The sequence below is a fragment of the Pan troglodytes genome, chromosome 1 (genome assembly GCF_028858775.2).
Source record: "Pan troglodytes isolate AG18354 chromosome 1, NHGRI_mPanTro3-v2.0_pri, whole genome shotgun sequence".
In the NCBI taxonomy this organism is placed as follows: Eukaryota; Metazoa; Chordata; class Mammalia; order Primates; family Hominidae; genus Pan; species Pan troglodytes.
Window position 1 is genome coordinate 48395528 of NC_072398.2, and position 218214 is coordinate 48613741.

At 41.1% G+C, this 218214-nt stretch overlaps 2 protein-coding genes and 1 long non-coding RNA gene across 23 annotated transcripts; 2 read left to right on the top strand and 1 right to left on the bottom strand.

The window, feature by feature from the left end:
• Positions 1–3853: 3853 nt before the first annotated feature.
• LOC134808431 (uncharacterized) lies at positions 3854–28204 on the bottom strand. Of its 3 annotated transcripts, none has more exons than XR_010151306.1 (3): positions 28088–28204; positions 7663–7784; positions 3854–4332 (listed from the first exon to the last, which is right to left on the bottom strand). It is a non-coding gene; the product is annotated as an uncharacterized LOC134808431 (long non-coding RNA). The 3 variants fall into 3 exon arrangements; XR_010151307.1 differs by having other exon boundaries at positions 3854–4389; XR_010151308.1 differs by lacking the exon at positions 28088–28204 and adding an exon at positions 27381–27944 and having other exon boundaries at positions 3854–4389.
• On the top strand, positions 28063–57058 carry DDX59 (DEAD-box helicase 59). 9 transcript variants are annotated; one of them, XM_063793957.1, is made up of 10 exons: positions 28250–28401; positions 29246–29352; positions 30560–30691; positions 31219–32033; positions 33911–34078; positions 38842–38931; positions 47286–47537; positions 48713–48865; positions 49366–49494; positions 56671–57058. In XM_063793957.1, exons 4-10 carry the CDS (start codon positions 31230–31232, stop codon positions 56776–56778), a joined length of 1704 nt encoding a protein of 567 aa, XP_063650027.1. In that variant the 5' UTR covers positions 28250–28401; positions 29246–29352; positions 30560–30691; positions 31219–31229; the 3' UTR covers positions 56779–57058. The 9 variants fall into 9 exon arrangements, with proteins under 9 accessions (XP_016790767.2, XP_016790749.2, XP_054513229.1 ...); XM_054657254.2 differs by lacking the exons at positions 29246–29352; positions 56671–57058 and adding an exon at positions 53400–53886 and having other exon boundaries at positions 28247–28401; XM_054657288.2 differs by lacking the exon at positions 29246–29352 and having other exon boundaries at positions 28254–28401.
• An 18109-nt stretch (positions 57059–75167) lies between these two features.
• On the top strand, positions 75168–143086 carry KIF14 (kinesin family member 14). Of its 11 annotated transcripts, none has more exons than XM_063793963.1 (32): positions 75241–75304; positions 75467–75605; positions 77174–77460; positions 80401–80425; positions 80545–80655; positions 81590–81677; positions 86184–86282; positions 88311–88363; positions 89219–89249; positions 89719–89826; positions 91155–91271; positions 91769–91884; positions 93039–93211; positions 94606–94753; positions 94996–95059; positions 96683–96867; positions 101314–101416; positions 102846–103006; positions 104807–104954; positions 105726–105878; positions 108887–109013; positions 113819–113912; positions 114732–114861; positions 119122–119222; positions 124624–124718; positions 128993–129217; positions 129409–129593; positions 133763–133921; positions 135190–135312; positions 139186–139260; positions 140023–140161; positions 140862–143086. In XM_063793963.1, the coding sequence occupies exons 3-32, from the start codon at positions 77289–77291 to the stop codon at positions 141239–141241; spliced, it is 3888 nt and encodes a 1295-aa protein (XP_063650033.1). In that variant the 5' UTR covers positions 75241–75304; positions 75467–75605; positions 77174–77288; the 3' UTR covers positions 141242–143086. The 11 variants fall into 11 exon arrangements, with proteins under 11 accessions (XP_054513196.1, XP_063650032.1, XP_063650033.1 ...); XM_016935230.4 differs by adding an exon at positions 77549–77777 and having other exon boundaries at positions 77355–77460; positions 80401–80655; XM_054657240.1 differs by adding an exon at positions 77549–78400 and having other exon boundaries at positions 75249–75304; positions 80401–80655.
• Positions 143087–218214: the final 75128 nt, after the last annotated feature.

The following is a 218214-nucleotide window of genomic DNA, read 5'->3' on the forward strand; positions in this document are numbered from 1 at the left end:
GAAATCAACCTCTTGGCAGGCCAGCTATCATGGCACCACAAGAGGGTCCAGCTGCCAGCAACCACCATTTTTAGATTTTCATGTCAGGACTATCCAGCTTTAATCCCCAGCTCCTGTCCCTCCTGCTCTGAAGAAACCATTACATCAGGTTTATGATTCTCCCCTTCCAGGTCACTCCTGCCTACTGATTGGCCCCAGCAGATGGAGTCAAGATGGAGTTGGAAGGAGAGAGAATGTGAGAGACACTAAGCTGCCATCTTTTCTTTACTTAAATTTGAAATTAATTGTTTTTCATATTCATCCAGATCATCTTTCATGCTAAATGGATAGTGTGCAAATAAAGTCTTTGTGAGTGTATTAGTCTGTTTTCATACTGCTATATACAACTGCCTGAGACTGGATAATTTATAAAGGGAAGAGGTTTAATTGACTCACAGTTCAGCGTGGCTGGGGAGGCCTCAGGAAACTTGCAATCATGGCGGAAGGTGAATGGGAAGCAAGGTACCGTCTTCACACGGCAGCAGGAAGGAGAAGTGCCGAGTGAAGGGGAAAGAGCCTCTTATAAAACCATCAGATCTTGTGAGAACTCACTCATTATCATGAGAACAGCATGGGGGAAACTGCCCCCATGCTTCAATTACCTCCTGGTCTCTCCCTTGACATGTGAGGATTATAATTCAAAGATGAGATTTGGGTGGGGACACAGAGCCTAACCATATCAATGAGTCATCTAAATATAAAAGCAAACTTGGAACTATAATTTCAAGGAACATTTTATATATTCCTTACAATGCTCAAACCAACCAAGTGATTTTTGTTCAGACTCTCCAATGTGAATGTTTGTATGTAGACATCAAGCGTAAGAAATGTCAAACCTGGCATGAAAACCCAACAAATGGCAGAATCCATGGTTTTAGAGTGGAATGGTCATTTGATCTCTATGCAGACCTCAGCATATTTCTTCATCTTTTTTTTTATCCTCTGGAAAGCTATAATTTGAATTTAAGAACAGTATTTAGAAGCAAAATGCTAATCAAAATCAGAAAAACATGTATTAAATCCTCTCATGAGGTGCTATGTAAAGCAGAACTCAGCATCCATATTTGAAGACGTAAAGCACTTTTTCCAACCCCAGCATTAGCCCTGCATGGATCCCAGATTTCTTCTTGCACATTTCAGGGACTCTCCCAGATTGATTCTCTTCCTAGCTAGTCCAGTTTTTCTCCCGGAAATCCATTTTTCCACAGTTTGCCTTAAAGGGGGTTGTTGCTGCTATTTTGAAGCAGGCTCACAAATCTGTGCACTTAAAGGGTTTTTACTGGTCTATATTACTGAGAAATAGAAGATTTAAAATTAACATTAGAAAAGTTACAGAAGTTAGGCCGGGTGCGGTGGCTCACGCCTGTAATCCCAGCACTTTGGGAGACTAAGATGGGCGGATGATGGGGTCAGGAGATGCAGACCATCCTGGCCAGCATGGTGAAACCCCATTTCTACTAAAAATACAAAAATTAACTGGGCATGGTGGTGCGCACCTGCAGTCCCAGCTACTCGGGAGGCTGAGGCAGGAGAATCGCTTGAACCCAAGAGGCAGAGGTTGCAGTGAGCTGAGATCATGCCACTGCACTCCAGCCTGGTGATAGAGTGAGACTCCATCTCAAAAAATAAAATAAAATAAAATAAAAAGTTACAGAAGTTTATAAAATCACCAAAAGTTAACTTAAATACATGTCCTTAGGCCACAATGAAACACTTGAAGCTAGGAAGCCTCACTCAGTCCCTTTCTTTGGTCACCTCCATTTCGAGTTGTAAGAGTGAGCTTTGGGAGACCTCCCTTTTCCATCACTCTTATTCTCTGGCTGTAGCTCAAGAAGATCAAATGGAGGTTTCCCCTCCCACCACACTCAGCCCGTCTCCTTTTCTGTCAGTCTCAGATATTGTGGTAATCTTATTTGGATAGTACTTTGGGTATGCACTTATAATTCATCAAAATACTTATGTTCATCACATACATATTACTTGTATTTGAGGATTTCAGTGAAACTCTTAGGTTAGAACATTTGATGTGGGTCATTTATATCCCCAGAGAGTTCTGTGTCTATAACCTTCATGCAGGACATAGTCACTTTCAATTATCGCTTAACAAGTATCACAGACTGAAGGAATTATGAAGTAATTTGTCCTTAATGTTCACTAATAGTCAGGCCCATTTGTAATTCATAGCTTCAAATCTAATTTAAGTCTGAGAGGAGGCTCAAAGAAAATTCAAATTTGCCAGGCATGGTGGCTCATGCCGGTAATCTCAGCACTTTGGGAGGCCAAGAGGCAGGCAGACCACTTGAGCCCAGGAGTTCGAGCCCAGCCCAGGCAACATGGCGAAACTCCTTCTCTACAAAAAAATACAAAAATTGGCCAGGTGTGGTGGCACGTGCCTGTGGTCCCAGCTACTCGGGAGGCTGAGGTGGAAGGATTGCTTGAGCCGGAGAGGTCATGGCTGTAGTGAGTTGAAATTGTGCTACTGCATTCCAGTGTGGGCGGTGGGCGACAGAGCAAGACTCTATCTCAAAAAAAAAAAAAAAAAGAAAAGAGAATTATTATTAAGGGTCTAGAAAATAAGACTATATGAGGAAAGGTAGCAGAGTTTGTTAACCCTGGTACTTTTAACATTTGGGGATTATTCTTTGTTGTGTGTGTGTGTGATACACTGTCTTGTGTATCGTAGAGTGGTTAGCACCATGTTTGGCCTCTGCCCATTACATGCCAGTAGCATTCCCCCTCCATCTGTGACAACTAAAAAATGTCTACAGAAGTTGTCAACTGTCCCTTGGAGGTAAAATTGCCCCCAGTTGAGAACTACTAAGTTAAAGGGGTTAAGATATTCATCATAAATAAGAACTCTTTTTTCCAGTGTCCAAACATATGAAGGGCTCTCACACTGATGACAGTCACTAGCAGCTTTCTATTTTCACTGATAACAGAAAAATTTCAGCTCAAAGGATTTGTATAAAATATAGTTGATCAATTTCTTGTGAGGCTTGTTATGCGCTGAAATGGATTACTAAGAAAAGAATGGAATTCCTTTCTCTGCCGGTCTTTAAAGTGAGATAAATCTCTCATTTCTAGCATAATTCTGCTGCAATCATTCCCTAGAGAAGATGTGCTGGAAGACCTCTCAGCTCCTTTTAGCTTATATTCTATTATCTGGCAAACTGCAAGAGCTGTCTGGGCTTCTTGTGCATTAGAACACCAGAGCTACCCTGTTGATCAAATGGGACTTTTCCAAAAAGACAACATGAAATATGAATGTTTCTTATTGTGTTGACATTATTGGAAAAAATACAGGAATCCATAAAATTGTCCCTCGGTATTTTCTTTTGAAGATACTTCTCAAGGGGCTTGTAAGATGTTTGACTAATTCTGTGTTACATTTGATATTATCTTACTGTGAATTATTTATTCACTCTAAGTGGTAAGAAGTATTGTTGTGCTTTTAAAGTACCACAGGATGAGAATATGGGGTTTGTGTGAAAACAGAGATTGACTTCTTAGAAAAGAAGCCGTCCAAAGGAGAAAAAAATTGCTTGATGACTTTTTAAACTTATCTATAGTCCTACTTCACTCCAGAAAGAACTTAAGGCTGAATTCTTGATAATGACCAAATTTTAAGCTCTCGAATCTACAGTAATGTTGGTTGGCAATGTGTGAGACAGAATTCTTGAACTAGATTTTGAAGCCTATAATCAGACCAGTGCTTCAAATTTTGGAAATGCAGAGTAGAACAATGATGCTTTGTATTTCTTTTCTATATGATAATAATTTATTCATTTAAATATATGAACCAGTCAGATATCACTTGGTTTTTAAAAATTATTTTAATTCTTAATTGTATAATTTTACATTTTGGAGATTTAGAAATGGTCACAAATATATCAGTTAGGACTCTTTCTGTTGCAGGATTACGGAAAACACTAGTGTAAAGAAAAAAGGGGTGGGGAGGAGGAGGGAGGGCTTACTGGATCTTGTGCCTAAGAAGCCCAAGTGTAGGCTGGGCATGGTGGCTCACGCCTGTAATCCCAGCACTTTGGGAGGCCGAGGTGGGTGGATCACCTGAGGTCAGGAATTCGAGACCAGACTGACCAACCTGGTGAAACCCCATCTCTACTAAAAATACAAAAATTAGCCAGGCGTGGTGGCAGGCGCCTGTAATCCCAGCTACTCAGGTGGTTGAGGCAGGAGAACTGCTTGAACCCAAGAGGCAGAGGTTGTAGTGAGCTGAGATCGCTGAGATCGCACCACTGCACTCCAGCTGGGGCGACAAGAGCAAAACTCCATCTAAAAAAGAAAAAAAAGATGTTCCAGTGTAGAGCAGACTCCAAATATGGCTGGATCCTAGGATAAAAATAAAATAACATAAAATTGGTCTTATTGCCAGGGTCCGTGCAGCAAGATGGCTATAAACTTAAAGTAAGTCAGCTTTCCTAGTAGCTGTAATGAAGTCATGTGCCCATTCTTGAAACAACCGTTGTTGTCTAGGGAATGTGAAGTTCTGGTTGGCTAGGCTAGGTCACAAGTCACCCCTAGAGTTGGTCACAAGTCACTGCTAGAGCTAAGAATGGAGTCATACCTGCAGAGCCCCATGGACTAAGAGTGAGGGAGAATGGATTCTCAAATAAAAATGAGTATATTACTGAAAGTAGAGTGAATGGATGTTAGGTAGTCAAGGACAAATGTCCATCACATACATATTACTTGTATTTGGGTATTTCAGTGAAACTCTTAGTTTAGAACACATTATCATTATGATATCTGGTCACATAGCTTCTTTTTAGAGTTATCATCGCAAAGAATGCCAATAGTCCACTACTATGCATTATCTCCTTATTCTGAAGTCAGAGAATTAGTATCCAGGAACATGGCTAGTCAGAATAATCCTTATGTTTCCCACTTCCCCTACTGATAGGTGTGGCCATGTGGCAAAGTTATAACCAATGAGACATGAGTAGAAGTGACTCATGTAACTTTCAGCTTGTATCCTTAATAGGAAAGTGGGTTGGGCCACTCCTTCATATACAGTAGTGCCCCTTATCCAAGAGAAATAGGTTCCAAGACCCCAGTGGATTCCTGGAACCGCAGGTAGCACTATATACTATGTTTTTTTCCTATATGTACATATCTATGATAAAGTTTAGTTTATAAATTAGGCATAGTAAGAGATGAACAACAATAACATAATAAAATAGAATAATTATAGATAAGTTTCTGAGTAAATTTAAATAGAGCAATTTAAAACTTATGTATTATTTCCGGAATTTAATATTTTCATTTAGTATTTTCAGACTGTGGTTAATGATGGGTAACTGATATCACTGGAAACAAAACTGTGAATGAAGAGAGACTGCTTTGATTCCTGAGTTTTCTCTGTCTTCATCTTATCTTCCCTTTTCTAGGGACTTTTTTTTTTTTTAATCATCATCTTCATGCTTCAGGTCCTTCACTAACATCTGCCCTTGGAAAATGGGCTCATAAACTCAGTAAAGTTTGTGATTGACAGATTTAATGTGCTGACTCCTAGGAGTGTTCATTTCAGGACGAAAAGGTTTAACTAAAAGGTACACTTCTATTATTGTAGGATTTACACCAACAAAAGTCAGTAAGAGAGGAGTTTTTGATATTGTTTTTGTCTTTAGTAGGGAAGAGCTTCTTGTTAGCTCTTGAATTTTTTTTTTTTTTTTTTTTTTTTTTTTTACCATCAGTTCCTTTAAATGAGGGAGCAAATAAGGATCACATACTACATTTAGTTAGTATGTTTCTTTTAAACTATGGGTTCCTCCCCTGTTTCTGTCACTCTCACTTTTCTTTCCTTGAAATGTATTTGTTGTTTTTCCCGTAAAGTTTCCCACAGTCTGAATTTTGCTAATTGCATCCCACTGATGTCGTTTAAAAGATTCCTCTATCTGTTATATTTTCTGTAAATGAATACATCTAGAGGCTCAATTCAATTGAGGTTCAATTTTTTGGTGAGATACTTTGTAAGTGGTTTGTGTACTTTCATTAGAGACACACAATACATGGTTGTCTCTTTGTGTGAGGCTGATTGATCAGTGGATTCAGGCTTTGCCAGGCTGAATCATATGCTATAAAGTTCTCCGTCAGCTTTTCCCCTAATGCTTTTAGCAATCATTGGTGATCTTTGCTTGCATCCATTATTTCATTAGAGATTGCAGCACTGTGATATTCTAATTCTATTATGCCTGCTCTACTCATTAGCTAGAATATCCCCATAAAGGAAAACTTTCTTTCATCCACTAATGGTTACCCTGAGGTACAGTTTATACAGAAAGGTCAGACAATCGTTTGATTCTTTCTTTTTACTTACACATTTTAAAATTGTAAGTTGATTCCCTAGCATCCTCCAAAAGTAACCCATGAAAATTTTAGGTTTTTTTCTTTTTTTTGGTCATTATGAAATCTATCTACATGTAAGATGAACATAAGTAAGGCTAGGTAAAATTATTATTTATTATTTTTCAATTTCTACATATGAAAGGAAATCAATTCCACAGCCTACTATATGACACATTTATGCTACTATGATTATTTTAAAAAGCAATTAAACAGTAAACTAAATACTGTTTTTTTTTTAGTGACAAGGTGAAAAATCAAAATTAAGAAAATATACAAATTGATACTTGCCTATTTATAGAAAGCAAATTAGGTTAAGATGTATCAGCCATATTCATAGCAAAATTTTAATTGACTCCAAAAATGTAACATCTTCACATTTCTCAAAATCTAATTCAAATCAGAAAATATTTGCAATGCTTTTTTGAAATGTTGTTTTGGGAATAATTAAAATGGCACAGTTATTTAAAACTGTGACCTTCCAGAAAAACAGGCTATCCAGGTTTACAGTGCAATCTTTTGCATGACTTAACCTTATAAAAAGTATGGAAACTCTAAGTGTAGGGATAAGAATGTTTAAGAGGGAGAATACTGGGGCCAGGAGCTCCCTTTGGTTCTATTCTTTTCCAAAAAAATCCGCAAATGGCACCTGCTAATGCTTTCTCTAGTGTGAGGGCCATCAATTACCCTAAGCTGGAAAATAAATTTCTATCATTTTGTTGGTAGCTTGCTAGATTATTAAATCTTGTAAGTAATTCAAATATTTTTGTATCAGGTACTGCCAAGGTGCTGGTGACACAAAGGTAAAAAAGTCAGATTGTTTACCTTCAGGGATTTTACAGTAGAGTGAGTAAGGCGGCCCAGGAAACAGGCAGGAAATCCTAGTGAAAAGCTCTGATATAGCCCCAGTGTGAAATTTTTCTTCCAAAATAATTATTACATTATAACACTGAGTGAAAGCCTCATCTTGCATTTGCTTATAAGGACAAACACACACCCCCAGTGCACTCTCCTCCCACCCCCATCACTGTCCTTTTGCTTAAATATAATCTCCAAGGGATGCAAGCACAACTACATCCTTGGCTCTTATAAACTTGGGACATTGCTGGGCGCGGTGGCTCACGCCTGTAATCCCAGCACCTTGGGAGGCCGAGGCGGGTGGATCACCTGAGGTCAGATGTTCAAGACCAGCCTGGTCAACGTGGTGAAACCCTGTCTCTAATAAAAACACAAAAATTAGCTGGGCGTGGTGGTGCATACCTGTAATCCTAGCTACTTGGGAGGCTGAGGCAGGAGAATTGCTTGTACCTGGGAGGTCGAGGTTGCAGTGAGCTGAGATTGTGCCACTGCACTCCAGCCTGGGTGACAGAGTGAGATTCCGTCTAAAAAAAAAAAGTAAATAAAAAAAATAATAATAAACTTGGGCCATTACCGTACATACCTAACACTTCTGACAGTAGGTTTCAGCCCAGCTATGGGTCTGCCTGCCTCACCAAAGAAAGAAGAGCCTTCAGTTCTCCACCTTATTATTCAGGGGTAGGTCATAATCCATCAATTGATACTGAAAGGATTTAAACATATACATCTGCGGTCATGTTTTTTTGTTTGTTTGTTTGTTTGTTTTGAGACAGAGTCTCGCTCTGTTGCCCAGGCTGGAGTGCAGTGGCGCGATCTCGGGTCACCGCAAGCTCCACCTCCCAGGTTCACACCATTCTCCTGCCTCAGCCTCCCGAGTAGCTGGGACTACAGGCGCCCGCCGCCGCGCCTGGCTAATTTTTTAAAATTTTAGTAGAGACGGGGTTTCACCATGTTAGCCAGGATGGTCTCAATCTCCTGACCTTGTGATCCTCCCGCCTCGGCCTCCCAAAGTGCTGGGATTACAGGCGTGAGCCACCACGCCAGGCCTCGGTCATGGTTTTCAAACATTTTTTCCCTTCTTTTAGACTCCAGATTCTGTGTTTAAATGAAATCACCCCTCGGTATAAAACTGAAAGCTGCTATCCTCATTCCTGATTTCCGAGCATCTCTGCAGAATTCCTGCTGTTTTTCAGAAAGCTGACTTCAAGAATAAACATTAAAACAAAACGAAAAACCTTTAACTTGAATATTTCTTGCAAATGCGTATGTTCATCGTTTCTTTTTTTTTTTTTTTTTTTTTTTTGAGACGAAGTCTCACTCAGCTTCCCAGGCTAGAGTATGCAGTGATGCGATCTTGGCTCACTGCAACCTCCGCCTCCCAGGTTCAAGCGATTCTCCTGCCTCAGCCTCCTGAGTAGCTGGGATTACAGGTGCACACCACCACACCCAGCTAATTTTTGTATTTTTAGTAGAGATGGGGCTTCACCACGTTGGCCAGGATGGTCTCGATTTCTTGACCTTGTGATCTGCCCGCCTCAGCCTCCCAAAGTGCTGGGATTACAGGTGTGCGCCACTGTGCCTGGCCTATGTTCATCCTTTCTAAGGACACATAGTCTTCTTACTTCATGTGATAATAATGATAATATTTTATATTTTATAAAGCTCTTAACTTTTGGCTGGGCTCAGTGGCTCATGCCTGTAATCCCAGCACTTTGGGAGGCCGAGGTGGGTAGATCACTTGAGGTCAGGAGTTCGAGACCAGCCTGACCAACATGGTGAAATCCTGTCTCTACAAAAAAAAAAAAAAAAAAAAAAAAAAACACCAGAAAAATTAGCCAAGTGTGGTGGCATGCACCTATAGTCCCAGCAACTTGGGAGGCTGAGATAGAGAATCGCTTGAACATGGGAGGTGGAGGTTGCGGTGAGCTGAGATTATGCCACTACACTCCAGCCTGGGCAACCGAGCGAGACTCTATCTCACACACACAAAAAAAACTCTTAACTTTTTCAAGTACTTTTCCATCAGTTATTTCAGATTTTGTGGGCTATGTCTCCCACAATTTAATGTAGCCATTTTAAATTTCATGGTGTATATCTAAGAGGAAAATTTGATATTATAACATGTTTATGGATTTTTCCCACTGTTTGAGTAGTATTGCCTTTCAACTAAGTAGACCTCTTTTAAGCAACCATGATCGCTCATACTTAAGTCCAGTTATCATCTGACACTGAATAATCCACCTACCTGCAATAATCGATTAATCAACACATCAAAATATGCTATAATAAACAGAAAATCCCTAATTTTGACAATGCTTTCATATAATTTGTAGGCTATATTTTAACAAGTCATTTTAATTCTCACAGCATATTATTACACTGTTAAATTGAAATTTAATTTTTTTGCAAGCTGCATTCATTGTTGTTAATATTTATAACTGTTAAGGGATTATAACCAAATGATATCTGGTCCTGGGATAAGGAAAGAGCAATAATGCAATCTGTTAAATTGGATTAAAGTATTAAGCTCAATTTCTGAAAGCACACTGAATGTATTCCCATAAAAATTAAGATTTTGAAGTGCAGAAGTTTCTTATGATGCAGCAAACAATGAGAAGTCAAAGATGAAAAGGCATTCAGCCTGAAATGAATCCTGCATAAAATGAAGAAAATAGAAACACTCACAGGTTTCATTATTTTAAGGGAAAAAAAACCTTCTATTTTACAGTAGAGAACAATAAGATGTGGGAAATGGAATGGGAGAATAGAGCAGTTTTCTTCTAGGGACATGTATTTAAGAATGGGTTTGGCCGGGCATGGTGGCTCAAACCTGTAATCCCAACACTTTGGGAGGCCAAGGCAGGCGGATCACCTGAGCTCAGGAGTTTGAGACAAGCCCGGGCAAATGGCAGAAATTAGCCGGGCGTGATGGCGGGTGCCTGCTGTCCCAGCTACTCAGCAGGCTGAGACAGAATTGCTGGAGCCTGGCAGGTGGAGGTTGCAGTGAGCCAAAATCACGCCACTGCACTCCAGCCTGGGTGACAGAGAGAGACCTTGTCTCAAAAAAAAAAAAAATGCTCTCAAACCCCTGAAATGCTCTACTAAATTCTGTTGCCTTGTTGAGATAATCCACTAAAACCAATAACTGTTCCTTTTTTCTTACAAGTAAAAACACTTTCTTATTATTTATTTATTTATTTATTTATTTATTTATTTATTTATTTTGAGACAGAGTCTCACTCTGTCACCCAGGCTGGAGTGCAATGGCGCAATCTAAGCTCACTGCAACCTACGCCTCCCAGGTTCAAGTGATTCTCCCACCTCAACCTCCCAAGTAGCTGGGACTACAGGCATGCACCACCACACCTGGTTAATTTTTGTATTTTTAGTAGAGACAGGGTTTCACTATGTTGACCAGGCTAGTCTCAAACTCCTGACCTTGTGATCTGCCTGCTTCGGCTTCCCAAAGTGCTGGGATTACAGGTATGAGCCACTGCGCCCAGCGATACTTTTTTATTGTAGGAGATATTTATGAAGAAGAAGAAAAAAAAATTACCATAAGCCCACCATCAGAGATAACTACTATTAACACTTTTAACAGCTTTATTGAGATTCACATCCCATAAAATTCACCCATTAAAAGTGCACAACTCAATTTTTTAAGTGTATTTAGAGTTGTACCATCATCAGCACCTAGTTTTAGAATAATTCATCACCCCAAAAAGAAACCTATTAGCATCACTCCCCATTTCCCTAACACACATTTCCCCCTACTCAGTCCTAAGCAACTACTAATCTATTTTTTGTCTCTAGAGATTTGTCTATTCCGGATATTTCATATAAATAGGATCACAGTATGTGGTCTTTTGCAACTGATTTATTTCACTTGGCATAATGTTTTCAAGATTCCTCCATGTTGTAGCAGGTATCAGTACTTAATTTTTTTAAATTGCTGAAAAGCATTCCATTGTATGTACATAACATAATTTGTTTATCCATTTATTATGGATATTGGGTTGTTTCCACTTTCTGACTGTCATGAATAATGCTGCTATAAATATTCATGTACAAGTTTTTGTTTGAATACTTGTGTTTAATTCTCTTAGAATCTAGGAGACTGAAATTTCTGGGTCATATGGTATCCCTACGTTTAATATTTTGAGGAACTGCTAAATTATTCTCCAAAATGGCTGTACCACTTTACAGCCCCATCATCAATGTATAAAGGTTCCAATTTCTCCACATCCTGACAACCCTTTATATTGTCTGCCAACTATATATATATTGCTATCCTAGTGAGTGTGAAGTGCTATCTCATTGTGGTTTTGATTTGCATTTCTCTAATTACCAATGATGTTAAGCATCTTTTCATGTATTGGTTATCTGCATATTTTCTATGGAAAAGGGTCTATTCAGATCCTCTGTCCTTTTAAAAATTTGTTGTTTTTAAAAGTATTAAGACCTCATTATAAATTCTGGTTACAAGTCTCTTATCAGATGTATATTAATTACAAATCATTTATTCCATTCTATGAATTGTCTTTTATTTTCATGATAGTATCACTTGCAGCACGAAAGTTTTTAACTTGATGAAGTCTACTTTATCTATTTTTTTCTTTTGTCTCTTACACTTTTGGTGTTGTATCTTAGAAGGTTTTGTCTGACTCAAGGTCATGAAAATTGTGCCTATATTTTCTTCTACAAATTTTCTAACTTTAGCTTTGACATTAGAGATTAGAGTCTGATCCATTTGATTTAATTTTTGATAAGTGTGAGGCTGGGGTTAAACTTTTTTTTTTTTTTTTTTTTTTGAGATGGAGTTTTGCTCTTGTTGCCCAGGCTGGAGTGCAATGGCGTGATCTGGGCTCACCGCAACCTCCGCCTGCTGGGTTCAAGCGATTCTCCTGCCTCAGCCTCCTGAGTAGCTGGGATTACAGGCATGCGCCCCCATGCCTGGCTAATTTTGTACTTTTAGTAGAGATGGGGTTTCTCCATGTTGGTCAGGCTGGTCTCAAACTCCCGACCTCAGGTGATGTGCCCACCTCAGCCTCCTAAAGTGCTGGGATTACAGGCGTGAGCCACCATGCCCAGCAAACTTAATTCTTTTATACATGGATATCCAGTCATCCCAGCAACATTTATTGAAAAGATTATTCTTTACCCTCATTGAATTGGCTAGACACCCTTGTTAAAAATCAATTGACCATAAGTGAAAGGGTTTACTTCTGGACTTTCAATTCTATTTTTCTGACCTATATGTCTATGCTTGTGCAACTATTAATATTTGCTATGAATTCATCTTTTTCATATAAATTTTTTCACATTTATTTTTTCAAAACCATTGAGTCATACCAAGCATGCAGTTTTTAACTTTTTTTCTCTTAATAGACCATTAATACCCTCTGTCATTAAATATTCAACCTAATTTTTTTTTTGTTGAGACAGAGCCTTGCTCTATTGCCCAGGCTGGAGTGCAGTGGCGCGATCTCAGCTCACTGCAAGCTCTGCCTCCTGGGTTCACACCATTCTCCTGCCTTAGCCTCCTGAGTAGCTGGGATTACAGACACCAGCCACCATGCCTGGCTAACTTCTTGTAGTTTTAGTAGAGACGGGGTTTCACCATGTTAGCCAGGATGGTCTCAATCTCCTGACCTCATGATCCGCTTGCTTTGGCCTCCCAAAGTGCTGGGATTACAGGCGTGAGCCACCGCGCCCGGCCTATTCAACCTAATTTTTAACGGTTGCATTATATTCCATTGTACAGATGTATGAAAATTAGTTAAACTAATCTCTTACTCAATACTTAAGAGATTGTTTTCAGAATAACATTATCTTTAACATAATAAACATCCCCAAAATATAGCTCTATTTGTATCAGTAATTACAACATAAGAAAAAAACCTAGAAAGAAAAATTGCTAAGTACAAATATTTTTAAGCACTTGATTAAAAAATACTGCTATTGTATTAATTGACTAGCAATGTACAGGAGTGTGAGTTTCTTTATATGCTTACTAAAGCTGGATATTATCATTTAAAAATCTTGACAAATTTTGAATTCACATTTTATCAATGATTTATAAGAAGGATATCTCAAACTTAGAAGTTTTTGATAGATTAAGTCAAATACCCAACTTTCCCCATATCTTAAAGATCTCAAATTATGTATATACATGTATACATACATGTGTGTACACACACACACACACACACATTTTAGTTTCTTGTAGAGATGAGGTGTCACTATGTTGCCCAGGCTGATCTTGAACTCCTAGGCTTAAGGGATCCTCCTGCATCAGCCTCCCAAAATGCTGGGATTATAGGCATGAGCCACGACACTCAAACAAAAATCTCAAATTTTAATGTTATTTTTATTTTCTATATGTAGTACTGCCTTATTTTGCCTCACAGAGTAAATTGCCATTGAAAGAAAACACTTTGAAGAAAGTGACCTAATGAAGCAATCAATAAGATATAGATTTACAGAGACAGGGTGACTACTCCAGCAAGGCCTCACATGGTTACTTTACATCGATGTGGTCACCAAAGTGAAGTTAGCTATGTAAGTTCTGAAAGTAAATTTGATCAGTGATTCAGAGAGTTGATTGGTCTCTGATGAAAGGACTCACGGTAACCAACTCACCGAAGACTGATATTTAAAGTGGAATGCCTTCTTACTCATTTCTTGTGAGGCACCTCACTGACACAGACCAGATTGCTCAAAATGTTTGCTCAGGGCATGTTTTCTCTTGCATGAGACCTGGCACATAGAAAATACTCAATAAAAGCCAGGCACAGTGGCTCAGGCTTATAATGCCAACACTTTGGGAGGCTAAGGCAGGAGGACTGCTTGAAGCCAGAAGTTCGAGACCAGCCTGGGCAGCAAAGTGAGACCTCTGTCTCTACAAAATTAAAAATTAAAAAAAAAAATTAGCCAGCCATGATGGCTTGTGCCTGTAGTCCCTGTAGTCTCAGCTACCTGGGAGGCTGAGGCAAGAGGACTGCTTGAGCCCAGGAGTTCAAGGCTACAGCGAGCTATGATTGTGCCACTGCACTACAGACTAGGCAACAGAGTGAGACCTCGTCTCATAAAAAAAAAAATAGGAAGAAAGTACTCAATAAATATCAGCCATTATCATTATTATTATCATTAATATTATAGTGCAATTGACTGAGATTTTGCTCATCTCCCCTTTATAGGGAACCCACTCTGATCTTTGAGGTAGCTCTTGACCTTTTGGAGTCATGCTCACTTTGAGAGTCTAATGAAATCTGTGGATACTTCCAGCAGATAAAAAAGCCCATATGTACATATGGAGAATGGGCTAAGAACTGTGCTCTTATGTCCACTATGGCCCTACTCGAATGCTCAGACTTGAGCAGTCCTGAGTTAAGAGTAAAATGCATTTGCAGTTCACAATCAGGCAACCACACTAGAACACTGGGCTGGGACAAACTCTCTTGGCTTTTTTCTTTCATTTTGCTTTGTGCCTTTCTTCTTTTTTTTCTTGGAAATATCCTCCCCTCAGAAAGCCAAAAAATGTGAAGCCCAGGCCTGCCTTGATTGAAGACATAAATAGTCCTCACCCCACCTGACTCATTGCTCTCCTTTTCATTTTTCTCTCTCTCTCTTTTTAAAGTGATTTTTTAAATTTTAAAGTGATTTCACTATTCATGTGGATATTCCATCTGACATCTTGGCCTCTCAGTTCCTCAGCCTTTTTGGCATCTGATAATCTAATCCTCCATGCCCCCTCAGATGACCAAGGCATTCTTTTTGTCATGACAATCACTGCACACTTCTGACACTGTAACTTTCAGAGTCCCATTCTCTGACCAGCATCCCCCATCCTTCTGGATTCTCAAGAACTCCTGCTTCAGCAATTCTTCAACTTCATGAAGAACTCTCATTCTTAGACTCTATCATTTTCTCAACTATAATCAGCTATCCATGTCCTCACGTCTTTTTCTTTAGCTAGCCTAAAAGCCACAGCTCATGTTTATAATGACTCCCTTGCAAACACCCTTAAAACCTTTGCCCTTCTCTCCCTGAGCTTACCCTGTTGTATTCAATCAGGAAAGCCTGCAACTCTGCTTATACCCAACAATCTGCTCACTCTGGGCCTGCATGAGAGCAGCCAAATAGTGCTCAGCTGATCTTATTCACCATCTCCATTAGTTTTCTTTAAATTCATGGCCCAAAATCGCAGTTGGGTGCTTAGCATACTTGACAATCCTACTATATTTCTTGAATGTTCTCTTTCCCACTCTTCAAAAAGACTAGTTCACGTCTTCCGTCTTTTCAAAGCTTCTAAATGATACCACCTCCCCACAACCCCAGCTGTAGCCCCACTCTTACCCACAGCTTTAACAAAAAATGAATAAATCAAAGCAGACAGCCAGGCGCGGTGGCTCACACCAATAATCCCAACACTTCGGGAGGCTGAGGTGGTTGAATCACTTGAGGTCAGGAGTTTGAGTCCAGCCTGGCCAACATGGTGAAACCCCCTCTTTACAAAAATATAAAAAATTAGCCAGATGTGGTGGCACGTGCCTGTAATTCCAGCTACTCAGGAGGCTGAGGCAGGAGAATCGCTTGAGTCTGGGAGGCGGAGGTTGCAGTGAGCTGAGATCGCACCACTGCACTTCAGTCTGGGCAACAGAGCGAGACTCCATCTCAAAAAAAAAAAAAAAATCAAAGCAGAAAAGGACCACTCAAACTACAGCGTGCTTTTGTATGTACCCATTTTGAGTTACCTTCTAGTTCCATGGATCAAGTGTCCTTGCATTTCAAAGGCCAGCCCTTCTGTTTGTGTTCTGCAGCCCATGCAAATCTTGCATCTTCAAGGACTTTGCTCTGGAAATTATTCCCTCTCTCACCTGTATAATCAATTTCTCCCTTTCCCATGGTTTATTTCCACCAGCAAACAATACGCCATAATAGCTCCTATCTTAAGAGAGAAAAAACATATCTTGACCACATATCTCTCTCCAGCCCCAGGCAAGTTTCTCTGCTCCCCTTCATAACAAAACTTCTTGAGTTGGCCATAATCGCTGATTAGCTTTTTACCCCCCATTTTCTCCTCAGTCCATTTCCCCTGAGATTCCTCTTGTCCAAGTCACTAATGGCTTCCATTCTGCCAGATATAACAGTCACTTCTCTGTTTTTATTTTACTTGAATCTCTGATAGGTATTAGAAACACTTCTCCTTGAAATACTTTCTTCTTTTGCTTCTAGGGCAAAACAATCTCTGGGTTTCCCTCCTTCTTCAATGACATTTATTCTTAGATCACTTGCCAGTTCTTCTTCGACTCCGTCTTTAAAAGCAAGAGTGCCAAAGGCTCTGTCCCTGCGTCCCTTCTCTCCGTTTATGCATACTCTCAAGTCAAGTGACCATTTCCACTCCTGTCGCTTTACACGCTATTTTTAAACTTAAAAGTGGTTGAGGAGCTAGGTGACTGCAATAAGGGTAGCAGTACAGTTCGTACCTTTTACTTTTTATACAATGTATAAGCATCACATACTCAGACCAATTAAAATATAAATAAATACGTGAGAGCGAAAAACATCTCTCTCATTTAGGCCACAATTAATTTGATTTTTTTCTTATATGCAGCCAAGCTGAATCCTAACTCATATAGAGGGACAGGTTGAATTTACAGGGCAAAAAGGGGTAACTACTAGTGTTAAGGAAGGCAGGAGGGACAGAATCCCCAGCCCCAGTGGAGGAATCAGCCTTTGATAGGACAAAGGGCACATCCTATGTAGCACAGAGGAAAGGAAGCACAGAGAATTACTGATAATGCAGGAAGATTTGCATGTTTGGTGAGAAGCTGAGAGGGTTCTTATGTCATGGCTTTGTGTTGTCTATGAAATAGGAGGCAAGGTTCGCTCATCAGTCAGGGAGTGGGTTCAGGGGAGCTGGGAGAGGGGATTTTTGAGGCTTGGAGGGAGTGATGGTTTACAATAATTGTTGCTGCAATGGAAGAGCAAGTTGACCAGAGAAAAGGAATAGGATTATTGAGGGCCCCTTTGTGACTGGTAATCATGAATTTTTCTCCTTCTTATTATTATTATTACTTGAGACGGGGTCTCACTGTGTCACCCAGGTTGGAGTGCAGTGGCGAGATTGGATCTTGGTTCACTGCAACCTCCACCTCCTAGGCTCAAGGAATTCTCCTCCCACCTCAGCCCCACGTAGCTGGGACCACAGGAGCACGACACTATGCCCAGCTGATTTTTTTTTTTTTTTTTTGGTATTTTTGATAGTGATGGGGTTTCACAATGTTACCCAAGCTGATCCCCTGAGCTCAGGTGATCCGCCTGCCTCCCAAAGTGCTGGCTGGGATTACAGGTGTGAGCCACCATGCCCAGCCGGGTACCCATGAATTTATAGGCGGGAGTGCAGCAGATATGAGTTGTAACTTTCTTGGTTCAAATCCAGGCTCTGCCAGTAAATGACTGCTCTCAGGCAGGTTTCTTAAAGTTTGTACCTCAGAGTTTCCTCATTTGTAAAATGGGGGCTCATTCATTTATTCAACAAATATTTAAGTGTCTACTGTGCACTATTAGACACACTTCTCCTTGAAAGCATAGTTCTTGGGGCTGAGATTAGAGCCAAATGGCCAGATATGATGGCTCATGCCTGTAATCCCAGCATTTTGGGAGGCCGAGGCAGGAGAATTGCTTGAGGCCAGGAGTTCGAAACCAGCCTTGCCGACATAGTGAGAACCTCCCATCTCTATTTTTAAAATGTTAAAAAGTATTTTTTAAAAAACATATTAGAGCCAAAAACAAGAAAAACTTTGTTCCTTCATGGAGCTCACAATAGTTATATGTACCTTCCTTTTAGGTTGTTATGAGGATTACACGAGATTTTAATTTCCTAAATGTTAAGATGTACACTTTTTTACATTTTACAGCTCTGAAATTGAGATTCATTTTACAATCAATGGCATTTTACAGTTAATTGGCAGGGTGTTTTTCTTTTTTAGTGTTATATAGAGTAATGGTGTCACTTATAATCAATGGGGTTTCAGATTCCATAAAATATGATCATACTTATAAAATCTTAATTAAGTATCTGGAAGGCTATACACTGCAGCACTTGTAATAGCAAATAACTGGAAACAGCTCAAATGGTTATCTGCGAGAGACTGGAGCTATAGTGCACCCAGTGGAGAAGTGGAAAGGAATGAAGAATATTTTTATACACTGCCATGAAGCAATCAATCTCCAGGATATGTTGTCAGCTGAAGAGAAGGTGGAAAAAGTGTCTGCAGCATGCTTCTGTTTATCTAAAAGGTGTATATATATATGCACAGATATAAAATACTTGCTTATATTTTCAAAACTGGAAGGATAGACAAAACAATTTTTGAATTAAAAAAATTAAGTAACCTATGGGAGAGGGAAGGAATAGGGTGGAAGGAATAAAAGCTAAAGTTTTCGGAATATACATAGTTTTGCAGATTTGATTTCAAACCCTGTAAATGTATTGTGTTTTTGTTTTTGTTTTTTTAGAGATAGGACTAGGTATGTTGCCCAAACAGGAGTGCAGATCATTCACAGGTATGATCATAGCACCCTGTAGCGTCACACTCCGGGGCTTCAGTGATTCTCCCGACTCAGCCTCCCAAGTATCTGAGACAGGTTTATAAAATTATAAAACAATGTTAAATCAAAATGGAAAAGAAAATCAATTCATGAAAATCAAAAGCAAAAGGAAACAAATAAATCCACCCTTTGAATTGACTTAGTGGCTTAACCATACAGAAAGGATTATTTCACATGGTTTTAAAACATAATAATTTGACTATGTATCCTTACTAGAATATATCTGGAATTTTTAAAAAGTCAAAGACATTTTAAACTATTTTCAGTAATTATATGGTTAGTAATAATTTTGGTATTATTATTCTGAAGCCATTTTATATGTAACAAATAAAATTATATTAAAATTTTAAATGTATTTATTTATTTATTTTGAGATGGAGTCTTGCTCTGTTGCCCAGGCTAGAGTGCACTGGTGTGATCTCAGATCACTGCAACCTCCACCTCCTGGGTTCAAGTGATTCTCCTGCCTCAGCCTCCTGAGTAGCTGGGACTATAGGCATGCACCACCACGCCTGGCTAATTTTTGTATTTTTAGTAGAGATGGGGTTTCGACATGTTGGCCAGGCTGGTCTCGAACTTCTGATCTCAGGTGATCCATCCACCTCCGCCTCCCAAAGTACTGGGATTACAGGTGTGAGCCACCACTCCTGGCCATTAATATACTTAGAAACTAAAATTTGCAGTGTAAAAGTGATATCAAAATAAAATTTAAAACTTTTTAATTAAAAACCTTGTAACTTTTTAAAGTTAAATAAAAACCTTGTAATCCTAAATTTGAATAAAATGAACTTATGATTTTTTTCTCCTAAAAAAAAGAAAAAAAGAATGTCTGAGCTCTGTCCACTAAAAAGGCTTAGAAACCATAACCAATTTAGTAGCAATTAGCATCTCTCATGCCTAGGCTGTGGCCTATAAATACTATTTTCTGTCAAAGGGAATCAGAAACCCAGGCTCCTGATAGAAATGGCTGATTCTCAGTCTGGGACAAAAATATGTAAGATGGGCCAGGCGTGGTGGCTCACGCCTGTAATCCCAGCACTTTGGGAAGCCGAGGTGGGTGGATTATGTGAGGTCAGGAGTTCGAGACCAGCCTGGCCAACACGTCGAAATCCCGTCTCTACTAAAAATACAAAAATTAGCCGGGCGTGGTGGCATGTGCCTGTAGTCCCAGCTACTCAGGAGGCTGAGGCAGGAGAATCGCTTCAACCTGGGAAGTGGAGGTTGCAACGAGCCAAGATCCCACCACTGCACTCCAGCCTGGGCGACAGAGCGAGACTCCAACTCAAAAATAAAAAAAAAAAGTAAGATGAGCTGGGAACAAGCTCCATCACACCAGAAAGCAAGGAAACTTTCAAAGACTACTGGGTTTTATGTGTCAAAAAGACCCTAAAGCCACCTTGAAGAGGTTCCCACTGTCAAAGATGGGACAATTTAAGCTTCACAAAGAGTAGTAAGTGCAATGAACTGAAATGCATCAAATATGTTAAACATTCTTGAGTCTGGCCTCACACAGTTACTCACACCTGTAATCTCAGCACTTCGGGAGGCATAGGCAGGAAGATCACTTGAGTCTAGGAGATGGAGACCAGCCTGGGCAACATAGTGAGAAACACATCTCCATAAAAAATTTTTTAAAAAATTAGCTGGGCATGGTACTGTGCCTATAGTCCCAGCTACTCAGGAGGATCGCTTGAGTCAGGGAGGTCAAGGCTGCAGTGACCCTAAGTCATGCCACGGCACTCCAGCTGGACAACGGAGCCAGATCCTGTCTCAAAAAATAAATACAATAAAATAAATCCTTGAGTCTGCCAGGCGCGGTGGCTCACGTCTGTAATTCCAGCAATTTGGGAGGCTGAGACGGGCGAATCACCTGAGGTCAGGAGTTCAAGACCAGCCTGGCCAACATGCTGAAACTCCATCTCTATAAAAATACAAAAATTAGCTGGGCATGATGGCAGATGCCTGTAATCCCAGCTACTCAGGAGGCTGAGGGGGGAGAACCGCTTGAACCCGGGAGGCAGAGGCTGCAGTGGGCCGAGATCGTGCCATTGCACTCCAGCCTGGGTGACAGAGTGAGACTCTGTCTCAAAAAAAGAAAAAAAAAAAAAAAATCCTTGAGTCCATAGTGATTAAGGAAAAAAAAAAAACACGCACACTCATAGGTCACCTTTGGAAGATGCCAGAGGATCAACTCCTTAGCCCATGGTTACAAAACAACACTCTTAATCAGTACAGTCATCTGCGCAGTGCTGGAACATTTCTGATTTCAGTAAAATATCTAAGGCTCATTGCAGTGCTGAAATAAATCCTGAAAGTACACAATATAAGTGGGATAAGATGCAAAAGGAAGACAGAAGATGACAGACATGTTGGGAGAGAAATTAATAGACTAATGGTCCCAGTGTGGTTGAAAATGATCATGACGGGAGAAGTTGAACAAAGTAAAGCTGGAAGAAAAGGAGGTTGTTACCAGATAAAAGAATATCCAAATTGGTGCTCTTGATTTGTCCCCTGCTGAGAAATTTAGAGTTGCCTTGGGAAAACCTAAGATGCTCTTCTCTTCATTTTTTGAAAGTTTAATGTCCCATGAACATGCCTAATCTTGAAAGGGAGAATCCAGCACAATACTTTTTCCTCTGGAAAATTAACGCATATTGGCAGCAGGTTTCTTTTTTTTTTTTTGAGAGAAGTCTCGCTCTTGTCCCCCATGTTTGAGTGCAATGGCTTTATCTTGGCTCACTGCAACTTCCGCCTCCTGGGTTCAAACGATTCTCCTGCCTCTGCCTCCCAAGTAGCTGGGATTAAGGTGCCTGCCACCACGACCAGCTAATTTTTGTATTTTTTAGTAGAGATGGGGTTTCACCATGTTGGCCAGGCTGGTCTCGAACTCCTGACCTCAGATGATCCACCCGCCTCGGCCTCCCAAAGTGCTGGCATTACAGGCATAAGCCACCACGCCTGGTCATATTGGCAGCAGGTTTATAAGTATGCTAATGGTCATAGCTCATATATGATGTCCTCAGAGTATGACAGCCTTGCAATATTGAATCTAGTGAAACCTGCCTGAGCCTTCCTTTGCTAAAGTTTACAAAGGTAGATTTTATAGCTCAGCAGCAGTCTATTTTTCTAAACATTCAATGACATCTTTCTAAGTTCAAGTTTTAGGATGAATGTAGAGTGGTAAAATAGACCTCATTTTAATTCGGCATCTCCTAAGTTGTCATCCCAGAAGCTTTGCTGACAAGAATTACGTACTTCTGTGAATGTATCTGTACCAGGAGTTTGAGCAGAAAAAATAATATTGATCACTGAGATCACAAACTCTATGATGTATATGAGATTAGTAGGATGACATTTCTAAAATTATTACATTAAAATGTTTATCATGTTATCATAAGTATTAAATTCCTCTCTAGAAAAGTTTTCATCATCATGTTTTGTGGTTACTATAAAGCTATGTAGTGCTTATTGAACTTGTCAACCATGACTCTATCTCCTTCACCCTCCACGTCCTATCTATCAAGAACTATTGACCTAACTTTCTCTTTATCTCTTGATTCTGTCTACTTCTCTTTTTCTCCACTGCCACTAATTCAGGCTATCCTAAAGTTCAGGCCACCCTCCTCTTCAGGCTGAACTATTGCCTCAGGTTCCTACCTCGGTTTTACCCTCTACAATCTTCTCTCCATATTTTAGCATCCCCCACTATCATTTCTCCATATTGCAGCATAAAGAAATAAATCTTCGCTGTTAAATGCTACTGACATTTTGGGGTCATTTGTTGCTGCAGTATAACTTGATCTAAGAAGACTAATATCTAACTTATTTCAGTTCCTTGGATGTGCTATATCTCACTTTGGGCCTTTCCTTCCTCTTCTTTTTCCTATTTTAATTGTCCCAATTCCTCTTCAGCTTTTAGATCTCAGTTTAGATGCCATTTCCTCTGGGAAGCTTTCCCTGATTCAGCAGGTCTGGCTTATGTACCCATCCTTACATTCCTATGAAACCCTGTAATTCCCTTATCCGCACTTACTGTGGAATTGTCTGTCTCCCTCCTCCACCTGCCTGCTGGAAGCTTGGTGAGGGCAGAGACTGTGACTTCCTATTTCATCATTTTATTCCCAGTTCTAGGCACATGGCAAATGTCATAAATCTGTTGAATGAGTAAATAGTTCAATTCTTAGAATTTGAATACTTGGTCATACTACTTATCAGGAAAAGATGCCAAAGGCAGAAAAAGTACTGAGGTCCAAGTTCTGATCTGATTCATTGTGATGATACAAGTGGAAAAAAAAAATCAATGGCAGTTAAATACTATTAAACTGTGCTTTCCTGTCTCCACCTTGATCAAAATTTATACGGGCTTTCCAAGCCTCACATATTAAAGAGTAAGGAGTAGCTATAAACTAATACGTGTGAGACTGAAGTTTCCCGAGATGAAAGAATGCTAGGCATTATTATTTCTATACATGTTTCAACAGCACATGAGAATAACATACAGGTCAGCTCACATTATTGCAGCATTTCCTGTTCTAAGACACAGCTTAAGGCAAACTCTTAGAATGGTTATGTAGGATGTATGCATTCCACAACTCTTGTCTAATTGAGTCACCTTTGTATACTTTCCCATCCCTCCCTGCCATAAAGCATATTAAAATTGAATTAGTAACGCCATCTGTGATTTCCATGTGACCTACTATAAATAATGTTTTCTGTGGCCCACAATTAAAAGACCATCATAAAACCATCTCCGTGAAGATCTTTTGTAAAGAAAACAGAAATGGGAGTTTAGATTAATTATACTGTGCTCTGGTGAGACCTAAGAGGAAACCTGATTCTGAGCTTTTTGATTAAAGAACACAGAGTGGGAAAGAGCCACAAGTGAGACCTGAGTGGCTCTGAGGTTTGACTTATTAACCTTGAAAGGTGAAGAACTTGATGTTAAAAATTAGGTTTCATCCAGCATCCTAACTCATATGTAGAAATGAGTTGCAACTCACTAGGCTTCATTCATTCATTCATTCAGAATGAATCATCCTGCTCATCAAGATTGGCTACTTTTCCAAAAGTAACAACAAGAATACAAACATATAGCAAAGGTCTAAAGCTTCCATAAGAAAACCAAGGAAAGTTGGGCACAGTAATGGAACACCTGAGTGTGAGTTATGTCTGAGGTTTCCGACAGATTGGGAAGTTTAGGAACCTAAAAATGGTTTTGGAACCAGGTTTCCTGATTGAAAGTTAAAGGGATATGGTTTTATACTTACATAAAGAAAAGCTTGAAGGCAGTGTAGTCTAGTGGATTTAGGAGACAGACCTGGGCTTCAATTCCTGCTGTGCCACTACCTAGCTGTGTGACCTTGGGCAAGATGCTTAATTACCTAAACCTGTTTCTTCATTAGTACGATGGGGATAAAATGCCTACTTTATAAGATTACAGTGACAATTAAATATGACAATGTTTCTAAAATGCTTTGCACAATGCCTAGCCATAGAGAGTCTAATTAAATAGTAAGTATAATCATGGAGCTCTCCAGTGAAGAACTGGACTGCCCTGTAAGGTGGGAAGCGCCCTGTCTCTAAAAGCATTCAACAAGCCGGTTGGTCCTGTAGCAGGGTGCTATAAAATAATTCCTCCTACAAGGGAATGGAGAGTAGCAAGGGGTGGTGATTGGACTCTGATGAATGCATTCAAACCTAAGATTCCATGACACATTAATGCTTAAATTGCTTTACAAATATTGATTCTAAAATAAAATGGCCCCCAAAATACACAAAACTAAAATTGCTGGACTACAGGGAAAAATGAACACATCTACCTTTATAATGGGAGACTGATTGCTTGATCTATTTTATCTACCAACGGGTAAGAGAAATACTGACGGGGAAATACTGATGGGGAAATCTGAACATGAACATTAGTAAAGATATAGAATATCTGAAATACCAAGCTTGATTTATTTGCAAGTATCATGTATCTATCCAATGGTGAATAAACATTCTTCTCTGGTTTTAAAAATATATGAAAATTGACCATAGACTAGCCATAGAGCATTATCGGGCTACTGCACTCCAGCCTGAGTGACAGAGGGAAGACCCTGTCTCTTCAAAAAAAAAAAAAAGGCCGGGCGCGGTGGCGTGGGAGTCCGAGGCGGGCGGATCACGAGGTCAGGAGATCGAGACCATCCTGGCTAACACAGTGAAACCCCTTCTCTACTAAAAAATATTAAAAAATTAGCTGGGCGTGGTGGCGGGCGCCTGTACTCCCAGCTACGCAGGAGGCTGAGGCAGGAGAATGGCGTGAACCCGGGAGGTGGAGCTTGCAGTGAGCCCAGATCGCCCCACTGCACTCCAGCCTGGGCGACAGAGCGAGACTCCGTCTCAAAAAAAAAAAAAAAACAAAACAAAAAAACCAGAGGAAAAAAACACTTTATAAAGAAAATGAAAAGATCTTGGACTGAATCCTGGATTAGGGGGAAAAAATAGCTCTAAAACACCTTAATGGAACAACTAGTAAATTTTCAATAAGGACTGCATGTTAGCTACTCGTACTTCCTCAATGTTAAACTACCTAAATTTGAGCCAGGCCCAGTGGCTCATACCTGTAATCCCAGCACTTTCGGAGGCCAAGTCAGGTGGATAGCTTGAGCCTAGCAGTTGGAGACCACCGTGGGCAACATGGCAAAACCCCATCTCTAACAACAAAAAAATTCCAGGCATGGTGGGGTGTGCCTGTAGTCCTAGCTACTCTTACTTCATCAATGTTAAACTACCTAAATTTGAGCCAGGCCTAGTGGCTCATACCTGTAATCCCAGCACTTTCGGAGGCCAAGGCAGGTGGATAGCTTGAGCCTAGCAGTTGGAGACCACCGTGGGCAACATGGCAAAACCCCATCTCTAACAACAAAAAAGTTCCAGGCATGGTGGTGTGTGCCTGTAGTCCTAGCTACTCGGGATGCTGAGGTGGGAGCCTCACTTGAGCCCGGGAGGTGGTTGCAACGAGCCGAGATCGCACCACTGCACTCCAGCCTGGGTAACAGAGTGGGACCTTGTCTCAAAAAACAAACAACCTCAACTGGAACATTTTTCTGTGAGTATAAAAGAGAATATCATTGTCTTTGGAGACACATGCTACAACTTACTCCTAAATGGTTCAGAAAAAAATATATATCTATAGTATACATATTTTATATATATAATCTCTCCTACACACTAATATAGCAAATATAGCAAACTGTGAACTTCTGTGAAGGGTATACAGGAGTTCATTAATTCTGAAACTTTTTGATAAGGTTGATTTTTTCAAAATAAGTCAAAAAAATTTTTTATTTGAAAACACTATAAACAGGGAGAAGATATCTGCAACACATACAATTAACAAAAGAATGTTTCATTATATATACATATATACATTATATATACATTTATATATGTACACACACACACATCCTTAGAAGGGGAAGAGAAAACATGAATGAATAACATATTTCAAAGTGCTCAACCTTATCAGTAATTACGGAATGCAAATTAAGACAAAAACATGGTATTTATTCTGGGTAGACTAGCAAAAAGTAAGAAGTGTGAAAATAACGAGGATTTAGAGAGAATTGTGGTCGGTACTGGTGGCAGTATAGATTGGTACAACCACTTTGAAAACATTTCTGCTTTATCTTTGAAAGCTGAACAGCCCCCATAGCCTCTGCTGCCGCAGTGCTAATCCTAGGTTCAAATTAGAGTCCAGCGCATGCACAGAAGGTGAACAAGAATGCTCCTACTAGCCTTATTAGTAATTACTAGGGGCAGATTCAGGTTTTATGGGGTATGAGCTTATATAATTGGAAAAGAGGAGGCTTTTAAAGAAAAAGATTCAGAATGATGAATACAAATTAGGTTCAAAAGTGACTAATTTTTATAATGGCAAAAGAAATTACAACAATTAGAAATGTCACAAAACCCAGGAAAAGAGTTCTGTTATAGGTATGTGACCTACGAACTTGGGAAGTCTGATACATTTAGTCTGTGTGGTTCCCATCAATAAAGAAAACACTTAAAGTGCATTTATAATCCTATCCGCTACAGTATTGAATACATTCCTGACAGGAGAAAACTTGCTTTTGACTAGGCAGTAAGAAATAAATGTTCTGTTACTACACGTAACAACTTGGATGAACCAAAAAAACAAATGTTGAGTGATAAAAAGCGAATTCCAGGCTATATGTATTTTTATAAAGCTCAAAAAGAAGAAAAATACACCAATACACAGGAATGCATCCAAATATGATAAAACCACTAAAAATGGCAAAGAGGGACAAAACTGAAGATAGTGGTGGTGAGCTAAGAGGCCAGGAGTAGAATCCTGGAGATGCATGGATACATGCTAAATACTGATAACGTGGTGGAGTGATAGTTTCATTAGCATACTTTAAATTTTACATATTTGGTAAATATGCTCTTTTGAATGCATCGAATATTACACTGAAAATATTTTTAAATACTTAAGGCACCTGAATATAAGCTGGCTTCCCTCCTTTCTCTCCCGTGCTGTCTCCTCTCCCCCATCACTTCTCAACTACAAGCTGCTTCGGACACGTGGCTCCAGAGGTAGGGAAATGTCAGCCCACAAGGAACAAGAACCGTGACTTGTGTTATTTTCTTGTTGGTGTTGGGGTGGGGGGAGGGGTGCGGTGGTGCAGGAAATATTATCCAGCTTATCAAATATGCCACATCAAGCTGACTCCGTTTAAATTTTGAGTGGTTCTACTAGCTAAAGCCAGAAAAGGGTTTTTGGGCCCAACGGGCAGAAGTGCCCCTCCCTTTTACACTCACACTTCCCACTTTCTAAGGGTGCCAGGCCCCCGCGCCGCCCTCCTGCTTCTTTCCGGACGGTCCAACTCTTTTCCACCAGTCCCAGCCCATTCGATTACGTAAATTCTTCCAAGAGGATTCCCAAACATGCCCCTCCGTCCAGAACTCGCCCAGTCCGGACCAGTTCCGAGATTTACCACCAGCCCAGAGCTGGGCGGGGGCGTGGAAAACGCGAGGAGCCTTCCCGCCCCTCTCCTTCTCCCTCCCTCCCTCCCAAGCCACTGCCGGCTCCCAGCCGAGCTCCGCCCCCGCGGTGGCCCCGCCTCCCCGCCGCCCGGAAAGCGGGCTGCGAACCCCTCCCAAAACCCGGAGAAGTGGATTCTACGCTCCGCTCCGCACCACCAACCCCGGGCCGCAGTCCTGACGAGCGGGTCAGGGCTTGTCGGGCGGAAGCCTGGCCTGGAGCCTGGAAGGGGGAGACAGCCCGAGCGGGAGCGGACGCGGCCTCAGTCCTGCGCGGGTAAGCGTGCCCCGGAAGCTCGGGCCCCTGGCCGCCCTGGTGCCCCTCCTCCGGGACCTGGGGCGCTAGGCCGCGGCGGCAGAACTGGTGTCCCTGCGCGGCCTTCCTCCCATCCTTACAGTTCCCCGTGTCCCAGGCCTCTACCCGGAACCGGAGCCCCGCCCGTCTCCTAGCAGCTCCGTGACGTGAAGCGCCTCGGGGTGCGGTGCCGCCGGGCGTGGGTGGGAGGCAACGCCCGAGGGGAGGGCCCGCCAGTGCACGGGGGTGCGGGGCGCGTTGGCGAGAATTGGAGGCCGCGCCGCCGCCAGCCGTCCGCCGTCCCGCCCAGCAGGAGCACGTTCCCTTTCGCCATTGGAAGACTTTGAGTTCCAAGCTTTTTCCTGCTCACATAGAGCCATCCCTGCCCCGCCCGCCACCCCCTGTACATTTTCGGAGATTTAGGATAGTAATTCTAGACCCTCGGTTGCATTTCTGTTGGAATTTTTCTGGAAGTTGGAATCTGGCAGTTTAAACAAAGAATTTTTTTAAGAAAAATATTAGTATATTTGATAGTCCCCAGATTAGGTTAAAAGCCTTATTCCCAATAACTGTAATTTTGCAAAGACATGTTTTTGGTGTAAAAAGGTATAGATATGGGTTGATGAAAAGAATCAAACTCTGAAAAATATTTGAAGAGATTTATTTTGAGCCAGATTCAAGTGACCATGGCCAGTGACAGTCCTCAGGAGGTCCTGAGAACATGTGCCCAAGGAAATTGGGGTACAGCTTGGTTTTATCTATTTTAGGAAGGCGTGAGACATCAAATACATTTAAGAAATACATTGGTTTAGTTTAGAAAGGCGGGACAACTCAATCGGTAAATGTAAACGTTATCTGGTTGAGGTTATCTAAAGACCTGGGATCCATAAAAAGGAATGTTCAGGCTAGAGATAAAGGATTGTGGAGACCAAGTTTTATTGTGCAGAGGAAGCTCTTAGATAGACTTTAGAGAGAGCAGGTTGTAAATTGTTTTATATTGGACTTAAAAGGGTGCTTGGCTCTTAGTTGATTGTCTCCTGGATCTGGGAAGGAAGGAAGGAAAACAAAGGGAGATGGGAATTCTCACCAAATGCAGATTTTTCCTGCAAGAGACTTTGCAGTGGGGTTTTAAGGTACGACAAGGAAATATATTTTGGGGTAAAACATTTTTATTTTCTTCCTTGTTAGGCCAGAGTCAGATTGGAAAGTAAGTCACGATATACAGGGTTAAATAAAACCCATCTGATGAGAATTTATGGTTTGTAGGGCATGACTCTCCAGACCCCTTAGAAAGGAATTTGGGTAAGATAAAAAATTAGAGCTTAGTCCTCATATGGTTGAGAGCTTGTGCTCTGGATCCACAGTGCCAGGGTTGTAACACTTAAGAATTGTGTAAGCTTGGACAGACCACTTAATTTCTTTTTTTTTTTTTTTTTTTTTGAGACGGAGTCTTGCTCTGTTGCCCAGGCTGGAGTGCAGTGGCGCGATCTCGGCTCACTGCAAGCTCCGCTTCCCGGGTTCACGCCATTCTTCTGCCTCAGCCTCCCGAGTAGCTGGGACTACAGGCGCCTGCCGCCAACGCCCGACTAATTTTTTTTGTTTTGTTTTGTTTTAATAGAGACGGGGTTTCACTGTGTTAGCCAGGATGGTCTCGATCTCCTGACCTCGTGATCCGCCCACCTCAGCCTCCCAAAGTGCTAGGATTACAGGCATGAGCCACCGCACCCAGCCCAAACCACTTAATTTCTAAGTGGCTCAGTTTCTTCTGAGTGTATATAATGTGTTTTATACACACACACATGTTTTTCATTATGGTATGTTATGTATATTACTAGATTATTTTTTCATTATGCTATACTATGTATATTAGTCTTGTGTATATTACTCTGTGTAATATACATAGTGTAGCATAATGAAAAAATATCTGTATATATACATTAGGCAATGCTAACTGCTTTACATGGTTGTTGTGAAGATTAGGTGAAGCACTGTGCTTGGCATATAATAAACACTAAGTGTTACTTATGAAAATAGCATTTTCTCTATGATTTGTGGCTTTGATTTTAAAGATTCTAATTGTGAAGTATTTCTCCTGTTTTCTTTTTTGATGCTATAATAGAAGGATTTACCCCAGAATTTCTGTAATATCTGATACTTCAAAGTGCAAATAATCAGTAAACGGAAATAGACCATGTGTACAAGGCTATGTTGAGCAGTGTGCAGTGTTACAACACTGCTATGTGTGAGGAGGAGGACTCCATCTCTTCATCAGTGGAAGCTGGCAAATGGAAGAAAAGCTTGGTATAAAGAGTGTCATGATGTCCTCACTTTTCCTTTCAGGCATAACCCCAGGACACTCACTGTGTTGCCCAGGTTGGAGTGCAATGGTGAGGTCTTAGGCTCACTGCAACCTCCGCCTCCTGGGTTCAAGAGATTCTTCTCCCTCAGCCTCTCGAGTAGCTGGGAATACAGGTGTGCGCCACCATGCCCAGCTAATTTTTGTATTATTAGTAGAGACAGGGGTTTCACCATATTGGCCAGGCTGGTCTCAAACTCCTGACCTCGTGATCTGCCCGCCTCGGCCTCCCAAAGTGCTGGGATTACAGGCGTGAGCCACCATGCCTGGCCTTTTTAAAAATTTTTTTGAGACAGAATCTCACTGTCACCCAGGCTGGAGGGCAGTGGCACGATCTCGGCTCACTGCAATCTCTGCCTCCTGGGTTCAAGTGATTCTCCTGCCTCAGCCTCCCGAATAGGTGGGATTATAGGCACATGCCACCATGCCTAGTTAATTTTTGTATTTTTTAGAGAGATGGGGTTTCAGCATGTTGGCCAGGCTGGTCTCAAACTCCTGACCTCAAGTGATCTGCCTGCCTCGGCCTCCCAAAGTACTGGGATTACAGGGGTGAGCCACCACACCTAGTCCTTAATCATATGGTACTTTATATGTGAACTTTATTAATGGTACAATAAATCTCATTATATAATTTCCTTAACAGAATATTGAAGGATGTTTGTTCCAAGATCTCTAAAAATCAAGAGGAATGCTAATGATGATGGCAGAAGTTGTGTGGCTAAGATAATTAAACCAGACCCAGAAGACCTTCAGTTGGACAAAAGCAGAGATGTTCCCGTTGATGCTGTAGCTACAGAAGCAGCCACAACAGACAGGCACATCAGCAAATCATGCCCTTTCCCCAGCCCAGGTGGCAAGTTGGCAGAGGTTCATTCAGTAAGTCCCGAGCAGGGTGCGAAGGACAGCCATCCTTCTGAAGAGCCCGTTAAGTCATTTTCCAAAACACAGCGCTGGGCAGAACCGGGGGAACCCGTCTGTGTTGTCTGTGGTCGTTATGGAGAGTATATCTGTGATAAGACAGATGAAGATGTGTGTAGTTTGGAGTGTAAAGCGAAACATCTTCTACAAGTTAAGGAAAAGGAAGAGAAATCAAAACTCAGCAATCCACAGAAGGCTGATTCTGAGCCAGAGTCTCCACTGAATGCTTCCTATGTCTACAAAGAGCACCCCTTTATTTTGAACCTTCAGGAAGACCAGATTGAAAATCTTAAACAGCAGCTGGGAATTTTAGTTCAAGGGCAAGAAGTCACTAGGCCCATTATTGACTTTGAACATTGTAGTCTCCCTGAGGTCTTAAATCACAACTTGAAGAAATCAGGCTATGAGGTGCCAACCCCCATTCAAATGCAGATGATTCCTGTGGGACTTCTGGGAAGAGACATTCTGGCCAGTGCAGATACTGGTTCAGGAAAAACAGCTGCTTTTCTTCTTCCTGTTATCATGCGAGCTTTATTCGAGGTAAGTGTTTTAATAATAGAGTTCACATGTATTATTCTTGGAAACAAGTGAGGTATTTACCAAGTTTCATTTTTAACTATATTAAAATTGCAGACTAAAACTAAATATTTGGAATTTTAGTCACTAGTGCCTGTAGTGATTTTGCTTCTGATAGTAGTTTGTATGAAAACATAATTTCAGGGAATTTTTCTTGTATTATATTAAACCAGAGATCTCTTTATTGAGGATCTAAAAACTTGCTTCCTTACAAAACATTTTCTTTTTAACAGTTTTTCTATTAACAGAATGAGCTTTGGATTTGAGGGGGAAAAGATCCAGCTGACCAGACGAGCTACAGTTTGTGTGTCAGTTTTGTCTCCTTGGATTTTGTGTTTTGAAGAAACTGATTTATACTGAAGTTGGAACACATAGAGTTTCAAAATATACTTTTTTTTCTTTTTTTTTTTTTTTTGAGACCGAGTTTCGCTCTTGTTGCCCAGGCTGGAGTGCAATGGCACAATCTCGGCTCACTGCGACGGCACAATCTCGGCTCACTGCAACGTCTGCCTCCCAGGTTCAAGTGATCCGTCTCCCAGGTTCACGTTCAAGTGATTCTCCTGCCTCAGCCTCCTGAGTAGCTGGGATTATAGGCATACGCCACCATGCCCGGCTAATTTTGTATTTTTAGTAGAGACAGTGTTTCTCCTTATTGGTCAGGCTGGTCTCGAACTCCTGACCGTAGGTGATCCAACCGCCTCAGCTTCACACAGTGCTGGGATTGCAGGCATGAGCCACCGCACCTAGCCTCAAAATATACTCTTAAATGTGATCTATGGTTCATCTTAAAATAATCACTACCGTACCTTAGTTGTTAGTTTATAGTGTATAGAACACTTTCACAAATAGTTTAACAAACATTTTGAGTAATTACTATTTCCCAAGTACTGATGAACTTGTGAAGTATGAAGTATGGCAGGAAGGGAAGTGAGTAAAAAATGTGGGCAAGGTGGGGCACAGTGGCTCACGCCCGTAATCCCAGCACTTTGGGAGGGCGAGGTGGGCAGATCACCTGAGATTTAGAGTTCAAGACCGGCTTGGTCAACATGGAGAAACCCCATCTCTACTAAAAATACAAAATTAGCTGGGCATGATGGCGCATGCCTGTAATCCCAGCTACTCGGGAGGCTGAGGCAGGAGAATTGATTGAACTGGGAGGCAGAGATTGCAGTGAGCCGAGATTGTGCCATTGCACTCCAGCCTGGGCAATAAGAGTGAAATTCCGTTTCAAAAAAAAAAAAAAAAAAAGTGGGCAAAGAGAGGAAAGATAAAGGAGAAAAAATTGGAAAACTAAAGAGTAGTAGAAGATAGTGTGAGAAAAAAAAAGTGCTAGATTGTTTAAAATATAGGTCACACATGCTGGAAGACCAAAATAGAGCCATAAAGCCCGAAATAGGATATGGGTATATATGTAAGTTATATGGACAAAGAAAGAAGTGAATCCACAAGAGAGCTAAGAGGGAAAGACCAAGGGTAGCATGCCAGCTTTGACCAGATCTGCATGGTGACTATTGGGTTCTCTCTTCAGGGGAGGATGACTGTAGATTACAGGGTCCAATAAACTAGGAGCAAACCTTCAGTTTTCTCACCTTGGTTACTGTGGACACCTCTCCCCAGCCCCATTTTGATCTTTCATTGTATTCTGTGTTATGTAAGAAATGGGTTTAATTTATGATGGTTTTGGAGGAAAAAAGTCTGCAGTAAGCAGAAGGCAGGAAGACTCATACCCAGTTGGGAACACTTTAAAGGGGCCATGTTCCTGGAATCCTTGTGAAGATTTAGTTCATATCAGCAGGAATTAATTGCTGGTGTTTTTAAACTTGTTTTTCACATCTTTGCAGAGCAAAACTCCATCTGCGCTCATTCTTACACCAACCAGAGAGTTAGCCATTCAGATAGAGAGACAAGCTAAAGAATTGATGAGTGGCCTGCCACGCATGAAAACTGTGCTTCTTGTAGGGGGCTTACCCTTACCCCCACAGCTTTATCGTCTGCAACAACATGTTAAGGTGAGCACTGATTTGATACAATGTCTTTGAAAAGTTTTGTAAGCAATACAGGAACTAGTGTTTTTTTTCCCCTTGAAGAACTTTTAAAAGTATGATTTTAGAGAGCCTTTAAATTCTTACCAAGTAAGCCTTAGGTTTTTTTTTTTTAGTTTGTTTTATATAGGAAGGGAAAGAAGCACAATTTATTGAGAGCCCGTTATATGCCAAAGGCTGTTGAATGTTCTGACATGCATTATCTCATTTAAGCATCACATTTACTTCTGAAGGTGGGTTGGCATAATCCTTAGTCCATCTTTTATAGTTGAGAAGTTGAATCTCAGAAAGATGGGGTTTATCTAAGGATCTATAGCTAATAAATAATAGTTGCCAAAATTGATCCTTAATTTACCTGTGTTTCCTCCTTCCTTAGCCATGCTGTTATGCGTAGTCTGTATTTTCTGGTATGTAAAAGTATGTAAAAGCAATGTGGTCTGATTCTAGCTTTGAAACTTGGTAGCTGTATGGCCATAGATAAGTTACTTCACTTCTGTGGGCTTCAGTTTTCTTGAGTTTGAATGGGTGGCTGAAGATACCTGCCTTTAAAATAAAAATATTTAATGGAAGGTTTGGCACAGATGCTGACCAATCAAAATAGACTGCAGCTTTGGTGCAGGAGCTGGGTCCTCGGGGCCCCTTGGTGTTCTGGGCATTAACTGTTTAGTTAACTGGGGTGGTAGGGCGGCCCTGGCGACCCAGGGGACGAGCTGGGTTGGCAGGGAGTTGGGGAACGGCACTCAGGGGGCTGGGGCAGCAGTACCAGCTGGGATGAAGCTCCTGCAGTATTCGACAGCTTCTATGGGTGAATATCAGCCTTTCATGTTGGAATCTTTTGAAGGTCAAATCAGATTTATCTGACAGATTTAAAGCCTGTAAAATGTTGTTTTAAGAAATTACAGGTTGATAATTAATGGGATATTGGATCAGTGATTTTTTAAGGTGGACCTCCAGTATATAAAACAGACAAAGGTGATATTAATGCCAAATTATAAGTTCAGCAGTATATATTTATAAAGTAAACAATACAAGTACTTTTGATGGGCATCAAATTTGAAGTTGGGTTAATGGAGTTTAACTGCAGTCTCATATCAACCTCTGCCTTAAATTTATTTTCATTGCAAAGAATGGATAACATTATAATTCAAACGCATAAGTAGCTGCAAACTTCTAACAGCTTTTAAACTAAGCTTGCATTCCAATTCTTAAAAAAATATATGTTAATGTATTGGTGTTAGTCTCTAGTTGCCCAGGCTGGAGTGCAGTGGTGCAACCTCTGCTCACTGCAACCTCCATCTCCCAGGTTCAAGCGATTCTTCTGCCTCAGCCTCCAGAGTAGCTGGGACTACAGGCGCCCACCACCATGCCCAGCTAAGTTTTTGTATTTTTAGTAGAGATGGGGTTTCACCATGTTGGCCAGGCTGGTCTCGAACTCCTGAGCTCAGGTGATCCACCTGCCTCGGCCTCCCAAAGCACACATTTTTTAAAAAAACAATCTCAAACTTAAAGAAAGGTGGTAAGTACAGTAAATGGAACTTTTTTTTCCTCCCAAACCTTTTGGAAGTAACTTGCTGACTTGATGCCCTATCACCCCCATATACTTTACAGTACAAACAAGGACATTATCTTACAAAACCGTAATACAATTACGGAATCAGGAAATTAACATTGTGTATTAGTCCATGCTTGCACTGCTATAAAGAAATACCTGAGACTAATTTATAAAGAAAAGAACTTTAACTGGCTCATGGTTCTGCAGGCTGTACAGGAAGCATAGTGGCTTCTTCCTCTAAGGAGGCCTCAGGAAGCTTCCAATCATGGCAGAAGGCAGAGGGGGTGCGAGGAGCTTCACGTGGCCAGAGCAGGAGGAAGAAAGAGAGTGGGGAGGTGCTACACACTTTTAAACAACTAGATCTCACAAGAACTATCATGATGACAGCACCAAGGGGAAGGGTTAAACCATGAGAAATAGCCCCCATGATCCAATCACCTCCCTCCAGATCCCACCTCCAACGTTGGGGATTACAGTTCGACATGCAATTTGGGTGGGGACACAGATCCAAACAGTATCACGCTGATACAGTAGATTACATCAGGAATTAATATTGGTATCATCTACTCCTCAGTCCCCATTCACATTTTTATAATTGTTCCATCACTTTTTATAGCACAAGAATCCAGTTCAGAATCACATGTTGCATTTAGTTGTCATGTCTTTGTCATCTCCTTCAATTTGAAACAGCTCTTCCATCTTTCCTTTTTTCCTCATAATCTTGGCCCTTTGAAGGTTTACAAGCCACTTACTTTGAAGAACATCCCTCAATTGATTAGATTCAAGTTACATGTCTTTGACAGGAATATCACAGAAGAGATGCTTTGTTTTTTTCATTGCATCCTTTTAGGTTGCACACAGTATCAGTATGTCCTTTTCCTAGTGTTAGGATCTGTAAAGTAATTGTCAAGTTTATTTTTTTCCCCTTTGAGTTTAGTAAGTATTTTGGGGAGAGTACTTTGAGGTGTACTTTGAAATGTAAATTTCTCATTCTTCACCACACTTTGAATTTATTTATATATTTATTTATATCTGTATGGACTCATAGCTTCCTGTTATTCAAAGGTTTACAATCTATTATCATTATTTGTTTTGATACTCCAGTTGATCTCTATCTGGCCGGTGGAAGCACCTTCAAGTTGGTTCCTATGTCCTTTGTTCAGATCTCCATCATTCTTTGAGTCTTCCTTACTTTCTATCTAAAGAAGATGTTCCATACTTACATTTTTCTTTCCCTGCCCCAGCCCTGGAATCATGCCTTCTCCAAGGAGCCCTGGTTTCTTTTACTAGAGGATAGTATTTAAAAAGAAAGATCTGGGCTATGTGCGTTGATGGCTGTTGGACTATCACTGCTTCTAGGACCTCCCGGTGGATAGAGCTAGGGAATACAGTCATCCCTGGGCGTCTGCCAGGGATTGGTTCCAGGATCCTCTGCGTATGTACCAAAATCTTTGCAGACTTGAATCTTGCAGTTGGCCCTGCTGAACTCGAGTATTGGTGGTCCGTGTTTGGTTGAAATTGATATGTTTTAGTGGACTCACACAGTTGAAATCCATGTTGTTCAAGGGTCAGCTGTGTATCTAAGTGTGTGTTTTTCTGTATCTATATTTATTAGAAACCATGAGACTATGAATTCATGTTGATACTTCCAATTCCAATTCCATGCAACAGGATTCATTCATGTTTGTAACTGACAGAAACCTGCCACTCATTTTCATTTATGTATTTGTTTATTTATTTGACCAATCCTCCTCTATGTAGCCTACCTCCCACCATCAGCACCACCCTGCCCACAGTGATGTCTTCCTCACCAGACTCCACCCTGCACTCTCCTCAGCCCCTCAGGCTGCAGCACCCCATGCAGGGCCACCTTTCTGTGGAGGCTCCTGCTTGCCCACCTGTCACCCCCACCCCTCTCACCAGCCTGAGCTCTCTCCCAGGTGCCCTCTGAGAAAAAATAACCAAAACCTCTGTTCAGCAAAGTTGCCCTCCAAGAGCAAGGACAACATAAAAAGCTTTTCAGATGAACAAAACTGAGAAAGTTAATACCAGTACACCACGTAAGAGAACTTTAAAACTAAGGTAGTCTACAGATAAAGAAGATTGTGCCAGAAAGGAGGGTGTGGGATGGAAGAAATAATGGTGGTCAAGGAAAATAGTAAGCATGTGGGTAAATCTCAGGAAACATTGAATGAAACAGTAATCATAATGAACAACCTGTAGGTTTCAAAATACAATAGAAGTTAAATACTGGCCAACAGTAGCTTAGAAGCACAGGGGAGATGTGATTGGTATTAAAGCATTTTTCCTTATTGTTTAAAAAAAGGTAAAAATAAGCTGAATGCAGCAGCTTACACTTGGGAGGCCAAGGCAGGAGGATTACTTGAGCCCAGGAGTTTGAGACCAGCCTGGGTAGCACAGAGACCTTGTCTCTGCAAAAAAACAAAAAATTAGCCAGGTGTGGTGGCACGCCTGTAATCCTAGTTACTTGGGAGGCTGAGGCAGGAAGACCCCTGGAGCTGGGGAAGTTGAGGCTACAGTAAGCCACGCACTCACTGCTGGGTGACAGAGCGAGATTATATTAACAACAACAACAAAAAGCCCCCATTGTTAGCCACTAACATGTTATAAAATTATTAAGAGCCTTAAGCAACCTTAGAAATCACTTTGCCCAACCTCTTAATTTAAAAATGAAATAAAAAGCCCAAAGATGTTACGGAATTTTCACTTGTTTACAGAACCATAGCAATCAAACTGCCTACAAGGTCCTTCCTGGTGCCTGCCTCAGCCTGCCCCATTCTCCCCATCCCTTACCATTTAGAAACTTCACTGGCCTCCCAGCCTCAGGAATGTCACAGATACTTTTCTCCTTAATCACTCCTCACCTTGCTCACGCCCACTAATACTTTAGGTTTGACCTGTGTGTTGGGTAGGACTGGATAGGTCCCTCCAGTTATGGCTTAGTATATTTATCTCATGAGTACTTTCTGGTTTTATCTGTTTCTTCCTTTGTATTACAAGTTTCATGAGAGCAGAGACTATGTCTGGCTTATTCATCACTGAATTCTGGGTGCTTAACACAGTGTCTGGTACATATTAGTTGCTCAATCAATATGGAATGAATGAATGAAAATGGCTATTACTGATTTTTTTAATTTGCTTTTTCTCTTTTATTCAGGTTATCATAGCAACCCCTGGGCGACTTCTGGATATAATAAAGCAGAGCTCTGTAGAACTCTGTGGTGTAAAGATTGTGGTAGTAGATGAAGTAAGTAGTGGTATTTAAAAAACAGTTACATGATTTTACACAATTTATGGAAAGTATAGTTATATAATTTCATTGTATGTTCAGTACATTTTCCCTCTCTCAAAAAAAACCTCAGGGACTTTTAAAGCATTGCAGCAGGTTCCTGTGTAGCACTGAAGCTAACATAATGTGTACTACACTAAAATTAAACCAGAGCTGTCTTTTCCTAATTGACAGAAAACACAAATTCAATATGTACTCTATTCTCAATGGTAAGTTTTTTTTTTAAGCATTTGATGCTTACTATTATTTGTTTACAAAAATAGTCAGTGTCAAGTAATGAGACAGGGTCTGGCTCTGTTGCTTAGGTCACCCAGGCTGGAGTGCAGTGACGGAAACACAGCTCACTGCAGCCTCAACCTCCCACACTCAAGTGATCCACCCACCTCAGCCTCCTGAGTAGCTGGGACTACAGGCACACACATCACCATGCCTGACTAATTTGGTTTTTGTAGAGATAGGTCTCACTATATTGCCCAGGCTGATTAGTCTTGAACTCCTGGGCTCAAAGGATCCTCCTGCCTTGGCCTCCCAAAGTACTGGGATTATAGGCATGAGCCACCATGCCCAGCGGATGGCCTTTAAATTTTTTTTTTTTTCTATGTGGACATAGGCATCTGTGATCCTGATTTTCTATGTTACATATACTATAGAGGCATTTTTATACTTTTGGCCTGCTTAATAAGATGAAGTAAAAGTGTTGTTTCTCGGTGATATTCTGCCATGGGAACATAGGACCATGTGCCAGCCCACCCTGGGCATGTGCCATTTCTGCCTGCGGGGCACATGCATCTTCCCACATGTCTCACCAGCAGTGACAGAGCAGAGGCCTGGCGTTACCCAGCAGTGATCACAAATGCGTGGTGCTGGGTGCTGACCAGGATAGTGTCTTAGCCTGCCTTCCATGGGCCCCAGTAAGTAGCAGTAGGATAGAACACATAGCCAGTACCCGCAAGACCAAGATTTGAACATTTACTCCACCTCCCATGAGAGCTTAGGCAAGCTGGTTAATCTTCTAGAGCTATGGCAAGGATGAAGAATGATGGTGAAAATGGCTTTTTTTTTTTTTTTGAGACAGTGTTTAGCTCCTGTTGCCTAGGCTGGAGTGCAATGGTGTGATCTCGGCTCACTGCAACCTCCACCTCCTGCGTTCAAGTGATTCTCCTGCCTCAGCCTCCTGAGTAGCTGGGATTACAGGCACCTGCCACCATGCCCAGCTAATTTTTTTTTGAGACAGAGTCTCGCTCTGTTGTCCAGGCTGGAGTGCAGTGGCGTGATCTCGGCTCACTGCAAGCTCCACCTCCCAGGTTTGCGCCATTCTCCTGCCTCAGCCTCCCGAGTAGCTGGGACTACAGGCGCCGGCCTCCATGCCCAGCTAATTTTTTGTATTTTTAGTAGAGACAGGGTTTCACTGTGTTAGCCAGGATGGTCTCAATCTCCTGGCCTTGTGATCAGCCCATCTTGGCCTCCCAAGGTGCTGGGATTACAGGTGTGAGCCACTGCACCCGCCCAAAAATGTCTTATAGACTGAAGAGTCCTGCTACTGCTAAGTCAGCATTTTTCTGGCGTGGCCATTTGGTAGAACTGACATTGCTAAATCTGATTATCATTAGACAATACTGTCACCCTGAACATGACTGGGCTTCCCTTTGTTGATAAGCCCCATGTTCTTAAATTCTCCCCATCTTATGAGCTAGAGAAGTAATTTTTTTTTTTTTTTTTTTTTTTTTTTTTTAGACAGTTTCCCTCTGTCACCCAGGCTGGAGTACAATGGCACGATCTTGGCTCACTGCCACCTCCACCATCTGGGCTCAAAGTGATTCTTGTGCCTCAGCCTCCCAAGTAGCTGGGATTACAGGCGTGTGCCACCAAGCCTGGCTAATTTTTGTATTTTTAGTTGAGACAGAGTTTCACCATGTTGGCCAGGCTGGTCTCAAACTCCTGGCCTCAAGTGATCTGCTCACCTTAGCCTCCCAAAGTGGTAGGATTACAGGTATGAGCCACCGCACCCGGCCTGAGAAGTAATTCTTATATGGATTTTAAGGTTAGTTTCCATTCATCCTCATTTCTCTCTTTGTTTTTTAAATTTGTTTAGAGACGGGGTCTTGCTATGTTGCCCAGGCTGGTCTTGAATTCCTGGGCTCAAGTGATCCTCCTGCCTTGGCCTCCCAAAGTGTTGGGATTACAGGCGTGAGTCACTGCACTTGGCCTCATCCTCACTTCTCTTTACAGCATTTTCATTTTCTTCCACTAACAAGGCTTCTTGAGACACTTTCGTGCTGTGCTCACCATTATGGTACAAGGGAAGTATTCATTCAGCAAACATTTATCAAGTGCCTGTATGTGCAGCCTGTGTCCCAGCTCCTTGGCATTTAAGGAATATGGTTTCTGGGTGATCTAGAGGGGAAATGAGCTGGTAAACATAATCAGTTATATACTGAAACTGCAGTCAGTACAGAAGTATTATTTAGGTACAAATTGACCAATTCTCGATAAGTTTGGATGGCATCACAGAGAAGTTCTGAATAGCATTCAAGCCTACAAGGTGCTGAAATCTTGTTAGAGAGAAAAGATACATATACTGAAGTAAAGGCAAGAACGTTATCATGTGTACGGAGATACAAAAGTACTAACATGATGTAGGCCAGGGGTTGGCAAACACTTTCTGTAAAGGACCAGGTGGCAAATATCTTAGGCTTTGGGGGCCAATGTAGATGGTATGAAAATGAATGGGTGTGACGGGGTTCCCATAAAACATTATTTACAAAAACAGGTAAAGGTCTAAATTTGTCCCCAGAGCTGTAGTTTGCCAATGGCTGATAGAAGATACTAGTGAAAAAATTGAACTGTATGGCCAGGCACGTTGGCTCACGCCTGTAATCCCAGTACTTTGGGAGGCCGAGGCGGGCGGATCACCTGAGGTCAGGAGTGCAAGACCAGCCTGACCAACATGGAGAAACCCCATCTTTACTAAAAATACAAAATTAGCTGGGCGTGGTGGCACGTGCCTGTAATCCCAGCTACTCAGGAGGCTGAGGCAAGAGAATCGCTTGAACCCGGGAGGTGGAGGTTGCGGTGAGCCAAGATTGTGCCATTGCACTCCAGCCTGGGCAACAAGAGTGAAACCCCATCTCAAAAAAAAAAAAAAAAAAATTGGACTGTATATGATGCCAATTTTTCAGAAGAAATAAGGTCAGAAGGAGAAATGAGAGAGTAAATGTATTAGCACTGCAAAAAATGGCTTCTCAGAGGTAATGGGATTTGACCTGGGCTTCAAAAGATGGAAAAAGATTTAGAAAACTAGAGGATGTGTATCAACTCTTCAAAGTGAAGGGACCAACATAAGCAGAGTCAGAAAGTCCAAGTGCATGTGTGCAGGGGGCAGAGAAGAGACCACCAGCTTGAAGAATTCTTCCTGAGAAATAATAGGAGGTAAAATTGGGTTGTTAGGGTGGGGCCAAATTATAGAGGGCCTGCACAGGAAGGCAGAGGAATTTGGATTTGATGTGGGAGTCAGTGAGGCTTTCTAAATTATTGAGTAGTGGTTTAAGAGGTTACCCTGCTGCGTGGTACAGGAGAAATGAAAGAATCTAAGAGCAGCCAGCAATCCAGAGAGGGGTAAGGGGTCACAGGGTGGAGGCAGTAGGAGTCACAGGCCAAATCTGAGAGTTGCAGCGGAGGAGTCACTTGTGAGTCTTCTGATGCCTGAGGATGAGAGAGGAAGAAGAAGGCAATAGAGGTGACTCCATCAATTATAGTTGTGCCTTTAATTTTAAAAAGGACAAATGAGCAAATCTGGGTCTTGGTAGTAATATTTGAGTTTGGCTTTAGACATGGTGAATTACCTGCAAATGATGAACTAAGGGGTAGTATTCTGAAGATCTAAAATAGGCATTGGGGAGTCCCTCTGAGCCTTTTCTGGCTCAGGAGGTTGCCGATAAAATTTAAAAAAATAAAATAGGCATCGGAATCCATGAAACGTATGGTTTCTCTAAGGGAGGCAAGTTAGAAATGAGCAGAAACAGAGGCAGGGGCTGGGGCTAAGGGCCTGGCTTGTGGAGTCTGAAGATGAGTCAGTAAAAAAGCTGCTGGAGACACCAGAGAGGAACTGAGAATGAATAATATCCTTGAAGAAGAGAGAACCATTGTTTCAAGAGGAGGATGAAGATGCAAATAGTCAGAGGTGAAAACTCAGATAATTCCTTTGAAATGATCTGCTTTGCGACCCTCCGTGTCTTCTGTCATACCTGCCCTTTGGCCTGGAATTCTCTCCCATCCTTTCTACCTGCTCTTCCTTCTTTATCTGTTAGTAACTCTGAAATCCCTCACTCCCCCTGTCAGATTTTAGGCCTTTGTTTCTCTCTGCTCTGTTGAACTGTGCATACATTTTTAAAATTTTTTCTTAGCACAGTGTTTGCCCAAGTTTCCTTAATAATAGGAGTCACCTGGCTTGCTCAGTGACCATCAGACAAGACCAGACCTCTCACTTGGATATTCTGATTCAGTAGGTGTGAGTTGGAGCCAGGAATCTCTACAAACTCATTCCAGGTGATCCTTTTGTTTTTTTTCCCCTCAGGCGATTCTTTCTTTTTCCCCCCAGGCTGGAGTGCAGTGGCGCAATCTCTGCTTACTGCAAGCTCCGCCTCCTGGGTTCATGCCATTCTCCTGCCTCAGCCTCCTGAGTAGCTGGGACTACAGGCGCCCACCACCATGCCCAGCTAATTTTTTGTATTTTTAGTAGAGATGGGATTTCACCGTGTTAGCCAGGATAGTCTCGAGCTCCTGACCTCGTGATCCGCCCGCCTCGGCCTCCCAAAGTGCTGGGATTACAGGCTTGAGCCACCACGTCCGGCCCTTCAGGTGATTCTTATCTTCAGAGAGGTTTGGGCCACACTGACTAGTAAGTTGCCTGACATAGGAAGGTGCTTATTCAGTGCTTAGAATTAGTGTTCATTTATTTACAAAATATATCATTAGGGCTTTTCATGTGCTCACACTTGTTGGTTTTGAGAATACAGTGGAAGATGAGACACACGAACTGTCTCGTGTAGCTGTGATAAATGTACACAAGGCGATATGGCAGTGGCAACGCGGGGAGGGGGGTTACTTTGGATTGGTAGTCAGGGAGAGCTCTCTGAGAAGATGACATTTATGCTAAGATATGAATGAGAAGGAGCCGGTCATGCAGAGATCCATCTGGAGGGAAGACTTTCAGCCAGGTGCTGACAGGGGAGCAAGCATGAGGTATTTGGGAACAGAAGGAAGGCTGGTGTGGCAGAGTCACGAGCAGTGAGGGGAGAGTGCTTGGAGATGAAGTCAGAGAAGTGGACAAAGATGAGAACTTGTAAGACTTTTTGGTCATGGTTAGAAGTTGGATTTTATTCTAAGTGTGATGGGAAACCATTGGAGGGTTTAAGCAGAGGAGGATGAAGATCTGATTTATATTTTAGAAGAATCTATCTGGTTGCTTGAGAATTGGTTATGGGATGGGGGTGACGGGATTGCGAGCAGTCTTGCAAGTATGAGTTGGGAGAAGCGACCAGCTCTGAGGTGTGCTAGTGGGTTGACAGGATGATTAATGGAGTCAGTGTCAAGTGGTAAAGAGAACAGATGAAATAAAAGTTTCTGATGGCGCTGTTTCCTGGGATGTGTTCTGGGATAGGAGTGGATTTGGCAGAAAGGAAATAGAAACTTCTGTTTTGAATGTGTTGAATTTGAGGGGCCTGTTGGAACCAAGTGGAGATGTTAAGTCGGCAGATAGTTTCTACCACTTGAGTTCGGGGAAGCAGTTGTGGCCTGAGATATGATTTTGAGAGTCTTTGATGCAAGCATGGTATTCAGAGCCATGGAATTTGTTGATCTTATCTGAGGAGAGAGCACAGATGAGGAAAGAAGCCTGTGACCCAGCCCATGGGGCTCCCCAATGTATAGCGATTGAGAGAAGAGAAAGGAGGCTCAGAGTAGCTAGTGAGGGAGGAGAAAAATCAGGAGAGGAGATGTCTGGGTGTAGGGGCCCACGCCTGTATTCCCAGCACTTTGGGAGGTCAAGGCAAGAGGATTGCTTGAGGCCAGTAGTTCAAGACCAGCCTGGGCAACATGGGGAAACCCAGTCTCTGCAAAAAAAATACCAAAAATTAGCCGGGCACGGTGGCACGTGCCTGTGGTCACACCTGTGGTCCCAGCTACTCAGGAGGCTGAGGCAGGAGGGATCACTTGAGCCCAGGAGGCAGAAGTTGCAGTGAGCCATGATTGCACCCCTGCACTCCAGCCTGGCGACAGAGCAAGACCCTGTCTCAAAAAAAAAAAAAAAAAATGCTTTTTATGGCCCACTCTGCATTTTGAATAACATCTGTTGAATAATTTGTGCACATTAAAGACATGTTAGAAAGTGGAGGTGGAGCCTGGGCAACATAGCAAAACCCCATCTCTACTAAAAATACAAAATCAGATGGGTGTGGTGGCATGTGCCTGTAGTCCCAGCTATTTGGAAAACTGAGGTGGGAGGTTGGCTTGAGCCCAGGAGTTTGCACAGTAAGCCAAGATGGCACCACTGCACTCCAACCTGGGTGACAATTCTTTTTTCCACTGAATAATATTAAAATGAATATTCAAATTTTAATATGTATGACAGCACATTAGTGGGCCCTTAAAAATACAGTGCTGAGCTGGGTGCCCTGGCTTGTACCTATAGTCCCAGCTGCTTAGAAGGCTGAAGCTGGAGGATCTCTTGAGCCCAGGAGTTTAAGGTTCCAGCAAGCTAGAATCATGCCACTGCACTACAGCCTGTGTGACAGCAAGACCCTGTCTCAAAACAAACACCCACAATGCCGTAATAGTTTAAAAGAATTATCCTGAATCAGGGCCCAGAAGGGGGAAAAAAAAGAATTAAATACCTCATTGTTCCCAAATTATAGACACCTGGATTGTATTTACAACTGAAGATAGCCTTAATCTTTTTTTTTTTTTTTTGAGACAGAGGCTCACTCTATAGCCCAGGCTGGAGTGCACTGGCACGATCTCAGCTCACTGCAAGCTCCGCCTCCCGGGTTCATGCCATCCTCCTGCCTCAGCCTCCCGAGTAGCTGGGACTATAGGCACCCGCCACCATGCCCGGCTAATTTTTTGTATTTTTAGTAGAGACAGGGTTTCACCGTGTTAGCCAGGATGGTCTCGATCTCCTGACCTCGTGATCCGCCCACTTCGGCCTCCCAAAGTGCTGGGATTACAGGTGTGAGCCACCGTGCCCGGCTGGCAGCACTAACTTTAAAAAAATGTTTTTGTTTGCTTGGTAATTCATGGTTGTAACAAACCAACAGTATAGAAAAATAGAAGTGAAAGCCGCTGTCTTAGTCCACTCCTGGTGCTATAACAAAATACCTTAGACTGGGTAATTTATAAACAGCAGAAACTTTTTCCCACAGTTCTTGAAGCTGGGAAGTCGGGGATCAAAGCTCTAGCCTTGATTCAGTGTCTGGCGAGGGCCTGCTCTCTACTTCAAAGATGGCACCAGCAAAGATGGCACCAGCACCCTCTTGCTGCATCCTCACACAGAGCTCCATCCAGCCTCTTTTAGAAGGGCACTAATTCCATTCATAAGGGTGGAGCCTTCATAACTTAATCACCCCCTAAAGGCTTCCCCTCTTATTACCAGTACATTGTGGGTTAGATTTCAACATACGAATTTAGGGGGGATCACCACAGTTCAGACCATAGCAGCCCCTAACATTAATTTTTATTTAAAATAATATTTTATTATAAATGTAATCTGTGTTCATGGTTTTAAAAAAAAACAAACTTTGCAAAAAACTAAAAGTAGAATTGCCTCCCTTAAAGCCCTCCAGGCTTCTCCCTGGTATTAGCAATTTAGCAGTTTCTTGAGTGTATATACATATAATATTTTTGTAGCATAAATAGGTATCTTGTTACACATAATATTCTGTAATTTGCTTTTTTTTAACCTAGCGATCATTCATTATTTAATAAAGGGCTTTCTGATCATTTTTCTTGACAGCATAGTGTCATATGGATCTACCATAATTTAGCAAATCCCGTACTGATGAATATTTAGAATGTATATAGCTTTTTGCTACTATTAATAATGCCAATAATAACAATCTTTGTATATCATTGTAAACATTTAGTTGCACAGTTTATAATTTAGTATAAACATATTTTTCCAGTTCTCTTGACATTGTGGTATAGTTTTCTATTTAAGAATTTTTAATTTTTATATTGTTAATTATATCAGTCTTTTTTGGGGGTGGTTCTGGGTTTTAATGTCAAACAAGACTAACTTTAATACAATTTTATTTTAGGCTGATACCATGTTAAAGATGGGCTTTCAACAACAAGTGCTTGACATTTTGGAAAACGTTCCTAATGATTGTCAGACCATTTTGGTTTCAGCCACAATTCCAACTAGCATAGAACAACTAGCAAGCCAGCTTCTGCATAATCCTGTGAGAATTATCACTGGAGAAAAGAACCTACCTTGTGCCAATGTACGTCAGATTATTTTGTGGGTAGAAGACCCAGCCAAAAAGAAAAAATTATTTGAAATTTTAAATGTGAGTAGTAAAGCAGTTAACCATGTTTTATGGATTGTGTTTGCATTTTTCACAGCTCTTAAGAGAATGATTTTGAGATTGAACTTTCGGGGAATTTGATATAGGTATTTACTAATAAATTGCTTTACCTACCTTAGAATTCTATGAGAATCAAAACATGTTGGATAGATACAGGATTGGGTTTTCTTTTCCTTATAGAAATATATTTAAATATCAAGATTATTCCTAAGGAATATGTTCTCCTTTGAAAATATTTTAGAAGGGCCGGGCGCGGTGGCTCAAGCCTGTAATCCCAGCACTTTGGGAGGCCGAGGCGGGCAGATCACGAGGTCAGGAGATTGAGACCATCCTGGCTAACATGGTGAAACCCCGTCTCTACTAAAAATACAAAAAAAATTAGCCAGGCGTGGTGGCACAGGCCTGTAGTCCCAGCCACTCGGGAGGCTGAGGCAGGAGAATGGTGTGAACCTGGGAGGCAGGGCTTGCAGTGAGCTGAGATTGCGCCACTGCACTCCAGCCTGGGTGACAGAGCGAGACTCTGTCTCAAAAAAAAAAAAAAAAGTATTAAGTTAAATATGGTTGGTATTGACTTGGTAGCAGCATGTAGAGCTACATTAATCGCGCTTAAAATGTTTGAATTACTCTTGGAGTATTAAGTGATGGAAAATTAAGAGGGGGAATAGACTGGCTTCTGTTTGTGCATATTTTAAATAAAACACTTATTTTAACAATATGCCTTTTTTTTCCTTTTGTGTTTTGGTTTTTTTTTTTTTTGAGACGGAGTCTCACTCTGTTGCCCAGGCTGGAGTGCTATGGCATGGTCTCAGCTCACTGCAACCTCTACCTCTCAGGTTCAAGCGATTCTCCTGCCTCAGCCTCCCGAGTAGCTGGGGTTACAGGCGCCTGCCACTGTGCGTGGCTAATTTTTTGTATTTTTAGTAGAGACGGGGTTTCACTGTGTTGGCCAGGCTGGTCTTGAACTCCTAACCTTGTGATTTGCCCACCTCGGCCTCCCAAAGTGCTGAGATTACAGGTGTGAGCCACTACGCCCAGCCTCCTTCTTAACAATATTTATAAACCTATTGATAACTAGCTTGTGATAATCTTTCAGAAAAACTTCCCATTGTAAATTATTTTATATGAATAATTTTTGACGTATGTTTTTAATTTTTCAGGATAAGAAACTCTTTAAGCCTCCAGTGTTAGTATTTGTGGACTGCAAACTAGGAGCAGATCTTTTGAGTGAAGCCATTCAGAAAATCACAGGGCTGAAAAGCATATCTATACATTCGGAGAAGTCGCAAATAGAAAGGAAAAACATATTGAAGGTTTGACACCCAACATTCTATATTCTGTTTTCTATAAATCTGTTCTGCCTCATTTTCAAGAGATACCATATTACAGCTGGTTTTTATAACAGATCCTCTTTTAATGACTACAAGACCATCAAACGAGTGGTTACCATGAAGTTAATGTTCTCTTGCTCGGGCTTTTTGTTTGGGGAGCAATAGCCTGTTCTCTAGGGAATATATACTAAATAGATTACTAATTCAGAACTTACCATTTCTGAAATCAGGTCAGTTTGGACTAGAGCAGGGCAGTAATTCACCTTTGGAAAAGGTTTGCCTGAATAAATTAATAAAATCCATGGGGATTGGGGAGAATTTTAGCTGCATACATTTTTCAGGTATACTATGACCTTTACTTATTGAAAAGATATTGCAATAAAAATATTGAAGTAAGCATTATAAAAAGAAAAGCTATCAGAATTACACAAAACCACACAAAATAAATTCTGAATAATAAATTTTGTTGCTTTTTTGGAAAGGGATTACTTGAAGGAGACTATGAAGTTGTAGTGAGCACAGGAGTCTTGGGACGAGGCCTAGACTTGATCAGTGTCAGGCTGGTTGTCAATTTTGATATGCCTTCAAGTATGGATGAGTATGTCCATCAGGTAAGGAGCTTTATATGTTACCACTATTTTGTTCACGAGTTTTATTGGGAAAGGCATTGTCAATGTGATACCAAGTTTAAGAAAGCAGTATCGGCCAGGACAGTGGCTCACACCTGTAATCCCAGCACTTTGGAAGGCCATCGCGGGCGGATCACTCGAAATGGATGGATCACATGAAGTCGGGTTCACAGACCAACCTGGCCAACATGGCAAAAACCCATCTCTACTAAAAATACAAAAAAAATTTAGCCTGGTATGGTGGCAGGCGCTTGTAATCCCAACTACTCAGGAGGCTGAGGCAGGAAAATCGCTTGAACTCGGCAGGAGGAGGTTGCAGTGAGCCGAGATCATGCCACTGCACTCTAGCCTGGGTGACAGAGACTTCATTCCCCCCTCCCCCCCCCAAAAAAAAGCAGTGTATAAAACTGTATGTATTTTTGCTTTTAAGATTTTTTTTTTGAGACAGTCTCACTCTGTTACCCAAGCTGGAGTGCAGTGGCATGATCTCGGCTCACTGCAACCTGCGCCTCCCAGGTTCAAGGGATCCTTGTGCCTCAGCCTCCCAAGTAACTTGGATTACAGGTGCCCACCACCACACCTGGCTAATTTTTTTGTATTTTTAGTAGAGACGGGGTTTCGCCATGTTGGCTAGGCTGGTCTCAAACTCCTGACCTCAAGTGATCCTCCCGCCTTGGCCTCCCAAAGTGCTGGAATTACAGGCATGAGCCACCATGCCTGGCCTGCTTTTAAGATATATATGTATATAAACTAAATTTTGTTTTTGAAAGGTAAGTATGTATAAAAACTAAATTTTGTTTTTAAAAGTATGCCTAAAGTGCCTTAAAAAAAAAAAAAACTAGAAGTATCCAAAAATGTTAATTAAAAAATTTTTAAGTAGTAAATTTTTGGTTTATTTTTGTTTCTCTTATTTTCTTCAGTGAACATATAATCAGTGAGATTTTATAATCAAAAAGTTTTGTTTAAAAAGATCGTTTTAAGTTGATATGTCTGGCCAAAATAAAATTGATCCTTTAAAGTATTTTTTTAAGGAATCTTGTCTTCATCTCCTCTTCATATCCTTATTTGTTCTAGTCTTTCACTTTTGAAAGTTTTCTTTCTTTTCTTTGCTGCCAAAGGTAACAATAGCTTCTCTCTCTAGCAGAAATAGAGCCTTCTCTTAGCGCTGCATTATCTCACTGACTGCTACCTGTCTTCCCTCTCCGGCTTCCCTTACAAACTCTTCAAGTAAAGCCTGTCTGTAGTGTTCTTAACATCACCTCTGAATGCCACGTTTACTAGAATCACCCACTGAAACGCTGTTAGTGCCTTCAGTGCAGTCGCTTTTATTTTTACTTAATACAGTACTACTTCTCTTTTTATTTATTTTGGTACCACCACATTTACCTGCACATCAGGGAATTAAGTATTCCACGGGGGTTGATTGTTTCACTTAGCATAATGTTTTTAAGGTTCATCCGTATCACAGAATGTATCGGTACTTCATTTTTTTAAATTGCCAAAAAAATTTATCGTGTAGATATACCACCTTTGTTTGTTCATTAGTTGCTAGACATTTAGGTTGTTTCTACATTTTGGCTCCTATGAATCAGGCTGCTGTGAACATTCATGTACAAGTTTTTGTGTGGACATGTTTTCATTTCTATTGGACATATGCCTATGAATAGAATTACTGAGTCATATAGTAACTCTGTGTTTAGCATTTTGAGGAACTGCCAGATTGTTTTCCAACATGGCTTCACCATTTTACATTCTCACCTGCAGCTTATTAAGGTTCCAGTTTCCCCACATCCTCATCAACACTTATCTTTTTTATTATAGCTATGCTAGTGGGTATGAAGTTAAACCTCCTTATATTTTGACTTGCATTTCTTTAATGACTAATGATGTTGAACATATGTCATGTACTTATTGATCATTTTTGTAACTTCTTCGGAGAAATGTCTATTCAAATTTGTTGTCCATTTTTAAATTGGGTTTTTATTTTTGAGTTGTGAAAGTTCTTTGTATACTCTAGAAGACTTGCCAAAAACATGATTTGCAAGTTTTTGTTTGTTTGTTTGTTTTTTTAAGAGACGGGGTCTCCTTCTGTTGCCCAGGCTGGAGTACAGTGGCACAGTCATAGCTCACTGTAACCTTGAATGCGTGGACTCAGGCGATTCTTCCATCTCAGCCTCCTGAGTAGCTGGGACTATAAGTACATGCCACCACACCTGGCTAATTTTTCTATTTTTCATAGAGATGAGGTATTGCTATGTTGCCCTGGCTGGTCTTGAACCCTGGCCTCAAGTGATCCTCCTGCCTCAGCCTCTCAAAATGCTGAGATTATAGGCATGAGCCACCATGTCCAGCCTGAAGCTACTTTGTATAATCTTTTCTTTGTCTTTTTGAATTTTTTTATTTCTACTTGTTTTTCTGTGGACTTTTATAGAGAAATAACTACTTTTTTAATTTTTATTTTTATTGGAACAATTCAGTAATTTAATTAAGTCAGGTATAAGTAAAAGCTGTTACTGAAAAACAATATTTGCTTGCCTCTCTTCTCCTCTGTCTCATTCCCTAGAGGCTTCCCCTCTTAACTTTTTTAGAAGTTTCTTTTACAGTGTTAAAAATGCCGTCTGTATTAGCAGAAACTGTCTACTCATTTAAATATTTCTGAATATAGACTTTAAGTTTTACATTTCAGTTAAGGAGCAGAAATTGACCATGATTGTGTATTTTCCCCCTCTTTTGAAGAGTTTCTTAGTATATTTTCATTATCTATTTGGAGACAAGTAGGTTTTGTGCCTTATTGATACTCCATAAATTTGTGTCCATTTAATTCTCTCAAAATGAGAAATAACTAGCCGGGCCTGTAATCCCAGCACTCTGGGAGGCTGAGGCAGGTAGATCACAAGGTCAGGAGTTTAAGACCAGCCTGGTCAAGATGGTGAAACCCCATCTCTACTAAAAATACAAAAAATTAGCCAGATATGGTGGCGGGTGCCTGTAATCCCAGCTACTCGGGAGGCTGAGGCAGAGAATTGCTTGAACCCAGGAGGCGGAGGTTGCAGTGAGCCGACATTGCACCATTGCACTCCAGCCTGGGCAACAGAGTGAGACTCCGCCTCAAAAAAAAAAAGACAAATAACTTTATGCAAAGATGATTTAGTATAAATCTCACATTTCAAGGCCTCTTAAGTAGCCTTGGAAGTAAATAGTCCTCTTGCTCTTAATGCAGGGGCTTTCAGAATTTTTTGACCTTGACCCACCCACAATAAGAAACATCTTTATGTCATTACCCCCAACACCACCCATACAGGTATAACTAAAACACAAGTTTCACAAATGATACTTACTTTTATTTTATGTGATCACTCTCTTATTTTCTGTTTGGTCTGTTCCATTAAAAATATGCTGGTGGAGGCCTACTAAATTGATTTCACAGATATATTGAGATGCATAATTCAAAAAATGCTGTCTGGATGAAGGTTAATCTTAGTAAAGCTACTTTTTTTTTTTTTTTTTTTGAGATGGAGTCTTGTTCTGCCACCCAGGCTGGAGTGCAGTGGCACGATCTCGGCTCATTGCAAGCTCCGCCTCCTGGGTTCAAGCGATTCTTTTGCCTCAGCCTCCCAAGTAGCTAGGATTTACAGGTGTGTGCCACCATGCCTGGCTAATTTTTGTGTTTTTAGTAGAGACAGGATTTTGCCACGTTGGCCAGGCTGGTCTCAAACTCCTGACCTCAGGTGATCCACCTGCCTCAGCTCCCAAAGTGCTGGGGTTACAGGCGTGAGCCACTGCACCCAGCCAGTAATGCTACTTTAAGTAATATTATTCATTTTCTTTCAAAAGACACTAAGATTTTACATGGACATCTTGAAAATGTTCTTTGCATTTTATTTCAGATTGGAAGAGTAGGAAGATTAGGTCAAAATGGAACAGCGATTACTTTCATCAATAATAATTCAAAAAGACTCTTCTGGGATATTGCAAAACGAGTAAAGCCCACAGGATCCATTCTTCCCCCTCAGTTATTAAATTCCCCATACCTTCATGACCAGAAGAGAAAGGAACAACAGAAAGATAAACAGACACAGAACGATCTGGTTACAGGAGCTAATCTTATGGATATTATCAGAAAACATGATAAAAGTAATTCTCAGAAATGATTTTCTCTGCCACTTGAATATTTTTTTTATTGTATATAGTCAGCAAAAAATTGTTACTTTATGGTTTGCATAAATGGAAATGTACATGAATTTTAAAAAATTTAAGATATTTTTAATTTAAAAAATTTATATAACTATATTGTATTTATTTCCCTTAATTCTTATAAATTAAAAACATCAGAAAATGAATTATTAAATAAAAGACAGTGTTTTCTTTTCTGGATGAAGTTTCTTTTTTCTTTTTAAAATAAATAGTCCTCAGAGCTGCTGTCAGAACCAGAAACCTCCACAAAGACTCTGACTCGGATCAGTGATTGTTTTCCTTGGTTCCCCCACAGTTCCACAAGCACATTGGCACTTAAATTACTGTTGAATAAATGAGAATTAGGAAAAATGTAAATGATAGAAACTGGAAGAAATTTTCAGAACCACTTTTGAAAGATAAATATGAAATGTCTACTTTCATTCTCAGTTGTTTTACCTTCTGCTTGGTTAATGCTGTTTTAAAAATAAGATAGGCTACTTATCAAAATAATGTCATTGTGTTATTGAATGAATGTTGCCCTGCTAATTCAATTAATAGGTTTTTTGTTTGTTTTTGTTTTTGTTTTGAGACGGAGTCTCACTCTGTCGCCCAGGCTGGAGTGCAGTGGCACGATCTCAGCTCACTGCAAGCTCTGCCTCCTGGGTTCATGCCATTCCCTTGCCTCAGCCTCCCGAGTACCTGGAACTACAGGCGCCTGCCACCACGCCCGGCTAATTTTTTGTATTTTTAGTAGAGACGGGGTTTCACTGTGTTAGCCAGGATGGTCTCAATCTCCTGACTTTGTGATCTGCCCGCCTCGGCCTCCTAAAGTGCTGGGATTACAGGCATGAGCCACCACGCCTGGCCTACTTGTTTATAAATAAAAGTGGCATGGCCAGAAAAACAGCATTTACAGGATATGTAGTTTTGTTTTGTTTTTTTGAGATAGCATCTCACCCTGTCACCCCATACTGGAGTGCAGTGGCATGATCATGGCTCACTACAGCCTTAACCTCCCAGGCTCCAGCAATCCTCCCACCTCAGCCTCCCAAGTAGCTGGGACCACAGGCGTTGTCTCACTATGTTGCTCAGGCTGGTCTCAAACTCCTGGCCTCAAATGATCCTCCTGCCTCTGCCTGCCAAAGTTCTGGAAAGGAAACTATTATTTTAACAAAAATAATATTATTTGAGAGACTGTAGTAATGCAAAAAAAATTAGCTATAATATAACCCCACTGGTTTACTTAATTTGCTGGCAGTCTGGCTTCTGTTCCCACCACTGTACATACATGATCTTCCCGTGGTCTCTGTTGACCTTCTTAAACCACATGTTCTGCCAGCTCTCACTTTAAACTTTTTTATTGCGTCGGTCATTGTGGGCCACCCTTCTTGAAACCCGCACTTTCTTAAGGCCAGGTGATGAGTTAGAGGTGGAGGAAAGAGCCCCTAACTCACAGGCTTATTATGAGAGTTAAGCGCAGTTGCATATGTCAAATACCCAATAGGGGAGAAGCCGGCTATCAGCGCCCTTCTCTTTACTTCCCTCTCGCCACACAATTTTCAAACTCCTGTTACTGGTTCTTCCTGCCTCTCTGAATCTTGACTTCTGCTTCTCATTCCTTAAGATCTTTCCTTTGGCAACTTCCTTGTCTCACATGTCTGCTCTTCTGTTGTCTGGGGTGCAGCAATGCAGTGGTTTCCTCAATTATGTATTTTACAGACCAGAACATTAGACTTTTAAAAAAATTTGGTCCCAGTGTTGCCAGTATTTTTTTCCCAATTAAAGATCTTCTTTTTAAAAAGCTACCACCTATCATTAGTTCATGAAAGAAAAAACATGTAGTACTAAACAAGAGAGAAGGACTTACTCTCTGAATAAGAGACCATCCTTTCCAAGAAAGGACACTAATGTACTATATGATAAAATTTTAAATAATAGATTTTTGTGAGAATTACCATACAGTTTAAATTTTTAATTAGCTAAAAAAACTAATCACATACACTCTCAGACATTTGTTTTACAGTAACTATATTATATGATAAAAATACTGAATTGGTTGCTTTATTGCCAGATTGAAGCAAACATCTTTTATATATCAAACACCTTAAGGAGTGGCTTTTAGATTCTGGAATATTCAGTGCCACTTTATAAGATACTTTTAATGCCATTCTATTAGTATTTCTAATACCAAGCACATTTTTATTTTATTTATTTTTATTTTATTATTTTGAGATGGAGTCTCACTCTGCTGTCCAGGCTGGAGTGCAGCAGCGTTATCTTGGCTCACTGCAACCTCCACCTCCCAGGTTCAAGTGATTCTCCTGCCTCAGCCTCCTGAGTAGCTGGGACTACAGCTGCACACCACCACGCCCAGCTAATTTTTGTATTTTTAGTAGAGACCAGGTTTCACCATGTTGGCCAGGATGGTCTCCATCTCTTGACCTATTGATCCACCCACCTCGACCTCCCAAAGTGCTGGGATTACAGGCCTGAGCCACCACACACAGCCTAATTTTTGTATTTTTAGTAGAAATGAGGTTTCACCATGTTGGCCAAGCTGGTCTTGAACTCTGGACCTCAGGTGATCCGCCCACCTTGGCCTCCCACGGTGCTGGGATTACAGGCGTGAGCCACCACACCCAGCCTAATTTTTGTATTTTTAGTAGAGACAAGGTTTCACCACGTTGGTCAGGCTAGTCTCAAACTCCAGGCCTCAGGTGATCTGCCCATCTTGGCCTCCCAAAGTGCTGGGATTACAGGCGTGAGCCACCACGCCCAGGCCCAAGCACATTTCTTAAATCACCTTTTTTTCAACAAGTCAAAGTGGGTTCTTTTTTTTTTTCTTTTTTCGGTTTCATAACATCTTTACAAAGAACATTGCCACATATTTAAACTGTGACTCACTGATTAATTTAATAAATCTAAGCTGGATCCACGACCTGTCATATTTTCCAGTAAAACTACACTATTTTCTTCTGGCAGCTGAATATTATTTGGGTTGTGCCCTTCTCTGGAATTAATATCAACGCATCTCTTATTGCCTTGTTATACATTCTACTCACCACAATCAATATGAAGTTTACTCCATAAACAGAGGTATGGTACAAGAGGTAACGTGTCATCCAAGGTGACTTTCCTGGCAGCCACCAGTAAACTGACTCCGGACAGATAGGACTCTTTTGTTGTCGCCAAGGCATACTTACAATGACCTCAGAGGCTCTAGGGCCACAGTGTGAAAACCAACCAATGGATAATTAAGTAAACACAGTTCTCTTGTTCTACTGTTTAGTGTGAGAACCTATTTTATATTTTATAATGTGTTGCACATGTGATGATATAGGACAAAATTACAAATAAAGCATAAGACAAGTATTTATTTTCGTAATGTTTACAAATAGTAACTTACAAATAAACTTTAGCTTTGAAAAATTTGCACATCAGCTTTACTTTCCTCATTTCATCGCAGAAAGAAGACCACTTGGCAAAGCTGTTTGCAAATAACTGGATTCCGTTTACAGCTCTACCAGTTTTGTTTTTTTAATAGGGTAAATTAATTACTTCTCTAATCTTTAGCTTTGCTCAACTGTAAAATGAGAAAGTTTGCTTTAAGGTTCTCTGAGGTTTTCCCCAAATCTATATTTTCTGTGCTTCATACTTTTAAATCCCTATCTCCATGTCTAGAATTTGCTTCAGAATAATACAGGGTGAGGACTGTGGATGAAAAAAGTTTGGCCAAGAGTTTATCATTATTAAAGTCAGGTGATAGGCCATGGAAGTTCATTACTATTTGATTTACATTTGATGTATTTGAAATATTACATGATAAAAACATATATACACATACAATCTCCAGTCCCATCCTTTTTGCTTGTGCCCTGGCTCCTTTCTATCTAGCTAGCTAGCTAGCTAGCTATAGTTGAAGATATGTATCTTCAACTTTTCACTGAACTTTTTGCCTCAAAATCGGCATTTCCAAAGCCAAATTTATCATCTTCCCTACAGAAAGCCTAGTTCCTCCTTTCTGACTTCCCTATTGCCTATGGTGCTACCACGCCCCCAGTCCTGCTCAGTCAAAGCCCTGTTGTCATCACTGACTCATTTCTCTTCCTAATCTCCATATCTGCTTAGTCACGAAGTCCTATCTGTATTTTTTCAAAATGTCCACATTTTCATGCTGGTACTGAAGCCCAAGACTTCATCACTTCAAAATATTAGCCCTTTCCCCTCAATATTCCTCTAATCCACAGGAGGAGAATATTTTCCAAGTAAAATATCACTACAGTAAGTCCTCACTTCATGTCGTTGATAAATTCTTGGAAACTATGACTTTAAGTGAAACGACATATAGCAAAACCAATTCTACCACAGGTTAATTGATATAAACAAGAGTGAAGTTCCTATGGCATATTCTTGGTCACAAAAATATCACCGAACTTCTAAATAAAGACCAAAGCATTTCTGATAGTGAACATCGAAAGCTCAATGGCCGGGCGCGGTGGCTCACGCCTGTAATCACAGCACTTTGGGAGGCTGAGGTGGGCAGATCACAAGGTCAGGAGATCGAGACCACACTGGCTAACACAGTGAAACCCCGTCTCTACTAAAAATACAAAAACAAAATTAACCGGGCGTGGTGGTGGGCGCCTGTAGTCCCAGCTACTCGGGAGGCTGAGGCAGGAGAATGGCGTGAACCCGGGAGGCAGAGGTTGCAGTGAGCCGAGATCACGCCACTGCACTCCAGCCTGGGCGACAGAGCAAGACTACAAGAAAACACACAAACAAACAAAACATTGAAAGTTCTGGCCGGGCGTGGTGGCTCATGCCTGTAATCCCAGCACTTTGGGAGGCCAAGGCGGGCGGATCACCTGAGGTCGAGAGTTTGAGACCAGCCTGACCAACATGGAGAAACCCCATCTGTACTAAAAAATACAAAAATTAGCCAGGCGTGGTGGCACAGGCCTGTAATCCCAGCTACTCAGAGGCTGAGGCGGGAGAATCGCTTGAACCTGGGAAGTGCAGGATGCCGTGAGCCGAAATCGTGCCATTGCACTCCAGCCTGAGCAACGAGAACGAAACTCTGTCTCAAAAAACAAAACAAAACAAAACAAACATTGAAAGCTCATCCCAGCAGCCCAGGGGGCCAGGTGGGAACCCACCCTGGACAGGCTACCATCCCTTTGCAGGGAGCACTCACACCCACAGTCCACTCCCACGCAGGGAACACTCACCCACACTCCACTCGCATGCAGGGAGCATTCACTCACCCACACTCCACTCCTATGCAGGGAGCACCCACTCACCCACACTCCACTCCCAGGCAGGGAGCACCCACTCACCCACACTCCACTCCCAGGCAGGGAGCACCCACTCACCCACACTCCACTCCCATGCTGGGAGCACTCACTCACCCACACTCACATTGGGACCATGTAGACATGCCAATGACCTTACGTGCACACCTTTGGGATATGGGAGGAAACCACAGCACCCGGAGACAACCCATGCCGACATAGGGAGAACATACGAACTCCGCACAGACAGTGGCCCCAGCCGGGAATCCATGTTTTTCTCATCAACGTTATAACGCGGCCAGGCATGGTGGCACAAGCCTATAATCCCAGCACTTTGGGAGGCCGAGGTGGACAGATCGCTTGAGCCCAGGAGTTTGAGAACAGCCTGGGCAACATAGTGAGACCCTCTTCTCTACAAAAAAAAAATGCAAAAATTAGCCAGCCCTGGTGGCATGTGCCTATGGTCCTAGCTACTCGCCTGAGCCTGGGGAGGCCGAGGTTTCAGTGAGCTGTGATCATGCTGCTTCTCTCCAGCCTGGGCGACAGTGAGAATCTGTTTAAAAGACAAAACATAACGAAATGGCATTGAGCAAAATGATGTTATTCGAGGACCTGCTGTCCTTCTCTGATGTTTCCTTACTCAGAAACCTTCAACTGCTCCCGGCTAACAGCCTCATCAAATCTGAGTTCTTCTGGCTGGTGTTCGAATCCCTCCTTCTCAGTGCATTTTACAACTCTTCCCACTGCTCCCCAGGTAGCAGCATCTGCCATGGCTTTCTCTGCCCAATACCATCACTGAAGGATTGGATAGTTCACCAGAACTTCCGTGAACACATTCACAGTACAGATAATTAACTACTGGCGATCAGGGACTGATATGTCTCCGACAAGTTCTCAAACATCCAACATATCTAAGGGAAAGCAAAGAGTCTGCTAAGAGAAGGGTGATTTTAACTAGGGAGGGACTGTTTTTAACTTTTTTTTTTTTCTATTTGGAATCCTGTGATATTTGCATTGGAATTACAGAGAATTTTAAGGGCTGGGAGTCAGGAGATAATAGTAAAATGAATCCTGAAGCCAGGGCAGCATTTTAGAACTGACAAAGCTGCTATGGCATATGAGTTAGGCAACCCAGTGCATTCAATTAAATGTAGTGCTTCACAGAAAGGACATTAGGGCATTTATAAACAAGTGTCATGATTTTTGTTTTTGTTTTTGTTTTTTTTTGAGACTGAGTCTCTCTCTGTCTCCCAGGTTGGAGTGCAATGGCATGATCTTTGCTCACTGCAACCTCTGCCTCCTGGGTTGAAGCGATTCTCCTGCCTCAGCCTACCAAGTAGCTGGAATTACAGGTGGGTGCCACCACACTCGGCTAATTTTTGTATTTTTAGTAGAGATGGGGTTTCACCATGTTGGCCAGGCTGGTCTCGGACTCTTGACCTTAAGTGAGCCACCAGCCTCGGCCTCCCAAAGTGCTGGGATTATAGGCGTAAGCCACCACTCCCAGCCAAAGTGTCATAATTTTTATGACAGTTTACACAATTAAGTAGTTTATGACTTTCATGAATGCAAAAATATAAATACAGAAAATTCCTAATTGAAATAGCATTTTATATAAATGTGTGTGTGTGCGTCTACATACACACTAACACAGAGAAATTATCTTTGGAAGGATAGTAAAAAGGCAAATGTGGTAGCCTATGGAGAGGAGACAGCTGGGAGATGTTCACTATATGTCCTTTTAAAATAATGAGCAGATTTCATATTCATTTACTTATGGATAAATAAATATTCAATTTCCTTTAAATTCTTTTGGATTTGAGGGTGAAGAAAAAGTGTGGAAGTTTGTGTGTGTGTTTTAGTATAAGTAGTTATACTTTAATTTTATTTATGGAGAAAGATAGCATTGTGTCAAGAAATTAGTTTGTAGCCTGAGCAACATAGCGAGACCCTGTCTTTACAAAAAATTAAAAAATTAGCTGGGTGTGGTGGAATGTACCTATAGTCCTAGCCACTCAGCAGGTTGAGGTTGGGAGGATCGCTTGAGCCCAGGAGGTCAAGGCTGCAGTGAGCTGTTTGAACAATTGCACCCCAGCCTGGGTGATAGAGCAGGACCCTATCACAAAAAAAGGAAAAAGAGAGAGAAAGAGAGAAAGGAAGGAAGGAAGAAAGGAAGGAAGGGAGGAAGGGAGGGAAGGAAGGAAAGAAAGAAAGGGAGAGACAGAGGGAGAGAGAGAGAAAAGAAAGAAAGAGAAAGAAAGAAAAGAAAAATTAGTTTGTATACTTGAACTCTCATTAATAGATATTAAATAGTACATGTAAAATTATAAATCATTCAAACCTCTAGAAAATTAAATAATTGGCTGGGCACGGTGGATCATGCCTGTAATCCCAGCACTTTGGGAGGCTGAGGCAGGTGGATCACCTGATGTCAGGAGTTCGAGACCAGCCTGGCCAACATGGTGAAACCCTGTCTCTACTAAAAATACAAAAATCAGCTGGGCCTGGTGGCGCCTGCCTGTAATCCCAGCTACTCAGGAGGCTGTGGCAGGAGAATTGCTTGAACTCAGGAGGCAGAGCCAAGATCTCACCACTGCACTCCAGCCTGGGCAACCGAGCAAGACTCTGGCTCAAAAAAAAAAAAAAAAAGAAAAGAAAATTAAAATGATTGACCTTAATGTTGTTGGAGAGGTATTGGGTGATGATGCATTTTTGACTTTTTTTTAAAAATGAGAGATCATTGTAAATGATTCAAGGATTCATATGAGGTTTAAAGAAAGACCCAGACTAAAGGTGTCCTGGGCACATCAATCCAGGAACTGAGGAATCAGTAGTGGCTCCAAGGTGAAGAAGGTCTGATAGCTCAGATTTCTCCTGCCATCTTCTCCTAGCATTCAGTGTGTACTGAAGATAATAGGTTCTGACTGAGCTGTATGCTTCCTTTTAAGAAAATCTGTAAAGTAGGATTATCTGGATTTCAATTTCCTGTATGTGTAATTGAAGCTTCCATAGCTTTTCTTGATTAATCTTTGAGTATGGTTTTAATCTTGGATACATAGTACTTTCAAATAACTAATTAAGTTGTTGATCTCCATTTTGTTTTGCAAAAACATTGGTTTTTCCTGTTTAATTTAGTAACCAAAAGCCTACATAGCCTTTGTGAGACCAATGAACTCAATAGATTTGTTTAAAAAAAAAAAAAAATACAGATGGCTGGGTGCAGTGGCTCATGCCTGTAATCCTAGCACTTTGGGAGGCCAAGGCAGGTGGATCACGAGGTCACATTTGGAGACCAGCCTGGCCAACATGGTGAAACCGCGTCTCTACTAAAAATACAAAAATTAGCTGGGCATGGTGGCGGGCGCCTGTAATCCCAGCTACTCGGGAGGCTGAGGCAGGAGAATCATTTGAACCCGGGAGGTGGAGGTTGCAGTGAGCTGAGATCGAGCCACCGCACTCCAGCCTGGGTGACAGGGCGAGACTCCACCTCAAAAAAAAACAAAAAAAATACAGACATCAGCCGGGCATGGTGGCTCACACCTGTAATCCCAGCATTTTGGAAGGCCAAAGCAGTGGGCAGATTGCTTGAGCTCAGGAGTTCAAGACCAGCCTGAGCAACATGGTGAAACCCCATCTCTACAAAAAATACAAAAATTAGCCAGGCATGGTGGCACACACCTGTAGTCCCAGCTACTCAGGAAGCTGAGGTGAGAGGATCACCTGAGCCTGGGAAGTTGAGGCTGCAGTGAGCCAAGATCATGCCACTGCACTCCAGCCTGGGTGACAGAGTGAGACTTGGTCTTAAATAAATAAATAAATAAATAAATAAATAAATAAAGGAGATACCTGCATCAGTTAGATGTATACCTATAATGACCACTTATTCTAATACCAAAATATGGACATAATCTTACAGAAGATTTGTTTTTCCTGATAGATAAGTGCATTTATATGATTAGTCTTTCACAGGTTTAAAATCAATCATATCAGTTATGTATGTAGTAGATTGCCAAAAATCCAGGCCATATTATTGCTGCATAGGACTTGTGTAGATAGGCTATGATGGTGACATCTTGTGATATTCAGACCTTATGATCCTTAGTGACCATGATTAACATATGCAAAGGTCTTATACATTCCTTCCTCTGTATTTTGGGTATTCCCATTTCTTCTGAAAGCAGGCACTGTATCCTCTGTCCAAAAACAAAACATCTGGGGCCAGACAGATCACCTGGCCACTTTTCCCTAGAGAGGGAAAGTATGAATGTGCATGAGCCATTGGCGGCCCACAGACCCATTGGCAGGCTAGGACCAGAGCCCAAGCCTTTGGACTTCTTCCATGACATTATTCTGCCTACTTTGTTAGTCCTCAGAATCCCTAGAACATATCTGTGCTAGGCTCTCAGTAACTGCTTAGAGAACTATTTATATAGCATATAACACAATAAAAATAAAACCTATTTAGAACATTTATATATTATTAAAATTTATATAAAGTAACATAATAAAACACTATAAATAACATAGTGTTTCATTTTTAAATTTTTAGATTTATAGTCATTAAAAGGAAAGCGAAATTCTGTAATACTTGGCAATATATAAAAAGCATCCTTAAAACTGAATTCAAAATTTTTTTTTTTTAGACGGAGTTTTCACTCTTATTGCCCAGGCTGGAGTGCAGTGGCATGATCTCGGCTCACTGCAACCTCTGCCTGCCAGGTTCAAGCGATTCTCCTGCCTCAGCCTCCCGAGTAGCTGGGATTACAGGCACGCGCCACACCACCATACCTGGCTAATTTTTTGTTTTTAGTAGAGACAGAGTTTTGCCATGTTGGCCAGTCTGGTCTCGAACTCCTCACCTCAAGTGATCCACCTGCCTAGGCCTCCTAAAGTCCTGGGATTACAGGCGTGAGCCACTGCGCCTGGCCAAAAATTGAATACTGGATTGATTGATTTTTTTCCCCTAAAATATTAGGAAGAGAATAGTTATGGACACTTGATCAAGGTTTTCTCATTCTCTTTGTTGATATATAATTCAGAAATTTATAAATATTAAACTCTCGGTTGTGACAAATTAGATTACTACTCAGCAAATAGCCATTTCCTTTTTCCTGCACCTTCTTGCTCCACTGACTTTGGGCTTGGCCAATGGAATGAAAGCAAATATGTTAAGAGCAGAGGTTTTAAATGATCTTGCTCCATGTAGCCACTGCCCCTTCAACCTGATCCCAGAAAGACACATGAAGTCGACCTGAACCTCACCAGCAGCCTGAAATAGAACCACCCCAGCCAACTATCGGACCTATGACCAAGGAAGTGAATGCTTATTGGAAGCCATTGAAATTTTGGAGGTGTTTGTTATGCAGCATTATTGCAGCAGAAACTGGACTACCATGGAAATCTTTATAGTGGTAGAAAAAGGAAGTCACATTTACTAACAACTTACATGTGCCAACTGGTTTATATTCATTAACCCATATAATCCTTACAACAACATCATGTGGTAGGAACTATTACTATCCCATTTTACAGATGAGAAGACTGAGGCACAGAGGGGTTAAGTAACTTGCCCAAGATTGCATTCCAGGCATAGTAAAACATGGATTTAAATCCAAGTCTATATAATTATAAAACTTGTGCCTTTTTCCCACTACTACCTCATATAAGTTTGCATGATTCTTTGTTTTATTATATTATTATTTTTTTTTGAGACAGAGTTTCACTCTGTTGCCCAGGCTGGAGTGCAGTAGTCTGATTATGGCTCACTGCAGCCTCGACCTCCCAGGCTCAAGTGATCCTCCCACCTCAGCCACCTGAGTAGCTTGAACTACAGATGCATAGTACCACACCTGGCTAAGTTTTTTATTTTTATTTTTTGTAAAAACAGGGTCTGACTATGTTGCCCAGGCTGGTCTCAAACTCCTTGCCTCAGGCAATCCCCCCCTTTTAGCTTTAGTGCTGGGATTACAGGCATGAGCCACCATGCCTGGCCCTACATGATTCTTTGAATCCCAGGTATAAAACAAGAATTTTTGAAATAAAAATTATGGCCGGGAGCCGTGGCTCATGCCTGTAATCCCAGCACTTTGGGAGGCCGAAGCGGGCAGATCACGAGGTCGGGAGTTCGAGACCAGCCTGGCCAACACAGTGAAACCCTGTCTATACTGAAAATACAAAAAATTAGCCTGGTATGGTGGTGTGCATCCGTAATCGCAGCTACTCAGTCAGGAGGCTGAGGCAGGAGAATCTCTTGAACCCGGGAGGCGGAGGTTGCAGTGAGCTGAGATTGCGCCACTGCACTCCAGCCTGGCGATAAAGCAAGATTCCATCTCAAAAAATAAATAAATAAATAAATAAAAATAAAATAAAATAAAATAAAACTTATTTAAAATAATACACAAATCAGTATTATTATTCCAACAATAATAAAATATTTAAAAGGAAAATAACACCAAAGAGAAGATGAAACATTTGATTCTACATGTTCAATGTTAAACATTATAAGAATAGAGACTCGTGGCAATTGGAACAAGCTATTAGAATTCAGACACCAGTAGCTATATCTGAGGAGTTAAAATGTTTCTTCGTGGGCATTATTAAAAACCAAATAAACCTGGAAGGGCTGTTTTCAAGTTTTTAGCAACAAGAAACAGAGGGTTTATTCTATTCTGTAATTCTTGTGACAAACTGTACCTACTTGTCTTGAGAGTTATTCATGCTTTTTGTTCATCCAGACAGGCCTCGGGTCAGAACTGGCTCAGCAAATGACCCAGATGCTGTGGTAGACAAAGTCTGTGACATATGGTTTCTGCCCTCAAAAGACTTAAAATTTCACTGGGAAGCCCAGAAGTAGGTTGAAGCATATTGGGTTGCTCTTCAAGCTGCTCCCGTTTATTTTTGGTGGAGGGCGATAGTGGAAGGCAAAGTGCGCAAGCTATGGGAGATGCTGACCCCAAGGGGCCCTTTCTTCAGTTTTCCCTCAGCTGCCACTGCAGATCTTTTTCACTCTTTTCAGAGGCAGTGAGAGAACAGGTCTGTTTGCATTCCTTGCTGTCCAGTCCTACGGGGAGGGTAAAAGAAAGAGAAAGATGGGGCAGCAGGGACCCTGGCTTTCCAAGGACTGTGACCATTTTGCCTCATAGCTCTTCACACCTTGGCAGTAGATGGAGAGCCAAAGTAACCTTGGCACCTTCCCCTCCTTGTTCCGTGCCCATCTCCCTTCATGCAGTGCCATCCTCTCCTCCCCCTGGAGGCTGGCTCTCTCCTGCTGTGGTCTGACTGCCCAAACCCAGGCCCCTCCTCCAGGCCTGCTTTCCTCATCAGCCCCAGTGCCCCATACCATGTCCTCCGATTCCTCATGACTAAAGTTTGCTCTCACTCCCATCAGAATGTCTCTGATGAGTTCATTCATACTGCGACTTTGGCAAAATGGCTTCCTTTATTTTTTTTCTTGTTTTTGTTTTTTTCTTGAAGGAACAATTAAATGTCCTATTTGGATAAATCATAAATGGTGGGATTTCAGGAACCAAGAAATATGAAATGATAATAGCTAAATGTATAATACTATGTGTCAGGCAAATGTACTATCTCATTGAATCCTCATAACAACGCAGTGAGATAGGCACTATTATTATGTCAATTTTACAGATGAGGAAACTGAGGCACAGAGAAGTTAATTCAGTTGCCAAAAGCCATGCAGCTAATAAGCGGTGGAGCTGGAATTCAAGCCCAGGCAATGTGCCCTGGAGCCTCACCCTTAACATCTACGTGAAAGAGGCGAGAGATATTTCTGGTGTGAGTGTTTTCATGGCAGCCCACAGACCATATCTCTTGGGTGACACTATGCCATCCAAAGCCTGACCAAAGTCCTGAGATCAAATCCTAAGTGATGAACATTGCCTAATGCTGTCTACTTGAGGAGAATGAGTACAGACAATGATGAAAGCCAAGGAACCCTGGTTCTAGAATGTACCTGACATTATTTTGTTCAACCCCATCAGTTCCCACATGAAGAAATAGAATCAAAGAAGTTTAACTGATTTGACTGGGCCTCCTGACACTTGTTCTGTGACCTGAAAGTGCCAGCCAGTCACCTCCCTCTTCCCCACCCCACCATAAAATCACTATGCCAAATTATATTGATCCTCAACCTCAAAATGTCTGTCACAGCAATTGCCTTGTTTCTGCCCTGATGCCAGTCAGGTTGCTCATTACCTCACACTTGTCCCAGTACCTTCTCTGACCTCCCTGCCTGCGTCTCTTTCCCCACCCCTCTCTATTTCTCATAACCATGCACAACTGTCTGCTGATGTTCCTCAAAGCCTAGCTTTTACCTTGAATGCAAACCTAGGGTACAAAGGCCTGGATTCAAATCCTGATTTACCATTCTGTCACTGAAGAGACTCAGCCATTGTGGTTAAACACAAAAACAGGTGAGGTGAGACCACAGAGGTTTAAAAGCTCAGCTCGCGTCACTGAACGGGACAGAGGCATCAACCTACAGCATTGGGCAAAAGTAGCAACCTCGATAAGTCAAAATCAGTACTGAGAGACATGTGAGTTATGAGACCCAGCAGTCTTTGTTGTGAGCACAGTCGGGGGTGGGGGAGAAAGACGGCCACATGGAGGGGGTGGGCGGGATGGTGGGGAGAAAGGGAATCCCCACATCCGCTGCCTATTGCACTTCTCAATGAAAACGTCACCCCTCCCTAGAAGTAGAAGCAGAAATGAAACTTTAGCCAGAGCCAAGGATTATAGCACGGCAGGAAGACCAGAATTAGGAGAAAACTCTGTCTATGAATATGACATAGACAGAATACGAAAGAGTCCCCTCTTTACAACTCCAAGGCACTGAGTAGAGACAGCGAGGGAGCTTAGCTCAGAGGAGCCAGGATCAGGCAGCCTGCGTTCAGGTGCACACCTACCACCCCAGAAAAGCAGGACCTCTGTCCTCAGTGTGCCATTCTAATTACTCCACACTATGTACCTTTAAAACAAAGGGAGCATGGAGTTTACTGTGTCCTGAGGTAGGAAGCTAAGTTTACAGATGAATCTGTGATGAAGGAGTATCGGTTGCTACATTCTAGGAATGGACCAGATTACTAAAGATTTAAACAGTTTAGGGAAATGGGCAGAAATGAGGCTAATGAAATTCACTCTCACAAAGCTGGAAGGTCATGCATCAAAGTAGTATCCATGAGACATTTAAATGGAGCCCTAATAGGTAGAATTGCAGAAAATAATGAGGAAAGAGCCCTAGGGCTAGATAATAATATCATCAACAGTCTAGTTGCAAACAGGGGATTTCCTTGTAGAGCAAAGTAATAGTTCCTCTCTGTAAATGGTTTCTCACATCTCATTTAGAATCCTGGGTGCAATCCTGGGCTTGTAGCTACCCAGAAACTGAGAACTGTGTTAAAAAGGGAACAAAAGAGAAAAAAGGAAAGGTTGGTCTGGGACTCAGGAACATGCTATAATATTTTTTAAAGGCATTTTTTTCAACCTCTTCTCTAGCTGAGTACAGAAAAAAAAATCATTCCTTAAACTGTGGTTCAGGGGTCATGAGTATCAAATAAGGGTCCCCGCAATTATTTTATTTATCTATTTATTAATTTATTTACAGACGGGATCATGCTCTTTTGCCCAGGCTAGAGTGCAGTGGTGTGATCATATGTCACTGCAGCTTCCACTTCCTGGCCTCAAGCGATCCTTCTGCCTCAGCCTCCCAAAGTCTTGGGGATTACAGGCTTGAGCTACTGTGCCTGGCCCACACAATTCTTTTTATGTCTTTGGCCTCACCCTTTTGCTGACTTGGCACTTTTCACTGGCATATACTCTTGAGATAAGACTTCAAATTATAGGGAGAGAGTGGGGGGTTTTAAGCTGAGAGAAAGGAAGTGGAATAATTTTGAAGTTAGCATTAATTTCAGTACAGTCAGGTACATATAAAATCAGGTTATTGTAGAACCATCAGTTCAGGATAAGCTCCAACTTCATGAAATCAGAAACGCTTCAAACCACAGCCCTTTGCCAGCAGAGATCAACAAAAGACCAGATCAAAGAACAGAAAGGCCATGGAGTTTGTGGCCAGAGAGACATCAGGAGATGTGGGGATTCCAGCCCTTTTCATCCAGTTAGAATGCAATTCTCTTATGATATTTAATACATTTTGAATCCACATCCTAAGACCCTGCTATCTCTTTCCTGTATGCAATGAGAGAAAGGGAGAGAGAGAGACCCCTTAGACCTGTGCCATCCAATATTGCGGCTATCAGGCACTTAAAATGTGGCTGGTCTTGTAAATGCTGTTAAGTGTAAAAATTTAACTGAATGCCTGAAAGAATGTAAAATATCTGAATTTTTTTTTTTCCCGAGACAGTCTTGCTCTGTTGCCCAGGCTGGAGTGCAATGGTGCTATCTCGGCTCACTGCAACCTCCGCCTCCTGGGTTCAAGCAATCTCGTGCCTCAGCCTCCTGAGTAGCTGGGATTACAGATGCACACCATCACCCCCGGCTAATTTTTGTATTTTTAGTAGAGACAGGTTTCACCATGTTGACCAGGCTGGTCTCGAACTCCTGACCTCGTGATCCACCCGCCTCGGCCTCCCAAAGTGCTAGGATTACATGCATGAGCCACCGTGCCTGGCCATGAACATTTTTTTAATGTTGATTATGTATTGAAATGATAATATTTCTGATGTAATGGGTTAAATAAATTATTACAATCAGCCAGATGCAGTGTCACACTCCTGTAACCCCAGCACTTTAGGAGGCCAAGTCAGGAGGATTGCTTAAGCCCAGGAGTTCGAGACCAGCCTGGACAACATAGGGAGATCCACATCTCTATATATAAAAAAAAAGATTAATTAAATAAAATAAATTGTCCCTTCTCTTTCTACTTTTCTTAAAGTGGGTACTAGAAGGTTTAAAATTCACATGTAGCTCACACTATCTTGCACAGTCCTGCTTTAGACTTTCAAACAGTGGAATAAATTCTAGGATAGCAGTTTGCATTGCCCTTGTTAAATTTCTGGGATAAGGGAGAAAACTGATAAAATGAGAGTTTGTTTTCATTTTCTTTTTTCAGGAATATAATATCAAATTGCTCAGGCCCAATTGCTGTCAGTTGGAGTGGATGTTTGGGGTTAATGAGTGCTTGTAGTACAGAAACTTATTAATAATATTTAAAGAAATACAGCTGGGAGAAATACAGGACACAGTGAATGGGCTCATTCTTTGGCATAATTTCATGTGAATTAAATGAAACCCATAAAGTCCACATAAACCTACACCATGGCTTGCAAAAACACTGTTTATCACAGAAGACAGAAAAATGCCATCATTTATTCATCTTTGTATGCTAGAGGAAACTGAGAAAATGTTAGTCCAAATAGAACACTCAACTCTCTGTTGTACCCCAGACTGTTGTATCTGAAAAAGAAAAAAAAAAAAAAAAAGAGCAGAACTCTTTCTGATGGTAGATGTTTTTTTCCCCTGAGTGAATCAGAGAACAGCCTGTGGTCTAAACCAAAAAAAAAAAAAAAAAAAAAAAGCCTTATGTAAACGGGTAAAGACATGTGGATGGGTGTGGAATTATTCATGAAGCTACAACACTGAAGAAAAACTCCCCTCTCTCCCCTCTAGAAAGACTGAGATGATGTATAATTCTTGCAATCCAGGTGGCTTCTTACTTGACAGTTGCCCTTTTATATCCACGAACATGAGAAGCAATTACTTGACACAATCTTTTTTATGCTGTTTTTTAAATTAGAGAATTGATTTATGTGAATACACAAACTAAAAATTGATTATAAAAACAACTAAACATGTGTCATTCTAGGCAATTCTAGGCAGCCTAGACACTGCTAGTATTGACATGTACCACCGAAAAGAAATGAGATTATGAACTATTTTGGGGTTAGTACAGACAGCTGAGTGATTTGTACATACTCAACATTCTTACTGAGATCATCTAATACCTCTCTGTAAATTTGTTGAAAAGTAAGTGACTTGAAGCTTTTCATTATCCATTTTAGGAAAATACCTACAAGTCTACTTGGAGGAATCCCCAGCATTTTCAACAGGATGTCAGAATGACCTTGGGCTATGTTGGCAAAGCACAATGGGAAGAAGACAACCGATTGAAGGTCAAACTAGGCCTTAAAAAAAATTGTTCTTCCTAAATGAAACTTTATGTAGACCCAAGCTTCCTTTATGTAAAAATAGGATACTCACTAGGCTTTGGGGCTGACAATGGTTTTTAAATCTTGCTAATCTTCCCTGGAATGAAACCAGCATGACTCAAAGAGAAAAAGAGAGTCTATAATATTTTCTAATCCCTGAGTTCTTTTCTTTATATATTAAAAAGGATTACTAGGCTGGGTGTGGTGGCTCACGCCTGTAATCCCAGCACTTTGGGAGGCCGAGGGGAGTGCATCACCTGAGTTCGAGACCAGCCTGACCAACATGGAGAAACCCTGTCTCTACTAAAAATACAAAATTAGCCAGGCGTGGTGGTGCATGCCTGTAATCCCAGCTACTCAGGAGGCTGCGGCAGGAGAATTGCTTGAACTCGGGAGGCAGAGCCAAGATCGCACCACTGCACTCCAGCCTGGGCAACAAGAGTGAAACTCTGTCTCAAAATAATAATAATAATAATAATAATAATAAAAGGGATTACTTGCATAATTGTTCTTTTAAAATTATTGGCAGTATTGCTGAATGTATTTAGATTGTTTCACCAAGTGACAACAACTGAATTCATAAAGATTCATCAACAAGACCTGATAAAAAAAAATGTAAGCATATTATAGTGGATACTTCCAAGACTCTTAGTCTAACATGTATTAGAAAGCAGAAGGAGCCCAGGCACAGGGGCTCCCGCCGGTAATCCCAAAGCTTTGGGAAGCCAAGGCAGGTGGATCGCTTGAGCTCAGGAGTTAGAGACCAGCCTGGGCAACATGGTGAAATCCCGTCACCACAAAAAAATGCAAAAATTAACTGGGCGTGGTGGCGTGCACCTGTAGTCCCAGCTACTGGGGAGGCTGAGGTGGGGGGATCACCTGAGCCCAGGGAAGTTGAGGCTGCTGTGAGCCATGGTCATGACACTGCCCTCCAGCCTGGACAACAGATTGAGACCCTGTCTCAAAAAAAAAAAAAAGGAAAGAAAAAGAAAATTAGGGCCGGGCGCGGTGGCTCACGCCTGTAATCCCAACACTTTGGGATGCCGAGGCGGGTGGATCACAAGGTCAGGAGATCGAGATCATCCTGGCTAACATGGTGAAACCCTGTCTCTACTAAAAATACAAAAAATTAGCCGGGCGTGGTGGCGCATGCCTATAGTCCCAGCTGCTCAGGAGGCTGAGGCAGGAGAATGGCGTGAACCCGGAAGGCAGAGCTTGCCGTGAGCCAAGATGGCGCCACTGCACTCTAGCCTGGGCGACAGAGCGAGACTCCGTCTCAAAAAAAAAAATAAAATAAAAATAAAAATAAAAAAAGAAAATTAGAAGGAAAATACAAAATACGACACATTTTAAAATACCTTTAGGTTCATGCAGTTTGTTTAACTCTTGTCCTTACTATAAAGCCATAGACATTTGAGATCCAGAAAGAATCTGTAAAAACAGTTGTACAGGGTAGTGGTACAGAGCACAGGAAATGGTGTTTAATTTCCTGAGTTCTGAACCTAACTCTGTGACCCAATAGTTGTATAATGTCAGGCAAGCTATTTAACTCCTTGGAAACCCACTTTCCCTCATGTGTAAAACAGCGATAATCATAATACCTATCTTATAAGGTTATGGAGTTAGGTTATTTATCTTGCACAAAGAAAGGACTCAATCCTTGCTGGTTATGATGATTTAATCCAGCACTTTCGTTTCACAAGCGAGGGATCTGCAGTAAGGAGACTTATCTCTGGTCTCACCATTAGGTTGAGACAGATCCTCAGCTAGAATCCAAAGTGCTCTTACCACTTTTCCACAACTTTTGCTTTGTCCTTTGCATTTTAAAATTATTAATTTCCTATTGCACCTTTTCGTTATAGACCCCAAGTGCAACTAGATACAAACACCAGGAAAATACATAACACATTTTAATAATTTAAAAATTGTGAAATTTGCTAAATTGTAATAGATTTAATCTTAGGCCGGGCGCGGTGGCTCACGCCTGTAATCCCAGCACTTTGGGAGGCTGAGGCAGGTGGATCACCTAAGGTCGAGAGTTCGAGACCAGCATGACCAACATGGAGAAACCCCGTCTCTACTAAAAATACAAAATTAGCTGGGGTTGTGGTGCACGCCTGTAATCCCATCTACTCGGGAGGCTGAGGCAGGAGAATCGCTTGAACCTGGGAGACGGACGTTGCGGTGAGCCAAGATCAAGCCATTGCACTCCAGCCTGGGCAACTAGAGCGAAACTCCGTCTCAAAAAAAAAAAAATATTTAATCTTAAGAGATCATTAATTAGCATGAGTTAATCATTTTTCTTTAAATCTTACATAATCTAGAAAGCTTCAAACGTGCCAGTTTTACTTCGACTCTTTCCACGTTTTCTTTCTGTTTGTCTCCCTCTGGTGGATTTAAAAAAATACTTGCTTTATTCTATTTATGAGCTTATTTTCCTTTTAAAATTGAAAAAGGTCTTTATGTCTTCTGTCATGTTTAATATATATTTCCAGTTACCTTACATTTTATTTTTATTATTTTGAATTATACATATGTTTAAAATTTTTATGTATTTGAGTTTGTCTGTCTTTTCTTTGACATATCTTGCTTTGTTTCCAAATTGAATGATCATTTTCCCATAGATGTCATAACTTTTTTTTTTTTTTTTTTTCTTGAGACGGAGTTTCTCTCTTGTCCCCCAGGCTGGAGTGCAATGGCGCGATCTCGGCTCACTGCAACCTCCACCTACCCGGTTCACGTGATTCTCCTGCCTCAGCCTCCTGAGTAACGTGGATTACAGGGGCCCGCCACCACGGCTGGCTAATTTTTGTATTTTTAGGAGAGACGGGGTTTCACCATGTTAGCCAGGCTGGTTTTAAACTCCTGACTGCAAGTGATCCGCCTGCCTTGGTCTCCCAAAGTGCTAAGATTACAGGCGTGAGCCACCGCACCTGGCCCTGATAAATATTATATTCTATTTTCTGATAGTTTCTTTATACCTTAATTTTAATTGAGTTTTAGAATGATTTTTAGAGTAAGATTTAGAATGAGTACTTTATCATCTGTTTGGTTGGTCTATATAATTGGAGCTACTTATGGTCTCTATCTCAGTGAATACTTCTTCAATATCTCTGCACTTTTTGCCTGTTTAAAAACATTGTTGCTTTACAATATCTATTTATCTAGTCTTTCTCATTTATCTGGTTATTTTTCAGAATGTATTTGTAATATTTTTTCAGATTTCAAAATCTTATGGGGGCTGGGTGGCGCAATGGCTCACGCCTGGCAGCTTACAAGGTCAGGAATTCGAGACCAGCCTGGCCAATATGGTGAAACCCCGTTTCTACTAAAAATACAAAAATTAGCTGGGCGTGGTGGTGCGCGCCTGTAATCCCAGCTACTCGGGAGGCTGAGGTAGGAGAATCGCTTGAACCAGGGAGGCGGAGGTTGCAGGGGCCACTGCACTCCAGCCTGGGCGGCAGAGCGAGACTCCGTCTCAAAAAAGAAAAAAAAAAATTAAAAAAAGGGAACTTTTACTGAAACGGAGTTACACTGTACGGCGGCAAGAACCTTCAAGTTCTAGTTATGCCACTGCTAATTGTCTGATCTTTCACAAGTTTAACTCTAAACCTCAGTTCCTCATCTGTAAACGAGGGATAACATTAATATTTATCTCACAAGATTTTCAGGACTGTTTAAAAATTCATATAAGACATTTAGCATATTTCCTACGTAAACGCCTTGCGTAGGAAACACTAGAAAATTTAATTATTATGATTAATTTGGGGGCAAATATCCATTTACAATGTGAAGTCTTCGATGTAATGGCTTCTTTTAGATTAAAGATCGACAAGAGTGTCACTGTCATGCTTTTCGTTTGACACCCACTTCAACGAGGGGCCCGCTGTGCCCGCGACCGCCGCCCCTTCCTCTGGTCGGATTTAAAGGGGGCCAAGCTCCACGCGTTAGCAGAACCCGAGGAGGGGCGGGAGCGTCGCCTGGGAGATGAGGGTGGGGCGAGTCTAGCCGGAGCCCAACCACCGGCACTTCCGGGGGGCGGGTGGAAGCGAAGGCGCGGCACCCGACGCGCGCCCAGCAGCCAATCAGAAGGCGGGGCGCCCATTCAAATTGCGGCCTTCTGGGGAGCCGGCGCTGGAGGTGGTGAGTGGCGTGGGGACTGTCTCGAGGGGGTCCCCAAGGTGCCGGACCCTGCGGAGGGGCGAAGTTTCGGCACTGGGGAGGGCGTGCGGACGCTTTCCCTACAGGCGACCACTGCTCTGCGGGCGGGTGGTCTTAGCTCCGGTCCCCCATTCAATTCCTCAGCATTCCAGGTCGGCGGCGAAGGGGTCCCCGAACGAAGGGCGCAAGGCAGCGTCTCTGCTGGCACCGGGAAGCCGGACTTCAGGGCCTCTCGGCCCGTGGGCTTCTCCCCGAGTCTCCCCGAGTCGGTTGGCATTAAGAGGTAATTCTTAGTCATAGCCCCTGGTAATGACTAGCAGAGAAAGAACAGAATCACCGGATGTTTTGGTTTGGATTGTGCTTATTTTCCTTGTATTCCTTCCAGTCCTCTTTAAAATCTGATGGCGAAACTCCTCAAACAGAAACCGTATTGATTTGTGCAAATCGCAAATGGTTTTTAGTTGCAAGAGAATTTCCAGAATCTTCTTTTTGCCTTTAAATTCATTTCATAACAGGAAAATTCTGTATTTTGAGTTGAAACGTTGATGGGAGATGCTTATAACCTGACGAATTTTTTTTTGTAATGACTGTTATGTAAAAATTTAAAAGCCTCATTTAAAAATTACCTTCCATTAATTTGTTCCTCGATAGCAATAATCTTTGCAATAGTTTGAACCAGTGTCATTTTACAGGTTAGAACCCGGCATGCAAATTTAAAGTCTTGTTTACATCCTTGTAAGGAGTTGGATACAAAGTTGACTAAAAGCCAGGTCTCTTAGCTGTCACTGCTGTTCCCTTTCTTTAAAACGTTAATACCTGATAGATATTGTTGCTGTATATTTACATACATCTCTGTCTAATTTGTTGTCTTACTGCTAAAGGGCAGGTTGTCTGTTTATCTAATCTTGCATGGTTTTTCTCAACACAATTAATTTACAGTACTTATCGTACTTACTGCCTGTGGTACTTGGGAATAATCTGCCTCGTGACACCAATCAATTCAATCTTCTCTATAGGCATTCCTGTATTCAGCATACATGGGCCGGACGCGGTGGCTCACGCCTGTAATCCCAGCACTTTGGGAGGCCGAGGCAGGCGGATCACAAGGTCAAGATATCGAGACCATCCTGGCCAACGTAGTGAAACCCCGTCTCTACTAAAAATACAAAAATTAGCTGGGCATGGTGGTGGGCACCTGTAGTCCCAGCTACTTGGGAGGCTAAGGCAGGAGATTTGGCTGAATACAGGAGATGGAGGTTGCAACAAGCCAAGGTCGTGCCACTGCACTCCAGCCTGGTGACAGAGCAAGACTCCGTCTCAAAAAAAATATTTTTATAAAAATAAAATAAAATAAACCTTCTTATGGAACATTGGCAAAAAAAAATACGTGTAGCAGGTATTTATAAAAATACTTTGCTCCACACTCTGATTTAGGTGCTAGGGTTTCCTTTAGTCCTTCCCATTCCCCACACTGGAAGTACTTGAAAATCTATGTTGGCATGCACTTTTTACATCTTCTAAGTCACTTGACACATTTGGCCTGATATATGGCTTATCAGTATATTTCTTCTAGACTAAAGAAATGGGAATTGTATTCTTGTCTTTGAAGTCTACAGTATCTATCAGAGGGCCTGGCACTAATGGAAACTTAGTCAATATTTGTTGAATAATGATGGTAAGTTCTCTGAGAGACTTGCCTGAAGTTGCTTGGAAGCAGTATCTGAGCTGCAGATTGTGATCTATTGTAATGTATGCCTCTGGGAATTTACTTACACAATGGGATGTTCTCTCTATATTTTTAAAGCTTGTTTGTAGTCTATGTGATCTAAATCTTTTTTTTTTTTCTTTCAGTTTAGCAGATATTTTCAGAAATGGATACATAAGAAATGGCTGGAAATCAAATGAATGTCCAAAGAAGAGCTTAGGGTCTTAGTAACATTCTTTTTTAAAATAACTGTCTGCCAAAATGTCATTACACAGTACTCATAATAGAAATAACAGCGGTGATATTCTTGATATTCCTTCTTCCCAGAATAGTTCATCACTGAATGCCCTCACCCACAGTAGCCGACTTAAGCTGCATTTGAAGTCGGATATGTCAGAATGTGAAAATGATGATCCATTATTGAGATCTGCAGGTAAAGTCAGAGACATAAATAGAACTTATGTTATTTCTGCCAGTAAAAAAACAGCAGACATGCCCCTTACCCCTAATCCTGTCGGTAGATTGGCACTTCAGAGGAGAACTACAAGGAACAAAGAATCATCTTTGCTTGTTAGTGAGTTGGAAGACACAACTGAAAAAACAGCAGAAACACGTCTTACATTACAACGTCGTGCTAAAACAGATTCTGCAGAAAAGTGGAAAACAGCTGAAATAGATTCTGTCAAAATGACACTGAATGTGGGAGGTGAAACAGAAAATAATGGTGTTTCTAAGGAAAGTAGAACAAATGTAAGGATTGTAAATAATGCTAAAAACTCTTTTGTTGCCTCTTCTGTACCTTTAGATGAAGATCCACAGGTCATTGAAATGATGGCTGATAAGAAATACAAAGAAACATTTTCTGCCCCCAATAGAGCAAATCAAAATGTTGCACTTAAGTACTCAAGTAATAGACCACCCATTGCTTCCCTGAGTCAGACTGAAGTTGTTAGATCAGGACACTTGACAACGAAACCTACTCAGAGCAAGTTGGATATCAAAGTGTTGGGAACAGGAAACTTGTATCATAGAAGTATTGGGAAGGAAATTGCAAAAACTTCAAATAAATTTGGGAGCTTAGAAAAAAGAACACCTACAAAATGTACAACAGAACACAAATTGACACCAAAGTGCAGCCTGCCTCAGCTTAAGAGCCCAGCTCCATCAATACTGAAGAATAGAATGTCTAACCTTCAAGTTAAACAAAGACCAAAAAGTTCCCTTCTTGCAAATAAACAGGAAAGGTCCGCAGAAAATACAATTCTTCCCGAAGAACAAACTGTAGTTCAGAACACCTCTGCAGGAAAAGACCCCTTAAAAGTAGAGAATAGTCAAGTGACAGTGGCAGTACGCGTAAGACCTTTCACCAAGAGGTATGTGATGCCTTTTAAAATCTAAAGCCAAGCAGTTACATGTAATGTACCTTTAATTCCTCTCTGCCTTTGGAAGGTCAGTGTATTCATGCATCTTCAAACTTGTTGGCAATACTTTTATATAGAAAGAACTTTTAGGTCTAGTTGTAGTGTGTTGATAATTTTTGATCACTGACTATAAAATTAAAAAATTGAATCACCATATTTTGTATATTGAAGTTTCTCTAGATATATTGCTTTTAAAAAGTCTGAATAAGTCACTTAGGTCTCTAATGAAATCTGCTTTCAGATCTGCAATATATGCTGGAATGTTATACCTATCCCTTAAAAAGAGCCATAACAGGCTAGGTGTGGTGGGTCACGCCTGTAATCCCATTGCTTTGGGAGGTCAAGGCAGGCGGATCACTTGAGGCCAGGGGTTTGAGACCAGCCTGGCCAATATGGTGATACCCCGTCTCTACTAAAAATACAAAAATTAGCTGGGCATGGTGTTGCACACCTGTAATCCCAGCTACTCGGGAGGCTGAGGCAGGAGAATCACTTGAACCCGGGAGCCAGAGGCTGCATTGAGCTGACATCAGGCCACTGCACTCCAGCCTGGGCGACAGAACGAGACTGTCTCAAAAAAAAGAAGAGCCATAACAAATTACTGGTTCCCTAAAGAGGTCCTTTCAAAACCCTTTCCAGAGTGGTGATTATCATCATCATTGTCTCCGATTACTATATAGTAGTTATAAATGCAGTGATACATTAGATTTGATTTTGATGGCAAAAAATCTCTCTCTAAAAGTGGTTGTGTGTGGGAAAGACACAGATTAAAGGTGAGGTTGGAAAAGATGGACATGACAAAATGTGAATGTGACAAAATGTAATTGTTTTAAAATATTTTAATGTAGTTGTTTAAAATATTTTAAGGGACAGTGAAAAACTTCACAGAGTTAGTAGTGTTTAACTTGAAGCTGTGTATCTAAGCAAGTTAGAAGAGGATTTGGTGACCACTGCATCAGGGCAGGAACCTCCAGTTTGAACCTAAGGGGTCAGTAGTTAAAGGCAAGTTATACAGTACTGTAGAATCTTTTTCGTGCAAATGGGTTAGTATTAAGAGGGAGAACTGAGGGTGAGTTGGTTTGAGAGAATTGGAATGTCTAACAGAGCCTCAAGAACCATGATAGGAAGAGAAACAATAGAAAGAGCTGGTAGGGACAAAATGCAAGATGGAGGACTCTACTGAACTTAGTAAGGGACCAAGTGCCTGATTCCAAACTCATCAGACAAGCCTTGAAAGCAGGGCCAGGGTAGAGTACTTGTCAAATTGATGAGGCAGGTGTTTTTTCCAGAGTAAATTCTGATTTAAAGCAGTCTCAGAGTCAGGGATGGAGCGGGGAGGGAGTGTATATCTGGAGCCAGACAAAGAGTGATGATGTTTTTCTGTAGATCTAAAGTAAATGAAAGATTTCCACCTAAGTCTCAAAGGGAAAAAGGGTATACAGGAAGATTCATGATTTTAAGGGAGAGAATCTAGAGGAAGGAGGAGAGATCTTTAGTAGCCAAGAGAGACTTATGATTGAAACTTACAGTCAACTGAGTTTGTTAAAATTAGATATTTGTATTTTATGCCAGCTTTATTTAGATTGGTACCCCCCCAAATTTGTATAATAAAGATGTAGATTTGAATGAAGAGTATAGGTAGATTATAGTAGGTGGGATGGGAAAAGGTATAGTTCAAGAGGAAAAAAAAAGAGGAAAAAATCTTGTAAAAGTAGGATAGGTTTTCTGGAGGAATCTGGGATTTTCCCTTTGGTGGCACTGGAGCCACAGGAAATATATTTTGGAAACCCACTAGAATTATGTTTGCTTATCTGCATTTTCCACACAAAACTAAAGAATTATCTTGCCTTGGAAGATTGTTTAAATAGTTTTGAGGTATTTATTATGTTCTGTGAGAATAATACCCTTGATCATTTTAGTTACTTGATTTTTTTCTTTGTGCTTCTTTCAAGAGAGAAGATCGAAAAAGCATCCCAGGTAGTCTTCATGAGTGGGAAAGAAATAACTGTGGAACACCCTGACATGAAACAAGTTTATAATTTTATTTATGATGTTTCATTCTGGTCTTTTGATGAATGTCATCCTCACTACGCTAGCCAGACAACTGTCTATGAGAAGCTAGCAGCACCACTCCTAGAAAGAGCCTTCGAAGGCTTCAATACCTGTCTTTTTGCTTATGGTCAGACTGGCTCTGGAAAATCATATACGTAAGTTGTATTGGAAATGCAATTATCCAGAAGAGTTTAAATATACTTTTGTGAGAAGTGGCATGGGGGTGATAGAAAGAATATAGTTTTGAAATCACACAGATCTTGGCCCAAATCTCATCCATTTTATATACCAGTTCTGCAAACTTGGGCAATTTACTTAGCCTCTGGGCTTCAGTTTATACATTTACCTTGATACAATTCATCTTGTAATTATCATTGGCCCCATTTTACTGTACTTTATATATTTTACATAAACTAAGGCCTAGAGAGGTTATCTTTTAAGTATTTTGGTGAGAATTAAAAGTAAGGCATCTAAGCTAGATGTGATGGCACACACCTGTAGTCTCAGCTACTTGGGAAGCTGAGGTAGGAGGATTGCTTAAGCGCAGGAGTTCGAGTCCAGCCTGGGCAACTTAGTCCCCATCTCTTAAGAAAAAAGGGTGGAGGGGCATCTGATAAATGGTAGCTATGATAATAATATCTGTCCTAGAAGGAAATACTCAGCATTTTAACAGTAGCTAACATTTGAGTTCTTTTTTTTTTTTTTTTTTTGTAGCAAGGTTTGTTGTGAAGAGCGAAAGAAAAGAGCTTCCACAGCGTGGAAGGGGACCCAAGCGGGTTGCCCAACATTTGAGTTCTTACTATATTCCAGACACTGTGCTAAAGACTTTGCTTATATTCTTTCACAACAATTCTCTGAATTAGATAGTTGTATTATTCCTGTTTTACAGTAGAGGAAATTGAAGTTTAGTGAGGTTAAATATCTTGGAGTCAAGATTTGGACTCAGGCAGATTTGGCTCCAGAGTCCAGATTCTTAATTATGAGATTCAGTGAACTTGCTTCCTACTCCCTTCCCAGCCTATTTCCCCAAAAAGAATTTTAAAAAAAGAATTAGTTTTATTTCCCCCTTATTCATAATGTATTTTTCAGGATGATGGGATTTAGTGAAGAACCAGGAATAATTCCAAGATTTTGTGAAGATCTTTTTTCTCAAGTAGCCAGAAAACAAACCCAAGAGGTATGTTCTTATAATACCTGCAAGCTTCTTTTCAGAGTAGAAAATAGTCAAATCAAGTTCAAATCAGTCATGGCCACTAAGGAAATACTTAATGGAAGATCAGTTCTAATTTATAGATCACTCTTCTTTGGAACAGTGGTATGGAGAGGGAGGGTGGAAATTCTAAATTCAGAATCAATTTCACCTAGTGGGCAGTGATAGTGAAGTCATCTCTTCTGTCTTTTCTCCCTTGTTTTTGCTTTACTTTTGTGTATACGTAGAGGCTCACAAACATGGTAGCTATGTGCTGTTATACATGTCTTTGTAGTCAGATAGGTGTACAGCTTAACTAAGGACAGCAGGCATAACCTTTTGGACAACGTGAATCAGAAAGAGTAGTGAAATTGGGATTTGAACCCAGAGTTGACTTCAAAAGCCATGCTTTTCCACTCTACTACACCTGAATAGGCTGTACTGGCTTCCTATTTCACTTATTCATTTACACATTCAGCTACCTTTTACTGAGCATTCTGCTGTTGCCAGGCAGCTTGTTAGATCAATTTTTTTTTTTCTCAAATTTTCTTGGTCATAAGAATCACCGGGGATTCTTGGCAGGGACATATATGTGCATGTGTATGTATATGTACACACTTGCTAAAAATCTCTTCTGGGGGTTCTGAGTCAGTTGGTCTGGTGTAGAGCTTGGGATTTTATAATTTTCATGCTTTTCCTCTAGTATTTTTTATGATAAAGGAAATTGGGAAAATTGTGCTAGATTAGGGGTGTGGAGTTAAAAGACCCAGTCCCTGTATTCAAAGGAGTGTAGTGGGAGAAATAAGTTAACAGCCAAGTACAATCAATTAAATGCTAAACAAACTAAAGTAGATGCTCTAATAGAACATGTAAGTGAGAACATATAAAGTTGGAGGGAGACATTCTCTCAGAGGAAGGAGCAGCTGAGCTTATTTTTGAAGGATACATAGCATTATTAGCTTGGTAACAAAGGGGAGAAGGACATTCCAGGGAGAGGGAGCAGCATGTACCAAGATTTGAAAGCAAAAAAGTAGGGAGCCTTTGGGAATCTATAAATTGTTCACTGTGTTTTGAGCATGGAATTTGAGGGTGGAAAGTGATAAGAGAAGAAACTAGAGGCTGGGTGCAGTGGCTCATGCCTGTAATCCCAGTACTTTGGGAGGCCGAAGCGGGCGGATCACCTGAGGTCAGGAGTTTGAGACCAGCCTGGCCAACATGGTGAAACCCTGTCTCTACTAAGAATACAAAAATTAGCCAGGTGTGGTGGTGGGCGCCTGTAATCCTAGCTATTCGGGAGGCTGAGGCAGGAGAATCGCTTGAACCCTGGAGGCAGACATTGCAGTGAGCTGAGATCATGCCACTGTACTCCAGCCTGGGCGACAGAGCAAGACTCTGTCTCAAAAAAAAGAAAAAAAAAAAGAGCATGGACTTTGGAGATACGTTATTTGAATTTGAATCTCAGCTTCATCACTGCAGTAGAAATGTGATCTTGAACAATTTACTTAATGCCTTTCTGTGTTTCAGAACAGAAAATAGAGATGATATTGACAATGTCTTTCTCATAGGTTTGTTGTGAGCATTAAATGAGTTGATCTATACAAAAGGTTTTGAAGAGTGCCTGGCACATAGTGAGCCCAACTAAATGTGGTTATATCAACTTTGGAATTAGCCAGGATGGTAGAGAATAATAGTATGTGGATGGGGGTAATAGAAGGTGGTATAGCGAGCATGATGGCAGGAGCCTCAGAGGAGAAGACAAATGTAGGACCTCTCCAGTGTGGCTCCAACTACCTTTTCCAATTTGTTTCCCACACTACATTTTCATTTCTAAGTCCTCCTGGAGCCTCTATAACATAAAATACTATTTTACATAAAATAAGCATTATTACGTGTTTATTGAATTCTGACAGCCCCCATCCCTGTTCATAGCATTTGTCAATGACCTTATAATTACTTGGTGTTCCCTTATACCTGGTCTCTTTGGAAGTGTTTTGTTTCTCTCTCATGACACCAGCTATATTCTGCCTTGTATTACTCATGAACTGTATTGCATCTCCAATAGCTTCTGAGTTCTTTCAGGATAAAAACTATGTCCAGTTCATCTCATATTTTCCCACAGCTCCTAGAAGAGTGCTTTGTACCTAGTAGAGCACAATGAATATTTGGTGAATTGAACTTAAATCTCTTTGACACTCCCTTGAAGCTTCCAATTCTGTTAGATGCTTGCTGACTCACTTCTGGATCAATGGATGAAATTTATTTCTCTAATAAGGAAACCATGCCCTAACTGTCAGAAGAGCTGTTTGGAAGCAAAGTTTCCCCTTTTTGGCCTCTGCACTGTATCTTTCAGAGTCAAAAGGAGGAGAAGCTCAGCCCACTTAGTCTAATGATTGCTTTCTTTCCCAATCAGGAAGAGTTGTTGATTTAAGGTTCCATCTTACCAGATCAAATGTCAACCTACAGGGTGTCTTTCCTATTCTGAGCACATGCGATGCACAGATGCTGCTGTCCTTGCTCAAGAATGCCCTACGCGCTCTTTCTGGTTCAATCTACTCTGTCTCTCATGCCTCACATTCTATTTACTCCTTCCCTTTTCTCTGGCCATCCTAAATTTTCCCTTTTCTGATTAGTCATATTTATAGTCATCTCATTTTGATTCTTAATTAATTTTCTATTGCTGTGTTTTATCTATTGGAAGGTATGTTATATGTCTCTGAGATCTTAGCCTCATGAGCAAGAATCTTGTCTTATACTTCTTTATGTCCTGACAATAACCTAAAGCCAAACACGCAGTACACAGGTACTTAAGAAATGCTTATTGGATTGAATTGAACCTTATGCAGAAGTTAAGAAGAAATGCAAGGACTTTTGTTGTTATTCATATTAAATTTTTTTTTTTTTTTTTTTTTTTTTTTTGAGACGAAGTCTCGCTCTGTCACCCAGGCTGGAGTGCAGTGGCGTGGTCTTGGCTCACTGCAAGCTCTGCCTCCCGGGTTCACGCCATTCTTCTGCCTTAGCTTCCTGAGTAGCTGGGACTACAGACACCCGCCACCATGCCCAGCTAATTTTTTGTATTTTGTATTTTGTATTTTTGTATTTTAGTTTCACCATGTTAGCCAGGATGGTCTCGATCCCCTGACCTCGTAATCCACCTGCTTTGGCCTCCCAGAGTGCTGGGATTACAGGCGTGAGCCACCGCGCCCAGCCAAAATTTTTTTTATTGAGATCAAATTCACATAACATCAAATTAACCACTTTAAAGTATACAATTCAGTGGCATTCAGTACATTTATAATGTACAACTGTTACTTCTAGTGCCAAAAAATTTTCATTGCCCCCAAAGGGGACCCTCTACCCATTAAGCAGTCACAATCCATTCCCCCTTCTTCCCAATCCCTGGCAACTACTAATTTGCTTTTGTTCTATGAATTTACCTGTTCTGGAAATTTCATATAAATGGAATCATGCAATATGTGATATTTTGTGTCTGGCTTCTTTCACTTAGCATAATGTGTTGAGGTTCATCTACATTGTAGCACATACAGTACTTCATTCCTTTTAATGGTTGACTAATATTTCATTGTACAGATATTGCCAGTTTTGTTTATCCATTCATCAGTTGATGGACATTTGGGTTGTTTATACCTTTTGGCTATTGTGAGTAGTCCTTCTGTGAACACTGGTGCATGTTTTTGTTTGAATACCTGTTCTCAATTGTTTTGGATGTATAGGAGTGGAATTTCCAAATTTCTATGGTGATTCTTTTTCTTTTTTGAGATGGAGTCTCGCTCTGTCGCCTAGGCTGGAGTGCAGTAGCACAATCTCAGCTCACTGCAACCTCCACCTCCCAGGTTCAAGCGATTCTCCTGCCTCAGCCTCCCGAGTACCTGGGATTACAGGCGCCCGGCACCATGCCCAGCTAATTTTTGTATTTTTAGTAGAGGTGTGGTTTCACCATGTTGGCCAGGCTGTTCTTGAACTCCTGACCTCAAATGATCCTCCCACCTCGGCCTCCCAAAGTGCTGGGATTACAGGTGTGAGCCACTGTCCCTGGCCTGGTAATTCTATTTTTAACCTTTCAAGGAACTTTCAACTATTTTCCACATTGGCCGCACCATTTTACATCCACTAGCAATGGAGGAGGGTTCCAGTTTCTCCACATCCTCACCCACACTGGTTGGTTTTCACTTATTATTATTATTGCCATCCTAGTGGGTGTGAAGTTGTTTTTCATTGTGATTTTGATTTGCATTTCCCTACTGAGAAATGATGTTGAGCATCTTTTCATGTGCTTGTTTGCCATTTGTACGTTCTTCTTTGGAGAAATGTCTATTCAAGTCCTTTGTGCATTTTAAAATTGGGCTGTTTGTCTTTATGTTGTTGAGTTGTAGGATATTTTTATATATTTATATATTTTGGATACTAGTTCCTAACCACAGATATGATTTGCAAAACATTAAAATAAATTATATGCTGTGTTTCTATTCCTACTAGGTCAGCTATCACATTGAAATGAGCTTCTTTGAAGTATATAATGAAAAAATTCACGACCTTCTGGTTTGTAAAGATGAAAATGGGCAGAGAAAGCAACCAGTAAGATTAAAACAATTTATTATTTGTTTTGAATTTCTGTTCTTATAAATGCATCTAATTATTTGAGTTCTCTGGATGGTATAGCTTAAAGTTTTACTAGAATTATATGAAAGCAAATGCTTGGATCTACAGTCCAATTAGATTATTTAGAAAATAAGCAGAGCACTGGCCGGGCATGGTGGCTCACTCCTGTAATCCCAGCACTTTGGGAGGCTGAGGGGGGCAGACTGCCAGAGCTCAGGAGTTCAAGACCAGCCTGGACAACACAGTGAAACCCTGTCTCTACTAAAATACAAAAAATTAGCCGGGTGGGGCGGCTTGCGCCTATAGTCCCAGCTTCTCCGGAGGCTGAGGCAGGAGAATTGCTTGAACCTGGGAGGCAGGTTGCAGTGAGCCGAGATCAAGCCACTGTACTCCAGCCTGGGCGACAGAGTGAGACTTCGTCTCCAAAAAAAAAAAAAAGAAGCGGAACATTATCACTAGTAGAAATTAAATTAGTTATCAGATTTAACCTCTTTATTTTAATGAAGAATTGTATAAAACTAAAGATAAAATATTTGTTCCGAGATTTAGTTGGACCATGTAAGTTGAACACCAGATCCCTAATAGTCTATAAGCCAAAACATAGTAAAACTTTTTAAAATTATATTTTTATTATAGAATGTGTATTTCAGTGGATTATTTAGCAAATTCATACCTTGTAGATAATCTGTGAAATAGAAAGTTTCACAATTATATCATCTTTTTTAAAAACTGCTATTCAAATTTAAAATTTTTAATTTTGCAATGGACCTTGGAGCACAATAAACAAAAATCTAAAGAAGACGGCTGGGCGTGTTGGCTCACGCCTGTAATCACAGCACTTTGGGAGGTCAAGGCGGGTGGATCACTAGGTCAAGAGATGGAGACCATTCTGGCCAACATGGTAAAACCCTGTCTCTACTAAAAATACAAAAATTAGCTGGGCATGGTGGCGCGTGCCTGTAGTCCCAGCTACTCAGGAGGCTGATGCAGGAGAATCGCTTGAACCCGGGGGCAGAGGTTTCAGTGAGCCGAGATTTCTTTCACCACCGCACTCCAGCCTGGCGACAGAGCGAGACTCCATCTCAAGAAAAAAAAGGAAGTTAGCTGTCTTCTTCACTTGCCCATGTTTGTGCAGTTTACTATTGGCAACATCAAGAAACTTAAACAAAACTTGACATTTGCTTCTATGATTTCTATATGTTTAAAGCTTCTGGTCACAAAGTTGAAAATGTATAATGTAACAATAAAGAAAAATTTTAATGTCTGAAATTTAACGAATATGTTTTAAAGAGCATTTAAAAGTATATAAATCATAGCTACTGCAAGATTTAACATTCAAATGTCTTACTGAAAAACTAGGAAGACAAGCTGGGTACGGTGGCTGACGCCTGCAATCCCAGTACTTTGGGAGGCTGAGGTGGGCGGATCACTTGAGGTCAGGAGTTCCTGACCAGCCTGGCCAACATGGTGAAACTCCTTCTCTACTGAAAATACAAAAGTTAGCTGGTGTGGTGGCACTGTCTTGTAATCTCAGCTACTCAGAAGGCCGAGGTAGGAGAATCGCTTGAACCCAGGAGGCAGAGGTTGCACTGAGCCAAGATTGCACCACTGCACTCCAGCCTGGGCCACAGAGCAAGACTGTCTCAAAACAGACAAACAAACAAACAAAAAACTAGTAAGACATCTGATGCTAAAATATATTGTTCTAATTATTGTCTATTAGACAATTCTAATAGCAGTTTTTTAAGAATAAAAAAACTAGTAAGACTTGATGCTACAATATATTGTTGCATATTGTGCTACTATGAACAGTTTTTTATATTGAAGCTGTTTCCTAATGCCTTACAGATTTGTTTTTGTGAGAGTTTTTGTGTGTTTTTTTTTTCCTGGATAAAATAAAGACAAATCTTTTACCTTAAACTCAAGATGTAGAAAAAGTGATCATTTCAAGTTACATGAAATATTTGTCGTACTCCTAATGATGCATGTATTTGCTTCTTCTAGCTGAGAGTGAGGGAACATCCTGTTTATGGACCATATGTTGAAGCACTGTCAATGTAAGTATTTGGCTCAGCAAGGGCAAAGAGGATAAAACAAATGAATAGAGTGAATGTTACTCTCCCATAATCTTTATTGTATTCTCATTGGCCTTCCTAACTTTGAAACCCTGGGTAACTATTTATTTAGCCTTCTACCCTTGCTATTGTCCAATTAGGTTTTCCCTCTCTTTCCATAGAGTGTTAGTTACTTGTTTTAATACTTGCATGTGTCTTTCATAGTACCTGTAAAGTGTCTGCCATGGAGTATTCATTATACTGAGTATGAAGTAAATATTTGCTTTTTCTTTCTTTTACCCCTTCCTTTCATCATTAATTTAATCTTCCCTCTCAACCTGCTTTTTATACCTATGACTCTAAGCTAGACAGGGAAGAGGGTACTAAGAAGAGTTAAGAGTTTGATGCATGCTAGGAGTCATTTACTTTTTTTTCCAACACTGCAAATGCTTTCTTAAAGGAAAGGAAAAGTTATTAAGTATTAACTCAGCTGCATTTAATACATCTGGGATTGTATTGGGACCCATATACACCCACATATAAATATACCTATGCATATACATATGTGTTAAAGTATATCTTTTGGTATTGTGACTTAGACTTGAATATTAAGATGCTAAGGTGCTTCATTGTATTAAGAAAAATCATACTTTTTGTTAAAATTAAAGCATTATTTTATTTCCTGTCCTTCAAGAATGGGGAAAATAAAAGATTCTGGGAGAATCAGTAAAATAATATTCATGAATTAGTCCATTGTGATCTTCAGCATAAATATGTAATTGAAATGTTATTGTTTTATGAGAACAAGAGTATAATCATCAGTAAAATTGATTTTGTCTTTTCACTTCTTAAAAATAGGAACATTGTCAGTTCTTACGCTGATATCCAGGTAAGATTGATTTTGTTTTCTTTTCACTAGATAGAAAGAGCATAATCCTAAATATTTATAAGAACATTTTTTCTTAATTGCTGTTTTACAAATAAAAGGTTAGTTTCCTTAATTTATCACAAACCGATTTTGTTAAGTTTTAATCAAAATAATTGCTCTGCTTTATTAAAAATGTTGACCTTCATGTAAGCTTAGAGTTATGGAAACAGCCTTTTAAAGTTATTATTTCCTGCCTCAGATTTCTATGACAGAAAAAAAGGCAATGGGAATACAAATTATTAAAAGATAAATATTTACTCATTTCATTTTATAAATTAATTACAAATGTGTATATGTTATCTCTCTTTTTATATCATTGAGTTACAGTCTGCTGATCTGAATTACAAATGTGTATATGTTGTCTCTCTTAATTTTTATATCATTGAGTTACAGTCTGCTGATCTGATCTTCCTTCCTTTTTTCTTATAAGAGTTGGCTAGAATTGGGAAATAAACAAAGAGCTACTGCTGCTACTGGTATGAATGACAAAAGTTCCCGATCTCATTCAGTTTTCACCCTGGTGATGACCCAGACCAAGGTATTTTTTTTTAAAAGTTCCCGATCTCTTTCAGTTTTCACCCTGGTGATAACCCAGACCAAGGTATTTTTTTAAAAAGTTCCCGATCTCATTCAGTTTTCACCCTGGTGATCACCCAGACCAAGGTATTTTTTTTCCACAGGCAAGATAGTAAATACATTTAAGTTTCATGTTTTTCTTATTGTCTTCTTTAAATCAAAAGGTAAAAGTACAGTCATATAAATATATAAACTTAATTTGATTGTAGGAAATATGCCTTAGTTTCAATGACTTTTGGTCAATGACCAAATGACTTATGGCAGTATACTCTTTACCAGATTTTTAAATCAATAATAGATGCTTGTTATCATGATAACATTGATATGATCATATCAATATATGATAGTATATTTTCATATATAGTAATTATGCAGAGTATTTAGAAAAACATCAGAAAGTAAAAGATTTTTTAAAATTTAGCCATAGGTTCCACCATTCAGATAAACCCATCTAAACATTTTGGTATATAGTCTTTCAATTTTTTTGCCATCACAATTAAATTCACTTAAAATCACACTGTTAAAATCTGTAACAATTTTATGTTATTAAAATTTTTATAAAATAATTTTTAATAGCTATATAATATTCCATTAACTATTACAGTTCTTCAAGTTTTTCTCTACTGATGGACATTTATATTATTTTTAAATGTTTTGCTATTATAATGCTGGGATAAGCAACATCTTTGTGCATTAAACTTTTTCTTTATTTACTGTTATTTCCTTAATATAACTGAGTGGTTATGGATTTTAATCTCTTTGAAGTAATTTATTTTATTTTGGCATAATCTATCCACTGCTCAATATATTCTTTTCAGTAGACCGTGTGAATATTTTCGTGTTATAAATTATCACAGATTCATGAAGGGATGATCTTAGGCCAGGTGCAGTGGCTCACGCCTGTAATCCCAGCACTTTAGGAGGCCGAGGCAGGAGGATCACTTGAGCTCAGGAGTTTGAGACCAGTCTGAGCAACATAGCGAGACCTTGTCTGTACTAAAAAATAAAAAAAAGTAGCAGGTGTAGCAGCATGTGCTTGTAGTCCCAGCTACTTGGGAGCCCGAGGTGGGACAATTGCTTGAAGGCAGGAGATCAAGGCTGCAGTGAGCCGTGATCATGCCACTGCACTCCAGCCTGGGCGACAGAGTGAGACCCTGTCTCAAAAAAAAAGAAGGGACTATTTAAAAAATAAAAGAGTGATGTGTAATCTTTTACAGCTTTCCCTTTAAAAAAACCTATATTGATTGGAAGTCATAGAACTTAATTTAATTTAATATCATTTTGCTGTAGACAGAATTTGTGGAAGGGGAAGAACACGATCACAGAATAACAAGTCGAATTAACCTAATAGATCTGGCAGGCAGTGAGCGCTGCTCTACGGCTCACACTAATGGAGATCGACTAAAGGTAAATGGAATGCTTTTTCTCCTTTTGATGAAATTTATTCCTGAGGTCATTATTTTAAGGAGAATACAAACTGAATACACTTAACCTCCCCAAATATATCTTTATCTGCAGTTTATAGACTGCATTGCTGTGGTTGAAAAAGAGATATGTACTTTTTGGTTATGATTAATTTTTAAAGAAAATACGTTTGAGTCATAAGAAAGTTGGTAGTTTATAGAAAAAAGTATTTATAGACAGGCATTGTGGCATGTGTCTGTAGTCCCAGCTCCTTGGTTCAGGTGGGAGGATTGCTTGAGCCTGGATGGTTGAGGCTACAGTGAGCCATGTTTGTGCCACTGCACTCCAGCCTGGGCAACAGAGTGAGACTCTGTCTCAAAAAAAAAGAAAGTAAAAAAGTATTTACTCAGTAATTATATGAGGGGAGAAATACATTTTGTGAAATAAATTTCTTGCTGAGAAGTATTTTAAGTTAAAAATTTTTTTTTTCTTGCATGCAGGAAGGTGTGAGTATTAATAAGTCCTTGCTAACTTTGGGAAAAGTTGTATCTGCACTTTCGGAACAAGCAAACCAAAGGAGTGTTTTTATTCCTTATCGTGAATCTGTTCTTACATGGCAAGTATCTTTTGAAGTATAAAGAATTGTATAAAATATAGTGAATACTATGGGGAAAAGAATGATAGACTGACTTCATTAACTTTGGGATGGAGAAAGGTGGTAAGCATTATGAATTCTAGAGCCAAACTACCTGGATTTGAATCTCAGCTCAGCGTCTTATAAGCTCTGTGACTTTGGGCAAATTACTTAATATTCTAGCCTGTTTCCTTATCTGTAAAATAGGAATAAAATCAATACCTTTTAGGGGTAAGTGAGAATTAGATTATTAGTGTACAATTCTTAATACATAATATGTACTATATGAGTGTAAATAACTGTTCTTGTACTTAACTATTATTTGTGGCTGATGTTTGAACATATATGGTACTACCAAACATATTGCTAGTTGTATAAAGAGAAGTTGAATAATTTTGTTTGCTTACTACACAGTGACTAACACATGGGTGCTCAATAAATGTTTTCATTAGTGAATGTATATTTAATTTTCAATATGTTACATTCAGATTACATCTGTATGGATTTAATATTCAGTTCTGATAGGCATTAATATACAGTTACGATAAGGACTGCATCTTTACTTGAGGGTAATGTGTCTTTATAATTGGTTTATTACAATGTGATTGCCACCTTGAAACCTATAAGGGAAAATCTGATTTTTTTCATGTCTTATGAAAGTTAAAAATAGTGACATTCATTCTGCACTAATATATGTTTTAAGTCTCATACTCTTTTTCTCTAAAATAAAGATTTTGCTTTTAGTACAATATAGAATTTTTGTTTCAATGTTCATCATTTTCAACATTTATTGAGCACCTGCTTCAAAAGGTTGTGGTAGCACTGGAAATACAAAGATGACCAAGACACATAGTCCCTTCCCTATGGTAGCTCACAGTCATGAAATACTTGATGATTCACCACATTTTAAAATCTCTGCACAGATTATTGCCTCTTGAAACAATATAAAAAGTGTAAGAGAGAAAAAGTGTTTATGAGATCTAGAAATAGTTACGAATACCAGAAAAGTTTTAAATGGTATTTGAGTAGAGTATAATACTGTATTATATACCCTATTAGTTTGTTTTGTGCTTTCTAGATAATTACTGTTATTAAGTTGTTGTAGAAGCAAAGTCTTATGACTTTTTTTCTTGCAGGCTGTTAAAAGAAAGTCTGGGTGGAAATTCAAAAACTGCAATGATTGCTACGATTAGTCCCGCTGCCAGCAACATAGAAGAAACATTAAGCACACTTAGATATGCTAACCAAGCCCGTTTAATAGTCAACATTGCTAAAGTAAATGAAGATATGAACGCTAAGTTAATTAGAGGTGAATATTTTCTCAGAATTTAAAAATTGTTTTGCCACAGTTTAGTCCCAGATATTAGTTGCAGTCTTAAAATATGTAATTTATGAACATCAAAGGTTTTTTTCTACACCTATTTTAATAGATTCTAGTCATCAGCCTATAGTGATGGAGGATGATAGGTAGAAGGACAGATAATAAGTAATAAGGAGAAAAACAATTAGAAAAAGAACATAGAAAACAGAGTGTGGGTAAGGGGGAAACAGTAAGCATTAAACAATAAATTTACACAGTCATAGATGTGTGCAGCAAAATGCCAATAAAACTATTTACTATTTTTCTCTTATGACCTCTCTTCCATTGACGTTTTATGTACTAGCTCTGCTCATGCTTAGTTCATGAGCAATTCAAGGCAATTGGAGCTTGAATTTCTAGTATAGGCTGAACTTCATTTATGCTAAATACTGCTTTCTATTTATCTCTAGGTAATCATCAATTTAGGATAGACTTTAATGCCTACAAGAAATCTTGATTTGTACAGTTTTATCTTTGCTGATGTAGAACTATCATCTTTTCATGCCCCTTTGTCCTCTGGCCCTTTATAGCAGCAGAAGGTGATAGACACTTCAGATGTATGAGCCAGAGAAGAATCTGATTTGTCTATCCTGGTCCATCCTTTCCCTTTTGGATCCCTTCTGTTTCACAAGTGGGACTGTTTTCATTAAAAATAAGTATTCTGGGCCAGGCATGGTGGCTCATGCCTATAATCCCAGCACTTTGAGAGGCTAACGCAGGCGGACTACTTAAGGTCAGGAGTTCGAGACCAGCCTGGCCAACATGGGGAAACCCTGTCTCTACTAAAAATACAAAAATTAGCCAGACACAGTCGTGGGCACCTGTAATCCTGGCTACTCGGGAAGCTGAGGCAGGAGAATTGCTTGAGCCCGGGAGGCGGAGGTTGCAATGAGCCGAGACCGTACCACTGCACTCTAGACAGTGAGACTCTGTCTAAATAAATAAATAAATAAATATTCTGAATTCCAGCTTGAAAAATCTTTGATCTTGGCTGTTCTGCCTAGTGAATAGCCATTCTTTTATTTCTTTACTTTTTAAATAAACTTTCACTTTAACAATTCCCCTTTTGCCTCTCAAAAGTGTTCCACTTTGGTCAGTACATTATACAGCTTTCCTACTTATGAACAGGGAAAGTTCATTAATATGGGAGCATATTTCAGGTTAAGACTAAGTAAAGATTTATAGGTTATATAAAGTAGAGCTGATTTCTCCAATATTCTATTTTATTTAGTAATACTGTATTTAAAACTTCAAATGAAATAGAAGATTGGAGGATTATGCTTACTGTGGAAATTGTTATATATTAAATGTTATTATTAATGCATCTTTGTATAAATCTTCAGAATTGAAGGCAGAAATTGCAAAGCTAAAAGCTGCTCAGAGAAACAATCGGAATATTGACCCTGAACGATACAGGCTCTGTCGGCAAGAAATAACATCCTTAAGAATGAAACTGCATCAACAGGAGAGAGACATGGCAGAAATGCAAAGGTAGAGTACAGTCAGTACTCTAAATGTTAAGTGTGTTGCTCTGGAATCATAGGAATGGCAGGGACCTCAAGAGGATACTGAGTATTTTTCCTACCTTCCTTATGAATAGAGCAGCCCACTCCCAGATTATCATATTTTAAATATTACTAGGTAGTTGCCTAATTTTCATTGATTGTCTCTTGACTCTCAATCTTATACATCTGGATGTTTTTAACTCTGTTATTTTCTTTGTCTTTGGAAAGAGTGTGGAAAGAAAAGTTTGAACAAGCTGAAAAAAGAAAACTTCAAGAAACAAAAGAGTTACAGGTATTATTTCAACTTTCTAAACTGATTAGAAAATAAAAGAAATATGCCAAGAAATAAATATTGCCAATATGCCAATGCATGTAAATTTAATGTTTCAAATACTTACTATATACTGACTCTGTACAAAGCAATATCGTAAGGAAAATTAATATAAAGAAATGTTAAGATCAAGACTGGTTGCTTAGAGCCAGCCCATAAACTAGTTGGAAAGTTAAAGTATGAATAAACCATCTTGTTATATTTACTTTGGTTCTACAAATATATATTAAATGTCTATGCTTTTCAGGAACAGGGGAAGCCAAGGTGATTAAATACAGTTTCATCCCTCAGAGAGCTTGTGATCCAGAGATTTACAAAACGTAAATAGAAGACTGAAATGCAATGTGATTTCAGTAGATTGAGCCATAAGCAATTGCCATTTTTGTAGGTAAAGCATGGTTGAACACTGGCAGTTTCATATGGTTGAACCTAATGTAATGAAAAGTATTTCAAGTGATTGGTAGTGGGGGAGTACTATAAGAATTCAGGAGAAGGAGGGAAAATTCCTTGCGCATGGCCAATCCAATCTCATAAAAGAGGTGGCATTTGAGATGGGCTTTGAAGTTTGGGTAAGATTTTAATAGGAAGAGAAAAGGAAGAGCACATTCTTGGAAGAGAAAATTCTGTGAAAGTAAAGGTAGAAAAGTTTGAGTTGTCTTTAGAAAGGGTATGTAGATCAGTTTTACTGGAAGCAGTTTATATGAGATCATAAGGAGATAAAATTGGAAAGATATGTTATGATTAGTTTATGAAGGACTTGATTTCATGCCAAGGAAATTAAGTTTTATCCTGTAGGAAGTGAGAAGCTGTTAAAAAGTGACCAGGGAATTTACATTTTGAGAGCACCCTTTCAAGAGAATTAACCTGGCATAGGATATAAGATGGATTGAAAACAGAAGCTGTTGACAGTGATCAAGAGGCTGCTTCAGTAGTTTTGGTGTGAGTTGACAGGGGCCTGTGGTGAAGGCAATGAAGATGCAACAAAACAAACTGATCTGTTCTAAAGACGGTCAGTCAATAAGAAGACACAATTTGGTGATGATAAATTGATGTATGAGTAGACTGAGGATGGTGAAGGACAAAGAAGGTAGGGAGGTCACAAAGGAGAGATTCTAAGGAAGGAGGAGAGAGTCTAAAAAACCTTTATGGCCGGGCGCGGTGGCTCACGCCTGTAATTCCAGCACTTTGGGAGGCTGAGGCGGGTGGATCACCTGAGGTCAGGAGTTCGAGACCAGCCTGATCAACATGACGAAACCCTATCTCTACTAAAAATACAAAAATTAGCCGAGTGTGGTGGCATGCGCCTGTAGTCTCAGCTACTTGGGAGGCTGAAGCAGGAGAATCGTTTGAACCCAGGAGGCAGAGGTTGCAGTGAGCCGAGATCGTGCCACTGCACTCCAGCCTGGGTGACACAGCGAGACTCCGTCTCAAAAAAATAAAAATAAAAAAATAAATAAATAACCTTTAATTTAGTGAGACTTCATATAGAATTGTTCTAATGTTTAATATAGACCATTTGTTTTAGGTGAATTTAACAATTTCATACTGTGATTAAGATTAATTTCTTTTTCTGACTTCTACCAGAAAGCAGGAATTATGTTTCAAATGGACAATCATTTACCAAACCTTGTTAATCTGAATGAAGATCCACAACTATCTGAGATGCTGCTATATATGATAAAAGAAGGAACAACTACAGTTGGAAAGTATAAACCAAACTCGAGCCATGATATTCAGTTATCTGGGGTGCTGATTGCTGATGATCATTGGTATGTTAATCCACTAAAAAAAAAGAAAAGGCACCTGTTCTATATCTTGGTAACATGTGGTTTCCTTCATATGGCATATTCGTTGCTACTGATCGTTTGGTAGAACGATCTTCAAACCCATTGTTTAGTCAGGAAAAACATACATTCTGAGTGTGTTGTAAGGATGATAGGTCAGTTACTCTCAATATAAAGTACAGTGTAATGCTCTCTCTGTTTTTGTTTTGGCATACTTGATCTGTTGATTGAAGAATAATTTATTTTCTTGCAATTATAATGATGCACATGCAAGTAAACTATCTATCTTACATAACAGAATTTTTGGTTGGATTGACCAATTTAAAAATGTTACTTTACGTGAATTTTGTTCATATGAATGGAATACTTGTATATATTGTTGGAATGATAGTGTATGTAAACTTTTTTGACTCTGCATTGTGTTTCCAAGATTTGTGTACATTGGTTCCTGTTTTATTTTCACTGCTATGAAGTATTCCATTGTATGAGTTTATCTCTTATAAAGTTTAGGAAGTGCTTTTAAATTGTATGTCTGAGAGTAGAGATACTAGGTTGTAGAATATGTGCATATTCAACTTTAGTAGCTAATTTCAAATTATTTTCCAAAATGAATTTTTACTCCCATTAGCCTTGAGAATACCTGTTACTCCACATCCTTGCCAACACTTAGTACTGTCAGACTTTATGCCAATCTGATGAACATTAAATAGTATATCCTTATGGATTCATTTTACATTTCTTTGATTAATAATAAGGTTGAACATCTTTTCATGTGTTGATTGGCCATTTTTGTTTACTATTGTAACTTGCCTCTTCATACCTTTTGTTGATTTTTCAACTGATTTGCTTATTTCTTAATAATTTGTAGGAGTTGCCAATCCTTCGTGAGCTTTTTGGTATAAATATCTTTTTTTCTAACGTGTAACATCTTTTTACTCTCTCTGGTGCCTTTGATTGATTGAAGTTCTTAATTTTATTGTAGTACCTGGCATCAGTCTTTTCCTTTATGATTGTCAGTTTTTATGTCTTAAAGAAAGAATGTTCTGGCTGGGCGTGGTGGCTTATGCCTGTAATCCTAGCACAGGTGTGTGGGCTCAGGAGTTTGAGTCCAGCCTGGGCAACATGGTGAAACCCCGTCTCTACTAAAAATACAAAAAATTTTCTGGACGTGGTGGTGCCCGCCTGTAATCCCAGCTACTCAGGAGGCTGAGGCATGAGAATCGCTTGAACCTAGGAGGTGGACGTTGCAGTGTGCCGAGATCATCATGCCACTGCACTCCAGCCTGAGTGACAGAGCGAGACTCTGTCTCAAAAAAAAAAAAAAAGAGAGAGAGAGAAAGAGTGTTCTGGCCAGGCGCGGTGGCTCACGCCTATAATCCTAACAGTCTGGGAGGCTGAGGCGGCAGATCACTTGAGACCAGGAGTTCAACATCAGCCTGGCCAACATGGTGAAACCTCATCTCTACTGAAAATACAAAAATTAGCCCGGCATGGTGGTGGGCACCTATAGTCTCAGCTACTTGGGAGGCTGAGGCATAAGAATCACTTGAACCTGGGAGGTGGAAGCTACAGTGAGCCAAGATGACCCTGCTATACTCCACCCTAGGCAATAGAGTGAGACTCTAACTCAAAAAAAAAAAAAAAGACTGTTGTACATTGAGGTCATAGAGATGTTCTAAATTTTCTTCTAGATGTTTTGAAGTTTTGCTTTCACATTTAAGTTATTGAATGTCTGGAATTTTTTATTTGGTGTGAATTAGGGATCTAAATTCATTTATTTTCCACATGAATAGCCATTTCTCCCAGTACCAAATATTAAATAGTTTATTGCTTCTTTTGGAATCTGTAGTGCTCCTACAAAAAATTTCTAAAAATATCAGAATCTGTTTCTTCCTACTAATACCCCATGGTCGTAATTACTTGAGCTTTGTAATGAATCTTTATTTATTTATTTTTTGATTCAGAGTTTTGCTCTGTTGCCCAGGCTGGAGTGTAGTGGCACCATCTCAGCTCACTGCAACCTCCTGGGGTCGAGCAATTCTCCTGCCTCAGCCTCCTGAGTAGCTGGGATTGCAGATGTCTGCTACCATGCCTGGCTAATTGTTGTATTTTTAGTAGAGACGGGGTTTCACCATGTTGGCCAGGCTGGTCTCAAACTCCCACCTCAGGTGATCCGCCCACCTTGACCTCCCAAAGTGCTGGAATTACAGGTGTGAGCTACCACGACCGGCCTGTAATGAATCTTTATATCTTTTTTTTTTTGGAGATGGAGTCTCACTCTATCACCCAGGCTGGAGTGCAGTAGTGTGATCTTGGCTCACCGTAACCTCCGCCTTCTGGGTTCAAGCGATTCTCGTGCCTCAGCCTCCTGAGTAGCAGCCACCATGCCCAGCTAGTTATTTGTATTTTTAGTAGAGACGATTTCATCATGTTGGCCAGGCTGGTCTTGAACTCCTGACCTCAGGTGATCCACCCACCTTGGCCTCCCAAAGTACTGGGATTACAGACGTGAGCCACTGCACCTGGCCATGAATCTTTATATCTGTTAGGGCATATCCTTTTGTTCTTTAGGTTCTTTTGCTCTTCTATTAATTAATTATTTTCTTTAACAAATAAATACAGTATTATTAACATCTGTGGCAAAGATACAGAACGTGCTCCCAAAGAGTTAAGAGTCCAGTAAGGAACTTGGAAGCCTCCTGCTTGCCTCTAACTCTCTACTTCCATTTTTCGTACCTTCCTTAGTTTATCTTGTTCACTAGACCATGAACTTTATGAAAGCTGATTTCATGTCTGTCTTCATTGCTGACACATAACTGGCTCTTGGAGGCTTAATGAATAAAAGAACTTCATGGCTGAGGCTGGTCATGTGAAAGAGAAAAAAAGAACTTCAGTATCTATTAATGCATATTAAGTGTTATATGAGTACTGCATACTTACTGCTTAAAAGTGAAGAGAAGGAAGAGTTGACTTCTAACTTAAACCCTAAAGAACAGCTTCTTAGAGGACTCTAAATTGGGCCTTCAAGAATGGTTGCAAGAAGGGAGAGGATGTCCTATCTGGAAGGAATGACTCAAAGAAAGGAGCAAAGCTGACATTAAGGCAAATTCAGAGTATTCATGTGGTTGATTAAGTGTGAAATGGGGTTCTTATGGGAAAATAGTGGCAGATGAGGGAGGTTGGTGGTTGAAGCCAGATTGTGGGGAGTCCAGAATGGTAGGCCATGGAATTTTGAGAGCAGAGTAGATAGAATTAGGAGAGGAAAGGGATCAGAACAAGTACACATTGTATAAACCTTCACCTGGATAAGACACTAGACTGGTAGGAGGGATGTAGTACCTAAGGGTGAACTATTGTTTCCATGTACTTTTCTCTAGATGCTTTAATTAAACTATTATTCTCTAATCACAGATCTTGGAGCCTAATCCACAACTAAAAAGATCTTTGGTTAGGACTCAGCTTTTGTTGCAGTTTTTCTTTCTATCCCGTTAATCCAAAGATGAATTGGACTTTGGAGTTTCTTTCCTATTCTCTGAATAAAAAGACTCAAATATGTAGCACTTATAGCTAATTTTCCACAGTATCACCTTATCATCCAGTAAATTAGATGTCTTAAGGAGTACACTTTGATCTCCATGTTTTTCCTTCCTCTGTAGTACCCTACTTTTCAAAAGGGGAGAAATATTTGTTCTTTCTGTTATTAAAGCTCATATGTAAAACCAGAAGCTTAGAAAATTAAAAAAACACTTAAAACTGTTTTATTCTTAAGAAATCACTGGCAGTATGTTAATGTTTTTTGCTAGAGTTTTTTTTTTTTTTTTTTTTTTTTGAATTTTTGGGGGAAGGTTTTTGTTTTCAAAGAAGTTATAATAAAAATACACCCAATGAAGAATGTTCCCACCACAGGTGGATCGGATTGCTACAGGCCAGGCTTTTTTCACCAAACTTCAAAATCTAATTGGAGGCTCGATGCAGTGGCTCATGCCTGTAATCCCAGCAGTTTGGGAGGCCGAGGCAGGTGGATCACTTGAGGTCAGGAATTAGAGACCAGCCTGGCGAACATGGCAAAACCCCATCTCTACTAAAATGCAAACATTAGCTGGGCAGGGCATGGTGGTGGGTGCCTGTAATCCTAGCTACTCAGGCAGCTGAGGCAGGAGAATTGCTTGAACCCAGGAGGTGGAGCTTGCAGTGAGCTGAGATTGTATCACTACACTCCAGCCTGGGCGACAGAGCAAGACTCCGTCTCAAAAAAAAAAAAAAAAAAAAAAATCTAGTTGGAGGAAAATAAAATAATTTTAAATTATTGTTACATATTGGTATGAACCTTAACACCAAAGGAATAGCCCAAGCAGAATTATCCCATATTGCCTTTTTCTTACTTTTTAGTGTGTTCTATAATTGTTAACAATGTGCTTCTTCTTTTAACAGTACTATCAAAAATTTTGGTGGGACAGTGAGTATTATCCCAGTTGGGGAAGCAAAGACATATGTAAATGGAAAACATATTTTGGAAATCACAGTATTACGTCATGTAAGTGGATGGGTGCTATAATATAAGAAACTGTTCGACTTTGGATAAGTCATTTAATTTCTTTGAGTTCTGGTTTTCTCTATAAGATAAGGGTGTTGAAGCAGATTAAGGACTTTTTCATTTCAAAAATTCTTTTTCCTATTAATTGCTTTCTTGTGCAAAGACAAAAGTTACATTTATATGAATCAATACCTGAAGAGCTGACCACTAACAGCATCATTATGTGTCCTATAAAGAGCTAGGCTTTAGAATCAGACAGACAGGGTCGAAATCCTGGCTTTGCCATTTGCTCTGTGACGTTTGGCAAGTTATTTAACTAGGTGATTAAACAATATCACCCAAGTCAGGACACTTTTGAGATCATTATTAATAATTACATCAAGAGAACAAACATCAGCATTGTGTTACAGGCAAACCCAGACCTATTGTGACTCTATATATCCTGCCTTTCAGAGATAGTGAAGGATTAACTGAAATAATAATTTGTGTATATAGTTCTTAGAATAGTATCTGCAAATAGTAAGCTCTCAATGAATGTCTCTTGTTATTATTAAGCTTTGTGCTCTTTAGTTTCCTCATTCCTAAAATTGGGATGATTATATGTATCTCACTGAGTTGTTGTGAATCGTAAATGAGATAACATAAAGTCTTGCACTTCATAATGATGTTTTGGGCAATGAGGGACCACATATGTAACAGTGGATCCCATAAGATTATAATACTGTATTTTTACTGTATTTTTTTCTGTTTAGATATACAATTATTTACCATTGTGTTATAGTTGCCTATGGTATTCAGTACAGTAACATGCTGTACAGGTTTGTAACCTAGGAGCAATAGGCTATGCCATATGGCCTAAGTGTGTAGTAGGCTATACCATCCAGGTTTGTGTAAGTACATTCCATGATATTCACACAACTATGAGATCACCTAACAGTGTACTTCTCAGAACATATCCCTGTTGTTAAGAGACATATGACTATATGTGTAATGTGCTTAATGCAGTGTTTGGTATATAGAAAGTAATAAACGTTGGGAGGCCAAGGTGGGTGGATCATGAGGTCAGGAGTTCGAGACCAGCCTAGCCAACATGGTGAAACCCCATCTCTACTAAAAATGCAAAAATTTAGCTGGGCGTGGTGGCGCACGCCTGTAATCCCAGCTGCTCGGGAGGCTGAGGCAGGAGAATTGCTTGAACCCGTGAGGCCGAGGTTGCAGTGAGCTGAGATTGTGCCACTGCATTCCAGCCTGGGTGACATAGTGAGACTCTGTGCCAAAAGAAAAAAAAAAGTAATAAATGTTAGTTGCTATGATGTTTATGTTTATCATTAATACTAGACTATATTGAATTGTTGGGCATAATAAATTTTCTCATTTAATTTTTTGGTTGAGACTTACCTCAAGTAGTACATTTTTTTGTGTGCTTTAGGGTGATCGAGTGATTCTTGGTGGAGATCATTATTTTAGATTTAATCATCCAGTAGAAGTCCAGAAAGGAAAAAGGCCATCTGGAAGAGATACTCCTATAAGTGAGGGTCCAAAAGACTTTGAATTTGCAAAAAATGAGTTGCTCATGGCACAGAGATCACAGTAAGTATGCTGTTGATATGAAATAGTAAGTGTATGAGAGAGATCTACAGCAGAGTTAATCACATTGTGCCAGTCTCTAGTAATTAACTCTTTGGGTGCTGGTTTCTAGTGATATAATTTTTCTCTTAGTACATTCATTAGTTCAGCAAATATATATTGACCATCTATTATGTGTCTGTCACTGTACCAAATGCTGGAGATATAAAGAATAAGGATTGAAATTTAGCTCACGTGCTGAAAGAATTCATCATCTCGAGGGGCTGACAGTTATAACAGTGCTATGACACAGTTCTCTGACAAGAGTCCCGAACTGTGTGGTGTGGAAGCTCACAGGGTGACACCTGGCCCTGACCAGTTATCAGGGAAGGTTTCTAGAAGATGAGAAGACGTCCCATAGAGGAGAATCCCAATAGACGATTAGAATTTAGCCAGAGGAAGACTGGGAGAGTGTACTTTTGTTTTTCTTTTCTTCTTGTGCCCCAGTTTTAGTTCATGCAGTATCGTAGGATTTCTGGCATAAGCAATATCCTTGTAAGCTAAATGGTAAAGTATATACAAATAAAATGCTAAAGAGTTTGAACTTTATCTTAAAGGATAAGGGAAACATTAAAGAATTTTGAGCAGACGTGAGACACTCATAATCAGAATTACATTTTTAGAGAGATCACCGGCACTCAAATCTGGAGAATGTATTAGAGATAGAGCAAGCTTAAAACCTGCAAATGCAGCCAAGAGACTATCGAAGTAAGGTAAATATAGTGTGATTAGGTAGGAAGGAAACATAAAGGAGATAAGATTGACAAGGCCTGGTGACTAAAGAAGATGAAAGGAGGAGGAATCAAGAACTGGTTATAGGCTAGACTAACTGCTTTGTCACCTTTTAAGAAGCCTCAACCTGCTTTTGCCCTTTAAAAAGAATTTTTTTAATTGAATACAATATAAATAGCACAAAATTTACCATGTTAGCCATTTTTAATTATATAGTCCAAAGGCATTAAGTACTTTCACATTGTTTTGTGTTTTTTTTTTTTTTTTTTTTTTTTTTTGAGGTGTAGTCTGGCTCTATCGTCTAGGCTGGAGTACAGTTGGCATGATCTCGGTTCATTGCAACTTCCGCCTCCTGGCCTCAAGCCATCCTCCCACCTTAGCCTCCCGAGCATGTGAGACTACAGGCGCACACCACCACGCCCGGCTAATTTTTGAATTTTTTTGTAGAGATGGGGTTTCACCATGTTGCCCAGGCTGGTCTCGAACTCCTGAGCTCAAGCAGTCCACCTGCCTTGGCCTCCCAAAGTGCTGGGATTACAGGTGTGAGTCACTGTGCCCACCCTAGTGCCTTCACATTGTTGTGCAACCATCACCATCATCCATCTCCAGAAATGTTTTATTATTCCAAACTGAAACTCTGTATTTGTTAAATAATAGCCATTCTCCTCTCTCCCTAGCTGTGATATCCACTAGCCTTCTTTTTGATACTCTTATTCTTTTTTTCAGTAAAATTGGGAATGGAAATTTCTGTATAATGTAGTTACTAAAGCACTGATTTTATTTAAATGTCAGGCATCTGCAATAGTAACTAAGTTAGAAATAAGCAATTTTTCGTCCTGCGTGTTTAAATTTTGAGTGTAAACAATTGTAGAGCCAGCGAAAATTTTAAAAACACTGTTGATAGAATGTCAGAAATCAAGTTTTAAGATTGAAACTTTCGTTCAATGGAAAACTTTTCAGTAGGATTAAGAACTATTATGATGTATAAAGAATTCTTAACATGTACCCTGTAAACATCTTGCTACATTGTAGACTTGAAGCAGAAATAAAAGAGGCTCAGTTGAAGGCAAAGGAAGAAATGATGCAAGGAATCCAGATTGCAAAAGAAATGGCTCAGCAAGAGCTTTCTTCTCAAAAAGCTGCATATGAAAGCAAAATAAAAGCACTGGAAGCAGAACTGGTAAAAGGCAGAATTAGTTTTATTTTTTTTTTCCGACAGTGTACCCCAAGTGATGTGTTGCCTATAAAGTTGATTATGTCCCTATAAGAGAACTGGGAGAGATCAGAGATTAGTGAATCAAAGCCACAGTGAGTCTTGGCCCTCTTTAATTTTACTTTAAGAAATAAGTCAGGGCTGAGCATGATGGCTCATGCCCATAATCCCAGCTCTTTAGGAGGCCAAGGTAGGCAGATTACTTGAGCCCAGGAGTTCAAGACCAGCCAGGGGCAATGTAGGGAAACTGGTCTCTCCAAAAAGTTTAAAACATTAGCTGGGTGTGGTAGCATGCGCCTGTAGTCCCAGCTACTCAGAAGGCTGAGATAGGAGGATCATCTAGCCCAGGGAGGTCAAGCCTGCAGTGAACCTTGACAGAGTGAGACCCTGTCTCAAAAAAAAAAAAAAAAAAAAAAGGAAAAAAGTTGGTGGCGATAATAGACGATGGCTACTGGAATAAAAATAAAGAGAAACTTCTGTCCTCTAGCCGCTTGAGTCATGGCTGTCTCCATGGTTTATTGGAAATCTTGGGTTCCCAGAAGCCCATTTTAGATAATACTCTTAAGAAGTTTGACTAGTGATATTTATTTTTATTTAACCTGAATGAAGTGGAGAAGCTTTAATAGGGCAACTTTTCTATTAGTGAGTAATTTCTTGTACATTGGTTAAAGAAAGGGACTTTTGTACTTTTTTGCTACGGTTTTTGCCTGAGATATTTTTTATTATCGTTCTTTAAAGAGAGAAGAGTCTCAAAGGAAAAAAATGCAGGAAATAAATAACCAGAAGGCTAATCACAAAATTGAGGAATTAGAAAAGGCAAAGCAGCATCTTGAACAGGAAATATATGTCAACAAAAAACGATTAGAAATGGAGACTTTGGCTACAAAACAGGTAATTTTATTGTATAACCAGTTAACTCTATTCTGAGAAAAAGCTGGATTTTTTTTTCAAAGAAGTTGCTTATGGTATGTTGACAGAAGAGAGCCAAATCCAGGTTTGTAGATGTGTAGATGAGAAAAGTACTTCTTGCCTGAAAGCTTATATCCTGGTACTGCTCACAGATCACACAGAGATTTTGAAAGTGACAGAGTTATTTCCATCTAGTTCCACTCCAGTGTTCTCTTTTTATGCATCTACAACTATCTGGTCATCAGTCATGCCAAGTAATTTAAATAAGTGAAATAGCACTAGGTCACATATGAGGAAGGAAAAAAGGCACAGCTCTTATACTGGGTCACATCCTGATGTCACAATGAAACATCTGCCTGTGGAGAGAGCAGCAAGCATCCTGTTTCCAGAACTCACAGTAGGGCATTCATTACCTCCGTCTTATGAGCTCAGGTACCTGCCTGCTTTTATCATGTCATTTGAGGATAGAGGCATCTTTCATGGGCCACCTCAACTAATCAATTTCACAAGCCTAAGGGATAAAACCAGAATGTTAATACCTTCAAGCCCCTTACGGTCAATATTTTGGGCCATTCTTTCTATTAGTGGTTCTTGAAGGGTGGTCCCTAGACCAGCAACATCAACATCACCTTGGGAACATGTTAGAAATGCAAATATTTAGGCCGGGCATGGTGGCTTACACCTGTAATCCCAGGACTTTGGGAGGCTGAGGCGGGTGGATTACGACGTTAAGAGATCGAGGCCATCCTGGCCAACATAGTGAAACCCTGTCTCTACTAAAAATACAAAAATTAGCTGGGCATGGTGGCGCACGCCTGTAGTCCCAGCTACTCAGGAGGCTGAGGTAGGAGAATCTCTTGAACCCGGGAGTCGGAGGTTGCAGTGAGCTGAGATTACGCCACTGCACTCCATCCTGGTGACAGAGCAAGACTCTGTCAAAAAAAAAAAAAAAAAAACAAAAACCAAAAAAAGCAAATTTTTAGGCCACACTCCAGAACTACTGAAGCAGAAACTGAGAATGGGGCACAGAACCTATTTTAAGAAGCCCTGTGGGATGTTCTGATGAACATTAAAGTTTGCAAGCCACTGTTTTGATTCCTTATATCTTAATCTGAAGGTTTTACTCTCTCAAATGGCAATTTTATTTCTCTTTTTTTCAAGTTTGTGGGGTCGGGGAAACCAGGGTGGGAGTTGGAGTTGGAATAAAATACTCCTAGTAATTGCAAAGTATTGGTACCATAATACAGTTATTATACATCTACTAGTCAACTCCTGGACACAAAGTGGCTAGTGAACCACCTCAGAGAGTTTTAGGAGAAAAACATAGAACTGTTTAAGTCTTGAAAAACAATTATTATTGTTATTATTTTTTGTTTTGTTTTGTTTTGAGACAGAGTTTCATTCTTGTTGCCCAGACTGGAGTGCAGTGGCGTGATCTGGGCTCACTGCAACCTCCGCCTTCCAGCGATTCTGCTGCCTCAGCCTCCCGAGTAGCTGGGATTACAGGTGTCTGCCACTATGCCCGGCTAATTTTTTTTGTATTTTTAGTAGAGACGGGGTTTCACCATGTTGGCCAAGCTGGTCTTGAACTCTTGACCTCATGATTCTCCCACGTTGGCCTCCCAAAGTGCTGGGATTATAGGCATGAGCCACCGCACCCGGCCCAAAAACAATTATTATTACTGGGCTTATAATGCTTATTTGTACTAAACTAGATTTCTTGTATCTTTTAAGTTTAACTTCTTTATTTAGTCAACAAGTGTTCTTGGATATGGCCTTTTTTTTTTTTTTTTAACAGTTTGTCCTTTTTTCTTCTTTTTTTTCTGCCTTTTTTGGGTTTTCTTATTTTTAATTTATTTTTATTTCAATAGCTTTAGAAGTACAAATTGCTTTTGGTTTCGTGGATGAATTATATAGTGGTGAAGTCTAGGATTTAGTGCACCTGTCACCTGAGTAGCTTACATTGTACCCAATAGGTAGTTTTTCATTTCTTGCCCTCTCCCACTCTCCCTCTTTCTGAGTCTTCAATGCCCATTGTACCAGGAGTGCACACAGTTCACAATTTAGGTTGCACGCTCCTTATGAGAATCTAATATCTGATGATCTGAGGTGGAACCGTTTCATCCTGAAACCAACCCCTGAGCCCCTGTCTGTGGAAAAATTGTCTTCCATGAAACCAGTCCCTGGTGCCAAAAGGTTGGGGACCGCTGCATTATACCACTCTATATGCTTTTGCATACCCATAGCTTAGCTGTCACTTATAAGTGAGACCATGCTGATATTTGGTTTTCAATTCCTGAGTTACTTCACTTAGAATTATTGCCTCCAGTTCCATTCAAGTTGCTGCAAAAGATATTTTCTTTTTTATTGCTGGGTAATATTTCATGGTGTGTGTATATATATATATATATATATATGTGTGTGTATGTATGTATATATATATACACCATATTTTCTTTATCCATTCATTGGTTGATGGACACTTAGGTTGATTCCATATCTTTGCACTTGTGAATTGTGCTGTGATAAGCATACACATGCAGGAGTCTTTTTGATATAATGACTTCTTTTCCTCTTTTTTTCTAGTTTTTTTTTTTAACTTCTATCAATGGGAAGAAAAAAGATTAATTTATGTCATCAAAAATTCCTAATAATGTTGTGGGGAAAAATTATTTTGCAAGGAAATTTTATAAATCATTTTTAAAAGCTTTTCATGTTTAATAAAACACATAAAACATGTTAACTATATAGGCTTAATAAAACATGTACTATAAAATGAGGTTTACTGTAGTGTGTTATCATTATCAATCTGTTTTTTTAAAATAGGTTTTATTGTGTATATTTAAGTTATACAATGTTATGGGGTATATAAATTGTAAAATGGTTACTATAGTGAAGCAAATTAACATATCCATCATCTCAATGTGGTGTTATAGTTTCTCTCTTTGCATATTCTCACATGTGGGTCTGTATGAATGAATATCAATTAGGCTTTAGAAGACCATAGCATCCGCCATGCAAGAATTCTGGAAGCTTTAGAAACTGAAAAGCAAAAAATTGCTAAAGAAGTACAAATTCTACAGCAGAATCGGAATAATAGGGATAAAACTTTTACAAGTAAGTGTGTGCTGATTTTAGCAAATATTTTCTAAAATTATGCATGTTATATGTAATATAATTAGTAAAATATTAGCATTAGTTGCCTTTACATATTCAAAATATTTTATTCTAGTTGACTTTTCTGGATCTAAATAAATTTGTATGAATGGTTGTTTTTGAATATTCAGCCTTTAGAATATTTATTATATCAATGCTTTAGACTGAATGTTTGTGTTCCCCCAAAATTAATATATTGAATTCATAACCTCCAAGGCAGTGGTGTTAGGAAGTGGAGGTCTTTGGCAGGTGAGTAAGTCATGAGGGTAGAGCCCTCATAGATAGAATTAGTGCCCCTGTGAAAGCAATTGCAGAAAGTCCCCTCACCTCTTCCACCAAGTGAGGACATAGCATGAAGATGGTAGTCTGCAACCCAGAACAGGGCCCTCACCAGAACCTGACCGACGCTGGAACCCTGATCTCAGAGTTCCAGCCTCCTGAACTGTGAGCAATAAATTGCTGTTGTTTATAAGCCACCCAGTCTGGCAATTTGTTAATAGTACTGCAACTGAGCAAATAGTAAGCCAAATTTCAATGTGCAGCATGTTTTTAAAAAATATATCTTATTCTAATTCTTAATCCTTGTTTTATATCTGTTAATAGTTGTGCTTAGTCATGGATTACTTTGTTTTCTTTTTCACTTAGACATTTTTTCAAGAGATTTTTTTTCTAGCTTTACTGAGGTGTAATTAACAAATAAAAATTATGTATATTTAAGATGTACAACATGATGTTTTTACATATATTGCAAAATGATTACCATAATCAAGCTAGTTAACATATTTATCACCTCACCTAGTTCTTTTTTTTTTTTTGTCATGAGGACACTTAGGATATACTCTCTTATTTCAAGTATAGAATACAGTATTATTAATTATAGGCAACTTTCTGTACATTAGACCTCCAGAGTGTATTCATCCTGCATAACTGAAACTTTGTACCCTTTGACCAACATCTTCCCATTCCCCTATCCTGTATTTCCTGGTAACCATCATTCTACTCTCTGTGCCTATGAGTTCAACATTTTTAGATTCCACATGTAAGTGAGATCATATAGTATTTATCTTTCTATGTCTGGCTTATTTCACTTTTGGTGGTGTTATTAGAGTTTTCTATATATAAGATCATGTCGTCTGTAAACAAACAATTTTACTTCTTCCTTCTCAGTTTGGATACCTTTTATCTCTTTTTCTTGCCCAGCTGGTTTTGTTAGGACTTTCAGTACTATGTTCAATAGAAGTGGTGAGAGTAGGCATCCTTGTTATGTGCCTGATCTTAAAGGAAAAGCTTTCAGCTATTTGCCATTGAAGATGTTAGGTGTGGGCTTGTCATATACAGCCTTTATTATGTTGAGGTACATTCTTCTATACCTAATTTGTTGAGAGTCTTTATCATAAAAGGATGTTGTAGTTTGTCAAAGGTTTTTTGCACCTATTGAAATGATCATATGATTTTTATCCTTATTCTGTTAATGTGGTATATCACATTTATTGATTTGTATATGTTAAACCATCCTTGCATCCCAGTGATAAACCCCACTTGATCATGGTGTATGATCCTTTTAATGTGCTGTTGAATTTGGTTTGCTAGTATTTTGTTGAAGATTTTTGGATCTATGTTCATCAGGGATATTGGCCTGTAGTTTTCTTTTCTTGTAGTGTCTTTGTCTGGCTTTAGTATCAGGGTAATGCTGGCCTTGCAAAAGGAATTGGAACTGTTCCCTCCTCTTCAGCTTTTTGGAAGAGTTTGAGAAGGGTTAGCATTAATTCTTCTTTAATTGTTTGGTAGACTTCACCAGTGAAGCCATTAAGTCCTGTGAGACCTTTTTTTAATTTTTTTTGAAACAGAGTCTTGTCTGTTGGCAGGCTGGAGTACGGTGGCACGATCTCAGCTCACTGCAACCTCCGCCTCCCGGGTTCAAGCGATTCTCCTGCCTCAGCTTCCCAAGTAGCTGGGAGTACAGTTTTTGTATTTTTAGTAGCAATGGGGTTTCACCATGTTGGCCAGGATGGTCTCTACCTCCTGACCTCGTGATCCGCCCACCGCAGCCTCCCAAAGTGCTGGGATTACAGGTGTGAGCCACCAGGGCCCGGCCCGACTTTTTTTTTTTTTTTTTTTTTAAAGTCTTTTTGTTGTTGTTGCCCAGGCTGGAATGCAGTGGTGTGATCTTGGCTCACTGCAACCTCTGCCTCCCAGGCTCAAGCGATTCTCCTGCTTCAGCTTCCTGAGTAGCTGGGATAACAGGCATGCACCACCATGCCCAGCTAAGTTTTGTATTTTTAGTAGAGACAGGGTTTCACCATGTTGGCCAGGCTGGTATCAAACTTCTGACCTCAGGTGATCTGCCTGCCTTGGCTTCCCAAAGTGCTGGGATTACAGGTGTGAGCCACCATGCCTAGCCAAGTCCTGGGAGACTTTTGATTGCACTTTTTTTGGTACATTTCTATGTAAAACACAGCATATTTTTAATATAAACTTTTTTATTATGGAAAATTTTAAACAAGCTATAAAAGTAGAGATTGCTGCAGTAAGCCTTTATATATTTATCCAACTTCAATGATTATCAACACATGTTCAATCTTGTTGCCGCTATCCTCAAACTCACTGCTTCCCTGGACTAGTTTGAAGCAAATCCCAGACACCATATCATTTAAGGTGTACACACTTCACTGTGTATCTCTAAATTAGATAAGGACTCTCTTTTTGCCCTCCCTCTCTCTCTTTCTCTGTCACTCTTTTAAGCATTGCCATAACTATATTAATAATAATTTCTTACACATCACATATTTACTCCATAATCGTATTTCCTGGATTGTTTCATCCTTTTTTTTAAAAAAAAACTTGATTTGTTTGAATCAGGATACCAACATGATCTACACATTGCATTTGGTAGATGTGCCTTTTAAGTCTCTTTTAATCTGTAAATTCACTCTTCTCTTTCATGTAGTAATTTGTTGAAGAAATCAGATGATTTGTCCTGTAGAGTTTTTTTGGATTCTGGATTTTGCTGATTGTGTCTGCCTGGTGTTACTTAACAGGCTCCTCTGTTCCAGTATTCCCTAGAAAGTGGTAGTTAGATCTTCAGGCCTATCAAATTCAGGTTCAGTTTTTTAGCAAGAATACTTGGTAGGTATGTTGTGTACTTTCTGTAACTTCTTTAAAATAACTTTTAAAATATTAATACTCTTTTTTTTTTTTTTTCTGAGACAGAGTCTTGCTCTGTCACCCAGGTTGGAGTGCATTGGAGTGCAGTAGCACAATCTCAGCTCACTGCAACCTCTGTCTCCCGGGTTCAAGCAATTCTCCTGCCTCAGCCTCCCGAGTAGCTGGGACTACAGGCATCCGCTACCACGCCTGGCTAATTTTTGTATTTTTAGTAGAAACAGTGTTTCACCATGATGGCCAGGCTAGTTTCAAACTCCTGACCTCAGGTGATCCGCCGGCCTTGGTCTCCCAAAGTGCTGGGATTACAGGTGTGTGCCACTTCACCCAGCCAATACTCTTTGTATCTATTGCCAGGAGGCAATACTTTTATTCTTCTGAGGGACTAGACAGTGCCTTACAATGATTACTTGATTTTTTAATTCATGTGAATGAGTTTATCCTTCCAAAAAGCTATTTTTAGTAGATTACTGGTTATAAGTTTGCCTGAACAATATAGAAAATATTTATGATAAATTTTTTTTTTTTTGAGACAAAGCCTTGCTCTGTCACACAGGCTGGGGTGCAGAGTGCCATCATAGCTGACTGCAACCTCAAACTCCTGGGCTCAAGTGATCCTCTTGTCTCAGGCTCTCCAGTAGCTAGGACTACAGGTGCATGCTTCCTTGCTTGGCTAATTTATTTTATTTTCTAGAGATAGGGTGCCACTATATTGCCCAGGCAGGCCTTGAAATTCTGGCCTTCAAGTGATCCTCCTGCCTCAGCCTCCCAAAATGTAGGTATTATAGACATGAGCTACCGTGCCCAGTCATAATCTTAAATTCAAATTAGGAGCTGGGTGTGGTGGCTCATGCCTGTAATCCCAGCACTTTGGAAGGCTGAGGCAGGTAGATTGCTTAAGCCCAGGAGTTCAAGACCAGCCTGAGCAACATGGCAAAACCTCATCTCTACAAAATATAAAAAAGTTAGCTGGGTGTGGTGGCATGCACCTGTAGTTCCAGCTACTTGGAAGGCTGAGATGGGAGGATCACTTGAGCCTGGGGAGGTCAAGGCTGCAGTGAGCCCTGCTTGAGCCACTGTACTATAGCCTAGGCGACCTAGTGAGACCCTGACTCAAAAAAAAAAAAAAAAAAGGAAAGTGAAATTGTGCACTAAATTATTTTCCTTTTTTATTTTAATGTCCTGACATATATATATATATAAACATTTTTTTAATTTTTAGGCAAAATACAAAAGGACATGTTTCTACATAAGTAAGACTATAGAATACTCAATACTTGAAATAATTTAGAAATGAGGAAGAAAGAAAAAAGACATTAGAAAAAAAATTTTTTTCTAGATATTAGAAAGTAAAGCATTGTCTTTGGCTTATCTTTTTTATATCAACTTCCATTTTCTTACATCTTCCCACAGGCAAAAACCTCATTTTATAGGAAAAATGTTTTATTTCACCAAATTACTCAAATATCACTTATCCTTCTGCAATATAGAGTTAAAACCATTCATTTAAAATCAGTAATTTTTTTTTAGGAATTGTTTTGCCTAATGGTATATGTTAGTGTCCATGTATGTATTTTGAATCTTTTCTGTGTGCTTTGTATTAGTGCAGACAACTTGGAGCTCTATGAAACTCTCAATGATGATTCAGGAAGCCAATGCTATCAGCAGCAAATTGAAAACATACTATGTTTTTGGCAGGTGAGTAATTAATTATCCTGATTATAAATGTTTTAAACAAGTTGGCCTTTATATCATTTAGTTTCTCTCTTTTTTTTTTTTTTTTCTGAGACAGAGTCTTGCTCTGTTGCCCAGGCTGGAGTGCAGTGGCGCAATCTGGGCTCACTGCAACCTCCACCTCCCGGGTTCAAGCAATTCTCCTGCCTCAGCCTCCTGAGTAACTTGGATTACTGGGTGGCGTGTGCCACCACACCCAGCTAATTTCTGTATTTTTAGTTAGAGATGGGGTTTCACCACGTTGGCCAGGCTGGTTTCAAACTCTTGACCTAGTGATCCACCTGACTTGGCCTCTCAAAGTGCTGGGATTACAGGTGTGAGCCACTGCGCCCGGCTATCATTTAGTTTCTCTAAAGTCCATTCTATAGCTATAGGAAAGAGCTGGTATCAGAATCCCCAGAATCCCCAGTGAGACTTTATCCTTTCAGAGGTCATTCTGGATTAAGAGAGATTTCAACAATTAACATACTAGTATATTTATAAATAAAATAATTTTAGTTGTTTTAGGAATTTGCTAATTTTCTTTTGAGTTGAAAATGTATCAGTATTTCATTGTTCAAAAGGAACATACCTTATTAGAAATTTTTGATTTTAAAAAATTTTTATGTTATTTTTATATGTTTTATACTTATATGATTATTACTATAATAAAAATACTTAACTGTGGAAAGACTTAATCAGTGGATGGAATTTTTAGGGAAATTATTCTACCCCAGAAAACTCTTAGTATAAATGGATGTGTATGTTTCAGGATAAGCTTTTTTTTGTTTATTTTTCTTTCAGACATGATATATCAGATAAAAGTAGTTCTGACACTTCTATTCGGGTTCGTAACCTGAAACTAGGAATCTCAACATTCTGGAGTCTGGAAAAGTTTGAATCTAAACTTGCAGCAATGAAAGAACTTTATGAGGTTTGGAATATTATTAAAATCTCTATAAATTTTTTAAAATAAAAAAGTATAAAAGTTCAAGTACCTACTTTTGGTGAAAAAAGTACATATATATAAAAGTGACATATTCTCCATATAGAAAATTTGGAAAATAAAAGGCAATCTATCAATTACCTAAACCAACCAGTATTAACAATTATATATATTTATTTTTACATTTAAATGGAGTTTTATTGGATTGTTTTAATACAGTTATAGGTATAATAGAGAAATTTAAGGGTGGAATCTATTGTCATAATTGTATATTTTTAAAATTTTTACATTTAAGCTTAAGGAAAGAAGAAATTTGATAGACATAAATCATATTACATCATTTGAAATGATCTTCCTATGCCTAATGTACCTTTTTGCATATTTACATTTCTCCGTTGCTGTGCTTTGAGTGCTTCCAACTGCCTGCTGCCTGTTATAGTCACAACTAAAAAATCTCTGCACATATTAGTTTTTAATATCTTACTTTGTCATCTTTTATTTTCCAAAATGAAACTAAACATATGAACTTTTTATTACACTTTGATGCTCACCAACAAATTGCTTGCCAGAAATATTGCCATTTACCAATGTTACCAGTTTGCATTTTACAAATATATATATATATATATATATATTTGTTTTTTGAAACGGAATTTCGCTCTTGTTGCCCAGGCTGGAGTGCAATGGTGCAATCTCAGCTCACTGCAACCTCCGCCTCCCGGGTTCAAGCGATTCTCTTGCCTCAGCCTCCTGAATAGCTGGGATTACAGGTGCCTGCCACCAGCCCCAGCAAATTTTTGTATTTTTTTTAAAAAAGACGAGGTTTCACCACGTTGGCCAGGCTGGTCTCGAACTCCTGACCTCGGGTGATCCACCCGCCTTGGCTTCCCAAAGTGCTGGGATTACAGGCATGAGCCACCATGCCTGGGCTTATTATTATTCTTTTTTAATAGAGACAGAGTCTTGCTGTTTTGCCCAGGCTGGTCTTGAACTCCTGGCCTCAAGCAGTCCTCTCACCTTAGCCTCCCAAAGTGTTGGGATTACAGGCGTGAGCCATTGTGTGCAACCTGTACTGTAATAACTAGTAAATCTAGGGATTTCACTGTTGTTTCTTTATGGGTAAAGTATGTGTTCATTTCCTTTGAATTTTCTTTTTGTTTTTTTTGAGACGGAATCTCACTCTGTTGCCCAGGCTGGAGTGCAGTGGCACAATCTCGGCTCACTGCAACTCCACCTCCTGAGTTCACGCCATTCTCCTGCCTCAGCCGCCTGAGTAGCTGGGACTACAGGTGCCCACCATGATGCCCGGTTAATTTTTTGTGTTTTTAGTAGAGACGGGGTTTCACCATGTTAGCCAGGATGGTCTCGATCTCCAGACCTTGTGATCCACCCACCTTGGCCTCCCAAAGTGCTGGGATTACAGGTGTGAGCCACCACGCCTGGCTGAATTTTTTGTTAAATGAAATGTAGGAAATTAATATAGCTATAAAAGTTATTTACATATTTTGATAAGCCTTTATATTTATCATACACCTTTTTTCCTGATTATATCATCTTTTTGTTGGTTTCATTTTGTTATACAGGCATTTTTAATTTGGCAAATTTGAATCCATCTATTATTCCAGAGATCTTACTTAAACATTGTACAACTCCTGCATTTTCTTTTAATTAAAAAAAAAAAAAAGTTCACATCTTTGAATCACATAGAATTTATTATGGTGTTTTGTGAGAGGTATGAATTTAAAGTTTAAAGTTCATATTATCTAATTATCCATAAATTATCCCTAAAATAGTTGCAACATGTATTGTTGCATTGCTACTATTTGTAAAATATACTACCTTTAAATAATTTGACTCCATATGGAACTACATACTACTTAGATCATTGTAGTAATGAAGGTATCATATGGAAAAACTTAGAGGATGCTGCCAAATTGTAGCCTAACACTTGAATTGTTTAATGGAAAAATGAAAATAAAAACAAAATAAAACAAAGGAAAGCAATGAAAGGAATCATTATGAGATAAAAGCAATAATGAATTAGAAATTAATAAATATAAGCTCTTGTTCTTTGAAACGATAAATGTGATTTTAGAAATGAGAAGTGGCATTTAAGTAAACATAAAGAGAACATTTAAAAAGTATGTTACCTATAAAACTTTATGCTAATAAATTTGACAATTTCCTACAAATAAAAGACTTTTTAGAAAAAGATAAATTATGAAAGTTGACTTCATAGGTGAATAACCATGCAATAATTTGAAACGTTCATCAACAAACTGGCCTCGAAAAAAAAAAAAACAACAAAGTGTAGGAAAAGAAGGTGCTAATCTCAGACATTCTTATGGGTAAGCTCTTTTAAAGTGCCAAAGAACAGATAAATCTTATTCTGTTTAAACTATTCTAGAACATAGCAATACATAGAAAGTGTCACAGTTTATCTTATGCTAGAATAACTGATTAAAAACAAACAAACAAAAACCACAATAACTGAAAAGATGGCTCAGAAGAGAATTACCAACCAATCTTCTTTTTTTTTTTCTTTTTTTCTTTTTTTGAGACAGAGTCTCACTCCGTTGCCAGGCTGGAGTGCAGTGGTGCGATTTCGGCTCACTGCAACCTCCGTCTCCTGGGTTCAAGCGATTCTCCTGCGTCAGCGGTCTCAGTCTCCTGACCTTGTGATCCACTCGCCTCGGCCTCCCAAAGTGCTGGGATTACAGGCGTGAGCCACTGTGCCTGGCCTACCAACCAATCTTAATATCAACACAGCTATAAAAATCCTAAAGGAAATGTTAGCAGGGCTGGGCACGGTGGCTCACGCTTTTAATCTCAACACTTTGGGAGGCCAAGGCTGGAGGATCACTTGAGCCCAGGAGTTCAAGAACAGCCTGGGTAACATGATTTTTGTTTGTTTGCTTATTTGTTTGTTTGTTTTGAGACAGAGTCTTGCTCTGTTGCCCAGGCTGGAGTGCAGTGGCACAATCTTGGCTCACTGCAACCTTCACCTCCCAGGTTCAAGTGATTCTTGTTCCTTGGCTTTCTGAATATCTGGGATTACAGGCATGTGCCACCGTGCCCAGCTAATTTTTTTTTTTGTATTTTTAGTAGAGTCAGGATTTTACCATGTTGGCCATGCTGATCTCAAACTCCTGACCTCAGGTGATCTGCCTGCCTCAGCCTCCCAAAATGCTGAGATTACAGACATGAGCCACCACACCCAGCCAACCCTGTCTCTTTTACCAAAAATCTGAAAATTAGACAGATGTGGTGTTGCGTGCCTGGAGTCCCAGCTGCTTGGAAGGCTGTGGTGAGAGGATTACCTGAGTCCGGAAGGTCAAGGTTGCCCTATAATCCCAGCACTTTGGGAGGCTGAGATGAGAGGATCACTTGAGCCCAGGAGTTCGATACCAGCCTTCTCTCTACAAAAGAAAAAAAGAGAATTCTTACACCATGAAGAAGTAGGGTTTATGTCATAAGCGTGAAGTATATTCATAATAGAAAATCCAAAAAGGCTGAAAGCAATCATACCAAAGCATTGACAATGTTTATGTGAAAATGATGGGTTTATGAGTGGTTTTAACTTTTTTCTTTGTGTTTATATGTATTAATAATTTCCAAATTTTCTACAATTAATATGAATTGCTTGTATTTTTAGAACAACAAAAGTAGTATGGAGGTCATTTGATTATTCTTGCCTTGATATATACTTTAAAACCTAGTGGTTGAATTACCCTAGGTTTAACTTACCTCCTACTTTTAACCATTCATTGCAGTTTTTAACTTATTTTTCTGTATAATTATACTGTCTCTGAATCAAGTTCTATGTAGCATTTTGCTAGAACTGTAATTGTTATTACGTTAAATATGTAAAATATAGACTATAATCCTGATCACTATATTCGACCAGGAAGTGACTACATCTTAACTTTGTCAGATTATTCTTTTATGTCTCTCCTGAGGATTTTATTGTTTATGTTTTTACTATTATTATAAATCTCGTTTATTATTCCTGAATTATTTAATGATTTCTATTGTTTTTATTAAAAGTAGATGTCTTTTAATATCATCCCTATCATCGTGTGATTGACTTTTAATTTGATCAGGAATGATTTTTTAGACTTATCAGATAATATATAATCTGCTAATTTTATGGCTTAAATGTAACAAAGGATTTAATCTTTTTTTTCTTAGTTGCTAAACATTTTTTCACCCCAAATTTACTGAAACTATATATTATATTTTTCTTAGAGTAATGGTAGTAACAGGGGTGAAGATGTCTTTTGTGATCCTGAAGATGAATGGGAACCCGACATTACAGATGCACCAGTTTCTTCACTTTCTAGAAGGAGGTAAAGACAATTTTGTTACTAGTTTTCTTGCACTTTGTGTGTGCATGTGTGTGTGTGTGTGTGTAAATTGTATATCATATATATTATTTCCTTATTTTAAAAGAACTGTTGTCATGATAGATGTCTGGACAGGAAACCCAGAACTGTAAGAGGAATAATATGTTATTGGTCAAATTACAGCACTTAGGGCATTAAATTGTTTATTAGTCAGTTAGAAGAGAAACCAGTTTTTCAGTGTTCCATCATATAAGTCTTAAGAGCAACTTAGAGTAGCATAAATTAAATTTTCCGTAAAAATGAACAGTATTTATTACTTTTAAATTATTTTCTCTGGCCAGGTGTGGTGGCTCACGCCTGTAATCCCAGCACTTTGGGAGGCCGAGGTGGGTGGATCACGAGGTCAGGAGATGGAGACCATCCTGACTAACACGGTGAAACCCCGTCTCTACCAAAAATACAAAAAATTAGCCCGGTGTGGGAGCAGGCACCTGTACTCCCAGCTACTCGGGAGGCTTAGGCAGGAGAATGGCATGAACCTGGGAGGCGAAACTTGCAGTGAGCCGAGATCACTCCACTGCACTCCAGCCGCTGCACTCCAGCCTGGGTGACAGAGCGAGATTCCATCAAAAAAAAAAAAAAAAAAAAAGAAAGAAAAAAAAATTACCCTTTCTCAAGAACTTGACATCTTCTATGATATTTTCTTGTAAGTTACAGAATTTTAAATGCAGTAAAGCTAGTATGAACTTCACAAAAGAATAAATCATAGTGATAGACAACTTCTATATATGACAAATGTTGCTTGTTAACTCAAAACATAAAAGACCTCCATAGTGAATAATAGATGCTTTTCAAGGAAAAACTAGTTCTGCTTAGACCTCAGATGCTTAGATTATAGAGAGGCAAAATGGTATTATGGAAAGGCCTTGGAGCCAATTTAGCCTCCTAGTTTGGTTTGGTTTTTAAGCAAGTATTTCTTTGATGACTACCCTCTGCTATGCCCTGAGGAAGCAAAGATGAATACAAAGTATGCTCTGTCCTGAAAGACCAGGAATTGAGGAAAGTAGAGGCAGGAGTAGTTGATAAAAACCCGAACTGAGGCTAGACAGAAGGATTTTAAATGCAGTGAAGAGGAAAGTCGAGTTTTATACATACTCAGGATGCAGAATCAATAGGATGCAGAGACTGGTTGTGGGGCTGAAGGTGTGAAGGGTGCAAGGATGACTCCTGGTTTTAAATTGGGTGACTGACTAGGGGAAAGTCGTGTTGCCTGAGATGGAGCATTTAAGAGGAGTTTAATTTTGAACATGAAGAATTTGAGATTCTCAGGGGACATCCAGGTGTATATTTGGGTTTAGAACTTTGGTGGATGGAGCTGGGGATTTTCAGGATGTAAGGGTCAATAGTATTTATCTGTCAGCAGAAGCATCATTGTTATTAAGAGCATTTATTAAATGCTTACTAAGCCTTATCTCACCTAGTACACACCACAAACCTATGAAGTAGATATTGTCATTACCCTCATTTTACAGATGAAGAAACTGAGAATTTAGAGAGGTTAAGTGACTTGTCCAAAGTCACAGAGCTGATACGAGGAAGAGCCATTACTCAAATCCAAGTTTGGGTGACTCCAAAGCTCCTGATTTTCTTAACTGCTATGCCATATCGCCTCTCCATTGTATATGAAAGAGTAGCATCCTTCTGTTTAAGCTAATTGTTTTTTGTTTTCTTAAACTTCATTGCCTTCAGCTGCAGATCAAAATCCATTTGGGTTTCTAAATCATTTTAGGCCTATAGCCTTGTTTTTGACTTGGCTTATTTTAAACTCATTTATGATTTTCCTCAAAGAGATGAAACTATTTTATAGCAACTTTCCCCCATTATTTCTGCTTTATTGGTCACATGGTAACCTCTAAGCTATGGTAAGAAATTGCTAATACATAGCAAGCATTATCCTGAATGAAATACAAAGCATATCTTTTACACAGAAATGAGCTCCTTGAGTGTAGGGAACGTGTCTGTATCCCCCTACAATATAGCATAGCAAAAAGGTCACAAGGTCTGATATCAGCGTCCTGGGTTCTAATCCATGCTCAGTGTAGTCATGTACAAGTGACATTACATCCCTAGGCTTCAATTTTCTCATCTATAAAATGAAGACAGTAATATATACCTACTTTACAGGGATTTACTATTAAGATTAAGTGAGGTCCTATGTACAGAGCAGCTGCTGCTCCTGCTGCTTCTACTATGACCACCATGATTGACAACATCGGGCTGATGATGGTTATGTTGCAGAGTTGTTATGAGGATTAGAGATAGTGCATATAAAGCTCCTATTACGGTGGGTGGGCATTCAATAAATGGCAGCTCTGATTATTACTGGATGCTTAATATATATTGAATAAGATTAAATCTTAGAATACAGAGAAGCTATGATTTCTGTCCAGTACCAGTAACAGATGGTAATATCTTCAAGTGATTTGTCTTGAGGACTTGACAGAGTTGGCCTTTGCCACTGAAGTGAGCTAAATATGGTCCTTAGGTGAAATTGGGTAGATAGAGCTTGAGATATTTAAGCCAACCTAGAGTAACCCAAAAATTTAAACCAGACCAATAAATTCATCAGAGAATGATTTATGAATATCTTTGGATTTTAGGATTACTAGTTTTGTATTATTTTTATTATAAACAGATTTAAACTTTGTATATTTAGAATTGTAAATCACAATATGACCATTAATAGTGAGCATTAAACGTTTAGCCTACTGGGGCTGGGTGCAGCGGCTCATGCTTGTAATCCCAGCACTTTGGGAGGCCAAGGTGGACGGATCACAGGGTCAGGAGATTGAGACCATCCTGGCTAACACGGTGAAACCCCGTCTCTACTAAAAATACAAAAATTAGCTGGGCGTGGTGTTGGGCGCCTGTAATCCCAGCTACTCGGGAGGCTGAGGCAGGAGAATGGCGTGAACCCAGGAGGCAGAGCTTGCAGTGAGCCAAGATCGTGCCACTGCACTCCAGCCTGGGCGATAGAGCGAGCCTCTGTCTCAAAAAAAAAAAAAGACTTTTAGCCTCCTGGATGTTGGTAATTTACATCTTATTTTCTGTTGACTTTTAAGTTAATAATTAGGGAATCAGCAGAAATTTAAAATGTTACCAAAAATCAAAACATCTCAACGTTTTCTAAGATTTCGAAATTGGATGTTTTCATTTCACAGAGATTTTTGGGTACTTCTATAATTTAAAAGTATCATATTTTTAAAAAATGAATTGCTCTTAGTCTGAGACCTTGTATATGAAGTTTCAGCCTTGTAAGAATGTTTATGACAGAATTCCAAACTCTGAGAATGCCTGCAGGTAATGGAAACACTGACAGATTCTTAATTATAGAACTTCTACTGGGCAATGATATGCCACAGTCGTTCTGCAATAAAATAGACTGGTTTGGCGGCCTTTAAATTTTGATACATACTGTTGACAATTAAAAGTAAATTTCCCTCTGAGGTTAAGTAAAAACTCTTTGAAAGGAATATGACAAGCATTTTACTTGGGTTTAAACGTTGTTTAACTATGATATTGTTGCAAGAATAACTGTTTTCCTAGTTTAGACTTGCTGTAATAATAAACTTTTTTTCACCCCTAAGTAGAAAAACTGTAATATTTGAGAATTGATATTTCCTTTCCCTTTTATCAGTCCTATTTCTGTGTTTTTCTTGTAGGAGTTCATGGGGGAAATTTTATATTTGAAACATCTAGGCTACTAGTGATAGAATGCTTTGGCTTAATAATCTTTTCGACAAATAGTATTTTTCTTTGAGTGGCCAACTGTAATAGAGAGTTCTGTTAGGAAAAATACTTCAAAGGATCCACTAAATTTAGATCTAGATCACTGATCTGTTAGTTTCATTGACATAGGAATTGGAGTTTGGGTTTAGAAAATTTATAGATGAACGGCAATATGGAGATAGGCTGCTTTCTCCAGTAGCAGAAAGGGTAGCCTCCATTTTTAAGAAGCAAACAGAAAGAAAATAACAGCTTAGGCAGCCAAGCAAACTCAAAGCAGAAATTGGGGCTTTTTTTTTTTTTTTTTGAGATGGAGTCTTGCTCTGTCGCCCGGGCTGGAGTGCAGTGGCATGATCTCCGCTCACTATAAGCTCCGCCTCCCGGGTTTACGCCATTCTGCCTCAGCCTCCCGAGTAGCTGGGACTACAGGCAGCTGCCACCACGCCGGGCTAGAAATTGGGGCATTTTTATAGGCTGAGGAAAAAGAGGTCAGCAAAAAGAGCAATTGGAGATAGAAACATTTCTTCCATTTGTACCACTGCTGCACTTCACAGGTATTATGCTTTGTACACAGTGTAGCAGATACCTACTTAAATGTTTATTTACCTAAATCACTTCCCTGTTTAAAATCTTTCCTTGAAACATTGCATACACATGGACACAAAGAAGTGAATAATAGACACTGGGGCCTATTTGAGGATGGTGGGTGGGAGGAAGGTGAGGATTGAAAAACTCTTTAATACCATCAGGTATTATGCCTGTTACCTGTGTAACAAAATTATCTGTAGACCAAACCCCCACAGCATGAAATTTACCCATGTAACAAACCTGCACATGTACCCCTTGAACCTAAAATCAAAGTTGAAAGAAAATAAATAAATCCCAACTCGGCCACTTAAAAAAATAAGATAAAATCCTTCCCTGGATAATTTGCTCAGGATAAAATCCAAGCTTTATTGACATACAAAGACCACCTCAAGCTGGCCCCTGTGCACCTCCCAGCTTAATCCCTTGCTGCTCTCTCTCATACATCATAGGCCACAGTCCTTCTGAACCTCGTTTGGTTCTTCGCATGTACACTACTTTCATTTATCAGGTCTTCCTGTTGCTTGTGTCTGAGACACTATTCCCTGCTTCCCAAGCCTGCCCTCTGTTTGGCTAAGTTTTACTTATCCTTGAGGGTTACTGCTCCAAGGAGGCCCCCCTGACTTCTTGGGCCAGGTCAAGTTCTTTTATACAATCTACCACAACACTCTATGCCTTCATCACATTCATCACTTTATTGTAATTATTTGCCTAATTTATCTCTTTTGTTCTGGACTTTAAGCCTAGTGAGCCCAGAAACCATGTTTGCCACATTTTACCACAATATCCAGAGCCTGCAAATAGTAGTGCTTAATCAATACTTATTCTATTTAATTAACTATCTGCCTAGAACAATGCCTGTAAATAGTAAAATTCTTGCTCAATTAACCAAATGAATTTTTCCTTTGATGAAAATTTTTAATGAAAAACACACACATGAATGTCCATTTTCTTTAGAGAACTTATAAATATTCTTAATAATATTATTCCATGTGGTATAGAACTGCTAGTCTTATGGTTTGTCTTTTTTCAGGAGTAGGAGTTTGATGAAGAACAGAAGAATTTCTGGTTGTTTACATGACATACAAGTCCATCCAATTAAGAATTTGCATTCTTCACATTCATCAGGTATTTTTTTCTTCACATTTTCTCTATGGCGAGAAAAGCATTGAGTCCTGGTTCTACCATTACATTTTTTCTTATCCGTGTGCAAATCATTTCATTTCCTGGAAGCTTCTGATTCCTCTGTAAAATGAGGAGGTTGGATCAATGACCCCTTCCACTTCAAAAATTCTGTGCTCTGTGATTTATTTCAAAGCCTTTTAGTAGAGTAACTAATTGAAATGTGGAAGATGTGTATGTTCCAAAATGTATGAGAATATTACTTCCTTACAAGTGAAAGGAAGCAAAGTGCAGCAGATTATGTATTTTATTCTATCATTTGTGTGAGGAGGAGAAACAAGAAGATGTGGACATAGATGCTTGTAAATGAATAAGATCTCTCTGGAGAAATACACCAAAACCCCAAGGTGCTGGTTGTACATGGGAGCTTGGGGATGGAGACAGGACAGGAAGGAAGGCACCCTTTTCACTGCATACCCTTTGGTTTCTTCTGAATTTTGCATAATGATCTGTGTATCATCTATCCCAAAATTATTTCAATTTTTTAAAAAAAGTTAAGGAATTCTTCCTCTGAATAATTATTTTTTTACCAATATTTATTATGATGTTATTTTAAAATGTAGGAGGAGAGGATACACTGTAAATTTTATATGTGTAACTACCTGTAATAATTACAATTTAAAAATTACTGCCTGCTGGGCTGGGCACAGTAGCTCACGTCTGTAATCCTAGCACTCTGGGAGGCTGAGGTGGGTGAATCACCTGAGGTCGGGAGTTCAAGACCAGCCTGAACAACATGGAGAAACCCTGTCTCTACTAAAAATACAAAATTAGCTGGGTGTGGTGGCGCATGCCTGTCATCCCAGCTACTCGAGAGGCTGAGGCGGGAGAATTGCTTGAACCTGGGAGGCAGAGGTTGTGGTGAGCTGAGATAGCACCATTGCACTCCAACCTGGGCAACAAGAGTGAAACTCCATCTCAAAAAAAAAAAAAAATTACTACCTGCTAACAATAGACTACTATGCAGCAATAAAAAAGAAGGAATGACTGATTCACACAATAACCTGGATGAATTCCAGAAACATAATGTTGAGTGAAAGAAGCCAGATCCAAAAGAGTATATACTACACGATTCCTTTTATATGAAGTTTAAGGACAGGCAAACTAAACTATGGTGACAAAAGCCAGAGTAGGTTAGAACTGAATAGTGGTTACCTCTGTTGGGAGTTAGTAACCGGGAAGAGGAAACCTGTTGGGATGGGATGGTGGAAATTTTGTATACATTGAGCTAAGTGGGGTTTACAGATTTACACATATATAAATCAGCTGTACACTTAAGATATATGCACTTTACAGTACATATATTATACTTAGTAAACAAAAATTTTAAAATAATTATGTAACAATCTATTTGATAAAAGTTCTAATGGAATATGAGTAGCCATAAAAGGTATTATATCTCATCTTGACTTTAAATTTTAGAAATTAGGGTTTCTTTTAGGAAGATAATTATGATCCTACTACTTATTTAATCTAAGGTAGGTTAAAATATGCTGTGGGTTTTTTATTTACCAGCAAAATAAAAAGATATGTATCTGTGGTAGCAACTTATTTATTCGGTATTATCTGAGTAAGATATTTTACAAAAATAATTTTAAGGGAAGTCAGAGATAGAAAAGGTCTTTGCTTATTTGCGGTTTTCAAAGACAGTAATGGAAACCCACATGTGAACTTAGTAGGACCCCGTCTGGGCAGCTGTGAGTGGTGGAAGGGGGACCAGGCCTGGGGGTGAGGGGCTGTACCCCAGTGTCTAGCACTTTCTAGCTTTGGGAAGTTGAGCGAGTATCTTAACTTCTAAAATTCAGGGCCATATATTTTACTGTATTTTTGCAGGTCTTTCTAAAATGTTTTTGTTGGATTTTAGAATGCATTAATACAATTATCTTCTTAAATAGAGAATATATAGTTAACTCTTCTCGATGACTCTACTATAGTCATTATCATCATAATGATATTGAGTCATCATTACCCTACTGTAGCTTTGGGTTTTGTAGCTTTTCTTTTTTCTCTTTACAAACCAAACTCTTACCTTTGTTCTAGTTTTTTAATATTCCCCACCCTATGCCTTTATTCTACCTCCTTTTAGTTTGCTGCTTTGAAGCACCTATGAAGTAGACCAGAAAACTTAATCTTGTCTATTAAATAAGAATAATTATACTCAATATATTAGGACTCCAGGATAAAGTTATTTCCAGAGGCTCTGAATGAGTCAAGCTTCTCATTTATTTCTGGTTTAGACAGTGCTTAGAAAATCCATCCCTCACAGATGTGCTGTATTAACTGTAGATAATCAGTTGGTTTTAGCCTATCTTTTTTTTTTTTTTTTTTTCTTGAAACGGAGTCTCGCTCTGTCTCCCAGGCTGGAGTGCAGTGGCGCGATCTCAGCTCACTGCAAGTTGTGCCTCCCGGGTTCATGCCATTCTCCTGCCTCAACCTCCCGAGTAGCTGGGGCTACAGGCGCCTGCCACCATGCCTGGCTAATTTTTTAAAAATATTTTTAGTAGAGACGGGGTTTCACTGTGTTAGCCAGGATGGTCTCGATCTCCTGACCTTGTGATCCACCTGCCTCAGCCTCCCAAAGTGCTGGGATTATAGGCGTGAGCCACCGTGCCTGGCCGGTTTTAGCCTATCTTGATTGTAGTATACCTCAAGGAGAAACTATTGTAAGGTAGAAGTACTGAGACATTACGGTTTTTTTGTTTTTTTTTTTTTTGAGACTGAGTTTCACTCTTTTTGCCCAGGCTGGAGTGCAATGGCGCGATCTCGGCTCACTGCAACCTCCTTCTCCCAGGTTCAAGTGATTCTCCTGCCTCAGCGTCCCAAGTAGCTGGAATTACAGGCGCCCAGCACCATGCCTGGCTGATTTTTCATTTTTAGTAGAGACGGGGTTTCACCGTGTTGGCCAGGCTGGTCTTGAACTCCTGGCCTCAGGTGATCCGCCCACCTTGGCCTCCCAAAGTGCTGGGATTACAGGCATGAGCCACTGTGCCCGGCTGAGACACTACTTTTAATGTAGTTTATCATTGCCTACTTTTCCAGTTTATGAATCCAATTATACTTCTAATTTTATGTAACTGTCATTGTTTTCATCAATTACAGTTCTTTAGGGAAAATTAATCCCACCAGACATAGTGGTACATGCTTGTCGTCCCACCTACTGTGGAGGCTGAGGCCAAGGGATTGCTTGAGCCCAGGAGTTTGAGGCTCAGTGTGCTATGATCACGCTTGTGAGTAACCACTGCATTCCAGCCTGGGCAACAGAGCAAGACCCTGTCTGTCTCTCTCTTTTTTTTTTGAGACAGAGTCTTGCTCTGTTGCCCGGGCTGGAGTGCAGTGGTGCCATATCGGCTCACTGTAACCTCCGCCTCCTGGCTTCAAGCAATTCTCCTGCCTCAGCCTCCCGGGTAGCTGGAACTACAGGCGTGTGCCACCACACCCAGCTAATTTTTTTGTATTTTTAATAGAGATGGGGTTTCACCACGTTAGCCAGGATGGTCCTGATCTCCTGACCTCGTGATCTGCCTGCCTCGGCCTCCCAAAGTGCTGGGATTACAGGCGTAAGCCACCGTGCCTGGCCCAACCCTGTCTCTTAAAAAAAAAAAAAAAAAGAAAGAAAGAAAAGAAAATTAATTCCTACCAAAAAGTAAAGAAAGAGATTAACCCAGTGGTTACGTGGGATATTTGGATTCTCTATTGTCTCGTAGTATAGTCAGGGAGCTACTAAATCTATGGATTGATGCGGTTGAGAGGTTAATTGATCCGTGAATGGAATTGTGTTTTCACTTTAGCATATAGAAATGAGGCTGAATTGAAATAAGTGTAGCCTACTTTGAATTTATTGATCAGTAATCCTATAATATGCTTGCATTAAAACATTTGTTTGAAAGTATTATGCCTGAACATTTTTGGAAGAGCAATAGCATACGAGTAATATTTGCAAGCAGTAGAGGGGTAGTTTCTGCAGAATTAGCATTATGGAGCACCCTGGAAATCAGCATATACAAGTATAGCATGGAAGATATACTTCCAAGTACAGCATAGCATACGATGTTATATATACTAATAGTTTTGTTTTTCTAATTCCACAGAACACAAAAATGCTTTGTTGTTGTAATACATTTCAGTAATGCAGAAGTACATAAAGTAAGGATCCCTTTTTTAAAAAAAGAAAGTATTATTCCTGAAAACAAGCTTAAAATGGCTATTTTCTGTTGATGTAGGTTTAATGGACAAATCAAGCACTATTTACTCAAATTCAGCAGAGTCATTTCTTCCTGGAATTTGCAAAGAATTGATTGGTTCTTCATTAGATTTTTTTGGACAGAGTTATGATGAAGAAAGAACTATAGCAGACAGCCTAATTAATAGTTTTCTTAAAATTTATAATGGGCTATTTGCCATTTCCAAGGCTCATGAAGAACAAGATGAAGAAAGTCAAGATAACTGTAAGCAATCTCACTGCTTTTGTTAACTCACATAAATGATTATTTTCTGCACATTGCACTTTGTTTTGAACGATTATTTGGCACATCTGGCATGCATCTTTTAACTGTGTTAAATATTTTAACGATGATCATATATGAGTTCTTTTATTTGGATAATATTTCATTCAGTAATTTTTCTTCTTCTTTCAAAGTGTTTTCTTCTGATCGAGCAATCCAGTCACTTACTATTCAGACTGCATGTGCTTTTGAGCAGCTAGTAGTGCTAATGAAACACTGGCTGAGTGATTTACTGCCTTGTACCAACATAGCAAGACTTGAGGATGAATTGAGACAAGAAGTTAAAAAACTAGGAGGCTACTTACAGTTATTTTTGCAGGTAAATTGATTTGCTTATTATCATTTGAAGGATTCATTTAATAATTATTTATTGGCTTTCTACTGTCTATATCTTCCCCAAAAGTAGCTCTGTATGATTTTCAAAAGTACATTCTGTTTTGAAGTTGTGAGACTGTGGTTGTCTGTAATTGATTTGTTAAACAAAGACTTACATGGCTTTCTATGTACGAGTAGTTCTAAGTGATTTACAAATATTAACTCATTTAATCCTTATAACAACCCCAGCAGTGGACACTGTTGTTATCACCATCTTGTAGATGAGGAAATGGAGGCACAGGGAAAATAAATATACCATCCAATGTTACCTAACTAGTAAATGACTGAGTTGGATTTGGACCCAGGCAGTCTTGGGCCCAGTTCATGCTCTGCCATTATACCATGCTGGCCCTCAATAAGGGATACTGGGAAGAGAGACAGAGTCTTTCTCTGGGTATGGGATTGGGTTTCAACTCAGACTGAATTGGCCACAATCCTGCTGACATAGAGACAAGGAAATAATTTTGTTTTCCTGCTTATCTTGTATCAGATAAGATTAGGTTTGGCTGTAAGAAGAAGTAAGATGAAAGCTTATTCTCTCTCACATAAAATCTAGATGTAGACACAGTGGCTCTGATCCACAGAGTCCTCAGGATCCAGGCTCCTCCCATTGGTCCCCTCCACCATGCCCAAAGTGTAGCCCCTGATTTCATGACCCACCATGGAGGAGCCCCATCTGAGCTCAGCGCAGCAGGGTGGAAGGAGTGGTGAGAAGGATAGGGCGAAGTTTGCCTTTTTTTTTTTTTTTTTGAGCTGGAGTCTCACTCTTGTCACCCAGGTTGGAGTGCAGTGGCGCGATCTTGGCTCACTGCAACCTCTGCTCCTGGGTTCAAGCGATTCTCCTGCCTCAGCCTCTCAAGTAGCTAGGATTACAGGCACTCACCACCATGCTCGGCTAATTTTTGTATTTTTAGTAGAGATGGGGTTTCACCATGTTGGCCAGGCTAGTCTCGAACTCCTGACCTCAGGTTATCCGCCCCCCTCAGCTTCCCAAAGTGCTGGGATTACAGGCATGAGCCACTGCGCCCGGCTGAAGTTTGCCTTCTTTTAAGGGAGGTTTCTGGAAATCACCATATGCCACATCTATTTATATATCTGGCTAGAATTTTATCATTTGACTACATCTAGCTGCAAGTATCATGAGGAAATGTATTTTTTAAAAAAATTCTGGACACCTATGTGCCAAGCCAGAAATCAAGGGATCTGTGGAAGAAGTGGAAAATTGATATTGGAGAATACTTAGTCATCTACCATATTAACAAATTCCTTCATAAAAATTCCTTGATATGCAAAAGGAGCAGATAAGAAATTAATGGCCGAGTTCAGTGGCTCATGCCTATAATCCTAGGACTTTGGGAGGCTGAGGCAGGAGGATCAGTTAAGCCTGGGACTTTGAGACCAGCCTGGGCAACATAGCGAATAATAACAAATATCCAACTTGTTAGATACTTTGTCTCTAAAAAAATAAAAAAAAATCAGCCAGCTGATTTTTTGGTGGCATGTACCTGTGGTCCCAGCTACTTGGGAGGCTGAGGTGGGAGGATTGCTTGAGCCCAGGAGTTCGAAGCTACAGTGAGCCATGATTGCACCACTGCACTCTAGCCTGGATGACAGAGTGAGACCATGTCTCAATAATAATAACAAAAAATAAACTATTTAAAAAAAGAAAATACTAAGAGGGTTAGATTTCACTTTTAAAAAAGGATAATTAGACCATGTAATAAAATATTATAGAACAATTGAACAAATTTTATGTTATAGTGCCCACCAAAAGACTTTCCACATTCTATTATTGCAGTAGAATTTTTGTTGTGTCAAATACTTCCTGAATGGGCTATTTACTAGCTGGGATTTGGAAATCTTTAACTGATCTAACTAGTAAACTTGAAATCAGATGATTGTTTTTAATGTCCGTTGTTCTCCCTCAGGAGGATTTTCTAGGTCTCCCCAAGACTTGGTTAAGCACCTGTCTTATTTGCTTCTCTAATAACCCTAAACTTCACCCGTTATGACTTTTAATATAACATACTATTTATAAGCCTGTACATCTCAATGGACAGTTAGCTCTAAGAAGGTAGAGGACAGTGGGTGTCTTTTTTCACAAGGCACCATTATGTGATAGATGTTCGGTTGGATACTTGTTATTGAATTAATTATAAATTCATATGGGATGAAGGATGACTTTGGATATAGGTAATGAGGAAATAGGATGACTAAGACAAGGGGTGGGGGGTGGTGGACTGCAAACAGGTGTGGATGAAGTAGTAGATGAAGGAGAATTTCTGACAGCATAAAATCATGAAAATGAAAGGTAGGATTGGCCAGAGAGCAAAGCTAGAGAGCCAGAAGCGAAGGGTCTGACTGAAGTTTGAGCCTAGAAAAGGAAGCTTGTTGAAGGAAGGTCAGTGCTTAGTTGGCTCTCAGATTTTAGAGGCAGTACTAGAATAGTGGGAGAACACACACAAAACAAAAACTCACTACTGGCACTTGAAAAACTGATGTTTGAACCCATGCTAAATTAGTTGTGCGTCCTTGGGCAAACTGCTTAAATTTTTGAGTCTCCTGTTTCTCACAGGAAAATAAAGCTAGAAATGCCTACTGGGCAGGATTGCTGTGAGGATCAGATGAATTAATGTTATAAGAATGTCTCTCTTAGAGTAACTGGTGTGTAGTTTCTTTCCTTCTTTTCGTTTTCTGAGAAGAACACTTTGAACCGAACTTGTGGGTTTCAACTCATAGCCCTGTGGGAAATCTTATACAAGGAATCAAGGATGGAGAGACCAGGTGACTTGGAGGGGAAGTTAGATTAAGCTCAGGACAGACTTGTGTTAAGCTAGCAAACCTGAATTTAGTGACTACACTTTCTACTAAGTATGGTTTGAGAATCCTTTTCTTGTAGCAATACAATCTGCATATTCCCCAAAGCAGGCCAGGAGAAATATTTTGAAGAGACACTACAGGGGGCAGGTAACAGAAAGAAGAAAAGCTCAAGAGAAGCTTCCTCATTCCTTTTTTATATGTGTACTCTGAGTGCATGTGGGAAGTCTTTTGTTTGAAGGTGTTTGGGGTTTCTTTCATCCCTTTTGCTTCCCCTTCCTCTCCCTCTCGATTTCTTTTCCCCTGAGAAAATCATATCTTTATTAACTGTCAGATGGTTATCAGAACAGGAAAAGTTCAGATGCAAAAGAGCCACCCTTCTTTTTCTTTCTTTTCGCTTTTACTTATTAATTCTGTCTTTTATGTAGTTAATTTTGTACTTACTTATGTCTCCTATTAGTGTGTAAGGTCTTTGAGGGTGGAGACTATATCTTACTCATTTTATCACCTTTAGCAGCCACAGATGTTTTCTGGTTCTGACTGAGACATTTATGAAGTGAGATCACTATATCAATAAATGCAGAATTTATTTTCTCCAGATGATTTTTCTTTTCTTTTCTTTTCTTTTGAAAATCAGCGAGACAGAGTCTCGCTCTGTCACCCAGGCTGGAGTGCAGTGGTGCGATCTCGGCTCACTGCAATCTCCACCTCCCAGGTTCAAGTGATTCTCCTGCCTCAGCCTCCTGAGCAGCTGGGACTACAGGCGCCCACCACCACGCCTGGCTAATTTTTGTGTTTTTAGTAGAGATGGGGTTTCACTATATTGACCAGGCTGGCCTCAAACTCCTGACCTTGTGATCTGCCTGCCTCGGCCTCCCAAAGTGCTGAGATTACAGGCGTGAGCCACCGTGCCCGGGACATTTTCCTTTTCCTTTTTTTTTTTTTTTAAGATGGAGTCTTACTCTGTCACCCCGGCTGGAGTGCAGTAGCACGATCTCAGCTCACTGCAACCTCTGCCTCCTGGGTTCAAGCAGTTCTCATGCTTCAGCCTACTGAGTAGCTAGGATATAGGCGTGTGCCACTATGCCTGACTAATTTTTGTATTTTTAGTAGAGATAGGGTTTTACCATGTTGGCCAGGCTGATCCTGAACTCCTGACCTCAGGCGATCCACCCGCCTCGGCCTCCCAAACTGCTGGAATTACAGGCGTGAGCCGCTGTGCCCGGCCCTTATCTTTTCTTTGCCACCTGTTATAATCTCATGTATCTGATACACTTGTCCATTTTTATCTTACAGGGATGCTGTTCGGATATTTCATCAATGATAAAAGAGGCTCAGAAGAATGCAATCCAAATTGTACAACAAGCTGTAAAGTATGTGGGGCAGTTAGCAGTTCTGAAAGGGAGCAAGCTACATTTTCTAGAAAACGGTAACAATAAAGCTGCCGGTGTCCAGGTAATTTAGCAATGTTAGTTTAGACAGACTTCATCTGAGGAAACATTAGACTTTAGATAATAGTACAGTACTAAACATGGCAAGTTCTTTTTAAGTTTTCAAAATAGCTTGTACTTTTAGTAGTTTTGCAATAAGATTTAAAACTGTTTGGGCCGGGTGTGGTGGCTTATGCCTGTAATCCCAGCACTTTGGGAGGCCGAGGCAGGTGGATCACTTGAGGTCAGGAGTTCGAGATCAGCCTGGCCAATAGGCGAAACCCCCATCTCTACTGAAAATACAAAAGTTAGCCAGTCATGGTGGCCCACGCCTGTAATCCCAGCTACTCAGGAGGCTGAGGCAGGAGAATCACTTGAACCCAGGAGACAGAGGTTGCAGTGAGCTGAGATTGCACCAGTGCACTCCAGCCTGGGTGACAGAGTAAGGCTCCATCTAAAAAAAAACCCAACAAAACCAAACAACCAAAAAACTTTTAAGTATATTGGATTATTTTGCAAACCTTATTTTACCTTTCAGATCCTTAATTTGATGGTAGTCATCTACCGTGGAGGGTTTTCTCAGCCAATCAACACATGAAAAAACGTTGTAATACCAGATAATTTGTATCTGCTTGCTTTCACTAGTTATGCTATTGAAAACATTGTATTATATTAGAATGTTGCTGTGTTCTGGCTGGGGGCGGTGGCTCACGCCTGTAATCCCAACACTTTGGGAGGCCAAGGTTGGTGGATCACCTGAGGTCAGCAGTTCAAGACCAGCTTGGCCAACATGGCGAAACCCCGTCTCTACTAAAGATATAAAAATTAGCTGGGTGTGGTGGCAGGTGCCTGTAATCCCAGCTACTCAGGAGGCTGAGGTAGGAGAATAACTTGAACCAGGAAGGTGGAGGTTGCAGTGAGCCAAGATCGTGCCATTTCACTCCAGCCTGGGCAACACGAGCGAAACTCCATTTCAAAAAAAAAAAAAGAATGTTACTATGTTCTAGCAATATAGAGCCCTGCTTAAAAGATGATAAACATTCTTTGCAATATGTTATATATGGGATACTAAATTACAGATTTGCTAATTTTATTTCCTTACAGACCACAGACTGTTAGTTCTTATTCTAGCTTTAGTTGAACTTAATAAACTTGGGATGTATTATAGTCCTAAAGTAAGCAGAAAATATAACTTAATTACTTGATAATTTAAAATATATAAAACCTAAATTTAAATAAATTAAAATATATAAAACCTAAATTTTCTAGTTAATGCTTAAATTCTTTTTCTAGGAGGAATTCATGGATGCTGTTTGTGATGGTGTAGGCTTAGGAATGAAGATTTTATTAGATTCTGGACTGGAAAAAGCAAAAGAACTTCAGCATGAACTCTTTAGGCAGTGTACAAAAAATGAGGTAAGATGAATAAAAGAATATTCCGTACAGTACTAAATAATATATAAAGTTGATTTTTTCAGTCAACAAATTAGATTTCTGTAAATTCATATGTTTTAATTTGTTTTGAGTTATTTTTCACTGAAGAGGCTGACATCATGATCTTATGGTGATATTTTCCCAAGTTATTCTTGAGTCACTGCAGCCTCTATTGTTAATATTTTGCTTGGTCCTGTTGCAGCTATTTTCAAGAATTCAGTCTGTAAACTCCTAAGCAGAGAGTGGAGTGTGGTAGTGACACCTAGTGTTCGCTTTCTGGTTGTCATTTTCTTCCTTAGCTTTGTTTAGTCCTCTCCTCTTCTAAGAATGGAAACTATTAGTAACATTTATTGATTCAGTATCTTGAACTAAATATTTTTCTGGGGCATTCACATAAGATATTTCATGTCAAGATACAGAACCAATAAGCATTTCAGTGATTTCCTAAAATATGTGTCCTCCCATCCTCCAGCTAACATTACTTAGTACCTTAGGAAAGATCTGGGTTTTAATATTAGAAGACATGTATTTGAAAACTGGTTCTATCACTTTCCACTTATCATTTAGCAAGTCACTTAATGCTCTGACCCTGTCATGTAAGCATACCTACATCACAGGCTGTAAACTATTTATTGATTAATTTCCTCTGACAGTTACTGGACTAGGTGCTTTACATGTAACAGTGGTAAATCTTAGCCATTTCTATAATGGGTTTGTACTTTGTCAGTAAGAAAAAGCCCTATGAATATCATATTTCATATTCATATCATTTTTCAAGGTAGGAATTTATATTCTTCATTTCATTGAATTAGAGTATTTTGCCTAATTACCCAACTATTAAGCCCTGAGCCAGGATTTTATATTCTGCCTGACTCCAAAACTCAACATGCTACATAAATAAGTTTTTAAAACTATTGTTCATGCGTTAATTTTCTTTATTGACAATTACTGTTAGTGAAGTGGGGATTAGGAAGATACAAATTCAAATTCTTATGAGACTGAATTTCAGAGACTTGTCTGTTTTAGAGTCTTGTAACAACATGTTAAAACCATCCGTGGCCAGGGATGGTGGCTCATGCCTGTAATCCCGGCACTTTGGAAGGCCAAGGCAGGAAGATAGCTTGAGCCTAGAATGCGAAACCAGCCTGGGAATTATAGCGAGACCTTGTCTCTACAAATAATACAGAAATTAGCCAGACATGGTGGCATGCACCTGTAGTACCAGCTACTCCGGAGGCTGAGGCAGGAGTATCACTTGAGCCCAGGAGTTTGAGTCTGCAGTGAGCTGTGATTGCACCACTGCATATCAGCCTGGGCGACAGAGCAAGACCTTGTCTCAAACAAACAAACAAAAACCATCCCTGTCCATTCCATTGCTCTTGTTGGAGTCAGGTGGCTGGGGCAATGCTACCTGGGGACATTTAGGTTCCTGAGATCTTAGCTACTAGGATGTCTCCTCATTTATGTACATACTGATTGATCTAGAAAAGTAGATCATGTGGAGGACTATTGGCTTCTGTCCCTCTGGGTGGTTGTTTCTGGGAAGGCATGGAATAAGTTTTTTTTTGTTGTTGTTGTTTAGAAAAACTTTGGTATTAATGTACTTCTAGCTCATCTTAGAATCTGAGGTGAAACTGTGTAAGCCACAGAGATTCTCCATCCCTTTGCTCATACTACAGGGTTATACAGATTTCTCTCTGCCCAGAAAAACTCCATCTCAGAATAGGGGAAAGACATGGAACATCAAGCTGCTCTCCTACTTCCTATGTAGCCTTGAACAACTTACCTGAGCCTCAGTCGTTCCATTTTTAAATGAGGATGATCATACTTATTTCATAAAATTGTTCTGAGGATCATATGAGATGAAGAAACAACGTATATGAAAATGCCAAAAATGTAGTGCCTGGCAAATCTTAAGTCATTCATCTTACTTGCACGTGTTCTCTTTTTCTCAACATATGTCTGCCTCTCTCACTTTGTGTTTTTTTGTTTTAAAAAATAAAAACACGGCTGGGCGCGGTGGCTCATGCCTGTCATCCCAGCACTTTGGGAGGCCTAGGTGGGTGGATCACGAGATCAAGAGATCGAGACCATCCTGGCCAACTTGGTGAAACCCCGTATCTACTAAAAATACAAAAATTAGCTGAGCGTGGTGGTGCACATCTGTAGTCCCAGCTACTCAGGAGGCTGAGGCAGGAGAATTGCTTGAACCTGGGAGGTGGATGTTGCAGTGAGCCAAGATCGTGCCACTGCACTCCAGCCTGGCAACAGAGCAAGACTCTGTCTCAAAAATAAATAAATAAATAAATAAAAAATTAAAGTAAAAACACATTGTTACTAAATTTAGGAGCTCATATTGTCACTAAATCAAGCTTGGGCTCAAATAGGCATGAGGCTGATTTCAGTTCCATAGTGCAACTTTGAAGAAAGGGATATATTGGACTGTCAAAGGCTCATTCAGATCACCACTGACGTCTCAAATTTGGTTTTGCTCAGCAGCAGCACCATTTATCACTAAAACACTTTACCATATTTGCAAAGTGATACCACTTATGCAGTCTATCACTATTGCAAAGAATTTCTGCTGGCAATAAGTGCAGAAGTGTATAGAATAAATTAATGAAAAATATAGATGAAATAATATATGGGAATGTGTTTAGTAAGCTGTTGAAGTAGGTGCAGGTGTTAGCCTTGGTATTGTTTTGAGGAAATAAGCAGCAAAAGGGCCAGGCCCATCCTGTATACAATTGACCCTATCTGCATACCCTCCTTTCTCTCATTTTCTTTCTATAGTATGACAAACCTGTACTTTGTTGTTCATGGTAGGGTTTTAGTTTATCTATTCTTGTAAGTTAAAACTCCTTTAAGAACCTATAGAAGAATAAAATATCCAAAGAAATAGAAAATGAGCTGAAACATAAAAGGCATGGAGCTACAATTTTAAAGCTGGAGTCAGGAAGGAAAAATAATTTGGATATTCTTTTGGATTTTTTTTTTTTTTTTTAAACCACATAGAGCAAATCTGAATTAGGGCTAGGGAAGCTCTCTGTGAGTAAAGCCAATTAAACACTGAAAAAGAATCCCCTGGCAGAAATTGAGCAGGAAAGCACCTTAGGGGGCAGCATTGGATAGAATAAAAGCAAAGGCTTAGAATTTAGATGTGGGCTCCCACCCTAGTTCTCAGTCTTAGGAGTTAGGAACCAAGGTCTGTTTCCTTACCTATAAAATGAGGTATACAATGGGCAGCATAGGACTATAATGGAGAATCAAATAACAAAACATTTGTAAAGTTCTTATAGTATTTGCTTGATATGTTACTTACTCCCTTCCAAGGGAAATTTAGAAATTTTGTATCTATAAATATTTAAGTATAACACTAAATCTGTTATTATAACAAATATTAGAGGGTGTCCATATTTAATATAGAAATCAATGTGCAATTTATTTTGAAAGAAATTATTAATGAATACAGGTGAATTAGACTGATTATTTTCCCATGTCACAGGTAAATAGAAAATACAGACTAAGAATATGATCAATGTGTTTAAAAGGAGAGTAATTGCTATGGCTTGAAATTTTTTATGTAAATAAAATAAATGAGAGAGATTATAAAGTTGAGCTCTTAAAAGTGAAATAAACTTACTTGGAAAGAAGTCAATGTGCAATTTATTTTTGAAGAAATTTCACATGTATGATTTAAGTACTCTCAAGCTATTTAATTGCAATCCCAGAAATAGAACTCCAATCTTTGGGCTTCTAGACTAGAATTTTTTAAAAGTCTGGTCCCATGCAATTCTATGATTTTTGTACTTCTGAATAATAAAGTATAATAAAATATTTTAACATTCTCTATAGGTTACCAAAGAAATGAAAACTAATGCCATGGGATTGATTAGATCTCTTGAAAACATCTTTGCTGAATCGAAAATTGTAAGAGAAGCTTTAACTTGATTTTAATTTTGCTTATTTTTTATCATTTCGCTTGGTTCAAATGTAGATATTTTTATTTCAGTGTTTATCCTTAGCCAGAGACAACTCTTTTGTATATGTCTAATTGTAGCATGTAAGATAGCTCTTTGTCTTTTTTATGTGTGTCATAACTTACTAGTTCTAGTAATGGATAAAGGATTGTATAGAAATTTATTAGTATGTCTGTTTCTTTTTGCTACTGGTTTAATAACTGTCAGCTTTTGCTTGGATGGGTCATTATAGGCTAAAAAATTGTGTTTAATAATTGTTGTGCTCAAAGATTTTAAAATACAGATGAATTAGATAGATTATTCCCATGTCACAGGTAAAGAGAAAAATTAAGTATATGATCAATGTGTTAAAAAGGAGAGTAATTCCTATGGCTTGAAAATTTTTATTTAAATAAATGAGAACTATTATAAAGTTGAGCTCTTAAAAATGAAATAAATGTATCTTTTAAAGTACTGAATAATAAATGGCACTGTTACTTTATTCCATTCTCATGTAATAGGATGACAGACTTTGAAAATTCTGATTTCTTTTGAAAACAGTAATTACTATTGTATTTTGATCTTGCTTATAGAAATAGAGTTAAGCACTGGTGAGGAAATTAAACTCTCTTTCTTAAAGAGAAGATTCTGGCAATTAAAATCATATTGACTGAGCCTTACTGCCATTGAGCCTGTTAATGTATTATTTTAAGTATTAACTTTATTTATACAGAAAAGTTTCAGAAGGCAAGTACAAGAAGAAAACTTTGAATACCAAGATTTCAAGAGGATGGTTAATCGTGCTCCAGAATTCTTAAAGTTAAAACATTGCTTAGAGAAAGCTATTGAAATTATTATTTCTGCACTGAAAGGTATGATTCTCCAAATGGAGTTTATAATCAGAATTTTATATTTTAAGGAACCTTAGACATCTTTCTTTTTTTTTTTCGAGACGGAGTCTCGCGCTGTCACTCAGGCTGGAGTGCAGTGGCTCGATTTCAGCTCACTGCAACCTCCGCCTCCTGGGTTCAAGCGATTCTCCTGCCTCAGCCTCCCAAGTAGCTGGGATTACAGGCATGTGCCACCATGCCTGGATAATTTTTGTATTTTTAGTAGAGATGGGGTTTCACCATGTTGGCCAGGCTGGTCTCGAACTCCTGACCTCAAACAATTCACCCACCTTGGCCTCCCAAAGTGCTGGGATTACAGGCATGAGCCACAGTCCCCGGCTGACATCTTTCCTTTTTATTTCTAACCTTTTCATTATTTTAGTCATTAACTGAAGCCTACCAATGCTACTTCACTGATATTAGTTACCCATATAGGAACTTTTATTTATAATTAAATTCTCACTTAATATGTATATCAGTACTTCTACCTAAATAATTAGATCCTGAAAAACCAAGTGCTTATCTAGCAAATAAACACTTTAGTTGACTAATCTTAAGTAGTTTGGAATTGTTTTGATAGGGTCACTTTGACTTAAAAGATATCTAGAGTCTATAAAAGTCATAAATACCTGATGAAAACTGAAAAGGCTAATTAACTTTTCCCTCTCTCTCTTGCACATAGGATGCCATAGTGATATAAATCTTCTCCAGACTTGTGTTGAAAGTATTTGCAACTTGGCCAATGATTTTTACAGTGACTTCAGTGTGCCTTCTACTTCTGTTGGCAGCTATGAGAGTAGAGTAACTCACATTGTCCACCAGGAACTAGAATCTCTAGCTAAGTCTCTCCTCTTTTGTTTTGAATCTGAAGAAAGCCCTGATTTGTTGAAACCCTGGGAAACTTATAATCAAAATACCAAAGAAGAACACCAACAATCTAAATCAAGCGGGATTGACGGCAGTAAGAATAAAGGTGTACCAAAGCGTGTCTATGAGCTCCATGGCTCATCCCCAGCAGTGAGCTCAGAGGAATGCACACCCAGTAGGATTCAGTGGGTGTGAATACTGATGTGTAGGCACTTTTATGACCACCCATGAAAGAAAAAGAACACTTGCTAGGCAATTTTCTTTATGCAGGAGAGTTTAAGAGAAATCAGTACAGATATTTCAAAAAAGTCCATGTCTTTTTATCTTTAAAATATCTATTTATCAAAGGCCGGACGCAGTGGCTCACGCCTGTAATCCCAGCACTTTGGGAGGCTGAGGTAGGCAGATCACAAGGTCAGGAGTTCGAGACCAGCCTGGCCAACATGGTGAAACCCCGTCTCTACTAAAAATACAAAAATTTGCTGGGCATGGTGGCGCGTGCCTGTAATCCCAGCTACTAGGGGGGCTGAGGCAGGAGGATCGCTTGAACCTGAGAGGCAGAGGTTGCAGTGAGCCAAGATCATGCCACTTTACTCCAGTCTGAGCAACAGAACGAGACTTAGTCAAAATAAATAAATAAATAAATAAATAAATAAAATATCTTTTTATCTTTAAAGTGTTTAACATTGGTATACTGTCTGTAGTTGGTTCATTAGTCTGTTTATAAAGGGTTATTTTCTCATGAGTGGAAACCTGAACAATCAGTTACCTTTGTGCCTATGCCTTCTCTCTCCTCAGACAGCTGGGATGTTTATGGTGAAATGGCCTATACAAGTTTAACTAAGACAACTTAACTTGCATTGTTAATCAAAAATTCTTTTCTCAAAGGGTTAACTGGTTGCCATTTTGAATAGTATGTTCAAGGGTGTAGCTTCCTGTTTCTTTCCAAATTATAAGTAGCTGCCTAAATATAGTATAATTATATATTAATAATATGGCTTGCTGGCATAGTAGTTTACCCTGTTATCTGTGTTTCATAATGGGGGCTGTATGAATATTATTTAAAACTAATTAAATGTTGCCAGAATTATACTAAACTGTTGGATGAGATTAGGAGATCAGAGGCTGGACCTTCTCTTGATAATGCTTGTTTTGTTAAAGGTATAATGAAATAATTTGTATATGATTTGATGAAGATTAAAGACCCTTATTTTCCACAGCTTTTAAATAAAAACCTTTATTTATGATCAAGTAATAAAGATAATATTCTACTTGTGGGATCTTACATTAAGGAAATAGTTTGACATTTTTGACCTCAAGAGTATGTATAATTTGAAGAGATACTTCGTAACTATGCTTGGGTGATATTGAGCAGTTCCTAAAGAATAATTCATTTAAATAACCTGATCCTTTCATTTGCCCTTTTCGAATTTACAGATACTACTTGTACATTTGGCATAACTAGTTGAAATTGGCCATTCGTACCATGAATAAATCTGATAGTTTCCTTGTTAGGAAGAGATTGTAAGTAAATACGGTCATTGCAGTCAGAACAGTATTAGTGAACCTTGTGTGATGTTTTCAAGCTCTTTAAAATGGTACAATGTAGCACATTTGCTTTCACTTCTTTTTTTATTTTTGGCATTTGACCTTGTATTCTTTCTGAAGCTCTATATATGTTTTTATTAGTCAATACTCTGGCAAGTAGCACTTTGCTTGTCCAGTTTGCTGGAGTGTAGATGTACATATGAGGATTTCCCGGGAGGTGCACTTCTTTGAAGAACTTCCTGAAGTACCTGTATAGTAGTTTTCATCTTAATATTCAGTATTTAATCTTCAGTTTGTGCTTTGTAAACTCATGACTTAATTGGTCAGAAACTTTTTAGTGTCTTTATAAAATTTTGTATACATATTTATACTAAACACATTGTGATACTGTATTTGAATGAATGGTGAAAAAATATTTGCTATTGGAATTATGTGCACTGACAAGAAATGTTATAAAGAGAATGCCTTTAATAAATCTTTTCAGCATTAGAATTGCTTCTTGGTCTATGCTCTTTTATTTTACTGATTTTCTTTGTTTATTTTACTCTTCATTCAAAATAGCTCTGCCTTGATAATAGCTAGGCTAGTGTTGCAAATCAAGTTAATAATTAGGAAACACTAAACAAATATTAATATTGTCATAACAACTATTTTTTTTAACATTGTTCTGCCTCTCTTTAGTTGATTATGCCTGGAATAGATTTATCACCATGTGGTATGTGGAAAGAGCATGAGCTTTGGAGTTTGACATATTTTTCACACATTTGGAGTGTGAATCCCAGCTAGGCTGCTTAGTAACTACATGACCTTAGACATGTTACTGTCTTCACTCCCATTCCTTCATCTGCAGAAAGAAAAGTAATACCCACCTCATGGACTATCTATCTATGAGCACTTAGTGAGAAAAATGTGGGAATAACTGCTGGCAAGTAGTAGACTGTTAGTGAATTTATTTTCTGTCCTTTTCATTACCAGCTACAAAACCCTTGTTATGTATATAAGATCACACTTGGTGCAGGCATATGCCATTTATAACATTCTGCCAATGTGCCAAATTGTATTGCAGTCCTTTATGGCATACCTGAAAATATATCTGCCGTCATTTTGTTCCATGATAATAAATGGACAATAAAGATAACTAAACATTATCTTACTGCTCTTAAAGAAGGTATAATGTGCTATGTGTCCTCCATGGAGTCAGTCCATCTGAAAGTTTTAGCAAAAGGCTGTTTTGTCTAGTTAGCTAACTAGCATACTTGAGTTTACAGAGCCAAACTATGTGCCAATAAGCATTTCAAGGTTTTCCCTAAATATGGAAAGTAAGAATTAATCACAGGTGAGGGGAAAAGGTATCAGTAGTTTGGTTCAGTTAAAAAAAAGGTTATGTGCCCAGCTTCCTGTGCATAATTCATCAGGTAAGTTTGTGCTCTGGATTTTGCAAGTTACAGTCATTGCATGATATAATCAAGACTGAGCTTTTCCATCTTTCTTCCTTTAGCCAATATTAGTTTATGGGATTTTTAGATGTGGAGCATGGCCATTTAGTTTGTTTTAGTATCTGATAGCTAGGTTCATTCATTCATTCAAATAATTATTTACTTAATGCTAGGTATGCTGTTGGTGTTAAGCCATAGCAACCTGAAAAAGATTAGATTGCCTCATGGACTTTTGAGAGGCCCAACTTGTTGGATCCCAGTTGTTCATAACATTATATTTTCTCGATGCCAAAGACCTCTAAACACACTAAACTCAAGTTGGGATTATGCCTGTAATCCCAACACTTTGGGAGGCTGAGGAGGGTGAATCACTTGAGGCCAGGAATTTGAGACCAGCCCGGCCAACATGGTGAAACCCCAACACTATTAAAAACACAAAAGTTAGCCGGCATGGTGGCGCATGGCACGCCTGTAATCCTAGCTACACAGGAGGCTGAGGCAGGAGAATGGCTTGAACCCAGGAGGTAGAGGTTGCAGTGAGCCTAGATCGCGCCACTGTACTCCAGCCTGGGTGACAGAGCGAGACTCTGTCTAAAAAAAACAATAATAAACAGGCATGGCAGTGTATGCCTATAATCCCAGCTATTCGGGAGGCTGAGGCATGAGAATTGCTTGAACCTGGGAGGCAGAGGTTGCAGTGAGCCAAGATTGCGCCACTGCACTCCAGCCTGGGAGACCAAGGGAGACTGTCAAACAAACAAAAAACCAAACAAAAAACACACACTACACTCGAACATACAGGAGAACCACCAGAGAATCGCTGACTTATTCAAGACAGAATTCAGGGGTAAACTTTTGATGAAGCAGATGGCAACTGGAAACTGCATATTTCCTGTTGCTGAATGGTCCTAAGCTCAGAGAATCATAGGTTTTTAAAGAATTTAGCCGAGCACGGTGGCTCACGCCTGCAATCCCAGCGCTTTGGGAGGCCGGGGTGGGTGGATCACCTGAGGTCAGAAATTCGAGACAAGCCTGACCAACAAGGTGAAACCCCGTCTCTACTAAAAATACAAAAATTAACCAAGCGTGGTGGCACGCGCCTGTAATCCCAGCTACTCAGGAGGCGTAGGCAAGAGAATCGCTTGAACCTGGGAGGCGGAGGTTGCAGTGAGCTGAGATGGCCACATTGCACTCCAGCCTGGGCGACAAGAGTGAAACTCCATCTCAAAAAAAAAAAAAAAAAAAGAATTTAAGAGCGATTTTGTGGTAAGTCACAGGCTTTCGTTTCTCTGGCTAATATTCAGTGAAAACCTCTGAATTTGTCTAAAGAGCGAGCATCTGCCCATTAGGGGGCCTCATTTTCGCGAAGAGCAGATTGTGCTGTCCACTAAGAAGATGGAGAATCTCTGAAATTTGGAAAATGGATATCACTTTCTATGGCCCTACATCCCCCTCTTTTTAAAATGGTGGCTGACGTCTATAACCCCAGCACTTTGGGAGGCTGAGATGGACAGATCACGAGGCTAAGAGATCTAGACCATCCTGGCCAACATGGTGAAACCCTGACTCTACCAAAAAACACAAAAATTAGCTTCGCCTGTAGTCACAGCTACTCGGGAGGCTGAGGCAGGAGAATCACTTGAACCCGGTAGGCAGAGGTTGCAGTGAGCCGAGATTGCACCATGGCACTCCAGCCTGGCGACAGAGCAAGACTCTGTCTCAAAAAAAAAAATTATATATATATGTGTGTGTGTGTGTGTGTGTGTGTGTGTGTGTGTGTGTGTGTGTGTTTACGGGCCAAGCATGGTGGCTCACACCTATAATCCCAGCACTTCCGGAGGCCGAGATGGGAGGATCACTTGAGCCCAGGCATTCGAGACCAGCCTGGCCAACATAATGAGACCTGGTCTTTATTTAAAAAACAAACAAAAAAAGGCCAGGCACGATGGCTCATGCCTGTAATCCCAGCACTTTGGGAGGCTGAGGTAGGCAGATCAACTGAGGTCAGGAGTTCAAGACCAGCCTGATCAATATGGTGAAACCCCATCTCTACTAAAAATACAAAATTAGCCGGTCGTGGTGGCACATGCCTGTAATCTCAGCTACTCGGAAGGCTGAGGCAGGAGAATCACTTGAACTTGGGAGGTAGAGGTAGTGGTGAGCCGAGATGGCGCCATTGCACTACAGCCTGGGTGACAAGAGCAAAACTCCGTCTCAAAAAAAAAAATAAAGCTTTTTCCCCAGTTTTATTGAGGTGTAATTAACAAATAAATTGTGTATATTCAAGGTGTGCGATGTGATGGTTTGATATACAAACACATTGTGAAATCATTACTACAATCAAATTAACACATTCATCACCATACGTAGTTACTATTTGTGAATGTGCGTGTAGGGGGTAAGGACACTTAAAATTTACTCTTAGCAAATTTCAAGTATACTATACAGCATTATTTTTTTTTTAATTTAATTTTAGATGGAGCCTCACTCTGTCACCCAGGCTGGAGTGGAGTGGCAGGACCTCGGCTCACTGCAACCTCCGCTTCCCGGGTTCAAGTGATTCTCCTGCCTCAGCCTCCTGAGTAGCTGAGATTACAGGTGCCCACCACAATTCCCGGATAATTTTTGTATTTTTTAGTAGAGACAGGGTTTTACCATGTTGATCAGGCTGGTCTCGAACTCCTGACCTCGTGATCCGCCTTCCTCGGCCTCCCAAAGTGCTGGGATTACAGACATGAGCCACCACGCCTGGCCTACTATATACAGTATTATTATACACCTTGCTATACATTAGACTCCCAGAATTCATTCTTCTGATAAATGAAAGTTTGTATCATTTGATCAACATCTCTCCATTCTCCTCACCCTACCCCCAACCCGTGGCAAACAGCCTTCACCTCTCTGCTTCTATGAATTTGACTTTTTAAGAATCCTCACACAAGTGAGATCATATAGTATTTGTCTTCCTGTGTCTGCTATTTCACTTAGCACAACATCCTCAAGCTTCCTCCACGTTGTGACAAGTGGCAAAATTTCCTTTTTTAAGGCAGAATATTCCTGTTTGTGTGTGTGTGTGTGTGCGTGTGTGTGTGTGCATGTGTGTGTGTAACATTTTCTTTATCCATTCATCCATCGATGGACAGTTAGGTTGTTTCCAGGTCTTAGCTATTGTGAATATTGCTGCAATGAACATGGGAATGCAGCTATCTCTACAGGGTGCTAATTTCATTTTCTCTGGGTATATACCCAGAAGAGGGATGGCTGAGTCATATGGTAGTTCTATTTTTAGTTTTTGAGGAATCTCCATACGTTTTTCTATAATGGCTATACCAGTTTACATTCCCACCAACAGTGTACAAGGGCCCCCTAATTTCTTTTCTTTCTTTCTTTTTTTTTTTTGAGACAGAGTCTCACTCTGTCACCCAGGGTGGAGTGCAGTGGCATGATCTCAGCTCACTGAAACTTCTGTCTCCCGGGTTCAAGCAATTCTCCTGCCTCAGCCTCTTGAGTATCTGGGGTTAGAGGCGCGTGCCACCACGCCTGGCTAATTTTTGTATTTGTAGTAGAGACGGAGTTTCACCATGTTGGCCAGGCTGGTCTCGATCTCCTGACCTCGTGATCCACCCTTCTCAGCCTCCCAAAGTGCTGGGATTACAGGCGTGAGCCACCGTGCCCGGCCGGGCCCCCTATTTTCTACATCCTTGCCAACATTTACCTCTTGTCTTTTTGATCACAGCCATCCTAACGGGTGTGAGATGAAATCTCATTGTGGTTTTGGTTTGCACTTCCCTGATGATTAGTGATGATGAGCACAAATTGCGATGCCAGATATTTGCCCATTTTCTTCTCCATTTTTGTCTCTCCAGCCTCCTGTTTTGGGTGCTGTGATGGATGATCACCATTTTCCCCTCCTTCTCTCCCTAGTCACCCCACTGCCCTCTGCCTCAACTCCCCCAGCTGAAACTGCTCTCACCAAGGTCATCAGTTAACTTCTAATTACAAAAGCCAAAGGAATTTTTCAGTCTTAATCTCACTTAATTGCTCCCTTTCTTTGGAAATTCTTTCCTCTCATGTCTCCACAGTAGAATATGCCTGAGTTTTCTGATTGTTCTTTTCTCGTCTCTTTCATGAGCTTCTTATTCTCCACCAGGTCTTTTAAATATTAGAATTCTGTGTGTTGGTTGAACAAAAATGTATTGTACTTGAGAGATGGATACCCTAAGTACCCTAAGTTACTTGTCACTATGCATTATATACATGTAACAAAATGTCATGTGTACTCCATAAATTCGTACAGAAAAATTTGGTGCCCAGGCCGGGAACGGTGGCTCACGCCTGTAATCCCAGCACTTTGGGAGGCTGAGGCGGGTGGATCACTTGAGGTCAACAGATCGAGACCATCCTGGCAAACATGGTGAAACCCTGTCTCTATTAAAAATACAAAAATTAGCTGGGCGTGGTGGTGTGCACCTGTAATCCCAGCTACTTGGGAGGCTGAGGCAGGAGAATCACTTGAACCCGGGAGGCAGAGGTTGCAGTGAGCCGAGATTGTGCCACTGCACACTGCACTCCAGCCTGGGCAAGAGCGAGACTCCATCTCAAAAAGAAAGAAAGAAAGAAAAAGAAAGAAAGAAAGAAAGAAAAAATTTGGTGCCCAGTGTGACCTTTTCCTTGCAGTCTCCTTACTTTCCCTAGAGATCAATGCATAGTGAAGCTGTTGAGGGCGTGGATTCTAGAGGTTCTGCTTCTTACTCCCTACCTCTCTGCTCACTTCCTTAACTCTTAGAACTTCTGTTTTCTTATTTCTAAACTGGTACCTTCAGGGTCATGGCTTTGAGGGCTAAGTGACACGACACCTCACAGACACAAGCACTTAGCACAGAAAACCCGATGCATGATAACTCAAGAAATGGTGGCCATGATTATTAATTTTATCTCCTTGAGTGATGTAACCACTGTTTATAAGCTGATACTCCCAAATGTACATTTCTTTCTTTTGAGCTCTCTTATTCAATTGTCTACTTGGCCATAATACAAGTACCTTAAATCTAAAGGTATCTAAAGAGTTAACTCATACTCTATATCTTTTCCTTTTTCTTTTTTTTTGAGACAGAGTCTCACTCTGTTGCCCAGTCTGGAGTGCAGTGGTGCTATCTCAGCTCACTGCAGTCTCTGCCTCCTGGGTTCAAGCGATTCTCCTGCCTCAGCCTCCCAACCCTATACTTTTTAAATCTAATTCTTCCTGTATTCCTTATCTTAGCTGAAAACGCCACCGTCCACAAAGTCACCCAGACCAAAAATCGTAGGCTTATTATCTATTTGACCACCCCTGATCCTCACAATAACCCCAGAAGGTGAGTGCTATTATGATCCCCATTTCACAGATGAGGAAAATGAGGCCTCTTGGCTTTGTAGTACAGAATCTCAGAACCAGAATTCCTGGGCCAAAGTCCATGCTCTATATCCCTTTCTTCTAAAATAAGTTCCCGTTGGAAGCTAATTAAGCAGCACACTTGCTGCTGCCTCTGCGGGGGAACGCTCTTCCTCCAGGAATCCCCGTGGCTCCATCTCACTTCCTATAGGTTTTAACTCAAGTGTCATTTCCACCAGGCCTCCCTCCCTCCCCTTTCCTCACAACCCTCTGTCCTCTTTCCCTGATTTAATGTCTTCTTGGCTCTTTTACCAGCTAGATACTATGCCATAACTTTTCCTTATTTTTCCTTTTTTTTGAGACGGAATCTTGTTCTGTCTCCTGGGCTAGAGTGCAATGGTGTAATCTCTGCTCACTGCAACCTCCGCCTCCTGGGTTCAAGTGATTCTCCTGCCTCAGCCTTGGGAGTAGCTGGGATTTGAGGTGTGTACCACCACGCCTGGCTAATTTTTTGTATTTTTAGTAGAGATAGGGTTTCACCATGCTGGTGAGGCTGATCTCGAACTCCTGACCTCCTGATCTGCCTGCCTTGGTCTCCCAAAGTGCTGGGATTACCGGCGTGAGCCACCGCGCCAGGCCTATTTTTCTTATTTACTGTTTATCTCCTTTCACTAGAAGGTAAGCTCTGTGGGAGCAGGAATTTTTCATTTGTTGCGCACACTGTTGTATCTCTAGCACCTAACAACACCCAGCACGTGGTAGGTGCCAGTAAATACCTGTTGAATAAATAAATGAAGCAAACGAACAAAACAAATTGTAAAGAAAAGAAAAAACCCTAGTTACTGTTTGTGTGATTAAAAAATTACCATCTAAGAGGAACTTTCTGAATCCATAGTTGTTTTTAAATTACTATTATTATTTTTGAGACAGACTCTCACTCTGTTGCCCAGGCTGGAGTGCAGTGGTGCGATCTCAGCTCATTGCAACCTCCACCTCCCGGGTTCAAGCAATTCTTGTGCTTCAGCCTCCCCAGTAGCTGGGATTATAGGCATGCACCACCATGCCCGGCTAATTTTTGTATTTTTAGTAAAGACAGGGTTTCACCATATTGGCCAGGCTGGTCTCGAACTCCTGACCTCAGGTGATCCACCCACCTCAGCCTCCCAAAGTGCTGGGATTGCAGGCATGAGCCACTGTGCCCAGCCTAAGTTATTATTATTATTATTATTATTATTTTGAGACGGAGTCTTGCTCTGTTGCCCAGGCTGGAGTGCAGTGGCATGATCTCTGCTCACTGCAACCTCCTCCTCCCAGGTTCAAGTGATTCTCCTGCCTCAGCCTCCCGAGTAGCTGGGATTACAGGCATGCACCATCACACCTGGCTAATTTTTGTATTTTTAGTAGAGATGGGGTTTCACCATGTTGGCCAGGCTGGTCTCAATCTCCTGACCTTGTGATCTGCCCACCTCGGCCTCCCAAAGTGCTGGGATTACAGGCGAGCCACTGAGCCCAGCCTAAATTATTTTTTTAATTGAAGAAAAATTCACATACAAAATATGAACATATCATAAGCCTTTAGTTCAGTGCATTTTAACAATTGTATTTGCCCACATAATCACCACCCAAAATAAGGTATAGAACATTTCCATCATTCTAGAAAGTTATCTTATGTCCGTTTCCAGCCATTTCTCTCCTCCCAATGCCCAAACCACTTTCTGATTTCTATCACAATAAATTATTTTTACTTGTTCTTGGACTTCATAAAAACGGAATAATTCAGTATATATTTGCTTTTTTTTTTTTTTTTTTTTGAGACAGAGTCTGGCTCTTTCACCCAGGCTGCAGTTCCGTGACATGATCTCAGCTCACTCTAGCCTTGACCTCCTGGGATCAAGCAATCCTCCCACCTCAGCCTCCCAAGTAGCTGGGACCACAGGTGTGCGCCACCATGCCTGGCTTAATTTTTGTATTTTTTTTGTAGAGATGGGACTTTACCATGTTGCCCAGGCTGGTCTCAAACTCCTGGGCTCAAGAGATGTGCCAGCATTGGCTTCCCAAAGTGCTAGGATTACAGGCGTCAGCCACCATTCCTGGCCACAGTATATATTTAGGTATGTGTCTGATTTCTTTTGCTCAACAAAATGTTTTGTGATTTATCTATGTTGTTAAATGAACCTGTAGTTAGGCCCTTTTATTGCTGAGGAATATTCCATTGTATTGCTATACTGCAACGGGTTTATCCCTTCACCTGCTGAGGAACACAGGGGTTATTTCCATTTTTGAAAACTTGCCCAGATGGATCGCTCTGTCTTTTTGTAGTTGTTTTGTTATTTAAGTTTGGTATTATACTTAGTGCAAGCTCAGCTCTTAGGATTTGGAAGTCGTTCTTCTTGCATTTTTTTCTTCTGGATCATAAAGGTCATACCTGTTAATAACCTCCTTAGACCTCCCTCTAAGCTTCTCAGAGCCCTGTAATGCTCTCCCCTTCCCTCACATCCCCTCTCCTCCATCCCACTTCTGGGCAGTTGGGCTCCAACAATGCCCCCATCTCCTTCCTCCCTGGTCCACTTGCTTGCTGCCCAGAACCTGCTGCTTCTGAGAGCATCAGAATAGCATCTCCTATATCCTCCAGGTGATCTCCCCTACTGGAAACCCCTTAGGGATTTTTTTTTTTTTTTTGAGATGGAGTCTTGCTCTATTGCCCAGGCTGGAGTGCAATGGTGCATTCTCGGCTCACTGAAGTCTGCCTGGTTCAAGTGATTCTCCTGCTTCAGCCTCCCGAGTAGCTGGGAATACAGGCTCGCACCACCATGCCCAGCTCAGTTTTGTATTTTTTGGTAGAGACAGTGTTTCACCTTGTTGGCCAGCCTGGTCTCAAACTCCTGACCTCAAGTGATCCACCTACCTCAGCCTCCCAAAGTGCTGGGATTACAGGCGTGAGCCAACACGCCAGGACCCCTTAGGGATTTTAGATAAACTTCACCTATTTACTATTCAAGAACAGAAAAGGGAGAAAGACTTCTTTAAGCTTCTTGATTGGAGTTCAGGTTATTTCCCTACTTTCCTCTCTAAAACCAAACCTCCCTCCCCGACTACATAATTTAGAAGAAACAAGTTGGTTCAAGTGGATAAGAAAGGAATTTAAGAAAAAGAAAACTGCCTCAACCCCAGGCTATGATGTAACTCACAGCCTCCTTCTGGGAAGGAGTTAGCATTCCTGATACAATGCTTGAGGAATGTTCTACTGGTACAAAAAGAGATTCTGAACTTCTGGGAAGCCAGGGCTACCCACTCACCTGACTGACTACACACTTTTTCACTAGAATTTTTTTTTTTTTGAGATGGAGTCTTGCTCTCTCGCCCAAGCTAGAGTGCAGTGGCATGATCTTAGCTCACTGCAACCTCCGCCTCCCAGGTTCAAGCAATTCTCCTGCCTCAGTCTCCCAAGTAGCTGGGGCTATAGGCGAGTGCCCCGCTAATTTTTGTATTTTTAGTAGAGATGGGGTTTCACCATGTTGGCCAGGCTGGTCTCGAACTACTGACCTCAGGTGATCCACCTACCTCGGCCTCCCAAAGTGCTGGGATTACAGGTATGAGCTACCGCACCCGGCCAGACTTTTTTTTTTTTTTTTTTAACCCAACCTAGAGGCTGAAGTGAGAACATTGCTTGGGCCCAGCAGTTCAAGATCAGCCAAAACAACATAGTGAGACCTCATCTCTACAAAAAAACAAAACAAAACAAAACAAAACAAAAAACCCAACAACAAAAAAACTTAGCCAGGCGTGGTAGTGTGCACCTGTGGTCCCATCTACTTGGGACGGTAAGATGGGAGGCTCACTTGAACCTGGGAGGTCGAGGGTGCAATGAGCCGTGATCATATCACTGTACTCTAGCCTAGGTGACAGAGCAAGACTCTGTCTCAAACACACACACACACACACACACACACACAATGATTCTCTAGCCATTCTCTTTTTCCAGAAAATGTCTCTACCAAAAAGGACTCATTGAACTGACTTGCTCAAAAACCTCTTCCTGGAAGCAACTTTGAAATCAAACTTTGACATGAGCTCACAATCACTTGAGACATTGCATGGCCATTGTGAGGGGATTCTGGGTGATTATTTATATAAAGTGGAGGCTAAAAATAGAACTCACTTTTTTTTTTTTTGAGACAGAGTCTCGCTCTGTCGCCAGGCTGGAGTGCAGTGGCATAATCTCGGCTTACTGCAATCTCCGCCTTCCGGGTTCAAGCGAGTCTCATGCCTCAGTCTCCCAAGTAGCTGGGATTACAGGCACACGCCACCACACTCAGCTAATTTTTGTATTTTCAGTAGAGACGGGGTTTCACCATGTTGGCCAGGATGGTCTCAATCTCCTGACCTCGTGATCTGCCCACCTTGGCCTCCCAAAGGGATTACAGGTGTGAGCCACCATGCCCAGCCAGAACTCACTGTTTACAGATTTAAACTTTTAACTTTTTTTTTTTTAATGCTTCCTTGTTTTCACTCTTTTCACAAAGAAAAATTATGAGTTTGGGGAGAAGCGAAAAAGTGTACAAGAAAGGTTGGAGCAGAGCACAGTGCTAGGGCCTCTGCTGCCCAAAACAGCTTATGAGAAAAGACAGAAAGAGGCAGAGGGTAAAAAACCAAACACAAAGAAACATAAAAGCGCAAGCAGAAAGGGCAGAGTTTAGGGAGGCAGCACAAAGTGGCAAGAACTTGGGATTTCGAGCCGGCCAGACGTGGGTTGGAGTTTCTGCCCGGCCTTTTACTGCATGACTCTGGACAAGTTGCAGCCTCCCTGTATCCCACTTTTCTTGTGGTCCCCAGAGATGATCATACATCCTCATGGGGTCATCGTGAGAGAACTGAAATGTTAAGCCATGTGAATTGCTTAGGAGAGTGACTGGCAAGCAGGTTTCACTACATTTATTATTATGAGTGTATTAATATTATTTACCCAGTTCCGAGGCCCAGACCCTGCCTGGACTGTCTCCTGTCCCTGCTGGGTCCAGTTCTGGCAGCCGGGTGCCTCAGCCCCCGACCTGTGCCGGGGAGGCCCGACTATCCATCTTCACCTGCTTCTCAAGGCTTCATTCCCTTCACTCCCTGTGTTTTGTGCTCTTTATGCTTACACCTGTGCTTCCTCTTCAGGTTTTTCTGGCAGGCTAAGTCCCAGACCCCCAGTTCTGAATCAGCCATTTTTAAAGCATTCTAACCCAGAAAAAGACTGCCAGGGCCAGGGATGGTGACTCGTGCCTGTAATCCTAGCACTTTAGGAGGCTGAGGCAGGTGGATCACTTGAAGCCAGGAGTTCGAGACCAGCCTGGCCAACATGGTGAAACCCCGTCTCTACTAAAAATATGAAAATTAGCTGGGCGTGGCGGTGCATGCCTGTAGTCCCAGCTACTCAGAAGGCTGAGGCATGAGAATTGCTTGAACATGGGAGGTTGCTGTGAGCCGAGATGGCGCCACTGCACTCCAGCCTGGGTGACAGAGTAAGACTCAGTCTCAAAAAAAAAAAAAAAAAAAAAAAAAAAGACTTCTAGCCTCTTCACCACTTCTGGTGACTTATCAGCCTGATCAGCATAGAATGTCCAGTGGGCATTGTTTCCTTTTAGGAGTCACGGGACACACACATATTATTAACGGCGTTTACCTTCTGGCCATAGGTCCTCCCTGACAAATACAGTCATAGCTAACACTTCCTGAGAGCTTGCACTGTGACCTTGTTGAGTACTTACATGGGCTAGTGTCTTACAAACATGACCTCATGTAATGTTCACAATAATTCAAAATAACATGCAATGTACCATTATTGCCACCATTTTACAGATAACAAAATTAAGACTCAGAGATGTTAAATAACTAGCACAAGATCACACAGCTGGAGGAGGCATAAAGATTAAGATTTTGGTTTGTTGAATACCAAATTCTGTACTTTTTGCCACTACCTTACACTGCTACGGTTCGTCATTTGTTTTGTGTTGTATTGTATTTATTTTTGAGATGGAGCATTGCTCTGTCACCCAGACTGGAGTGCAGTGGTGCGATCTCAGCTCACTGCAACCTCTGCCTCCCAGGTTCAAGCAATTCTCCTGTTTCAGCCTCCCAAGTAGCTGGGATTACAGGGATGTGCCACCATGCCCAGGTAATTTTTGTATTTTTAGTAGAGATGGGGTTTCACCATGTTGGCCAGGCTGGTCTTGAACTCCTGACCTTGTGATCCACCCGCCTCAACCTCCCAAAGTGCTGGGATTATAAGCGTGAGCCACTGCGCCTGTATTGTATTTATGTTCAAGTCTGGCTCCTGCCCCCCAACTCCCATTTCAATTACTTTTAGAGGGAAGAATACAGTTTGCAGAATGCTTAGAATGACACAAAAGCCTTAGTGCTAGTCTGAAATTTTTGCTTATATAGAGATCTTTCTTTCTTTTTGCATTTCTCTCAGTTTCCATATCCTCCCTAACCAATAGGTTGTCACATTATCCTGAGGCTAAGTGATTAAGAAATGTGAAGAATGGGCGGGGCGCAGTGGCTCACGCCTGTAATCCCAGCACTTTGGGAGGCTGAGGTGGGCGGATAACCTGAGGTCGGGAGATCGAGACCATCCTGGCTCTCGATCTCGGTGAAACCCTGTCTCTACTAAAAAATACAAAAAATTAACCGGGTCTGTTGACGGACGCCTGTAGTCTCAGCTACTCGGGAGACTAAGGCAGGATAATGGCGTGAACCCAGGAGGTGGAGCTTGCAGGGAGCCGAGATGGCGCCACTGCACTCCAGCCTGGGTGACAGAGCAAGACTCTGTCTCAAAAAAAAAAAAAAAGAAAAGAAAAGAAATGTGAAGAATGTGTCACCATTGCCAAGTAAGTTCACGTTGGCCCAGAATACTTGACCAGAAACTTATCACAAGCATAAGCACTCAAGTGATATTCACACAGATTAGATTATGGGAAATCCCTTCTGAAGTAAAATAAAATGTATTAGACACTAAGGGAAATTTCCAGAACAGCAACCCAAGTTCCTACTAACCCATGTGCAAATCAGCAATGAGTTTCTGAGTTATTTGCAGAGCGGTACTTTCAGAAGGGTCTTCACAAGAAAAACGAAACATCTCTGGAGCTTCTGATGCTCCTTGGTCTTTCTGCAACATGGCATCCTTAATTATTCCCTCATCTGCTCCAGGACATCTCCCCTCCTCTCCATCTTATCCAGTCCTAGCCATCCCTCAAATTCTACCTCCTTTATGAAAATCTTTCAATCAAATATGCATGGAATGCCTGTGGTGTGCCCTGCCTGCCACTGAGACTCTGAGAATACAATGGCTGTGAGGAAAGGTAGAAGGTTCCAGTCCTCTCTCTCTCTTTTTTGAGATAAGGTCTCCCTCTTTCACCTGGGCTGGAGTGCAGCGGTGTGATTATGACTCACTGTGGCTTTGAACTCCTGGGCTCAAGCAATCATCCCACATCTGGGCTCAAGCAATCCTCCCACCCAAGCCTCCCGAGTAGTAGCTGGAATTACAGGCATATGCCACCTTGTCCAGTTAATTTTTTTATGTAGAGATGGGATCTTACAATGTTGCCCAGGCTGGTCTTGAACTGGCCTCAAGCAATCTTCCCACCTCAACCTCCCAAAGCACTGGAATTACAGGCATGAGCCACCGTGCCCAGCAAGGCCTCTCTTTTTGTTTGTAGATGGCCATCTTTTCCCTGTCTCATTACATTGTCATCCCTCTATGCATGTCTGTCTCCCAATTGTTCCTTCTCCCTGCTTTTTTAATTTTTTATGTATTTATTTTTTTTGAGACAGGGTCTTGCTCTGTCTCCCAGGCTGGGGTGCAGTGGCGTGAACATGGTTCACTGCAATCTCAACTTCCCAGGCTCAAGCAATCCTCCTGCCTCAGACTTCTGAGTAGCTGGGATTACAGGCACATGCCACCACATCTCATTTTGTATGTGTGTGTGGAGACAGTGTCTTCCCATGTTGCCCAGTTTGGTCTTGAACTCCCGGGTTCAAGCGATCCTCCCAACTAGGCCCCCCAAAGTGTTGGGAGTACAGGTGAGAGCCACCGTGCCCAGCCAGGCCTCTCTTTTTGGTTTGCAAATGGCTGTCTTTTCCTTGTCCCTTCACATCATCATCCCTCTCTGTATGTCTGTCTTCCAATTTCCCCTTTTTATAAGGACACAGTCATATTGGATTAGCATCCACCCTAATGACCTCGTTTTAACTCGATTACCTCTGTAAAGACCCTGTCTTCAAATCAGATCACATTCTGAAGTACTGGGGATTAGGACTTCGACATATGAATTTTGAGGAGAATACAATTCAACTCCTAAGAGGAGACATAATAAACCTAGTTTTAGATTTGTTGATGTGAGGGATCGCACCGCCATGGTGTGATATGCAGTGGAAGGTGAGAATATGTGTGAAGGGGGCTGCTTTATAGGTCTTTTATATTCCCGTACTGTGGCATAGCTCTCCTTTCGTCATACAAACCTTGTCACTCTGATAAGTGGATACTTTGCCTCAGGGGAGTTTAATGAATCATCTACTTCTCTCTCTCGCTCTCTTTTTTTTTTTTTTTTTTTTTGAGACAGAGTCTTGCTCTATTGCCCAGGTTGGAGTGCCGTGGCTCGATCTCGGCTCACTGCAACCTCCACTTCCCAGGTTCAAGCAATTCTCCCTGCCTCAGCCTCCCAAGTAGCTGGGATTACAGGTGTCTGCCACCATGCCTGGCTAATTTTTGTATTTTTTTTTAGTAGAGGCAGTGTTTCGCTATGTTTGCCAGGCTGGTCTTGAACTCCTGGCCTCAGGTGATCAGCCCGCCTTGGCCTCCCAAATTGCTGGGATTACAGGCATGAGCCACCACACCCACCAGCTGAATCATCTACTTCTCATAGTAGTTTCATAATGTAAAGATAAGCACTCTCTCCCATTTTACCAAAGAATAAACAAAAAATGTAGAGAATATTAACTATTTGTCCAAGATTGCACAGGCGGAAAGAATTAGAATTAGGTTTCAAATACTGGTTTATAAACTCCAAATGTTTCACTTCTTTATAAATCTTCATGGATGAAGCAGTGATGGTAGGAAGAGAGGGTTGAATGATGAATGGAGGAATGGGTGGGTGGACAAGTGGGTGGATAGATGAAAAGGTGGATGGTTGGGTGGGTGGATGGATGGATGAATGGGTGGATGGGTGGATGGATGGATGGATGGATGGATGGATGGATGGATGGATGGTTGGATGGATGGATGAGTAGATGGGTGGATGGGTGAATGGATGGATGGGTGGGTAGATGGATGGGTGGATGGGTGGATGGATAGATGGGTGGATGAATGGACAGGTGGATGAGTGGATGGGTGGATGGATGGGTGAATGGGTGGATGGGTAGATGGGTGGGTAGATGAATGGATGGGTGGGTATATGGATGAATGGGTGGATGAATGGATGGATGGATGAGTGAACTGATGGCTAGATGGGTGGGTAGATGACTGGATGGGTGGGTATATGGATGAATGGGTGGATGAATGGATGGATGGATGAGTGAACTGATGGCTAGATGGGTGGATGGATGGGAGGGTGAATAGATAAATGGGTGAATGGGTGGATGGATGGGTGGGTGGGTGGAGGATGTGTGGATGGATAGATAGATAATAACAAGAGCTTGCATTTGTTGAACACTTACTATTAGGCAATACTTACTACTACTAAGCTAAGCAGTGTATGTGCAACTGCTCATATAATCATCAAACAACTCTATGAAGGAGGTACTATTGTTAACTTTACCAGCCTAGTTAGAGAAACTGAGACCTGGGGCAGTAATTCTTCTAGGTTATAGGGTGAGGAAGTTGGTAGGGCCCAGATTACAACTCAGGTTTGTTGGAGAATTTTGATCCTCTCTGCTAATTAATGCAGTATTCTGAAAGTATAGATACCACTCCCAGACTCAAATCCTCTCTGGTTTCGTTTGAGCGTGTAATTAGTTAGCAAGCATTTTTTTATGTTTGTTTGTTTGTTTTGAGACAGGGTCTCACTCTGTTGCCCAGACTGGAGTGCAGTGGCTGATCACAGCTCACTGCAGCCTCAACCTCCCAAATTCAGGTGATCCTCCCACCTCAGCCTCCTGGGTAGCTGGGACTACAGGTGCCACCACGCCCAGCTAATTTTTTGTATTTTTTGTAGAGACGGGGTTTCTCCATGTTGGCCAGGCTGGTTTTGAATTCCTGGGCTCAAGCTATCCTCCCACCTCGGCCTCTCAAAGTGCAGGGATTACAGGCATGATCCACTGTGCCTGGCCTGTTTGTTTTTAACTGTAGGTGGGCAAGACTAAACCAACTCCCAGAGGGAAGCCCCTTCCTTTCTTTGCCCCTCTGATTATCTGTCCTGCTGTCACTCTCTATACCATCATGAAGCCATGAATGTGCTTTTCAAGAGCTTTAAAGCATTCCTGTTTTAAATATCTCATTTTTTAATCTGCCCCAGGCTTGTCATGCTGCTTTGCATGCTCAGTTTTCTTCAAATAAACTTTTTAATTGAAGCATACCAAATATATAAAATACAGAAACTATATGTGTCCTACAAGAATTTCCACTCTGTGAATGCATCAATGTAGTTGCTACTTAGATAAAGAAACAGAGTATCACAAACACTGGAAGCCCTTCTGATGCCTGCTCCTAGTCATTGATCCCAAAGGTAACCCCCACCCTGACTTTTAAGACCGTCATTACTTGTGCCTGTTTTTGAGGTTTCTATAAGTAGAATCATACCTATGAACTCCTGTGTTTAACCTCTTTTGCTTAATATTATCTCTGTGAGATTTAGGTTGTTATGTATAGCGGTAGTTCATTTTCATTGCTGTATAGTATTCCATTGTATGACTGTCACAGTTTATTCATCTAATAATAAGTTAGACTTATTATTGCATTAATAATAAATGGTGATCAATTGCTTGCTCTTTTTTTTTGGATCTCACTCTGTTGCCCAGGCTGGAGCGCAGTGGCGTGATCTCGGCTCACTGCAACCTCCACCTCCCAGGTTCAAGCAATTCTCCTGCTTTGGCCTCCCAAGTATCTGGGACTACAGGCACACACCACCATGCCTGGCTAATTTTTGTAATTTTAGTAGAGATGGGGTTTCACAATGTTGGCCAGGCTGGTCTCAAACTCCTTACCTCAGGTGATGCACCTGCCTTAGCCTCCCAAGGTGCTGGAATTACAGGCATAAGCCACCATGCCTGGCCGATAAACTGCATTATTGACCATCCTTCCTATATCCATACCCTTTGTCATGTAACTCTTCAATGCCTTCCCACTGTGGGCACGGTGCAATTCCCTGCATGGGTTTGACCATGTGATTTGCTTTGGTTACAAGGATATTAGCAGAAGTTATGCCATCTTGAAAAAAATGCTCTGAAGATTTGTTTTGCTAGCTCTTGTCTCTCTGCTGTTGCCATGAGACAAACAGGTGCAAGCTGGTCCTAGGAGCAGGATGAGAGATGTGTAAAGCAGTACCTCCCCTGAATCCTCCAGAACCCAGCCTAGATGAGCCAGCCATAGAAGCATGAGCTAAAAAATATGCCATTTCTGTATGCCATGGGGATTAGTGTGGCCATAGTTAATTGACACTCCATTCTACAGTTGATGGACCTTGGTGTCATTCTCTGTTTTTGGTAATTACAGTAATGTTGATATGAACATTCTGGTACATATCTTTTGGTGCACACATCTACAGTTTTCACCATTGCTCAACAATGTAAAAATTAATAACATGTCCTTATGCAATTTCCTTTATTAATTTTATTATGAAATATATATCCAAAAAGTAAAAGTAACATCTATGTCTCTTTGTTTTCATCTAAGCCTCTGGAGAGATTTATAGTAATTGCAAACAATAATTTCTATGGCAAAAGTGGTTAAGACCTCACTCTTTAACTGTATGTGCAGCTGCTTACTTTCCTGCAAATAGAAGGCCTTGGGAGACCAGTGGGAACATGGCCTGGCGGGATCTAAGTTGTGTTTCTCTTTGCCTCTACAAGCTAAACCAAACCCACTTTGAACTTGTTCTCTCCCAGTTGGTGCCCTTGTCAGGGCCATACATCACCAGCATGCTTCCCCCAGATGACCATTTCAACTATACATCATCCAAGTGAACTGGGGCTCTCTTAACGTATTGCTCTTATACATCAACAAAGTGAGCTGCGGCTCCAGTAATCTATTAGTGTAATACACCACTAGGGTAAGGCATATTGATAGAGCAAAGCTGGTCGATCTGTGAATTGTGGATATCTAGGAGTTCGGGTCAAGAGAGTAATGCGGATTTCAGGTTGGATTGATGTGGCTATGAATGGTATTTTATGATACAAAGTTTACCTCTGATTTAGAATGTAATTTAATGTGGGTGACAGCTCAGGTTCGGGCTAAGAGAGGTTGACATGGTAGATATCTGTAACTCTTGGAAGATGTATTTCAGGAATAAATTACTGTTCTTGATACTTTTATTTCATTTTGCGATATGTCACGGGGGGCACCAGAAAATTGTCCTGGGAGGAAAGTTTTGCACATAAAGCAAAACGGGCTCATTCTGCTGCCTGCCAGGTAAATAAATATGAGGGGAGTGTGGCCTTTGGAAGGCTCAGTTACCATCTGTTTCAGTTGGTCAAAGCTGCATTCTCAGGGTCTTGCTCTTGACCTAATGTTTATGTAACAAAGCAGCACAGCAGTTACAATGCATAAATTGTTATCAGTTTCTGCAAGACTCCAGAGATCAGAAGAATTGTAGCGTTTAGGCAGAGGAACAAGGGAATACAGAAAGTACAATGACCAGACCCCAACGGGTGGTTCAAATAAATGAGGCCCCACATCAGGGGGACATAGCTACATTTGTTGCTCAGGACAGAAGCAGCTCTGTTCTGTACCATAGGCATAACAACCATATGCATAACTGACAGCTTCTGATGAGACATGGAAAGAATTTTCTGGAGACTCTCAAGAGTTACCCACAACTTCATTAGCTATAAAAACAATGGTAGCAAACACTTACTAAATAATTATCCATTGATTCACTTAACGCTCACAATAGCCTTATGAGTTAGGAGCTATTAGCTGTCTCTGAAAGTTCAGAAGAGTGAAGCACAGAAGGGTTGAGGGACTTGCCCTATGTCACACAGCTGCTACAGGTAAATGATGAAGATGGGATGAAGCCAGGTAATCTGGATCCAGACGTTCTGCTTTTAGCCACCAAGAGCAGAGCCCCAAACCTAGCTGCACATCAATATCACCTGGGTAGCTTTTTTTTTTTTTTTTTTTTCTGAGACAGAGTCTTGCTTTGTCTCCCAGGCTGGAATGCAGTAGTCACGATCTTGGCTCACTGCAGCCTCCACTTCCCAGCTCAAGCAATCCTCCAGCTTCAGCCTCCTAAAGTGTTGGGATTACAGGCATGAGACACTGCTTCCAGCACTGGGTAGCTTTTTAAAAATACTAACACCTGACTAGGTGCAGTGGCTCACGCCTGTAATCCCAGTGCTTTGGGAGGCTGAGGTGGGAGGATCACTTGAGGTCAGGAGTTCGAGACCAGCCTGGTCAACATGGTGAAACCCCATCTGTACTAAAAGTACAAAAAATTAGCTGGGTGTGATGGCTGGTGCCTGTAACCCCAGCTACTAGGGAGGCTGAGGCATGAGAATCACTTGAACTTGGGAGATGGAGGTTGCAGTGAGCTGAGATCGCGCCACTGCACTCCAGCCTGGGGACAGAGTGAGACTCCGTCTCAAAAAAAAAAACAACCCTGACTCTCAGAGATTTTGATTTATAATTGGTCTGGGGTAGGAATGGCCTATACATAGGTTTTTGCAGCTTATTTTCTATTGTGCAGGCAAAATGAGAAATAACTCGATAACTGTCAATAAATGGTACTTATTTTTATTATAATATTTTAATGCAAATACACCTGAAAAGGGCAGAAGTCACTTTCCAATCAGCAAGCGCAAGGCAGTGCCACCTGGGTAGTGAGTCACTCATTGGCTCAATGGCGTCACCCAGAGGCAAAATAAACAACTGCAGATTACTATGCGTTGCCTAGCTTAGACATCAGATGCCAGCTGCCTCACAGGGCCTAATATAAGTTGTGGGCCCCTTTTAAAAGTAGAAAGTGAGCTGGGCATGGTGGCTTATGCCCTGTAATTCCAGCACCTTGAGATGCCAAGGCAGGAGGATCATTTGATGTCAGGAGTTCGAGACCAGCCTGGCCAACATGGTGAAACCCTGTCTTTACTAAAAATACAGAAATTAGCTGGGCATGGTGGTGGGCGCCTGTAATCCCAGCTAGTTGGGAGGCTGAGGCAGGAGAATTGCTTAAAAGAAAAAAAAACCCTGGAGGCAGAGGTTGCCGTGAGTCAAGATTGCACCACTGCACTCCAGCCTGGGCAACAGAGTGAGACTCCGCCTCAAAAAAAAAAAAAAAAAAAAAAAAAAAAAAAAAAAGTAGAAAGACTTTAAAAGTAAAAGTACTTTTAAATCTAACACCAATGTTTGGAAAGATTTTAGAAATTTCTGCTTATCTCAAAGGCAATGAGTATTTTGTTCCAGTGGAGATGTCTTACATAGTTCATATCAGTCGTGACAGAGCTTGTGTTCTGTCATTTCAGGCAGCTGAGACAGAACCACGTGCCATTTTTATAGGGGCTCCCTTCCCGTGGGTGTGCCCACTCGCCCCTGTGTGGGGAATCTTTTTTTTTTTTTTTTTCTTTGAGACCAAGTCTCGTGCTGTTTCCCAAGCTGGAGTGCAGTGGTGCGATCTCGGCTCACTACAACCTCCGCCTCCCAGGTTCAAGCAATTCTCCTGTCTTGCCCTCCCGAGTAGCTGGGACTACAGGTGCATGCCACCACACCCAGCTGATTTTTTAAATTTTTAGTAGAGATAGGGTTTCACCATATTAGCCAGGATGGTCTCGATCTCCTGACCTCGTGATCCGCCCGCCTCGGCCTCCCAAAGTGCTGGGATTACAGGCGTGAGCCACCGTGCCCAGCCCCTGTATGGGGAATCTCAATGCTGCCTCGTTCTAGTTCTTGCTGCCTGACAACTCCAGTCTACACTGCAGGCCAAATGGAAAATGGCACAAACCCAACTCATTCACACATCCATTTGGCATTTGCAACAAAAATCAGGAAACATGGTCATTCTTCAAGGGTTTTCTATGTAATGAGGACAGAATGCAGATACAAATTAACATCTTAATATTACAAATTCTTTGAACAATATATTAATGTTTCTTATGCAATATAACCAGGTGAAATTACCTGAAACTGACCATTAAGATTTTCAATGCTAATACAGAGTGTAGATCTTTCTGTGCAACATTTGATTTTAGTCCAAAGCTTTAAACCCTATTAACATCTAAATGCTGAATGAGGCTATAAGATACGCATATATAATTTTGGGAACTGAAACAGATAACCTTTTAAAATATAATTGATGACACCTGTAATCCCAGCACTTTGAGAAGCTGAGGTGGGCACATCACTTGAGCCCAGGAGTTCAAGACCAGCCTGAGCAACATAGCAACACTTCATCTCTACAAGAAATACAAAAAAATTAGCCAGGCATGGTGGCATGTGCCTGTAGTGCCAGCTACTTGGGAGGCTGAGGTGGGAGGATCAACTGAGCACGGGAGGGTAAAGCTCTAGTGAGCCATGATCATAACACTGCACTCTAGCTTGAGCTACTGAATGAGACCCTGTATCAAATATACAAATAATTGAAAAAATCTAAGATGCCCACAAAAATCTTAATTTCATAACTGTTCTGATATGCATTATATATAATAGTTATACTATATCCGATAGTGATAAGTGCTATGGAGAAAATAAAGACTGCAAGGGATAGAAAGTGCTAGGGTAGCCTGGTGCAGTGGCTCACACCTGTAATCCCGGCACTTTGGGAGGCCAAGGCGGGTGGATCACCTGAGGTCAAGAGTTCAAGACCAGCTTGGCCCACATGATGAAACCCTGTCTCTACTAAAAATACAAAAATTAGCAGGGCGTGGTGGCAGGCCCCTGTAATCCCAGCTACTTGGGAGGCTGAGGCAGGAGAATCGCTTGAACTCGGGAGGTGGAGGTTGCAGTGAGCCGAGACCTCCCCATTGCACTCCAGCCTGGGTGACACAGTGAGACTCTGTCTCAAAAAAAAAAAAAAAAAAAAAAGGAAGAAAGTGTGCTAGGGTCATATGAGTAGGGGTTGCTATTTTATGTAGGGTGGTCAAGGAAGACCTCACTGATAAGATGTAAGAGCAGAGACCTGCAAGAAATGATGAAGCCAGTCATGTGGATACCAGGGAAGAGCATTGGAGGCAGAGGAAACAGCAAATCCCAAGGCTTGAGACAGCATGGGGTCCTAGGCGCTCAAGCTGGGTACATGCGGGAGTGGCAGCAGATGAGAGTTCGATTAGTAAGGGGAGAGGACAGAGCACAGAGGGGCCTCATAGACATTTGTAAGGACTTTGGTTTTTCTGTTGTTGTTTGTTTTGTAGAGACAGGGCCTTGCTGATTTTGCCCAGGCTGGTCTCGAACTCCTGGGCTCAAGGGAACTGCCTGTCTCAGCCTCCCAAAGTGCTAGGATTATAGGCATGAGCCACCATGCCTGGCCAGGACTTTGGATTTGACTCCGAGTAGAGAACCATTGGAGGGTTGTAAGTAGAGGAATGACAGATCTGCCATTTTTTTTTTTCAGAAGATTCACTCTTTCTGCTGTATGGGGCATAGACTGTTGGGGCTAAGACCAGAAGTCAGTAGATACACAAGGGGAGACAGTGGTGGTCATCAAGTGTTGTCCTCCCACAAACTCCAATAGACTATTCTCCAGTCACACAGGACCAAACTTACAGAGTTCATAAAAATGAACCTTTGGCAAGGATGCTATCCCAGCACTTGAAATAGTTCACATACATATCTGGGGGTCAGGAAATCTTCCCTTGAGGCTCTGTTGAAGTCTAAGCTTATTAAACAACCACGAAATATTAGAAACCAGTACCAAGATCCAACTAGGGAGCAGCATGGGATCCACAAAGTTTGGGACAATTGGCTGTGTTTTGTAAAGCAGGAACAAGTTATCCATATTGGTGTCAACATGACCATGGATTAAAAGTCTTGAGTATGGTGGCTCACGCCTGTAATCCCAGCACTGTGGGAAGCCGAGGCGGGTGGATCACTTGAGACCAGGAGTTTGAGACCTGCCTGGCCAACATGGTGAAACCCCGTCTCTACTAAAAATACAAAAATTAGCCGGGCGTGGTGATGGGCACCTGTAATCCCAGCTACTTGGGAGGCTGAGGCAGGAGAATCCCTTGAACCTGAAAGGTGGAGGTTTCAGTGAGCTGATATTGCACCACTGCACTCCAGCCTGGGTGACAGAGTGAAACTCTGTCTCAAAAAAAAAAGTGTCCTCAGTATGATAAACCCACACAGGAAGAATTGATTAACTGTTGTTAATTAGACGACAAGAACAACAAAGTCGAGTGGGCTTTGTGGAGTGTGCTACCTGAGAGTCCATTTGGTCAGGGACCTAACTGGCCTGATGTGATCCCATAGTGAGGGAGGGAGCAGGGGAAATGACTGCCTAGTCCTCACTCTCCTGCCTCCCTCCAGACTCCCCCGGGGCCAAATCCAACAAGAAGCCAGACAAGGCAAGGGAACGCCCTGGAATGGGCCATATGGGTCAGCCTCCCCAGCATACAGCCAAGTGGAAGAGGATTTAGTTTAGACCCAGAAAAGCAAGCAATTTCAAGGTCCTATTGGGAGTGTGGAGGAAATGCCCTTCCCAGTCTCTTCCCCCATTGGAGGGGGAATTCAAGAATTAGGATAGAGAGGCCAGGCATGGTGGCTCACGCCTGTAATCCCAGCACTTTGGGAGGCTGAGGCGGGCAGATCACTTGAGGTCAGAAGTTTGAGATTAGCCTGGCCGACATGGTGAAACCCTGTCTCTATTAAAAATATAAAAATTAGCCAGGCGTGGTGGCGGATACCTGTAATCCCAGCTATTTGGGAGGCTGAGGCAGGAGAATTGCTTGAACCTGGGAGGCGGAGGTTGCAGTGAGCTGAGATCGTGCCACTGCACTCCAGCCTGAGCAACAAGAGTAAAATCTCCATCTCAAAAAAAAAAAAAAAAAAAGAAAAAAAAAGAATTAGGATAGAGAGATTGGGCATAGTGCCTGCCTTCCAGTGTGAAATTAATGGAATAGGGCTTTGTAAGGAACGCTAGGTGGGATAGGGGACAAATGTTTCATTCACGTAATAAAGTCAAAGTCATGTTAATAGAGGAGTTGATCTTGAATGAAGACTTGATGAGGCTTATTAATAGGATTGACTTTCCCTTTTCCTAAGTGATAATCAAAGAAAAACAAATGGAGGGGAGGGAATCTACCAAACTGCAACAAGGAGAAAAGGAATCATTCCACATCATTTCTTCCCTGCCCCTTTCCCCTCCCTCTTGGGACTAGAAGCTGCTCCATCTCCTCTACCCAGCAGCGAAACGGAGAGTGAGGCTGGGGCCCACCCTCCCACCAGAGGCTGTGAAAACATGCAATACCCGTGAAACCTGTTCACTTCTAGGGGAAAGAAAGTCTGCAGAGAGCGGAAGGAGACAGGTCTTCAGAAAGAGAGGGCATAAAGGGAAAAGGCCCTTTTGTCTGTTGCAGGAGGAGGGAGACTGTGTGAAAGTGACTTAGCACTGTGCCCAGGTGCAAAGTTAGTGCCAAATAAGTGTTAACTGTGGCTTTCTTTCTTCTCTCTCCTCTCTCTCTCACACAAACACACACACACACACACACACACACACACACATGCAGGCACAAGCAGATTCTACTACAAATACCTGTCTTCTGCTATAGGACCATACTCTCACCTGACATCATACTCAGGGAAGTGACATGGGCGAGGTGTGGGGGACTTTAATAGTGTCCTCTCTGAGATCTCCCCGGGATAGGGCATGGTAAGGCAGCATGGATGCCGATCTCACCAGCCATTACAAAATGCAAAATTTTGCTTCTTGGGAGGTTTTGGCTTAATGTGGGCTCAGTTCCACTGCACCTCTATGGAGTGCAGAGGATGTGGTGGTGTGGCCTAGATGCTTTGAACTAGCTTGAATGCAGGAGCCCAGGGACCCGAGGAAGGATCACAGCTGTACTGTGGGGATGCGGGGGGGTGCAGCTGCTTAGCTGAGCAGAATGGGAGTGGCTGCAACAGCCGTAAAGGTGCTTGATTTCAGGGTCTTTATCCAAATAAAATATGGCTTGCTGACAGGTTAGGGAACACACCTCACTTCACACATAAACCAGCACTGACATGTTCATTTATTTCTGTAAGGTTTGCAGTCACCTAATGGAGTTGGGTTTACAGGGTGGCCCTTTAGCCCCCACATCTTTTTTCCCTATCAAGTCAAGAAGACTGAAATTCCTGTTGCAAACACCAGAGCCTCTAGGAGAGGCAGAAAAATGACATAGAGCACAGAGCCAACCAATGCAATCCACAAAAATGAGAGTGTATATGCTTAACCATTCCGGAAATATGATAAACACATTTATTTTATTTATTTTTTGAGACAGAGTCTCACTTTGTTGCCCCTGCTGGAGTGCAGTGGCACGATCTTGGCTCGCTGCAACCTCTGCCCCCCGGCTTCAAGTGATTCTCCTGCCTCAGCCTCCTGAGTAGCTGGGATTACAGGTGTGCACCACCACGCCCAGCTAATTTTTGTATTTTTAGTAGAGACGGGGTTTTACCATGTTGGCCAGGCTGGTCTTGAACTCCTGACTTCAAGTGATCTGCCTGCCTCAGCTTCCCAAAGTGTTGGGATTACAAGTGTGAACCACCATACCTGTGGATAAGCACATTTAAAGAGATGCCCACACACTCACATACTGCCTGACACTGTTCATTAATCTTTACAGGAGCCCCTTAAGCTCACCATTTTATACACGGAGAAGAGGTTAAAATTCACACAGCTAACAAGGGCCAGGGCTGGGATTTGAACCTAGTGCACTCTGGTGAGAGGTCTCACCTTCAAACATCCTACCTCGCTGCTGGAGGTGACCACTTAGCAATATTTGCAAAAGGTGCTAAGTTTAGTAAAACACAAGTGCTTCCTGATTACCTTCCATTCTTGTTAGTCATTTCTTAGGGTCTGCCAGCTTTTATCACTGGTTAAAATGGTAACCACTTTTCATTCTAAATGAATCCTGCCCTCTAATTAGGAGCTTTAGTAACCTTATAAGGTGATCTAATGCAGGTAAAATTTAAAAAGATTTTTCACACTTCACTTTTAAAATATGAAATCATGCAGGCAGCTTTGAACCAGTTTTATAACTGTTAGGTTTCCCCCCAGCTGTATAATACCCAGGAAATCAGGCCACCTCACCTTTCTGAGCTTTCAGAACAAACAAAAACTCCAGTAAATCTGGCTTGCTTTATGTCAGTGGCTCTAATTACAACTGAGGGGTCCTGTTCCCCTCTTGCAGCCTCTTTGAGACCTTATGTTAATGGGAGAGCTTCACAGAGTCACTCATCGTGTTTTCAGTTATGCAGTTTTTTGTTTGTTTTTTTTTAAACCTGATTTTCTGCTGACACTTACTATTTCTTAAAGTGGCTTTGCACTTCTCTTCTTTTGAGTTTGAGCCATGGATGGAACAACCAGGCAGCTAGTTGTCAGCTCTGGGCTTGGTCTTTATTCTTTGAATGATGCTCCTTAGTTCCCATGGGCAAGGACAAAGCAGGGGACTGTCCTGGGCTGGGACAATCACTCACAGCCATGTGATTCATGTGCTCAGTCCAAGCTGGGCATGGCCCAGTGGCGGTGATTTTCATTTGAGTAGACCCGGCTTCGATAAGGATACCTGGAGGGCAACCACCCAGCTTTTGTGGAGACAATCCCAGAATAAGGTAACTGATCCCACACTAAAGTAATGATAGAGTTAACTTCCCAACTCTTTAAAGCGTAAGTGCAATTTGAACAGAGAGTTACTAAACAGAATTCAATGATAGCATCATCCTAGTTCCCTTAGCAAAGACCACATGACGTCTAGGACCGATGAATCACAGAACAGCGGAGATACAAAGAACACGAAAGTCATGTGCTACACCTCTTTGTTTATTTTATTTTATTTTATTTTATCTTTATTTATTTATGTATTTATTTATTTATTGAGACGGATTTTCTCTCTGTCGCCCAGGCTGGAGTACAGTGGTGCAATCTCGGCTCATTGCAACCTCCGCCTCCCGGGTTCAGGCAATTCTCCTGCCTCAGCCTCCCAAGTAGCTGGGATTTTTGTATTTTTAGTAGAGACAGGGTTTCACCATGTTGGCCAGACTGGTCTCGAACTCCTGACCTCAGGTGATCCCCCTACCTCGGCCTCCCAAAGTGGTGAGATTACAGGTGTGAGCCAATGTGCCTGGCCTATTTTATTTTATTATTATTATTTTTTGAGATAGGGTCTTGCTCTGCTCTCCAGGTTAGAGTGCAGTGGCACAATCAGGGCTCACTGAAGCTTCAACCTCCCCAGCTCAAACAATCCTCCCACCTCAACCCCCTACCCACATACGCCCGCCACTGAGTAACTGGGACTACAGGTGTATACCACCACTCCCGGCTAAATTTTTTTTGAATTTTAGTAGAGATGAGGTCTCACTATGTTGTCCAGGCTGGTCTCAAACTCCTGAGCTCAAGCGATCCTCCTGCCTCAGCCTCCAAAAGTGCTGGGGTTACTGGCATGAGCCACTGCACTCGGCCACTTCTTTATTTTAAAGTACCCAAAGTCACATAGCCAGTTGGCAGTCCAGCAGGCACAGTAGAATTCTTGTGTGATTGGCTATAAATGTTGTGTCTCTAGGAAGTAGCATAAGAAATCACAAAAATGCCTTCAGGAGGGGCAGTAGAAAGGCATTGTGTAAAACAGCTGAGCCTCAGGAGGATGGGCTTAATAAGACATGATTGACAGCCAGCCAAATATCTGTGGCGTGCCTAATGAAAGGGCTCTGAGTGTCTCTGTCATCTGGAGTATGGTGGGGCACATTTTTCCTTAGAGATTGAGGATGGATGGCCATGGTAGCTGAGAGTAGAATCCCCAGTCTGAGAAGCTCCCGAGTGTCTTGTACTGAACAGTGATTTTTTTTTTTTCTGTCTAGCATCCCTCATGCATTTGGTGAACTGCTTTTTCCTTATTCTAAATCATGTGAACCTGATTCCAATTGCAGTGTTCCATCCTTGGCCATGGTCATGTGGCCTAGGCCTGACCAAGGAGAGGGAAAAAGAAACAGAGGCCTAAGGATGTCAACTGACTTCCTGGACCCAGCTGTGTCTGAAGAGAGGATTTGCTCTTCTGGACTTTTGGGTTACATGAGGCAATTAAGTTTCCATGACTAATAACCAAAACAGTGCTAACGTCTGGGGGTTGGGGAAAGGTTGCTGAAGGGGCTTAACTGGTAGGTGTGGTCATCAGACCGGGCAAAGAGGCAAGCAGTTCCATGACAGGAAAGAGTCCAGACAGCCCATTTCTGCCCACAGTCAGGCCCAGAAGCCCCCAGCATGGGGGCCTGGCAGGCGGTGGGCCCCTCTCTGGACCTGGTCACCTATTGCCTGAAAAGCCTTTTTTATCCCAGGAAAGACAGGGCTATGGGCTGGAGCAAGTATCTTCAGCTTTTCCAGGAAACAGCATGGTGGCTGGTATGGAGACAGAAAGCAGTACAACTCTACTGGCAGCTTGTCTAAGGAAAGATGAGGCTTCTTCTGACCTCTGGTCCTTTGGGGGAACCCAGGAAGACATACAGGCCTTGACTTCTCGGGGCTTGGCTTTCAGAGTGGAGTGGAGGTGCAGGTGTCAGAGCTGCAGGGGTGCAATGCCTCCCCAGGCTCCCAGGTTGATTTCACAGGTGCACCAGTTCTCAGCTCCCCATGGGGGACCGGCAGATGGGTAGTGAGCCAGCTGTTGGAACAAGCACAGCCCAATTTGTCAAGCTTTGGGTGGCCCTGAGGAGTGTTTCTAGTGATTGCCCTTTCTGTTGCAAAACACACCTTCAACTGTTACCCTTGGCATCTGCTGCAGGTGTAAATGTGCTTCTTAGCACTTTATCATTGTCCTACAGTGGGGCTGGGTATTCTGTAACCTACTGTCAAAAGGAATGCTTTTTCACTTATTCACTTTACATCATTGTAAGGATGTTCTGATATTTACAGGATAACCCTTCCATGAAGGTCTAAAACCTGGATCAGATGACTCTTGTAAGTGCATTGCTACTTTGGCATTGAAGGATGGTTGAAATTTCATATATTTGATACCCATGGCCCAATACTCAGAAAACACTGTTGGGAAACACATGCAAAATGTCAAATTTGATTGAAGGTTATATCAATATTTCCATTAGGACCGGCATGGTGGCTCAGGGAGGGGCACACAGCCTGTAATCCCAGCACTTTGGGAGACTGTGGCAGGCAGATCACGAGGTCAAGAGATCGAGACCATCCTGACCAACTTGGGGAAACACCATCTCTACTAAAACTACAAAAATTAGCCAGGCGTGGTGGCACACGCCTGCAGTCCCAGCTACTCTGGAGAATGAGGCAGGAGAATTGCTTGAACCCAGGAGGTGGAGGTTGCAGTGAGCCGAGATTGCACCACTGCACTCCAGCCTGGCGACAGAGAGACTCCATCTCAAAAAAAAAAAAAATTCCAGGAAACACTGTAAGTGAAGCTATCATGTTTCTGGTGAAACCTAGATCAATTTGGACCTTGTTGGTCCTGGGATTAGTCAACTGGGTTAGTAACAAATACACGAGTGCTTCCCAGAGGCTCCTGCCCTATTTTATCTGTGCTTAGAATTTTCCAGTTTACCCTCATTGCCTCTGAAGTAGACATGCAATTGTCAGAAAGTTCAGTGGTTTCTAGAACAGTAACAGTTCATGTTTCCGTAGTTCTTCTTTTTTCTTTTTTTCTTTTTTTAAGAATTAGAATAACCACAACAACATTAATGAAGTTGACTCAGCAGTTACAATGCTGTCTTCTCAGTGGCTGGTTTCCCTGCCTTATTCTTTAGAAGAAATAGAAGTATTGGCGGTGACACGTTTTAATCTACCAGCCGCAGAATATAACCCTGGTAATCATTGTTGGAAAATGCACACATTGTGATGTAATAGATTTTTTACTCACTAGGTATTTTCTAAATCCTCAGAGTAAGAATGGGTCTCCTTTAAAGTTCCTAGTGATTTATGCAGAGAGACTTGGCTCCTGGATGTCCCTTGAGCAATAATCACACAGTATTAAAAAGGCATTTGGGGAAGAAGTCTGGGGAACTCATCTTTGCAGGGATTTTTGGCAATGTAGAGAAGCCCTTTACTTAAAAGGGCACACGATGGGAACCAGAGAACTCCAAAGGTTTTTCTTTTCTTTTTTGTCTATTCAGCTAACTTCAGAATAGATTTGTGAAGAGAAAAGGCAGGGCACTAGTTAATGAGGCATGATTTATAGGCAACCAATGCTGTTCTTGGTGAGGCCTGGAATGCTCACTTAGCCTCTTCTCCATCAAATCCTCTTGTCTCTCCTGGAGTCACTTCACTGCTCCTGAAGGTGTTCTTCAAAAATCCTCACCTCCAGGTTCCCAAGTTCAAACATGACAGGCTCTTGGCTGATGCAGCCTTCTGCAGCTGGATGCTGGCTTACAAAGAGAGACTGTTTTCCATGTGATGTGATCGCTAGGGGATTGGAAAGATCTCTCGCTCTGCCCCCCAAATATCTAAGTGGCCTTCTCCGGTGCTAGGATTTCCACCATTAGTCATGACTTTGTGTCAGAATTTAGGTCCCTAGTAGAGGTTGTGGCAGGTGGGGTGTGGAAGTGAAAAGATTCCTGCATCCAGGATGGGGTTTTATTTTACTTTTATTTTCATTTATTTTAGTTTTTGAGGATCAAAGATCTTTTTTCTAATTTTTTAATTTTTATTTTTTGAGACAGAGTCTCACTCTGTTGCCCAGACTGGAGTGTGGTGGCGCAATGCACAATCTTGGCTCACTGCAACCTCCACCTCCCAGGTCCAAGCGATCCTCCAGCCTCAGCCTTCTGAGTACCTGGGACTACAGGCATAAGCCACCACACCCGGCTAATTTTTGTATTTTTAGTAGAGACAGGGTTTTACCATGTTGGCCAGGCTGGTCTTGAACTCCTGACCTCAAGTGATCCGCCCGCCTCAGCCTCCCAAAGTGCTGGAATTGTAGGCATGAGCGATCATGCCTGGCCCAAGTATCTTTCTAAATTGTGGAACTCAGTACAAAATTAAAGGTTAAATCGGTAGATGTCAAAGTCTGGAGAAAAGTCAAAGCTGTTTTCAATTTTTTTCCTATTCTTTCCTTATCTCCCTTTCTCAAATTCTTGCTTTTTAGAGGTAACCACTTCCCAACCACCCCACGGCACCTAGTATAGGGCCTCCCTCACAGCCAGCAAGCTCTGAAAATCTCCTCTGAGCTCTTCACCTGTTTTCCTTCCTCCAGAGACCTGGAGCCCACCTGCTGCTACAGAATATCAGGGAGCAGTTTGGAGTAGAGGAGGCACTGGGAGGCATTTGTGAATTAGCAGTTGTTTACTCACTCAGCTGCAGTACTCCAGTCTGGATAGGCAGTGACATGGTGCTGAGTAGAAACTGCAGTTTCAGGGAAGAAAAGTCTGGCTAAACTTACGTCAGGAAGGGAAGCAGTGGCTTGACCTTTCAGACATGCCCAGCAAGGGGACACTGGGTGCCAGGGTCACCTGGGTCTCGTCTCCATCGTACCCCATTCTACCCTCCATGTTATAGCCATTGGAGTGGTGGCTCATGCCTGTAATCCCAGCACTTTGGGAGATTGAGGTGGGAGGATCCTTTGAGCCCAGGAACCCAAGACCAGCCTGGGCAACATAGTAAGACCTCCATCTCTACAAACAAACAAACAAACAAAAAACAAAACAAAACAAAACAAACAAAAAAAAACCCATCCAGGCATGGTGGTGCACACCTGTAGTCCCAGCTACTCAGGAGACTGAGGTGGGAGGATCACTGGGGCCCAGGAGGTTGTGGCTGCAGTGAGTGGTGATCATGCTACTGCATTCTATCCTGGGTGACAGAGTGAGATCCTGTCTCAAAAAGGAAAAAAAAAAAAAAAAAAAGGAAAACCAGGTTAGGACAACTTTAATCTAAAAACAGCGTAAGAAAGAGAATCAGTGACCTGAGCTTAGGTTCCAGCTCTGTATCTTTTTTTTTTTTTTTTTGAGACAGAGTTTTGCTCTGTCACTCAGGCTAGAGTGCAGTGGCGCGATCTTGACTCACTGCAAACTCCACTTCCCCGGTTCAAGCAATTCCCCTGCCTCAGCCTCCTGAGTAGCTGGGATTATAGGCACATGCCACCATGCCTGGCTAATTTTTTTTGTATTTTTAGTAGAGATGGGGGTTTCACCATGTTGGCCAGACTGGTCTTGAACTCCTGACCTCAGGTAATCCACCTGCCTTGGCTTCCCAAAGTGCTGGGATTACAGGATTGAGCCACCGTGCCGGGCCTCTTTTTTTTTTGATATGGAGTCTTGTTCTGTTGCCTAGGCTGGGGTGCAGTGGCACGATCTCAGCTCACTGAAACCTCCGCCTCCCAGGTTCAAGCAATTCTTCTGCCTCAGCCTCCCAAGTAGATGGGGTTATAGGCATCTACCACCATGCCCGGCTAATTTTTGTATTTTTAGTAGAGACGGGATTTCACCATATTGGCCAGGTTGGTCTTGAACTCCTGACCTCAGGTGATCCACCTGCTTTGGTCTCCCAAAGTGCTGGGATTACAGGCGTGAGCCACTGCTCCTGGCCCAGCTCTGTATCTTTCTGTGCCATCTTGGGCAAATAACATTTCCTTGTGGTTACTCGAAACTCCACGTTGCAGAGTTGTAAGGACAACGTGGGATGAAGTTGCAAAGTGTTCTGAAAGGCTGCTTATGAGATCTGCAGTTTGGTGCTTCTCACTCCATAGTGTGCTCAAGAATCACCTGGGGGTCTTGTTAAACTCAGATCTGACTCAGTGGGTCTGGGGCAAGGCCTGAGTCCACCTTTCTAACAAGCTCCCAGGTGATGGCAATGCTGCTGGTCTATGTATCACACTGTGAGCCGCCAGGATTATCTCAAAGGTTTATCACAGGCTAGACACATTGTTAGTGTTCCAGAGGTGGTGGCTATCATTACCAGTAATATCCAGAATAGCTTTGCTCTTATTTTGATATAGAGAATTGCTTTAGGATTAACCTCCCACCTCCACCACTAATCTGGGTGATAGAATATTTTGTAGTCCTGGCTGGGCACAGTGGCTCATGCCTGTAATCCTAGCACTTTGGGAGGTCCAGGCACGTGGATTGCTTGAGCCCAGGAGTTCAAGACCATCCTGGGCAACATGGTGAAACTCTGTCTCTACACAAAATACAAAATTAGCCGGGTGTGGTGGTGTGTGCCTGTAGTCCCAGCGACTTGGGAAGCTGAGGTGGGAGGATCACCTGAGCCCAGAGAGATTGAGGCTGCAGTGAGCTCTGATGGCACCACTGCACTCCAGCCTGTGTGACACAGTGAGACCCAGTCTCAAAAAAAAAAAAAAAAAAATTGCAATCCTGAGGAAAATTTATAGCACGAGCTCTTCTTCCTGAACACCCCTTGGACAACCCCTTGAGAGTGAGAACTTTCATGGTTATATTTCTAGAAGGAAGGGTTTTTTCTTTATCCCTTGCCATTATTTCTGTCTTTGAATGGGTTAAGATGTATCAAATCTAGATTTCTGTGAGGCCTGAGCTTGGAATAAATCTTATGCCAGCTTCAGAGGAGATGTGACAGTTTTCCAGGTTAGACAAGGTACCTACTTGGAGATCTGTTGAGACAGGACTCAGTGTTAATTTTGTGTCCAGTCTTCCGTAGTCCAGTCAACATTGCTCGGGAAGATGTGGCTTCTTCTAGTCTGACACAGAATAATGAATACGTGCAGAACCCAGTAACCTCAAGGGCCTCAACAAAGTCTGAGGTATGAGGTATTTTCCTAAGTAACCTTTAATCATTTTTTAAAAGTTAAAATCCAGATCCCACACAATTATCATTTTTAAAAGTAAAATTCCATATTTACATTGAACCTGACAGGCATGCAAAAATGTTGTCATGGGTAAAGTAGAAAGGAACTTTGTTGGCTGGACACAGTGGCTCACGCCTGTAATCCCAGCATTTTGGGAGGCTGAGGTGGGTGGATCATCTGAGGTCAGGAGTTCGAGACCAGCCTGGCCAACATGGAGAAACCCCATCTCTTTTAAAAATACAAAATTAGCCAGGCGTGGTGGCCCATGCCTGTAATCCCAGCTACTTGTGAGGCTGAGGCAGGAGAATCGCTTGAACCCGGGAGGTGGAGGTTGCAGTGAGCCGAGATGGTGCCATTGCACTCCAGCCTGGGCAACAAGAGCGAAACTCTGTCTCAAAAAAAAAAAAAAAAAAAAGGCCGGGCGCTGTGGCTCATGCCTGTAATCCCAGCACTTTGGGAGGCCGAGGCAGGTGGATCACGAGGTCAGGAGATTGAGACTGTCTTGGCCAACATGGTGAAACCCTGTCTCTACTAAAATACAAAAAATTAGCTGGGCATGGTGGCGCGTGCCTGTGGTCCCAGCTACTCGGGAGGCTGAGGCAGGGGAATCGCTTGAACCTGGGAGGTGGAGGTTGCGGTGAGCTGAGATAGCGCCACTGCACTCCAACCTGGCGACAGAGCAAGATTCTGTCTCAAAAAAAAAAGAAAAAAAAAGGAAAGAAACTTTGTCCCTTTACCACCTCTCTCAGACAGGCACTGTTCCTGTTTTATCTGATTTAATCCTTCCAGCATGGCTGTAGCCTCAGTTGTATTATTAACATCCTCATTTTACAGATGAGGAAACCGAGGCTTGTGCAATTCAGGTGATTTCCCCAGCAACAGCTAATGCTTGTCAATTGACCAGGAAGATGCATTCGTTGGCCGCAGCCTCTGAAGAGATGATAGAGCAGGCCGAGGTGGGATTCTGGTTCCTTCTGGACAGATGTGGGTTCATTCTTTCTACTCCTTCCATTTGCTAAGGGCTGGGTGCCTCTACCTTTTTCCTTGATTGTCCAGTGACTGGTTGTTTTTTTAAATCTGCATTCCTCTGGTAAAATTAACCTCTGTTTTTCTTTTTTTGAAACAGGGTCTCACTCTGTCACCCAGGCTGGAGTGCAGTGGTCCCATATCAGCTCACTACAACCTCTGCCTTCTGGGTTACAGCGATTCTCATGCCTCAGCCTCTCGAGTAGCTGGGACTACAGGTGAGCACCACCACGCCCGGCTAATGGTAAAATTAACTTTAAAAGAAGCTCTGAGGCTGGGCGCGGTGGCTCATGCCTGTAATTCCAGCACTTTGGGAGGCCGAGGTGGGTGGATCATTTGAGGTCAGGAGATCGAGACCAGCCTGACCAACATCGTGAAACTCTGTCTGTATTAAAAATACAAAAAATTAGTTGGGCATGGTTGCACACGCCTGTAATCCCAGCTAGAGAGGCTGAGGCAGGAGAATCTCTTGAACCCTGGAGGTGGAGGTTGCAGTGAGCCGAGATCATGCCACTGTACTCCAGCCTGGACTACAGAGCAAACCTCTTCTCAAAAAAAATAGAACCTCTGGGCTTCCTGTCCATCTGGACTGTGCACCATTTAACAACTGCCACTTATCCCCCCAGAAGAGGCTGCATTTCAGTAGCAGAGAATGTGTCCCCAATATATAATTTATCTATTCTTTTATAAAGCACTTTAAGGTCTTTGGGGATCGCGAGGGCTGTGTAAATATGCTATTTATTATTCATTAACTTTATCCTCCTAATGGTCCCCACTAACAGGTCTGAATCAATCGAGATGCATCAGGTTGCAAGAAATGCCACACAACCTCCTTTGTTGGTGAGAGGCTTGGCCACCACCCACACATTTCCACAGGATAGGATGTGTTCAGGTGAGCAGCTGACCCCAGGCGCTTATGATCCCTGCAGCAAACTCTCTTCATCACAGAAATGTTGTTCAAAGCACAGGAACCCTCAATTCATCGGTGAGTAGGGGAGAGCAATGGTTTAGCAAACTGAGTATTTTTGTTTCAGCACTTCAGAGTTGCTGGATATCTTGCTCAAATTTATTGCTCCTAGCTAGTAGAGTACACTAAATACAAATAAATTTTTCTTTCTTTTTCTTTTTTCTTTTTTTTTTGAGACAGGGTCTCACTCTGTCACCCAGGCTGGGGTACAGTGGCACGATCACGGCTCACTGCAGCCTCAATCTCCTAGGCTCAGGTGATCTTTCCACATCAGCCACCCAAGTAGCTGGGACTACAGGTGTGTGCCACCACGCCTAGCAAATTTTTGTATTTTGTTTGAGATGGGGTTTTGTTATGTTGCCCAGGCTGAAATCTTTCTAAAAATTAGACTTTGTGTCTAATTATGAAAATATTAGGTTGGGCGTGGTGGCTCATGCCTGTATTCCTAGCACTTTGGGAGGCAGAGGCAGGCAGATCACCTGAGGTCAGGAGTTCGAGACCAGCCTGGCCAAAATGGTGAAATCCTGTCTCTACTAAAAATACAAAAATTAGCCGGATGTGGTAGTGCGCGCCTGTAATCCCAGCTACTCAGGAGGCTGAGGCAGGAGAATTGCTTTGAACCCTGGAGGCGGAGGTTGCAGTGAGCCGAGATTGCAACACTGCACTCCAGCCTGGGCAACAGAGCAAGACTCTGTCTCCAAAAAAAAAAAAAAAAAAAAAAAAGCTCATTAGCTCATTTGTAAAAATATAGATAAGAAAAAGAAGAAAATAAATATCACCAATAGTTTTTACTGCACAGAAATAATAACAGCTTTAAAATTTTAATTTCCTTCCAGTCTTTCTCACACACACACAAAAGATGTTTGGCATGCTGCATCTTGCCTTTCTCATTTAACATTTTATATTTCATGCACACTTTCCTGTGTCATCAAATATTTCTCAGAATATGATTTAAATGTCCTTATATGGGCATGTACAAGCAGATCTTTCCTTGGTAACTTAGGCTGTGTGCACTGTCATTATTCCAGAACATTAATTTCCATTGATGATGTCACAGGGCTAGGTGACCTGGCTGAAAATGAAGTGTCAGCAGAACTCACACTAAAACTTAAGTGTATTTAATATACCACTTAATAAAATATTTCTCATAATAATGAGTTTCTCCCCATTACCAGAAAAAAAAAAAATCCTAGTCAATTTAGATTTTTCCTGAGGCTTGAAGATAGTAAAATTGAGAGTACACTGGGCAAGAAGCCAGCAATTACATTAATAAAGCCCACCATAAGCCAGGTGCAGTGGCTCATGCCTGTAATCCTAGCACTTTGGGAGGCTGAGGTGGGAGGATCACTTGAGCCCAGGAGTTTGAGACTGGCCTGGGCAACATAGTGAGACCTTGTCGCAACAAAAAATTTAAAAATCAGCCAGGTGTGGTGGCGCATGCCTGTAGTCCCAGCTACTTGGGAGGCTGGGACAGGAGGATCACTTGGGCCCAGGAGTTCGAGGCTGTAGTGAGCTATGATCGCACCACTACATTCCAGCTTGGGCAATAGGGTGAGACTCTTTCTCTAAAATAAATAAATAGGCCAGGCGAGGGTCTCATGCCTGTAATCCCAGCACTTTGGGAGGCTGAGGCGGGTGGATCACCTGAGATCAGGAGTTCAAGAACAGCCTGGCCAACGTGGTGAAACCCCGTCTCTACTAAAAATAGAAAAATTAGCTGGGCATGGTGGTGCGCACCTATAGTCCCAGCTACTCAGCTAGCTGAGGTGGGAGAATCGCTGTATGCCAGGAGGCGGAAGTTGCAGTGAGCCAAGATCGCGCCACTGCACTCCAGCCTGGGTGACAGAGACTTCATCTCAAAAACAAAATAAATACATAAAATAAAATAAATAAATAATGTAAAGACCATGATAATGCTTTGTTGGCAGTCATGATAAATTCACAGAATCTTCCAGCTTGGGTTCCCTGATTTGTGCTGCTACACTCCAGGGACATCAGACACGAAGTTTTGTACCACAGGTCTGCGCTGAGGCATCTCCTCTGACAGTTCTGTTCTTATTCCTGTGAGACTCATCGGATCCGTAAGTACAAACCCGTATACTGCATTTCTTTTAGAAGAACAAATTAGAACAGGTCAAGTTGTAATGCAAAGAAAACAAACCTAAAATGATTCACGACACAAGAACGTCTGAGAGCCCGGAGTGGGAAGCACGGCAGGGCAGAGCTTGTTTCTGGGTGGGAGGGCACTTCCAGCCCTCCAGCTGCCCATCACTGGCTTCTCTTAGTGGGGCTCTTGTTTGGGCCTCTCCTCTCCCTAAGGTTTGATTCTGTCCCAAGCTCCTGGCAGGCAGAGGCCATATCTGTGTAAATCACTGTGTACAGCACCCAGCCAAAACCCATCCACAAATGTCCCTGATAAGAGGCTTTATTTATTCATTTCCTTAAGAGTTAATGCATTCATCTGGTTCAAAAATCCAAAAGGCAGCCAGGTGCAGTGGCTCATGCCTGTAATCCCAGCACTTTGGGAGGCCAAGGTGGGCAGATCACCTGAGGTCAGGAGTTCGAGACCAGCCTGGCCAACATGGTGAAACCCTGTCACTAGTAAAAATACATAAATTAGCCGGGGGTGGTGACGCACACCTGTAATCCCAGCTACTTGGGAGGATGAGGCAGGAGAATCACTTGAACTGGGGAAGCGGAGGTTGCAGTGAGCCAAGATTGTGCCATTGTACCCCAGCCTGGGCGACAGAGCAAAACTCCATCTCAAAAAATAAAAATAAATCCAAAAGGCACAAAAGGGTGGCCAAAAAAAGCCTTCTTCCCTCCCCAGCCATCTAGTTTTACCAGTTTTTTATGTGTTGTTCCATAGATATTTCTGCATTTATAAGCAAATATATATAATTTTCACCTTTTAAATCAAATAGCGTGTTCTGTGCATACTCTTCTCTACCTTGCTTGGTTCCCATAGCAATGTCTTAGAAATCATCTCAAAAGCAGTTCATAAAGAGCTTCCCATTCTATTTCACAGCTGCCTAGTATTCAATTGTCTAGGCCATAATATAGTCAATCCATCCCTTATTATTCTATTATTATTATTATTATTTTGAGACAGATTCTCACTCTGTCGCCCTGGTTGGAGTGCAGTGGCAGGATCATGGCTCACTGCAACCTCGACTTCCTGGGCTCAAGCAATCCTTCTGCCTCAACCTCTGGAGTAGCTAGGACCACAGGCACACACCACCATGCCTGGCTAATTTTTGTATTTTTTGTAGAGACAGGGTTTTGCCATGTTGCCCAGGCTTATATCAAACTCCTGGCTTCAAGTGATCCTCTAGCCTTGGCCTCCCAAAGTGCTAGGATTACAGGCATAAGCCACCAAACCTGGCCTCACCCCTCATTAATTGACATTTAGATTTTTCCATCTTTTATCATTACAATGCTTCAATGAATAACAGTATAATTCATTATTTTATATGTATGAGGGAATAATATATGCTTTGGCCTCTCACTACACGGATCTGGAAGTTTGAAAGGCATGGGATGAATTGAGGCAAATGTCATTTCATGTTGAAATGAGGAGGAAGGCAGTGTTCAGCTCTTTTTTAACAAAACAAAACAAAACAAAATTAGCCTGCCCAGGTGAGTGTCTAATAGGGTAGATAGCATAGCATAGCATAGGCATTACTGAATTTCAGTGCTTGGCTCTTTGCTATCTGATCAACTAAGAGAGATACAAAGCAGTCAATCTGAGGTACTTGCATTCTCCAAGACTTTTTATTTTATCCTTTCTCTTTATTCAATCCCATTTTCTTGTATTTTTAAAGAATCAAGAATATGTATCAAACACTCTAAACACTGGAGTGCTACCAGTCCTCTGCCTTTAGCTTCAAAAGGAACCTGAGCCTCCAGCTGTCAGTGAGCTCTATTCCCTCCCTTTTCCTTCCTCCCTTCTTTCCCCTTCCCTGCTTCCTTCCCTCTCTTCCTTTTTTCCTTCCATACCACCAAGTAACCCACCTTTACTGAGTGCCTGTCCTATGCAAGCTCTGTGCCAAAATCCCTGCTCTAAAGGATCTTGCTACTAATCGGAGAAGAAGAGAGGGCTGCCATTATGGTTGTGTAGTTTGGAGGACACTTCCTGGAGGGAGGTGGGCTTGGAGAAGACCTCATGGGCAGAATTGCGGTTGGGGGATCCCAGGCATTGTTCCCTGCGGGTGGATGGAACAGAACAAATGAGGGCGAGGGGGAGGTGTGCTCCCCAGACACAGAGAACATCACAGCAATGCTGGAGAGAGGAGCAGGCAAGATTGGGAAGGGTGGTTTGGGGTCAGATTACAGGTCTTCGAGATACTGGGGACCAGAGGTTGTGTGAGCAGTTGCGGGGAAGAGGTCAGAGCTGGAATGATGTCCTGCCTATACTCTGTAGATTGACTGCTATTCCAGCCTGGGCGACGGAGCAAGACTTGGTCTAAAAAAAAAAAAATTCCCATGTGGGGCAGTGCTCAGTGACTCAAACTTATAATCCCAGCACTCTGAGGGGCCAAGGCTGGAGGAATATTTGAGGCCAGGAGTTCAAGACAAGCCTGGGCAACATAAGGAGACCCCATCTCTACAAAAAAATAAAAAAATTAGCCAGGTTAGGTGGCACACGCCTATGGTCCTAGATACTCCAGAGGCTGAGGCAAGAGGATCACTTGAGCTCAGGAGTTTGAGGTTACAGCAAGCTGTGACCCCACCACTGTACTCCAGTGCCTGGGTGACAGAGCGAGACCCTGTCTCTTAAAAAAAAAAAAAATTCCCATGTGGACTCCAGATACCACATCATAAACAATGGGAATAATTTTTCTGAAAATGTCATTTGGATATTTTTTGAGTAAGAATCATCTGAAAAAGAATCCCAAGAAATGTGTCCTCCACTTCCCAAATATATTAAAGATCATTTCAAACTAATGTTGAAGGAACAATAGCCACACCAATTGTTTTTTAAAAATGTAAATTTTTAAAAAATAATTAAGTCCTGCTGTAGGAAAATTTAGAAAGGTAGAAAAGCAAAAAGAACAGAATAATCATCCACAATTTTACTTCCCAGGGAAATTATGTTAACATTTAGGAATCTTTTTATATCTGTTTAGGTCTCGAATGTAATATATATGTGCAGATACATGTACATATATATGTAATGTGTACCCTGCTTTTCTTTACTTATTATCAGCATTCCCTCATAGCATTCAATATTCCTTTAAAGCATGATTTTTACTGATGGCATAAATCCATTTCTGTGAATACACCATCATTTATTTAACCATTCTTCTAGCTTGGGAGATTTGTGTTGTTTCCAATTCATCACTACTACAGATAATGCTTCAGCAAGCATTTTGGTACATAAATACTTACATCTCTGATTATTTCCTGAGGATATATCCATAGAAGTGGGATTATAATATCCAAGGGTATGGAATTTGTTGTTGTTGTTGTTTTGTCTTGAAACAGGGTCTTGCTATGTCATTCAGGCTGGAGTGCAGTGGCACAATCATGGCTCACTGCAGCCTCAACCTCCCAGGCTCAAGCAATCCTCCCACTTCAGCCTCCTGGGTAGCTTTCCCAATTACAGGCAAGCACCACTATGCCAGCTAAATTTTACATTTTTTTTTTGTAGAGATGGGGTCTTGCCATGTTGCCCAGGCTGGTCTCGAACTGCTGGCCTCAAGCAATCTTCTTGCTTGAGCCTCCTAAAGTGCTGGGATTACAGGTGTGAGCCACTGTGCCTGGCTAGATAGGAAATTTGCAAAGGAGTTTAATATACATTAATACATTTATCCTTCCATCACCATTATATGAAAACATCAGTCTCAACATAGCCTTATCAACAATAAGTATTATCATTTTTAAAAATTTTAAGCTGTTTGATAGGTGAAAAATTGCATCTTACTTTTGGTTCACTTTCATGCTTCAGTTATCAATGAAGTTACACATTTTTTCCATGTGTTAATTGACCACTTATATTTTTTCTTTTTCTTTTTTATTTTTTGAGGTGAAGTCTCTCTCTGTCGCCCATGATGGAGTGCAATGACACGATCTTGGCTCACTGCAACCTCTACCTCCTGGGTTCAAGCAATTCTCCTGCCTCAGCCTCCCGAGTAGCTGGGATTACAGGCATGCTCAACCACGCTCGGCTAATTTTATATTTTTAGTAGAGACGGGGTTTCTTCATGTTGGTCAGGCTGGTCTCTAACTCATGACCTCAGGTGATCTGCCTGCCTCAGCCTCCCAAAGTGCTGGGATTACAGGCATGAGCCACCGCGTCCAGCAACCACTTATATTTTTTCTTTTATGAACTCCTGGGCTCAGGTGATCCTCCCACCTCAGCCTCCCAAAATGCTGAGATCACAGGCATGAGCCACCGGGCCCATCCCCCATTAAATTCTTTAATGTATTTGGGGCTTGTTTTGCTGTGTGATGAGTTCTAAAAAGGATTTTTCCCCAAGTAGTTAGCCATTTGTAAAAACTGTATTTATTTCACACTCTATCCTTTCCTCATTGATTTGTGATTTTAAAAATACCATACCATACCATATCCTAATAGCTTAAATATTTTAGGGTCCATTTTAGAACCATCTTTTGTACTTCATTGATCTATTGACTTATTCTCGTGTCACTACCACATTGTTTCAGTGAATGTGCCTTTCAATTTGCTTTAATATCCGGTAAGGCAGATCCTTCCTTACCATTCTTCTCTGTCAGAATTTTCTAACTATTCTCAACTGTCTATTATTTCAGATATATGCTAAAATGATTTTGTCAAATTTAAAAAATTTTGAATTTTATAAGCCTATGCACCAATTGAAATAAAGCGTTCTCCCATGAATGTGCCTGCCTCTTTTCTCAGGTGTCTTGCTAATTCTAATCCAACAGGAGAAAGCCTCTTAAAAGTCCCCGGCAGATGACAGAGAGGAAAATTAGAGGCAGATAACAGCTCTCTTGGGTGACTAGTATTGAACATTATGTATTTCCTTGTCAGAACAATTAGAAAGGAAAAAAAATTAGTAGATGCCTTAAAACCTACTAGAAAGTTAAGTGGGCAATTGCAGAAGTAGAATTATATGCACATGTATGTAAAAAGAGTCAAAATGGCTTTAATTGTAAATAGATTGTACACATTCAAGAGAATGGCCACAAATGTGTTTCCTTCATAATTTGGAATGCTCTCTGTGCAGGTAGTAAAGAGCTTGTGTCAGTATAAACCCAGCTGCACTGTGTTTTGTGCCCTACACCCCTTCATTCTGTGGGTTGATGTGTCACCAACAGAGTTAAGCATGATTCGCTTAGCTGAGTCAGGATCAGATGCTGGGGATCTTAAAAATAGATGTGTTGGAGAGCAGACTTAGCTTTATTTCATGAAACATGGAGTCTCACAGGCTGCATACTAAACCCTGATGGAAACTTTAGCATTTTAAGCCGACTGAGCAAAAATTCTTTCTCCTTTGGTCTAACTCAGCTTCAGCGGAAATGTAAGAAAAAGAAAGAGGGAGAGAAGTTCCCTGATTTTATAAAGACTGTCCAGTGATTGTGTGAGCTACTTATAAAAGTAAATCTAAAGATCTTTATTCACTTGCACAGGGTTTAAGTTAAAGTAGTAACAATGTTGGATATCTTTCTGGTATAGAGAAAGCAATATTCACAATTTCTTTTTTCTTTTCTTTTTTTTTTGAGACAGAGTCTCACACTCTTGCCCAGGCTGGAGTGCAGTGGCACGATTTCGGCTCACTGCAAGCTCTGCCTCCTGGATTCTCGCCATTCTCCTGCCTCAGCCTCCTGAGTAGCTGGGACTACAGGCGCCCACCCCCACGCCCAGCTAATTTTTTGTATTTTTAGTAGAGATGGGGTTTCACCATGTTAGCCAGGATGGTCTCGATCTCCTGACGTTGTGATCCGCCCACCTCAGCCTCCCAAAGTGCTGGGATTATAGGCGTGAGCCACTGCGCCCAGCCAATATTCACAATTTCAAAAGGACTATCTGGGAGTTTTAGTAGTCTGGGCAAGCTGATTGCTCTAACAAACAACCCTTACACTGAGAAGCTTAACACAATAAAACTTTATTTCTCACTCATGTCACATTTTAATGTGGGTCAATGGGGCACTCTACTCCATGCAGTCATGCAGGGATCCAACTCTACCTTGTGGCTCCACCCTCCTTTAGGTTCTTGGATCTTCTCCTTCCAGCCAGCAGATGGGAAAAGAAAAGGAGCATCCCATGTAGAATGTTTTAATAGGCCAGGTCTGGACATAATGTTTCCAATGGGTAGAATTTAGTCCCTTGTCCACACCTAACCTCAAAGGAGACTGGAAAATGCAGTCTAGCAGTGTGCCCAGGAAGAAGTGAGGAGCACAAATGTTGGTGATTACTAGTGGTTTCTGCCATAGGACTCATTTCTTTCTTTCTTTTTCTTTTTCTTTTTTTTTTTGAGACGGAGTTTCACTCTTGTCACCCAGGCTGGAGTGCAATGGCACGGTCTTGGCGCACTGCAACCTCCACTTCTCGAGTTCAAGCGATTCTCCTGCCTTAGCCTCCTGAGTAGCTGGGATTACAGGCACCTGCCACCACACCTGGCTAATTTTTGTATTTTCAGTAGAGACAGTGTTTTACCATGTTGGCCAGGCTAGTCTTGAAATCCTGACCTCAAGTCATTCTCCCGCCTCAGCCTCCCAAAGTGCTGGGATTACAGGCGTGAGCCACCGTGCCTGGGCAGGACTCATTCATTTCTTCATGCACTCATTCATTCATAAATACTTACTGAACAGTCATTATGTGCCAGATACTAGCTAAGAAGATAGGACTGCAGAGTATCTGCCTTCAGGAAAATATAGTCTTGGTCTTGAATCCTCACCTACTAGCTGTGTAAGTTTCATCTGTTTGAGCTGCTAGGTAGGGATGAATGGAGCTTGCAGTGCCATTGTGAGGGCTGCATGAAATAACATATATGAAGCCCCTATCATGTTTACATACATGTAAATGACCTATTCTGCTTTGATCATATGTTTTCAATATTATTTGCTATTACTGTTAAGACACAGAATTCACACAATTCTTGCTTTCCCCTCAAATCTCAAAATAGTAGATTTGTGCTATCACTTTCACTGTTTACAAATTAGCCGGGTTTTCCTTCTATCCAAACACCATTTTTCCAAATATAAAAAGTAATTCTTCAACCCAAGTAGTTTATGGTTTTTATTATAGCCCATTTGTGCCCTTCATATTGAGAAAAGAAAAACATTCATTTGAGAGCCTAGAAGCTATTGGCGGTATAATCAGTGGGAGTACCAGCGAAAGGAATCGCATAGGTTTGCACAATAAAACCTCGAGTTTGAGGGACAAAGAGGTCTAGCCATCCACTGTTGTGTTCACATTGGCCACTAGATGGCAGTGTCTCACAGGAATATGATGACCCACTCTGGGGCACTAATGGGTATTTGCTCTTGGACTTCAAGTCTTAACTTCAAAACAAACAAAAGAGAGATGAAAGAAGCAGCATAAAAAATATTAATTTTTTGTTCTTAAACTTGTGAAAAGAAATATCTCTAAACACTCTCAAAATGTTCTCTTGTGACATTTTATATCCATTTTTATACCTGGAGGCCAATAGAAATAATGCAGTTATTAAAGTTTATGAACACTGACTGTGTGTGCACGAGGCTCTTGGAGTTTTCTGAGTCAGTTTCTGAGTGCCCTTTGAGCTTGATTTCTATTCTTGGTTTTCCATGCACATTTGGGAGCTGGTCTTGATTGAAGCTGCTGATAAAATTCTCATTTTTTTCCTGGTTAAAAAAAAAAAAAAGGCTGGGCGCGGTGGCTCACGCCTGTAATCCCAGCACTTTGGGAGGCTGAGGCAGGCGGCTTACGAGGTGAGGACTTTGAGACCAGCCTGGCCAACATAGTGAAACCCCGTCTCTACTAAAAATACAAAAAAAAAAAAAAAAAAAAAAAAAAAAAAATAGCTGGACGTGGTGGCGGGTGCCTGCAATCCTAGCTACTTGGAAGGCTGAGGCAGGAGAATCACTTGAACCCGGGACGCAGAGGTTGCAATGAGCCGAGATCGCGCCACTGCACACCAGCCTGGGCGACAGTGTGAGACTGTCTAAAACAAACAAACAAAAGAAAACAAAAGAAAACAAAACACAAAAACGCCAGGCATGGTGGCTCACGCCTGTAATCCCAGCAATTTAGGAGGCCATAGTGGGCGGATGGCTTGATGCCAGGACTTCGAGACCAGCCAGGCCAACATGGTGAAAACCTGTCTCTACTAAAAATGCAAAAATTAGCCGGGCGTCATGGCGGGCGCCTGTACTCCCAGCTACTTGGGAGCCTGAGGCAGAATTGCTTGAACCCAGAGGGCAGAGGTTGCAGTGAGCTGAGATCGTGCCACTGCACTCCAGCCTGAGCGACAGAGCGAGACTCCGTCTCAAAAAAAAAAAAAAAAGAACGAGACATTCACTCATTCACTCAGAGACATCCAGAGATACTGAAAGCTAATGGGAGAATTTCTAGCAGTGTTTATCCTTGAAGTGCTCATAAGACATAAGACTGTCCAGCCTAGAATGGAAGTTAGGTAATGTTTTGTTTGTTGCTTAGTTTTAATTCATAGCTATGTGTTTTCTTTTTCAGAGAACCAAATACTGAGTGGCAATTCATTAGACGTGGTTGGAGATGATGCCTTAAAAGAGAGCTTTATTAATAATAACAATCACAGAAGTTGTTGTTTACTGAGATATCACTATATGTCAGGCACTGTTCTAAAGGCTTTACATATATTATGTCATCTAATCCTCACTCCAGCCAGGTATGAAAAATACTATTGTTATTGTTACTTTACAAGCAAGGAAACCGAGAGAGAGAGAGGTTAAGCAACGTGTTCAAGGTCACAGGGCTAGTAAATAGTAGATTCAAAATTTGAGCATGGGTTTATCTGGCTCCAAAGCCAATTTAAAAAACCCAAGCCCTTGTTTTTTTTTTTTTAATATGTCATATTTCTTTTCTTTTCTTTTCTTTTTTTTTTTGAGACGGAGTCTCTCTCTCTTGCCAGGCTGGAGTGTAGTGGTGCGATCTCGGCTCATTGCAACCTCCACCTCCCGGGTTCAAGCGATTTCCCTGCCTCAGTCTCCCAAGTAGCTGGGACTACGGGCGCCCACCACCATGCCTGGCTAATTTTTTGTGTTATATTAGAGACGGGGTTTCACCATGTTGGCCAGGATGGTCTCGATCTCCTGACCTCGTGATCTGCCCGCCTCGGCCTCCCAAAGTGCTGGGATTACAGGCATGAGCCACTGCGGGCAGCTGTCATATTTGTTTTCTTATTGGATTGTCTCCCTGCCTAGACTGTGAACTCCATCAGGGCAGTGATGATGTATCTATTTTGTTCATCATTTCCAGATGTGTCAGATACCCAGCAGGTATCAAGAATGATTTGTCAAAGGAAGAAATGTATAGTGATCATGTTTTCAGAATAAAAATAGTCATGTGTTTCTAGAAGATGGTTTTTATTGATTTGTTCATTTACTTATATGAAGTCCTGTAAAAGTTTGAGTGTGGTGGGAGGCCAAGGCAGGCAGATCACTTGAGCCCAGGAGTTTGAGACAAGCCTGGGCAACATAGCAAGACCCTGTCTCTATGAAAATAAAATAAAATAAAATAAAATAAAAAAATCATGTAAAGATAAAATATTTCATCGCATTTAAAAATAACCCTTAAGAAATCAACATAATCAAGGCAATTTAAATTGCTGAAATCAGCAATGTCGGGAAGACAGGATTGCTGCCCCAAAAGAGCTGCGGTAGACTGAGAAGTCAGCACATAGCAGCATGAAGATGGACAGCCTGGGCCGGGCACTGTGGCTCACGCCTGTAATCCCAGCACTTTGGGAGGCCGAGTTGGGCAGATCACCTGAGGTTGGGAGTTCAAGACCAGCCTGACCAACATGGAGAAACCCCGTCTCTACTAAAAATACAAAATTAGCCAGGCATGGTGGCGCATGCCTGTAATCCCAGCTACTCGGGAGGCTGAGGCAGGAGAATTGCTTGAACCTGGGAGGCGGAGGTTGTGGTGAGCCAAGATTACGCCATTGCACTCCAACAAGAGTGAAACTCCGTCTCACAAAAAAAAAAAAAAAAAAAAAAAGAGCAGCCTGGGGTGAGGATCTGGTAGGTGAAACCAAAACCCTGCTCTAAGAGTTCAGAGAGGAGAGTGGACCTTTGGGCATGGTGATGCATCCCTGCAGTCCTAGCTACTCTGGAGATGGAGGTGGGAGGATCACTTGAGCCCAGGAGTTCAAGACTGCAGTGAGCTATGACTATACTACTGCATAGTCTATATGCAATATGACTTCCTTCCTTCCTTTCTTCCTCCACTCCAGCCTGACAGAGTAAGATCCTGTCTCTAAAAAAAATAAAATAAAATAAAAAAGAGAGAGAGAGTGGGTTTTGAGGAGGGAGTGTGTGAAGGAAAGCCTCAGAGTGGTGCAGGAGGGCAGGTTGCTATGGGTGGCCTAGAATGGGTACAGTTTACTAAGTCAGCAAGAAGGGTGTTGGGTCACTCATGCTCCTTCCACCCCCAATGCCCCATCCGCTGCTTTGTCTCAAGTAGAAATAAGTATGACAGAGCTTGCAGCACCTACCTTCTCTTGCAAGTTCCCAGTTTAAACTTGTGCACTAAATCTCACCTTTAATGAGAAGCAGCTTTTGGTGTCTCAGCAATAGTTCTGGAGCCTCCTCCTACCGCTGTCAGGTTTGGGGGTTTTATTTTTGTGTGTGTAATTGGAAAATTCCCCTGTGAGACTGGAAAAAGGCATCAATGTCGCTACAAAAATGGTCTCCGGATCCAACCTATGGGATTGGGCAAGCTTCTGAAAGTGAAGCCCATCAGAGAGGTGAGGGTCAGGTGGGTAATTTCACTTGTCACTCTGGTCAGACATTGGTCTTTGTTCTGTACAATTAGGAGATGACAACAGCCTGGGGACGATGAGGCTGCAGCGAGCGACACAACACATAAAACACATTTACGACACCTCCCATGGCAGAGCTGGGTGGCGGCTGGCGGCATCCAGGCAACAGGAGCAGTTTTGTGCTGTGCCTGAGAGCCGCCATTGCAAGCTCCCAAAAGGGTATTGGTGTCGCTAAAACGAGCTCCTTGTGTCCAAATACCAATCTGCAGGTCTTTCTCCTTCCACATCTCTCCTCACCTCCTCCTGCCTTGTTTATCTTTTCTTCACCAAAGACAAAAAGAAACCATCGCCAAATGTCTTCTCTCTCACTCTCTTTTGTCCACCAAAGCCAAATTCTCTTATCCATGATCTTCAATAATTTATTCTGTAAAATTCACCAGGAGAATTTATTTTGCATTTCAATGTCTCCATGATTGAGTACTGTGTGTAATGTCTAAGCATGGCCATTTGCACCGATAGGTAACTAGAAAAGATTTGCTTATGAAGCAAGGAAACATTTCCATTTACAAGAGCATCTCTCCTCTCTTCCACATTCCTGATTTTTAGCAAAGTGCCCTTCACTTGCCAGAGACTCGACTTGCATTGCTTGTAGAGAAATTGCCCTCTTGCCTCTTGGTGTAAGACTCACTTCCCCTCCCATCTCCAGTTTGCATGTCTCTGAATTCCCCAAATCTTCTGGGCTTATATTTAATAGATCAGTGTTTGTGTAAATCAATGCTTATAAACCGTTCACTTGAGAATGGGGAGCTGGTATTTTTTATGACTCAAAGGACAGTAAAAGCAGCCTCCACATAGGGCAACCACACGTTTTGTGATTGAGTTATTAAGTTCTTGTTAGATCCATCCCAGTCCTGACATACTGCACATCTCCTGTAGCCTGTAATTTCTCTAGTAGGAAAAGAACTAAAAGACAAGCAAGCTCCATCTGAAACACCCTGGAATCTCAAGTACACTTGCACTTCAAGAAATAATTCCAGTCTGAGTTTCTTATGATGGCAAGAATGAGATGTATTAAGTGTGGGATGAAGGAAATAAATTATACCCTAATATGTCTTTTGCTATATCAATATATTTATTAAGAGTTCTAATTTCTTCTTTCTTTTTCTTTCTTTCTTTTCTTTCTCACTCTCTTCCTTCCTTTTTTCCTTCCTTCCTTCCTCCCTCCCTCCCTTACTTTCCTTCCTTTCTCTCTCTTCTCTCTCTTTCTTTTCTTCCTTCCTTTTTTCCTTCCTTCCTTCCTTCCTCTCTCCCTTCCCTTCCTTTCTCTCTTATTTCTCTTTCTCTCTTTCTCTTTCTTTCTTCTTTCTCTCATTCTTTCTTTCTTTTTCTTCTTGCTTTCTTTCTCCTTCCTTCCTTCCCTCTTTTCTTTCTTTCTTTTTTCTTTCTTTCTTTCTTTTTTCTCTTTCTTTCTTTCCTTCCTTCTCTCTCTCTCTTTCTTTCTTTCTTTCCTTCCTTCCTTCCTTTCTTTTTTCTTTCTCTCTTACAAGGTCTCACTCTGTCACCTGGGTTGGAATGCAGTGGTGCAATCATGGATCACTGCAGCCTTGACCTCCCAGGCTCAAGTGATCTTCCCATCACAGCCTCCCAAGTAGCTGGGACTACAGGTACCCGTCAAGACCTAATTGTTTCTTAAAAAGTCCATCTAGAGCAAGGGTCAGCAAACAATGGCCTATGAGCCAAATCTGACCCACCACCTGTTTTTGCATTGCCCAAAGGCTAAGAGTGGCTTTTACATTTTTAAATGGTTGAAAACAAGCAAAATAATAATATTTTCTACTGTGAAAATTATGTGAAATTTAAATTTTAATGTCCCAAAATAAAGTTTGATGGGAATACAGGCATACTTGTTCGCTTTTGTCTTGTCTATGACTTCTGTGCTTCCACAGCAGAATTGAGTAGTTGTCCCAGAGAGCGTATGGCTTGCAAAGCCTGAAATATTTACCATCTGGCCCTTTACAGAAAAAGTTTGTAGAGTGCTATTCTAGAAAAACAAAATGATGCTTCTTTGTTCACAAATAAATTCTCAAAATGTGAGTCTCCAAAAGGCAATTTTTTTTAATCTTCAGGGAGTGCCATTTCACAGTGATCCCTTCTGAGCTAGGTCCTACCTAATTTTACTCCAAGGGGTTCTTCAGAGTACATGGTTGCCTCCTTGAAGAATGCTGCTTGGCAAATATTATTTTCTAGTGTTACTTTTCAATAGGAAATAAGCATTAGTTTCACTATAGTAATAAGTGTTACTTTTCACAATAGTAATAAGTGGTACTTTGCAATAGGGACACAACTCTTTATTTGAAGAAACTATAAATCAGTGTTTCTCATCCCTGATGGTTCTTTAGAATCACCAAAGGAGCTTTTAAAAATCCCAATAGGCTGGTTGTATCCCAGACCCAGGCAATTTGAATCTCTGAGTGTGGGGCCCAGACATTTGTATTTCTTTTTTTTCTTTTGTTTTTCTTTCTTTCTTTCTTTCTTTTTTTTTTTTGAGACGGAGTGCCCCTCTGTGTCCCAGGCTGGAGTGCAGTGGTGTGAGCTCAGCTCCCTGAAACCTCTGCCTCCTGAGGACAAGTGATTCTCTTGCCTCAGCCTCCTGAGTAGCTGGGATTACAGGCACTCACCACCATGCCTGGCTAATTTTTTTTGTATTTTTAGTAGAAATGGGGGTTTGCCTTGTTGGCCAGGCTGGTCTCGAACTCCTGACCTCAGGTGATTTACCTGCGTCAGCCTTCCAAAGTGCTGGGATTACAGACGTGAGCCACCACGCCCGGCCGACATCAATGTTTCTTAAAGTACCCTAGGTGATTCCAAGGAAATGTGCAATCAAGGTTGACTGCTGTGAAAGTTCAACTGTACAAAGGGAAAACTTTCTATTTAGAAATTAATGTTTTAATTGCTGTAGCCAATTCCACTGGAAATTCAAATATTTGCCGAATGCCCACAAAAAGCTAATTGTTCTGGAACCTCTCTCTCAAAAAGGACTGAAACATCTCTTCACTCTCAGTAATTTAGCAAGGCATATCATTGGCAATGGATTGAGCAGCCCCCTTTCCCCATCTAGACCACTATCTAAGTCATCATTTCTGGGTGCTCATTAAATATGCAGAATTAGGTATGTAGATATATGAATGCCAAAAGGGGTTGCGGGAACCTTCAATTTTATCATTAGAAGCAGCATCATCACAGCATAAAGCTCTTAGACCCTCCCACTTGCCAGCTAACCAACCCTGAGCATATCCCTTCATTTCTTTTAGATTCGTTTTCTACTTCTGTAAAATGAGGTAATTATAATACAGTACCTACATCACAAGGTTGTTGGAAAGATTAGATAGAGTAATACCCATAGAAGCTCTTTTATGGCCAGGCATGGTGGCTCACGCCTGTAATCCCAGCACTTTGGGAGGCTGAGGTGGGAGTATTGCTTGAGCTCAGGAGTTCAAGAGCAGCCTGGGCAACATGGCAAAACCTCATCTCTACAAAAAATACAAAAATTAGCTGGGTGTGGTGGTGCACATCTGTGGTCCTAGCTACTTGGGAGGCTGAGGTGAAGGGATTGTTTGAGCCTGGGAGGTAGGGCATGCAGGGGTTGCAGTGAGCTGAGATTGCACCACTGCACTCCAGACTGGGCAACAGAGCAAGACCCTGTCTCAAAAAAACAAACAAACAAAAGAAGAAGAAGAAGAAGAAGAAGACGAAGAGGAAGAGGAAGCAGAAGCAGCTGTTCTATTACTAAGAGTTCTATTCACTGATTGGATACATTTTCACTGGGAGTTACACTGTAGTGGGAGAGACAGAAATAAGCAAGGAAACTGGTAAAATATGAACAGATACCCATGGTGGTAAGTGCTGTAGAGAAAAATAAAGCAGGGGAGGAAGCAGGAGTGTTGGGGGCGGGGTGCTGAGGGTGATTTTTCAAATGGTATGGTCAGAGAAAACTCACTAAGGAGACCCAATGACTGTGAGTTATCATTACGATATTAATGAGAAATGATAAACTACCTGACATGCCTCTGAAACAGCTTGTAACTGATAATATTAGGGGCCCCTTAAAATTCCTTGTAGAAAATGGGTCAAGGACATGAAAACTGGTAGGATTAATGGAAGTGGCTAAAAAACATATAGAAAAGCTCACTTCTCCTGGTGACCAAAGAAAGGCAAATTAGAACAAGATAATGTTTTTAACTTATTGGATTGGGAAACTGGCATTGGCATCAACTGCTAATGGGAGTCTGAACTGATACCTCCTTTTTGGAGGGCAATTTGTCAGTACCTATCAAAATTTAAAGTGCATGCACATTTAGACCCAGAAATTCCGTTTTTAAAAAGGAAATGGTTTTCTAGAAATATTCACACACAAGTATACAAGAATATGTGTATAAAGATATTTATTTATTATTATTATAGTAAAAAAGGTGGCTCATGCCTGTAATCCCAGCACTTTGGCAGGCTGAGGTGGGTGAATTGCTTGAGTCCAGGGGTTCAAGACCAGCCTAGGCAACATGGCGAAACCCCATCTCTACAAAATATACAAAAAATTAGTCAGCCATGGTGGCATGCACCTGAGGTCCTAGCTACTTGGGAGTCTGAGGTGAGAGGATCACTTGAGCCCAGGAGTCCAAGGCTGCAGTGAGCTATAACTCCAGCCTGCACTCCAGCCTGGGTGACAGAGTAAAACTCTGTCTCAAAAAAAAAAAAAAAAAAGGTAACAAAGTATGGATAATCTAACTGTGTATCTCAGTCACTTGATAAATGTTTGTTAAATGAATAAATGAATGCATAGATAAATGATTTTTTTTTTCGAGGTGGAGTTTTGCTCTTGTTGCCTAAGCTGGAGTGCAATGGCGCAATCTTAGCTCACTCCACCTCCTGGGTTCAAGCGATTCTCTTGCCTCAGCCTCCTGAGTAGCTGGGATTACAGGCACCCATCATCACTCCCTGCTAATTTTTTGTGTTTTTAGTAGTGATGGGGTTTCACCATGTTGGCCAGGCTGGTCCTGAACTCCTGACCTCAGATGATCCACCTGCCTTGGCCTCCCAAAGTGCTGAGATTACAGGCATGAGCCACCGCACCCGGCCAGATAAATGGAATATTATAAGGCAATTATAAATTAGGTAATGTGTGTGCACAAACAGAAGAGGATGGCTGTATTAGCAAATGCAGAAGCCCATGGGGAACAATATTAATATATAAGGCATAAAATACACTCAGACATACCATGCTATAAAAAGGTCTGGAAAGCTACCAGTCAGACCACAGAAATCGAGTGTGTTAACAACAGCAAAGAGTATTTAATTACAGTTTCTTTATATGCTGCAGAATGGGAGATCAAGGAGGTATTGAGGGAACATTTTCACATTTTCATTTTCTACATTTCGGTATTGGTAGAAATGTTTTCAATTATCATATACGACTTAGGTACGTTTTAAAAATTAATAAGATTCATATTTTTAAAAATGTCTCTTAGAAATATAGACATTTTAGCTGGGCAAAAGCTACCACATTCCTCACTGGCACTCATTTGCTATCCACTATAACTGAAGGTGGGAGGCATCCACTCAACGCCAGGTACTTTACATGTGTTATTTCATGTCATCTTGCTAGGTGGGGAAATGGAAGCTTTCAGAAGTTAAGCAACTTGCCACAAGTCACCAGCTGCACGCTGTAAGACTTGTCTGGTGTCAAAGAACACAAGCCCTCTTGTTGCTGACCAGTAGCCATGGAGGAGTTCAGGGTCCTGAAAACACTGACCACCAGGCAGAAATAAGGACCTGAGGTCATATCAAGGCCCTCTCAGTCACGCAGGAGCAATATTGAAGGCAGAGACGTAAGGGATAAATTTTACCTTTCTCGCATTTTGCCCAGGACCAATCTTTGTGCAATTAAAATTAAGATACTGCTCTAGAAATTTTTGATTCATATTTGAACACCATTAAGGCCAGAGACAGGTGCCCATGGATGAGTTCAAACCTCACTGAGTTGTGTTTCAGCCACTGAGCCACAGGAACTGGAGACAGCCATGAGAAAACCAGTTCGGATTTGCTGGAAAACTGTTTTCTAGGAAATTGACCATTATATTCCTGAAAGTCCTGTGTCTAAGAAAGATTCAAAGGAAGCATTTCTTGTAGAACTGAGTGCCAGGACAAAATTGGTCATCCAAGAAATGGCTACACTTTCTCATTCAGATAACTAGAGCCAGTAATCTGTATTGCCCTTTTTGGCTCTGGTTGTAGAAAACCCAAGAGCAAATCTGAAGCTCAATTATTACAGCTGTGAGTCCTTAGATGTAGCAGATCTTTTGACTCTGAATATTTTCTTCCTGGATTTTCTAATTTTGTTTCTATTATTCTACCATGTCTTTTGCCCATAGAATCAAAGCTGAAGTCCTAACAATGCCCTGCAGGGCTCTCCATGGCTTAGCTCCTGACCAGCTTCCCAGCCTCTTGTCCTGTCATTCACTCCATCCATGACTGGCTTTCTCCAAACACACACCAAGCTTAGAACTGCTTCCAGCTTTTGCGGTCATTCTGCCTGCTTCTGGACTTCTGTTTCAGCCCATTTCTTGGCTGCTTCTCTCTCACCAGGTCTCAGGGGAAGACCTTAGAGAGACTTTCCTTGACCTCTTCCCACTGAGCACCAGTTACTTTGCACTGGGTCACCATGTTCATTTCCTTCAGAGTACTTATTGCTGTCTGTATTGATCATATTTACTTACTGATTGTCTCTCATCATTGAAGGAGTTCAGGACCTGGTCAGTCTTATTCATGTCTATATTCCTAGAGCTTAGAAGAGGCAGGTAGTAGGCTGTCTTAGTCCATTTGGGCTGCTACAACAGAATACCACAGACCAGTTGGCTGAAACAACAAACATTTATTTCTCACAGCTCTAGAGGCTGGGAAGTCCAAGATCAAAGCACTGGTGGATTTGGTGTTTGGGGAGGGCCTGTTTCCTGGTTTATAGATGATGCCTTCTCAGTGTGTCGTCACATGGTGGAAGGAGCCAGCTAGCTCTCTGTGACTGGTTTTTTTTTTTTTTTTTTGGAGATGGAGCCTCACTCTGTCGCCCAGGCTGGAGTGCAGTGGCACAATCTCGGCTCACTGCAACCTCTGCCTCCCAGGTTCAAGTGATTCTTCTGCCTCAGCCTCCCACCTCCTGGATTCAAGCAATTCTTCTGCCTCAGCCTCCCAAGTAGCTGGGATTAAAGGCGCCTGCCACCACACCCGGTTAATTTTTGTATTTTTAGTAGAGATGGGGTTTTGCCATGTTGGCCAGGCTGGTCTCAAACTCCTGACCTTGTGATCTGCCCACCTTGGCCTCCCAAAGTGCTGGGATTAGAGGCATGAGCCACCGCAGGGTACCTGTTTTATAAGGGTACTAATCCCATTCATGGGAGCTCGGCCCTCAGGACCTAATCACCTCCCAAAGGCCCCACCTCCTAATATCATCACCTTGGAGTTGAAGATTTCAACATATAAATTTGGGGGAAACACAAACATTGAGACCATGGGTACTTGATAAATATTTGTTGGATGATTAATGAATAAATTTGTTTTAGGCTGTTTCAAAATTTTTTTGGTTCAACAAGAAAGGTAAGTTACAAATATTCAAATCAGTACAAATATCAAACATAGTTATGAGTTACAAATATTCAAATCAGTACAAATATTGAACATAGTTGTGAGCTAGGGAGTATTTTCCTCCTATCACCTGTAGAGTACACATAGAAGAATTTAGCTTATTGCACCAAGAACTGCAATTAAAAGGTCTCTGGCAATGTAGAAACTGCTTTATATAATTCTTTTTTGAGACAGTGTCTTCTTCTGTTGCCCAGGCTGTAGTGTAATGGTGTGATTATAGCTCACTACAGACTCCAACTCCTGTGTTCAAACTATCCTCCCACTTCAGCCTCCCAAGTAGCTGGGACTACAGACATGCCCCACCATGCCCTGCTAACTTTAAAATTATTTAGTACAGATGGAATCTCCCTATGTTGGCCAGGCTGATTTTGAGCTCCTGGCCTCAAGTGATCCTCACACCTTAGACTCCCCAAGTACTGGGATTATAGGTGTGAGCCACTGCACCTAGCCTTATAATTCTTGCATGCCATCTACCAAACTTTATTGCTTAGTGTCCACAAGATATGTTCATTGAATAGGGGTTAAGTGCCCCCTCTTAGCCTTCAGCCCGCACCAATTTCTCCTTCCTCTGGAACATGAGGCATCATACAACTGGTTCACCTCAACTGGTTCAACTCAAAGGTGTTAGTCTGGTCTCAATGAGGTGGTCAAATCTGAGAGGGCAAGAAGAGCTTATGTTTTTCTTATGTGACTCATCTCTCACTGCTTGGAACCCAGCACAGCAAAAATACTAAATAAGCATTTGAAGATTTGTTGATTGACAAACATACCATATACCGGTCAGTTACATCATCATTAGAAAAGCAGGTTTAGGCCAGGCGCAGTGGCTCATGCCTGTAATCCAAACACTTTGGGAGGCTGAGGCAGGTGGATCACTTGAGGCCAGGAGTTTGAGACCAGCTGGGCCAATATGGCGAAACCCTGTCTATACAAAAAAAAAAAAAAAAAAAAAAAAAAAAAAAAAAAAAATTAGCCAGGTGTGGTGGCACACGCCTGTAATCCCAGCTACTCAGGAGGCTGAGGCACTAGAATCACTTGAATCCAGAAGGCAGAGGTTGCACTGAGCTGAGATTGCACCACTGCACCCCAGCCTGGGAAATGGAGTGAGATTCTATCTCAAAAAAAAGCAAAAAAAAAAAAAAAAGGAAAGCAGCAGGTTTATTTCATATTTCAAGTTGCACCACGATAATATGTTATTTAGTAATGTACCAGAGGAAGCCACGGAGCACGTTCATCAAGGATAGAACTTTCCTAGGTCCTAGGATAGAAGCTGGATGAATAAGATTGTAAAGAGCTTGTGGTCTCATTTGCAAAATGCCATCTATAAACAGTGAATTAAGGTTTTATATATATAATATATATAATATATAATATATATAATATATAATATATAATATATATAATATATATAATATATAATATATATAATATATAATATATATATATATAGAGAGAGAGAATTTTGTTTTTTGTTTGTTTGTTTTGAGACAGAGTCTTGCTCTGTCGCCCAGGCTGGAGTGCAATGGCACGATTTTGGCTGACTGCAACTTCCACCTCCTGGGTTCAAGCGATTCTCCTGCCTCAGCCTCCTGAGTAGCTGGGACTACAGGCGTGTACCACCATGCCCAGCTAATTTTTGTAGTTTTAGTAGAGACCAGGTTTCACCATATTGGCCAGGCTGGTCTCGAACTCCTGACCTCATGATCCACCCGCCTTGGCCTCCCAAAGTGCTGAGATTACAGGTGTGAGCCACCACGCCCGGCCGACAAGGTAATATATTAAAAGATAATGGAATTTTAGTGCTAGAAAAGATAAGGACCTAGACTAGGTATTGGCAAACTTTTTCTGTAAAAGGCCAGATAGTAAATCTGTCAGACTTTGCAGGCCCTATGGTCTCTGTTGTAACTCTGTCAGTCACCAGCAGGCAGCAGGCAGCATTTGACTCCAGGCTATGGTTTGCCAACCCCTGTCCATGGTATTTCAATAAGTGTCTTCAGATAAGAAGAATAAATTGGGCTGGGCTCAGTGGCTCATATCTGTAATCCCAGGACCTTGAGAGGCCAAAGTGGGAGGATTGCTTGAGCCAAGGAGTTTGAGACCAGCCTGGACAACATAGTGAGACCCCATCTCTAAAAAACAGAAAAAACAAGAAGAAGATATCTGGGCTCCTGTGGTTAGGCAGGCAGCATTGCGGTAGGAGGTGGAGTTGTCCTGGTCTTGAAGGCATGATCAGGTTTGGAAAGCAGAGAGGAGGAAAAGCAGGTGTTGAAGTCAGATGACCATCAAGAGCAACAAAGCAAAGCTGAGTAATTGGGAGAAATGTTGAGAAGATAATTTGGCAGGAAAATAATTTGCATTGAGGAATAGACAGAGAGTGATAAGACTGAAAAGATGGTGGGACATTCTGGAGAATAGGCTAATCCTGTAGGCCAGAGCATCTGGAAATGCTCCACTTCAACAGCAGAGGGGAATGATAACTTGAAATGATACTATTTCTATAAACTGTTTTATCATAAAAGTTAACTCAATTTATCGTTTTATTCCATAATGTTTGTTTTAGCATAAACAATTAATGTCAGCCACGCACAGTGGCTCATGCCTGTAATCCCAGCACTTTGGGAGGCCAAGGCGGGCAAATCACTTAAGGTCAGAAGTTGGAAATCAGCCTGGCCAACATGGTGAAATCTAAAAATACAAAAAAAATTTTACTAAAAATACAAAAATATGTTACTAAAAGTGTTTACTAAAAATACAAAATACTTTACTAAGAAATACAAAAAAATTAGCTGGGTATGGTGGCGGGCACCTGTAATCCCACTATTTGGGAGGCTGGGGCAGGAGAATGGCTTGAACCCAGGAGGCAGAGGCTGTAGTGAGCCAAGACTGTGCCATTGCACTCCAGCCTGGGTGACAGAGTGAGACTCCATTAAAAAAAAATTAATGTCTTAAATTGCTTACATTGCATAAAATTAATGCTTCAGGAAAATTTGCTCTGTTCATTCAGTGGTTTTGAGGGCTTCACCACACACTCCTGGAAGCCCTCTTACCCTAGTTTGAGAAGGATGGTTGTAGGCAATGAGAAGGATTCTGATAAGGGTTGGGCTAGCAGAGGGAGACCCTCTAGAAAGGTCAGTATGATGTACTCAGATGACTGGGTTATGTGCACAGGGACTAAAATTTGGGGGGCACAGAGACAATTAGAAATCTGTTTTCATAGACAGCTGGGAAGTCATGGGGGCTTGTGACTGAGAGACTAAAAAGGCAGAAGACAAATATATTCAAGAGGCAAGGATGCCAGGGTTTGATGAAAAACAGTTGGGCAAGTAAGATATACACATACAATAATTCCAAACTCCAAAGTAAGACAGAAGACTAATCTTTTTTTTTGTGTTACAAGTTTAGAGATACCATATTTTGTTCTCAGATCCATGTGTCAACATTTTAACATATCTGGAATCAGAATGCATCAAGCAATTGATGATACAACCCAGTTTAATTGCAGGTTTTGTTTTTTCTGGGTGGCACACAAAATTATGAGACGTCTTACCATGGCATCTTAAATTAGTTGAAATATGATATTTGTACGGTTTTAATTATAAATTTCTAGCTAATAATCTCTCTTTGGGACCATTAATATGACAGCATAAGCTACCCCAAGGGTCAAGATGAGATCAGAGGCTTTTTGAATATATCATGGGGATTTTTGATTCCATGCTTTAAAAGAAGGTGGTTCTCATTGTCCCTCAATATATAATTGATGGACAGCAAAGACTAAGATCCTTTCCAGAATTTTCCCTTTCCTCCCATAACTGCTCAAAACAAGGCAGGTCTGTGTGATCACTTGATTTTTCACCTACTACCTGCCAGAGGCTACACTATATACAAAATGTAAATAAGTCACACTCTTTATGACCTTTTAGAAGATACAGATATTGTCAAAATATGTAAAAGAGTTTTCTTTAGACAATGTTGTTGCCACTTATTTATGGCAATTACTTTATAGTCAAAGTTATCTCCCAAGTTTTCTGAAAATTCCTCTAAAATAGTAGATGGTTTGCGATATTCTAAACTTTTAGGGTGTCCTTTCCACTAGGAGGTGAGTTCATGAAGCATGAACTGCTGCCACCATTCTTGCCTCAGTCCCTGAGCATTGAAGGAAGTGCTGGGTGGCCTGGGGGCTGTGGGATGAAATGCGTGGAGCTTCCTCTTGCTTCATTGTTTCCAAGCTGTATCCATTTCTGGACCCCACTTATTTCCTGCTTTTTTTTCTTTTTTTTTTTTCAAGAGTCAGCCCTACCTCCCTTTTCTATTTTCCTATTAGGTAAAGAGTCTGATGAACTGATTCATACATAAATTTCAGATAAAATTATAAAATTATTTATGCCCCTACTCCTCCAATGGCTGTTGCATTTGTAGTCTTGAGCCCAAGACTTTAGTCAAATTGGGAAATTTCAGGAACTTGGACTTATATTTTAAAGTACACTACAAGCTGGGCAAGGTGGCTCACGCCTGTAATCCCAGCACTTTGGGAGGCTCAGGCAAGAGGATCACTTGAGGCCAGGAGTTTGATAGCAGCCTGAGCAAGACAGAGAGACCCCGTTTCTACAAAAAATCAAAAAATTAGTTGGGCATGATGGCATGTGCCTGTAGTCTCAGCTACTTGGGAGGATTGTTTGAGCCTGGGATGTTGAGGCTGCAATGAGCCATAATAATGCCACTGCATTCCAGCTTGGGCGACAGAGCAAGACCCTGTATCAAAAAAAATTTTTGAGACAGAAATAAAAATACACTACAAAATGTTACCTATACATAGAAACAGTAATAATAATACTTCACAGGGTGATTATATGGGTCAAGTGAGCTAATTTTTTAAAGCGTCTGGCACACAGTACACACTTAATTAATGGTGGCTATTACCACTGTTGCTTCTTGAGTTATTGTTTAGCAAATCTCTGTACAATTAGAAGCTGTTATGTCTGCAATGGCAGCAGAGACAGTACGTTCTCCTCCCCAGCTGCATAAGGTAAGTGTGATCTGATGTTGTAGACGATGAGCTTCATTAGCTACAGATTATTTAATATATTTCTGGTGACCTCTGTGGTCAAGTTCAGCTTGCCAGAAATAAGGAGCAGCACATAACAGGCCTCACTGAGCAACAGTAGGTTTCAAGTGCAAACAAATACCTCATTTAAATGCCTTATAAAACAGTAGAGAAATTATGTGTAATGGAAATTTAGGGAAGGTCTGCTAACGTTGTATTCTTCTTTCCTTAAATTTCCCCACCCACAGTTTAAATATTTTTAATGAAGCAAATTGTGTAATGCATCAATGAGATGTCCTTCTCAGGACATGGTTTCAAGGAGATTCCAGTTGAACCGTCAGGCTCTGAGAAGTGGAGTAAGGTTTGTTGGGCCCTGCTGGGATTGGGATTGATTAATGGTGTTGTGATAAGCAGGGAAACAGATCAGTGGCAGCTCCTGCTCCCAGCTGTCACAGCTGTGCCTATTCTCTCTTGCAGACTTTAAAGCACCTCCTTTCCTGTGGAATTTCTGTAAATTATTTGCTCAGACGCCAAGATGCCATAGAAGCAGCTGGCTCTGAGAATCTGGTCAGATGCACGTATTTGTTGCGGTTTAGGACATTACCTTAGCAATTCCCTATTCCTGCCTTCCCCAGGAGTGAGGGGGAACAAATGCATGCTAACTTTGGAGAGAGAGGGAGCAGGCTAGCCAAGTTGCAAAGCCAAGTGCATCCTTAGTAGTGGAATGTTTTACATTGTTTCTTTTAGAAAAAGAAACAATGTATAACATCATAAAGAAACATTTTGTTTCCTTACATTTCTTTTTCTAAAATGTTTTACATGGCCTGGCCAAGATGGTGAAACGCTGTCTCTATTAAAAATACAAAAATTAGCAGGGTGTCGTGGTGCATGCCTGTGATCCCAGCTATGTGGGAGGCTGAGACACAAGAATTGCTTGAACCTGGGAGGTGGAGGTTGCAGTGAGCCAAGATCGCGGCACTGCACTCCAGCCTGGGTGACATAGAGAGACTCTGTCTCAAAATAAAATAAAATAAAATAAAATAAAATAAAATAAAATAAAATAAAAATAAAATAAAATAAATGTTTTACAGAGGTGACTGACAGGTAAGCCTCACATGTGCTTTTGGAGGCTCCCACGTATAGAATGGTCAAGTGAGACTTGGTTTCCGAGTTAACGCGTCCATTGCAGCAATGCATTCTCATCCCCGCCTATACTAAGGTGGCCCATCACATAGCAACAGACACTCAGATCACCTTCAACACACACTTGCTCAGCAGTCTCAGAAGGCTCGCCCCATTCTCTCTTCAATAAGGACTTAGCCTGGCTGAGGGAGAAGCCAAAGGTAAGCCACAAAAGCAGACCTCCAAATTCACCTCAAGGTGCAATGCGTGGGTGAGGTTTCAAGGTCACTAAAGATATCAGCAATACATGAAGTGTTTATCATGTTAGCTGAACAGGTGTTGCTATTCCCATATTACACATGAAGAAACTGAGGCTAGAAATAAGACCCAGATCTTTTGAGTCCTCATGCTGTTTTCTCCCTATAACACGGCATCATATTAATACTTTTTTTTTTTTGAGACAGCGTCTCACTCTGTTGCCCAGGCTGGAGTGCAGTGGTACAATCACGGCTCATCGCAGCCTCAACCTTTCAGGCTCAAGCGATCCCCCTGCCTCAGCCTCACAAGTAGCTGGGACTACAGGTGCACATCACCATGCCTGGATAATTTTGTACTTTTATTTTTGTAGAGATGGGGTCTTACCATGTTGCTCAGGCTGGTCTCAAACTCCTGGGCTCAAGTGATCCTTCTGCCTCAGCCTCCCAAAGTGCTGGGATTACAGGTGTGAGCCACCACGTGCAGCCCATTTTTCTTTTTTAAAAAACAGAGGACAACACTTCATAATCTACGAAGTCTCTTCCAGCTCTTGTGCTCTGTAAGTCTATGATTCTGAAATACAAAACCTGGCTTTTCAGGCCTGGGTGACTGCGGTGGTTGGCATTGTTTCAAAGGCTGTATCCTCAAATGTAGACTTTGTTCATTCTGAGAAGGTGAGTAGTACCTTTAAAGTCAGAAAAGGAATGAGATTATTTTACATTATTTGTTTTCATTGCATTGAAATATGACTTAATAAGTAGTATACAAGTAAATAATGAGAATAATGCAATAAGCACTTAAGTTTAAAGCTTATGATCCCTTTTATAGCAGTGTCGGAGATATGAGCACAACTAATACATTAAAACATTTTTGAAGAAACTCTTGTTTGGTGAATTTCACACTACTAAAATGGGACATGACTAGAGATACCTCAAACATCCATACCACTCCAAATAATGTCCAACATTCCCCTACTAAAGATGCACTTGGCTTTGCAAGTTGGCTAGCTTACTCTTTCTTCATTCACTGTTCTACACAGCACTGCAGGTAATTTTTCTGAGTGGTGTTGAGAGACCCATAAGCCTACTCTCTTCTGAAAACAAGATTACAGAAATGTATTTTCCATGGGAGAAAGTTAATTTTTAAATATACATTTTTCTCTATTTCCAAACATGGAATAAACATGTTTCCCTTTATTTTTAAATGTTAAATGCATATTCCTGAATGCAGCTTGACCGAAGAGCTTTTGTCTTAAAGTTCTACTATTTATTTATTTTGCCATTATCTGATATGTCAGCAGTGTTTCATAATGCCTCGTGTCACACAAAAGCAAACACAGTCACATTACATTAATGACTAGGCTGGGATCATATAACTGACTGGCTATAATTCTATGCCCCCTTGCTATAAAAAAACATGACCCTAAATCCTACCAGCTTTGCAATAAAAGGCCCCACAATTATGATATAGTAACAAAGTTAATGTTATATACAGTTTGATTGTTTCAATGTTCTTTGCCCATCCATTTTCATTTTACCTGCTATTATACATGTTAGTAAAAAGTAAAGTGGAAATCCACTCTTCGGTATTTTAGGTACAATGTTCATTTACCCAACATACTTAGCCGGATAAAACTAAATATAGTGGAAACTTCTTTTATAATCCCGGTGTTTGAAGTTAGGACGAAACCTACCTTGCAATGTAATTGTAATCACAGACATTTTCCATATGTATTTGGGTTTCCTAAATGAGGTCTAGGTAACCATCTGCCTCTAAATATATGATCAATCACCCCAATACCACTTGATTTTTAGCTAGACTAGTCTTTACCAAATACTAGTTACTCAACAAGTGCTAACTGTCTGGAGGAGAAGCCAAACTTCTGTTTGGTCTATTACTTTGGTCTATTACCCCAAAGTGTTCAGCAGAGATTATCAGTAAAAGGAGCTATATATGCCCAATCTATTAGACAAAGTAAGACCAGCAAAGGCAGCTCTGTGTGGTTTTACCTTCCTCCAAGAGAGGAGCTGTTGCAAGGGCTCCAGCATGCACTTTTGTCCTTCCTGTGAATCTTGCAGGGTTATTTTTTGGAGGCTAGATAGAAAAAGCTTCCACCGTTGTATCATTTCCTTCAGTGCCAGCAGCTTTTATTCTTTTAAACAAGTGTTTAGAGGAAAGTGTTGATGCTTATTAATCTGTTTCTTGTCTTACAAATGTGCTTACACATGATTGGTGGTAAAACTGCATATCTGACAGCTCTCAATGTAATCATGAGATGGCAGGACATGATTGTTACACTGAACATGGCAGGACAAGATTGTTACACTGAACAGATCTGTTTGGAATTGTTATTCTTTGTAATTACCTTCATTAAGTGAAAGCATGTGTCAATCAACTTTGAACTTTGAACATACCAGTAATTTGCAAGAAAAGTGCATTTCAATTTCTTATAGTCACACATGTGCTTGAAGATGAGTATATATGTAGGTAGGTATATATGCTGTATTAGAAACATATTTTGGTAATTTTCTGAATATATAATTTCCCCCTAGTTTGCATGTGGTAACTTTAAATATAAATAAAGTGTACAACAGCTCCAGATAATGATATCAACAGAGTATGTTTAATAAATGGCTAATCTATGTACTAATATTTAAACAGATACTTTTAAAATAAAGAACACTCCTCCCTAAATTTCTGCAATAAAAGTATACATTCACATGAATTTTAACTGCCACTCCTCAGTAGAAGTATAAATTTGAAAACATATTTACTTTTTTGCATTACTATATATTGTACATCAACCATGGTGTTATCACTTTCTTGATTTGATCAGAGCTTACCTGGGTCAGGAATCTGCCACCAACGAGGGAACATTTCAAGAAAGTATCCTGAACTTTTGTAGGTTAGTTAAGAAGTGCAAGGGTGGAGCGTGAGAGGAGGGTGAGGATCGCAAAACTACCCATCAGGTACTATGCTTATTACCTGGGTGATGAAGTAGTCTGTACACCAAACCACCATGACATGTAATTTACCTACATAACAAAACTGAGGCCAGGCTTGATGGCTCCTATCTGTAATTCCAGCACTCTGGGAGGCTGAGGCAGAGGACCCTTGAGTCCAGGAGTTCAACACCAGCCTGGGTAACATAATGAGACCCCATCTCTACTAAAATACAAAAAACTTAGGCAGGCATGATGGTGCATGCCTGTAGTCCCAACTACTTCAGGGGCTGAGGTGGGAGGATTGCTTGAGCCTAGGAGTTCAAGGCTGCAGTAAGCCTTGATTGTGCCACTGCACTCCAGCCTGAGTGATGGGAGTGAGACCCTGCCTCCCCTACCCACCCCCCCCAAAAAAAAAGAAAAGGAAAGAAAGAAAAAAGTATAACAACCTGCACATGTACCCCTGAACCTAAAAGTTTTTTAAAACGTGCTACTCATTCTACCTTTCAATGACTGTTATAAACCAATGCCCTTCTCTCCCTTAGTGTAATGGATGCCCCCATGCACTTATTCATTCATTCGGCATTTCATTCTTTCATTCATTCATCCACATTTCATTCATTAACAAATTCATTCGCTCATCCGCATTTATGAAATAACTGTACAGCACCATGGGGGATTAAACAAATGAGTAAGATACTCAAAAGAGAATTCAGGAGAGGAAACAGAAGAAAAGCTTAGGAATTAGTCGCACTGTAGTGTCCTAGTCTGGCTTTTCCAGTCCGGGCATTATGCAAATTCCTTTTCTGCTTCTTCCGCATGGCCATTTATCTCCACCAGGGGGTGTTGAGGTATAGAAAAACAGATGAAGGTGGTGGAGGCAGCTTTACAACTCCTCAGCAACTCCCTTCCCTTCTAAGGGCTGAAATTACTGATTAAAATGAGGTTCTTCAGACGCTCTGTTAACTTCAGCTGTGCAGCTTATCCTCCATATAGGAGCCAGAGGAATCTCTGTGGACTAGGCTTTTTCAACCTAAACCCTCCAGCGGCTTCCCGGCTCCCAGAGTGAAGTTGAGACGCTGTTAACCTGCTTTGCCCTCTTCCCTCCCTCACTTTTTTCCTACTCCTCGCCCCATCCCTCAGGCCACTCCAGCCCCACAGACGCCGTCTGCACTCCCACTTCAGGCCTTTGCACCGGCTGTTCCCTCTACCTGGGCTCTCTTCCAAGATATTCTCCCAAGTCTCCCTCCTTTGAGTCTTTGTCAAATGTTGCCTTTTCCATGAGACCCACTGTGACTGTGCTTCCAAAAATTGCAGCCCCAGCCTCAACATGCATTAGCATGAGCTACCCGCTACCCCCATTATTATTATTATTATTATTATTATTATTATTATTGAGACAGAGTTTTGCTCTTGTTGCCCAGGCTGGAGTGCCATGGTGCGATTTCGGCTCACTGCAACTTCCGCCTCCTAGGTTCAAGCGATTATCCTAACTCAGCCTCCCGAGTAGCTAGGATTACAGGCATGCGCCCCCATGCCCGGCTAATTTTGTATTTTTAGTAGAGACGGGGTTTCTCCATGTTGGTCAAGCTGGTCTCGAACTCCCGACGTTAGGTGATCCGCCCGCCTCAGCCTCCCAAAGTGCTGGGATTACAGGCCTGAGCCACCGCGCCTGGCCCTACTACCCATTTTTAGGCAGCACTTAAGACCTTGTAGCTAACATGCTGTATAACTTGTTTTTTGTTTTGTTTTGTTTTTTGTTTCTCTCTCTCTCTCTCCCCCTCCCTCCCTGTCTCTCTCTCTCTCTGTCTCTTCTTGAGACAAGGTATAGTCACCCAGGCTGGAGTGCAGTGGCACAATCACGGCTTATTGCAGCCTGTGCCTCTTGAGCTCAAGTGATCCTCTCACCTCAGCCTTCTGAGTAGCTGGGGCTATAGGCTCATGCCACCACACCTGGCTAATTTTTCCTATTTTTAGTAGAGATGGGGTTTTGCCGTGTTGCCCAGCCTACTTATTTTCTCTTTTTTCCTTTTTTTTTTTTTTTTTTTTTTTGAGAGTCTCGCTCTGTCGCCCAGGCTGGAGTGCAGTGGCGTGACCTCGGCTCACTGCAAGCTCCACCTCCCAGGTTCATGCCATTCTCCTGCCTCAGGCTCCTGAGTAGCTGGGACTACAAGTGCCTGCCATCAGGCCCGGCTGATTTTTTGTATTTTTAGTAGAAATGGGGTTTCACTGTGTTAGCCAGGATGGTCTCAATCTCCTGACCTCGTGATCCGCCTGCCTCGGCCTCCCAAAGTGCTGGGATTACAGGGGTGAGCCACCACGCCCGGCCACTTATTTTCTATATTTATTGTCTGTCTCACCTCATACGGAGGTAAGTTCTATGAAGGCAAAGATTTTTGTTTATCTTACTGATTGATGTTTTCCCATTTCCTAGAGCAATGCCTGGAACATAGTGCCTATTAAATATTTTTTGAATAAGTGAGTATTTCCAGGTCTTCCTGACCAAGCACAATCGGCTTGGCTTTATGAGGATGTCCATCGTTTAAACTTTGCTATTTTCTGATGGAAGCATCTGAGAGGAGTGTTGTGAGTAAATACATGTAAACAACTCGGAACAGTACCCGGCACCCAGTAGACTCTCAATACACAGGGCATTTCATGACAGGAGGTGTGGGGTTAAAATGTGTGCTCTGAGCCAAACCGATCAGGGCTAAGTCCTGACTCCATCTTTCCTAGATGTGTGACCTTGGGAAATGACTTCATCTCCAGGTGCCCTCAGTTTTCACTTCATAAAACAGAGATGATGATGAGATAAAGTGCCTCAAAGGGCTGTGGGGAAGTGTCACTGAGGTCATCTATGTGAGGTGCTTAGAAGAGGAACAGGTTGCTCAAAACCTCTCAGATGGGCTGTGGGGAGGGCCGGTGGAGGGTCCAGCAAAGGAGAAATCTGTGAAGAAACTGAGGGCGATTCCAAAACTCTCAGCTCCAGGAGTATTCTGAGGAGAAGTGACTGAAGTGGATCATGGAGCTTCTGGAACAATTTGGGAAAACTCTGGGGAGCTGGCCTGGAAGAGGCACGGAGGGTAGGGGGAAGTTAGTGGGGAGACATTTAAAGGGAGAAATCCTGCAAAGCTGGGAGTTTAATGTGGAACTGAGTGGGGGACCCACAAAATCCCTTGTAGCCCTAGTGTGGGGCTAAGTGAATGGACGTGGGTAGATTTGGGGTAAGGATGTCACTTGGGACTGGAGTTGGCCCTGTGCCTCAGAGCAGGGTCTTTAAAACACTGAACCCCTTGATCTCCTTTGTAAGAAGGGTTAAGGTTCCATGAGTGCCTGGAAGTGGAGGCTGTGAAAATTAGTGAGACAAGTAGAGAAAACTCTTTGTTATTGAAAAGAAAGAGTCATTATTAAAGTGCGAAGATGAAAAAGAATTTATAAAATGCTCAAACAATGCATGCAAAGGTTGTTGTACTTTCTATAATTAAGGAAAATATTTCTAGAGGTGATTGATCATATCTCTTTGTGTTATAATGCCTACTGCTATGACTATAATCGTCCAGTCAACACACTCTTTTAGAGACTAGATGATTTTTTAAAAATACGATCATTTCAGCATTCACAGTTTTCTGCTGTTGAAATACATATTTTATTTTTAACAGCTTTAGTAAGATATAACGCACTTACCATATAATCTGTCCACTTAAAAATGTACAGTTTGATGGTATTTGGTGTATTTTAGTTGTGCAACCATCACTCCAATCAATTTTAGAACATTTTTATCACCCCAAATGAACTGTACCCATTAGTAATCACTCCCCATTCTTCTCTACCCTCAGCCTCTGGCCATCACTAATTTCCTTTCTGTCTCTATAGATTTACCTAGTCTGGACATTTCATAGAAGTAGAATTATAGAATTTGTCAACTTTTTTTTTTTTTTTTTTTGAGGCAAGGTCTTTCTTGGCCACCCCGACTGGAGTGCAGTGGTACAATCATAGTGCACTGCAACCTGGAACTCCAGGGCTCAAGTGATCCTCTCACCTCCACCTCCCAAGTTGCTGGGACTGCAGGTGCACACCATACGCTCAGCAATATGTCAACTTTTATGACTGACTTCTTTCACTTAGCATAATTTTTTTTTTGTTTTTTAGATGGAGTCTCACACTGTCGCCCGGGCTGGAGTGCAGTGGTGCGATCTCGGCTCACTGCAACCTCCCACTCCTGGGTTTGAGCGATTCTCCTGCCTCAGCCTCCCGAGTAGCTGGGATTACAGGTTCCCACCACCACATTCAGCTAATTTTTTATATTTTTAATAGAGACAGGGTTTCACTATGTTGGCCAGTCTGGTCTTGAATTCCTGACCTGGTGATCTACCTGCTTTGGCCTCCCAAAGTGCTGGGATTACGGGCGTGAGCCACTGTGCCTGGCCCACTTAGCATAATTTTTATAAGGTTCATCCAAGTTGTAGCATGTATCAGTACTTCGTTGCTTTTTATCAATGAATAATATTCCAGTGTGTGGATGTACCACATTTTGTTTATCCAGTTATCAGTTGATGAGCATTTGAATTGTTTTCACTTTTTGAATATTATGAATAATGCTGCTATGCACATTGGTGTATACATTTCTGTGTGGATATATGTTTTTATTTAGCTTGGGTATATATCAAGGAGTAGAGTTGCTGGACCATATGATACCTCCATGTTTCACCTTTTCTTTTCTTTATTTTTGTTTGAGACAGAGCCTTTCTTTGTCACCCAGGTTGGAGTGCAGTATGTAATCATAGCTCACTGCAACCTCAAACTCCCTCCCTAATTCCAGCACTTTGGGAGGTGGAGGTGGGCAGATTGCTTCAGCCCAGAACTTGGAGACCTACCCTGGGCAACATAGAGAGACCACGTTTCTAAAAAACAAACAAACAAAAAAAAGAGGCTGGGTGCCCTGGGAGGCAGAGGTGGTTGGATCACTTGAGGTTAGGACTTTGAGACCAGCCTGGCCAATACGGTGAAACCCTCTCTCTATTAAAAATACAAAATTAGCCGGGCGTGTTGGCACGTGCCTGTAGTCCCAACTATTCTGGAGTCTGAGGCAGGAGAATCGCTTGAACCTGGGAGGCAGAGGTTGCAGTGAGCCGAGATCACGCCACTGCACTCCAGCCTGGATGACAGAGGGAGACTCCATCTCAAAAAAACAAAAACAAAAACAAAATATCTACAAACAATCAGTGGAGTATACCTATTGGGTTGCTATATTTTTTATTTTATGTTTCCAATTGTTTTTGGGGAGCAGGTGATTTTTTTGTTGTGTGGGTATGTTCTTTAGCAATGATTTCTGATGTTTTGGTGCACCTGTTCCCCGAGCAGGCGTACGTTGTACCCACTGCACCCAAACTCATAGCTCACTGCAACTCCCAACTCCCAAGCAATCCCTTGCCTCAGCCTTCCAAAGTGCTGGGATCGTAGGCATAAGCCACCATGCCTGGCTCCATGTTTTACCTTTTGAAGAACTGCCAGACTGTTTTCCAAAGCAGTGAAGCACACATTTTTGCAGTAAAGCAAGAAATTTTATAAATGATATGCCCTTTCCACAAGTTCCACTTTTTATCCAGACCTTCTCCTAAGGGCTGATCTCTGCAGCCTGGAGCCTCCAGGTGGGCAGCCTGCCTACCGTGCTAAGGGCAGGTTGATGGAAGAGAGTGGGAGGGACAGCAGGGGGAGGAGAAGAGAAAGAGCAAGGCAGAGAGAAAGAAGAAATGGGTGACTAAGGCAGGAGTAATAAAACGTTGAGCTACTGGGGGCAGTCCACTCCTAAGCCCTAAATTTTAAAATATGTTTGTAGTATAAGTTTTCTGAGCAATTCTTTCAAGTGCTTAAAAGGAGGGGTTGGGGGATTTGAGCTCCATGTAGAATGCTGAACACTGTCATCAGCTGTGGCTGGTTCACAGGATTACTCATGTCCTGCGGTGAAGGGCAGATAGGAAAATGACTCACTTCACATACAGCAGTGCCCCTCCACCCTGACGAACATAAGAATCACCTGGGAGCTTTTAAATACTACCGATGCCAGGACCTCATGCCAGAGATTCTGATGGACTTGGAATGGGGTGGAGCCTGAAGGCTGGCCCATTCTAAAGGCTCTTCAGGGATTTTTAATATGCAGCTAGGATTGAAAATCACTTACGTAGACATACAGTTTTTATGTTTTAACAAACACTTTTAAGGCAAACAAACTACTGGGATGATCTTTGGATGCACCACAGAACTTTTTCAGAAGCATTTGGGAGTCCCAATGATTTCTACTTCTAAAGAGTGCTAGTGAATGAGGGATTTTGATTGAGGGCTTACTTTGCTGCCTTAGTGTTCTCTCCTAACCAGAAGCCTTTCTGTTTTGGAATCATGGAGCACATCTTTTGTGGGCTGCGAAAAGTTCTAGGTGGAAGGGAAGAGCATCAGGTGGTGAAGCTGAACCAGGAGAGTCTAAAAACCACGTGGCCTCTCAGGCACCCTTGAGTCTAGAGGGAGTTCCCTGATCTTACATTTGAGAGTGATTCTAGGGGTAAGTACTTTTTTTTTAATAACTTTTTCTATTGCAAAGATAGTTTTTGATTATTATAGAGCAGAACTGGTTGATGGGCTTGAAATTTTATATTTTTCTCTAATTAAAATATCTACAAACAGAGTCTGGGCGCGGTGGCTCATGGCTGTAATCCCAGCACTTTGGAGGCTGAGGTAGGCGGATCGCTTGAGCCTAGGAGTTTGAGACCAACCTGGGCAACATAGCGAGACCACGTCTCTTAAAAAAATTTTTTTAGCTGGGTGTGGTGGCAGGTGCCTGTAATCTCAGCTGCTCGGGAAGCTGAGGCTGGATAATTGCTTGAACCCAGGAGGCGGAGGCTGCCGTTAGCTGAGATCGCGCCATTGCACTTCAGCCTGGGCAACAAGATCGAAACTCCAACTCAAAAAAAAAAAAAAAAAAAAAGGCCGTGCGCGGTGGCTCATGCCTATAATCCCAGCACTTTTGGGAGGCCGAGGTGGGCGGATCACCTGAGGTCGGAAGTTCGACACCAGCCTGACCAACATGGAGAAACCCCATCTCTACTACTACAAAATTAGCCAGACATGGTGGCATATGCCTGTAATCCCAGCTACTCGGGAGGCTGAGGCAGGAGAATCGCTTGAACCTGGGAGGCGAAGGTTGTGGTGAGCTGAGATCGTGCCCCTGCATTCCAATCTGGGCGACAAGAGTGAAACTCCATCTCAAAAAAAAAAAAAAGAAAGAAAGAAAGAAAGAAAGAAAGAAAATATCTACAATCAGTGGAGCATTCCTATTCGGTTGCTTAATTTTTTTTTTTTAATTTTCAATAGTTTTTGGGGAACAGGTGATTTTTTTGTTACATGGATCAGTTCTTTAGTGGTGATTTCTGAGATTTTGCTGCACCTGTCACCTGAGCAGTATATGCTGTACCCAATGTGTTGTTTTTTATTCCTCACCTCCCTCACCCCTTTCCCCCTGAGTCCCCAAAGCCCATTATCTCATTCTTACGCCTTTTTATACTCATAGCTTAGCTCCTACTTATAAGTGAGGGGGTCGGTACTCTTCATTCAGCCATACATTCAGGAAGACATGTTTATTGGGTTCCTTCTGAGTGCCTGTTAGTCATCTGGAGCAGTATCATGGAGTTAGAAGACAAGTCCTCCGACTCTGTGCCTTCCAGTCTCCACACACCTCAGTGACCTTCACACCACCACTGTCGTCCAAGTCACTGTCTTCTCCAGCCTAAATGTCTGCAGTTGCGTCCTACTAACTGGCCTACTCGCTTCTGCTTTTAGTCCCCTATAGCCTATTCTCATAGCTAGAGGGATAAAAAAAAATCAGATGCCCTTATTGTCTTGCTCAAAGCTTTCAAATGGCTTCTTATCACATTTAGAATATAATTCAGCTCCTCAAATGTTACAAGACCGCACCCCTACCCACCTCTTCATTCTCATCTCCTCTACCTTCATCTTCCCAGCCCTGTTGGCCTTGCTCATTTCTTCCTGAGGGCCTTTGCACTTCCTGTTCCCTCTGCTTGTTTCCCCCCTCGATATCAGTTGGTGCTTACAAGTCTCTCTAAACCAAGCACCCTGTATTAGAATCCATGTGTCTCTCACAGCAGCCACTAAGATCATTTGCAATTAGGAGGTACTCAATAAGACACTTGATGATGTGAATGGATACAAATATAAAGAAAGTAACATATAAAGAAAATGACATCTTGGAAAAATCCCTGCCCAAAATTCTCTGGAACAGGTAACTCAAAAGAGCCAAATCAGCGTATCAAGTCTGATGTGGTTCTCTTGCTGCTCAGAGAGCTGCAAAGATTTTACGCTTGTGCAAGCAGATCCTCTGGAAGAAGTAATTTTCTCTTTGGGAGAGTAGCAGTACACAGGCTCAGCAGTAAATTCACAGTATTTTACAAGATAAAAAGCGAAAATCATATTAAAAGCAGTAATCATACACTAGCGGCACCAATCTCTCGTACGTTAATGGTATGGTGCCATAATTTGACCATAATTTCTCTCTTTCTGTGTCTCTGGCTCTCTCGACTATGAAAATGCTTAGTGGCAGGTCTGCACAGCATGAAGCAAAACAGTGGTAGTAGAGAAAGATACATTTTGATATAGCACAGTCTCTGCTTCCTGTATTTCTTTTACCATTTAAGTAATGGTAGGCTTTGCATTTGTATAAATCATGCAGACAATAGTGTGGGACTATG

Coding starts and splice junctions, on each gene's coding strand:
- DDX59 (XM_016935260.4), top strand. CDS start 31,230: ATGTTTGTTCCAAGATCTCTAAAAATCAAGAGGAATGCTAATGATGAT. Junction 32,034..33,910: donor TCATGCGAGCTTTATTCGAG/GTAAGTGTTTTA, acceptor ACATCTTTGCAG/AGCAAAACTCCATCTGCGCT. Junction 34,079..38,841: donor GTCTGCAACAACATGTTAAG/GTGAGCACTGAT, acceptor TCTTTTATTCAG/GTTATCATAGCAACCCCTGG.
- KIF14 (XM_054657221.2), top strand. CDS start 77,289: ATGTCATTACACAGTACTCATAATAGAAATAACAGCGGTGATATTCTT. Junction 81,678..86,183: donor CCAGAAAACAAACCCAAGAG/GTATGTTCTTAT, acceptor TATTCCTACTAG/GTCAGCTATCACATTGAAAT. Junction 124,719..128,992: donor GCATTCTTCACATTCATCAG/GTATTTTTTTCT, acceptor CTGTTGATGTAG/GTTTAATGGACAAATCAAGC.